Genomic DNA, 209,670 nt, shown 5'->3' with positions numbered 1-209,670 from the left:
AAATATCTTGGAGCTGAATGTGCTTTTCGCTCATCTTTTATTATACCCCACGACAATCAAAATTGAAGTCTTACTTCAACAAATATCTTCTAGGCATTCAACTAATGCATGGTACTATAAATTCTAATACCTTTCATGCTTGGGAGTTTCATAATAATAATAAACACTTCCATCACCTAATTTCTGCCCTTTTATTGGAAAAACACTACTTGGAAAAAAAAAAAAAAAAAATTCTGAAAAATGCACATACTGCTCAAAAAGAACCAAATTATAATATACTATTGATGCAGTTATTATCCATAACCCTGAAGTGCAAGTGGGAGTTGCAAATTATAGTAACTGGATGAGAATACTCTTGCTAATTCTGAACACAAAAATATATTTTTTTTTGCATAGCATCTGTCAGACACCAAACATGCTGTTGCGGTAGGGTTTTAGGAGCATCAGCAGCTAAGGCCATATTGCTCCGTGTGTACTATCTGTAAATTGTGTTCTGCGGTGGATTTTCTGTTCTGTTGGACAAAAAACTCCAAGTTTCTGGGAGGAAAAAACCATGCACCCCTCATCTGAGACTGACTCTAACCAGGCACGACGTGAAAAAGACCCATAAAAATTCCTCCCATCATTGACAGGACTTGAACTCAGGTCATTTCCACCTGGTGTGGGAGGACAGTAACCCTACCAACTGTCCTACCCAAAAGGGTGCCAAACATACAGTGAAAGAAAGGTATAAGGGCAGATTTTATTCCAAAAAAATTAAAAACTGAGCATCCTAGACTTAAGAAACAGCGTTTTGTTTGTGCTCTCCTGAAATTTACAATGGAATACCTAGAAAAGATCAGGCAAGTTTAGTAAATTTCAATGTGAACAGTATGATAATTGTTTACAACATTGATGGAATGTGCATCATATACTCATCCCATGGGAATCAAAGTTTGTACAAAAGATGTGGCACATGGGAAAAATGAGGTGAAAACATCACACAAAAATGTTACACTGGGAATTGATTTCTCTATTACAACAATGTTGCCTCTGTATATATGCAGAGAGGCAACATTGCTAAAGGGCAATGGCTGTTGTCCTCTGTATTCCATAGATCTAGTACTATGTACCCTTTTGATTTTTTCCAAAACTTGAGTTTGCATTGAAAGGATATTGATTTGATAATATCATGATTTAAAAAAAAAAAACTTGCTTTCACAGAGCCCAAAACCCAGGACTTTCACAGATGCTTCTAACGTGGCAGAATCACTAGACTGTTTCAGATTCCAAGGGAAACTCTATGAAAGTGATAGCATGAAACATTTTGTGACAAGCACAAATAAAAATATAGTCCAGAAGCTTTTTGATCATACCTGGTATATAAGTATTTGAATTATGATGAAAGTTGTTATAAAAAAAACGTGTAAACCAGAACTATGACATATGTGGCAGTGTCTCAAATTTCAAGTTATAGCTGCACTGCAGTCTAGTCTGGACTGCAGTGTGGACAAACACAAATTTATAACAGGACAATGCCCCCCCCACCATAGATTTGTGTTTGTCCACTATACTTGCATAGCAAGTTCTGAATAGTTCAACAATGTACATGTTTTAATGATAAATTGCCATGTACTATGTGGGCATTGTCTGGTAAATTTCACTTTTATCTCCTTTAGACAGTTAAAAGTGCCATTTTAAGAAGTAACAATACTGCTAATTTTTATTATAGAAATTACATGTAAACTTTAGAAGTAGATAACCGGTAGTTATGGCAATCTATTATACTATCAGTTTATTAAATGACTGGCAACTTCCAAGTACTGTACACACAGAAACTAAGCCACCTCTTAGAATTGTGATGGTACAATCATCTAAGAGGTGAAGAACATAAAATCCAATAATGAATTGTTAACCACCTGATCCTATCTTCTTATCAACTGCTGAATGAGGTCTCTGACATATGAATCTTAAATATCCTTTGAGTGGCATTTGCACAGAACTGGAAATTGGTGAAATAGTGAGCACTTGAACCTGCATGCAATGTAATTTTACTTTAATTTCTTACAGAATTACATATTATTGTCACCTGTTCTCATTATTTCACCAATCACAAGTGTTCATTATTTCACAATTTCCATTTCTTGATAAATCTGCACACCATGCTGCTAAAAGAATATTTAACATCCGTGAGAATAATCCGTAATTCTTTAAGAAATTAAAAGCAGATTACATTCCACGCAGGTTTAAATTCTCATTATTTCACCACTTTCCAGTTCGAGGTACTCCAAACTTTTGCTATGATATGGCATCTTAAAGCCAATGAAGGAATATGAAATTAGAATGATAAAAATCATGCAAGCCAAACTGGCTGTTTAGTAGGTCACTCATTTTGGATAAATGATTTAGACAGCTAAACAAATGTCACTAACCTGTCAGTGAATGCATCAAGAAAAATAATAGCTCTAGGCATGTTAGTGGAAAAAATTCATTAATCAGGTGTTTTGAGATAAATGTCAAGATATATTTGAAAGCGGGGAACTTTAAAAATTTATTCTTAATCATAGTGGTATATTAGACAATAAAATAAAAAATGTTTAGAAACAACAGTCTTGTTATCCAAAAAAAATACCCTGCCTGCCTAAAGGTCAAATTTCAGAGTTGCAAAGAAGGCAAACAAAATCTAAGGGTACCCTTAACTCTACGGAAAATTAATGGCAGTTTGGTATTTTGGCACGTACATGGTAATGTGCATGCTCCTGTAGCATTCTTCAACTGAATTTTCTCTATAAATGTTCACAGTGCAATCTACAGCAGCCTCAAAAAATTCCTTTGAGGCTGCTGTAGATTGGTACTGAGACTGCTGCAGTGTACTAATGAAAATAACAGGAAAGTGATGTGATCTATTCCTCCACTTTGTTAACTCCATAGTTAAGAAATAACTTTTCAGACTATATAAAAACTATACAGGTATGAAAGCTTTATTTTTATCTTTCTGTACCAGTAAAATATACAAATATAAATAATTAAAGACATTCTTTCAGTGATTTCTTCTGTTATTCGATATGATTTAACTGTCTTGTTCACTTTGTTGACAAAATAGAATTTTTTTGAAAATGTCATACACATCAAAAATTAACTCTGTATATATAATTTAAAATTCTGAAAGTAATACAAAATAAAATTATTAAAATACTATTAAAAATTTTTTTTCACATATTTGATATGGAAAATATATATATTTCATTTTATGTATCAAATAAAATACAAGAAAGAAATTTTGATGATGAGGAACCTTTCCCCTTTAGACTGCTGTATATCATACAATGACAGTACTGGTCCATTGAAGTAACATTACATTACATCTTATCTGTTTATCACAGACATTGTTCCCTTTACATATACATGACAAATAACAAATTACATGCTATTCACAGGCATGGATCATTAAGGCATATACAAATTCAATAACATGATGTATAAAGATCATTAAACATTATAAAATTTTAATAATCTGACTGACATTCATAAAAATGACACTTCATAAATTATTTAACATGCTTCACAGCATATGTGAACAATTATGGTACAATGTTATACAATAAACATTTTACAAATCTATACTGATTATAAAATTATGTGATATATATATATGTATATAAATGTATCTTTGTATTGTATAACAAAAAGAAAACAGCAGATTATATAAAACTTTTGTTAAAACTGTAATGTACAATATAATATCATTTGGAGATATAACTAGTTCATGAAGGCTGTTCAGAAAGTTCTGCTAATTCCTGAAAGATATCGATAAGACTGTGTATACCAATCAAATATCCATCTTCATGGCTACCTACAGTCCATGCAACATCGTGAAAAATCTTTAATTCCTCCGGTGCAGGCTGAGTTTTTGCAAAATCAATTAACCATATACTTGCTTTGTTCTTATCATGGACAAACAGTAAAGAGCTGCCAATCAACTGAAAAGAAAAAAATATATATTTTAAATTCATGAAAAATTAGTATTAGTTATATCAAATGAAAGTCAGACTTTTCCTGTGCCAACCAAAAAATAAACAAATATAGAATACAAAATAATAAAATATATAAAAAAATAAAATAAAATAACTTACTTATGTGTTTTCCTTCTATCAGTTCTATGTAATTCACTTAAGTAATTCATTTACAATTTAGTCTAAACTTCTTTCCATATAATTTAAATTTATGGCCACTAGTTCTAGAATAACTTATAACAATGAAAATTTCAGTTACATTCATTTTATAATCTCCTCTCAGAGCTTATAAATCTCACTCAGGTTCCCTCTGAGGTGCCTAGTTGCCAAGTTCTTTAGCCCACATATTCAAACTATTGCAATATTCAATTGATGAATTTGACGGAATGCTCAAAACATCAAAGGCAGATATTTTTGGGATATCAGAGATGTGGTGTCACACAGATATAAGGAATGCAGAAATGGAATTTGGGGAGTACAATGTGTACAGAAAAGGTAGCCAGGACAGGAAGGGAGTACGGATTATGCTATTAGTTAAGAAACACATAAAATCCAAGGAAGGGAAGCCAGTCGACATCCCTGGAGAGTGCAGTGTCAAGTCAGTTTGGTGTGACATAAGCACTGGGAGATCAAAATTGAGAGTAGAAGTGTGCTATAGGCCTAATGACTCTGATGAGTATAATAAGGAACTGTACAGGGAAATAGAGTGGGCCAGTAAATCAGAGTCTTATAATGGGGGATTTTAATTTCCCAGATATTGACTGCAATTTGTGGGTTGGACACACACACACTAGCAAGGCTTTTGTGGATTTATTGGATGATTGTTTTCTACATCAGCATATTCGGGAGGCAACTAGAGGGAGTAATACTCTTGATCTGATTATCAGTAGTGATTCTTCATGCATTAAGAATCTGCAGATAAAGGAACCACTAGGTGGCAGTGATCACAGTGTGCTGAAGTGGGATTTACTCAAAGAAGTAACTACCATCAGGGGTAAAAGGGAGGGTTTTTGCTTTCGTAAAGGCGACTATGATGGTCTGAGACAGAATTTAAATTCTATATAGTGGGACAAACTGATGATGTTACCAACAGCAAATTCAAAATGGGAAGCATTCAAAGAACTTATCGTGGAAGATACTAGGCTTTACATACCAACTACGAAATATTATTCAAGGTTTAGGCCTAAATGGATGTCAGATGAACTAATGAGACATATGGCAGAGAAGAAAAATGCATGGGATACATATAAATTAATGGGTGACATGGAAGCCTATGATAGATATAAGCTAGTCTGAAACCAAGTCACAAAGGCAGGCAAAGGCAGATTATGAGAAATCCTTGGCAAAGGATGCAAAGAAAAACAGAAAAGAGTTCTTTACTTATGTAAACTGTAGAAGGAAAGGGATGAATCAGATGGGTCCACTGGATACTGTTGGTTCAACTGTTGAGGATCCTGCTCAGGTGGCTAACAAACTAAACGAGTATTTTGCATCTACATTCACACATGAGGAGTTATTCAGGAAGGGGAATGCCAGAGGTAAAGTAAACTCTGGCAGTGAGCTGGGTTGTTATTGTTATTGGTAGTTGTTGGCGCATAGGCTTCTGTGGCCATAATGCACCTCACAAGGTTTTTGCAGTACTTTGATCCAAGCCCAAGGCGGGAATCAAACCCGCAACCTTTGGGCTGCCAGGCAGGCACTTTACCCACCCGGCTAGCCCGGTCGGCCGCAGTGAGCTGGATGATTTTGTAATAACTGAGAGGAAAGTGGGAGAAATTGTTGAGGATAAACATAAAAAAGGCAATCGGGGTGGATGGGATCTATCCAGTTATATTAAAGGAGGCAGCAAAGGAAGTAAGCAAACCCTTAGCCATAATTATGAGAGCTTCTTTGGACTCAGGGGAGGTACCCATAGACTGGAGATGTGCAAATGTACCCAAATTCACAAAGGAGGAGCAAAGGCTGACACAAGTCATTATAGACCTGTGAATTTAACTTCTGTTCCAGGAAAATAAATGGAGGCACTGGTTAAAGAAGCACTGCAGGATCATCTAGACAAGACTTCAGTTATAGCTCGGACATGGCATGGTTTTGTTAAGGGAAAGTCTTGCCTGACCAATTTGATTGGATACTATGATGCAGGGAATAACTTTGATATTATATATTTGGATCTTAGAAAGGCTTTTGATACTGTTGCACAGGGAAGACTGCTGCACAAATTGGAGCAGTGTGGCATTGAAAGAATTGCTGCTATGGATAAAGGGATAGTTCAGGGGGAGAAAACAGAGAGTGGTAATCAATGGGCACTGCTCATCGTGGACTAATGTTATTAGTGGAGTTCCTCAGGGCTGGGTCCATTGTTATTTTCTGTATTTATAAATGATATTGATGATGGTATATCAAGCTTAATGTCCAAGTTTGCAGATGATACAAAGGTTGGCAGGGCTGTTAAGGACACTACTGATGCTATGCTGCTGCTGCAACAGGATCTGGAAAGGTTGAGCAGATGGGCCAAGAGGTGGCAAATAAAGTTTAACATTGACAAATGTAAAGTACTACATATGGGAAACAGTAACACCAGAGCAACATATCAACCCTGTGGTACTACACTGACAGTGGTAGAGAATGAAAAGGACCTGGGGGTAATTGTGCAGGCAGATATGAATTTCTCTGAGCAGTGCAGACAGGCGGCAAGAGTAGTTCATGGTGTCTTGTCAGTGATATACAGGAATTTTTCTAGCAGGGATAAGGAGGTGATTATTCCCTTGTATAAGGCAATGGTCAGGCCACACCTTGAATACTGTATACAGGTCTGGAGGCCTCATTTCAAGAAGGATAAAAAGCTGCTGGAACGAGTACAGAGAAGGGCAACAAGATTAGTGAATGGAACAAAGGGTTGTTCTTACGAAGAAAGGCTTAAGTTTTGCAAATTACAGTGTCTGGAGACAAGGCACTAGCGAGGTTGTTGTTGTTGTTATTTGGTTTTTAGGAGCATTAGCAACTAAGGCCATATTGCTCCGGAGATATGCGGTGGTCATTCCGCATCCTCCGTATTTGGTGGTCATGGGCTCGAATCCCGGTCTAATCAAGAAGCATGTGCTACGCACTGCTGCTCCTGCCCACCTGACTATGGAGGCGCCACCAGTGAGGTGATCTGATAGAGGTGTATAAAGCCTTGAATGGTTTGAGCATGCTCAATGCCGATGGGATTTTTCCTCTTGCTCAGAATAATCACCTGAGAGGGCATAAATTCAAATTGAAGAAAGACAGATGTAGGAGAGATGTGTGGAAATTTGCCTTTAGCCAGCGGGTAGTTGGTTGGTGGAACAGGCTTCCATCCCTTGTGGAAGTTGATAGGCTAAATAAATTTAAGGCTCAGCTGGACAGGTATTTCGAACGAACGGAGGGGTGAAATGGGAATGTTTTTTTTTTTTTTTTTTTGGCGTAAATGGTAGGTATCAGAGATCTGATTAGCCCGATGGCAGATGGTATGTATAAGGTTCGTAAATACGATAGGCAAGACCTTACGCCAACAGCGCAAATTCATAAACTTAAGCATAGAAGCTAACTCCTTAAAGGCGAGCACACGTTCAAATGACACAACTTCCTTCGTCTTGAATCTAAGCAGCAAACAACTATCCAACGAGCAGCTGAATGTTTTATCCAACGGCATGAAATTCGCCGTTATACCATCCAAACCTCCATTCACACAGCTCGCTATGGGTATAGAAGCCAGTATTACCAACCTTCCCGAAGAAACTGCCAACGAGATCCATTTCAGGACTGCCGCAATCCTCCGCAGCACTCGAAAAACTTACTCAAACCTTAACCATCACCAGCGTGCCGCCCTATCATCTATAAGAAAAGACAACTCCATCGTCGTACTTCCTGCGGATAAAGGGCACCGGACCGTTGTGTTGGACCGATCAACCTACCGAGAGAAAGCCCTGACCCTACTACTAGACCCAAACGTATGTGAACCTCTATCTGATCCACCCATTAAGGTCTTGAAACGTCTAGAGACACATGTCAATAAACTCATCCACACATGGTTTAAAGATAAGAAGATCTCGACCACAACTCAGCGTCTTCTACGTGCTACTGGCTGCCAACTACCGCAATTCTATGGATTACCAAAGATCCACAAACCGGGTATTCCCCTCAGACCTATAGTGTCGTGCTGCAGTGACCCAATGTATGAACTGTCCAAACATATCGCGCACCTCCTCTCACCTCTTATAGGTAATACATTGCACACCGTTAAAAATAGAAGTGAATTCATCCACCTCATTAAGGACCTTTCAATCCCTGACAACACTGTCATGACATCATTTGATGTGGTTTCTTTATTCACTTCAATTCCCGTCCAACAGGCCGTGCACTGCGCCAGAAGGCTCCTCGAGAACGACTTAAGCCTCCAATCCAGGATATCACTATCCACTGATGACATCTGTACCGCCCTCAACCTATGCTTATCAAGCAGCATCTTCACTTTTGAGGATTCACTCTACCAGCAGGTACATGGCACTGCTATGGGTGCCCCTGTCAGTTCCGTAGTAGCTAACATCGCCATGGAAGATCTGGAGGAGCAGATACACCAGAACCCACCTACACCTATTACAACATGGTGTAGATACGTTGACGATATTTTTACCGTAATACCACGTGGTTCTGAAACTGCACTGCTGGAATACCTCAACTCCCTATCTAATTTCATCGAGTTTACCATAGAATCAGAGGTGAACGGTACGCTCCCGTTCCTGGACTTCGAAGTGCATCGCGTAGGCCCAGATCTAGAGACCTTAGTATACCGCAAACCCATGTGGTGCGGTCAATTCACTAACTACAGGTCCGGCCACGCACCAAGCCATCTCAATAGCACTGCCCGCACCCTATTCTCCAGGGCTTGGAGCCATTCCAGCATCAACACAATTAGGCGTAACGAGATCTCCCGTGTGAAGGCAGACCTAACCAAATGTGGTTATCCATCCCATGTACTAAGCAGATGCCTATTACAGGCAGAAGAACTCACATCCAGCCCAAGACCACCGAACCAAGTTGGTATATCGTCCGCCTACATTCCCTATTATCCAGGCATGTCAGGACGGATCTCGAAGGTCCTTGGAAGTTACAACATCAAATGTGTGCAATTACCCTGCAGGAACCTACGTTCACTTGTCTCCAGCGTGAAGACCCCTGTCACACCTATCTTACGCAGCAATGTGGTATATCGCATCACCTGTAGAGACTGTAACAGTTGCTACATAGGAGAAACATCAAGGCGTCTCCAGGATCGCCTCATGGAACACAACAGAACAATCTGGCTTGCCAAAACTGACCAGTCCGCGGTCGCGGAACATTTTTGGGCCGCCAACCACAATCTTGACCCCAAACGCGACTTTGAAATAGTAGACCACTCACGGCACTCTCGCCACCGCCTATGGCTAGAGTCACTCAACATAGTAAGCAATCCAAAGGCATTAAATCGCCAGAAAGGCATACGTCTACATCCCATCCTGGAGACAACCGTTTTATTGCTGGATGATCAGTGGCATAGAAAGCAGCACACGTCCACGCAACAACAATGACGCATGATTAACGTGCCTCACTCAGCTCGTTGTATTGTATTTAATTTTGTATTTAATTTGTTAGTTGACAAAGGGACACGCATCCCGAAAGCTACTGATTTTTTGTTAATATATTTGTATAACTGGTTTATAACTAACTTAAGTGTATATTAAATTTTATAATTGTATTGTATGCTAGGTTAAATGTATGAGGACAGATTTGTTTCAATTCTGCCCAAATGAATAGGTTTATCTACTTACCTGTCCACCTACTTAATTGTAATATATTTAGTATTATTCATTATTTTTTAAATTTATGTATTCTTTTGATTAGTAAAAAGTGATTTTATTTAAAATGGTGACTGAGTTTACAAAATTTTTTTAGTACAAAGTATTTCCATAATGCCTGTTGATATGTGGGGGCCACAAAGTGTTTAGGTTTTAAAGGGTGCCTTTATTCTCAAAAAGGCTGGGAACCACTGCCCTAGTATAGATGTTATGAGGTGTATTAAAAAATCTGTTTGGGAACTTTTTACATATAAATTTTGCAACAATTTTGGAAGAATAAGGCCACAATGAGAAGCTCTTCTAGCTCTTCCTCATTCATACTGAATGTAGAAACATCAGGTAAAAAGAAATGTAGCGCTCATTTTCCTTACTTAACAAATTTGCTTCTTTTTAACTCAATATATGTAAAATCAGGTACTTGGGCAGGCAGATCTAAAATAATGAAGCCGTGATTATGCTTTTATAACTGAAGTGAAATTTATTGAGACAACACAATTTTCATTAAAATAATTAAATTCATATTCTTCTTTTCTTGATGCATATGTGCACACACAATAAGTAGTTTTAATTTGGGGACTGCTTTAAGGCGATAGTGGAATCTGCAGAAAATATAATCTTGGATAGGGAAGTCCCTTCTCTTTATTAATTTTTTTATTTAAATAACTAAAGGCCTTACAAATTTTATAGTGGTACAAAATTTATTCATATTAACAAAAGCAGAAAAAAAGTTTGGAAAGATTAAATTAAAACCAAAAATATTAAATGCCAAATGTATCAATACAAAAAAAAAAAAAAAAAAAAATTTAATTCTTTGCATGTCTAATGCTCAAATATGTGGTGGGAGCCCTGAACAGTTAACTATTTTGCCTATTGCATAAAGTAACCCTGCATGTAATAATTAGGCAGGTTTTAATGTTATTTAACTAACAACACATATAGTAAAGAAATAATATAAAACTACCCACAAGCAACAAACAGTTGCTTAACTATAATAACAACAGAAAAAACTTCAATGGCATCTTAAAATTTACTTACCTCGTGGCTGGCAAAAAACTCTGAGATTTTTAACGATGACTCAATTGCTTTTAGCCTCTCCAAATAAAGAATCTGCAAGTTAAAAACCATCATTGATTTTTATTTAAAGACTAGACTTTAAAGTGGACAATTTATTAAGGATCACCATTTTCCACAAGGATATCAAACATATCACTGCTTGCTAATATCATGTGTCTAGCTGTGTTTATAGGCTTGCGACAGACATCTTCCGCAGGCACCCAAGTTATATTTGTTACATTTAAATAAGCAAGCAATGCAACCTAACTGATTTGAAGGAGGAATGATAGTAGGAGCTGGGTGGAGACATGCCAGAATCAGATTCTGGTCATGATAGTTTGTTTGCACACAATGGCATACAAAGTGAACCATGATCAACTTGCAGCTCAGAAAAGAAACTGTCAATGTAAATCGTGTGGCTCAAAACAATTGGTTGATGTTCAAAGATTTTTTTTTTTTTTTTTTTCTATTTCTTGTGTGAAGGCAATCCCACTGCTGTGTACAGTACCTCCACAATATGTAGAGGTACTGTACACAGCAAAGTTGATCAGTGAAGTCAGGAATGTATGTGGTCTTTGGTTGTGTTGTTTGTGTTAAATGATCAGCCTTCTTAGCCCAGTGTGATAAGAATATACTGGCACACAGATAGCTGCTACTCTGCTCAAATAACATTTCAGCACAGCCAGGAATTACAGCAACAGCTGCCTCAATGCCTGGCACATCAGGTTCTCCCTGACAGTAAGTGGTTTTGTCACATTTCTGAGATGACTGTGTTCAACTCTTATCGCATACTGGAGGAATTCTTAAAAGTCTCTTCAACTGAGGATTTTAATACCAAGGCTATAATATATACCATTACTAACTGCACATGACAGAAACAAGAATCTGCAGTAAGTTAAGTATTTACCAAGAATGAACACTGAAGAAATAAAAAAAAGACCTGTCTGATTCAATGAATGCAAATTACAAATGCATCATGAAAATTAGGGCACACCACAGTATGGAGAAAACAACATGGCTCCATTGTGTTTGGGGGAGATACTGTAGGTCAGTGTGTGTGTATGGTGGGAGGACACATTTGTTGTTGAAAGACACTGACATCTGCCTATACTAATGGCAGTCCACAGATGGGCTGCAGCCTAGGTAGTGGCCTTTAGCATTAATGGAATCTTAAATGTAATGTAATGCCTTGGCCATATTATATCAACATTAATTGTCTTAACTTATTAAAATATTATACTAATGACAGTATGGGCATCAGCCTATTTCTATGGCTCACATCACCAGATCTCATTTGTCAGATGAGGCTGAAAGGACTATTATGTGTATTGACCAGTTTCTCTTTACTATTCATTCTGCATGACAGAATGTATTAAAGAATATTATCATCTTATGGAGTCCATGCTAAAGTGAATGAGGACTTAGTACAGTGGCTTTCAACCAAGGTTCCGCGACAGCTTAGGGTGCTGCAACATTCCAGGTGTGCCACGTAATTTGGGTTTAAGTTACTTAAACCTATTTTTAAGTACTTCTTTCATTATAAAAAGGTGCATCCTTATATTTATATTATAATAAATATCATATAACATTTTTTTTAAATATTATATATATATATATATATATATATATATAAATACACATAATATATACATATATATGTGTATATATAGAGAGAATCGGATTTAAGAGGTAGAAAATTGAGTAGGGGTGCCACAAAATAAAATAAATTACTCAAGGGTGCCATTATTAAAAAAGGTAGAAAACCACTGACTTAGTATCATCAGAATGGTGTTCCAAAAAAGCTGTTTACCAACTGTACATTACTTATATTTTATACCAATCTATGATATAAATCTATCCTTTTATAAACTAACAAAATAATCCAATTAAACAATTAATACAAACAAAAATTTTAAATGAATTATTTTAAACACTGCTTAAGAGAGTTATGAATACCTCTTTATCATTTGTTTTAAGTACCGTTTTAAATCCATCCTTTATTTAAAAACTGGACAAAATCTTAACATAAGTCCTAATACTCTATTAATCTTAGTCCATTCCGCTTTGAGAATTAATTTAGAATAAAATATAAAGTTATAGAATTCTTATAGTACCGTGATAATAGACTAAATATAAAAATAGCGAAATGCTTAAAGTGCGGTACTCACCTTGAATATAATCTGCAATAGTTTTATGAAAAAACTGATGGCTAAATATAAGGTGGAATGGTTAAGTTAATGCATTAAGATGGGATGAGATTTAATTTAACGGAATTTTAAAATAACCACAAGGAAGCAGAAGTGCACTACTCCGTCCCTGGTTGTCATAAAGTAGAAAATAGTTAATCTGGAACATAAAAGAATTAATATTGCCAATAGTCGTGACAACAGACTTTCGTTAAGTTATAACGTCTTCAGTTAGCGGTGTTAAATGAGAAGTAACGCGTGCTGTATTTTAAGGAATTTTCTATACTCTCGTTCGTGATGCTCTTTGGGACACGTGGGAATCTCAGATGTGAGAGATTCCAAGCCGAGGAAAGGTGAAAGGGAAGTTTTGCGTTTAGGATGTTGAGATTAGTGTTGTGTCGAAACCATTCGATAATGAGGGCTTCATATTGAAGAATTTTGTGGCTGGTTTTAAGTCTTATAATGGTGATAGCGGAGTCAATTAAACGAGTGTGATTGTGGGTTTGGGCATGAATTGTGAGTTCTGTACAAGCTTGTCCCGATCTAAGACTATTATAGTGGTAGTATGCGCGAGTGTTGGAGGTTTTGGTAGAACCAAACTTGGTAGTAGTACTACCAATATAACAGGCATCACAGTTTGGTTGACATTTAATCAAGTAAATTGTATTGTTCAAATCGTTGGTTGAGTATTTGTGTGTATCTTTCTAAGTGTTGAATAAGGATCTGAGTTTATTATAAGCTGAAAAAAATAAGGGAGATATCAGTACCTGTAAACACATGGTGGAATTGTACGGCAAATTCATTATGGTATGGGAGGATGATGCGTATATTTGCATTGGTGGTGGGTTTTGGTGGATTGTTAATTTTACTTTTGGCGGTGGAAATAGTGTGTTGAATGAGTTGGGTTGGGTAGTTCCTAGCTGTAAATTTTTCTGTGAGGTATTGAAGTTCATTGGTTAAGTCATTTTGTGAGGTGCTATATTTGAGGGCATTATGTATTTGGTTGTATAAAACCGCTTTTTTTGTACCGAGGGGGTGGTGCGAAGCAAAATGTAGGTATTTGCCTGTATGACTATTTTTTTCTGAAAATCTTTGTGCCTAATTTGGTACCTGTTTTTAAAAGAGTGAGGTTGAGAAAATTAATTTGGTTGTTAATTCGGTTTAGAATATGGCTTCAACTATGCCATAAAAGATCAACACTATCCCATCAAGGACTGTATAATAGAACTCCAATCTAAACTAGAACATCATCCCGACAAATGGTGAATAATACACCAAACCAATAGCATAATAAACTCTGAGCATTCCTCCCAATCTAATATTAAAAAGCAACAACTTCTAGATATACAAAAATAAGCAAAATTTCAGATGTTATTATACAAAAAGCGGATAAAGGTGACACAATTGTCATCATAGACAAAAATACTTACACTCAGAAAATGGAACAAATTTTAGCCGACCAAAACACACATAAAATTGATAACGATCATAATATCACCAAATTTAAAAATAAACTAGATTTAATCTTAAGAAAACTCAGACAAAATAAAGAAATCAATTTATACACACTGCAACAGATAGGAATCCACAACAACATCCTTCCTCACATGTTTGGCATCACCAAACTACACAAACCTGGCCACCCATTAAGACCAATTATCTCTTTCAGTAAGTCAGCTTTTGCAAATCTATCCACCTACTTAGTTAAAATGATATCCCCTCTTACCAGGTTCTCAGAATTCAAAATCAGCAACACCAATCAGACCTTTCAGAAAATAAGCAATACTACAATTTCTGATGGAGATATCCTACCATCATTTGACGTAATATCTCTATATACTAACGTGCATATCCCATACACTTTACAGGCTTTACGGAAATTCTTAACAACAGATAACACTTTGACTAAACGTACCTCTCTTTCTATTAATAACATCCTTGAACTCACTTCACTTTTACTAGCCGCCCGATATTTCAGATTCAATAATAAAATTTTCCAACAAATATTTGGTTTACCCATGGGTTTAGGTATCTCCGCCCCCCCCATCAGAAATTTACCCAGCCACAATAGAGAACCAAATCCTACAACCCTTCCCCCCAGAAATAAAATTATACACTCGTTACGCTGATGACATACTCATAATAGGCAATAGGGCCACTATAGACAATCTCTTTTTAAAATTTAATTCAATAAATGATAGGTTAAAACTCACTCTTGAAATTGAAACCAACAACCAAATTAATTTTCTCAACCTCACTGTTTACAAAACAGGTACCAAACTAGGCACAAAGATTTTCAGAAAAAATACACATACAGGCAAATACCTACATTTTGCTTCGCACCACACTCTGTACAAAAAAACCGGTTTTATACAACCAAATACATAATGCCCTCAAATATAGCACCTCACAAAATGACTTAACCAATGAACTTCAATACCTCACAGAAAAATTTACAGCTAGGAACTACCCAACCCAACTCATTCAACACACTATTTCCACTGCCAAAAGTAAAATTAACAATCCACCAAAACCCACCACCAACGCAAATATACGCATCATCCTCCCATACCATAATGAACTTGCCGGACAATTCCGCCATGTGTTTACAGGTACTGATATCTCCCTTATTTTTTCAGCTTATAATAAACTCGGATCCTTATTCAACACTTACAAAGATACACACAAATACCCAACCAACGATTTGAACAATATAATTTACTTGATTAAATGTCAACCAAACTGTGATGCCTGTTATATTGGTAGTACTACTACCAAGTTTGGTTCTACCAAAACCTACAACACTCGCGCATACTACCACTATAATAGTCTTAGATCGGGACAAGCTAGTACAGAACTCACAATTCATGCCCAAACCCACAATCACACTCGTTTAATTGACTCCGCTATCACCATTATAAGACTTAAAACCAGCCACAAAATTCTTCAATATGAAGCCCTCATTATCGAATGGTTTCGACACAACACTAATCTCAACATCCTAAACGCAAAACTTCCCTTTCACCTTTCCTCGGCTTGGAATCTCTCACATCTGAGATTCCCACGTGTCCCAAAGAGCATCACGAGAGTATAGAAAATTCCTTAAAATACAGCACGCGTTACTTCTCATTTAACACCGCCAACTGAAGACGTTATAACTTAACGAAAGTCTGTTGTCACGACTATTGGCAATATCAATTCTTTTATGTTCCAGATTAACTATTTTCTACTTCATGACAACCAGGGACGGAGTAGTGCACTTCTGCTTCCTTGCGCTTATTTTAAAATTCCGTTAAATTAAATCTCATCCCACCTTAATGCATTAACTTAACCATTCCACCTTATATTTAGCCATCAGTCTTTTCATAAAACTATTGCAGATTATATTCAAGGTGAGTACTGCACTTTAAGCATTTCGCCATTTTTATATTTAGTTTGGAATAAAATTTAATTCTGAATTAACATTTGTTTCCACCAAACAAATTTTACTGATTCATGTTTCAAAAACTTACATTAACCTTTCTTTGTATAATTAACTCTTATCTTTTTGTAAACAACTATTAAATGTTAAATTTTGTATCTTTGGATCTCTTTGTATATATTACAGAACCAAAAAAAATCCAGGTCTGAAAATGGATTTCGACACAGAAATCCAAAACTTAGCCAATTTATTTGGTTGTTGGGATTGTCTGGGTCTGTTGTAATAACTGTCCTCTTGTTCCAATAAACTACACTGATGAACCAAAACATTATGACCACCTACCTAATATGACATTGGTCCTCCGCATGCAGCCAAAACAGCTCGTACCCAGAGATGCATGGACGCTACAAGATTTCTAAATGTCTTATGGTATCTGGTACCAACATGCAACCAGCAGATCGTTTCATCTCCTGTAAGGTCCATGGTTTACACGGCGCAGATCGGAGTTGCTGTTCCAACACAAACCAAAGATGCTCGATGGGATTGATGTCTGGGGAATTTGGAGGCCGGGGCAATATCTAGAAGTCTTCCTCATGTTCCGCAAACCAGTCTCAAATAATCCGGGCAATGTGGCATGGCGTAGTATCCTGCTGAAAAACAGCACCACCAGAGGGGAAAACCATTGCCATGAAAGGGTTAGTTAGTTAGTTATTTTTGGTTTTTAGGAGCATTAGCAACTAAGGCCATATTGCTCCGGGATATGCGGTGGTCATTCTCTGACCTTTCCACATCCTCCGTATTTGGTGGTGACGGGCTCGAACCCCGGTCTAATCAAGAAGCATGTGCTATGCACTGCTGCTCCTTCCCACCTGGCTACGGAGGCGCCGCCATGAAAGGGTGTACCTGGTCAGCAATGATGTTTAGATAGGTGGTAGACATCAGAGTTCCCGGCATATGGATGACTGGACCCAGGGTATCCCGGCAGAACATCACCCAAAGCAACGACACCACCACCACCAGCTTGTTTTCGTCCCATGGTGCATCCAGGCACCATCACTTCCCCAGATAAACGATGCACCCATACCCAGCCATCCACATGGTGCAACAGGAAACGTGATTCATTGGACCAGACAACCTTCTTCCAATCACTCAAGGTCCAGTTTCGATGTGCGCATGCCCATTGTAGGCACTGTCGCCAGTGAACCATAGTTATCATGGGCACTCGGAGCAGCATGCGGCTATGCAGCCCCATTTTCAGCAGGTTTCGACGTACTGTGTGTTGTGACACATTACTCCCATCAGCAGCATTCCGATTACTGGCAAGTTGCACCACAGTCGCCCATCTGTTGCCACATACCATCCGGGAGAGCCTTTGCTCACCTCGAGCATCAATGAGCTATGGTCGTCCAGCACTTCGTCAGTGGTTTGTGGGTTTTCCCTCCCCGGACCACTTTCGGTAGGTACTAACCACTGCTCACCATGAGCACCCCACAAACCATGCCGTTTCAGATATGCTCTGACCCAGTAATCTGGCTATTACAGTTTGGCCTTTGTCAAACTCGCTTAAGTCCGCTGCCTTTCCCATCTGAAGAACAAGAGTAACACTGATTAACAGAGATCAGTAATAACAACTCATTGGTCATAATGTTTTGGCTCATCGGAGTAATTAAATACTTCATGCAGTAAAGCATCTTTACTAAACCTACTCCATGTAATGTCCTTCTCAAGTTTAATTTAACTCCCAGTTATACCTTGGTATACTTCTGGTATCCCATCCCTAACGGTCGAAAAGCATTGTCAGCTTCAGGAAGGAAAATCGTTTTGAAAATGTTCGTTAAATTCTTTAATTAATTTTCATAGTGTTAAATTAATTTTTAATTTTGTTAAATTGGTTTTTAATTTTTATTTTTTACTGTAATGGTTTTTTCATTTTTTCGTTTTAATTTCTGGAGGATATCATATGGAAGTCTTCTACGTACTATATTGAGGTAAACTCCTCTTATTATTTTACAAATATTGATATCAACGTAGAACGTATTGAGCGTTGCAGCTCTGAGTCATACTATCTAATATTGTAGTATATATTATTAATTATAATATAATTAATATAATTAATAACTACATTATTAATTATATTAAATGTTCAAGCTTTTACTTGTTTTGTTGCTGATTTTATAAACGATCGATATAACATCCTTCTGATACAGCGACCGTTTTTTTTTTCATTCCTCTGTGGGAGCTCAACTGTATTGTTATATGTTTCTAAAAATTGCATATTTCAACCATCAGTACTGAATACAATTAAAAGTGAGTTTAAACCCTGATTTTCCTAAGAAATTGTTACAGGTATATAATAATTAACATGATATGTTTGTCTGCAATCATTTCATTATTAACAGAAAAAGCATTTTAAGAATATTTTTATTTATTTATTTTTTTTACAATAAATTAATGCAGTTTACCCAAAGGTTGAGGCTGTGAACAAAGAGTATCAAATAGTAACAGTAACTAGTTTCTAGGCAATATGCAATAATTGATCAATTGATCAACACGGGTCTGGAGGCCTCCTTTTAGGAGGGATGTAGAGCTGCTAGAACGAGTACAGAGAAGGGCAATGAGATTGGTGGGGGAAACGAAACGGATATTCTTACCATGAAAGGCTTCAGTTCTGCAAATTGCAGTGTCTGGAGACTAGGCACCTGTGAGGTGATCTGATTGAGGTATTTTAAGGTTTTGAATGGATTGAGCAAGCTCAATGCTGATAGGATTCTTCCTCTTGCTCAGACTGCGCACACACAAGGGTGTACAAATTCAAATTGAGGAAAGACGGTTGCAGAATAGATGTGCAGAAGTTTGCATTTAGCCAATGTGTGGTTGACTGTTGGAACAAACTTCCATCCATTGTTGTCGAAGTTGATAGCTTAAATAAATTCAAGGAAGAACTAGAAAAACTACTGGGAGAGATATTTTTTGGCTGATACTGTACAAGCTTGCTTTCTTGCATCATTTGCAACTCCTAATGCTCATGCTAAATATCAGATTTTTCCAATATGAAAAAAAAAAATAATAATAAATAAGATTTTAAAGATGTAGTTAATGAGGGATGAACAATACATGCACAGATTACATTACTCTGCATTACGGAAAGGTCAGAGAAAGACCACCGCATATCCCCGGAACAATATGGCCTTAGTTGCTAATGTTCCTAAAAACCAAATAACAACAACTTGGCATTATGAGAACATAATTTTTTAAAATTATGTTATCACAACAAATGAAATCAGTGATGCTTTACCAGTTTCCTACAGTCCTACAAATAAAAAAAGATCTCTGACCTTGAATTCTGAATGGTCTGGAGGAAGAGAGATGTTTACAGATTGGTGTGTATGTTAGAACCTCATGACAATCCATTTTCTGCGTCATGCTGGGTACCTAGGAGGAAGGAGGGAGTCCTTGAAAGGTGATGTCATTTCTGAATGTTTGGTTAAAGGGAGAACCTACATGTACTGCTTGCCTAGTGTTCTGCACCTCACATTCTGTGTAACTGTTAATGGAAGTAGGGCTGCTGTTTATTAGGGAAGAGTTTCTGGTTGTGTAGTCAGATGCCCATTTCATGTGGAATAGAATAAGCTATGTTGGGGGATGGAAATTCTGACTATGTTCCTATTGACTAACTTGTTGAAATCCAAAATTTATCCAAAAAGTCTCTCTTCTTGTGGTGGTGTAAAATATTCAAAACTTCAAGGTTGGATAAATTAAAGCCACACTCTTTTGTAATTGTGTGTGGTATGTCACATCACTAGGTTCAATTCATTATTCTGTGATGCTGTTACCTCAAATTTTTCCCCCCTAAATTGTAATTCTGTGATCTTGCCACTGCTTCCATCTAATAAATATTTATTTTTCTTACAACTCTAATTTTTGATCAATTCTTTTATTTCTTACTCAGCTCTTAGCTCCATAAGACAAAACATGCTTTAAAATGGTTATAAACAGCTAATGTTCTGTGTGAAATTTTGTTTTTTGGCTCTCTTTTGTTCGAAAAGAACTTGTTTAACTGGCTTCTTACACTTCCTGCTTTACTTATTCTGTTGTTAATTTTCATCTAATCTATCTTCAATAAAAACTGTTCTTAGATATGAAAAATTGTTAACTTGTTTCAATTTTTGGTTATTAGTCTACAATCTAAATTTTGACTCTCCCAACTTCCATAACTTCTGTTTTTGTGCAATTAATTTGCATTCTAAATTCTCTACAAATTTTATCTATTTTATTCAGAAATTCCTGAATGTTCTGGAAGCTACTATTTAACAACACAATATCATCCACATACAATAATTTTTCCATCCTCTATGCTGAAATCCATTAGTAAATTGCATTTGCATTAAGGTACACTCCTGCCTTGCACCAAGTTTAACCATAAACTATTTTCCAATTCTTCCTTCAATCATCACTGCTGAATTTCCATTTTTACACAAACTTTTTATTCTTCATAACATATTATCCCCGATGCCATTTTTTTTTTTTTTTTTATTTGAAAGAGAAGATTTCTAGGTATTTTATCATGTGGCTTTTCAAGATCAACAACATGGGTTCTGTTATATTCTCCCAACTTTTCTGTAACATGACTGCTCATGTTACAGAAAACAAGACTGTTATTTTTTAAGACTGAATTCAGTGGACTCGATAAGACTTGACTTCTAACCTCTTATCTAAGATACTTGCACAGATTTTACATGGTATGCTAAGGAGTAAAATTCTCTGTAATTTCCATATTCAGCCCTTTTTCTATTTTTGCAATATGTTTATTGTTTAGTGGATGCTTTCAGAACTTTCAGATTCAATGTCAGAAAAGCAACTTTCATTGTATTTGAAAATCTGTATTTTAAAAGAAAATTAAGTAGTCTGGAGGATTGTGAAAAGACAGTACTGTTAAAGATTCTTGATTAGTAAAGGAGCAGGTTTTAAATTTCAATGGAACAGTTGAAATAATTATAAAATTAACATTATGTTATATTTCTGTCTTACTCCCTTGGAGATGCTGTGTTCTCTCCTAAAGACAGAAATATAATGCAGAGTAACATTAACTACCTAATTATTTCAACTCCTGCATTGAAATAAAAAAATTCTGCTCCTACTAATTTGCTGCTTTGGGCCAATGGAGTCCAGTATAGGGGTTATACTCGCACAACTTTCATTATATGTTTAATGGAAATTTTTCTTCCATACACCACTTGACTGCTCAATTAGACTCAACTTATTAGTCACTGTTTGGCAAAAAGCTGCTAACTGAGGCCACTTGCTCTCTAATGAGATTCCAGCAAGAATTGAAAGAATTGATTCAACTAAAAATAACATTAATAATTTTAGGTATACTTGTAAATAACAATGTCATTTCTAAAACTGAGCATAATCCCAAGCCTGTCACTATCTCAGGAGGGAACATGGCATCTCCAAAACACCATAATAGAAAAATAAAGTGGCATTAATTATCTAATAATGATACATGAAATCACAAATTTAATGAAGCAATTGTTTGAAACTTTTCTCCTTTCAAAATATACTGTACTGTGTATGGTATATTTTGAATGGGGAAAGGTGAAACACAATACTGCCATATTAATGGAAAGCAAAGACAACTCTGATTTGGCTATAGGTTCAAAAATCTTAATTATATCACTGTGGATGCAGAACAAGTGATAAACACTTCCCCTTCCAAAATATATAATTTTGGAAGGGGAAATAATTTTATTTTACTGAACTTTCCCATAAATCGCATGCTATTGTTCTCTCAAAAAAAAAAACAAAAAACAAAAAAAAAAAAAAACCAATTATTCTTGTATAGTTAAGTGTACAAGTAAAGTGAAATACAGGATTTTCCACTTTTTTATGACTATAATATCCATACAGAGTTTGGAAATTTCCAAGATCTGGCAAGGAACAGGTCCTGAGGTTGTCAGTGCAATTTATAATTTATTTTTTTAGCTAACTCTTAACCCTTTAAACATTTCTGAATAACAGAAATTATCCACTATATCTACTATATCAGTTGTTCTCAAGTGGTAAGTCTTGGGGCAGGGGTTAGATCTTGAAAGGTATCCTGGAAGGTTCACATAGTGTGTTAAAATAAATTAAATACAAAAAATAATTTCAAAGAAAAAAGGAAAATATGCTTGTTATGACCAGTATTGAGGATGCAGAACAGTTGTAATCAAAAAGGAGCAAAAATGGTTTCAACCGTCTACATACTACCGTATGTTGAAAGCCAAGAAAGAGTGTTACAGCAACTTAACAATATAACTAGAATTTAATTATGAAAATATTGTGTTATTCAGATCTATATCACATTATTCATTGCACAGTCTTCATATCAATTCATTGTAAGAACTTACAGGTGCATGAAGGTAGCCATCAGTAAATTTTTTCACAGCAGCCAAAACCTGGTCCTTAGTTTTTGTAGTTTTGAAATCTTTACTAGATACTCCATCAGCTTGCTATTGGAACAAAAAAATAAGACTAAGAAAACGATAATAATGAACAGCCTATATATAACTATATATAAATATATACTAATAAGAGTGACTAAAGCATTCTTCTGAAAAACTAACAGAGAACTTAAACAATTTAATTTTCATACTACCAGATTTTACTCAAATTTTAAGATGCCAAATGGGGCACTTAATAATTAAAAACCCTGGGTGCTCTCACCAGACAGTAATATATACTCCAAAATTTTTTGCTATCTTGCACCGCTGCTGAATTATAGTACAGCCAATCTTTCATTTATGACAGGTTAAGATTGTGAAAACCCTCACAAAAAACAAAGTAGTGAAAAGGGCAAGCCTTTTCTCACAGGCACAATGTTATTATAGGAGCTTCCTGATAAGTCCTTTCCAAAAACAAAAAAAAAAAAAAAAAAAATCACAGAAAAGACCAACTATATGATAAAAGCAAAGATAAAAAAAAAATGGATTTATTTGAACATTTAAAATAGTAGCCTAATAAACAATCTTTGTTTACTTTTTTTTTTCCTCCTCTCTCTCTCGGCTTAATCAACCTAGTGCAATTCAAGTGATGGAAACTTATTGGACGAAAGAAGGTGCATGGGGCTGACTGAGGTATACAAAACACTGGGGAGGGATCAGATTGAAAGTGTAGAATTTTCCCACTGAAATGAGGCATCAAACTAGAGGGCATAAACTATCTGGAAAAAGACTAGACCTCAGGAAGCTTACATTTGGTCGGTGTGCTGTTGACCTCTAAAATAAACTGCATTTCTGGGTAGTAAGGCTGATGACTTGGTGAAATGTAAGGGGTAGCTGAATTGGTATTTTCTGGCAGTGGGAAGAGTAGTACAAGAGGGATATAGACATTTTTTTTTTTATTTATGCAGTAAAAGCTTTGCTTTCTTGAATCTTTTGATCTTTATTAATATTACAGATTAAGAAGATCTTCCATGATTAAGTTCCTAAGCATGAGATACCAAGAATTCAATACAATTTCAGGTGCCACCTTCAGTTCCAGTTGGTTAAACTATCAACCACGGCTGCAGTAACATCTACAACATGATCTTTAAAGCTTTGAAAATCAGCACCAACTGAGGATAAATTTCTTCTAAAATCCATTATGGTTGGATTCTTCACCTCATTCCAGACTATTCTGATAACCCTCACTAGATCAAAAACTGAAATACCTCCCAAAACTCCTTCAGAGTTGAGCCTCCTTGAGCAGTTGCACTGATGGCCTTAGAAAAAGTCCACTTGTGGTAATATGCCTTCAATAATGAAATTTCACTCTGATCCATAAACTGAAACAATGTCATATTAGGTGGTGGGTAAACAACATCAGGTTAATTTTGTACAGGCTCAATATTTTTAAATTCTTTGCTGAGCAGGGCTGCTGAAAGTGTATAGGCAAAGTATTTGTTATTTGGTTTTTAGGAGCATTAGCAACTAAGGCCATATTGCTCCGGGATATGCGGTGGTCATTCCCTGACCTTTCCGCATCCTCCGTATTTGGTGGTGACGGGCTCGATTATAGGCAAAGTAGGCATCACCTACAGACAGCTATAATAACCTGCAGGAATATTATACCTTTCAACTGAATCTTTCAAATAACTTTCATGACAGAGATGAGAACTGAGGCTGACCTGGGATACTGTTCATGGAAAGTAATATTCTAAATGCAAGCATATTTCTCTTTATAATAATATTTGACAGTTGGAACAAAACAGTTTGAGAACCACATCCAAATCCTCACTTTTTTAGTATATTGGAAAATGATATAATGAAGCAAGCTTATATAGCATCAGCCAAAAAAACTCCCACATCACCTGCCCATCCTAATAATTTTTGTAATTCTTCCTTAAATTGATTCAAACTACCCACTTCCACAACACCAGATGAAAGTTTATTCCAACAATCCACTATCCTCTTGCTGAAAGCAAATTTCTGCACAGCTACCTGCAACCACTCTTGATCAATTTAAATTTCTGCTCCCTTATGTGCATTGTCTGAGCAACAGTAAGGATGCCATCAACATTTAGCTTACTCAATCCAATCAAAGCCTTAAACACCTCAATCAGGTCTCCTTTGCAGGTACCTAATTTACAGATGCTGCAATTTGCAAAACTGAAGATTCTCTTTCTAATATCTTAGATTACTGCTATCCATAAGAGTACCCTTTTGTATGCAGTACTCAAGATTGCCTAACCATTGTCTTATACAATGGGATAATCACTTCCTTATGCCTGCAGTCAAAATTCCTGTATATCATCAACAAACCCCATGATTTGTCTAAGCAGCCTGTCAGTGCTGCTCAGAGAACATGTCTGATTGCACACAATTAACCCCCAAATTTTTTTTCATTCTTCACTACCTTAAGTGTGGTACCACACACTTAGTATGTTATTCTCAGATTACTGCTATCTATACACAGCACCTCACATTTGTCAATGTTAAGCTTCAAGTGTCACCTCTCAGCCCATCTGCAAATTTTTCTTGGTCTTGATGAAGTAGCAGGTCCCTGATTACTGTCAATAATTACCCTGTCAAACTTTGTATCATCTGCAAATTTTGATATTAAACTGATATGCCTTCATCAATATTATTAATAAATATTGAAAACAATAATGGGTCCAGAACTGAACCCTGGAGGCACTCCTCTAATAAAATTAGATCAAGAAGGGCAGCACTCTCTGATAACCACTATGTCTTCTCCCACTCAACCATCCCTTTATCCATAACAATAACTTGCCCCTAATACCACATTCAAACAATATCAAAAGCTTTTCTGAAATCTAAGAATATGATGGAAAAATTATATTTTGCATTCAGTTCCTTTGTTACTGTGCCATAGTATCCAATGAAATTGACAAGACAAGATCACGCCTTAAAAAAATCTATGCTGTGATTGCTGTATAACTGCATTTCTGTCTAGGTGGTGCTGCACTACTTCTTTCTTTAACCAATGACTACATTATTTTCCCTGGAACAGAAATCAAGCTGGCAGGTCAGTACTCTTTCACTTCACCCTTTGATCCACCCTTTTAAGAATTGGGGAGAATTTGCATATATCCAATCTATAGGGAATTCCCCTGAATCCAAGGATGTGCTCATAATTATGGTTAAAAGTTTCCTTACCTCTTTTGCTGCCTCTCTTAATATAACTCGATAGTAGTATCTGCCCCAGGTACCTTATTTACTTTTATCTTCAACAATTTTGCAGAACCAGCGAACCGGAAGTTTTTAGCTATAGTTAGCTGCTTTATTAACCAATTGTTATATTAAATTATTTTCTGTAAGTAGCTTATAGACCTAGGCAAGATCCTTGATTTATTCTGAATTGAGACAGCGAGATTTTGGAAGTTAATTAATATTTAAATGTCTGTAGATTTGGTGAGAGGTGGCAAATGAAGTTTAACATTGACAAATGTAAAGTACTACATATGGGAAACAGCAACCCCAGGGCAACGTATCAACTCTGTGGTACTACATTGACAGTGGTAGAGAATGAAAAGGACCTGGGGGTAATTGTGCAGGCAGATGTGAAGTTCTCTGAGCAGTGCAGACTGGCTGCAAGAGTAGCTCATGGTGTCTTATCAATGATATACAGGAATTTTTCTAGCAGGGATAAGGAGGTGATTATTCCCTTGTATAAGGCAATGGTCAGGCCACACCTTGAGTACTGTATACAGGTCTGGAGGCCTCATTTCAAGAAGGATATAGAGCTACTGGAACGAGTACAGAGAAGGGCAACAAGATTATTGAATGGAACAAAGGGTTGCACTTACGAAGAAAGGCTTAAGTTTTGCAAATTACAGTGTCTGGAGACTAGGCACCGGCGAGGTGATCTGATAGAAGTGTATAAAGCCTTGAATGGTTTGAGCATGCTCAATGCTGATGGGATTCTGCCTCTTGCTCAGAATAATCACCTGAGAGGGCTTAAATTCAAATTGAGGAAAGACAGATGTAGGATAGATGTGCAGAAATTTGCTTTTAGCCAGCGGGTAGTTGGTTGGTGTAACAGACTTCCATCTCTTGTTGTGGAAGTGGATAGCCTAAATAAATTTAAGGCTCAGCTGGACAGGTATTTTGAACGAACGGAGGGGTGAAGTGGAAGTTTTTTTTTTTTTTTTTTTGGCTGATGCTGCATAAGCTTGCTTTCTTGCATCACATGCCTCTACTAATGCTAATGATTATGTTTATTTTTGTTCGTGCTAAGTTTATTTGTCATATTTTATTTGGTATCATTAAGATTGATTCATTGTATTAATTTACACAGTTTGTAGGTTTTTTTCAGTAATAATTGTTGGTTATTTTTCTTTATCATGAGTTTGTTTGTTTCCAAATGGGTTTTGGCCCAATCTTTTCAATGTTAGTCAAGATTGCCATTTTACCTCCAGTCAAATGGTTGTGTCTATTTGACTACAGGTAAAAAGGTTAAACTTGGTTTAAAAGAAATTGTTTAATACAGTTTTCACTTCAGACAGTTTCCTTTCTGTTACATCTACTTCTTCACCTATGAGATGACAAAAAAAAGGACCAAAATGGCTGTAAAAGGTGGCATTTGTCTCCTTACAGTGGTCAACAGTCATCCTTTCATAGCCCAGTTTAACTGGTGTTCCTATATTGATTTAACAGCTCTCTTGTACTTGGCATCTTAATATAGTATTTGTTCATGTAAGTTTCAAGACAAGGGCACTTATGTACGTTTCATCTGCAAATTTTGAGCCTTAACAAAATGTGATATAGTCAAGTTATCCTTCATCCTTTTCATAGTGCACATGTGACAATGGCTGAAGAAACTATGTTCCACAGCATCTGGGTCCAACAGTTAAAGATTATGATAGTTCATATTGGTTTTTGGATGAATTTGCATGGCATAGCCAAAGTCCTTCCATCCCAGTAGATGGCCTTCTCACTAGCATGCACTCACAACCATTAGGATGAAATTACTCATCTACAACAGTCCTTCCAATCACTTGACACAATTTCTCTAGAAATGGTTCTGAAACTCATATTTACATTTGTATATTTATCATTACTTTTAATCATTATTATTTATCATTATTTGTATATTGTATATTTATCAATGATATTGATGAATATATATCATGCTTAATGTCAAAGTCTGCAGCTGATACAAAGGTTGGCGGAGTTGTTAATGACAGTAATGAGCGTAGCTACTGCAATAGGAAGGCACCTCCGTAGCCAGGTGGGAAGGAGCAGCAGTGCGTAGCACACGCTTCTTGATTAGACCGGGGTTCGAGCCCATCACCACCAAATACGGAGAATGCAGAAAGGTCAGGGAATGACCACCGCATATTCCGGAGCAATATGGCCTTAGTTGCTAATGCTCCTAAAAACCAAAAAATAACTAACTAATAACTGCAATAGGATCTAGAAAAGTTGGACAGATGGGCCGAGAAGTGGCAACTGAAGTTTAACATTGACAAATGCATGCATATGGGGTAGCAGTAACCTCAGAGAAATGTATTAACTGTGTGGTACTTAGAGGTCTGCATGGGCCCAGCCTCGGGCTTTGACCCGACCTGGCCCTCAGGCCGGGTCAGTCAGGTAACAAGAAGGATGTTCAGGGTCAGGCTGGGTAACATGAACAATGTTCAGGCTCGGTTTGGGTACAAATAATCGTTATCGTAATGAATTGTTATTTCCAAATATTTCAGACTATTTCCTACATATATATATTTTTTAAATATTTTGTTATGCCTTTAAATTGTTAAAGGTTTTATAGAAAAAATGTGTATTAGTTGTCTGTTGACACTTTTAATTGACCAATAAGACGCACTTTGCCATCTCAAAATTTACCAAAATTTGTACTCTTTTGTGGAAATGACCCAGTCTGTATTTTTGCTCAGTAAAGTAGCCTTTACCCTTAAGCAGGCATAGTTGCAATTTACATTACATTATATCCCCTGGCAAGGGGTTCCTTTTTAGTTGTATGTGTACAATATACAGTATTTATTAAAAGTGTGATACCGTTATCTATAGTTCCACTACATCCGAGATTTTGGGTTGACCTTCTTTCAAATCTAAGAACATTCACTTTTAACACTTTCTAACCGCTTCTTTGCTATATCCAATACTGACCGATAATTCAGAAACACAGGTAAGGAAATACAGCTTACACATCATTCATACAGTGAGAATTGCCAGTGACAGTCAGTTCTAATTTTTAAAATTAAGCAGAGGTGGATATAGATATTCGTTTTGGAATTATATTAAATATGGTAAATTGAAAATGTATAATTTTTTTTATATATTTTGATAATTATTTTGGATAATTATTATTGTTATATAATTATTAATACTGAATTTTGAATCTGAAAGATTATTTTTTTTATTATTATGAAACTTCAAAGTAATGCTCGATTTTATTTATATAAAAAGTTTCAATCAGGATGGGTTAAAAATCGGTTCTTTGAAAAAAAAAAATTTCGGGCTCTGGTCAGGTTGGGATGGGCCAGACTGTCTAGACTTTCGGGCTCGGGTTGCCTAGACTCTGGGCCGGGTAAAAGTAAAAAACTGAGGCCCATGCAGACCTCTAATGGTACTACACTCAGGGTAGTGGAGAATGAAAAAGAGATGGAATAATTGTGCAGTCAGATATGAAGTTTTCTGAGCAGAAGACAGGCTGCCAGAGCAGGTAATGGGCTTTGTCAATGATATACAGTGAAACTTCCCTTTAACAGACAGCCATGGGGAATGAAAATGTGTCCGTTAGAGAGAAGTGTCCGCTAACAAGAAGTCTGAGGGAGAAAAAAAAAAAAAAAAAAAAGAAAGAAAAATCGTTAAACGTTTAATGTAAAATTAAATTAAATTATTTACAGATTTTGCACAATATTTTCGTAAATAATATATATACAATTGTGCTATGCATATTATGACTTTATCTTAAGAAAAATGCATACAGTAATCACTTATTTTCTTCTGCACCTTCTTCCGGCTGATAATTTTGTTTTCAACATTTGTTTGGAGTGAAGAAACCATCGAAAGTCCTTCAGTATCTTCTTCAGCGGCGAAAAACATTTTTAAACGATTGATTTGTATGAGCGCTTCTTCTATTTTCATCAGTGGTTCGTCGTTAATATGTTCTTCGACATAATGACCTCCTTCCATTTCTTCATCCTTGTGAGGAACTTTTTGAAAAATATCAATGATAATGTAGTTGATATCTAGAGCACCATCTTCTGTAGTGAGGTTCGAGTCTATATCTTTGTAGCCAGGGTCACTTGTAGCTGAAGTATTGTACATTATCAATAGATGAAGTTCTTGTTCTTCTTGGTGCTCCACATTGCTGTTCACACTTCAATTTTTGCGTTTGACAAGTCAGACTTTACAAAACAGTTCACGACAGTTTGTTTTCTAATTGTGTTTACTGAAGAGGAAATCCATTGAATCGCATCTAGGATGCTGATTTTCTTTGCAAGGTCACTCGCACATGTTATATCGTTCATGTTTGCAATGAGATGTCTTAAAACACGTTTTCTGTAGTGAAGTTTAAAATTTTTTATTATCCCTTGATCCAAGGGCTGACACTCTGCAGATGTGTTTGGTGGCAGAAAAACGATTTGAATGTTGGACAATTCAATGTGCGGGTGAGATGCAGCATTATCCATGAAAAGAATAATTTTTCTGTTTTGACGAATCATGTTTTGGTTAAAGTGACTTATCCATTCGCTCATGATATCTTGTGTCATCCACGCTTTTTTATTAGACTTCCAACCAACATTCAAGATTCAACTTTATGCCCTTGAAACAACGAGGATTGTGTGGTTTTCCTATAACAAGAGGTTGTTCAAAGTCTCCCAGCATATTTGTACACAATAGTACAGTCAAGCGTTCCTTAGAAATTTTTCCGCCCTGGCAGTTTTCGTTTTTAAGACTCATTGTTTTTTCAGGAAGAGCTTTAAAAAAACAATCCGGTTTCGTCACAGTTGTAAATATCCTTAGCTTCAAAATCACGACATAAATCTTCCAATTTGACGGTCCACTCTGTTACAACCCCAGTATCAACAGATCCACCTTCACCACTTACGGTTTTCCAAGAAATTTTATGCCGAGTTTTGAACTTGTCTAGCCATCCCACAGAAGCTTTGAACTCATTTACTCCCATAGATTTCGCAACCTCCAAAGCCTTTTCCCTAATAATAGGCCCATTAATGGGAATTTGTTTAGCACGTTCGCGACAAAACCACTCATACATAACATTGTCAATTTGAAGTCCAACAGTTTTCGGGAATGATTTTTGAACCTGATTATTTCCGTGTTGCCAAATTTGGCAACATGGAAATGATCAGGTTTTTTTTTTTCCTGCGTCTTCCCGATTTTGAATTTTGCAGCGAGAGTGCGAATACTATTTTTTTGCCGATCATACGCATTAATCAGTTCGACTATCTTTTAAAGTTAAATGTTTACGAGAAGACATTGTGCACTTCACACGACACTGAACAAAACTGAAAACTGAAACTGAAAAGACGAAAGGCCGACCATATTCCCCCCCTCCCTGCACACACCGAATTCATCAGAAGTTTTACATGTGCCTTAAAATTCTTGAAAAAGGATTTAGAACCGTGACGTAAACCTTGATAAAATTCAGAGAATCGGAAATAGAAAATAAACACACGATTGAGGCAATACGTGGAAGAAAAGTTCCTAGAAAAAGGGCCGTAAGTTCGCCCTCTGTCCGTTATGGGGAGATCAAATTAAGTGCTAATCTAAACGAAACAGTGCAGATTGCCTGTCCGCGTCCGTTACAGAGAATGTCCGCTAGACAGAAGCTGCAAACACGTTAAAACCAATAGAGGTGAGTTGGGGAATTTGAAAATGTCCGTTGTAGAGAGATGTCCGTTAACGATGGTGTCCATTAGGAGAAGTTTCACTGTACATGAATTTTGCTAGCAGGGATAAGGAGGTGATTATCCCCATGTATGAGGCAATGGTCAGGCCACACCTTAAGCACTGGTACAGGTCTGGAGGCCTTATTTTAGGAAGGACACACAGTTGCTAGAACGAATACAAAGAATGGTAACAAGACTGGTGAGGGGAACAAAGGGGTGCTCTTACTAAGGAAGGCTTAAGTTCTGCAAATTGTAGTATCTGGAGATTACACACCTGCAAGGTGATCTGATTGAGGTGTATAAGGTCTTGAATGGTTTCAGCAGGTTCAATGCTGAAGGGAAGGGATTCTTCCTCTTGCTTACATTACAAACCTGAGGGGGCATAAACTCAAATTGAGGAAAGACAGTTGTAGAATAGATGTGCGGAAATTTGCCTTTAGCCAGCAGGTAGTTGACTGCTGGAACAAACTTACATCTGTTGTTTTGGATGTTGATAGCTTAAATAAATTCAAGGAAGAAGTGGACAAACTTTTGGAGCGAATGGATGGGTGAAATGGGAATGGTTTTTTTTTTTTTTTTGTTGATGATGTATAAGCTTGCTTTCTTACATCATATGCCTCTGCTAATGCTAACTGTGGGTTGCAATCAAATTAGAAATAGACCACAAATTTTTTTAAAAGTTTGCTTCAGGTTTTTAATTTGATTGTTTTTTGTTTATTTCTGAATTGGTTTTAATTTATAAAGCCATAAGGTTCTATCTTTGTTTTATTTAATATATAGATTAAAATTTAATTACTAAAAGTAAATGGAATTTTTATTATTTATTTCTTGATCAACTCTGATCCAAATGAAATGATTAGTTTTATTCATTGGGGAAGTGCACAAATTCATTTATTATTTTAGGGAACTGTGGTATTGCCAGATTTGAGAACTCTATAATATTTCTGGGTCTTGTAAATATGGTTTTTTGATTTGTGGCTTAACATCACACTAACTGACTTTTAATATGTTTCTGTTATTTGTCCACCACCTGTCTAGTTCTTTAAAAAAAATAGAAGTACCTTAATTCCTTCAATTCTGAATCCCAGAGTAGATGTAGAACTTATTGTTTCTCTCCATAACATATATCTTGGTTTAGTAACTGCTTGTAACTCATGTTCTTCTGTTGTAGGTTCAGTAGAATCCACTTTAATCATTTTTTCATACATGTCCTGCAATAATAAAAATCACTGATAATTATTTAAAAATTATGAATAATGCACAGCACTGTTAATTAAAAGATACAGCAGAATATTTTTGTGATAAAGGAAAAATTATGAATACTGAGTATATATATTAAGAGTCAAATGCTTAAGCATCAATGTATCATTTACGAGTAAAATTTCCTTAAAACTTAAAAATATCATGGGTATTTTTAAATTTAAGAAAATTTTACTCTTAAATAATACAATAATGATGCTTAACTTTATACTTATTTCATGGATATAAATCTATTGGTCTGCTTCAATATCACACCTACCTACCCCCCTTATTTTGGTAGGTTACCAAAGGTTTTTATCACATATTATACCTGTCTGCAGACTTACATACAGGTACAATATGTGATAAAAAAATTCTTATCTCAGAATTTTGATTGAGGTTATAATCAGCTGAACTGTTTACACAGATATAACAAATCTGTTATACAACAACTCTGTTATAGTAAAGCTCAAACACTAAATTAAAATGTTCATTTTATGTATTCCTGGAAAGATGAAAAAAAATTCAGAAGAACAGACAAGGGGTTTACCATGTTCACAATTTGTTTTTTTTTTTTTTTTTTTTGGAATAAAGGTTTGCAAAGCCATCCATTATTTTACCATTTATAATGGATACAATTATAAATAATATATAACATATATTTAATTGCAGCAATAACACCAGATCAGCACTACCAAAGCAGGTAATGACCTACTTTATACAACACTCAATATATCATTCAGGAAAAAAAAAAAAAAAAAGAATAAAGCAATTTGAAATGAAGGCAACTGTTTGTTATATTTTGAAAACTTTTTTAACCTTTAATATTTTATATAATTTCTTTAAAAATAAAGTTAATCATTCTTAAAACTGTTACACAAATGGACATATGGTATACCTGTACACCAACAATGAAAGATTTATTACATAGTTCAAGTATTATTCATCAGAAAAAATAAATAAATAAAAAATAAAAATAAAAATATATATATATATATATATACACACAGACACTAGATAGGTCTTTAGATACTAATTCCAAATCTGTTTTCCAAAAATTTATGATGAGATAAATTACATGAATATGATGAGAATGCTTATACCACCCAAGCCGCTGTTCAGCCAACCTACATATATATAATTATTATTGTTTATACATTCATAAGTTAATTCTTTAAATATATCTATATTCTTGTTATTTCATAATTTAATTATCTGATTATAAATTGTTTCAAGTAAATTATGCTACTCATCTGGTGTACTGAAACATTTATTGTCACACCTCAAAAGTGCAAAAATGTGTGCAATTCTTTCCTAACTAAATTGGAACATACACTCACAATGGATATCTGAAAATTTTCCTGTTATAATTTGTCTGTCCTCTAGATATGATCAGGATAAGGTGCGAGCGCCACATGTTATTTGTACTGCTTGTTCAAATGGATTGTGTGATTGGTTGAACCAAAGGAAAAAGTGAATACCATTTGCCATACCCATGATATAGAGGGAGCCAAAAGACCACAATGGTGATGGTAGTTGCTACTTTTGTAATATAAATATAACTGGATTCTCAGCAAAGAATAAGCACAAGATTGTTCATCCAAATCAAGATTCAATGCCGAGAGCAATCTCTTATGATGACAATATACCAATACCAGTAACCTCATAGCATGGACCAGATTCTTTAGAAGACAAAATGGAATGAGATGAAGTGTGATTGGCAGAAACCTGAGAGCTTCAGCTGATCTGAGTACACACCCAATGAAGTCAGAGCCAGAAATGTTTATCCAAGATGAGCACTGAATGACCTCATTAGAAATCTAGCCCTCTTCAAAGAAAAAGCTGAACTTCTCAACCTCAAGTCTAAATCAGAAACACTTGGTTAAGAAGAATATCAAAGTCTCTCATTATTGAAAAATAAGCCAAATTTTGGCTACAGTAAACAGTTTGTTCCGCTACTGCCATGATATCAATAAAGTTTTCAAGGAATTGTCATGAATGCACATTACATCTGAATGGCACCTCTTCATTAATTTCTCACAGCAAACTTTGAAAGCAGTTCCCTTGAATAATGGAAACTTAAAGTCATCCATCCCCATTACCCACTCTTCAACTAAAAGAGACATACTATAACACGTAAACACTACTCAAAGCAGTTCAAGACAGCACTCATTATTAATGGAATATCTGTAGTGACCTCAAAGTCATTGGTATGTTAATGAGTTTGCAAGGAGGATTCAAAAAATATTGTTGTTTCCTATGCAACAGCCATTCTACTGCAACCATTATATCACACATGACTGGCCTCAAAGAAGCATATATGAGTCAGGAATGAGTAATGCACAGTATCCAATAGTGCATCCAATGAAGATTTTCCTTTCACCTCTTTAGAATAAATATGGCCAAATGAAGAGTTTTGTGAAAGTGATGAGTAAGATGAATAGGATTTCATTACAAAGTGAGAAATTTCAAATGACCAGTACACAAAAGTTAAAGAAGGAATACCTGTGGGTCTCAAATCAAAGTTTCTACACTGAAATTCATGGGATACCTGATTCCTGGGCAACGCGACACTGTCATCCCTCTCGCTAGTGCAAGAGGGGTGACAGCACTTGGCAGATATATAGGTACACTGCATCACTGTATTCACATAGACAGGACTGGACTTACATATAAGCTAAACAAGCTACAGCTTAGGGCCTCACTTCACCTTAAAAATTATTATTTTTTTAATATTGTCACAGTGAACCGGTGAAGGGCCTCATACATCTTATAGCTTACGTCACAACAAGTTTAAATCTGGCTCCGCACGCAGACAGTAATTCAATGTCAGTATGGATAAACGTCGTGAGTTAACTGACTTTGAAAGAGGGATGATAGTGGGTGCCCAAACGCATGGGTCACTTTATTGCTGGGGTGGTACAGAAATTGAACTATTCCCATTTGACAGTATCAAGAGTGTATCGGGAATATGCCATTTCTGAAATAATATCTCATTGTGGACAGCGCTGTGGGTGGAGAAAGATGGTGGATGAACGTGGCCGTCGACATCTGTCTTGCATTGTTTCAGCCAACCGGAGAAGTGACAATAGCACAAATCACTGCCGACCCACCAGAGTACCATCTCGTTTTTTGTAATAAAATCATCTTAACGTGTACTGATATTATCAAAAGTAATATTATGTTATGCATGACAAGAATTCATCACTGGTATTAAATTGATATACACTGTGCTGCCATTTTATTAAGTACACCTACCTATAGCATGTTGGGCCTCCTTTAGCCTTCAAAACAGGCTAAATTCGTCTAGGTATGGATTTAACAAGATGCTGAAAATGCGTAGGAATGGAGTACCATGCAGACATGAGTGTGTCACGCAGTTCCTTGAGATTCAACGGAGATGTAGACCTGCAGCAAACAGTCCTTTCCAGCTCATCCCAAAGATGTTCAATAGGATTGAGATCTGCAGACTGAGCGGGCCACTGCAGCAAAGAAAAGTCATTGTCATGTTCCTGGAACCATTCCATAGTGATTCAGGCTTTGTGCACTGATGCATTATCCTGCTGGAAGTAACCATCTGACTGAGGATAAACTGTCAACACGAATGGATGCACTAGGTCAGCAACAATGTTTAGGTATGATGTGGCACGTGAACCTATGGGTATCAATGGACCCAATGTGTGCCAAGAAAACATTCCCCACACCATAACACTGCCCCCACCACCTTGCACAATAGTTGTCAGACAGGACAGGTCCATGGATTCATGTTGTTTTCACCAAATTCTGAGCCTTCAATCAACATGATGCACCAGGAACTTCGACTCGTCAGACCAAGCAACTGTTTTCTAATCCTCGATAGTCCAGTGTTGGTGTTGCTGTGCCCACAGGAGGCATGCTCTCTTGTTCTTCATTGATAACAAAGGTACGCAATGTGGCTCTTGGCTATTGTAGCCCATTCGCAACAAAGTGTGACTAGTGGTCCATTGTGATATTTTGTTCTGCGCACCTAGGTTGTATTCTGACGTGATGTGCAACATAGTACCCGTCTGTTTGCTTGCACAATTCTAGCCATCCTCCTCACCTCTCTCATCAACAAGCGATTTTCTTCCACAGGAGTGCATTTGAGAGGATGTTTTCTATTCATTGCACCATTCTCGATACACCCTTGAAACTGTGGTGCACGAAAAATTTAGAACTGCCGTTTCAGAGATGCTTCATCCAGCATGTCTTGCACCTACTACCATGCCACATTCGAAGTCCATTAGATCACTCCTTTTCCCCATTCTTGCTATGGTTTGTACACTTAACTGATACTAGAAAGGTTGTTCTGCTGCATTTATATCCACAACTGTGGTCACGTGACTTGCAACATTGTGCAACAAACCATTTGTGTGCACAGCAGGGGTATACCTAATAAAGTGGCAGCGCAGTGTATATTCTTTGAGTGGCATGATGCATAGATAAACTGTTTTTGAAGATAATAAAGCAGTCAAACCAATGTCAGTTTAATTATGTTTATTTCTGATTTGGAAATATGTATACATAATGGATTGAAATGTTTCATGGTATTTTCTTACTACTTCTTCAGTGACTGCAAAGACAACTAAGGGTTATTATTATGAAATTCTTAACAATTCTAGCAGAATTAAATTTCTAAAAATTTTCAGTAAATCAAACTCAGATCTAATTCAAAGGATTTTGTTTTAAGATTAATCTTTATATAAGTAAATAATAATAATAGTAAGTAAGCACTTACCAACTGTCTTTGTAATACTACTGTTGCAATATAAGGCTTAAGTGATATTTTGTGATAGTGATATTTCAAAGACAACTGGTAAGTGTTTACTTATTATTATTATTCACTTATAATAATAAGATGCCACTCATACTACTATTGTAGTTCACTACTCCAAACAAAATATTGTGAAATACCACTGAGAGTTCTGTAGTGAATTTTCAATTTATTTTTCTTAGTATATTTACTTAAATAAAAATTAACCTTACAACAAAATTCTTTGAATTAGATCTGAGTTTGCTTTACTAAAATTTTTAGAAATTTAATTCTACTAGAATTATTAAGAATTCCACAATAATAACCCTTAGTTGCTGTCTTTGCAATCACTAAAGAAGTGGTAAGAAAATACCATAAAACATTTGACTCCATTATGTATACATATTTCCAAATCAGAAATAAACATAATTAAACCAACATATGTTTGAGTTCTATTATACAGTAATACTCCGACTTACGCTACCCCGACTTATGCGAACTCGGAGTTACGTGGTTTTAGATTTTTTTCGTTTGATGTATATCTAAAATTAGCTTACCAGTGATTTGGAAGTCAAATCGTAAAGCTTGGGTGGCAGCTTCCGTTTTTGAGGACTGGTTTGGTCACCACTTTATACCCGAAATCGAACGTTATTGCAAGTCTAAACAGATTCCATTTAAAGTGATGCTTCTTATTAACAATGCACCCGGTCACCCTCCTGCCACCCTATTTAATTTCGACCCACGTGTGAAAGCTGTGTTTTTGCCTCCAAACATCAACCGATGCACCAGGGAGTCATCAAAACATTCAAGGCTTACTACACGAGGCATTCGTTTGCACGTCTGAATGAAGCTATGAGACAAAATAGTGAAATTTCTGTTAAAGACTTTTGGAAACAATTCAATGTTTAGGTGCCGTAAGAATCATTGAAGAATCTTGGGATGAAATTCACAAAAAAACATTGAATGGTGTCTGGAAGAAACTTTGTCCATTTTTTTTCAAAAACGAGACGAAAACAACGCCAGAAACTGATCATGTCGCTCATGTGATAGAAGTTGTTAATCTTACCAGGCATTTAGATTTGGAAGTCAATGGTGATGATGTCAACGAGCTCATAGAGATGCATGAGCAAAACGTCACTGAAGTATCCGACACTTCATACCCAGTTCCACCAGAAAAGCACATGACAATTGCAAGCTTGACAGAAGGTCTCAGCTCAATTGAAAAGGGCTTAAAAATTTTAGAACACATAGACTCCAACGAAGAACGTGTTATAGCTACAAAGCAAGGAATAAAAAAATTATTAGCTTGCTATGAAGAAATTCTGCGTGAAAAAAAGAAAGCGTTGTTCTCGTCAGACGAATTTGTTAGATCTTATGAAGCCATTGACATCGAAATAACTTTTTTATGCAACTCATTTATTTTTTTAATACATATTTTGTATTAATATGTATAAAGAACTGCAATTTTATTAAATATTTTTCTTCTAAACTAGTGTTCTTTTAGTCCTTGGTCCCAATTAAACAAAATTTATATGTATTTATATGCAAAGTTATACCCCGACTTACGCGAATTCGACTTACGCATTTTTCATCGGACCCACCTATTGCGTAACTTCGGGGTATTACTGTATATATATACCTGTTGCCATTCCACAACAGTGAAGTGACCGACCTCTGAAACTCTCATAATAGCAGTCATTAACTTTTGATCCATTTATTGTGGGGTTATATGTTAACACAGATATAATTAGTATGTCTCAATGAATTACATTATTCAAATAGAGCATTTTATTCTTTATAATTAGTTAATACTTCCTCACATAATGTGTTTCACCCAACGTTTTGGCATTTATTTTTCAATTTCCAACATAACTGTACAACTGGTCTACAGGCACAAGAAATTGATCTGTTCCATAAATTAGTGTTATTTGTAATGAACAAAAACAATTAATAAAATGCATAATCACAAAGTTACTTGCATTCCTTAGCTTTGGTTTTTCTCTTGCTTTTGCAAGCTCCTCCTCCAAGTATGTTCTAACTCCCATTTTCACATCCATGACACATGGGGTTATGAAATCAGCTAAAAGATCTTCCATTTCTAGAAATTCTGAATATTGTTTAAGAAATGCATTAATACAAAGTGGCAAAGTGGACAAGTCATATTTCTAAAATATAAACTAAAAAAAAAAAAAAAAAATCTTTATAATCTGGGATAATTATGTAGGGTCAGAGGTATTTACAAGAACAGCACAATATTTAACAGCTAAAATCATAGTCAACTAAAATGTTTACTATTCTACTCTTGTGTTCAACCTATCAGCTACAACAGACTCTTAATTTCACATTTTGTATAGATAAAAGTGCAATGCTTGGATATGCTGTTTAACACATATTATACAAAGTTTGTTTGTTATTTGGTTTTTAGGAGCATTAGCAACTAAGGCCATATTGCTCCGGGATATGCGGTGGTCATTCCTTGACCTTTCCGCATACTCCGTATTTGGTGGTGACGGGCTCGAACCCCGGTCTAATCAAGAAGCATGTGCTACGCACTGCTGCTCCTTCCCACCTGGCTACGGAGGCGCCCATTATACAAAGTAGTGAATAATATATCAATATAATATAATATATTATATAATATAGTAAACTTTCTAAAGTGAATGCAGATTCCAACCCAAGACAATTTACAAATTTGTGGGCCCTAGACAAAATAATATGAGTCCATACAGAAGGATGTCTGGGAGAAAGTTTTCAAAAATAATACCCAAAATGATTTACTGGCCTTAAACATAATTTCAGCCATGGATACCACTGGTTACTTATATTCTAAATTTTTCATTTTTTTTTTTAATAGATACTCCAAATATTATACTAAATCCCTCACATAATTGGTAGCTCCAAATAACCGTTGCTGCTTGATTCAATTTTCAAATTTCTTGAATTTCTTTTAACTAATTTTTAGGAAATGCAAAAGAAGGGTATTCTAAAGAACAGAAGTAGAAGGGATAAATGAAGAAGACAAAAAGTTTAATGAGTCTGGAGTTGAACTGCGAATGGATGTTAACTTACTGATGGCAGAATTCTGAAGAACAATACGCAATTAAATATCTGAAGAAAAGATATGCATCAGAAACCAAAGGTCTGTGTGATAAGGAGGAAAGAGTTTATAAGTGTGGAATCATTAACCATCTACGACATGCAAAAAACACTAAAAACAGCAAGTGCTTAGTACTTTTACTTCAATCAGTTTTTGAAAAAAAAAAAAAAAAGGGCTGGAAGTTATTCAAAATCAAAATGAGAAGCTTTAAAAATTCATTTTTAATGCTGACATTATATTGTATAATAAGATCAAAATATATCATTAGAAACAACTTGTTATACAAAAAAAAAAAAAAATTTATATATATATATATATATATATATATATATATATATATATATATTTCTTAAATATTGTACAGATAAATCTCTGCATAGCAAGTGGGCAAAAAAAAATAAAAAAAGAAGGAAATTGAAATTCTCTGGAAAGTTATGACAGTAAAGGGTATTTATTTTATTTATTTTTTTTTTTTTCATGTGCATGGTGCCATAAAGAAATTTTTTTTTTTTTGGCTAAACTTTTCCAATTAAAAAATAATTAATGATTAAGATCAAAAGTGAATATCAATTGGAGGAATGCTAAAATTCATACTGATGTGATTCTAATTAATATTTAAATTTACAAATTTTACTGTTTTTTGTATGTAAAAAATACACAAAGTATTCTAGCCAAAACTTAACTGGACCACTCTCTTTTTTTTGATTAAGTAGTAGTAGTAGTAGTAGTGGCATGTGATGCAAGAAAGCAAGTGTATCAGCTTATGCAGCATCGGCCAAAAAAAAAAAAAAAACACACACACCATTCCCTCCAAATGCCTGTCCAGTTCCTCCTTAAATTTATTTAACCTATCAACTTCCACAATGACAGATGGAAGTTTGTTCCAGCAATTAACCACCCGCTGGCTAAAGGCAAATTTCCGCACATCTATTCTACAACTGTCTTTTCTTAATTTGAATTTATGCCCCCTTAGGTTCGTAATCTGAACAAGTGGAAGGATCCCATCAGAATTCAGCATGCTCCACCCATTCAGGGCCTTATAACACCTCAATCAGATCACCGTGCAGGTGCCTAGTGTCCAGCCATTGCAATTTGCAGAACTTAAACCTCTCTTGGTAAGAGGATCCCTTCATTCCCCTCACCAATCTTGTTGCCCTTCTCTGTACACGCTCAAGCAAATCTACATCCTTGCTAAAATAAGTCTAGTAGTTTAAGAGATGTTTTGGGTATGCAGCTCCAGATATGTGACAACATTCCATGTGAGGGCAGATTTGTGATTTGTAAAAAATTAGCAACTGTTTAGATGAGAGGTTAGAGTGAGGGTGAAAATATAAATAAACAAGTAATATAAAAAAATTTTTTAAAGTCAATTCCTACTTAGGTCAACAACGAACTTTCGACTTCAAAAATTTATCAAAAAATTATTGATTTTCGCAAGAATTGAACTCGCATTCTTCACCTTCACGTGAAAAATACTGAAATCCTTGCATTTTACCGATTCAGCTACTGCCTGTTGATTTCAATTTTATTCCTAAATTTATATCCTGCTAAATATCTTATATAAGAGAAATTTTTTCTCCCATATAAAACTAAAATTAATTAATTAAATTTAATTAATGAATTAATATTTGAAAAAACTGTATTAACATCAAGTGTCAACCACTACAAGTTTAAAAAAATGTATTTGAACTTGAGTGGGTGAATAAAAAGTATTTTATTAACGATTGAAAATTTGAACAAGATATATAAATATATATAGGGAGAGTGTGAACTAATAGTAGGAATTTAAAAAGCTTATTTTTTCACTTCAATAAAAGCAATATTTGTGATATACCAAGAAAGGTTAGAATTTGCCTTTATCTAAGGGGAAATTGCTGCTATGGATAAAGGGATGGTTGAGTGGGAGAAGATAGAGTGGTAATCAATGGACACTGCTCTTCGTGGACTAATGTTATTAGTGGAGTTTCATAAATATCATTAAGCATGATATATATGAAAATATATCATGCTTAATGTCCAAGTTTGCAGATGATATGAAGGTAGGCAGGGTTGTTAATGACACTAATAATAGTACGCTACTGCAACAGGATCTAGAAAAGATGAGCAGATGGGCTGAGAGGTGGCAACTGAAGTTTAACATTGACAAATGCATGCATATGGGTAGCAGTAACCCCAGATTAACATATCAACTGCATGGTACTACATTCAGAGTAGAGGAGAATGAAAAAGACCTGGGGGTAATTGTGCAGTCAGATATGAAGTTCTCTGAGCAGTGCAGATGGGATGCCAGAGCAGGTCATAGGGTTTTGTCAATGATATACAGGAATTTTTCTAGCAAGGATAAGGAGGTGATTATCCCATTGTATAAGGCAATGGTCAGGCCCACCTTGAGGACTGTGTACAAGTCTGGAGGCCTCATTTTAGGAAGGATGTAGAACTGCTGCAATGAATACAGAGAATGGCAATGAGATTGGTAAATGGACAAAGGTTCTGCAAGTTTCAGCATCTGGAGACTAGGCACCTATGAGGTGATCTGAGTGAGGTGTATAAGGCCTTGATTGATGGGATTATTCCTCTTGTTCAGATTAATTGCCTAAGGGGACATAAATTCAAATTGAGGAAAGAGTTGTAGAATAGATGTGCAGAAATTTGTCTTTAGCCAGTGGGTGGTTGATTGCTGGAACAAACTTTCATCTGTCATTGTGGAAGTTGACAGCTTAAATAAATTCAAGGAAGAACTAGAGACAAACATTTGGAGCGAATGGATGGGTGAAATGGGAAAGGTTTTTTTTTTTTTTTTTGGGTTGATGCTGTATAAGCTTGCTTTCTTGCATCATATGCCTTTACTAATACTCTACTCAGAGTTATCCCCTGTAAAGATATGTAATCTTCTCTGGAAATTTGAGTGTTGTTTAAATTAAGCACAAGTTTTTTTTTTTCAAGAAATAAGACAGGATGGGGATTTAGGATTGAGGTTAGCTAAGTTTCCTTCTCCCCACTGGAAAATTACTGATATGAACATATTTATAAGTGACTTACATATAAATATGTTCATATATGTGAGTCAGTGAATGATAACATTGGAGCCAAACCAGAGGTTGTACATAGAGTAATAGAATGTTGAAATCCACCACTAGCATCAAATTCATATAGACTTCAACTTAAGGAAAGTTGATAAGGATTGCAATAGAGATTTTCCAATAAAAATCAGCATTTTAGGAACTCGTAGTAGATATTTGAGAAATATTTATTCAAAACAGAATTTCTTGAACTGGAAAGTGGTATGTACCATCATCAGCAAAACTATGAATAAGATTTCCAGTCAATGGCAAGTCATTAATATATGAGAAGAAAAGGGTGGTTGAAAAAAACAGATCCTCAGAGAATTACAGTATTAGTTGAGAAGAAAACTTAAATTTTAATGGCTTTCAAACTGCAAGCCATAAGATAGAAGCTTCAGGATTCAGAAGTCCTTTTAAATCCCTTCTAATCAAAATAACTGGGATTTAGAATGTTTTTGCCAAATATAAGAACTCCAGGGGCTCACATCTGGTGAGTATGGGCTTGGCACATCTGGCTAATAATAATAATAATAAAAATAATAACCAAAAGCCCTAAAATATAAGGAGCAAGTGTTTGAGATCCTTCAAAATTTTCCCATCTAATCTGTACATTTATGAGTAATATTAATCAAAATATCATCAATTAATCAGCACTTGGCATTCATACTGGTGATTTGTATAAAGAGTTCAAGATAATATAAGAGCTGGCAGTTGATGGTTTCGGCATTATTTTGAAAAAAAAATTAAGTGCAATAAGACAATAACTGGAAGGGAGGAAAGTTTTTCACCCTTTCTAGAAATTGGCTGGATATGAGCATATTTTTATACAGAAGGGTATGTGTGTGGTATGGTTGTTTATTGGTGCATTAGCTGCTATGGCTATAGTGCACCTTATACAGAAGAGGAAATACCAATGGAATAAGAGAGTGTAAAAAGCAACGTGAAACAAGGGTTCACTCTGGAGCACAGTTATCATTGCTTCTTGGCCAAAAGGCTGAGAAGCAATAATAACTGCACAAAGAGATGAAAAGAAAGAAAGTAATGGCCAACAGCTGGCAAGGTGCAAGTTTGACAGTTTTAGATTTTTCAAAATTAAGTTGGGATATATATTAACAACTTGTTAATATATCCTAATAAGTGGTGTGAGCTTTAGTGTAAAATGAAAGTAAAACTGGGGATTTGGATACAAGCTAATTATGATATGCTTTATACTGAACCTGATACCTGAATAGCCTTAGCAAGAAAGAAAGCAAAGAACACAGCAGTTTTAGGTGTTTTCAATTCATATATAGTCCATCTCTACATATTTATAGATACAGAGCACCTGTTTTATTACAGGTGCTCTGTTACTCAGTGAGACAGTTAGTATAAGCAAGACTTAACAACAGATCTCAATATGTATAACTGCCACAATCAGAAACTGATTTTGATTCCTTAAAAATCAGGGAAGTATCAAAACAGACATATATATATATATATATATATATATATATATATAAAAGCAAAAATGCCCATGTGCTCTGGATTCATATTCAATAAAGTATTGCCACAGAGAAAAATGGAAAGAAAGGGAATAACAGGTTGCAGGTAAAAAATATATTTAATGCTTACTATGAACAAAAATTTACAATGTTCCCAGGCATTACAGCTACAACCGCAAGCATTTCCTTCTAACAGCTAATTGTTATCTGCACCTGTAGCATGCAGTTCACCATACATGACTGCCATGGCATGCACATGACGTTCTGTATATTTGTGCATTAATGGTGACAACTGATGAAGGATGCCCTCACCTCCAAAAGTATGTATTACATACTTTTGGAGGTGTATTACATTCCTATGTATTACATTCCTATATTTTTACCTGTGTTTTTTGTTCATAGTAAGCATTAAACATATTTTTTACCTGCAACCTGTTATTTCCTTTCTTTCCATTTTGCTCTGTGGCACAATACTTTTTTGAAGACATATATATTTGTAAAAAACAGAAAATATTAAAATCTATATAAACTGTTGATTGTGACTTAGACAGTAAAAAAATTCTAAAAAAAAAAAGGATACTCTGGCCATTTGGCATTTCTATAATTCTTTTGTATTCAGGAACAAATGGTTTCATGGGATCTTTCATTAATTTCTGAAGACAATATGCCTCTGTTCCACAAGATTTCTTTAAAATGGTGCCATGAGTACCAGATTTAAAATTTCCTAAAAATATATATACATATTTATTTCAATTTTATTTAAATGCATATTTGTATAAAATCTTCTTTTTTACATAAAATACATTTGCTATTAAGTACTATATAGCAGAGACATTTGTTTATCAATAATAGAGATAAATTGAGCTTTCTCAATAAAAACCTATAGCTACTAATAAGACAGGCTTCTTCCCACATGATCAGTCCTTCCCCAATTCTTCTCGACCAAAAACGCGGCATAATAGATCAAGGTAGGCGGTATTCCAGATCTCTCAGCATCTGCCAACTAGACACTCTACTCAAGGAAAATACAACATAGCCATAGTTAGCATTATCTCCAAGTTCTCCCCTAACACACCCTTGGCACAACTCAACTTGCAGCCAAGAGGGCTTCACCCTTCTCCAGCATAAAAGACAACCATTACGCTTCTGTTCTCTGTCTGCAATTCCTTGCTTTTCTTTTATTTTCTTTACATTCATAACAGTAACACATATAAGTGCTTGTTGATTTTTATAATGTTTTTAAGTTATTTGCCATTGATCAGAGATGCAAAGGGTTCTGAAATGTATGGATCATCTATTAAATTAAACACTTCAGACTGCATAATAAAATGTCTTTAAATTCTTAAAGGGCTCAGAGATAATTCTCAGATGTTTCATGGTACTTCCTGTACCATTTCTTCAATGACTATATTGTCCTTAGAACAACATCATTACATGTTCTATATAATTTTTAAAGTTTTATAAATTCTTATGTCCATCAATGCAGTGTAGTATATTTATTTCAAAAATAAGCAATTTTTATTATGAAAATCCATAAATTTTAAACTGACAGAGAAAAAATTAATCTGTTTAATTTTTAGTAAATATTGTGACAAAAATGCTTTTGAGTAGGTACCGAGAAAATCTCCACCCAGAAATCCACAAAAGCTTACTTTAAACATCCTTCTGGACATTGTATGTCTAGAAAGGAAGTTCTTTGATCATCATGTATGTCTAGAAAGGAAGTTCTTTGATCATCAAGGTTATGTGATAGCATGTTTGTATGACTGTCCTGGAATACAAAGAGAAGCTTTTTTCTTGAAACAGATTCAAAGTCTTCCCACCAGGGGGAAAAAAAAGGAAAGAATCATTTTCTGGGAGTCACTGAATTGAGAGACATGAAACAAAATTAACTTAAATTTTAAGAAAGAAATGCTAATGAAATCTTCGAAAGACAGAAAGAAAAGTATAATTAATGGGATAAACATTTCTCTGTATGCTATTTAAATTCAGTTCAATTTAATTCAATCATTCTTATAAAGATATTATAATAATATGATAAACTGTTACACTATATGCACATATACTGTCTGAGAAGGATATAATTCTGTGTAACAATAAAAAATTTTCTTTCTCTATATTATGCTTTTATGAATAATTAATGCTGAGGCATGGGCATGATTTTAGTGATGTTAGCTAATTATAGCTCAGGATGCTCATTAGCTGCTGACAACCAATTGGGATGAGACAGACAATGAAGCAACAATACTATGCTATCAACCCAAATATCTAGTTTTTTTTTTTTTTTTTGCTCTCTAGCTTTCCACCACCATAAGGACTGAAATTAAAAATAGCAGCTGCATTAATAAACAGCCTCTGTAACATAAGCCATTTGTTTAGAAAGTCAACAAAGCAATCATTTACTGTTTGATCTTAACCAACAAGAAACGGCAATGATGTCGCAATTTCTCATACAATACCAAATATGAAGGCTGGCCACAATTTACTTTTTGTTCTCAATAAAAAAACAGTTTCCTGTACAATTAGCTTTTGCTATGATAATCAAAAGGGAAAATCAAGAAACAAAATCAAAATCAGGGGAAAACATTAAACTGCATAGATTAAAATAAACTGATCAGTCAGTTTTAACAAAGCTCTTGTCCCAAAGTAGAACTACAACTGGCATCAAAATTCAATTAAAGGTGACAAAGTTCTTGCAGAGATCAATTCAATATAATTTGTAATATTGTGTACAAAGTTTTCAGCAATGTATCCTCAAAATAAAAAATAAGCTAATTTGCATTTTTACATTTTTAATTTATCTTTTAATTTTATTTAACTGACCCCTACAAATACAAAATTTGTTGTAAAAATTCATCAAAACATTCAAAACTACATTCACTATGCTGACTTTTTTTGAGAAACCAGCTAGTGAAACAAGCAGGGGACAGAAGTCCTAGTAAGCAAATAAGAGTGGGTATCAGAAACTATCAATGAATGCAAGATAATTTTTCACATACTTTTCTGTAGAGAGACAGAGAGTATCACATTTTCATACATTCATACTCATTAATTGTCAATATTAATGATTAAAAAATTTCATACTCAATATCCACATTTTCCCTTGAGCCTCTGATTCCTCAGAAGAAAAACCTTTTGGGACACCTTTTGATATAAGGTGCTTGCCTCAATCTTTGCTTTTATGCCTCCACCCTGACTTTCAATGGCTGAAATATCTACCAACAGGAGCAAGCACAAGCTGTGTGCAAACAACCTCACCAGGATTCTCTATTTTACAACTTTTCAATAGCAGCTAAGATCTGGATCTCTTTTACAAGGTGTGTTGGATATTAGTTAATCCCCTGCTCCCTCAATACGACTATCTATCCCAAAATAAAACGACTAGCTGATAAATAATTAAAATAAAATTAAAATCCCCATTGTAAAATTAAAAATAAAAATAAAATTTATAAAATAAAATAAAATAAAAAATAAAATAAAATTAAAATCCCCACCATTGTAAAAATTATTTTCTTCCCATTTTAATCTAGAAAGCTGTGTATATTAAAAAAAATTAAATTAAAATTTAAAAAATTAATTAAAATAAAAAAATTTAATTTTTATTAAAAATAGTTTTAATCATTATTCATGAAAATACAAATTTAGATGAAGAAACAAAAGGATGAATGAGAGTGTGTGAAACAGCTTACCCTGATGACCAGCCAGCTGAACCCAAGGATATTTATGTTTTCTGTATGTTTGAACAAAAGGTGACCAATGAAGAATATTCCGTACTTTCCTCCATGCTGATGGCTATATAAAAATAAAAAAATGTTGACTATTAACTTTTAAACTGTATGCATATTTTTTTATTTTAAAGAGTACACATTTCCAGATTAAAAGGCTAATTTTCTTAATCATATAATTAATCAAGAAATTAGTTAAAAACTATAACACTGGCAGATGCCAAATATTTTAAAGATACTATTAGCTGCTGTCCTCACAAGATGCATCATTTTCATAATTCATTATCTTACCTGTTGTGCATTAATGGGCAACAATAAGATAATGAATTTCACCCATTATTTCACCTCCTACACACACAGAAAAACTTTACATTAAAAAACCTGGTGCAAGTCTTATAAGAAAATGCATCAATCCATGCATATAAAGGCTGGAACTTATGGAACGCTGACATAAGCTGAGAAATCAATATGCCCCTTCAACACTGCATTTGGCAACATATTTCTATGCTTCAGTTCTCACAGCTGTAACTAACATGAAAACTGAGCTGGTCACAAATTCCAGCAGGATCAGAACTTATACATCCTGTCACAGATTAACAAACAAAAATAAATATTTATTTATATATTTATTTATATTTATAAACAAATATTTATCCTATCACAGATTAAAAATGCATATAACAGCTCTGTGCCTGAAAATGATGTTGTTATTTGGTTTTTTTAGGAGCATTAGCAACTAAGGCCATATTGCTCCGGAGATATGCAGAGTTCATTCCCTGACCTTTCCACATCCTCCATATTTGGTGGCTCACGGGCTCGAACCCGGCTGAAAATGAACTAATATAGCTGCATTCTTTTAATATCAGTGAAAAAAAAAAATTAAAAAGCTGAAAAATAAATTTAACAAAATTAGAAATTTCCATAAAACAAAGGTACAATCATAAGTGAAAGTTATTAGAGATATGATGAAAAACTAACGTGCAATTATTAATGGTAGTTGGAGGACTTTTGCAACCATTAACTCGATACCAATAACCAGAAGTGGTTGTACATTTACAAATATATAAATTGAGAATACAAATTATTCCTGAGGGAGCTATGGTCACTCTGAGATACTTCCATGACAAAATCAATCTTTATTGAAACTGTACTGGGCCTAAGATTGTATATACTAATGAAATCTGTAACAAGAAAAAAAACACAGTAAAGGTCTTGCCCACCAACACACTTATCCCAAGGGGTAGGTCTCACATAACCATTCTTTACATTCAAGGCCTTAATGGCAAAATGCAGTGTTCAGGTCCTACACACCTTCACAGAATCATGCATCCTCAAGAATCAAACCAAGGGCCATATGTACCAGCTGGTATGCCAGTGCATGTCAATGATATAATAATTATTCAATAAGTTGACACATGTGCTGGTTTAGTATTTCACGCTTTTTTTAAATTATGCACTAATTTTTTCCCTATCATGTTTTAAAGTAAATAGGAAAAATAATTAAGAAAAGATGACTGACACCCTGAAAGTAAGCACGGTATTAGTTTTCTCCAGCCCTTAGAGCTGAACAAACTTGAAGAGCATTTCTTTAATAGATTTTACATGTTTTTATTATTATTTATTATTAGCCATATGGTACAAGGAAGCCTGAGGCTTATGCTGCATCAGGCAAAAAAAAAAAAATTAACCCTGAGAGAGAGAGAGAGAGAGAGAGAGAGAGAGAGAGAGAGAGAGAGAGAGAGAGAGAGAGAGAAAGGAATCACCAAGAAAGAGAAGAATGATGATATCCAGCTCAGGACCCTGGGTGTGCCAAGCCCATACTTACCAGATTAGCATTAGCATTATGCATTAGTAGAGGCATTTGATGCAAGAAAGCAAGCTTATGCAGCATCAGCCAAAAAAATTAAAGTAAAATAAATAAATAAAAAATAACCACTTCCACTTCACCCCTCTGTTCGTTCGAAATACCTGTCCAGCCGAGCCTTAAACTTATTTAGGCTATCAACTTCCACGACAAGGGATGGAAGTCTGTTCCACCTACCAACCACCCGCTGGCTAAAGGCAAATTTCCGCACATCTATCCTAAATCTGTCTTTCCTCAATTTGAATTTATGCCCTCTCAGGTGATTATTCTCGGCAAGAGGAAGAATCCCATCAGCATTGAGCATGCTCAAACCATTCAAGGCTTTGTACACCTCTATCAGATCACCTCGCTGCTGCCTAGTCTCCAGACACTGTAATTCGCAAAACTTAAGCCTTTCTTCGTAAGAGCACCCCTTTGTTCCATTCACTAATCTTGTTGCCCTTCTCTGTACTCGTTCCAGCAGCTCTACATCCTTCTTGAAATGAGGTCTCCAGGCCTGTATACAGTACTCTAGGTTTGGCCTGACCATTGCCTTATACAAGGGAATAATCACCTCCTTATCCCCGCTAGAAAAATTCCTATATATCATTGATAATACACCATGAGCTACTCTTGCAGCCCATCTGCACTGCTCAGAGAACTTCATATCTGCCTGCAATTGCTGAACTAACTTCCCAATTAAACCTATATTTTCTTAATAGAAACATTGTTTAAAAAAAAAAAAGGGTGGAGGGATGCATTTATTAATTTTTAACATACTGCTATTTTAGTGTTTTTAAAAAGAAATGCTTAGCTAAATTTCTCCTTATTATTATTTTTATTTTTATTTTTTATTATTATTATTTTTTTGGCTGGTGCATCATAAGCCATAGGCTTCCTTGCACCATGTGGCCATTGCTGATAGTAATACTAATCAACCCACTCAAAGGAAAATTGTTTGTAATATCAGATTGCAGAGGGCTAAGGAAGTTAGCATTGTACTTTGATATTCATGTAACTTTAGGCCATATTCATATCCATTCAGGGCTTAATTTCTGAAAATATTAAAACTGTATATGTAAAATAATATGTACATAGTACAAAAGCACCATTTTGTACATAGTGAAAAGGCAAGCCAATTTAGCTTCAAATCAAACATCTCATATTGTAATTAGCCATGAGTTGTTTCAGTCTTATGCTACTTATCTGTTTTATTTGTAACATAAGTAAATATACAGTACTACTCTCCCTAAGGAGAAGAATATTGCTGCATATAAAATGATGATTTTGCATGGCATGTGCACTAGTGTTACAATAATAACACTATCTCAACTCCAAATAATTTACAGTTAATAAGCCTGAAGCTTATTAGCTCAAAATGATTTGAGGTTTGAACATCCATACTTTTAGCATTGCTCATTTTGTGGAAATGTCATTGCTGCATTTCCGGGTTTGCTACTGATGGATTTCTAGCTGCCCACCAGTGAAGAAACAGTAATGCTTGAAATGGTCTTATGGGCAATGGCCATGCATTACAAAAATAATAGCAATATACATCTTTTGACAGAGCAATGCTGTTTATTTGTAGTGCAAGACTGTGGTAACTCATTGATTTGCTTCACAGTCTGAGATGTATTCATACGTAACAAGCTGTGTTTACTCATTCATCATCATCATCAATATTATTATTATCATTTGCTATATGGTGCAAGGAAGCCTGAGGCTTATACTGCAACAGCCAAAAAAAATATTTCTGAATTACCGAGACAGAGAGAGAGAGAGAGAGAGAGAGAGAGAGAGAGAGAGAGAGAGAGAGAGAGAGAGAGAGAGAGAGAGAGAGAGAGAGAGAAGGGAATCACCAAGAAAGAGAAGAATGATGAATTGGTAGGAAGTGGGATGCTTGCTGGGGTCGAGTGGGTGTGTGGTTGTGGAGAGGGACTGTGCCGCGGTGGAGGGTGGTGGAAAGTGGTGTAAATCTGTTCTGAGGTGTTTGTGGTGTATGGTGGTGGCCCGGTGTGTGGGAGGTCGGAGGGTTGGGGGGTAATCAAAATTAAAATAAAATAAATTATGCTGGCTGCCCCGCGTGTCGTCAGTTAGAAGCTAAGTTAGATTAAATTAAATTACGACTATATGGTGGGGGTGGGTGTTGGACGCGTGGAGTGGTGCGTCCCGGGATGGAGTGAAGTAAAAAGCTTGCAAAGTAGCACTAAAAATTTTTTATTTTTTTAGTAGATAGTAATTACTAAAATATTTTTAAGTAGCTCTAAAAAATCGCCGACCAGGTGGGTAAAGTGCCTGCCTGGCAACCCAAAGGTCGCAGGTTCGAATCCCGCCTCGGCCTTGGATCAAAGTACTGCAAAAACCTTGGGAGGTGCATTATGGCCACAGAAGCCGATGCGCCAACAACTACAAAAAAAAAAAAAAAAAAGCGCTAAAAAATCGCTAAACTTTGTTTAGCGCTACTTCGCAAGCTTTTTGCTCCTTTCTGTCCTGGGATGCATTGCTCCGTGTGTTTGACACCTACCCCTGTTATATATTCGTGATTTAATTAAATTTAATCTAACTTAGTTTCTGACGACATGCGGGGTGGGGAGCGTAATTTATTTTATTCTATTTTGGTTTTGATTATTTCCTTGGCCTTCTGATTTCTTGCACACGGGGTCGCTGTCGTGTGCCATAGGTTCTTCAGAGCAGATTTACACTATATTTTTTGTTGCCTTCCACTGTGGTGCAGTCGTTCTCTGCAATTGTATGCCTGCTCGACCTCAGTAAGTGTCCTACTTCTTATTAATCTTTGCATTCTGCCTCCATCGGGTCAGCCATGAAATGTATGTATGCCATACCGCTTAAATTTAAAAAAATATTAACCATGACCTTCAATAATGAATTCCCACGTGTTGCAGATACGTGTATTTCATGTCAGAAACAAGGCTGTACTTCTTGCCGTTGTTTCATTTGATTTCGGCAGCTGGCCCCCAATGAAGGTGCTGAAATCACAGGACACGTGGCATTAAGTATTTCTAATTACTTATTATTAACATCTTTCTCTTCTTTGTTCTCTGCAATTACAATTTCTGTTATGTTAGCATTTTAACACTTTATACACTTCACTTATGTATCCATTATGGTCGTTGGAGATTCTTTCTGCTTAAATTTAGCACTGTCCAAGGTCCATAAACTCTTAATTATTAATATTTTATACCATTAAATTCTTTAAAAAGTTATATATATATATATTTTTTTTTTCACAAATTTCCTTTTAATCTTTCTTTCTCTGAATTTAGAACATACGATATCATTCCAAATTAGTACCCATTCTATCTTTATAAGTTTTCATACTTTAGCATTAGCAAAGGCACATGATGCAAGAAAGCTTGTATAGCATCAGCAAAAAAAAAAAAAAAACAAACCTTCTAATTTCACCCATCCACTCACTGTAAATGTTTGTCTAGTTCTGCCTTGAATCTATTTAAGCTATCAACTTCTATAACGGCAGATGGAAGTTTGTTCCAGCAATCAACCACACACGCTGGCTAAAGGCAAACTCCTGCACATCTATCCTACAACTGTCTTTCCTCAATTCGAATTTATGCCCTCTCAGGTGATTATTCTGAGCAAAAGGAAAAATTTCCATCAACATTGAGTATGCTCAAACTATTCAAGGCTTTATACACCTCAACCAGATCACCTCGAAGGTGCCTAGTCTCCAGACACTGTAATTTGCAAAACTTAAGCATTTATTCATAAGAGCAACCCTTTGTTCTATTCACTAATCTTGTTGCCCTTCTCTGTACTCGTTTCAGCAGCTCTACATCCTTCTTAAAATGAGGCCTCCAGACCTGTATACAGTACTCAAGGTGTGGCCTGACCATTGTCTTATACAAGGGGATAATCACCTCCTTATCCCTGCTAGAAAAATTCCTGTATATCATTGACAAGACACCATGAGCTACTCTTGCAGACCATCTGCACTGCTCAGAAAACTTCATATCTGCCTGCACAATTATCCCCAGATCCTTTTCATTCTCTACCACTGTCAGTGTAGTACCACACAGTTGATACGTTACTCTGGTGTTACTGCTTCCCACATGCAGTACTTAGAGACGTAAGGACAATTGCTCAGATTTCTCCAAACTTTTTCATGGAATTTTCCCCAAAGATTAGGAACATAGGTTATCATTAGTGGATTGACACTAATAGAAGCCATATTGATGATTGTTAATATGGAAGGCTTCAAGATAGTCTAAGAGTTGGCAGTTGATAGTTTTTCCATTTCTTTAGGAGTCGAGGAAAGTGCAATAAGATGGCAATTGGTAGGTAGAGGTTTCTCACCCTGTCTCTAGGAATTGGCTGGAAATGAACAAATTACCATGTGGAAAGACACAAAATCTTTTTTAATAACATCAGAATTGTGACAATAACATATATCACAATTGTAATATAATCACATATATTACAATCATTTTCATTTAAATAACAGATAAATCTGCATATTAATCTCTTATAAACTACTAATACAATTAATTAAAGACAATGCAGACTAACAACATATCGAAAATTATAAAAAGTGAACAAGAAATGAGAAATTTCTGCCAAATTGGCATTTTAACAGAGAGAAGGCAGAGGATATAGATGTGTTTGTTGTATATGCAGAGTCCAAATTAAGGCATGTGCTGAGGATACAATTCTAATACATGCTACAAACATAGGGGTATGTGGGATAATGTCTGATATATTTAATACCTGTTTTGAGTAATAGTAATAGAGGCATTGTAGGTGGTAGATGACTTTCATCAACCGGTGAAATACCACCACTTTGCTTATTGGAGGCTTGAAGTGGTGAAACCCATGTTTAGTCTCTAGAGCAAAGTTTCCGGAATCCCCCCCCCCATACTTCTCCTTCAACCCATGCACGGTACTAAGTACTATAGGTTTTGATACCTTTCGTGTTTGGGGTTTTCATAAAAAAAAAACAACCACCCCCAGGTCCCTTTCATTCTCTACCACTGTCAGTGTAGTACCACAGAGTTGATACGTTGCTCTGGGGTTGCTGTTTCCCATGTGTAGTACTTTACATTTGTCAATGTTAAACTTCATTTGCCACCTCTCAGCCCATCTGCTCAACCTTTCCAGATCCTGTTGCAGCAGCATAGTGTCAGTAGTGTCCTTGACAACCCTGCCAACCTTCGTATCGTCTGCAAAGTTGGACATTAAGCTTGATATACCATCATCAATATCATTTATAAATACAGAGAACAATAAAGGACCCAATAAACTCCACTAATAACATTAGTCGACAATGAGCAGTGTCCATTGATTACCACTCTCTGTCTTCTCCCCCTCAACCACCCCTTTATCCATAGCAGCAATTTGCCTCCAATGCCACACTGCTTCAATTTGTGCAGCAGTCGTCCATGTGCAACAGTGTATCAAAAGCCTTTCTAAAATCCAAGTATATAATATCAAAGTTATTCCCTGCATCCAGTCCTTTTGTGACTGCATCATAGTATCCAATCAAATTGGTCAGGCAAGACTTCCCCTTAACAAAACCATGCTGTGTCTGAGCTATAACTGAAGTCTTGTCTAGATGATCCTGCAGTGCTTCTTTAACCAGTGCCTCCATTAATTTTCCGGGAACAGAAGTTAAACTCACAGGTCTATAATTACTTGTGTCAGCCTTTGATCCTCCTTTCTGAATTGGGGTCACATTTCCACATCTCCAGTCCATGGGTAGCTCCCCTGAGTCCAAGGAAGCTCTCATAATTATGGCTAAGGGTTTGCTTACTTCCATTGCTGCCTCCTTTAATATAACTGGATAGATTCCATCCACCCCAGGTGCCTTTCTTTTGTTTATCTTCAACAATTTCTTCTCCACTTTACTCTCAGTTATTACAAGATTCTCTAGCTTACTGCCAGAGTTGAATACACCTCTGGCATTCCCCTCGCTGAATAACTCCTCATGTGTGAATGTCGATGCAAAATATTCATTTAGTTTGTTAGCTACCTGAGCAGGATCATCAACAGTTGACCCATCGATATCAAGTGGACCAATCTGATTCATCCCCTTCCTTCTAGAGTAAAGAACTCTTTGCTGTTTTTCTTCGCATCCTTTGCCAAGGATTTCTCGTAATCTGCCTTCGCCTGCCTAACCTCCTTTGCAACTTGGTTACAGATCAACTTGTATCTATCATAGGCTTCTGTGTCACGTGTTAATTTGTATGTATCCCATGCATTTTTCTTCTCTGCCATATGCCTCATTAGTTCATCTGACATCCATTTAGGCCTAAACCTTGAACAATATTTCTTAGTTGGTATGTAAAGCCTAGTAGCCTCCAAGATAAGTTCTTTGAATGCTTCCCATTTTGAATTTGCTGTTGGTAACATCATCAGTTGATCCCACTGTATAGAATTTAAATACTGTCTCAGTCCACCATAGTCGCCTTTACGAAAGCAATACCCCTTCCCTTTATCCCTAATGGTAGTTACCTCTTTGAGTAAATCCCACTTCAGAACACTGATCACTGCCACCTAGTGGTTCATTTATCTGCAGATTCTTAATGCATGAAGAATCACTACTGATAATTAAATCAAGAGTATTACTCCCTCTAGTTGCCTCCCGAACATGCTGATGTAGAAACAATCATCCAATAAATCCACAAAAGCCTTGCTAGTGTGTGAGTGACCAGCCCCCAAATTCCAGCCGCCAGCTGTGAGCCCCTGGGGGATGTATAGGATAAGCACCAATAAACCTTCAACATGACTCTGGCATCAAAATTAATAAGAATTTAACTTATTATGTATACAATTATTTTAAATTCAGAACATGATCATTAATATAATTGAGGCTAGACTATATACATACTTAATCTGTGTTTGACTAGTATATCATAAATGGATGCCTATTTTTAAGTTTTGCTTAGTCATATCATATTATCAGAAATTTTAAAAAAATACAATCAGATTATAAAAAAATTCATCTTAAATCACTTCTAAGGATTCTCTTTCACTGTTGAATATCCAACACTTTTTTTTGTGTATTATTATGTCATCTTGGCATATGCTTGGCTTGGAATATAAAAATAAGTGTGAAAAAAATGTAAAGGAAATAACTGCCCTTCACAGCTGACAAGGTAGCAATAAAAGAATTTCAAGGTTTATGTCACCACCTTGAAAGTGTAGGGTTGAAACTTCCTTTCTGTTTAAATTTGTCAATCACCAGGTAGGTTATTTTTTTAAACATAGGCATGTTTTGCTACACTGCATTTTATTCTAAGAACTGCATTTATTTTGTAATCAGGGTGCTATTTTCAATATATACCAAGTATCACAAGTATCTCTGAGTCTGTTTTTTTTTTTCTTTTTATTTTCTTTTTTTTAGCTGGTAAATACGGGAATGCATCAATGTGTAATGTGGCACTTTCAAAAATTTCTAATGTCTTATTTAGGTATGTTATGCTGGAATTTTTCAAAATTTACTTCCTTTTATTTATTAAATTATTATAAATCTTTTTTTATAAACATTTTTTTTTTTACAAATCTTTTATAACAGACAAAATATTCAAAACGTGCCAGATTTTTATGAACATCGAAAATCTGGCATTTTTTTAATAGTTTTTTTCAAGGATAGCCAACTGCACAAGAGCAGAGAGGCAGCTGAACTTAAAATAAAAAACAAGGCACTGAATTTTTGTGCATACGAGGCGCTACCCAAAGTTCCCAAAATGTATTTAAAAAATAAATTAGACTCACCCTGGGTCTTATTCGCTGTCACCTTCAAAGCAATCCCCTTGAGAGCGTAAACACCGATCCCAGCGCTTCTCCCATGATTTGAATGCATCCTGAAAGTCTTCCTTTGTCATAGTGTTCAGCACCATCTGCGATTCAGTTTGGATATCCTTTACATCAAGCTGAAGGGTCAAATCCTTAACCCTGCAGCTTGATTTTCATTCTTGGGAAGAGGAAGATGTCGCAGGGGGCTAAGTCTGGCAATTAAAAAGGGACAACTGTCATGTTGCTGGATGCCAAAAACTGTACCACAGTGAGAGATGTGTGGGCAGGCATGTTGTCATGATGAAGGACCCAGTTCTTTGTGTGCCACTTCTCTGGTTATTTCCTCCTGACGGCTTCCCTTAACTGCCTCAGGACATTGCAGTAGAACTTTGCGTTGATGGTCTGAACAGGAGGGACGAATTCCTTATGGATAATCCCATCAATGTCCAAAAAACAGATCAGCATGTACTTCACATTGCTCCTCACTTCTTGGGTTTTATTCAGTTGACGCGAAGGTGAACTCTTCCACTGGAATGATTGTTGTTTGGTTTCTGGGTCATATCCATATACCCAACTCCTGTCGCCATTGACGACTGTAGAAAGGAAGTTTTGATCACCCCTGGCCAGTTCTTGAGATCTCTGTTAACTTCCATGCGATGCTGCTTTTGGTCCTCACTCAGTAACCATGGCAAAAACATAGCCACAATCCTTCTCACGTTCAACTCATCTGACAATATCCGCTAACATGTGCCATATGATAATCCTACAATGCCACAAATGTCGTGGATGGTCCACCTGCAGTCTTCACGAATTTCTGCCTGAACTTTTGCGACATTTTCCAGGGTAGTGCTCGATGATGGATGCCCAGAGCAATCACCATCCTCAACCAACATTCAACCATTTTTAAAACGGTTAAACCAGTAGTAGGTCTGCATCTGACCTAAAGCATTGTCACCAAAAGCTTGTTTCAACTTCTTATGGGCTTCTGCTGCTGTACTGTTAAGAATGAAACAAAACTTGATACAAGCACATTGCTCTCTCAAATCAGCCAACACAACAATCGCAAACTACGTGAAACACACCACCAAAGAACTGTGCATAAATATTCAATGACTCTATCCAGTCTGATGCCACATGGCACGCTAATTCACAAAGGATACATGCAGTGTTACCTAGCACCACAAGTCCGTACTAGACGTAGTTCCCACACAACATTCAAATTTCAGGAACTTTTGGGTAGCACACCTCGTACATTCAATTCACCATTTTTAATCACCAATTTGTTTCTGTTTTACATATTTTCTAGACTGTACGCCACTGCTGCTATGTGTTTGAAACATATAAAATCATTCAGTTCACAAGACATTCAATAATAATTTACAGTATCATCATACTTATAGTACACAAGTGTATATTTAGCTTTTAAAGGCGATTTGATTGCTGAAATCATATTGCATGATTCACACCTCACATCAAAACTTATTGGACAATCATAACATCTTATCAGAGGTAAAATTCAAACCATGACCTTTATTTCTTAAGCAAACACGCTACCAACTGAGCTAATTCGGGTTCACCATGGGTTCACACTAGCATTAGCATTAGTAGAGGCACTTAATGCAAGAAAGCAAGCTTATACAGCACCAGCCAAAAAAATAAATAAAATAATAATTAAATAAAAAAACACCTTCCCATTTCACTGATCCATTCACATTCATTCCAAATGAATGTCTAGTTCTGCCCTGAATTTATTTAAGCTATCAACTTCCACAACAACAGATGAAAGTTTGTTCCAGCAATCATTTTGCTAGAACAAACCTGCTACATTTTGTCCATTTGCTGGTGGTTGTCACTTTGTGGAGATTAGGGAGCAGAGCTATTGTATTATGTAATAAAAATATTAAAAACTAATTTTTAACAATGTATTTTAAAATTATTTAGCTAGCAAAAAACATACTTATTTGATTATACAATTTGAAGTTCTACCAAAACTCACATCAGTGAGAACTTAGGGAGTTGAAATGTTTTGTCTCAGAATTAGTATTATGATGCAAGAAACCCAAGCTTATAAAGCATCAACAAAAAAAAATTAATAAAACCTTCACACATCAACCTGTCCATCCCCTCATACAATTTGTCTAGTTTTCCCTTGAATATTTTCAAACTACCCACCTCTACACAAGATGGAAGTTTGTTCAATCGACCACCTAGTGGCTGAAGGGTGGTTGATTGATGGAACCATCCTTCTTCAATTTGAATTTATTCCCCCCTCAAAATGTGTCTGAGCAAGAATGCCATCAGCCCTGAGCTTACTCAATCCATTCAAAGCCTTAAATACCTCAATCAGATCACGTTTCAGATGACTAGTCTCTGCTGCAATTTACAGAACTGAAACCTTTCTTGGTAAAACCACCCTTTTGTTGCCTACACTAATCTCACTGGTGTTCTCTGTACCTGTTCCAGCAGATCTACATCCTTCCTAAAATGAGGCTTCCAGACCCATATGCAGTAATGAAATGCTGCCTAATCATTGTCCTGTACAATGGGATAATCACTTCCTTATCTCTGCTAGCAAAGTTCTTGTATATCACTGACAAAACACCAAAAGCTGTAGTGGTAGCCTGTTCTGCATTGCTCAGAGAACTTCATATCTGACTACACAATTAATAACCTATCATTTTCATTTTCCACTAGGATGAGTGTAGTACCTTGCATTTGTCAATGTTAAACTTCAATTGCCATTTTTCAGCCCATCTGCCTAATTTTTCTAGAACTTGTTGCACTAATTTACCCTGATTACTGGCACAGTGGGTAATTTACCCACCGTGCCAACCTTCCAAACTTAGACATTAAGCTTCATACACCTTCATTAATAAACAGAGAAAACAACAATAAGCCCAGCACTGAACTCTGTGGGACTACACTAATAACATTAGTCCACAAAGAATAATGTCCATTAATAACAACTCTGTCTTCTCCCACTTAACCATCCCTTTATCCAGAGCAGCAACTTGCCCTTAATGCCACACTGCTCCAATTTGTACAGCAGTCTTCCATGTATAATAGTATTAAAAGCTTTCCTAAAATCCAAGTATATATCAAAATTATTTTTTGCATCCAGTTCCTTCATTACTGCATTATAGTATCCAATTAGATTGCCCCCTAACAAATCCATGCTGTAACTACAGTATAACTGCATTCCTATCTATACAGTCCTGCATTACTTCTTTAACCAGAGACTCCATTATTTTTCCTGGAACAGAAGTTAAAGCTATCAGGTCCGTAATTACTCGTGTCGCTTTTGATCTCCCTTTATGAATTGGCAGTACATTCAAACATCTCCAGTCCAAAGACACCTCCCCTTAACCCTTAATTCAAAGATGCTCTTCCATATGCACCTGCAAGATGATCTGATTGAGGTGTTTAAGGTTTAAATGCATTGAGCAAGCTCAAGGCTTACATGTGTATCTACTTGTAACCTTGCCTGCTAGTTACTAATAAATTTCAATCTGTCACCTTCAATGCAACAGTAATAATCTACAATTAATTGTTGGGTCAGTTTTCCAGCATTAACAGCAAGTCTATATGAAATATATTCCTCCATAGTAACTTATGTGATATTTTAGTTTGGTGCTCCCTTCCAGTTGGCATTGAAATATGCTACCCCATTTCCCCACATGGCCATATCAACACATATCACATTGGATCACAGTGCATACTATAAAAATCTATTTTCCTCAATCCTCCCTCCTTTGGATACATGGCAATATGTCTATGAGAAGGTGGAGCACTGTCGATCAATTCAAAAACAGCTGCAACTTCTGAACATGTAGGATACTATCTAGAATCTGGTTGAGGTTCGTGATAAAAGCACATTACCAAATTTATTTGCGATCAAGTTTCTTTTAAGCTAACTCCCTTTCTTAGCAAACCTTTTGATCATTTTATATGAGCAGATATAAGGATTAAGTTGATATAATACTCGGTTTAATGTAATAAGAATTTCTTCCCTTAAACTACTATTTGAAGGGTTTGCAAGTCTAATTTGACTGGCTTCTGAGAAATTTTAAATATATAACTGACCATAAGAACTATTGCTTGTGTTTTCAGGATACAAGGATGAAATTCGGTGATGTACTACTCCAAGAATTTTTAAACAATTGAGTCCATATCCAATGGGTAAATGTAATATTGCTGTCAAATGAAACAAAAGACATAGCACTGTTGTACTGACAAATGTTGTCTCTAAAAATTTGACTTTTCATCACACACATTAAATATAGAAAAGTTAATTTTTCCATTAGAGCAGCACAGATTGAAGTAGTCTGCCATATTTTTTTTCCACAGATGAAGTGCAATGCAAAGTAATAACTACATTTATTGCATAAATCTACAATGAAATAGGTTGGATTTCGAGTGGTGTCAGAAACAGCACATCTATACTCAATTTCAAAAGGCCGTTGATTTTGATATTGTGTACATCTAGCTTTAGATTCACTGTGACCAGTCAATGTGTTACTCCTTTTAGACCTTTTTGGAAGGCTATGTTGAGCACCTTCAATTAATAAAATAAATTCATAAATTCTAAAACACTACAATGTCCTGCATCAATACTACCAGAAAAAAAAAAATTGTGATGACACATCCATGGGGTAATACCTTTAATTTAAAAAAGGAACAATGAAAATTAGTTCAGTAGAAGTCGCTTACGGACTCGCCAAACAAAACGCCTTGTGTTTGAAATATGAATTGAAGGTCCGGTTACATTTTAAAATGTAACACATTGTACATAAAGAAAGTAGAATAAAATAATGATCATAAATGTAATCTGCTATGCAGATGATGCGGTACTACTGGCAAAAAGCGAAAGCAATTTGCAAATAATGCTACATAATTTTAATCAGAAAACAAAACAGTATAATATGTAAATGTATACAGGTAAAACGATGGGCCAAATAACTGCGAATAAATTACCGAAACGTAAATTAGAATCAATAGAACAAGTAATGAAGTTTAACTATCTAAGTATACACGATAAACAGTTTAAAAATAACTGAAATATAAGTATAATATCGGGGGGGGGGGAGGGAGTAGGCTAAAACTAATATCATTTGGAATAATACAAACACTAATTAGGATACTAAAGTTAAAATACACAACACTATAGTAACACTCATAACGGATGTAGCTCAGACAAGAGGAAGGACACCAAAATTAAAACAAATAAATGAAACTAAAAAATGAAAACATTAAGTGATAGGTTAAAAGTGAAGAACTTGGGAAACAACGTAATATACAACCTGTTTATAAATGAATATTTATATAACATACAGATAGAAAACAAGTAGTGCATTACATTTAATATAAACACCCCAACTGCCATTTTCAGACCATATGAATAACTTTTCTAGATCTTGTCGATTAGCATGAAGGCTGGAAATGGAAGTGTAAACAATTCCCCAGGTTTCCAGAGCTGCTGTGGCAACCTATACATATGTTATGGAGGTTGTGTCTATCTATCTAGCAAGAACTACGAAAATAAAGCCTAGTTTGAAAGCTATTTCTACCTCTAAGTAGCATATTTAGCTTATTGTCATTAATTTTATATTAATGAAATGGGCTTGGGGTCTCATAGGTTTGTGCTGAGCACAAACCTATGAGACCCCAAGCATGACATTAGTCTATGAAAAGGAATGTATAATGATAACTATTTTCGGTCCCCTACCACTTCACTGTTTCAATTTATATAATAATCGTTCAAGTGGAACAACATTAAATCTAAAGGCTCAAATCTAAATACCGTAAATGATGTAAATCATTCAATGCATCCAGTTCCTATGTGACATCCAGTGATTAATCAGATATAGTTGATTTTTCAAAAATCAACTTATATTACTAAATTAAACTGAGTAATTTCTACTACTCAAGGTCAGTGAGCAATAAAAGAAAATAAACAGTTAATCTAATCTGATGTAAGGATCAGATTTAAAATACTGCTTTGCTGAACAATAACATTTACTATCTTTAATTTGATAATAAATGCCAATTCATAAGGCATGGATTTTGGCTTTATAGCAAATGATAATTCAATTTGGTAATAAATGATTTTGAAAAAAACTGTATTTAAAAATATTTCAGAATGCGTGTTTAAATGTTAATATACATCAAAACTATGAGTATATATTTGATATACTTCTAAAAGTAGTCATTTCATTTTACCTGGGGGTATGCCGGATTCTGTGATCAAAGTGGATCGCAGAATGCCGAGGAGGTTGGTTTGGTTATAAAAGTCAAAAATAAGCTTCCACTTTAATGCTCAGCAGTTGTTTTATTTAAAGTAAACTCCCTTCCAGATTAAATGTTTTTTATTTATATCACTTCGTTCAATTTTTCGCCTACGTCTGGATTTGATCCGGTATCAACTACCATACCACGCCAGATGCACTGGTATCGTATCAGTATCTGGAAAACTGCAACCTGCTGGGATTTTCACGTACGATCGTACCTCGGATGTATCGAGATTTGTCCAGTAAACAAATAACATCCACCCAACGACGATCCTGTGGCCAATGGAGGCTGACAAGACTTGGGCAATTAACAGAAAATGAAAACGAGTCAGATTAAAACTAAAGCGCCTGCGTGTAAATTTAAAATACGCGCTTTTATTGGCGAAAGTTTATTATTACAAAAGGAACTGTTTCCGCGTGCATATTGATCACGCAATCCCAGCTCATTTGAACGAGTTGATCTAACCTGAGGTGGGCTGAGCGAAGCAACATTTGGATGCCACAGGTTATCTGGAAATTGTTTCCGATCAGATGCATCCCTCCATTGCTGCCTTGTATCCAACTGCGAATGGGTGTCTACCAACAGGATAAGGTATCTTGTCACAAGTCCAGAATTCTACAGAACTGATTACAGGAACATGGGAGGCAATTCCGCCTACTCAGTGGCCTTCCCAGTTGTCAATGAAAATGAAACGAGCTCTACAGAGTAGAGATCCACAACCATCCAATTTGCAACAACTGTGGGAAGCAATTGCGTAACAAGGATCAGCATCCCTGTGGAAAGCTTTCGATACCTCACTGATCCACGCCATGACGAAACCAGGCTGTTCTGTGGGGTAAAGGGGGGGGACCTATTCGCTTTTAAGCAGATGTACCTAATATACAGAATTATATACTCAGAATTATATGATTTACAATGTCAGTTAGTTACTTGCGAAAACACATCCATAATAATAATGGCCCTGTGAGTCAAAAAATAAGATTAGCATGATCTCCACCACTTGATCAAGATTATCTTGCTTTTTTTGACCTTGGAGAAGACGGAATTTTCCATTGAGAAGATTGGACCAATGTTACTAGCCTACATACTAGTAATGATTAGTACTTTTCCACACCGAGCGAAAACGACCTCAGTTCGAATCCCGTAAATGACGCAAGGGATTTTTATGGGTCTTTCACAAAGTGGCTAAGTTACTCAGTTTCAAGCGAGGTATCATGGTTTTTTCTACCGAAAACTCGGGTCTTTAGTTCATCAAACCGACAATAGAACATACGAAATTTACTGACATATTATATCTAGCACAATATGGCCTAAGTTGATGATGCGCCTAAAACCCAACAACAACAATAATGATTGTGGAAATATGGTTTAGCAGCAGCAGCACGATGGGAATATATTAACATGCGAGAACTCGGCACTCTCTGTGATCATCAGTGAGGATGTAGGATAAACTTGGCGGAAACGCGTTGCATTCCCAAATCTCTCGTTGATATGATTGGTGTGTTCCACAAGAAATACCAGTTTTAATATATGTGGTCGCCCTCGTGAGTAGCACAGTTGGTAGGATCGCTTTCTTCCCTACACCGTATGGAAAAGACCAGATTTCGAATCCCGTTTATGAATTTTTATGGGTCTTTTTTACATGGCTGAGTTAGTCGGTCTCAGGCGAGAGTAGCATTGTTTTCTCCCGGAAACTCGGATTTTTCGTCTAGCAAACAGAAAATCGACCTCAGAACACATGTAATTTACAGACAATATACACGGGGCAACATGGACTTAGCCGCTGATGCTCCTAAAATCCCAATAACAACATAGGAATTGCCAGTTTCGCTAGCAACTACGTGGATAGTTTAAAGTTTGATTACTCCTGATCAGATCACGAAGGGTGACGTAGCTAGAGGGTTATCCCAAAATTAATGCATACCGCACACGTGCTCCTAACTCCATACGTCTGTACTACTGACATTTACTAGGATAATAATTTAAAGCTCCTCAACATTAGTGTGCTTAAAACAGAGTTCCTGCATTTAATATTTATGTAGAAGCTTTTAAAAATGGATGGTGATATTGCTTCGGGCCAGATTAGTTTCAGATCAAAAATCATTTATCAAAATAGAAAATTTACGTGGTCGAACGCTAACAAACTTATGAATTGTTGCCGGAAATATGTGCTGAGTCAACAGTAGATCGTAGCACGATTTCAAGTTGGTCTCAAAGGATTCGTCAAGGTCAGACCAATTTTGAAAACAAGCAACGCTCAGGTACACCGAGAACATCTACAGACGACATACCAGTAGTCATATTACCACCACTATTTTGGAGGAAGACAGACGTATGATCTGTGCAAGAAAAGCCAACGAATCCGGAATGCCGAAATCATCTGTTCGCGGAATTTTAACTGAAATGTTACAAAAAAGAAAAATTCGCTGCCCTATCGGTCCTACATTTGCTGTCAAATGAAAAGCAAGCGTAAAGAAATTGCAACGCAGTTACTCGCATGTTACCGAGAGGATGAAGAGTTATTAAAACGCACCGTTGCCATTGATGAGACACGAACACGCTATAAGATGTTACTTACAAATATCTTACAAATATTATTTTATAGAAAAGTAAGATTAATTTAAAGTAAAACTTATAATATAGCAATATGGGGGAGCGAAACCCTAAAAGTCAAGAATATTACTAAGATCACTCGCAAGGGATTAAATTAGACAACGTCTATACAAGGGGAGCGGTAGGCTGAAAGGCTATTCGCAACCTAGGTACACTTCGACTCCCAGCTCACACAGACAAACCAAACAATAGAAACGAGCAGCAACTGCTGTTAGTAATAGGTGTTAACTCTGGAAAACAATGGCACGGAGGACCATAGTACTATCGGGACATTTCGTTAATCGGTGACACCTGGAGAAGAGACAGGGTAGTAAATACGGAACAAATGCTGGGAATTAGATTTAAAACTGGCGTCTGGCTGGCAGTGATGGCAAGTTTTATAGATCGTGGGAAATTAGTCTGCTGAAGTATAACTATAAGCGGCTGACCTCAAAGGTACAGACAGCCTGAGAAATTTTACAAACTTCTTAAAATAAGAAGTTAGATCGAGCAATAAGGAATCAGCTTGAGAAAATAAAACGGGCAAATAAGAAGAGAGTGGAAGTTGATAAAATGAGAAAGATTGGTTAAGACTCAGAACAAGGACGTACCTGACACAAAGGGGTTGTACGTAGTTGAGATGAAAAAAAGCGAGTGAACAGGGAGAGAGAGAGAGTCAGAACCCCGAGTTGAGTTATGTGGGTGTTTATGGAAATGGGACAGTGAAGAACACAGTTGAAGTTTTTTTTTGTGTTAGAAAATGTGACAGAGTCAGAACCCAAAGTTGAGATTCATGTGGGTGTTTATGGAAATGAATTAGGGGAGACACAGTTGAAGTTTTTTTTTTTTTGTGTTAGAAAATGTGAGAAGAGACAGAACCCCGAGTTGAGTTATGTGGGTGTTTATGAAAATGGGTTAGTGGGATTCCAAGTTGAGTTTTTTGTTGGTGCTAGGGAGAATGAAATAGTCAGCGGACACAGCAGTCGAGATTTTCGTCGATATAAGTGAAATGAATTAGTAACATGGACAGTTGAGGGTTCTGTTGTGGTAGGAAATATGTGTCAGTTAACAGTGGAGTGTTTGGTCGTGGTGGGAAAGGAGAAGGGTAGCGCCCTGGAAAGTTTTCTTCTTGAAAGAGTTCTTAATAGGTGGAGCGGAAAAACGAGGGTAGCACCCTATGAGTTTTTCCTTGTGATAAGTTTTAATAAAGTGGAGTGGAGAAGGAGTTAGTGTGAGATGCCCTATGAGTTTTCCTTGTGATAGGTTTATATAAGATGGAGAGAGAAGAAGCGAAATCCGCAGAATTAGTAGCTCGATGAGAAGGAGCGAAAATGCGGAATTAGTAGCTCGATGAGAAGGAAGGAAGCAGCGAACGGATGGTAGCCCGAATAAGGTGGAGAAAGAACGCCAGTCCCATGCAACCAAGAGTTCCTGATAATTATCTATAGCAGATTCAGGTGAAAACAGATGAAAGAGATCCCCAGAAGGTAGCCTGAGAGCCTAAAATGGAAGGTTCAAACCGCCCCGGAAAGCAAAGGAACGAAAAAAGATAGAAGTAGGTGAGATATTATTAAGTATTGTAAGTTAACAAGGACTGTTAGTGAAACAGTATAGTGATTAATAAAAAAAAAGGGGGGGGGGGCATCACCAGAAGTAAAATGATAGATAAATTATCTCTGAAATAAATTATATATATACTAACAGAGTTATTATGTAAAAAAAAGGGTTATTGTAAAATGCAAGAGAAGCGAAGGATGAGTAACAGATTAAATTGTTGTTCAAATGATTATAATATGATAGAAGGGTAGTAAGGATTATATGAGAATCTTTGAATGTTTTAAGGCCAGATAATTGCATCCTATGAGAAATTTTGATTATGTTTTAAGGATAGATAATTGAATATAGTGTTTGCATTAATGAAGAATTGTTGGTTCATCTGAAAGACTAATAACAAATAGAGACTTTAGGAAAGTTAAGATTGGTCTTCAGTGTATTGTAACAGAATGGTGAAACACAGCGTATAATGATGAAAGTAGCATATTGATTGTTAATATAAGGAACACAATTGTATCCAGAAGTAAGTGAAATAGGTATGGTGAAGGTGTATAAGTCTTAGGAGTGAGTTAGTTAGGGCAAGAAGAATGAATCAGTGTTTTCATATAATGGTCAACTTAGATTAGCTAGAGAAGGGAAACAGGAATAAGAATAATATATGCAAAGTATCCTTGATTTAACTTTGTATGCATATTACATGTTTTTTTTTATTCAATTGTATATTATGTTGTATATATATATATGTAAATAAACTTTGTTGTTTATTAATTTGTGAGTTTGTTATTCCTGAACACTCACCCTTTCCGAAGGGAATTATACATAATTGAGAAGTTCCCTTGAATCTGGAATTCTCCTGTGAAGCAAAGTCAGATGTGTACGTGGGGGTGTAAGGAATAGAGGTCTATATAGTTATAAGGGAACAGAACAAATAAGAAATATTTAATAAAGCATTATTATTATACATATTCAAAATAAAATTTAAAGAAGAGTAAAGAATATGCATATGTATATATATTTTCTTAAAGAACTTCTATTTCCCCGGCCCACAACGCGACTTTGAACCTGAACTGAAATCACAATCAGCTCAGTGAAAGCATCCATCTTTGCCACGCCTCTTTAAATGTCGCCAGAAATAATCAAAGGTGAAACAAATAATAATCATGGTTTATGATTATGAGGGCATGATTGCCGCTGATCATGTGCCACTTTAAAGATCAGAAATTGGAGAATACTATTCAACATAAATTACGCCTGAAAATTCGTCAGAAGCGGTCACAGATGTTGGAAGATGGAATGCTCGTAACGACACAGGGCATCACTCAGTTTGTACAGCTTGTTTTCACCGATTGCAAGTAGGAAACACTACTTCATATCCCTTATAGTTCTGATACGGGTCCTTCGACTATAATCTATTCCCCAAGTTCAAGGAACTGTTGCGTGGACAGAGATTTCTGTCTTTAAAAGTGTTGAATGCAACCGTGATCCAACACATCAAGATAGCAAACTTCAGCAGACAGTTAAACAGTATTCAAAAATTATCCAAACGTTAAGAAGCTGTCATAAGATGTGAAGGATACTACATCGAAAAATTATGTAAATTATGTTATAGAATTATTTCATTTTAAATTAAGTGCTTTTGCGCATTACATTTGGAATAACCCTCGTATCCTCCTAGAATTTTTGGGCGCCTATGCAAAGACAACCAAAGAACTCCCGCCCTCATTTTTATTATCATAAAACTCCGATACCTTATTCGTAAAACTGTTATTTATAACGAAAATTAAATAATATTTAACAAATCTACACTATAAAATATGTTTAAAAATAATTTAATAAATAAATTATAAATAATTATGTTTAAAAAAGTTGGTAGATCAAAACAAGCAATTTAATAATCTATAAAGTTACAATTTGGTTAATTTCTTAATTCGATTCTTATTTAAAAATTCGTCTTAGTTACCTCTATGTTTAAGAAAATCACTAATTAGTTCTTTAATCCATTTTGGCGGCTTTTTCGTGTTGAATAGCGACATATTTAATCTGATTTGCCCTATGGAGGTCTTTTATCTTAAATTTACCAAGAAACCTTTCAATAACACTAGTTACCGGAAATGTACGTTTCCGGTAACTAGTGACACCCTCAAGCACTCAGCAAAAGACCTCGCTGTTACCGGGAGAGTGTCCAGAGTAAAACCGAAACAGAATATTTGATGAAAACCAGAGATCCTTCTAGAGGAAAATCAGACAAGAACAGAAGGAAGACAATGGACCTCCCCCCCCCCCCCACACACAACCAGAAGGTACTCGAGGAGTTCTACGGAAAATTGGGAAGCAGTGAAGTTAGCCACAAGATCTATGCAGGGGCCCGTTCATAGTTAAAATAGCCATAAGATCTATCCAGGGAACACGGTCCCCCTAGATAGATCCAAAAAAAGGAAGAAAACCAGAACGTACAAGAGATGACAGAATGGGAGATTCGGAAGAAAATGTACAACAATAGATCAGGAAGTTCCACAACTGGCAAACCCCAGGAAGAGATAACATCCACAACTACTGGTACAAGAAATTCACCTGCACAGACAGGCACACAGCAGAGCAGCTCACCCAGATAATGATGTACACTGACACAGTCCCAGAGTCTTTGACTCAAGGAATCACCTACCTAAAGACTAAGGACAAGGACACTAAAAACCAAGCAAAGTACAGCCCAGTCACCTGCCTTCTAACAAAATCCTGAATAGCTGCATAACTAAGATATCAGACTACTTGGATAGCTAGAATATCATGGCCGAGCAGTAGAGGGGATGTAAACAGATGATGCAAGAAACAATTGACCATTGACGCTGCAGTTATGGAGCAAGCCTACAAGAAGCACAGCAACCTGTGCATGGCCTACATCGATTACCGCAAGGCTTTCGACTCCGTGCCCCATAGCTGGCTGATGGAGACACTGAAGATCTACAAAGTCAACCCGACACAGACACTTCCTAGAAGCAACCATGGAAAAATGGAGCACCACCACAAAGGTCGAAAACAACGACCAGAACAATACCCATCAGAAGCGGAACCTTCCAGGGAGATGCCCTGAGCCCACTATGGTTCTGTCTAGCGCTCAACCCACTATCCACCATGCTCAATAACAGCAAGTAGAGATATACCGTAAAAGAAGGGACGAAGAACCTGTACACACTCTCTCACCTGATGTACATGGATGACATCAAACTCTATGCCAAAACCGAGAATCAACTCCACCAGCTACTTCAGATCACTGAAGAGTTCGGCACTGACATCAGGATGCAATTTGGCCTAGACAAATGCAAGATCAATGGACTGCATCAAGGACAACCAGTCGGACGAAACTACCAGCTGAAGACTGGTAGAGATTGAAGCCATGACAAAGGATGACCTACCAGTTAGAACACAGAGATCAAGGCCCACCTGACTGACAGGCCTGCTAAAATCAAAGCTGAATGGTGGGAACATGGTCATAGCCATAAACACTAGAGGCCGCCGTAGCGTAGCGGTCAGGCGCGTGGGTGCATAAGTACACGTGCCTTGAGTGACCGGAGTTCGAGCCCCTGAATACGGTGCTGTTTCTTGTATTCTATCTATCTTGTGAATTCCTCTGACCGTTTGGTCGTCCCGGAGTATAAACAGAAATTTTATTTATTTATTTTATTTTATTTTTAATGCATTCCCAGTATTAACGTACTCCTTCGGGATCACAGACTGGACCAACAAAGAGCTGGAGAGATTAGAGATCATCAAGGATAATGATGACCAAAAGGTACGAACATCACCCGAAGTCGGCCATCGAGAGACTGACCAGAGCCCGTAATGAAGGAGGGAGGGGATTGACTGACCTCACTGAACAAGACAGGCGTTTAAGATCCTGCAGGATTACCTCCAGGAAAACAGCACCAATTTACCAAGCCATAAGAGAGATAGACAAACGGCACATAACTTCTGTCTGTTTCTTCTGTCTGTGTGGTCAGAAGACCACACAGACAGAAGAAACAAAGATAGATAGATGGGCGAAAAAAGACACTCCAGGGCAGACACTACAATGGCCTCCACCAAGACTACATAGATAAGATGGCTTCCAACGGTTGCTCATGGATGGAAGGCTCTGCCCCAAGATCGAAGAATTCATGCGCCCAACCAAAACCAGTAATCAACACTGGAACTACAGGAAATACATCACCAAGGATCCGGAGTGACAGACGATACATGTCGACGATGTCACCTGGCCCCAGAAACAATCCAGCACATCACTGGCTGGGTGTAATCACCCAGCCAGAGCAAACTCACAGACAAGACCAGGTGGTTAGAATAATACATCAGAAACTAGCACAAAAATACCAACTGATCAAAGAAAGTTTACAGTATTATAAGTACAAGCCTCAGGCCGTACTAGAGACCTCTACTCACAGACTGTACTGGGACCTTACCATCATAATGGACAAGGCGATCCCGCACAACAGACCAAACATAACCCTCGCTGACAAGAACGAAATGGCTACCTACCTGATCGACATAGCGGTGCCCAACACCAGTAACCTCCAGAAAACATACGAGGAAAGGATCAGGAAGTACTCAGACCTAAGACAGGAAGTCAAAGAAATGTGACTTATGGAAAAAGTAATGACCATCCCAATCATCTCGTTAACCAATGGCCTGGTGGTGCCAAAGAACCTCCATAAACGCTTACATGGAACTCCAGAAAGCCACAATCCTGAACACCCGTAGGACAGTAAGATAGTTCCTCGACCAACAATAACAATAACCGGACACATCCAACCACCCCATGCACTCGGTACCAGTACCCACCACGGGACAGGAAGGAAGGGAAAAAAAAAAAAACCATAAAAAAGGAGAAAAAAAGAGAGAAGCTTTTTATAATAATAATCAGCGATAGGTAAAATTAGGCGGCCGAAACTACCAGACAGGTGAGCATAACAGGGGAAAGAGACCTACAAATACCTGGAGATGACCCAGGCTCAGCAGTTAAAGCACATGGAGATGAAGGCCTACTTGACCGAAAAATATCATCAGATATTCAGAAGCCTGTTTAAAAGAAAACATGAACGGAGGGAACACAGTTAAAGCCATAAGCACCTATTAGTCTCAGTACTAACGTACTCCATAAGAATCACAGTATGGACTAACACCGAGCTGGAAGAGGTTATGGGAAAGACAAGGACAACGATGACCAAGAGCCACCAACACCACCAGAAGTCGGCCATTGAGAGACTGCCATAGCTTGGAAAGACATGTATAGTATCTTATGTAGAATGGCACCTGAACGAAAGTTCAACTCCGTCTAGCTCGGAAAGAAGAAGGAAGGGGATTGAAAGACCTCACCATGCAACAGAAGAAAGAAATGGATAACCTGAAGGATTACTTCCGAAAAAAACACAGCGCCGTTCTACCAGGCTATAAGGAAGATCGACAAGCAATATATCCCACTAAATCTATCCTACGGGTGTTCAGGATTTTGGCTTTCTGGAGTTCCATGTAAGCGTTTCCTGGGAGGCCTAATGTTGCTAGGCTCTTTGGCACCACCAGGCCATTGGTTGACGAGATGATCGGGATGGTCATTACTTTTTCCATATGTCACATTCCTTTGACTTCCCCTCTCGCCCTGACGGAAGAAACGAAAATAGAAAGATGGGCAATGAAAGCACTCCAGGGCAGACACTGAAATGACCTCTGTCAAGACCACATAGATAAAACGGCTTCCAATGTATCCCGCTAACGAGCAGGATACTATTTCCCGGCCGACCGGGCTAACCAGGTGGGTAAAGTGTCTGCCTGGCAGCCCAAAGGTCGCGGGTTCGAATCCCGCCTCGGGCTTGGATCATAGTAAAATGCAAAACCTTTGGGAGGTGCATTATGGCCACAGAAGCCGATGCGCCAACAACAACAAAAAAAAAAAAAAAAAAACTATTTCCCGAGAATGAAATATTCATGCTCACCATCTAAGACCAGGTAATCAACACTAGGAACTACAGAAAATATATTGCTAAGGAGCCCCGAGTGATAGATGGCACATGTCGACGATGCCACCTGGCCCCAAAAAAAAAAAATCCAGCACATCACGGTAGGATGCAGAGTGATCACCCAGACGGAATACACTCATAGACACGAACAGGTGACCAGGATAATAACATCAGAAGCTAGCAAGGAAATATCAGTTGATCAAAGAAAGTGTACCGTTTTGAGTGTTTTTCCATCCAAGAAAAACACTCAAAACCAATGAAATAATGTAAGCAATTTACGTGCATATACACTGACGCCTCATAGTTCACTGGTGGAAAAACAAAACCAACCAAATTAAATCACCAGGCAGCAGTACTCACCTTCCTTGAGATTTGCTCTCTGGAATTCTGCACTGTAACTTCGCTCAATACATCTGTAATTCCCAGTAAACAATCGTCGCAACTGCATACTTCGGCGAGTTGTGTAACTTGTTCCACAGGAAGAGTTGATAGCTTCTCGTTGGAAGGCTCTGTTACGTCAGATGAAACATGGGAGTTATCCCGTGTACTACCAGAGATCCCACGCAATGACATAACAAAGAACTTACATGATTCTTGAAGAAGAACAATCAACGCTTCTATTAAAATTCATCTGCAATCACTTAAAAAGTAGATTGCAACCAAATGATTCAGACGCGATGGACGGGAATGCACAACATCCAAAAAGTTAGCCATCTATATTCTTCCACATTTAACAACAAAACGAACTGATGTTCAAGTCTGCCAAACAATAAACGCAACCAAATTCACGAATCAAAATTTTTACCGTAATTTTCCAAAGGTAAAATTATATCCTTCCTCCAACTGCATCCTTCTTGATAATGAGTCATCACACAACTCCTGATGGTACAAATTTCGTAATACAAACGCACTTCATCTGTTGAAACCGATAAGCCCAAAACCAAGCTGAACATCTAAATAATGGTTGTACAACTTATTCACTATAATTAATAACTCTTCTGGACGTCGTAGAAACTCCACTTAATTCAGTGAACAGATTCAACAACTGAGAGCGGCATACTCCTTTTCGGGTTATTTTTAAAGATGAGAATTTTAAAGAGCTCAACACGTTTCACAAAAAGTTTTGGGGAACTTCTGTAAAAAAGTTTGACACATTGATTTAAAACTCATCAATTGCGAAATGCATCACATTATACTAGTCGCATTATAAAATTTCTATGCACAACATCTAGCGCTTTTCAAGGACAGAAACTAAATTATTTACTAGACTAGTTGGAAAACACTCTGAAAAGCGTTCGCCACATCCTATAATCTTTACTCCCTGACAGTCACTAGCCGTCACAACTGCCCGGGCCCGACGCAACAGAGTAAGAGTTACGTCAAATGGACAGAACTAAAGGAAGTAGCTAAATAAATGCCACCAGATGGATCCCTCCACTACTAATTGTAAATGCAGTTGAGATTTTCAGCTTTAAGCGCAGTAATGCACTGAACAGAAGAAAAGACTACAACTTAACGACTTATGTGTGAGAAAATGCTATGTTCCTTGGAATTTTTTATTTTGTTTTATTACTTCTTTTTAAATGTTCTATAATAAAAGTTTGAAATATATCTCCCTCGTGCAAAGTATTTTTTTTTTTTTTTATTATGGACAATGCCTTTTTGAATATAAAAGTAGCAATCAGATGCATAAAGAGAAGGAAGCTTACAAGAATACAACCTTCGTTAACTCACAAAAGCAATAAAAAGATTCTGTAAAAGGAATATAAACTGGGAAATGACGCAATAAGGCAGAACAAGTATTTAATGTAATTAAAATCTTCTCCTTTAATAGACCAGAAGGAAAATATCAAGTTGAACACTCTTCCCCTTCTTTTTCCCCCATTCCAGAAGAATAATTTCTCTCTCAATATAAATTCGGTGCACTGCAATGAAATCCGATCTTGCTGAAGAACGAAGACAAACCCTTGGGAGTGCTATAAATAAGATCGTTTACTGCGACTATAAAAGCTTTCATTTTAGAGTGCCCGAGTGTGTGTGTGCGCAAATATCTGCACGTGATCAAATTTGCTAATGTACAAAGGATGCTAGTGACGTAAATGTGACGCAGTTCAATACAGTATTATGTCGACGCAACTTAACGATTGAATCGCCAGTTAGCTGCGAAGACCGACACTAGAAATTTTAATAGCAAAGGGAAAAAAATTCAATAATAAATGGTAGATTATTTTGATTGCAACGTGAATGTACATCAAACAACACGAAATGGGGGAAAAAAAGATCAAATGTATCAAAGGTGATACGATCCTATCTATTCGAAAACCTCACTTCTCTGATCTCCAATGTAATTCATTCTATCTACAGGGTGTCCATAAATTAGCCAACGCTATATGGAATCGTGTGTGGGACGAGATTGCCTACAGGTGTGTCAAAGTCACCCACACCAAACTTTTGTTTTCATTCTGTGCTCCGTTCTTCTTTAACACTTGTTCTGGTGTTATTTTAGATTTATGCATCTCACGAATAGTTAATAATTTATGGACGCCTGACATGTATAATAACGATAAAAAAAAATAATAATAATAAAAAAAAATAGGGCAGAACATTAAATCAGCATAAAATGAACATAAAACTACAAGCTGCGGGAAAAAGTAAGGACACCACATAGGACCCTTTTCAGCATCTGTTTGGGAATAGCAGCTATCTTTTCCTGGATTTTCATTTTCAAATCCTGAAGAGTCGTCAGATGTGACAGGTAAACTTTGTTTTTTAACATTTCTCGCAAAAAGAAATCAGCAGACATCGAATCCGGAGGGTGTCTGGTTCAAGAACTTCTCCAAATCGAGAAAAAAGACATCATGGAAACAAGTTTCGTAACGATTCCATAGAAATTGCTATGTAATAAGTGTCTCCATCTTGCAGAAACCAAATATTCTAATTGCCGGGACGATGTAATTCAGGAGTCAGATCGATTTGAATCATTGTACCGTAACTGTTTGTACCGTAAACATTCTCATTTGCCCATTTTCAGGAAAGTAGGGTCCGATCACGACAAAGGTTGAAACGCCGCACCACACCGTTACCCTACTTTAGCTGAATGAAGAAGAGCTTGATGAGGTTCAGATGGATTTTCTTGAGTTCAATAAAGACACTTCTTTATTTACGAACCTCTAAAAGTGAAAATGAGCCTCATCGGCCATTCAGTTCGTTTAACACTTCTATCCGTGCTGCGACATGCCGTCTAATCCGCATGGACTACGAATTTGGTATGATAAATTAATATAAAATGACGACAGAGAGTATCGCGGATCTGAAACTGATGCCGAAACCTTCGTTGAGTTCCCATTATGGAATCCGCAAATAATTCAACGCAAGCAAACAACGCGCAACTGCAAAGGCCAATGTTTCATCATGACTGAGACTGGGAGTGAAATAGGAGGAGGCGGGTCCTCGGAAAGGAAAAGTTGTCCGTCTGTGCCAAGTGTATTTTATGGTAGGTTTACTTAGAGCTAATCCTTACTGGGGAAGGGGGAGTGCAACGTACCCGGATCCTAGCTGTGGTTCCGGAATAGCAATAGATAATCATATGAACTGAGTAAGTTGTAGTACCTCAAATGTAATAAAATGTGATATCCAAGGTAGAATAAAATTTCTCAAAAATTCAGCAGCGAATTTTTATTTTTTTAACAGAATCCATTAACCTCTTAGCGGTACGATGATATAATCCATAAGTCTCTGGAAAGGCTTACTGAGAAGGAGAATGATAACGAGTAGTTTCCGCAAGGCAAGTCACAATTCATGTGCATTTACCACTCTTTTACTGGAAGCTATTCGCATTTTCATTGGTTCTCATTTAAAATTATCATCCAAGTAGAAGTCATTATGTTGCTTTCAATCCTAGCTTCCTGGTAGCTAAGATCAGAAACAACTAAACAAAAGAACGCTGCACAAACTGAGCACTATACTAATTTCTGGCCTTTTTACAGAGTTCTGTATCATGACAGGGCATCAAGGTGAATTTTAACTAACTTTAGAAGGTGCCCTAAATAAATAAAGTCATTATGTCAGCGTGAAGTGGAGAATGCAAATGGTCGAAAACTCAGATTTATTTTCTGAAGTCATCGCCAAAACTTTCTGTATCCGGGGGAAAAGATTTTATCCCAACAACAGCAAACTAATAAACACTGACATGCAATGTATAAATTCTTTTCATTTCGTTACGCAATAACCCTCTCTTACGAATTTGTAAATTTTAATTTAAAATTTGCATATTCGTAAGACAGATATTGCCAATAGTTTAAAATATGCAGACCAGAAAAATGAATCTGATTTTTTAAAAGTACAGTAGGGTATCAAAGTGTGTAAGGGTTAAGTTCCTGGTATCTGCTCCACCGCGTAATTTTGTCCCCTTCCCCCATAAGAAAGCTATTATACTAAGGTAAACCTAGGCTAACTCCTATAAACAATGACGCGTATACATAAACGTTATTTGTGTAAATTGAATGTTCTGTCAAATAGTGACAGAATATTTTCCTAAAACTGGCATTCATTAGTAGCTCTTGGCCTAAGGAATCTCCCGCTATCATTAGAATTTATATTTTAAGCACTGATTTTGTAGATATGTTGCAAAAAAGTCGCAAGTCAGGGTTAAATTTGAAAGTCTCTGCAATTCTACCCAGACACGATAGGAGGGAATACATGATGAGAGCCTTGTCAATCAATTCGACCTTGGAGGGAATGTGCAAGGCTCAAGGGGTAGAAAATTTTTTTCAGCGTGGTCTGTGCTTGTTAACAGGAGAGACTGCTTCTACAGGGATGGGATATACTTATATAGAAAGGGTACAAGAATATTTGCTGATGCTATCGAGGCAGTGTTAGGTGGGTCGGAAAACTGCTAGCTTGGGCGGGGGATTCACAGACTAAAAGGTTAAAAGTAGCCGCAGGCAGAGGTGAAGGTGATTCTTGCACACTTCTATTAGAATAAGTAGCGACCTGGAGTGACGGGTGCTGGGGGTTTCAGGGACTGATGGCAGTCATCGTGAAACAGGTGGTATATGGGATGTGTCAGGGTAACTAATAATAAGGATAGGTACATGTATACTTGCATGTATACCAATGCTAGAAGTATAGTAAATATATTTTATGAATTTGAAGTGTTGGTCAAGACATCAAAGGCGGATATTGTTGGGATAGCAGAGACGTGGTGTCACACAGATATAAGGAATGCAGAACTGGAATTTGGGGAGTACAATGTGTACAGAAAGGATAGACAGGATAGGAAGGGTGGAGGTGTTATGCTGTTAATTAAGAAAAACATAAAATCAAAAGAAGTGCATCCAGTTGATATAGATGAACAGTGCACTGTTGTTTGTTTGGTTTTTATGAGCATTAGCAACTAAGGCCATATTGCTCCGGGGATATGCGGTGGTCATTCCCTGACCTTTCCGCATCCTCCGTATTTGGTGGGCACGGGCTCGAACCCGGGTCTAATCAAGAAGCATGTGCTACGCACTGCCGCTCTTGCCCACCTGGCTACGGAGGCGCCAACAGTGCACTGTTGAGTCAGTTTGGTGTGACATAAGCACTGCGAAAGCAAAAAATAAGAGTAGGAGTGTGTTACAGGCCTAATGACTCGAATGAGTACAATGAACAATTGTACAGAGAAATAGAGTGGGCTAGTAAATCAGAATGTCTTATAATAGGGGATTTTAACTTCCCAGATATTGACTGGAACTTGTGGGTTGGTCACTCACACACTAGTAAGACTTTTTTGGATTTATTAGATGATTGTTTTATGCAGCAGCATGTTCGAGAGGCAACCAGAGAGAGTAATACTCTTGATCTGGTTATCAGCAGTGATCATTCGTGTATTAAGAATTTGCAGGTACAGGAACCACTAGGTGGCAGTGATCACAGTGTACTGATGTGGTGTTGTTGTTGTTATTTGGTTTTTAGGAGCATTAGCAACTAAGGCCATATTGCCCCGGTGCGGTGGGTACTGATGTGGGATTTACTTAAAGATTTAATTAAAATCAGGGGTAAAGGAAAGGGTTTTTGCTTCCGTAAAGGTGAATACAGTGGTCTCAGACAGTTTTTAAATTCTGTACAGTGGGATCAACTGATGATGTTACCAACAGTAAATTCTAAGTAGGAAGCATTCAAGGAATTAATCGTGGATGCTACTAAAAGTTTCATACCTATTAAGAAATATTGTTCAAGGTTTAGGCCTAAATGGTTATCAAATGAACTAATGAGACTCGTGACAGAGAGGAAAAATGCATGGGATGCATATAAATTATCAAGCGACTCAGAAGCCTATAGCAGATATAAGCTAGTCTGTAATCAGGTCACAAAGGAGGTTAGGCAGATTACGAGAAATCTTTGGCAAAAGATGCCAAGAAAAAGAGCAAGGGTCTCTTTACTTATATAAACTCTAAAAGGAAGGGGATGAATCTGATTGCTCCACTTGATATCAATGGTTCGACTGTTGATGATCCTGCTCAGATAGCAAACAAACTGAATGAGTATTTTGCATCTACATTCACACATGAGGAGTTATTAAGTTTTAAAATGGCAGAAGGTTATCAAATTGTAGCAAGATGCTTAACGATTTTGTAATAACTGAGAGCAAAGTGGAGGAGAAATTGTTGAAGTTAATCATAAGAAAGGCACCTGGGGTGGATGGGATCTATCCAGTTATATTAAAGGAGGCGGCAAAGCAACTAAGCAAACCCTTAGCCATAATTATGAGAGCATCCTTGGACTCAGGGGAGGTCCCCACGGGCTGGAGATTTGCAAATGTATCCCCAATTCACAAAAAGGGATCGAAGGGTGACACGAGTAATTACAGACCAGTTAGTTTAACTTCTGTTCCGGGTAAAATAATGGAGTCACTGGTTAAAGATGCATTGCAGGATCATCTAGACAAGACTGCAGCAATAATTCAGACACAGCATGGGTTTGTTAAGGGAAAGTCTTGTCTGACAAATTTGATAGGATATTATGATGTGGTTATAAAGGAACTGGATGCAGAAAATAATTTTGATATCATATATTTGGATTTCAGGAAAGCTTTTGACACTGTTGCGCATGGAAGACTATTGTACAAATTGGAGCAGAATGGTATTAAGGGTAAGTTGCTACAATGGATAAAAGGATGGTTGAGTGGGAGAAGACAGAGGGTGGTAATTAATGGGTGGTGCTCTTCGTGGACTAATGTTATTAGTACAGTCCCACAGAATTCGGTGTTGGGTTTTTTTTTTTTTTTTTTTTGGTAGTTGTTGGCGCATATGCTTCTGTGGCCATAATGCACCTCCCAAGGTTTTTGCAGTACTTTGATCCAAGCCCGAAGCGGGAATCGAACCCGCGACCTTTGGGTTGCCAGGCAGGCACTTTACCCACCCGGCTAGCCCGGTCGGCATTGAGTCCTCTGTTGTTTTGTATATTTATCAATGATATTGATGAAGGTATATCAGGCTTAGTGTCGAAGTTTGCAGATGATACAAAGGTTGGCAGGGTTGTTAATGACAGTAATGGCAGTGTGCTACTGCAACAGGATCTAGATAATTTGGGCGATGGGCTAAGAAGTGGCAACTGAACTTAACCTTGACAAATGCAAAGTACCGCATATGGGTAGAAGTAACCCCAGAGAAACGTACCAACTGTGTGGTACTACAGTTAAGGTGGTAGAAAATGAAAAAGACCTGGGAATAATTGTGCAGTCAGATATGAAGTTTTCTGAGCAATGCAGACAGGCTGCAAAGGCAGGCCATGGGGTTTTGTCAATGATATATAGGGATTTTGCTAGCAGGGAAAAGGAGGTGATTGTCCCTCTGTATAAGGCAATGGTCAGGCCACGCCTTGAGTACTGCGTACAGGTATGGAGGCCTTATTTTGGGAAGGATGTAGATTTGCTTGAGCGTGTACAGAGAAGGGCAACAAGATGGGTGAGGGGAATGAAGGGATCCTCTTACTAAGAGAGGCTTAAGTTCTGCAAATTGCTGTGGCTGGAGGCTAGGCACCTGCGCGGTGATCTGATTGAAGTGTACAAGGCCTTGAATGTGTTGAGCACGCTGAATTCTGATGGGATCCTTCCACTTGTTCAGATTACGAACCTAAGGGGGCATAAATTCAAATTAAGAAAAGACAGATGTAGAATAGATGTGCGGAAATTTGCCTTTAGCCAGCGGGTGGTTAATTGCTGGAACAAATTTCCATCTGTCGTTATGGAAGTTGATAGGTTAAATAAAGTTAAGGAGGAACCGGACAGGCATTTGGAGGGAATGGTGTAATTTTTTTTTTTTTTTTTTTTTTGGGCTGTGCTGCATAATCTCATACACTTGCTTTCTTGCATCACATGCCACTACTACTACGTACAGGGAAACTTCTACACGCAGCAGCACACTTCACAAATTCAGTTATAAAATGAATTATAAAATTCATCCAGATTAAGTCCACGATATCATTGAGACGTGTCTTTAGACCTGTAGTAAGCCTAAGTGCATGGAGGGGTCTTCTTTAATAGAAAATAGATAAAAAATTAGGTTCACATAGACCCGTTTTGTTTTTCCGCCAACACAAACATTGTTGTGAGGCGTCAATGAATTGTATTTGTAAACTGTGTAAATTTGGTCTAATAGGTCAGTTTGCCTATTTTGATGACTGAAAAACAGTCTTGTATTAGTAGTTGTTACAAGTTTACTAGAACGCCGCTTATGTACGCTGGCAACTCAAGATTAAGGCCAGATCTAATAAACGTATCTAGAATATATGACACTAAATCAGAGAAAGTGAAGATCAAACAAATATGTTATAACTTACAATTTTGATAATTATTCATTATCAGGTAATTTCTGTTAACAGGAACACATCACGAAGTAAGTATACTATGCTGTAATGGCATAACTACCATACCATCTTGTCCACCATGGGAACCCGAAAAGTCTTTACCATCTCAAGACTTTCCTGTATTTAGAGTACTGGATGCTGAGATGGTTAAACAGTATTACTACGCCGCTATTTACCATCTCAAGGGCTATTTTATATGCCAACTTGGATGTCAACGCCGTGCACCCACATAATTGTCACAAAGAACATTCTCAAGCTCGCGAAACTGCTGACCGGGAGACTGGACTCGCCGAAAGCTGAGTACTTGCTGACTCGGCCCCGCATGACGCATAGGTGGGCCAATAGGACACCATCACCTCCACTCACTAGCGCGCTCACACAGCTGGGAAGTCTTCAGCGATTTTTTCCCTCTAATACCATTAAGATGTACAACGATCTTCAAGTAGACCCAGAAAGGCTCTGCACAGGAAGTATAGGACTGAAGTGTTTCAGAATATATTACTCCACCTATAAATGCTGCGAGCAAGTGAAGCCCACATATGAAAACAGAATGCATAAATGAAGAGTGAACTGAAGTCTGGACTGTTTTTGTTCCGCACTGGCACTCCTGTTATGTTTATGTTGTCTTATCTTTTTGTTATCTCGCTGTAAATAGTCGTGTAGATGTGAACATTCCTTAAAGTTCTCTAATTTCTTGTAAAATTACGCTTATGCTCTCTATCTGCCTGTCATGTAAAACTAAGGCAATGATATGTATAATATAATTAGACAATGCATAATTTGTGTAATTTATTAAGACAATGATACGTATATTAGTATTATGATATGTATAAATTATAAGTGGATAATTATATGTATATCTGAATGTGCATCCCCTGGTCAATAGCCAGGGTGTCTATTGCGGGTGTCTCTTAGGAGAAAATAAAGATAATAATCTGGGGCGATCTCTCCAAAATCTCTCTCAAGGTTCTAGACTCCGTTCAAAAGAGGGTAGTCAACTTAGTTAATGATACGTCTCTTACGAACTCTCTCCACTATGTCTCATAAACCCATGGAAATATCTATACTTTTTCTATAGATATTTTCCATGGGCACTGTTCTTCTGAACTGACATCTAATTGCACCGCTCGCTTTTCACATCAATTCCAACACGTGCCTCAAACAGAACATCCATTCATTGTCCAGCTTCAAACCCACAGAACTAACATTTCCTAGTCTTCATTTATCCCTTCTACTTCTGTTCTATGGAGCTACCTTCCTTCACGCGCATTTCCCAAAAATTACAAAAGAACTTCAAGTCTAATAATATCAACAATGTCTTTACAACCCATGCAAGTTACTAAATACTGTAGGTTCTAATACCTTTCGTGTTTGGAGTTTTCATTTAAAAAAATGAAGCCCAATAAATCAAGGAGAGAAATTGAAGTGGGAAGACGAAGTTGCTGCTGGATTGTGGTGACATTGAAGGTGTTTGGTATGTTTCCACCACAAAATAATTTTTCTGAGTGAAAATAGAGCAGGAAGATACCAGTCAAGCCTTTAGCAAAATGACCATCATCTCTCAGCTGTACAATATTAATGGCTTCGCAATTCTATACCTGTTCCACCTTTCTTCCAGTGAGTCGAAAACTGGCAACAGCCATCACAAGAAAAGTATGCGGATGTATGGTCAAGGTTCTTTGAAACAATCACACTTTTTTTTCTGAATCACCGAATCTCACGGAGCATTAATGAGTATCTTGCTTTCGCAAACAAAACCTTCAAGTTAATTATTCCATTCGTGTCTAGTTTGCAGTTATGTGAAAGGAATTAAAACTAAGAGAGACAGAGAGAACTGGAGTCTGAGGAGAAATAATTTTGTGAAGGAAAACAAGTAAATCCTTTTCAAGCCTTCAAATACCAGCACAGTGATACGATCGAGGTTCTTTCACATCATATGGAAAAGATCTGGATACGAAAGAATTTCGCGTGAAAGGAAAAATTTTTACGAACTTTTTTTACACTAGCCAAGTCAGTCGGTTTTGGCCAACGTTTTTATTAACCCACCCCTTACAGAAACTCTTTTTTTTTTTTCAGGAATGCAAACAACTTTACAGGCATACTCTTAATACAAAACAACCCAATCTATTAGTGAAGCAACAAATCTTTTTCCCAGAATGCTGTTTCAAAACAATGCCAGAACGTTTTTAAATAGTGTGACAACATGATATACACCTATTTCTAATTGTTCGAAATCAAACATGAAGTTATTTTGCGCACCCGTGATACAAGTACGTCACAAAGTGCAATTAATCTCAGTTGTTCCCTGTACAAAACAATATCCTTGAGGATTCTGCCTTACAATGCAGATTTATGGTATACTATTAGGATCAGATTTATAGTATTAGTATTATAATGGCTAAGTGATGCAAGGAAGCATGCTTTTTCTGCATCTTCCAAAAAAAAAAAAAAAAACTATCATTCACACTTTCCACAACGCCAAGTGTTTATCAAACTATCAACCTGGACTAGTGTGGCAATTCGTTTCAAAGATCAACGACACTGCCTGAAAGTAAACTTCATGAGATTCAGCCTTTTGTTACTCCCCAACATTTTGTATTTGTGCTCCCTAAGTTTTTCTCTCTTCTGCCAGTGAAAATATATCCCCTTGTTCGTTTTACTTACTCCCTTCGGGATATACCTTTATCAGGTTCCCCTAAGATGTCTAGTTCCAAGCTTTGCAGTCTGCACTTTCTAAGCCATTTATTCTTCATATGAAGATCATTTAGCCTCCCCTCCCCCAACCAATCTGGTTACCCTTTCTAAAAGTTCTTTCTTTAAGTATGGCCTCCAGAGATGAACATAATATTCTAAATGCGGTTCACCATCGTCTTATACAAAGGCGCAATGATATCCCTTTCCCTACTTGTAAAAGCCCTATATATCATAGACAAGAGACTAGGTGCTTCCCTAGCTGCCTGTTTACACTGCATGAAAAGCTTCCTAACTGACTGTTAATGAAGTAACCTCTCTAAGTCTCTTTCATCCTAGACTCTTCTAACTCCACTCCTCCAGCTTGTAACTCCCTAAGTTCTTCTAAATATAAGGTTTTACACCTTATATTTAGAATCATTAGATTTCAGTTGCCATTTTTCAGACCACTTGTATAAATGATCTAAGTCATTTTGAAGCAAACTAGCTTGGTTCTGGTCCTTAACCACCCTTCCAATATTAAATCACCACTTGGCTGCCCATTCAAGTTGCCTATAGAAATTTTGTCATACTCCTCAGAATCGTTTGGTCCTTCTACCGCATATCATATTGCATCACACAGACTCAATGTCCATCTGAACTTGACATGACCCGTATAGTCTTCTCACCTTCAGAGAGTTTTTGATCACTTCCCCTTCCCTTCGAAACTCCCTGTCCCTCCTGAGCTAAACCAAATGTATCCTGAGATAGGAGATCTTTATCCCCTGTCTCTGGATGATACAGTATCTCCGTTAGTCCTATTAAATCTGCCACTGAAATCATATTATATTTAATATGGTGCCCTCATGGGTAGTACAGTTGGTAGAATCGCCGTCCTCTCCACACCGGGTGGAAAAGACCCGAGTTCGAGTCCCGTCGATGACGAGGGGAATTTCTATGGGCCTTTTTCACAACGTGGCAGAGTTAGTCGGTCTCAGCAGAGGGTAGCACGGTTTTTCCTTCCGAAAACTCGGATATTTCGTCCTGCAAACAGAAAATCGACCACAGAACAACGCAATTTATAGACAGTATATACGGAGCAATATGGCCTCAGTCACCAATGCTCCTAAAACCCTATTAGGCTTTTAGGAGCATTGGTGACTGTTCGTGAATACTACTACGATAATATGGGAATGCGGAGTGCCCCTAACCATTTCCCTATAGTCAACCTTGCATAGATGGGGTTCGATTATCACGATAATTAATAAGCGATGTTCATTTGTAATTATTTTGGAAAGGCACTTAGCCACGAATCCCGATATTCTTAATGAGGGAGCTATCATGTAACATGTTTCCCACAATGCTTAGTCCCTGCCAAACCTCTAACTTTGTTCAATGAAAATCCACTAAGGATTTTTGTAGGAAATTGTGCTGCTTAGCCTTTTCTCTACGTCAGATCACTCAGAAATAATATACAAACCTGAATAAATCTGACAATGGGTTGAGCATGCTGAATTCTGATGGGATTCTTCTTCTTGCCCAGATTAATCGCCTGAGGGGATATAAATTCAAATTGGGGAAAGACACTTGTAGAATCAATGTGTGGAAATTTGCCTTTAGCCAGGGGGTGGTTAATTGCTGGAACAAAGTTCCATCTGTCGTGGAAATTGATAGCTTAAATAAATTCAAGGAGGAACTGGACAAACTTTTAGAGGGAATGGATGTGTGAAATTGTTCTTTTCTTTTTCGGTTGATGCTACATAAGTTCATACGCTTGCTTTCTTGCATCACATGCCTCCATTACTTCTACTACAGGAGAGTATGGCTCATTATTTTAGTTGAGAAATAAACAGGTCGAAAGGCAATGCCAGTCAACTTTGTAAGGTTTATTGTAATATCATTTTATTACATAACTTTGTCCGTGAATTCTCATCGCGATTAAAGTGAGAAAAATTACAGAATTCTCTTCATAAAATGCTATGAAATTACAAAAGAAGATATTGTATCAAGAATATTATTATTTTTGCTAAGTTGGAAAGTTATATACTGAAATAAATTTATATCAGTGCTTCAAACGCTACGCTGAAATCACTGCAGCTATAACACATACAGTCAGAAGCTTCGCGTTTCTTTTTTTCACGTTTTATATTAATTTTATACTCTATATATTTTGTTCACTGAACCAACTCCGCAAACTCAATAATCACACACAGGTCTCTAAGATTTCTACAATGTTGGAAGCACAACTTAAAATAAAGTTGGTCTATGGAGAATGAATAAGCACAGTTTTTGTTGTCAAGGTTAAATTTCAACACTTGCTGGTTATATGGGAGGTCACAGGTCAGCAGTAGCCCATATCCAGTCACTTCCTCTAAAGCAAGTGCTGAGGTACCAAGATAAGCTCTGCTTCCTTCCTGACTTCATATATCAAAAACGTAATATATGAAAATGTAATGAAGTTTTAACGTCATGAGATGGTCTCTCAGATAAACTTCAATCAATCCGCAGCAATTATAAATTGCTCATAACAGTACCGGAGAAGAAAATATGCATCAAGAAACAATTTGTTTTAAAATGAATTACTGGAAATTCTTTCATACGAAATCTATAAAATTTATCAGCGCCACACTAACGAATTGAATGAACAAGATCAGCGGAGACCACATCCCATCCTTTCTCCGAAACCTCACATTTTATAGTAACAAAATTTAAAAATACACACTGCCTTCCTGACAGAATAAAGGAAACCAGATAATCAAAATTTCCATTATCCCTCCTTCCAATAATTTTGGTTACACCCTTGCCCAACCTGAATTTGTCATAAATTACAAAGTAATTTAATAATTCGCGAGCGTTAATCTTACAACCTAAAGCTTAGTAAGTAAGTACATGAAAATAGCTTGTGTACAGTGTGGGTCATAAATAAGTTTTATTATGGGCCTCAATTTACATGGCTACAAAAATTGCTCGAAATGTTATTCTTCTGAAGCAGTAACTGCTGCGATTCGATCCCTCTGATCTTGTAACACGTTCTTTATCCCTATTTGGATCGCCCTCTTCACTTGTGGTAATCTAACAACCAATAATAAGATGTGGTATCTAACAACCAATAATAAGATGTGGTAATCTAACAACCAATAATAAGATGGGTTCAAATCTGGACTCTGAGGCAGCCACATTTGTTTCAATAGCTCTAACAATATTACTTCCACAAAAATGATCTCTTAATAATGCCAATCTCCAGTAAAAATGTAGGACCGTCAAATCACTAATACAATAACGAAGTGGTCATTAATTTAACTATTTCTTCAAGGAAATACGGTCCAATTATGAAAGTGGATATGAAATTGCACCACGCTGTTATCTTGTTATTATGTAATGGTGCCAGTTAATTGCCTGTAGGTTCTGAATATTAATAAGCATCAGGAAGATAAACATGGGCTTCATCGGACCATAACACGCAATGTAACTGCTGGTCATATTCAAGTTGGGTAATAGAAGGTGTGCAAAATTTAGACGGACTTCTGAATCGGTGGCCAACGACTCTTGAACTGTTTTGAATTTATAATGATGTAGTTCCGGGATCATGGTCAGCAATCAAGTCACTCTCTGAGTACAGATGAATTGAGTATCTGTAGACGTCTGGAGATCTCTCCTATGCTGTATTTTCCTAAATGTAAAGTTGAGGATATTCATTTACAGCTTTCTATTTCGGGTAAGGTTTCAACCTGTATCGAAGGACGGACAGCCTTCACCGCCCCATCCCCTGCTCTCTTATTACAGAATGCAAAGTCTTTAATGTTGTACAAGAGAAGAACTCTACACAATTCCCATATCAAGGTCGTAAGATCAGTGGATTTACAAGAGGGTGACCAGACGTCTAGTTTTTGAGTGATGTGTCCCGTTGAAGAAAGTTGAAAGAATAAAGAGAAAAATGAAACAGGATGCTAAAGAATAGTGGCGTACCTAGGGTTTTAGCGCCCTAGACAAATAAAAAAAAATGGTGCTCTTTGGAATATGCAAAAAATTGTTGGAATTTTTTGCATTTTTAACCACAAAAATGGCACCCGGGATAGGTCTTTTTTTTTTTAATGTTTTCTTCCCCCAACAGTGCCATTTTATCTAGAAATTACATTAAAATGTGATGTTATATTTCATAAGCGACACTTTTTTTTTTTTTGTCTCATTTTTATTATACATTGGTCAAGTTGACTGCCCGACAGGCAAGAATCGTTTAATAATTATGCTGGAACTAAATCTCTTATATCCAAGCTTCAGTTTTATAAGTAAAGCGTATTACTTATAAACAAGAAGTATATGGATAACATATTAAATGAAAACAATGTTTACTGACTCGCCATCTTGTTTCCAATACACGACAGTTTGTAACAGGGCATCAAAGCACAGTCATCCAGGACAGAAGCTGTGCGTCTCGAAAACAACTTACTGCCAGTCACGCGTTCGCAAGCGCTGTCTCACATGTCGCACTGCCGTTAGCCTGGTGTGTTCCGTTTTAGCAATTATCCAAGGGATAATTGCTAAAACACGCCATCTGTAGTACACGCTCTTTGAGTAGACCGGGGTTCAAGCCCCTGACTGATAAATACGGTCGATCTGCCAACCCGCACTGGACCAGCGTGGCAGATTATGGTCTATTTCCCTCGGCATGAATTGTTGAGGAGGCTTCCAACCTGCAGAGGGTTGATAATGGCTGCAATTTTATTTGCAGCCGTGAAGAGAATTTGTCACTCACCATTGTGACACTTTAATTAGTATGGTAGGACAAATAAAGATTATTTATTCAATACTCACAATGAAATAAAATAATAAAATAAGGATTAAATATTATTCTAAGATGTAATTACATACACTATATAACCAAAAGTATTTGGATATCCCCTTCACGAATAGTGCCATAGGTTCTCCTGTGCATGCCCATTAGTTCAGATACCAATATAAATTTTGTGAGTAAGCCTGTGCAACAGCAGTACATTAGAAGGCAACAAGGTGGCCAGGACCTTAAGATTTTCAACGTAGAATGGCGGTTGAATGCCACATCAGTAACCATTCTGTGCGCACAAGTGGACTTCCCAAAATCCACTATGGTATATGTTGTTCAAAGATGGAAGACCGTAAGCAATAACGGAAAAAAAAAAAGTGTGGATAACGTCACAAACTCACGGAACGTGCCTGACAAACCACAAAGACAATTTATGCCTCATACACGCCATCTGTGGAAAACATTATAGCAGATCAAAGAAACCGCAGGTACATTCATGGGAAGCTCCATAGCCTTTGGTTTTGGTTCTATGGTAGGACAGCTGCGTGTAAACTCAACGTCACGAATACCAATACGAAACAGCGCTTGGAGTAATGACTCCCCCGAAATTCGTGGTCTTTAGAACAGTGGCAAAATGTACTATGGAGTGAATCTCGCTACACAATGTTTCGTTTCAATGGACGCGTCCGGGGGTGGCTATTGAGAGAACATACAGTATGTATCATCTCGGCCATGAAGTTGAGGCATCCTGATTTGTATGGAGCTGTTTCAGTTTATTCAGACTTGGTCCATTGGTGCTTGGGACCATGAATTCCATGACTACTTGGACAATTTTGCCCTGCCCACACTGTAGCAGTACTATGAAAACGCGTCCTGTCAGTATTGGCAAGTGGCAATAACGTCGAGAAGTTTGACTAGCCCGCTCAGAACTCGAAATCCAACCCAACCCAACCAATCACCCTGAACACCTGTGGAACGAAATGGAGCATCGGCTTAGGATGATGCAAAACGACCTTCCAAACCGGTTCTGTCAGCTGCCTTGAAGCAGGAATTGATGCGAAATCCAGCCGAAAGCCCATATATATTTATTCAAGTCGAGACCATTGTCTCGGTTCAAGACAGCAAAGTGCTAGAGATTTGTGTGTATCTTGCGCATTAGAATACAAATAAAAGATTATACAGAAAAAATAAATTAACGGAATTAATTTATACGCATGAATAATTTGCATAATGTGCGACTCTCTGAGGTGGTAGATCGATTTCTATTGGATACTCGGAATTTGCATGCCAGCATGCCTATTATATCAAATATTCGCCTTCGGTGACACTGTTCACAATAAAATATCCATGAAAACATTTTGTTCTGTTAATTTTGTTGAACAGTGCAGTATAAAATTATAGGTGCCAATGCATAAACAAATAGCAATACAAAGTAGTTACAATATCGTCCATATTCTCATTCGACTTTCGCCAGAGGGAGATTAACAACACTGGAAGAGATCGTTCTCAAAAACATATATCCACACAAATGCTCGACCAATGGAGGCATCAGCGTCCTACTTGATTGGCGAGAGACATTTGTTATTAAAATAGCTGCTAGGATCACTTTCTTCTTTTTACTGAGGTTACAAGGAAGCAAGCGTGAATAAGCTTCTTTCAGGACGCTTGTCTGAAAACATTGTTCCATTGTTCAAACAAGAGAAGCATTTTCCATTACCTGATCTATAACATCCATCAAGTGTCGGTGGTGAAACTACCACACCACCGAGGTCTGACATCGCATGAAACCTCGAAGAGTAAAAGGAGGTCCGATGATTAGTATCGTATGGCTTTTAACTCAAAGGAACCGATCATGAATTTCATGGGGAGCTAGAATTTGCAGTTTCGCTATTGTAATATGTGCATCTCGCACCATGCTCTTGAGACAGTTCCATTATGTAATGGCGTAAAAGCTCTGAGTGGACCGTTGTGCAGTTCTGATGCGCAATACGCATCGGTAATGTTATGCACATGCTTGATTAGTAAGAGTAAGATACTTTATTAAGGAGCGTTCCGTTTCGAGTTCTGATTGGGGTTAAGCTGCCTCCACCGCTTAACGCTGAATATGTAAAAATAAATAAAATAAATTTTCCGTTTCTACTCCGTGAAACGGAATAGAGGCGTTCACAAGATAAAGAGAATACAAGAAATAGCACCATATTTAGCAGTGATGGGCTTGAACCCCGATCACTCAAAGCACGTATACTAATGTACCCTCGTGCTTGACCACTCGGCTACGACGGCCGTGGGGAGGAGCTAACAATCTAGTTCTTAGATTGAACCAAGCATTTGCCAGATGGAAACGATCTGATAATGCAAGCCTATTTTCGTGTACGACCAGCGATGGTACTGATCTCAATCCAAAATGGGGTCTAATATCGGTACCAGTCGGGATGCACCAAAATGAGTACAGATATTTCACTCTGAAATGATGCTCCTAAACACTTCAACTGCGAAGACAAGCTTCCTCTCTGCAGTTAAGGCAGAGGGGAAGCTTGACTTTCCCCTCTATATTTACTTTTCACTTCGGTTAATCACAGAAAGGGGGGGGGGAAATCGAACGCGCCTGAAATGTAACGCACTGCATATATTAACTAACTAGTTTATAATTTGTACTTTTTTTTTTTTTTGTCAGATTTTATAGATTTTAAGTCTATGGACTTAAAATTCTTTTGAGCCGCTTTGAATATTACATAAGAAATTACAGTAAACAATTTTAGTTGTCCGTAGAACTATTTCCACAATGTTCGAAAAAATCATTTTCAGAGGTTGGCAATCCTGGTACACCTACAGTATAACATGGATTCTATTCCTGTAATTTAACACCATTAGCTCGAGCTGGTATTTATCCGACAGCTTTAAACTGCTTATTTATATGGCACAAACAATAGATCATAAATGGGCTTTGCTTTTTTGTAATTAAAATTAATAAATTTTAACTAAAAAGTAAAAACAGGTCAGCTACCAGCTAATACTCATATTAGTGTTCCATTCTGGGTTTTCATCTCGGAAGCATGTTCAAATAAAATGTCATATTTCTCTAATCAGCAAGAAGTGGACTTAGGCCTCATGAAATCCAATTTAGAGCTGCTTTCTCCTTTAGGAGTAGAATCTACTGGATACTTGCTGCCACAATCCAGAAGACCTGCGTTTGTCGCCAAGACAACTACGGTTATAAGGCGTAGGCGTCTGTAACGGAGTGTATTCTTCGGTCGGTTGGACGAAACACACGATTTTCTGGGATGTCACCATGCGCCTGAGACCTACTAACTCAGCCACTTTGTAGAGGGGAAAAAAACCATAAATTTCTCACATCATTGGCAGTATTCGAACTCAGCCTTTTCTACCCGGTGTGGGAGGTCAGTGATCAATCACTGTGTATCTGCGAGGGTCAGAAGGGTGACGTCTTTCCATAGACAGTTCAGATAAAAGTTTTAAAGTTTTTGTTGTTTCACATTGAGAATAAATACCCATCAATTCATGCTGCCCACTCTATTCGCATTATAAAGGCCTGACGTAGCCGAGTGGTCAGGAGCGAGAGTGCATAGCACGCGTTCCTTGAGGGGACCGGGGTTCAAGCCCGTGACTACTAAATACGATAAATATTTGTATTGACGATTTATTGTAAACTCTACTGACTTGGTTGTCGTGCCGGAGTATAAACAGAAAATTTTAAGACCATGGAAATGTGAAGCATGTGCTAGAGAAGATCAAAATACGACCAGTATAAATAAAGTCTCTGTGGAGACTTCAGGACGCTGTGGTTCCCTCTGGATTTTGCAAGGTAGTTTCACTCAGTTCCCTTGCTTTCTCTGCCTCAGCAAGGCAGCAGATTAGCAGGACATAAGAGAATGGCAGCCGAGAAACTTTCAAATACAGTGTCGTTACTTTTTACTATACTTTTTTTTAATAGTATCAAATGAAGACTATTTTACAAATTTTAGGTCAGTTTTTTTTTTCCTACAAGGTGTTCCATAAGTCCTAGGAAGCTGCCTGTTTTCCTGCATATTCGAGGTGTGATGATAATCTATTGTTTCTTTTTTCTTGCTTGCTTTTTAGTGTTTCTTTTTGCTTGTTTCAGCTAATATTACAGATACCAGTCCATTTACAGTGGAAGAAATGGCTAATAGCAGTGGTGTGGTACCATGAGAGGACACTCACAAACAAGATAGTAAAATATGTGCAAGACTTTGAAGAGAGATTTGAAAAGCCAGCGCCGTCCAAATCGAATCTTCATCGTTGGAAAAAGAAGGCATTTCGGACTGGAAGTGTACTGGACGCCAAACGCAGCGGACGGCCGAAAATTCACCTGGAAGTGCAAAATATTCAAGCATTCGTTCTCAAATATCGAAAAACATCATTACAAAAACGGTCTGCAGAGTGGGATATTCGCAAACATTATTATATCACACAAAGAAACACGACCTTAAAATGAAACCGTATAAACCAACATTTGTGAATTATCAGATGCAGATCACGAAAGGAGACTGACGGCTGTTGGCAGATTGCTGCAGCATTTTGATTCCATTTGATCTAAAAGATCAAAGGTCATGTTTAGTAGTGGGCTGTTTGCCTCAGTTCACCTCCATGCAATGTTTACTTTTGGAGCGATGACAATCCATGTTATGTGGAAGAAGTGTAAGACTGTCCATCCAATGTTATAGTTAGGCAGCATTATCTGTCCACCACCTCATAGGTCCTCACTTTTTTTGATGGGCCGGTCAACCAGCAGTCATATCTGAACAAGCTGGAAAATTACTTCATACCAGAACTTAAGTCATGGAATAGCGGCGGCAACAGCCGATGAAATTTATTTTCAGCAGGATGGGGAACCTTATCATAAGCCTGCAGTTCGAAATTATCTCAATCAAATTTTTCCAACCATTGGATTGACAGGTCTTCGCCAACACTTATGTGACAATGCCATGTGGAGGTACATCAAAAAATTAAGGTTGCGGAACATCGCATGGCATCTGTTGATGAACTGAAATAACGCATTCAGTATGCATTTGGAACGATAACACACAGAACGTTGCGTCCGTTTTCATATCGTACATGGAGAAGAATTATCATGTACCATGACAACAACGGACGTCATACTGATGCATGTGATGACTAAAGCACATGATATTGTTAAACTAATAGAGGTATTAACGATTTGAATTAATGTGTAACAGGAGCGGGTGTATTTTTTGCAACGTCCTGGGACTTATGGAACACCGTGTAGAATGCGAAAATTATTTTAATAGTTTTTCTTTCGGCTTATTTTTGTCACGCATGCCGTAAAAGAATCGCCATCGCTGGTAGAAGAGATCTGACCACATTGCTGCAAGATGATAACGGCTCCAAAAGTCAGGAAGATGTAAACAATTCTTTGAAAATTACACACAGTCTTTCTACAGTCATGACCAGTGATTTCGTACATGTTAATCTTCTGGAATGAAGTGTTTCAGAAATGGGCAGTGGTTATGTTGAACCGTTATTTTATGGATTCTGATCACTGCACTATTATCTTATGTGCCGGGTTATACTTCTAGAAGTTCAAGATATATTTAGGTGGCTACATATTAAAAGTAAACGATACATATTAAAAGATTTAATAAGTATCATTTTTATCTCAATTAACTTTCTGGGCATCTTGTATACAACAAAATTTTGGCGTACATGCGTAATACGTCCTTGGTTCATGACTGGTGTAGTTTTTATAATGTATGACGTCGACATCTTTTAAAATACAGTTTTATTACACTCGAATCACTCAAACTGGATACTTGAAGCAATGGTGTTTAATATAAACATTCTAAATCTGAACACTAGGTCAAGAAACAAACGGATATACATAAGCTATAACACCACGCACAAAAGATAAGGTTGCCATGACAACATTTATGTCATCGTGACGCTAATCCGGAACTCGCATGGCTGCCTCGCATGTTTTTGATAAAGCCAAGGTCCATAAAGGAATAGGTGCTAACGATCATATGAGGGAAAGCTGGGTGGGTAATGGACACAAAAAGGCTTCTGAAACAGGAAGCATTAATTAAAAAAGATTATTATGTATCATTTTTATTTCAATTGTAATACTCAGAACAATAAAAGGGCCTTTACGTAGTCCAAACGTCTCCGATGAATTAACAAAACTAAAAATTTAAGAATTATTAATTTATTTTATAATTTCATAAAAATTTTAATTTTACAGTTTATAATATAAGAAATTGTGATTTGATAAAGTCTGTAACATCTTTCGAATAATGTTATTCTCAGAGACTTCAATAGATATAATTTGGATAAATAAAAAAAATCCTTGTCCTATTTCCCAAAGCTTGCTACCTAAAACGACAGATTCAGAATAATCACAATGCAATACAGCAATGGGACTATAACTTCTCTGATATACTCACCAGTTCTGAGTCTTGTCGGGGAGAGGGAATCAAAAAATAAAAGCCATAAAGGCAAATAAGGAACTGAGGTTACGAAGTCACACTGTAGCCACGCAGTGATTGAGTAAATCTAAGACGATCCATCTGATGATGATTGTGTGTGTGTGTGTGTGTGTGTGTGTGTGTGTGTGTGTGTGTGTGTGTGTGTGTGTGTGTGTGTGTGTGTGTGGAGGTTTAATGGCGCATAAGCTGCTGGGGCTATAGTGCGCCTTGACTGGGGAGGCACTTATTAGCTATCCATATTTATAAATTAGCTATCTATATATAAATAAAGATAAGCACTGTGAACAGGGGGCTAGGGAGGCACATGGTGTCCTATGATTTTCAAGGCTTTTGCTAGTAGGAAGGACGTAATCTTTCTTTACAAGGCGATGGCTATACCCACATATAGTCTGGAGACCGCACTTGACAAAGAGACAAAGTTCTTCTCGAGAAGATTCAGAGAAGGACGACCAGTTTGGTGATGCAATTGCACATATGAAGAATGTGCTTAGAAAGTGAGCACTTCAGAGAGTGACAACCAGACATCTAAGGAAAAATCTAGTAGAGGTATATAAGGCACTGAAGAGATTGAGTAAAATTAGTAATGAAAATCTGTTCTATCTCGTAGATAAGACACAAACCAGGGATACATAAATATAAAATCTCAGCGAATAACGGCCCTCATGAAGTTCACCTATAGGTAGTGGGTTGTCGAACATTGGAATAAATTGCCTCTCAACGTAGTTGCTATCGTAGGGTTTTAGGAGCATCAGCGATTAAGGCCATATTGTTCCTTGTATATTGTCTGTAAATTGCGTGTTCCGAGGTCGATTTTCTGTTTGCTGGGCGAAAAACCAGTTTCCGGGAAAAAACCCATGTAAACCTCGCTTGAAACCGACTAACTCACCCACGTTGTGAAAAAGACCCATAAATATTCCTCCCGTCATCGACAGGACTCGAACTCAGGTCTTTTCCACCCTTGTGTGGGGAGGACGGTGATCCTACCAACTGTACTACACACGAGAGCTCTCAACGTAGTGGAGGCAGTAAATCTGCTTAAGTTTAAAGCACAATTGGATGATTACCTTGTGGGAATGAGAATAGTATGAATATTTTGTTTTTATTTTAATTATTATTATTTATTCTTGGCTGACGCAGGAAATTTTCGCTTCCTTACATCATATGGCCTTACTAATACTAATGGATGAGGCAATCAGCTTCATGTATAGATCTTCAATTAGCTCTAAAAACAGAAAGGCACTGATGACACTGAATGAGCCGCTGCCTATAGGTTCCGTTAAATTTAACTCTTTCCTTGAAATGAAAATTCAATCCAGCATTTGGCATTAATAATAGGGAACACAAATTACACTACTTTGTTAAGAAAACAGAGGCAATAATTTAATCATCACTAACAGATTGAGAAGTAGTTACATATTTTCATCCTGGAAATATTCAGGATTACAACTGCCTTTATATTTTTACTGTAATCAGAGTGACATCAAGATTCTTCCCAACAAACACTGACAGAAAACTACAAGAATTCAATATAATCAGCTTTATACACACTAAAATCGCTCTATTAGCAGGGCAGCAGAAGTAGGAACTACGAATATGTAACATAAGACTTCGGATGGACCTGTGGCGTGAACCTCAACGAGAACTACGTTGCGCAGAAACATAGTACAGAGAGATAAATCACCAGCAGTGCCAAGGAAATACACATTATATCCGGAAAACTGTACACGTCTTCAATTCAACAACAATAAGAAGATAGCATGGAAATACCAGTTGATCAAATAAAGTGTACCGAAACAAGAATAAACCACACACACTACTAGAGATCTCAATCCATAAGCTGTACTAGAACCGTGCCATAACGGACAAGACAACCGAGCACAACAGACTGGATATAACCCTTGTCGACAAGAAGGAAAAGGCTATCTATCTGATTGATATCGCAGTGCCCAACACTGGAAACTTCAAGAAAGCCCACATAAGGAAAAAAATCAGGAAGTACACGAACCTAAGACAGGAGATCAAAGATATGTGGCATGTACAATATGTAACGACCATCCCGATCATCGTGTCAACCATCACTATGGTGCCAAAGACCCTACGTAACAGCCTAGCAGCAATAGGTCTCCCAGAGAACACATACAAGGTACTCCAGAAAGTCTCAATCCTAAACACCTGTAGAATAGTCAGAGGAGTTGTTATTTGGTTTTTAGGAGCATTAGCAACTAAGGCCATATTGCTCCGGGGTATGCGGTGGTCATTTCCTCACCTTTCCGCATCCTCCGTATTTGGTGGTCACGGGCTCGAACCCCGATCTAATCAAGAAGCGTGTGCTACGCATTGCTGCTCCTGCCCACCTGGCTACGGAGGCGCCAATGGTCAGAGAGTTCTCGACCAAAAATAACAACAACCACCCTGTGTACTTGGTAGCAATACCCGTTACGGTGTGGAACCTTTAAAATCTGGGAGAAATAATATAAGAGCAACGATAATAATGATGAGACTACATATCAAGTGGAACAATTCTCGGATGTTCAGGTCACCGAAGCGCGAATAGCAGAATGACCATCACATAATGAAGAACCTGACAGCTCCTGCAATCTTGGGAAAAATCAAGCAGACTGTGAGCGACCAACTACAAAGAACATGGACAATATGGAACCAGAGGAGAAAGAGCAAAAAATATAACTCATAACGGTTGAAGCGAAAATAGATGAGATCATAATATCCAGTACAGAAGACGAATGGAAAAAGGCCCTAAACAGAATTCGAAGGAATAGGCCCCATCCACACAAAGACCCACGTCATACCGAAGCAGAGACCTAAGAGAACCTAAGCAAGTCACAAACCACCTCAATCGGCAAATAATACCAGATTAGCTAGACAACAACGGTGCAATGCTGGAGGCTACCCACACAGCACTATGATGTACTACCATAACAGACACTAGGATCAACGGAAAAGAAACTAGAGACCAGAAGAAACGAACAAACAAGGAACCGCCGACCCGGAAAAGGCCTCAGCAGAAGATAGAAGAATTAAGAGACAAGATAGGCCAACTGACCCAGTATCAACGGGGGAAAAAATTAAGCAGGATGTGAGAAGTAATAGTAGTAAGAAGTTGATTGGAAAAGTGAAGAACATACTCAAGAGACAACGTCCACAGCAAACACGAGACCAAAAATTACAGAAACGGATAATACTTAGACACACTAAAACAGAACATCCTCACACTCGCAAGAGACTAGGCAAATAAAAATAAAGCTAACAGAGTATTTGATGGAACCCAGAGCCTTCTAGAGGAGTACTGGACAAGAGAAGAAAGAAAGTAACGGACCAAACGAGCAGAGGACGATTGAGGAGTTCTGGGACAATAGATGGATCAGTGAAGTAAGCCATAACAGCAGAGTCCCCTGAACAGAAATCCGTAAGAAAACCAAGGACGCACTGGAGATGACAGAATGGGAGATTCTGAAGGAAGCAGTACAACAATCGATCAGAAAGATCCGCAACTGCAGAACCCCAGGAATAGATAACATCCACAACTACTGGTACAAGCTCATTTGCACACACAAGCACCTAGAAGAGCAGTTCGCCCGGATGATAAGTCACCCAGAACAGTTCCCGAGTTTCTTACTCAATGAATCACTGAAAAGCTAAGGACCAAGATACAAGAAACCCAGTGAAATACAGGCCGATCACGTTATTGTTGTTTAAGGTTTAATGGCGCAAGAGCAGCTTCGGCTATATTGCGCCTGCCGATCACGTCTCCAAACAATGTACAAGATCGTGACCAGCTGCATAACTAAGAAGACATCAACGATTTAGAGAGTCAGAACATCATGGCCAAACAGCAGAATGGATGCAAGCAGATGAACAAGGATGCAAGGAGCAATTGACCATTAATGCCAAAGTTATAGAGCACGCCTACAAGAAGCACAGCAACCTGTACACAGCCTACATCGATTACCGCAAGGCCTTCGACTCCGTGCCTCATAGCTTCGGCTATATATACCAGAAACCCTAAAGATCTACAAAGTCAATCCGACAATGAGAAATTCGTAGAAGCAATGGGGTTATTTCGTCCAGAAAACCAGGCAAATCGACCAGAAAACACACGCAATTTACAGACAAAATAAATATATGGGTAGATGTAATTATTTATGGGTGACCCTAATATCATAATTTTGTATCCACCATGTTCAACAACAGCAAGTACGTATATACCCTCAAAGAAGGAAGGGAAAACCTGTATACCCTCCCCCACCTGATTAACATGGATCAACTAAGAAGCAACTCCAATAGTTACTCCGGATCGCCGAAGAATTCAGCAATGATATCAGAATGGAATTTGGACTAAACAAATGCAAGACCCACGGATTGCATTAGAAGAAATTAGTCAATAGAAACTACAAATAGCCGACTGGTGAAAAGATTGAAGAAATGACAGAAGGAGAGACATACAAATATCTGGGCATGATGGACGATGCAGGCTCAACAGTTAGAACGCAAGGAGATCAAGGCCCGCCTGACTGAGAAACCTAAAACCAAAGCTGAATGTTGGGAACATGATTACAGCCATAAACACTTACGCAGCCCCAGTGCTAACATATTCCTTCGCGATCATAGTTAGAAGACAAGGACAACAACGACCAAAGAGCTGCCAACACCACCTGAATTTGGCCGTAGAGAGACTGACTATAGCTTGGAAAGAACGAGGAAGGGGCTTGATAGACCTCATCTAGCAACAGAAGAAAGCGATAGCTAACTTGAAGGATTAATTCGAGAAAAACACAACGCCACTCTACCAAACAATAAGGAAGAAGGACAAGCGGCATACCCCACTCAACTTAAGCGAGGAGACCCCTTCCGCCCAGACGGAACAAACAAACAAAGTTAGAAAAATATGCAAAGAAGACATTCCATGGCAGACGCTACGATGACATCCATCAAAACCATCTAGATAAAATGGCTTCCAATGCATAACTCACGAGGGGATACTTTTCCCCGAGACTGAAGGATTCATGCTCGCCATCCAAGACGAGGTAATCAACAGTTACGGGAACTATAGAAAATACATCACCAGGCAGCTCGGAGTGACACATATCGAAGATGACACCTGGCCTCAAAGGACAGGAGATCAAAAAGATGTGGCAGAAACGATCCAACACATAGCTGCAGGATGATCGCCCAGATGGAGCACACTCATAGACACGACTAGATAACAAGGATAACACATCAGAAGCTAGAGAGGAAATACCAGTTAATCAAAGAAAATTGTATTACGAGGGGTGATCATTTAATTCGCGGACTGGTGCACGATCTTATCTTAAGATAAGATCTTGCGCCAGTTGCACACGCTTCCCGATAAGATCTTATTGGGAAGCATGTGGTAAATCATCGGAATAAATTATCTGAAGTGGCCGAGATAGAGAGTTGGGTAAAATTCAAGACGAAATAGGACGACCATTTTTTTTGACGATTTGGGAATGTTGGCGAGGGAAGGAAAAAACCCACTTCCTTGCATAACTTGACCATTCTAATATTAGTTCAGTTCAAAATACTAGCTACAGTTCAGAAATATTCATCATGCATCAGTGACATTCCTCCATCAAATTATGTCAATAATTCGCACTAGCTCTGCGTTGAAAATAAAATTTTAAATTAAACTAAATATCTCGTTGGTTGCACAACCAACCATCGGAAAAGAACCCATATAACTACAAACGAGTGACCAGTGGTGAACTTTCACAGGTTAACAACGTAAAGTCTATAAGAAAATGATGGGAAATAAGGGATGCGCTAATGTAATATTTAAATAAAATTTGTAAATATATGAAACTTCATAAATTCTATATAACGAGACCGTGCATTTTTTCACAAGGAGAAATGCGTGAAAATATTTTATAATTCTCTCAATAGTGCCACTGGTGTATTGGGTGCACACTAGTCCGCCGCTAGAACTCCTCCAAAAACCATTTGTGCAGCAGACGAGCATTGTGACCCCATCCGCTCTACTGTGCTTGCATTTTTCACCGATTTTTCGTGTTATAACGAAAATTATTTTTAAAAAAAAATATAGTCTTTGAAATTACGTTTTCTGGCTACTTTCTGAATCTTCGGTGTTCTCTCCCTTGTTTTATCATTACTGGGATAACAATGGCAACAACAAATCACTTCGATTTTCAGCACTATCTAGCCACCTGTATGTATTATGCAAGTGGTTAGATGATGGGTCATCGTGCTTATCATCATTGCTGGCGTAATGTTATCATCAACAATAATCCCCTACTTATCTGGGTTAAGTTTGTAAAAACATTTCCCTATAGTTTTTATTTGAATAATTTGTTATACAGGGGGGATTTTTCTTTCCCTCCGGATGGATGAAAGTATGATTAGTGCTCATTTTATTTATTCATAAATCGATTAAACATGAAAGAAAAGTGCCCTTGAACCCGATCATGTACTTGAAAAGAAAATATCATTTACACAAAAGTATCAATGGAATTAAACTATCAGAAATCAATTTATTTTTGGGTAGCAATCAGTACTCGGGTATGAAGCACTATAATATATGAAGTATAACTCTGGTTTCCTTCCGTGTCGATAGATAAATGAATTTTCTGTTGATACTCCGTGACTAGGCGATATAGGATCAGAGAGGTTACATCACTGAGAGCCTTTTCTTTTCGGAAATAAAATTTACACAGTGAAGACTTGAGTTGGAAAAATTACAAAACGTGTTGAAATATATACATATATTTCTTTATTTCGACGTAGGATATATTGTAATTCTTCCGACTGAAATATCCTATTCCTATGATTTTTTTTTTTTTTTTTTTATTTAACCCAGTTTAGTTACATAACTGAATCCTTTCTTCGGTTAAAACAGGAAATAATGAGAAATAACTCACTGACTAGAGCACTCACTTTTTCTCATGTGCATATTCAGAAGTAGATATATTATTATGTCTTATTACTGAAACTTGAATAATTAATGAGATAAAGATGTTTGTTCAACAGATGTCGTCACTGTTCTGCAACGAATTTACCTTGGCTTGCATCACTAAATGAGCAGAGATAATGCGATTGTGATGTCACTCTCGTCATCCGCTTACACCATCTCCGTCATGCTAAAGGCTTATCGTGACGAGGCACTCAGAAAATTTCAGCGCTGAAGTGATATAATAAATATAAGAATCATTGGTATAAAATCTTCACCCCTGCTTTAAAGTGCTTCCAAATAATGTTCTACAGGGGTCAGATTTAATCTTTTATTCTGGATGGCTAAAGCCAATTGGGGAGCAAAGATAAATCTATTTGTGCTGCTGTACTACTTGCCTACCCCTATCCCCTCTTTTTTGGCACTCACATCTTGGTAAAGAGGCACCGGCTCTTAACACCATAAGCAAGATGTCCCTACTTGTAAATAGTTAATTTACACCTGTAATTGTTATTACAAATTAATATACTTCATTTGTATCTCTGACTACTTAGATTCCATAAATATCTATATAGTATATACACTGCCCTACCATTAATACCCGAACACCTGCCCTTTAGACAAAAAAAGAGCTTTTATTGTGCCATTTAATATTTTGTGCTGAAACCTTTTGCTTTTATGACAGCCTTCAATCTTCGCGGCATACTCTCAACCAGCTTTTTATAAATGTCAGATGATATATTCCTCCACTCGGCCTTTAACGCAGCCACCAGTTCGACGTTGTTCTGTGGGCGATCTCGACGTGCACGTACCCGACGATCCAATACATCCCAAAGATGCTCCATAGGGTTCAGATCAGTACTCTGGGCTGGCCAATCCAACTTTTCCACACCCATATCCTCAAACCACTCTGTAACGACCCGAGCAGTATGGCATGGCGCGTTTGTCTTCCTGATACAGGCCTTCCCCGAAGTATTGCCATAATGTTGGAAGTGCATAATTGTCCAGGCTGTCCTGGTGTTGCACAGCATTCATGGTTTTGTCGATAACGACTAATGGGCCCAAGACAAACCATGAAAGGAGCCCCATACATGACGCTGCCTCCACCAAACTTCATTGTTGGGAGGATACAATCAGGAAGGAACTATTCCCCTAGCATTCGCCACACCCAGAAACGGCCATCAGGGTAAAGTGCGAACCTCGACTTGTCTGTCCATAGGACTGTTTTCCACTGCTCTACAGTGTTCGCGTACAGGATTCGCGCTCGTTACACCATGTTAATCGGCGTCTAGAATTCAGTTGAACGTGTCATCTTGCATGCCCACTTTTGCAATTGTCTGCTCAAAGCCCAGTTTGCATATTAATAGCAAGTTCTGTAACGTGGCGTGTTACATGCATAGTACCTGTTTCCCCATCCGTGGAGGGGTGTCCGGATATTAATGGTAGGGCAGTGTGTGTGTGTGTGTGTATATATATATATATTTATTATTTTTATTTTTTTTTTTCTGTTTATACTCCGGCACGACAACCAAGTCAGTAGAATTTACAATAAATCGTCAATACAAATATTTATCGTATTTCGTAGTCACGGGCTTGAACCCCGGTACACTCAAGGAAAGCATGCTATGCGCTATGGCTCCTGACCACTGGGCTACGTCAGGCCACACACACTAAGTTCTGCTGCACTTATCATACAAATTCTGACATAATATAGATGGAGCAAATGCTAGAGTTATGATTAGCATTTAGATTCAGATTACTTTAGATTACACATAAGTACATTCCTACACGTGTCCATATAGCCATGAGGGAAACACTTCATGGTTATATGGGTTATATTTTTATATGATTTGTCAACACTTTCTAAACGTTTCACCTCTAAATAATTTAAATTCTGCATTTCTATCACTGCTAATCGGGCGCATCTAACTGTGACTTTTATATAATTGCTGAAGTTAAGGGGCTTAGATGGGAACAGGAATTCTGTGTATTATCAGACACTCAGTCTAAAATACTGATGGATCCAATATATTTCTATTTCAGAAAATTTAGGAGAAGTTCGGTTGGCCTACCTCCCTAAAATCCACTCATGCACACTTTCTCGATGGTAAGCCCGGTTACGTCACTCAGACGGCAACGAACGTGTAGAGTGGTTCTCTTCAAGACGCCTAGTCAGAGTGAAGAGGAAAAGACCAAACCCTCCAGCACATGACAGCACGACGAAACAAAAGGCCCTCAGTCCCCAGCGACTTTCACTCCCCCTCTTACGGCAGCGAGAGGATCAGAGTGGAAGCAGAGGGTGCTAAGAATCTCTGGGTACGACCGAGCTGCCATGCACGTAAACTGAACTTGCCCTGTTACAACGTAAGATCGCTCATCGGTGAAGGTAAGATATTAGAGCTGGTAAGAAGGTAGGAGCTGGAAAAGTAAATTAGAAAATGTGAATTGGAATATCATCGGTTTGGCTGAAACAAGAAGAAGAAATGAATCACAAGTTTATCAAGTGGAAATCTGCTGTACACCAATCGAAACAGTGAAAGGAACGAAGGTAAAGTTGGCTTTCTGGTCCATAAAGATATAAAAAACAACATTTTGGAATTCAAAAGTAAATCACCAAGGGTGTCAAGACTGCTACTCAGGATTTCTAAGAGGTACAAGCCATGATGATGAAGATGTTGAAGAATGTACACCGAAATTGAGTGTTCTAGATGAGCAGAAAACCCAGTACACTATCATTATGAGGGTCTTCAATGCTAAGGTTGGAAAGAGACAAAACAGTGCAGAAAGGAGAACTCTAGGAGATTTTGGAATTGGTGAAAGAAATGAAAGACTTGTGGAATTTGTAGAATCTCGAGGAATGTCAGTAATGAACACTGTTTTCAAAAAAAGGGTGAACAGAAAGCGGACATGGAAGAGAAATAGATTAAAAACTAATGAAATCGACTTCATCCTCACTAACAGAAGTTATATCGTGAATGATGTTATTGTCCTGAACAAGGTAAATGTTGGAAGTGATCACAGAATGGTAAGATGCACACTTGATATAAATGTAAGAAAAGAAAGGAAAAAACTGACTTGAGTAAATAATACAAAGGTCTTTGAGATAACAGAAGAGGAGAAAAGGCAGTGTGTACTGGAACGTAAGAACAATTTTGAGCTTCTGCAGACTGCTCAGGACCAAGATATCGATGAGGAATATTACAACTTTCTGAAAGTGATAAAGCCCAAGAAACCTATAAGTAAAAAGAAATCCAAAGAACAAAAAATTAGTCAAGAAACACTTGTGATGATGACGACAAATGAAGAGCATGATAAACACTGACAAGGATAAAATTGAGTATACTGAGTTATGCAAATCCACTAGAAAGAGACTCAGAGAGCACATAAAGTTTAACACAAGAAAAGTACCACAAGCATTAAGGGAAAACAAGGAATTTAAATCAGCAGCCATGAGCAGTAATATAGAAAGACAAATAATACTGAACAGCGATGGCGTACTTATAAATAGCAGAGAAGGCATAATTCAAATAGCAGAAGACTACTATAGAGAATTATACAAGGAGCGAGGGACTGATGCCAGCAGTAGGGAAGATGGATCCAAAATTAGTAACACATACGACATACTCGATATCCTTCCTGATGAGGTAGAACATGCGTTGAAGAAAATGAAGAATCAGAAAGCCCCGGGGGAAGATGAAGTTACTGTAGAGTTTTTAAAATTGGGAGGAAGAGACATGATACAGAAACTGGCAAGACTCTTCACAAAATGCATTAGAAAAGGCGTGACGCCCAAATAGTGGAATAATGCAATCATAGTTTTGCTGCATAAGAAAGAAGATAAATCAGAAATTGAAAATTATACACCAATTAGCTTGTTATCCCACATTCACAAGTTGTTCACAAAGGTCATTACTAACAGATTAGAAAGAATACGTGATGAGAATCAACCGAAAGAGCAAGCTGGCTTAAGGCGCCAGACCCTGCCAATAGAAAGCAAATACTGAACGCCAATATAATATAATACTTACGTTTGTTAATATGATGATGCTAATAGGACAGGATTGTCAACTATGGATCACCTTCACGTAATATCGCAGCTAATGGAGAAAGCAAATGAATATAACACACCAGTATGCCTGGCGTTTATGGATTATGAAAAAGCACTTGACTCCATACAGCATAAGGCAATGTTTCTGGCACTGGAAAGACAAGCCATAGATACTCCATATATCATGATTTTGAAGAAAATATATGAGAACACTACCTCCTTTATTAGACTAGACAAAGACAGCAGCAAATTTAAAATCGAGAAAGGAGTTCAACAAGGTAACACAATATCTCCGAACTTGTTTACTGCTGCCCTTGAGGAAGCTTTCAGAACTGGACTGGTCGCAGAAAGGAGTCAATATGAATGGATAGTATCTAAACCATCTACGATTTGCAGATGACATTTTGTTCATAAGCCATGATCCCAAAGAATTAGAGGAAAATCTTAATCAGTTATGCAGAGTTAGTAAGGATTTCGGACTAAAGATGGATATGGCTAAAACAAAAGTAATGATGAACAAGTGATGAATTTGATGAATTTGATGAATTTGATGATCAAGTTGATGAATTTGAGGTATTGCTCAAAACATCAAAGGCAGATATTGTTGGGATATCAGAGACGTGGTGTCACACAGATATAAGTAATGCGGAACTGGAATTTGGGGAATACAATGTGTATAGAAAGGATAGACAGGACAGGAGGGGAGGAGGGGTTATGCTATTAATTAAGAAACACATAAAGTCCAAGGAAGTGAAGCCAGTTGACATCGATGGACAGGGCAGTGCCGAATCAGTTTGGTGTGACATAAGCATAGGGAAATCAAAATTGAGAGTAGGAGTGTGCTATAGGCCTAATGACTCTGATGAGTATAATAAGATATTGTACAGGGAAATAGAGTGGGCCAGTAAATCAGAGAGTCTTATAATGGGGGATTTTAATTTCCCAGATATTGACTGGAATTTGTGGGTTGGTCACTCGCACACTAGCAAGGCTTTTGTGGATTTATTGGATGATTGTTTTCTACATCAGCATGTTCGTGAGGCAACAAGAGGGAGCAATACTCTTGATCTGATTATCAGTAGTGACTCTTCGTGCATTAAGAACCTGCAGATAAATGAACCACTAGGTGGCAGTGATCACAGTGTGTTGAAGTGGGATTTACTCAAGGAGGTAACTACCATCAGAGGTAAAGGGAAGGGTTTTTGTTTTCGTAAAGGCGACTATGATGGTCTGAGACAGTATTTAAATTCTGTACAGTGGGACCAACTGATGATGTTACCAACAGCAAACTCTAAATGGGAAGCATTCAAGGAACTAATCTTGGAGGCTACCAGGCTTTACATACCAACTAAGAAATATTGTTCAAGGTTTAGGCCTAAATGGTTGTCAGATGAACTAATGAGACATGTGGCAGAGAAGAAAAATGCATGGGATACATATAAATTAATGGGTGACATGGAAGCCTATGATAGATATAAGTTGGTCTGTAACCAAGTCACAAAGGAGATTAGGCAGGCAAAGGCAGACTACGAAAAATCCTTGGCAAAGGATGCAAAGAAAAACAGAAAAGAGTTCTTTACATACTTGAACTCGAGAAGGAAAGGGATGAATCAGATTGGTCCACTGGATATTGATGGTTCAACAGTTGAGGATCCTGCTCAGGTGGCTAACAATCTAAACGAGTATTTTGCATCTACATTCACGCATGAGGAGTTATTCAGGAAGGAGAATGATGTAGGTAAAGTAAACATTGGCAGTGAGCTGGATGATTTTGTAATAACTGAGAGGAAAGTGGAGGAGAGATTGTTGAGGATAAACATAAAAAAGGCACCTGGGGTGGATGGGATCTATCCAGTTATATTAAAGGAGGCAGCAAAGGAAGTATGCAAACCCCTAGCCATAATTATGAGAGCTTCTTTGGACTCAGGGGAGGTACCCATAGACTGGAGATGTGCAAATGTAACCCCAATTCACAAAGGAGGATCAAAGGCTGACACAAGTAATTATAGACCTGTTAGTTTAACTTCTGTTCCAGGTAAATTAATGGAGGCACTGGTTAAAGAAGCACTGCAGGATCATCTAGACAAGAATTCAGTTATAGCTCAGACGCAGCATGGTTTTGTTAAGGGCAGGTCTTGCCTGACCAATTTGATTGGATACTATGATGTAGTCACAAAAGAACTGGATGCAGGGAATAACTTTGATATTATATATTTGGATCTTAGAAAGGCTTTTGATACTGTTGCACATGGAAGACTGCTGCACAAATTGGAGCAGTGTGGCATTGGAGGCAAATTGCTACTATGGATAAGGGGATGGTTGAGTGGCAGAAGACAGAGAGTGGTAATCAATGGACACTGCTCAACGTGGACTAATGTTATTAGTGGAGTTCCTCAAGGTTCAGTGTTGGGTCCGTTGTTGTTTTCGGTGTTTATGAATGATATTGATGATGGGATATCAAGTTTAATGTCCAAGTTTGCAGATGATACAAAGGTTGGCAGGGTCGTTAAGGACACTACTGACGCTATGCTGCTGCAACAGGATCTGGAAAGGTTGAACAGATGGGCTGAGAGGTGGCAAATGAAGTTTAACATTGACAAATGTAAAGTACTACATATGGGAAACAGTAACCCCAGAGCAACGTATCAACTCTGCGGTACTGCACTGACAGTGGTGGAGAATGAAAAGGACCTGGGGGTAATTGTGCAGGGAGATATGAAGTTCTCTGAGCAGTGCAGACGAGCTGCAAGAGTAGCTCATGGTGTCTTGTCAATGATATACAGGAATTTTTCTAGCAGGGATAAGGAGGTGATTATTCCCTTGTATAAGGCAATGGTTAGGCCACATCTTGAGTACTGTATACAGGTCTGGAGGCCTCATTTCAAGAAGGATGTAGAGCTGCTGGAACGGGTACAGAGAAGGGCAACAAGATTAGTAAATGGAACAAAGGGTTGCTCTTACGAAGAAAGGCTTAAGTTTTGCAAATTACAGAGTCTGGAGACTAGGCACCGGCGAGGTGATCTGATAGAGGTGTATAAGGCCTTGAATGGTTTGAGCATGCTCAATGCCAATGGGATTCTTCATCTTTCTCAGAATAATCACCTCAGAGGGCATAAATTCAAATTGAGGAAGGACGGATGTCGGATAGATGTGCGGAAATTTGCCTTTGGCCAGCGGGTGGTTGGTTGGTGGAACCGACTTCCATCACTTGTTGTTGAAGTTGATAGCCTAAACAAATTTAAAGCTCAACTGGACAGGTATTTCGAACGAACGGAGGGGTGAAATGGGAGTGGGTTTTTTTTTTTTTTTTTTGGCTGATGCTGAATAAGCTTGCTTTCTTGCATCGTATGCCTCTACTAATGCTAATGCTAAGTATGCCACAGAAAGGGATATAATCATTGAAGGAGCAGTAATTGAAAAGGTGGATTCATATACTAATCTGGGACAAACCATTAGCTCTAATAATGATAAATGGCTGGAAGTCAAGAGAAGAATAAATTTTGGATGGATAGTATTCAGGAAATATAGTCACATACTAAGGAGCAATATTCCAATTTGTCTAAAACGTAAAATAATGAACCAATGCATACTCCCCACCAAGACTTATGGAAGTGAAACTTGGGCACTCACCAAAAGAATGAAGAGAAGCTGAGAACTACACAGCGAAGAATAGAACGAATTATATTAGAAATAAGCCTGTTAGATAAGAGAAATACGTGGATCAGGCAGCAAACTCAAGTAAAGGACATTCTTATCAAAACTAAAGAAACTAAAACGATCTTGGGCAGGACATATAGCTCGAAGACATGATGACAGAATGGTACCCAAGAGGAGCTAGAAGAAAACCTGGCAGACAACGACGGAGACGGATAGACGAAATTCACGATTTCGTGGGTAGTAAATGGGTGGCCATTGCACGAAACAGAAGGAACTGGAAAGTTGCTGGAGAGGCCTTCATCCTGCAGTGGATTGAAAATGGCTGATGATGATGATGAAGAGAATTTAAGCTGGGCTACACACTGAACATGATAAACGTGTATAGCCCAATCCGAATTCATTATAACACGTTCTGTGGCAATATATGCAAATAATATTCATCACGACTATTCTTGTAAAATGCAGAAACAGTGGTTGCCAAAAATCCTTTTAGAGCGGATATGTACACCGAGTGACCACTTTATTAGGTACGCACCTTTAGCCCTAAGAACAGAGAGGATTCGCCGTGGTATGGACTCAACGCGGTGTCGAAAGCATGATACAGGGTGCTGGTGCATACTAACACAATTCTTGCTGCAGTTGTGAATCACTTAGTTGTGAATCTCCAAAGAGAACGGTCTACCTCATTCCACAAATGCTCATAGTGGATTGTGATTTGGTGAGGAGGCCACCGCTGTAGGACGAATTCACTCTCAAGTTCCTGGAACCGGTTCTGTACAATTCTGGCGTTGTGACGCATTATCCCGTTGAAAGAACCCATTCGCAGATTGATACATTGCAGCCATGAAGTGATGCTCCTAGTCAGAAACAAATTTCTAGGTAACCTGTGGCATCAAAATGAAGCCCGCTGGTATCAAGGGATCCAATGTGCACCACGAAACACTCCCAACACCATGACATCGCCACGCTAGCCTTAACTGTTGACACTAGAAGAACGGATCCATGCACTCATGCTGTTTTCACAATATTCTAGTCCTCCCATTAGCGTGAAACAGCACAAATCGGGATTCTTCAGAACAGCCAAATTTTTTTTTTTTTTTTTTTTTTCAAAATTCCAGTCTCCAGTTTAAAATATACTGGATGATTAAAAAAAAAAAAAAAAAATTCAGGAACAATGTTCTTGAATTTTTTTTTTTTTTTTTGTGGAGCCCACTGTAAAAGTACCATATTTTGTTCTGCTGGCAGGAGTGGAATCTAATTTGGTCGTCGGCGTTCTGAAATTCCTCTCATTATCAGTACTGTACTGGGTTGTTATTTGACTGGCTGTAGCCTTTCTGTTACCTTGCACAAGTCTTGTCAGCCTCCGTTGGCTTCTCACATCAAAGATCTGTTTCAGACCACAGATCGCTGTTGGCCGAATGTTATTTGGTTATTAGTCTATCTCAAGTATATCGAGATTGGTCACCACTAAAAAGCGAACAGACAATCCTGTAATTCTCAGATATACTGATAATCTCCTAAACTGGCCACTAAACTGCAGAACAATCCTTCCTGGAATTCGGCGGGTGTCCAATGATTTATAAGTGAAAGATTGATTTATAAGTGAAAGATTTATTAAGAGAAACTATTTTAGCGTCAGCCTTTTAATACGACAATGACGGGGCAGTTCTATAACACGTTCATTGAAACGCGTACTGAAATAATCGAAAGTGTTCAGTTTTAAACTTGACAAGAAAAAAAGAAACAGCGCATTGTACAAGTTTTTATAGTAGGACCAGAAATTTAATATTAAGGTGGGAAAAAACACTGTTCAAGAAAAAAAAAAAAAAAATCTGTCGATAAACTGTTAATTCTTGAACCAAAATAAAAAAAAAAAAAAAAAAAAGGCCAAGCGAATATATCAGAAAAACATCAAAATTACGGTACTTAATTTTACTCTGAAACTAAACTAAGGTGACAAAACAGGAGAAATACACAAAACGTTGTTTATATTGTCAAGTAAAAAGTATCGGTAACTTAATTTGGAATTTTCACCAAAACTGGTAGTTGCAGCCTATGAAAAAGCTACCCACAATGCCATATTAATTATCTGTCCAAATTCATGAATAACGGGCTACAGATTTTACCTGGGACAAGCAGGATTTAAGAAAAATACGAAATGTAGCACTGGCAAATCAGTATAGAAATAAAGACAGCCATGCTGGAAAATGGATGCATTGTTTTCGTTTGTCTTTTATACCGCCATATGAAGTTGGAGTGTGTTTTGCGTTTCGTTTCTGGATAATTCAACCAAAAGGTGAAGCCATAAAGAAACTGGCCAATTATTTAATGGCAAATTACAAAGCCGAAAATATGCCACTTTTTGTTCCTAGTATATGGGTGGAAGAAAGTGGCAGGTTGACAGATGGTAGCCATCTGTCAAACGGCTTTATATCGCATGGTACGAATACGTACTGAAGGAGCGCTACATTTTCTGAAAAGCGTAAGCGTATCTAATAAAGTGGCCACTCAGTATATATTTAAAACAGATATAGAGAGAGAGAGACAAGGATTTTGAATGGAAACACTAATACCACGTAGAACTATAAATTTTAATTTACTGAGACACTTAAGCAATACACCCCCCAAGTACTTTCAACGCTAAAATATACAATTTGGTGTTACGGTTCCGTATTTTTATTGAAATCTTCAGAAAGTATCTTAGAGGAAGACATCTATAAAGTATAAAGATCTATAAAGTACAAAGTATGCCAAGCATACCGGAGTAAATTTCAAGTGGTAAGCATCAATTAACTTAATTTCTGCTTAGTTGATTTACTACAGTTCGGAGTACTCCACATTTAAAAGCTGTAGTAAATGTGGAATACTCCAAGGTACTGGAATATTTCCCACGGTCTCTAGTGCACTCATTATGCGTTAAAAAGATAAGTGCACTTATCAACATAAATAATACACGACAGCTCATTAGCCTCTGAAGCCGCAAGCAAACGTGCAGTATAATATATACTTAAGCAACTGCTATTTAATCTCAGGCAATATTCTGAGCTTCATTAAAAACTTATTAGAATTAAAAACTTTGGTCGTTAATCACACGCAAATTTGCATCTCTACCTCGGAGGCTTGTGGTGTACCCTAAGGAGGTATTCCTATTAGCTATTCTCTTTTTCCGCTCTGCTGGAATTTTCCTGGTTAGCAGCATTTACACATATCAGCATACACTGGTGTAAATGCTACAATTATAAACACTGCACATAAAAACTACACAATTAACAGTTTAGCTACACGTCAAATAAAATTGCTTTAATAATAAATTCTATCAAATGAGCATTAACAACTCCAGCATATTTGCAGCAATCATCTGATATTCTGCAGGTTTTTGAGCACAATTTCTCAAAAATGAAAATTGATTAAAGCTCCAGATTCCTAACACGAGGTTCTTTTAACTCGTTCTGTGCGACTCTCAGTTAAATGTTGAGAGCTGTGGGGAAATTACGGTATTTCCTCCAATACCCCGTGCACTTTTTCACAAAAGATGAAACCAAAATTTAATCCGAAGCTTGAGTTTTCTCCTGAGGCTACGGAATAGACATACTGTACTGCGTTTCCATCATCTTCAGAGTTTCTGCTAAAAGTTTTTATCAACTTCATTTTTGATACGCCCTTCTGGCCATAGCTAAAAGTGGTATTTTATTACTCTGAATACCATAGCTAAAAGTGGTATTTTATTACTACCAATATTTATTAAAATGCAACTTGGAATAAACAGCACTTCCCCATACACAGATGTAACTGCTATTTATTCTCAGTGAGTGCCAATTACCTTCGTCAGCTGGTAACTAGTTACCCTCGGTGTAAAAGTTGGCAACCCAGTTGCGATAAATTTCCACAATATGAGAGAATTATAAGTATTAGAATCATCATTAAATGTGCTTGGAAGCGGACTTTTTTCTGCATCTTCCAAAAAGAAGAATCATTTATACTTTCTACGTTTCCAAAAAAAAAATAATAATAATACTGCTTTGGACTTTACCAAACTCTCCACCTCGACCACGTGCCAAGGTTGTCGAGGCGGTAGGCTTGTTAAAGTTCTCATCTATAGAAGGCTGCCCAAAGGTAAACTTTGTGAAATTCCAGCTTCTGTTACACCAAGATTTAAATTTCTGCCTCTTGTGTGAATGAATAGTGAGAATATACTTCCCTCGTTCATATCACTGATCCTCATCAGTTGCTATTTTTAGATTGAACACCCACCAATTATAACCCCTCCCTCGGTTTTCAAGCTTTGCAGTTCGCACCTTCTAAACGTCCTTCATATGGACATTGATTAGTGCTGTTTACTAATTGGTCACCCTTCTCTGAATCTTCCTTAGAAGTTCTGTCTTTTCTTCAGGTGTGGCCTCCAGAGCACGATATTCAAAATGCGGTCTCACCATCTTCGAATACAGAGGGGTAATGATATCGTTCTCTCTGCTTGCGAAGATCTTGTAAATCATTGACAGGACACCATGTGCTTTCCTAGCTGCCACTTTATACTAAACGGTAATTTTCACATCTGACTTATACCACAACTCCTAAGTCTTTTTCGTACTGAACCACTTTCGCTTCCCCTCTTTCTAGTTTATAAGTAACTCCTGGATTTCTGATTCCGAGGTGCAAAATTCTACATTTAAAAGCATTAAAATTTAGTTGTAATTTTTCAGACGATATCTGCAGACCAGTCCAAGTTATTTTGAAGCAACAAGCATGGCTCGGCTCTGGTCACTTTCCTACCTTTCCAAGGGCGTAGATTATTTAAATCCATATAATTTCATTAAATTTAATTAATTAAAATCCGGATTATGTGTAGTAAATCTGTGTGAGTGCCTCACCAGTTGAGATGCTGCTATAGCTAATACAGGTTTATACACGTAAAAATGTGCTTTTGTCTTTTTCCTTGTTATATACTGTATAACAAACCAGTTCAAAATATGAAATAAAGGTACGTAAATTTTAAATAATATTCTGTAAGGTAAATTTAACAGAACTAATTCATGCCATCGAACCAACGATTAAAGCATTACATCAGATTGTAATATAAGAAACTATGGAAAACTATTTTATATTTCTATTTTTTCTTTATATTTCTATTTTTATAGAAAACTATTCTATTTTATAAAACTATGCGCTTAGAGAGAAGAGTGGAAGCCAAGATGTGGTGTCGCTTGTGAAGATATGAAAGAAAAGAAACAAAGTATAGGGAAGAAGAGTGATAAATATTATACAACTGTAATTAAGTTGGGCGGCTAAATTTAGAGAACCAAATCTTTGGAGTTTTATTAAGTGTTCTACAAAAAAAATCCAATCTTAGTAATTAATTGATAAGAAGATAACTATATTTACTTTTCAATTTTAACCTCAGGAAAAAAAATTCAATTAATTTAAGAAAAAATTGAATGCGCCTGAAATGTAGTGCACTGCGTATATTAATTAACTTGTTTTTACTTGTCATGCAGCTGAAGAGCAGTATGGCTTTCTGGTAGTAAGCTGTCTCAATACTGAATGTATATCTGGATACTAATAATGAAAGAGCTGTAGACTTTGATTTGAAGAGTGGAATCTTGTCGGGTCCTGCCGTCTGCTTATTTGTTTTTGTTTTTTTTTTTTTTATGTAAACCCCAAACATGAGAGGTATTAGAACCTATAGTACTTAGTACCGTGCTTGGGTCGGAGGTTGAGAAGACGAAAGAAGATATTTGTTGACATTGGACTTCAACTTCTGTAGACTGTAATTTTCAGGAAATACGTATGAAGAAGGTCGTTCCAGAAATCGGCAGTTGAATGAATAAACAAGGGAAATGAAAAGTTGGTTCTGTGAGTTTGAAATTGGACAGTAAATGGATGTTGAGAGGTGGCGGCATGTGTTTGGACTGTTTTGAAAGAGAGAGCGGGAATTATAGAAGCTAATTCAGAAGAACAGTGTCCATGGAAGTATCTGTAGAAGAGGCATGCAGCAGAAACAGTATGTCTATGAGACAGAGAGTGGAGAGACGCTGTTAGAGATGAATCATTAATTAACCTAACTGCCCTCTTCTGAACGGGATCAAGAAGCCTGAGGGAGGTTTTGGGGGCACCACCCCAGATGTGGGAACAATATTCCATGGTAGGGCGGATTTGCGATTTGTACAAAGTAACAGCTGTTTGGAAGAAACGTAACGCCGAGAGCGAAAGAGAAAACCAAGTTTTTTAGATGGAGAGGAAACAATATTTATAATATGCTTGTGCCCAGAGAGATTAGTAATTCCCAAAAGAGATATATCATTTTGCCTAGAAATCGGAGTGTCAACAAAGATAAGCACAGGAGCAGAAGAATCCTTTTTGCGAGATATAAGACAAGACTGAGTTTTAGAAGGATTAAAATGAACTAAGTTGTCTTTGACCCACTGGAGAATTACCTGGAGATCGGTAGTTAAGGAACTGGTAGCAGATTTTCGAGAAGTTGAAGCTGATTGAGCAGGGCAAGGTTTCTCAAAATGGAAAGTGGAATGCAATGTGCTATCATCGGCAAAACTATGGATAGGATTTCCAGTCGATGGAAGAAGGTCATTAATATATAAGAGGAAAAGAGTGGAGGAAAGAACTGAACCTTGGGGAACACTGGCATTAGTGGAGAAGTTAGAAGACGGAGAGCCATCTACCATCACCCTCAGTGAGCGATCAGAGAGAAAACTGGATAACCAATTACAAAAAACAGTTGGCAAACCATAAGATGGAAGCTTGTTTAGAAGACCTTTATGCCAAACACGATTGAAAAACTTTGAGATCGTCAAGAGAAACTGCTTGTGTTTCACCGAACTTTTCCATTGAATTAGTCCATAAATGGGTAACATAAGCAGGAATATCACCAGTGGATCGACATTCACGGAATCTATACTGGCGATCGTTGATCAGACGGAAGGTTTCTAGGTAGTTTAAGAGTTTGCCGTTAACTGATTTCTCCATTACTTTAGAAAGAGTAGAAGTAATTGCAATGGGACGATAATTGGATGGAAGTGATTTGTCACCCTTTTTAGGAACTGGCTGGATATGAGCAAATTTCCAAACAGAAGGAAAAACACCTTCGGAATAAGAAAGTGAAAAAAGGCGGCAAAGAACAGGAGTAAGCTCAAGAGCACAGGTTTTGAGAACAAGTGGAGAAATACCATCAGGATCAGGAGCTTTCTTAGCATCAAGATTCGTCAAAATACTTCTGACATCCTATGGAAGGAAGACTATAGGAGGCATTGAATGGAGTGTGGTGGAAATGGTGGGAGATGTTTTACCAAGATCATTAATAGAGTTGGAAGAAAAATGGGATGCTAGCAAGTCAGCTTTATCCTTGGCTGAAGTGACAACAGAACCGTCTGGTTTGGACAGAGGTGGGAGCAGAGATGGGCAAACGTTGCGGCCAATAGCTTTGACAAGAGACCAGAATGCTCGGCTACCATTAGGGCAAGAAGCAAGTTTTCTACTCTTAGCCTGTTCAAACTCTAGTTTGGACTGATTGATAACTGCCTTACAATTGTTGCGAGCTTTGATGTAGGCAGAAAATGAAACTGAAGAATTAGAAACAAGCCAATTACGATATGAAACGTTCTTCTCTTGAACAGTCTTAGCACATTTATTGGAAAACCAAAATCTAAACCTTGGTTTAGATTTTTATCTAAAACTTTAAAATCTCGTCCTTTAGGACGAGATTTTAACGAGGAGTGTGGGATAAAGGATTCCATTCCTGCAAGAATAATTTCACTGACACGATCTGAGCAAACGTTGACATCAAAAGTTTTGAAACAGTAATCTGACCAAGAAAAAGAAGAAAAGAAATCTCGCAGGTCATCCCATTTTGCATTCTTGTAATGCCAAACAATATGAGGATCGGAATAGCTATGAGATAAAGGCTCCATTGGAGAAGAGACCATCACCAAGTTGTGATCTCAGGTGCCTAAAGGACCTCTCACTTCGACCATGTACTCAGAACGGTTGTTTGTGAGAAAAAGACCAAGCGTGTTGGCTGAATGGTTAGGATTGTCCAGTATTCTTGTAGGTAAATGAACAATTTTTGCAAGGTCATTAGTAATTGCCAAAGCCTCAGCATCTCGACCAGCTGGGTCGGTGTGACTAGAAAACGGAAGTCAGCTGGAGTTGTGAACATTAAAATCACTAAGGAAAATTACCTCACTGTTAGGAAAGTTGGACTGGAGAAAGTCAAGTTGCAAAGAGAGGAAGTCGAAGAGCTCCAAGTGATTAGTGGAGTTGGGAGAACGGTAGAGACAACAGAAGAATTTGACACAATGAGGTAATGAGATTTTTATCCAGAGAAGATCGAAAAGAGGAGATTCCAATTACCAAGTCTCTGACAGGGAATATCGGAACGGACATATGCACAAGTACCACCTTTGAGGCGAAAGGAATCGTACAGCGAATAATTTGGGCAACTGAGATGAGCAGTAGTTGAAACAACCGATAACTGAGATTCTGTCAGAAAAAGAACATGGGGTTTGGCAGACTGCAAGTGGAAATGGACATCGTTGAGATTAGAATTGAGACCACGTATATTTGTGAAATGAATTAGGAAGTGTTTGGGAGGTTTAGGTCTTTTCGCAGATAAGCTTACTCTATTAGTTTGACAATTCGTGGTGTATTCAATAGTAAGAAAAAGTGGGTGGGACATGCTGTATGAAGTAATGAAATTTTTGGATATGGCGTACACATGGTAAGAATATACCCAGATCCTTGACATAACGTGGCCTCGACAATGCCCCCGAATACACACTACTCGGACTCCCTCCAGTCGCTATCTGGCAGAATGGAGGTAGCAAGATTATACACTAGCTGATCCGGAAGCCTCCTAGAGAGTTACCAATAGGTTCGGTCCGGTGTACTAACTAGCGGCCGGCCTGCGAACACCGTTTTAGAGCTGTACCCTCGAAATGTAAGAAAGATTGGATCTCGCCACGATGTTCATCATAACCTCAAAAGTCATCAGTCATACCGCATGATGGGGAAGGGTTGACCGGTACTTAGCTCTGGAGACTAAATATGGGTTCCATTACTTCAAGCCTCCAATAAGCAATTGGCCCTTGAGGTTGTCACAGAAATTCTCTTAGATATGCCAGCCAAGCTGTACTTGCTACCTGGGAGTCTAAAACGCTGATGGAACTGATATTCGGGTGACACTCAAGTCAAGTGAACCTAATTTCGGCGAAGTCCGGAGACGGTCTGTGATAGCCAAATCCTCTGCTCGCACCTTCACGATGGTGGGACTGTTAGTAATCCTGGGTATAACCTCCATGCACAAGCGCATGGTGGGTGACCACCCAGGTGTGAGCCATTTGGTAGTTGATTTATGACTTTATAAGTTGGTCCTTATTTATTTTTTATGGAAGTTAATATCTTTGTTCTTGTTTGTTTAAATGGGGTAGCTGGTCATTTTTCCTACTGTGTACTTTTTCTATGTTGGCTTCTTCTACTGGCCGGAAACCCCTTCTGTAGACTTCTCTGCCGGACATCCCAATATCCTTCTTTTGCTGTGTGAGAGTGTGATGACTGGGAAATATTACTGAGGAATATGCTTAACCAGTGTAACAGTATTTGATATTAAGAAAACGCTGTGGTGGAAGAAATGAAGACCAACTGATACAGTGACCGGGGAGTGGAAGAGAGAGACCTGATAATGCATTGGTGAAGAGTTCTGGATTTTTTACTGTAACTTGTTAATGTCAATTGAAACGCTTTTGATGATTTAGTTGAAACCCTAAGCCTTTTAAGTATTTATTTATTTATTTATTACTACACTACTAGTAGTTGATATAACAGCTCATACGACCCAGTCGCCCAAGAAGTAAGACAACAGTAGAATTAGTGGAGTACCTTTCATGTACTCCACTAATTCTACTATCTGACAACTTAGGCGATTCTGTTATGACTAACTGTTATCTGACCACTTGGGTGACTGTGAAGTGTCTGAAATATTTTGAGATGAGATAAACATTGAGTCACCCGCATAGGAGATGATGTTATTGCTGGATGAGAGAAACGTGTCTAGAGCTGCATCAAAAAGTACCACCAAGAGAGAAAGTCCGCTTCTCGGACGCCTGTATCTTAGAATGCGCGATACAGTTGTGCGTAAACTGAATTGCCGTGCAAGTTAGAGCTTTGCATCATTTCTGAACGCAGTTACTTACAAATCGAGGTTTGCTTAAGGGGGACTCATCATACATCTCATATTGTCAAATCCTTAGCAACATTATCAGCCTATCTCTTATACACTGCCCTACGGTTAATTAATTAAATTTCTTTATTGCTGTTAAGTATGGTACAAGTACTAGAAGCAATAATACTCATCATCACAGCGACATGGCCAGAAGTTACGTTAATATACTGACACAGGCATGTCTAGGAATAACCTTTATCTACAGGAAAACTAATAACGTGTGCGCTAAAAGTCGTGGAAGACTCTCCACCAGTTTTTTTTTTTTTTTGTTAATGATCTCTGACAGTTTCCGACAGCCTTCAAAGAACAGGCCAGTTAAGCTCTGTTAGATTTTTTTTTTTTGGGGGGGGGAGGCAGTATCTCCTCACACACAGTCGACGAGCCAATTCATCCCAAAGGTTCTCTACAGGATTGAGGTCAAAGATCTAGGCTTGCCAGTGCAACTTTGATGCTCATGTCCTCAAACTACTCCGCCACAACAGTGAAGTATAACATGGTGTTGTCCTGCTGATACAGATATGACCTATTCCGACCTGCTCCCAAAACGCAGGTAACGCATTATTGTCTAGGATGTCTACAAAGACCTCGACATTCATGTTTTTATCCAAAACAATCAATGGTCCCTGAAAAAACTATGAAAAATAGCATCAAATCATCACGCTTCCTCCGCCAAACTTCACTGTTGAGACGATACAGTCCGGCAGGTAGTAGCTTTCTCCGGACATCCGCTGCACTCAGGCACAACCGTCAGACTTGTAGACTATGTACTGTGACTTGTCGTTCCAAACCATAGCTTTCCATTAATGTACGGTTAGGCGAGCCATGCACCAATCTAGACAGTGTCTGGCATTAGTCAGGGGTGATTAGTGGCTTTTAGAAGGCTGTACGATCGTGGTAACCCATATCACACAGCGTCCTACACATGTATCCCAATCGCTTCGCTGAGGGCCTCTATGCTGCGACGTTGACCTTCGTTCCAAACGGATGATTCTTTGCAGGGCTCTCCTGTCACATTCCATCAGCTTCGATGGTCGTTTCGTGACAGTTTCAGCACCAGCCCGCATCCATTTCCATATCACATCGCCAACGGAATCTTCAGACCTAGGGATCTTCAGTGCGGTTGAAATATCATATACAGATCAACTGCTTATGTGGTACTCTATTATCATTCCGTGCTTGAATTGTGTTAACTCTGTCTATCACGGCAACTTGCATTCACAGTACTACTGCCTTCACGAAGGCCTATGAGCAATATTTGTAGCTATGTCTGACACATGGTGTTTGGGCAGGACATGAGCAATTATCAAAGGAGAGGCGTCCGAATATTAATGGAAGGATAGTGTACGTCAACTACGTAACGCTTCCTCAACAGAGAAGTCCATTTTTAATTATTCTCAGTGGGTATATTTCCCACTACCCATGCAGCTGTTTCGGGATTAATCGATCCCTCATTGGTGTGCGGGTGGATAGATACTCAAGGCATAAGAGATGACAACCCAGTTGTGATTTAGTTACACAATATGAAAAAAAAAGTAGGTTTGAAGCATACAGCCCTAAATATTTCATTACTTATATGTGGTGTATATTACCTAAATATACACCACTTGACATCTCCCATATTGTGTAAATAACTCACAACTGGGTTTTCACCTTTTTTGCCTTTCAGTAACCTCCTCCCCGCACACACACCACCACCACCACCACCGATAATGGATAAATTATTCCCCAAAGGATGTCTGGATGATGGTATACCTACTGAGAATAAGTAACAATGGACTGCACTACAGTATTTGGGAAGCGTTACTTTATTTGAAGTATACGAGACAGCCAATTCGTTGTGGAAGATTTCACAATATGAGATGTATAATGACGCCTCTTAGTTACAAATCGAAGTCGTCTTCGGTTTGTAACTAACTGCGTACAGAAATGACACCAAGCACTAAACTGTACGTCTTCCATGGTTTGAGGGTTAGTGCCTTAAATATTTCATTAGCATAATCTAGATTTAACGTTTTAAAAGGAGACGACGATCTATAGAAAGGAGGTTCCCGTTTTTATAAAGCATTGTTCGAGAATTTGTAAGAGTGCTGAATCTCTACCTTGGAACTTTTGAGACTCTGACTATAGTAGTAATCGTAATAGAGGCATGTGATGCAAGAAAGCAAGCGTATGACCAAAAAAAAAAAAAAAAAAAAAATTATTCACGCTACCATTCCCTCTTAAATTTTGTCCAGTTCCTTCTTGAATTTATTAAAGCTATCAACTTCCACAACGATAGATGGAAGTTTGTTCCAGCAATTAACCACCCGCTGGCTAAAGGCAAATTTCCGCACATATATTCTACAACTGTCTTTCCTCAATTTGAATTTATGACCCCTCAGGTTCGTAATCTGAGCAAGCGGAAGAATCCCATCAGAATTCAGCGTGCTCAACCCATTCAAGGCCTTATACACCTCAATCAGATAACCTCGCAGGTGCCTAGTCTCCAGGCGCTGCAATTCACAGAACTTAAGCCTTTCTTAGTAAGAGGACCCCTTCGTTCCCCTCACCAATCTTGTTGCCCTTCTTTGTACACGCTCAAGCAACTATACATCCTTCCTAAAATGAGGCCTCCAGACCTGTACGCAGTACTCAAAGTGTGGCCTCACCATTGCCTTATACAAAGGGATAATCACCTCCTTTTCCCTGCTAGCAAAGTTCCTGTATATCATTGACAATACCCCATGACTTTCTCTGGTAGCCTGTCTGCACTACTCAGAAAACCATATATGACTGCACAATCACTCCCAGGTTTTTCTACCACTCTAAGTGTAATACCACACAGTTGGTACGTTCCTCTGGAGTTACTTCTACCCATATGCATATTGCATTTGTAAAACTTCAGTTGCCACTTCTCAGCCCATCTGCCCAAATTTTCTAGATCCTGTTGCAGTAACACGATGTCATTACTGTCATTAACAACCCTGCCAGCCTTTGTATCATCTGCAAACTTTGACATTAAGCCTAATTAGCTTCATCAATATCATTAATAAATATAGAAAACAACAGTCGGCCCAACACCGAACCCTGTGGGAATCCACTAATAACATTAGTCTACAAAGAGTAGCTTTCATTGATTACCACTCTCTGTCTTCTCCCACTCAACCACCCTTTTATCCATTGTAGCAACTTACCCTTAATACCATACTGCTCCAATTTGTACAGTAATCTTCCATGCGCAACAGTGTCAAAAGCTTTCCTGAAATCGAAATATATGATATCAGAATTATTTTTTGCATCCAGGTCCTTTGTAACCACATCGTAATATCCTATCAAATTTGTCAGACAAGACTTTCCCTTAACAAACCCATGCTGTATCTGAATTATTGCTGCAGTCTTGTCTAGATGATCCTGCAATGCAACTTAAACAGTGACTCCATTATTTTACCCTGAACAGAAGTTAAACTAACTGGTCTGTAATTACTCGTGTCACCCTTAGATCCTCTTTGTGAATTGAGGATACATTTGCATATCATCTCCAGTCCGTGGGGACTTCCCCTGAGTCCAAGAATGCTCTCATAATTATGGCAAAGTGTTTGCTTAGCTCCTTTGCCACCTTTTTTAATATAACTGGATAGATCCCATCAACCCCATGTGTCTTTCTTATGTTTAACTTCAACAATTTCTCCTCCACTTTTCTCGGTTATTACAAAAAAAACTACTTCCCCTTAATATTTTCGAGCACCTTCAAAGAGAAAATACTAAATTTGAAACAAAAAGTTTCAGCAAGGAAGTGCATATTTTTTTTGAGGGTTGAAATGAAGTGAAACCTTATAAAAAGAAGGAAAGGTATGACCATCTACATTCCTATCATATCAACTTTTCATTAGCTTTTATTCAAGAATGCTGAGAAGGACAGTATTTTAAAAGAACTGTCCCCTCGGTAAGTGGGGGTTAAACGCATTTTTCCCCTCGTTCCTCCTGTGATTCGGAACAAAGATCCTTCAACAATTTTCGATTTGTAATTAGAACAGCAAACAATAATGTACATGTATTCACGTACTACGTGTTCGCATCGTACTTAAAACTGAGGAGAAGAAAGAAGTCTGGGGTAAAATAATCAAGTAGAACCTTGGTTTTAATGTGGAGAGATTATAAAGCCATTTAGCACATTAAAAGTTACATAATAGGCTAAGGTTAATTTCTTGAGGTTCAGAAAATAAATCGTTATGACCGCTATGGACATTTTTCGTAGTAACAAGGGTATGATATTTCTAGTCTTTCCAAATTCTCTTAATGAGACACTTCCGCAATAACTCAAAAGATATTATTATCATGAGCGCCTACGGTCGTAAGCTAACTGAAACTTGCTAAATACTCATTAAGGAAGGTGCTCTTTATATTTATTTCGTTGTTTGCAAAATGGTACAGAACAGGAAAACTATGCAATGCAAAAGCACAATTATAACGTACGATGATAATACTATAGGCCTAATATGAAAAATAAACATGAGCTTGATATTTGAATAAATTCAGAGTAAATGGTAAATTTTGAAATGATTATCGGTTCTTATGGTGTTGTTGTGTTTAGCAGCATTAGCGACTAAGGCCATATGGCTCTGTATATGCTGTCTGGAAATTGCGTGTGTTCTGAGGTCGATTTTATGTTTGCTGGATGAAAAACCAGAATTTATCTGAGAAAAAACCATGCTACCATCGCCTGAGATCGAATAACCCAGCCACGTCGTTAAAAAGGCCAATAAAATTCCTTGTCGTCGACCAGACTCCAACTCAGGTCTTTTCGTGCGGGGAGGACGGGCAGTTAGCATTGCTTTTGAAAGCACCCCCAATCACGGCTAAACGTACACAAGTACGCAGATAAAGCAGAACACGAATAATTCACAGCTGACTCAGATGAAATTAAGTCAGCTGTGAATTATTATCCTATGTAATAACGATATTTGATAAGAACACAATAAAGAATTACGGATGGTATTTTTGGATTTAAAGAAAGCGTTTGATGCCGTAAAGAGAGAGAAAGTGTGGGAAGTTTTGAGAAACTTGGGGATAGAGGAACATCTTGTGGAGAGAATTGAGAATATGTGCACCAATACAGTGAGCAAAGTAAGAACGATGATGGGGTTGACGGAGAGCTTCGAAATAACATCAGGTTTGAGGCAAGGTGGCGTCCTATCACCACTACTATTCATAGCTGTCATGAATGATGTGCAATGTAGAGTGGTGGAACAACTTGGACAGGACCAGATGAAAGTCATGCTCTTCGCAGATGACCTCTGCATATGGGGAGAGGGAACAAGTGCAACGGCAAGTTGATATATGGGCTAGTATGGCCAATGAATTTGGACTGGTTTTCAGTCAGAAGAGTGAAGCAATGGTTCTAAAGAGGAGTGGCGAACTTGACGGATACATTACAATGGAAGGGAAAGAGCTAAAAATGGTTAACAACTTCAAGTATCTAGGAAGCACCATTACAAAGACTGGAGTGATAGACGAAGAAATAAGTAGAAGGATACAAACCGGCGGGAATTTCTATAGGCAGACAAGAGATCTGATCTGGAACAGGAACATATGAAGTGTAAGAAGGCTATATATCAACCCTATTATGTACCAATTCTGACGTATGCGTCTGAAACTTGGACTATGAGGAAAAAGGGTGACAGCAGAATTCAGGGGGCAGAAATGAGATTTGTGAGGAGCATAGCCGGAAAGACAAGACGCGACAAAATCAGGAATGATGTGATTAGGGAGAGAATTCAGGTTGAAAAACTCCAGAATAGGATTGAAAGGTCCCGTTTGAAATGGTTTGGACATGCCAAGAAGATGAACGAGAGGCGTTTGCCAAGAATGTTTGATTGACAATTAAGGGACCAAGAATGAGATGGCAAGACATGATAAAGACCGATGTCATTAAGAGAGGAGGAAACTGGAGTGAAATCAACTACGGAGAGAAGTACACGGACAAGGCATGGTGGCGAGGCTTCATACGTCGACCTGTGGAATAGCGGAACGATGACAGATGGTGATGAATAACGAAAACCGCATATCGATTATATATAAGGAAACTTGTTATATTTCAGCTGACAGACTGGAGTTCGTGATTATTTCTTTTAGAAATTTCCTAGTTCTGAAAGTTTGAACTCGCCTTATGAAAACTGAAATGAAGCTGCTAGGTTAGATTAAAACGTCTTCATATTAAAAATCTGTCTATATATATATAAGCTTTTTTTTGTCACATGTTCCATTAACTACGTATGGTGCCCAAGTCTGTAGCTATTTCATCTGCCCTTTAACTATCAGCTTGTTAATGGTTCTATCTCGGTGACAAAACTAGTACTGTATACATTTACACTGCGTGATCACTGAATTATGACCACCCCTATGAAAACTGAATGCGACCCACGGGAGGTGCGAGAGTGCGGAGTTAGTCAACCTACGTGGCATAGATAAGGTATCAGTGGTTCAATAGGTAGTAAAATTCTGAGCGTGATGGGTAAAAGGTAGGATTTATTGGACTTTGATGAAGGCAAGATTGTGGGTGCTCGACGAGCTGGTGCCTCGATTTTCCAAACGGCTGAACTGGTGGGGTGCTCGAGAGCTGCCGTAGTTATAGTGTACCAGGACTGGCGTCAAAATGATCAAACGACGACCCGACCGCAAAATGCAACGGTCAGCGAAAGGTTGATGTTAGAAGGGAGCGCCTGGTCCGACGACTCGTACAGGCGAAGCACTGTTGAAGAGTTGACTATCCAATACAACATGAGCCAACCGGGAACAATATCTGGCATGACCAGATATTCGTCTTATAAATTTTTAGTAGTTTACACCAACCTTGCGTTGAAATAATAAAACAAAAAACAAAATTAATAGTTTAATAACTGGTATTACTAATTTACAATAAATTACTATTTACAATAAGTATATAAAAAGAAAAGAAAGAAACGAAAAGGAATACAATAAAATATACAGAATTAAAAGCGCTAAAATCTGAAGCTTTCGAAAGCTCTGCCTTTCTCAACAGTACGCTTTATTTTTGCAGTGCAATCTTAAATAGCTGCAGGTCACGGCACATGTCACGTGATGCAATAACACATGCATTGTTCTCGTGGGTAACGGAACCGGAAGTGGCTCGGGAGCGCGTCAAGTGAAATCGTTCATCCCCTCTAAGAATCACTGTCTCAAAGAGGGGATGAATTCGCATACCCCTATCTCTATTAATGTTGTTCCGAATTGGAACTAATCCGCAAGCTCTCGAGCCACTTGCAGTCCCAAAACCTATGCGCACGGTCGATGATAGTAGCTTCTTCCGGGGAGATTTGATATTGCTTCTCCCAGTAATGCTCCGCCACGGCTGATTTCGCATAATCTGCATTCCTTATCGCCTTCGTGTGCTCCACCAGCGATCCTTTAAACGCCGTTTAGTTTCCCCCACATAACATTCCCCACAATAGGGGCATTTAATGCTATAAACGACCCCACTTACACTTTCTTTTGGAATGGGATCTTCACTTGTGACAACACTGTGTGCAACTTACGTCCTGGCAGCTGCACACACAGTGGCGGATTACCCATTAAGGAAATGAGGCACGTGCCTAGGGGCCCCAGGCTTTTGGGGGCCCCCCAAGCCAAGACATTTTCCTATAGTGTTCTAAAATAGATTAATGTTTTCAGTAAACATCATAAAAATCTTGATTAATTTAAGCGAAAATTTAAGCCAAAAATTCAAAAGTACAAAATTTCATTTATTTGCCACCTAACTTTTATTCTTTTTTTTTATTATTATTTTTGGGGGCCCCCAAATATAATTTGTCTAGGGGCCCCAACTATCCTTAATCCGCCAATGTGCACACAGCGTGTCAGATGATCCCACTACACGGGCTATTCGCTCGGTTGTTTTATTATTTCAACGCAAGGTTGGTGTAAACTACTAAAAATTTATATTATGAATATGCCCAACCCCAGAGGCCTATTTCATGAACAGATATTCGTCTGCTAGTATAGCCCAGTATATGCGTGCGAGCATGCGTCGCACGCATGGGCTATACCAGCAGACGACCCCTACGGCATCCTCTCCTAAACAAAGTTCTTTGGCTTAAAAAGACTCGCCTGCTGCAAAGATCATGTTATTTACTCCACACCGTGGATGGTCTTGTACGGATTTGGCGTCAACAACACGAGGCTCTTGATACATCATGCATGGTATCAAAAGTGCAGGCCGGTGAACGCGGCTGTATAGTGTGGGGCATGTTTCACTGGCAAGAACTTGGACCCATGGTGCATGTGGAACAAAGTATCAGTGGTCTCCGCTATCGTCAACTGTTTGCTGACTGTGTACACCCCGCTATGTTACACTTTTTCCCAAATGGCGTGGTGTCTTCCAAGATGACAATGCACCGAGCACTTGTGGTGCAGGAATGGTTTGAGGAACACAGTTCTGGCTTCCAGCATATCGATTGGCCTCCGAACCTTCCCCGATATCAATCCCATAAAGCACTTGTGGGACACTATGGAAAGGCATATCAGGCGTCTGGATACACTAATCACCTCCATACCTACATTTCTGACCGCATTACACACAGCTTGGTTGGCCATACCTCCTGAACGCTTCCGACTTCTTATTGAATCAATGCTACGTCGGATAGCTGCTACACTGAGGGCAAAAGGAGGACCTACGGAGTATTAGGTAGATGGTCATAATTCAGTGATCACTCAGTGTAGATCCGTCACTGCGGAGGAAGAAAATCGGGGGAGGGGACAAAGGGTCGGACGGTTAGATCGGAATGGTTAATAAAAACGGCGGGGTGCAACAATCGTGAATTTCGCGAGTGGTCCAGAATTTGTAGAATTTTACTAAAGCATATTTTAATTAAGATACATTTCGGTATAAGACATGACTGCGATAAAACATCAGCAATTGGGAGTTTATAATTCTATTACAAATCACATTTCTATATTATTATTTGAATTTCGCTTTTGTTGACTGCTTTTGACTCATTTTAAGGTCTTGTTGAAACAAAGTATGTCTAAAATGAGATTAGTTCTGGTTATGATAATTTTTCTAGTTTCAAAGAGCTCATTATAATCGTAGACTACCCTGGCAGGAACTATTACACCATTTACAGTTTATTAAAAAAAAAAAAAAAACTTTCAACATTTACAGCAACCTCTAGTCCTCCCTTGCTACTTTTCTATATAACTTCAGCTTCACCTTAACCCCAAACAAATTGGCTTTTATCATGATATTCAAGTTTAAGAAACAACCATCAAGTGGGGAGTCACTTATACCTCGAACTCTGCTGCGATCCTAAACTTGGATTCTGGGACCGCACTAAACACCTCAAAAGTTTACCAAACAGCATCTATATTACACCGATGATACGAAAGCAACTACAAGAAATGCTGTAGAAATCTGAGCTTCTGGCTCTCCACCACTTCAAAGACCAAGATCAACACACTTTCTGCCAAACCATTTGCACTTCTTCTGTACCACTGAAGTGTTCTCTATGATACAGCGGCCAACACATAAATTGCATCACCCTTTTACAATTTAATAATTCCTAATAACTCCTCTACAAGTAAAATTAGGCAATCTCAGTGCACTATCACATTATCCTGCAAATCTAGTGTGACAGCGCATCATCATTCTGTAATATCTGAGTGGTATTGTATCATCTTGTTTATAAAAGCATTTACCTGCTACTATCTGTCTTCACTTCCTCTTTAGCAGCGGTAAGGCATGCCCTAAGTTCACTCCAAGGAAAAAAGCGTAATTATTATTCTAGACAGGCAGGTCTATTCTAATCGACATATAGTTGCAAAAGTCTGCCATAACCAATCTAGGTATCAAGGTTAATTAAAAAAGAATCGTTAGTCCGGAGGTGTCAAAAGAAAATCTGGAACCGAACTAAAAAGGAAAAAGTACTGCACTACAGAACAGAGTTGAGAAGTGTTCATGACCACAATCGTCGTGCAAGTTCCACAGACTTAAAATCCATGTGGAAGGAACAAACTGGGATAAATGCAAGTGAGAGAACTGTCCCACAAAGATTTGTGACGAGTGGTCTGAAAGCATATCGTAAGAAGTCCTTATGGGCAAAATTCATGAGTTAAAAACGACTAACCTGAGCTAAAAGACATCTAATTGGACAAACGAGCAATGAGAATCTGTAATATTCTCTGATGAATCCAAATTTATCCGAATGCAGCATTTACCATCATCCACAAATGGTGGTAAATGCTACATTCGGCGTAGATATAACGAAGCTTATTGCCTTGACTGTATTCGATCAATAGTAAAGTTTACATTAGGCCAGATAGGTTAGGAATGTATAACAAGCAAAGGAGTGGAGTCTTATTTGACAGAAAATTGCTATTAAAAAGCCATCGAGCAAAATACTGTTATTCAAGTCTGGTACTATGAACTAAGCAGGGATATCTGAAGCACTCCATTTCCAGACAAGTGCAAGGCGGTAATTAAAGCTCGTGATGGGCCAACAAAATATTAATAGCTGTTATAGAAGACCGAATGGTATCACAACTAATTTTTGCTGCTAGTATATATATATTTTTTTTCTATCTCATTATATAATGCTAATTTAAAACATTGATCACAATGAAAGGCATTCATGTATTATGAATCGCTGTGTGATTACTTTCATCTGAGGCCTCTGTGCACTAGAAGAGTCATTGCTGACATCACCCTTCTATCCAAAGTAATCACTGGAACTTATGAAGCATCAGATATCCTTAGCAAAATCAACTTCAATGCTCCTTGTAGACAAGTCAAGAACCATACACTGTTTCGCCTTGACTCTGCCACCACGAACTTTATGAAGTTCAGTCCACTAAACAGAATCTGCAAATCAACAAATGACTCTCTCATTGACTTCTTTGATAACTCCCAACCACTGATGAACTCCATCCACAAGTATGCCTCTTCTCTTGAACTGTAAAGTGACTAGCTCTTATCTAATTATTGTAGTTTATTATTATTATTTGTTTTATTATTTTTCTATTCTCTAACTGATTAATTATTACTTGTTTTACCGGTAACTTAACTTAATGCAATCCTCTTTTGTACATATGATTTTAATGTTTGAATCTATATCAATGTTTATCTTCCTGTTGGATCTCTTATTATTGTTATTGTGTTCATTGTTCTGATCTCAGATACACTGTTAATGGTTACCTGTTGTGTATCTTGTTATTAATAAAAATAAATAAAAATATAGCCTGCAGTATATTTCTGTGATTATTTATAAATAAAAATGTCTAAATAGCTTTTCCTTTAATTTATTTTCTTGCCAATAAAAGGCGTAATCATTTTACATCAGTGTATTACAAATTTGAGGCTATAGGGGGCAATTATTTCAACTGAAATGCATGTTTTGGGAGAAAATTTATAGTGATGCAATTTAGGTGTCCGCCACTGTATTTTAATAACCAATAATTCGCATAAACAGGTCTCCGTAGCCGAGTGGTCAGGAGCGGGAGTGCGGTAGCACACGCTCTTTGAGTAGACCGGGGTTCAAGCCCCTGACTGCTGAATACGGTCGATCTGCCAACCCGAACTGGACCAGCGTGGCAGATTATGGTCCACTTCCCTCAACATGAATTGTTGAGGAGGCTTCCATCCTGCAGTGGGTTGATAATGGCTGCACTTTACTTTTTTTTTAATTCGTATATGTCCTTATTAATATCTCGGTATACAGGTATTTCGTAATGGTATATAATTCACATCAGTTTCCGTGCTGTCACAGTGCGGCTGAATGAAATACATTTTGCAGAATCAACAAGGATGGTATCCACATGCGCTTTGACTGACAACATGCTGGACAAATAACCAGCGTTAGTATCTTGAAAGAATATTCCGCTGCGGCCGTTGTTTCTAGAAATCCAGAAGAGATCATGTGACAGCTGCAAGTAAAATTAAACAGTGAAAGAATGTCCTGTAACAAAACTGTTCAACCTGAATTCTGAAAATAGGACAACTTCTCGTCACTAACATAATCTAGGAATAAGTGGATATCACTTATATGCAAAGCAGGTACAATGAATATTTTTCAACAGTTGTGGAAAATACATATGATAATCGCAACGATAATTTCTCCTTATACTCCAGGATTACCATATAAGGTCACGGGAGTTCACAAGATAGAGAGCCGACCGGGCTAGCCAGGTGGGTAAAGTGCCTGCCTGGCAACCCAAAGGTCGCGGGTTCGAATCCCGCCTCGGGCTTGGATCAGAGTAAAATGCAAACGTTTTGGGAGGTGCATTATGGCCGCAGAAGCCGATGCGCTAACAAAAAAAAACAAGATAGAGAGATATAATAACATCTTATTTAGTAGTCAAGCGAGCTTGAATCACGGTCACTCAAAGTATATGTACTCTTGTATCCTCGCGCTTCACCACTAGGCTACGGCCGCCTCTTTACTGCCATTGTTATCATTCTATTTTTCCTTCTGGATGGAAATCTGCCCATAAAAAGTAAAGTGCAGCCATTATCAACCCAATGCAGGATGGAAGCCTCCTCAACAATTCATGCTGAGGGAAATGGACCATAATCTGCCACGCTGGTCCAGTGCGGGTTGGCAGATCGACCGTATTCAGCAGTCAGGGGCTCGAACCCTGGTCTACTCAAAGAGCGTGTGCTATTGCACTCCCGCTCCTGCCCACTCGGCTACGGAGCCCATATCTAGCCAATTCATAAAAAAGGGAGTAAAACCCTTCCGTCCAATTGTCTCAACTCTTTACAGTGTAAAGGAGAAATGCATTAACCACCAACTGTCACCATGAAACCTTCCATATGATCGCCAATGTGTATTCCATCAGTGTCAATCCATCACTTGTAATATTTGGCTTATTTTAATCATAAAAACATCGAAGGAAAACACGTTAAATTAATTTACAAGCGTAAGCTGCAGGCCTGGCCGTCTTCAGGAAATAACTTATGGGGAAATTTATGAATCAGCATTTCGCTCTCTTAAGCCAGATATCTTTCTCAAAGGTCCTTTCTGGCGCCTCGGAAGCACGCCATCTTAAAAATCACTCACAAATCAGAATCAACTCTGCAACCCTAGGCCATACCGCTCAGTAGCTTTAATCTATACCTTGTGAGCTTTCAATGAACTCTCTGTCTTCCCTACAATTTGGCTTTCGACTAGGCCGTGGCTGAGACGAGGCTCCTGATTCGTAACACTGGACTGGACTTCATGTTTCCGAATGTCTAACTAGGATTCAGCTTCCTCTACTAGACCTCACCTTCCTGGAACTCCTGCTTTCTAATACTGAACTAAACTTATGCCGGCACATTTTTGTGTTGTCCACTAGTTTCACTTTTTTTTTTTTTTTTTTTTTTTACTTTTAATTCTTCTCCCTTCATTATTTCTGTCTCGTCTACTTTTTTTTTTTTTTTTTTTTTTTTGCAGGCCTCGTTTGGGGTAGGATTTTGATGGTATGGGATTGTTCGCATCCTCAGGCTTCTTGTTTTGCATCTCTGTGGATGCGAGATTATTTTCTGTAGTCTAAATCTGGTTTATATAGTGCACGTAAAGGCCAACCTATTCGTGGCAAGGGTAGGGTACCAGATTCGTGCCGTTGTTACCCAACTGCCAAAGCGATCGTTGCTCCTTGGCAACTAGGTAACAATGTTTCCAACATTACGAAAACCTCTCAGAATATACGTATCTGGCCTTTTTACAGTTTGTAACCGTAAAAAGGGCCTTGAATGTAAAAAGTAAAAAACGTTTCTGGTACCTCCCTCGTTGAAGTCGGCGGTGATTTGTGCCACTGTCGCTCTTCGGTTGGCTGAAACAATGCAAAACAAACGTCGACGGCCACGCCCCTCCACCACCTTTCTCCTCCCACAGCGCTGTCCACAATGATATGTTACTCCGGAAATTGCGTATTATTATTATTACTAGCCATATAGTGCAAGGAAGACTGAAGCTTATGCTGCACCAGCTAAAAAAAAAAAATTTCCGGAGTTACCCTGAGAGAGAGAAGAAGGGAGTCATATCCAAGATGATATCCAGCTCAGGACCCTGGGTGTGCCAAGCCCATACTCCCCAGATGTGAGCCCCTGGTAATCCCGATACACTCTTGATACTGTCGAATGGGGATAGCAATCTCTGTACCACTCCGCGATAGAATGACTCATGCGCTGGGCACCCACTATCATGGAGATAACGGATTCTCAACAGCTTCAATGCGCCCTCAATAAATTCTCTCTGTGGCTATCTCTGGAATGGATTGTCTGCCAACCCCTCGAAGTGCAGCATAATCTTTCTCGTCTTGCAGATCTCCACAACTAATAAATACGGAGTACACTATTAACGCTGTGATCATCGAAAGGTGTGACCAAGTTAACGACTTGGGGATTCTGTTCTCCAGCAGTGCTAAATTTGATGCCCATGTCCTTAAAATCACCAGCAAAGCATTCAAAACACTGGGATTTATCAAACGGAACACTTACAAGTTTAAACACTACAGATATGCTGTCATCCTTTATAAAACTATAGTTCTTCCAATCCTTGAATCTGGAATCCTCACACGAAAACTTTAACAAAATTGAAGCAGTCCAAAAACCGTTACCTTACATTCAGTAATCCTCTATTTTATCACAGTGTACCTGAATCACTGTGTGATTACTTTCATCTGAGGCCTCTGTGCACTAGAAGAGTAATTGCTGACATCACCCTTCTAGCCAAAGTAATCACTGGAACTTGTGTATCTTGTTAATAAAATAAAAAAATTCCTCTTTCAAAGTAGGTTAACTCACGACGTTTATCCATACTGCCACGAATTAACATCTATGTTAATGCAGTATACCTATATACCTGCCGCCAAGCGGTGGGTTCGTCCACTAACAAGAGGGGGTGACAGCGTCGCGTTACCCAGGGACCAGGTATCCCATGTATTCTGTACTTTCAGCGTACATGCTTCACCTGACCCAACCATTCACTCTCGGACTCCAAAGTTAACAGAATAACTTTTTATTTTCCTCATTTATTCATTCTACTTCTGTTCTTTGGAACAATCTTCTTTTACGCATATTTCTTTAAATTTACAATCTACAGACACCTGAAATTAGATGTCTTCTCTTCTCAGCCTTTAACCCATAACATGATGTTAAAATACTATAGATTCTAATATCTTTCGTGTTTGGAGTGTTACAATATATAAAAAAAAAAAAAAAAAAAAATCACGAACTGTTAATATGAATTTCGTGTAACACAGATTGAGATAACATTTCTCTGCAGGAAAAAAAAAAAAAAAAAAGTCCAATCTTTCAACATTTCAAAATGAAATGCTTAACGAAACAGCGGATATTTATTAAGAATCTATAGTTCAAAAAAAGACATTAAAATAGATGTTTCCAATACTGTAAATCTTTTCTTTGTCTAAGTGGAAGATGGAAATATTGTTTAATAAAATTATTGGACTTGTGTTCGCGAATATCGCTGGGAAGGCTAAAAGAATTTGTTTCGTTACTGTTAGTTTATTTGTTTTTTGATTCGTTTTAATTTTATTGAATAAAGTTGCTATTTGGCCTTCTTTCTCTGCTTTTATTAGTGCTGCAAAGAAAAAAAACTAAGATGTCAATGAAGGAAATAGTTGAGACTAAACATTTTGATGAAGCGAGTGGAAAATTCCTCTAATATCGAAGAAACAGCAGCACGTGTCAAATGTAATTACAAATCGTGACGTCAGAAATATGGCAAACTGCTAGCGAACGTGATCGTTCATTATCAGTTTACAAAGATTTTAATTAAAAATATTTCGAACGTTCGCTGCTGGGCAGAGAAGAGAAGATCAGTGAAGAGGTACTAAAAGGTGTTCCGACTGTTTTAAGAGTTCAAAAAAGGCAGTTACGTAACCAGTAATGACACGCATAACACGACCCACTGAACAACTTTTGGAGTGACAAGAAATGTCTGCATTGGTAAAATGCAGACATTTCTTGCAAGAAACTATCCAAATGGGAAACCCGGTGGAAACAACGTGCATGCTTACGTGAATCGATCAGAAGTAATTTGGAACGATTAACTATATGAACTTCAAACTAGTAAATTTCAGTGCAAAACTAAATTAAATGCTATGTGCAAAGTTGAAATTTATAGATGGATAGTTCAATTACTGTGCACGTTGTTTTAATAAATGGCTACTTGAACGACACTTGCATTTTCTTCACTGCACAATAAAAAGGAAATAACTGACAGCTATTTTTAAAAAAGTGGAACGTTGCAATGATAATAGATATAAGTTGAAACTGGCTAGAACTGCGATTTTGTAACAGGTTTGATGAATGCGTACAAAACTCACAATAGAAGTTTGGGTAAGGTTGTTGTATTCATCTCTCGCTGGTGGCGTGTTGGTCTGCATTGCAGTATAAAAGAAATACATGGAAATAAATAAATCGTTACTTTACCGCCTGGACTGATGTTTTTAGCAGCTGACGACGTAGGCTATTTTATATATGTATTTATTTTTTTATTTTGAATTAACTGAAATGAAATTAGACAACGAAAAAGTTGTAAGTTCTGCGATTACCTCATCGATACGTATATCGACGAAGAAACAGAAAACTTCCCGCCTACAGAAGCTTCCTCAGATCTTACTAAAACTATAGACATCTGCGAGTCGTTCCATACTCATTTCAAGGCCAGTCTTAACCACGGCCATCAACAATATACATCCTTTCGTAGTTTTTTTTTTTTTTTTTTTTTAATATGCAGAGAAATTTATGTAACATTAAAAAGTATTCAAAATAGAAAATTTTCAGTGTCAAACTCCGTGTCAGCTTGTGGCTAGGTTGTAGGTTTGCGCACCACCAGTTTTTATTATTTATTTAATCTCATTAAGTTGGTATTAAATTATAAACTGAACACTGACTGGGTATCCCCAGTCTATTTTATATTGATGATTTTTTTTTTAATTTTTAATATTTAATGATGATTTTATAATAACAGAGAGGAAGCTGGAAGCTTTAATATCCAATTACATTAAAATATGCAGAAAAAGAGGTAAGCAAACCTTCAGCTCTAATATAGTTAGGGAAGGACGTTACGTGGTTGTTTTCCATTAAGATTATTACTATATTTAATACCACTCTTATACCTTTTGGTGCAAGGGTAGTATTAAAGAGCGATACCCATCATCAGACCATGCTGCTGACAGACTCCTCTTGACGATGCTCCTAGAAACCTGATGTGCATATCCTGGGAGCATCGGCAAGAGAAGTCTGTCAGCAGCATGGTCTGATGATGGGTATCGGTAAGACACCTGAAACGTCACCTTAATGTATGGTAGTTTAGGCGAATAGCTTAATAAACTATATTATTAATTTCACGTGGTATTAAACGCAGCAGGAGTGACCAAAAGGTTGATTGTGATCTACCAGTCGATCACGACGAATTTTGAATATATATAAAAAATAGATTAGTCAAAATCTAAATGTTATTATTATTATGAGCCCAACTTCATAGGCTTATTACAAATCCGTTGAATTACGTAACTACTCTTGTGGCTTGTCTAGCGAAAATTCACGCAGTTATGTTGTGGAGAGCATAGTGTATGTGTCAAATTCTTATTTAGCTTACTTAATATTAATAACTGGCAGTACTTATACGTTAATTTAATACCCTTTGATTTAAAATGAATACTACAAAAAGAGTAAAACGTATCATTCTCATCAAGAGTCGGAACCAGAATACTTTTTTTGTAATGATAAAAGAAAAATGTTGTCGTTTGATTTGCAATGCTTCTGTGGCTCTACCCAAAAAAGGAAATTTAGAAAGGCACTTCAAAGCACTCTATGGTAAATACCAATCGGATTTTCCACCTAACAGTGACCTTAGAAAAAATAAAATTACCACCATTTAAGCTCGTATCAATAACAACAGATGGAGCTAAAGCAATGACGGGGCATCTTAACCGATTCATCGCATTGTGCCGAAAGGATGATGAATTCCCAGATTTTTTGAGTTACCACTGTATCATCCACCAACAAGTGTTAGCCAGCAAAAGATTAAATACTAAAAGTGTTATGGACATCGCTTTCAAAATCGTGAATTCCATCAGAGGACAATCTCTTAAAAGGAGATTTTTCAAAATGCAACTAGATGAAAATGAACCAGATCTGATATTACACACAGATGTCAGGTGGCTCAGTCGGAGTAAGTTTCTACAGAGATTTCGAACTTTTCTGAATGAAATTAAAAAATTTGTTGATCAAAGGGAGGAGATGATTATCAGCAGCTACAAGATACGGAGTGGTTGCGTGATCTGGCTTTTTTGGCAGATTTTGCGAGTAAATTAAGTGATCTGAACTTGGAATTACAAGGAAAAAATAAAAATGTGGGTGACATTATTAGTAGTATTTCTGCATATAGACAAATTTTTGGCAGTGACTAAGGATTTCAAAGAAAAAAAATTCGATCATTTTGCAAATATGCAAGGTCATTTGCAAAAATCCGTTTTTCAATTTAATAGTGAGAAATATGTTTCTGAAATTGAGAAAGTTGTGGATGATTTTGAAACCAGATTCAGTTAATATTACGTTGCAAAATGATATCTTGCTAAAAGCCAGATCATCAAAAAAAGGACTTTTGGAAATATGTTTGCCGAGAAAAGTACCCAAATGTAAAAAAATGCAGTGAACTTTTAAATTCCTGTTTTGGTTCCACATACATATCTATGTGAATCGGCTATTGTTATTTGGTTTTTTTTAGGAGCATTAGCAACTAAGGCCATATTGCTCCGGGAGATGCGGTGGTCATTTCCTGACCTTTCCGCATCTTCCGTATTTGGTGGTGACGGGCTCGAACCCCGGTCTAATCAAGAAGCGTGTGCTACGCACCGCTGCTCCTTCCCACCTGGCTACGGAGGCGCCCATGTGAATCGGCCTTTTCGTATTTGCAACAAACAAAGATTGAAGAATCGCTGTGCTCTTACGGACTTGCATACAGAAGATTCTTTACGGTTGACTTTATCACAGTATATCCCCGATTTTGAAAGCTTGGAAGATGACATGAAGTCACAAACTGCACATAAATTAAAAATTTAAATACGTACGAATTTAAAATAAAAATTCTTAATTGTATTTAATTTTAAAATTTATAAACAACATATTTCAATGTGTTGATTAACTTTTTTAACCATGTGCAATGAAATTCTTGAGACGGTAGATCGCGGCACATTTTGAAGAAAAAAAAGTAGATCGCACCACAAATTAAGTTGGCCACCCCTGAAATAGAGTAATAATCTTAAACCTTTAGCTATTATAATGAGAGTATCTTTGGATTCGGGAAAAGTATTAATGACCGGCGATGTGCCGATTCTCCTATAAGATGGTTTGAAGAATGAAATCATTACAGGCATATAAAATTAGAATTCCAGTCGAGGGAAAATTATCAGGGAACCCATAGTTAAGTAGTAGTAGTGGCATGTGATGCAAGAAAGCAAATGTATGAGCTTATGCAGAATCAGCCAAAAAAAAAAAAAAAAAAAAATCACACCATTCTCTCCAAATGCCTGTCCAGTTCCTCCTTAAATTTATTCAACCTATCAACTTCCACAACGACAGTTGGAAGTTTGTTCCAGCAATTAACCGCCCGCTGGCTAAAGGCAAATTTCCGCACATCTATTCTACATCTGTCTTTTCTTAATTTGAATTTATGCCCCCTTAGGTTCGTAATCTGAACAAGTGGAAGGATCCCATCAGAATTCAGCGTGCTCAACCCATTCAAGGCCTTATATACCTCAATCAGATCACCGCGCAGGTGCCTAGTCTCCAGCCACTGCAATTTGCAGAACTTAAGCCTCTTTTGGTAAGAGGATCCCTTCATTCCCCTCACCAATCTTGTTGCCCTTCTCTGTACACGCTCAAGTAAATCTACATCCTTCCTAAAATGAGGCCTCCAGACCTGTACGCAGTACTCAAGGCGTGGCCTGACCATTACCTTATACAGAGGGATAATCACCTCCTTTTCCCTGCTAGCAAAATTCCTATATATCATTGACAAAACCCCATGACCTGCCCTGGCAGCCTGTCTGCATTGCTCAGAAAACTTCATATCTGCCTGCACAATTACTCCCAGGTCTTTTTCATTTTCTACCACCTTAAGTGTAGTACCACACAGTTGGTACATTTCTCTGGGGTTACTTCTACCCATATGCAGTACTTTGCATTTGTCAAGGTTAAACTTCAGTTGCCACTTCTTAGCCCATCTGCCAAAATTATCTAGATCCTGTTGCAGTAGCACACTGCCATTACTGTCATTAACAACCCTGCCAACCTTTGTATCATCTGCAAACTTCGACATTAAGCCTGATATACCTTCATCAATATCATTGATAAATATACAAAACAACAGTGGACCTAACACCGAACCCTGTGGGACACCACTAATAACATTAGTCCAAGAAGAGCAGCTCCCATTGATTACCACCCTCTGTCTTCTCCCACTTAACCATCCTTTTATCCATTATAGCAACTTACCCTTAATACCATTCTGCTCCAATTTGTACAATAGTCTTCCATGGGCAACAGTGTCAAAAGCTTTCCTGAAATCCAAATATATGATATCAAAATTATTTTTTGGATCCAGTTCCTTTGTAACCACATCATAATATCCTATCAAATTTGTCAGACAAGACTTTCCCTTAACAAACCCATGCTGTGTCTGAATTATTGCTGCAGTCTTGTCTAGATGATCCTGCAATGCATCTTTAACCAGCGACTCCATTATTTTACCCGGAACAGAAGTTAAACTAACTGGTCTGTAATTACTCGTGTCACCCTTCGATCCCCCTTTGTGAATTGGGGATACATTTGCACATCTCCAGTCCGTGGGAACCTCCCCTGAGTCCAAGGAAGCTCTCATAATTATGGCTAAGGGTTTGCTTAGTTGCTTTGCCGCCTCCTTTAATATAACTGGATAGATCCCATCCACCCCAGGTGCTTTTCTTACGTTTAACTTCAACAATTTCTCTTCCACTTTGCTCTCAGTTATTACAAAATCATTAAGTATCTTGCTACTTAATATAAGTAATATAAGATCATCTGGACAGGGAAAGCTATAAGGTTGCAGCACAGATTTGTTAAGGGTAGATCACGCTTGACCATTTGGAGTTTCTGCTACGGAAATTACCTAGTGAAAAATTGCCGTCAGTGCATACAATTTCAATGTCCAGTCTGAGAAAGAAAAATCTTTTTAATTAAAAACATTTGAAATATTATCCGGAAAGCTGAATTCCATACCATGGAAGTATTCTCGAAAGTAAATTGCAGTCAGGCCGGAAAAGTATTATTATCAGTAAATTATAGTCAGTAGATGAACACAGATCTATTGCAAATGCATCGTCTTCATAAGCGTTGAGATGTTTAGTTAGAGATTGATGTTTCCAATCGACTCGTCCAGTACACCGACTTAAAGACCAATCAGTGATGAAATGCACAACCTGAATCACCTATCCTCGTCGAGTACTCAGACTTGAAATACCACTCAGTGAAGCACCTGCCCTGGAATACGCCGCCGTGAAAGAGCACTCAGTGATGAAATGTGGACTAACCAGGGATGTTTGTCTGGCCTATTTGTACTAGTCCTCTTGAATCACTAGTGGTTATCTAACAGCTGCCAAAGCTCGTGTTTGCAGTATCAGGAACTGCACAAGGAACCGCCTTGCTGTAATTTAATGATCGACAAATGAAACAGCTCACTTAGGACATCATGTTGTAGGAACTGGTGATACCTTGAAATTACAATTTCAGTATGATTTAGCCGGAGGATCAACTCATCCAGCAAAGATCATGAAAATTTTATAGCTGTCACGGCATGGTTGAAATTATTTTTAATATGATGCTGCATGGTTCATGTTTCAAGGATGAAATAGTCACTTACTACTGAAGAGGATGTTGGTTTTCACCTCCATAAAGGATACAATAGAAGATGTGAGTTTTACCTGTGATTAAATCACCTCTTCCAGACAGAGGGATGGAGGGCATAAGAAAATTATTATATAGATTAGGAGCAGTAGTATTAGTGGTAATTGATGCAAGAAATCCAAGCTTACGGCGTCAGCCAAAAAAAAAAAAAAAAAAAAAACTTCCCATTTCACCTGTCCATCCTCTCTAACAGTTTATCTATTTCTTCCTTAAATTCAAACTACCCGTATGGGAAGCGGTGAAAATTATACATATTTAATGTTGGAAAATCAAACTTATATATTTATACATATTTAAATATGTAGTGATTTAAATGATATTCACGTGCAGTCTAAACTAGGAATAACCGTATTTAATATTTGTTGACAAAACTAACATTTTGGCTGTATACGCTTGAATTCTTGAATCATTTGCCACTGCTAATAATACAGCAATAAATAATCATAATCACTAGCGTAGCTACCGTTCGGGGCCCCTACTTAATTAATGAAAATTGCAAAAACAAGAGACAGTCAAAGACGCCGGGCCCCTAAGGGGCCCGGAGGCAATTGCCTTGCCTGCCTACATGGTAGCTACGCCACTGATCAGAATGTATGTCATTGCATTTTAAAATTCAACTGAGACTATATTTAAATAAAAATGGTGATAACAACGAGTATATAATTAACCAAAATGCGAATGTTTTGCGAGCATCAATAGTTGCGTTATATAAACAATAGGTCACGAAGAAGCCATTCAAATAACGTCGCGAATAAAACGTGTAAAACTGTTTCACGAAATGGCAACTACTTATAAAGTTGGATGAAATGGGTTTGTTCGGTCCTCTCTGTAATCCGACACACCGCGGTGATGCTACGTGTTCTCTCAACTTAAATCGGCTGTAACAGTCAAACTTTCATAAATTTGGCGCACGCATCCTCGGACAGAAGCATTCATGTGTGAAGCATGCAATTTGACATTGTGCATAATTAACATTTCCACAAATCGACATCCAGTGTCTGTCAAGAGCAAGTTCTGTGTGTTTGTTCTGTTTCGTTTGACAGCCACCATACTAAGACTATAATATAATGAGGCGTGTTACAGCCAAAGCCAGCTTAGTATTAACATGACCTCTCTGTAATAACATGACCTTTTAGCGGTCAAGGACTGTGTTGACGTCTCTATGACGTCACAACCAGCAGGATCTACACCTACAGTGGTAGATCATATTTCTTTGCTGTCCACAAATGTGGTCTGTTGAAAGGGTGATGACCAAAACAGGAAACAAAATCTGCGTGGGTTTTTCTACTGTTCACTTGTAAGCATTTTATCAAAGGACGAAAAGATCGGATGGAAATTTTATTTCAGCCAAGTCTAGAAATGCTAATAAATAAAAAATTTAAAAAAAAAGGCATTCGCCAAATTATTCTACTTGTTTTACGCATTTGGGACAAAAACATGGATGTGAAAGTATGTACAATTACAATAGTTAGGTGACGAAGAATACTGTATATTCAAAATATAAATTAAGCAGGCATTTTACTTCGATATGCCTTTGTTTTGCATCCGTGGTCGCTCTGCTGCTAATAGCATCCCATAACAGAAATGCGAGGTTTGGGTTTCACAATAGCTGATGTTTCGTGATTAAAGAGTTCCCCAAAACTCTTTTATGCCATTTATCTTATCAGATGTCACTGTTCACTTCTATATAGTGAGGAGGAAAGTGGGGGGAGAGGGGGGGGGTTCATGGCGTTATTTTGGGCAGCAGCTATGTCTTGCCTTGCGGGATCCCATGCCACTGGGCTTCCCCGAGTAAATGAAGGTTCTTGCTTGTTTTATTTTGCACTCTCATAGCCTCTTAAAAATTTTATTTAATTGCTTGGTAACAACACCTCTGAAGTATTTCTCCTTTTCACATTTAGTAGCACTTTTATACGTAGTATAGGTGGTTTTAGGCGCGTTACCACATATGCACAAGCGCATATTGTCTACGGCATGTTCGTCAGCATGTAATAACTCGACTCCTAATGGTTATATTTTCATAAAATTTTATATTTCGCTCCTTTAGAAAAATTTGTTAAGCTACTCTAAATTTCCTTAAAATACGATTAATAGAAATCTGGCAATTAGCATTTCTTTGTACGTAATCCGTATGTAATTAATCAACTCTCAGTGGTTCAATATTCATGAAATTTTATATTTAGCTCTTTTAGAAATATTTGTTGACCCATCCCAAATTTCATTAAAATCAGACCAATAGAAATCGTCTTCATGTTCTTTATCCATTAAATTTACCCCAGGGGCTCACATCTGATGAGTATGGGCCTGGCACAACTAGGGTCCTGAGCTGGATATCATCATTCTTCTCTTTTTTGGTGATTCCCTCTTACTTCTCTCTCTCTCTCTCTCTCTCTCTCTCACTCAGGGTATTCAAATTTTTTTGGCTGGTGTAGCATAAGCCTCAGGCTTCCTTGCACCATATGGCTAATAATAATACATATGCTGCTTGTTGGATTAGGATAAATCATAATCTACTATTTCTGCACACCTGTCATTTTCCATTCTAGTTTTATATGTTTATCCATTTTTTTCCTATTATATATCCAATCATTAATACAGTTGTATTTTACACTATTTTCTGATTTCTTCACTTTTAACTTGATCTCTTAGTGTTTTATTAGTAATTTTCCTTAGTATTTTTATTTTTGCTGTTGCACTTCTTGTCTAAACTGCATAGGTTATTACATATAAGTTATAGGTCATAAAGGGATGGTTGAGGGGAGAAGAAGACAGAGAGTGGTAATCAGTGGGCACTGTTCTCTGTGGACTAATGTTATTAGTTATAAGTGGATTCCCCCAGGGTTCAGTGTTAGGCCCATTGTTGTTTTCTATATGTATCAATGATATTGAAGGTATATCAGCTTAATGTCCAAGTTTGCAGATAATATGAAAATTGGCAGGGTTCTTAATGAGAGTAATGACAGTATACAACTGCAACAGGATCTGTAATGGTTGGGCAGATGGACTGAGAACTGGTGGGAACTGAAGTTTAACACTGACAAAAGCAAAGTACTGCATATGGGTAGCAGTAACCCAAGAGAAATGTACCAACTGTGTGGTACCACACTCAGGGAGGTGGAGAATGAAAAAGACCTGGGGGGGGGGGGTAATTGTGCAGCCAGATACGAAGTTTTCTGAGCAGTGCAGACAGGCTGCTAGATCAGAACATGGAGTCTTGTCAATGATATACAGAAATTTTGCTAAGGTGATTATCCCCCTTGTATAAGGCAATGGTCAGGCCACACTTGAGTACTGCATACAGGTCTGGAGGCTTCATTTTAGGAAGGTTGTAGAGCTGCTGGAAAGAGTACAGATAAGGGCAAAGAAATTGGTGAAGGGAACAAAGGATTGCTCTTACCAAGAAAGGCTTAAATTCTGCAAATTGCAGCATCTGGAAACTAGGCACCTGTGAAGTGATCTGATTGAGGTGTATAAGGCCTTGAATGGTTTAAGAAAGCTAAATGCTGATGGAATTCTTCCTCTTGCTCAGATTGTGCATCTGAGGGGGTATAAATTCAAATTGAGGAAGGACAGTTGTAGAACAGATGTGTGCAAATTTGCCTTTAGCCAGCAGGTAGTTAATTGCTGCAATGAACTTCCAGTGGCCATTGTAGAAGTTAGTAGCTTAAATAAATTCAAGGAAGAAGTAGACAAACTTTTGAAGTGAATGGATGGGTGAAACGGGAAGGGATTTATTTTTTTTTTTTTTTGGCTGATGCTGTATAAGCTGCTTTCTTGCATCATATGCCTCTAGTAACGCTAATATTGTTTTATGCATTTTAACTTCAGCATCACAACTGATGTTTGGATTATTCCAAGGTATATTATTTAACTGCTCCACCATAGATATTCTACTTGCTTTCAATGCTTGTCTTTCTTCTTCTTCGTATGTTATTCCTGAACTATTTATCAGTATTCCTAGGTAGTTAAATTTCATTATTTGTACTATAATTTTCCCCATTCAATTTCAGTTTTCATCCGAGTGGTTCTTCTGCTATTGTTGGGCTGTTTGTTTTACCAACGGATATTTCCATATTATATTCTTTTGCTTTTGTATTAAAATGATGGTGCCTCCATAGCCAGGTGGGAAGGAGCAACAGTGCGTAGCACACGCTTCTTGATTAGACCGGGGTTCGAGCCCGTCACCACCAAATATGGAGGATGCAGAAAGGTCATGGAATGACCAGAGCAATATGGCCTTAGTTGCTAATGCTCCTAAAAACCAAATAACAACAACAATTAAAATTATGTAGCATTCTTTGCAAATTGTTTTCACTTTCTGCCAATAGTACTGCACTGGTTGGTTTACAACAAAAGCTCAAGGAAGGAAATCTGTAATATTACTCAATGTGCACATTCTTTGTACCATGGTTGCAAGGAAAGTGTCATCAGCAGGAAATGTTTTCCACAAAGAAAAGACTTCAGGGCAAGGAAGAGGAAGAAACCTGAGATTGCAAGGTCGGGGGAATAAGCAGGATGCAGCAATATTTCAAATCCACATCAGTGTTCTCCCCAAAAAATTTTGCCAGCCAGGTGGCATTATGAAGTAGCCAGGTGGGGAAGTGTAATACTTTGCAATATAAAATTTTCTGTTATTTATAAATGTGACTTAAGGGATCCAAAGCAAAAATTAATTGCATAATTTAACATTATATTGATTTAATGATAATTTGTGCAACAAACACTGAAAAAATTTAATATAGGTTAGTGTTATATTTTTTAACTTAAAAATGAAAATTCCAATGCATATACATAAACCCATTAAAGTTAACAAGTAAGGTACTACTTTTTATTTAAAAAGTAGAATGTTTTAATAAAAAATAAAAAAAACGATTTTATTACATTTGATGTAAAAAAAATAATAATGAAAAATGTTTAAATTTAAATGTTTTCTGATTTAACTTCTTACTCATTATGGGTCCTTATTTTATTTTCTTGCAATATATATTATTATATTTGTGCTCTTGCATGGACAATGTACAAACAACGCATCTAAAGTTCACAGAATTTAACGTGATGTACTAGCTTGCAGAATTATAATACTCAGCTTGCTGTAGAGATGGCTGCAGAGTGAGTGAGTTGATACACTGAGTCAACTCAGAAAGTGTCCAAAAGATTTGAATAACAAAAGTGAACCAGAGTCGACTCAGTGAATCACAGAATTCAACCAACATACTGATGCCATCAACCGACTGGCATCTGATAGTTCAACATAACGCACACGACAACATTCTCGGTTATCTGGATTCGCAGCATCGAACACGTGATGGCCGCATGACATCAGCGCAATGGTCGAATAGTGGGAAGTCTTATTAGGTTACGTACCGGAAAGCTGAGTTCTAACGATCTTTTGGTGTCCAATCACAATTCCAGCTGGATTGGCGTCCGCTCCTGTTGTATTGGCCTCAATCACATAGTATGGTTGAATTAATATTGATTGGGATCAGTACCATATGGTACTGATGAGAATTCACCAGGCAGTGCACCCATTCGATAGGTCCTAGGGAGAACACTGCACATTCTTGGGTGCACTTCACTGTACATTCAAGGAATGCGCAGGGACACTTGTGGAGTAGACGCATACCTTGTGACAGCTTTCCTTGTCTTTTTTCTTTTATAGCAGCATGTAGCTTTATGAGGTTGGAATAATAATTTGCCATCACAGTATAGCCCTTTTGAAGGTAATCTATTAGTATTACACCATTCTGATCACAAAGAAACATCACCTTTTCAGCACTTAGTTGCACCTTTGCCTTTTTTTGGGGGGGGGGGAGGATGGTGATTCTACATGCTTCCAAATTTTCGCACATGGTGACTAGTCGTGAAAAAACTCCTCTTGCTTTTCCTGGCACACTGACAATGTTTCCTGTGAAAATTGTGCCCTTTCCTTCTTCTGGTAAGGGATTAAAAGCCTGGGAACTCATCTAGCAGACACTTTACTCATATGCAACCATTGATGGATGAGATTCTCCACAGACCCTACACTAATTTGGAGCTCTGCAGCTAGTTCTTTGATCCTAATATGGCAATCTTTCAGGATTAATGCCTCAATTTTTGCAACACTCTCTCCTATCAGCGTTGTTGGGCATGGGATTTCTTCACCATGCACTGAGGTTCTTACACATTCGAACTGTTTATATATGTGCAACCAACAACACTATCACCTGGACACTCTTCTCCATAAACAGTGATGATTTCTTTGTGGATTATTCTGGGTGTTTTCCCTTGCAGAAAGAGGGCCGAATCACTGATCTGTATTTCACTTTATCCATTATGACTTCATTCAGCACTGCCAAAAATAAAAAAATAAATTGTCAGATTTGTGTGGTTGCTATAGAGATTTCAAGGTATGAAACAAAAGAAATTTCATATTTCTATCACAACTACTTCTGGGTGAATACAACTCTTTTTTGATCCCCCTCCCTTGTAAGATCTCCCTTGAATGTCTGAGCTTAATGTCTAGATCATTCAGGGATCTTCCATGAATGTAATATCATCATCAAACTTAGATATTAAGACAAGCTTACTGTATAAGTCTGCTGATAATACAATGTTTGGCAGGGTGGTAAATTACTTTAATCAGAGTCTACTATAATAAGACTTGGATAAATTAAGCAGATAGGCTGAAAAGTGGTTGCTCAGGTTTAATAGTAAGTAAAAATGAACTTTAGCATAAACCTGAGTAGCAATAATCCCAGAATAGCATTCCATTTGGGTGGTACCAAGCTCAAAATAGTAGATAATAAAAAGTACTGAGGGTAATTGTACAATATGACATTAAGTTCACTGAGTAGTACAAATAGGCTGAGATGACTGGGTTCTGTGAATGACATATACAAATTTAATCAGCAGAGAAAAAGAAGTTTGTAACATACCACCATCATTTGGAAGTTTGTAATATACCATCATCAACATAATATACCATCATCAATATCATTAATCATTAATAAATACAGAAAACAACAATGGACTCGACACTGAACCCTGGAGGTTTGTTTGTTTGATTTTTTTTTTTTTTTTTTTTTAGGCGCATTAGCAACTAAGGCCATATTGCTCCGGGAATATGCGGTGGTCATTCCCTGACCTTTCCGCATCCTCCGTATTTGGTGGTGACGGGCTCGAACCCCAGTCTAATCAAGAAGCATGTGCTACGCACTGTTGCTCCTTCCCACCTGGCTACGGAGGCGCCGAACCCTGGAGGACTCCACTAATAACATTAGTCCATGAAGAACAGTGTCCATCGATTATCACTCTCTGTCTTCTCCCACTCATCCAGTTTATATAGCTGATGATATATAAACTTGTTTCCTTGCATCGTTTTGCTACTATTACAAATATTAAAATGAAATTTATATCAGTATTTTTAAAGAAAGCTTTCAATTTCAAAATTGAAATTAATGTGCATTAATTGTGCATTAACTTTCAATTTCAAATTGAAGCATCTGGAAACTAGACATCTGTGAGAAGATCTGATTAAGTGTTTATGCTTTAAATGGGTTAAGTAAACTGAAATCTGATAGGTCCTTATTCTTTCTCGGACATCACACTCACAGGGACATAAATTTAAATTGGAAAAGGATGATTGGCCAAATTATCAGAAGTGATGAATAAATGGTTATTTTTTTTTTAGCTGATGATATATATAAACTTGCTTCCTTGCATCATTTTGCTACTATTACAAATACTAAAATGAAATTTATATCAGTATTTTTAAGAAATCTTTTAATTTTAAATCTGATTTAATAGGATTCAATTTTAAATCTGATTTCCTGAAGAGTTTTTTTTTTAATAAGTTAATGCTCTAATCTGATCTTATTTCAGTCAGGTGAAATAAGCAATAGAAAGAGTGCTTTTTTCAAATTGCATGAAGTTTCCTGAATCACTGTGGATATTTTAATTTTTATTATCTTACATCTTCCTAAATTACTTATCAGCTATCCTTTTATTTACAAATGAAGATGTACAGAACAATATGGTTTCATCAATGACAGCTTCTGTTTTATGACTCTATTAATAGTAAATACTCATAGGCTATTCATTTGATGTATTTGTACATGGAATCTGTGAGGGGTTTTGAAATAGTTGTAAGATACTGACAGTGCAAAATCATATATACAGGAATATACCTTTGAAGGTCATTTTGACCCTATTCAATAAAGATTTATGGAATTTTGAACACAGATATTGTGGGGGAAAAATTTACCTTGGAAAACACTTTGAGTTACTCCTGAATGAAGAGAGTTCAAAAGTGCTATGAAGTAATACAGGGCAAAAATTACTTCAGCATGGCTGAAGTAATTTTTGTCCTGTATTACTTTATATTCCTTTCATACTTAAGGTCTTTAAAAATGAAATATAATAAGCAGGGCAGAAATAGATTTAAATGTACAGAATCAACAACAAAATACCTCACTTCACAATTATTAAATTACTAGTTTATTTTTGTAAACAAAGATAGAGACTTGGATATTTTCAAGCTAAATTCGAAAACTAAAAATTGATAATTCAACAAAAATGCATATATCTAGTATTTTCTCTCCAAATGAATTTAAATAATTTACTGTGATCATAATAAAAGATGTAAGATAAGAAAGTGAAAAAAAACTCATTATTAAACAAAAACTTTAAACATTTAAAAAAAGTTTCTGTTTCTGGCCGTTTCTTCTCAGAAACCAACAAAAACTTAAAATGAAAGAATTAAACCCAAATTATAAACCAACAGTTGATAAACCAAAACCCAGATGTTAACACAACTGGAAGTAAACTTACATTATGTTCTTCCCTTATTTGTAGAAAAACTATATCATGAATAATGTACGAAAAATAAAAATAAAAGTAAAATATACTTCAACAACTGATTCAAATTGAAGACTGAATATAACACTTATTCCTTTGCAAAGTAATTTGTATGCCTACCTTTTTTGTAACACACACACTTGATACAGAAGATTCACTTCCATCACTCTGGAATGTATCATCATCTAATGATAAAGTTGAAAGGCTAGAAGCAGAACTACATGATGACAGCCTTCGAGGTTGGCAGGACTTAGCAATATCATCCAGGGTAACAGACAAGCAACCTTGTGAGCATTCTGTTTGTTCATGCAGTGGCTGCTCTTCTGAACTATGATCACTTACTATTACTGATGGCATGGAAAGTGAAGGGCATGATACAGATTGCACTGATGTTAGTGATATCTTCCTATATACATGATCGCTAGATAAAAGGCAATTTTCTGTTCCACTAAAAGAATCCTTTAAAGCTGACGACTTGCTAATGGCTATATTTCCTGCAGCAGTAAAGTCAACAGTACAATCAGAAACCTGACTTCTTTCTGTCCTTAAGCACATATCTCCTCCAACAGTTTTAATATCTACACCAATGGGATTACCGTTTTTATCTTTACACAATTTTCTACTTGCATTAATAAGTGGACTGACACAAGTATGTAAATAATCTGGAGATGAATCTATTTCTGCTGCTGAATCAGAGAGGTCATGTTGCAACATCTGACTTTCGTTAAAAACTGTTGGTACAGAATGAAAAATTGTATTCCTGCAGATCAGCCTATTAAAATTATTAGATTTATACAATGTGTACAGAGATCTATCTGAAGGTTCTAAACTTGGGCTCTTGTCTTGCAACCAACGATGTTGAATGCAAGCACCCTTCCATGCTAGAGAAAACCTTGAAGTTCCTTCGCTTTTCTGGTCGCTACAACAGTTAGGAAAAATTCTGCATGACAAGTCACAAGACACGTGACTAGTAGGAAGTAGATCTAAAGAAGGAGACCTACCAAAAGACAGAAGAGGCTCTGGTTGTTTTGCAGTAACACTGTGGGATCTCATTCTGGAGGACATTTCAAGTCCCAAATGAGGTTTTTCTGACCTCATGACCAAAACTGAAAAGAAAACATGGTAAGAAAATGAAACAAGAATGATATGTAATTAATTGTGCATTAACTTTTGAAGTATTTAAAAATTAACTTTTAAGTATAAATAAATAATTATAAAAGCTCATTTATATTTATATAGTGACATGGCTAAAATGCTAAGCTCCTCTGTAGAACAGATCTATCTCAAACATTTTTTTGTGGCCATTCCAGCAATACCACTGACTTTCTCAATGATGGTGGGAAGACCTCCAGTGTCTTTAACAACAGTCTTCCACACTTTTTTTTAACAAATATGAAGGCAGGAAAAGCCAATATTTTCTCCAGCCATTCCTTAATGTTGTTTCTACAATGCGCTATAGCACTATATTATAATCTTTCACTCACGCTTCTGGAAATATAATAGTTCAACTTGAATGGCACAATCCCTCCTGTAATTCAACCAAAAAATTATACTTCAGTATAATTGAATGAAATTATACTGAAGTTCATATTACCTCATCTATGCTTTATGGCTCTAAAATAAAACTTCAGCAGTTATATTGCTATGTCTAACAACACCACTAAACTTAAGTATTAGATATTGAAATGACTAACATAAATAGTGGATTCCCATTTACTATTCAGACTTAAATACATCAAAACCTTAATTGGCTTGTTTCAATTAAACTATCTAACAAATATTAAGTCATTATCTGTGTAGAGCTTTTATTCTCATTCTCTCTCTCTCTCGATTGGCATTCATATCCTAACAAAAACCAAAAACAAATCTAAACTCTTATTCATCTCAACAGCTAATAGATAGTGGATTTCCTTCATTTTTTTTCTTATTTAGGCAAATAAAAAAAAAAAAAATCACGATATTTCAGCCATTTCATTTCTTGAATGACAAATATTATCCAAGAGAAATCACTAAGAAATTAGTGGAATAAAATTAGACCTTTTTTTTTACTTAAATGAGTCTTTTAAGCTTTTTACCTAATTACTCTATGCTATTATAATGATTTTCTTTTTTCATATTTACTACTTAAACTGTATCATAAGTGCAATCCACTCTTCTGTCCTTTTTGTGAATTCTCCAAAAGATTGACAGATGTTACTCTCCTTGCCTCCCACTTTTGCCGCATGAGGATTAAAAACAAGTTAGGAAATATATGCATATTTTGGGCATTTTGATTATAACATTCACTGTTGAGTAGACATGAGGTAGTCCATTACACTTTATTAGATTTCTTGAATGAACTAAAATTGTCTTCCTTTCATGTCCTGTTTTGTTTTGAGAATGGTGAAAAGGCACTTGGTGCTAAATCAGGAAAATAAGAATTGCAACACAACTGGAATGTTTTTGTTGATCAAATGTTGCCAGATGGCAAGTATCACATACTTTTAAAATTTTCATTTTCAGTATACATGCAGCAAATGAGAAAAACAATTTATTTTTCTTGTTTTAACTTATGCACCACTCTAGCTTTCTAATTGAGTAGTGCACAACAAGTTAAAACTTGGTGCATGCTCAAAAGATGTTGTAAGCTCTACTATAATCTTTTAGATAATACTCATTCAAGAATTATAAAAGCATTCACTGAACTTTTTAAGCAAACCTTGTATATACATAGCATAGTCAAAAAGTTCTCAGACTCTCATATTAAACCTAGATACATTCACTCTCAAAGTACTCCCTTTAAGTATTAATGCACTTTTTCCACCACTGGTACAACTGCTTGTAACAGTTCTGGAACTTTTCTAGCTGTATAGTGTAGAAAGCATCTTGGGTTGCATCAATAACCTCTTGTTCACTGTGGAAGTGACAGCCTTGTAAGCATTGTTACACTTCCTGAAAATGAAAAAAAATTGCATGGCAAGAGGTTAGGCAAGTAAGTGGGATGTAGTCATACAACAGTATTGTTTTAGTAAGTCTTTCTGAACAAGAAATAAATGAAGTGCAAGTGTTTTGTTATGAAAACTTCCAGTCTTTTGCTGTCTACCATTCTAGAAACTTTTGCTGAATTGCCTCTTACAGTCAATGCTACACCTTCACATATCTTTCCTTGACACCTTGAGAAGTGGATTCTTAGTGCACAATACCACAAAGGTCAAATAAAAGCTTATATCTTCACTTTTCCTTTCGAGCAGTCGTGCTATTTTTTTTTTTTTTTTGTGTGAAAATAAGTTGATTTTCAAGTTAATGAGTCAAACTTTGTTATCCCAGGCAATGACTGCCTCTAGAAACAATGGACCTTTATTAAATATCATAAAATCACTAAAAATTGTCCATCCCTCCAATAATTTGTCTAGTTCTTCCTTGGATTTATTCAAACTACCACTCTCACAACAACAGATGGAAGTTTGTTCCAACAATCAACCACCCACTGGCTGAAGGCAAACAACTATCCTTCAACTATCATTCCTCAATTTGAATTTTTTGAAGAATGCCAACAGCACTGAGCTTGCACAATCCATTTAAAGCCTTAAAAACACCTCAATCATGTCACCTCACAGGTACGTAGTTTCCAGAAGCTGCGATTTGCAGAAGTGAAGCCTTTCCTGGTAAGACCACCCTTTCATTCCCTTCACCAATCTCGTTGCTTTTCTCTACACTTGTTCCAACAGATTTACATCCTTCCTAAAATGAGCCCTGCAGACCTGTATGCAGTACTCAAGATAGAGAATCTACTCTACATAGATGAAGAATCCTTTCCATAAACCTAACAACACTTCATTTCTAATGTTTCAAAAACAGATTTCCCTAAGCGTGAAGATTTCCCTAAGCGTGACAAAATCTGATGTTTGAGCAATTTCCAAATTTGTTTTTCACACTTATAAATTGTGATAAAATATGTGTACATAAAATAGACACAGCAATAAACATTTATTAAATGATTAACAAACTTATAAACATGTAGAAGCTGGTTTAAACTTGCAATCTGACAACGGAAAATCACACTGCATTAATTGATTGTAGCACTGTATGGCCAGTCCAGAAACCTACATTACTATGCTACACAGATTTATGGGGTGGGGCTACAGAATCAAATTAACTTTAAAACTTTCTTGACAGCCAACAGAATATAATTTGGGGATCATCTGACTTTTCCTTATCAAGTAATGCCAAATATCTGATATTTTTCCATTTATATATATATATAGAAATTAATTTAATATATAAATTATGAAATTTTATGAATCCAATTTCATTAATCCAATTTTATCAATCTATTCATCCCATTTTAATGAACTTTGGACTGGCAAATCTATCAAAAAAATCTATCCTTTGGGAGTTGAGGTGTTATACAAGGATGGATTTTAATTCTTCAATTTAGTTAGATTTTATATTAAGGATTTCCTTTTGTTATTATATTTACATAAATGAATCATTTTTATGTAAATTGTAATTACTCAATATTTTTGGAATGTCTATTTTTAAATGACTTTTGTTTTACAGTGCTTTAAAATATAATACAGTTTAATTTTCCCAAAATAATGAAATATGCAAGTTATGGTCTCAAAATGGCAATATATGGACCTAAAAAATTATTCTGTGAATGATCAAAGAGGTGATACCAGTATAACAGCAACTAACAATAATTCAACCATCAGTTTTGGGTACTCTCATCCCAGTGGTTACCTGCCATAAGGATCTTGGTGTCTATTTTGATCTGAAGCTGAAATTTAATGTTCACACAGAATACCTCCGGAAGTGATTTAACACCCTACGCTGGAGAGTAAAGCAACACTTACTTCATTCCAACGTTGCCGCAACCACTACCAGATATTTTCAAACCACTGTTTATCCGGTTATTTTATACGCTGCTTAAATTTGGGCATCTGCGTCGCCCTCACTTCAAAAACCAGTGTTCTCATGTGAATACCTCTGAAATGGGCCACAAATAAGCATCGCCAACCCCCTCAATGGAGAACAACTGACATGGCTGAGCAGCTAAATGCACCCAGGCTCCCGAGGTTAATTGACAGCAGGCATTTAATGACTACAGTAAAAATGTACATAGGAGTGATAAACATCCCAAACTTCTGGGATTTCTGTCAGTGGCACAATCCTCTGCCATCCTTGAGGTCAGACCCCACACTAATCCTCAGATACAATCAGTTGAAACTGTGTAGTCGGTTCCTACCTGCCCAGGCACTCCCCAAAATTCAGGCACTGCTCTGTCTTGGAGTCAACCTACAGAAAATGGCTACCGACTACAAATACTGTCACATGCTCCTCGAGTGGATTACATCTGTGGAACTGGGATAAATTCCTCCATATGACGTTCAGTTCCTCTTTATATTTTTCCTGTTATTATAATTTCATTTTTACATGTTTAATTTTGTGTAACTCATAATGTCCCATGTAACTGTAATTTTTTCCTATTTAATCACATATATAATGTAAAACTCCTGGCCATGTCGCCGTGATGAGAATTATTGTCACTAGTACATGTACCGTACTTAGCAGCAATAAAGAAGAAGTTTTATATTCATCTTTGGAGCAATGTATGCAAAATCTTTATAAAAAATTAAACAAATAATTTAAAAAATAAAAAAGTAATTACTATTTAAAATCATAGAGTGAAGGAAAAAACTACTAAATTACTTACCCTCTAACCCTTTTCTGCTGCATTGATTACTCTTAAGGTGTGGGTCCAAACTTCAAATTGACACTAATGAAAATAGAAAAATGTGTTTAAAATTATCCCAACAAAAACAATTTTTATTTTAATTTTGCAATTTTATTATACACATATAGTAGAAACCCAATTATACATTTTTAACAGGTAAGAAGGTTCTAACGTGACTTTTCCAAAATGATGGTTGATTCTGTTCTCATTGAATTTCTTTATACATCACATGAATAATATGAGAATTATAAGTACATTATAGTCTCCTTTCTAGATCTTTGTTTATAATAAAAACTAAGTTTTTGCCTGTCTGTGGTTAAACAGACTGTAAATATTTATTTTATAATTATGTTATGTTGATATTATGTTTATTGGGGTTTTTTTTTTTTTTTTTATAATTTTTTTTATCACACATGATGATCTCAAGAACAGATTGTAATGTATTTAGTACATAAATTCTAAATTTATGTACTGAATTGTTAATTTTTTAGACAAATTTTAATACATCTATTGTCACCACAAGCAGAACTGTTTTTCTTCTACATCTGTCAGCTTTTCAGATATACTTTATAAAACTTAGTACTGCATTTACATCAGCAGTTTGAGTTCTCAGATTTAAAAAAAGAGGGAAAAAAATGAAGTGTAATGCTTAAGTTGTTTAAAATTAATAAACAGTGATAAAGATGGCTACTGCCTATCATTAGCCGACATAATTCACTGTTTGGGAAAAGCTTATGTAGTTCTCTATAAGCATGCTTCCAATAGTACTACACAAATGCAGAATTGTGTGCATGTATCATCATTACATACATTATACTCTCAAAATATATTTAGAAACTTTGACAAGAAAGTAGATCCAGCCAGCTGTATGCAAAAAAAGAACTAGTAGTGTCAAGGGAGTACTGCAGATATCAATATCAAGCAGTGGGTTACAACATGGAGCAAACAGCATTTCAAAGGAGTTAACTGTCTGATGCTGCTGTACCCCATTTGTGCAAGGGATATAGGAATATCCACTGACATTAAATTTGATACAAATGTCCAGGAGAATATTCTGTATGAGTCAGTCTTAAAAAGGATCAGTGCAGATATTCCAAATTTATCATGTTCTCTAGAATAGAGTACTATGAAATCACAATTAGTCCCAAAATCTTCCAAGGTACTAATGAAATATATGTTGAAAGCATTTCATTTGACTTTCCCTCTCAAATAACACTCCAGATCTGAAATTGACACATATTTCTACTGGGGCAAGAAACCAGAAAGAGACTGAAAGTGATCAATAAAATTGGACTTGATCCCAAACATACTTTGATTTTATACAGAAATAACTCAATTTTATAAAAAAATAAAAGAAATTCCTGTTGATCCAATTTTAATGAAATTTGGGATTACTGTACTCATAAAATCTTTCTAAAAGATTTAAATATAAAATTAAGGCATAGGACCTCACATTACAAGGGGCCTTACTTCATCTTAAAAAATCCTGTTTAAATATATTATCACAGGTGAACAGTAAAAGAGAAGGGCCTCATATATGTTATAGCTTAGGGCCACAACAAGTTTAAATCCAGCCATGAAATAGACAGACATGGTAAAGACAGTAGCACCCATCAAGCATTTGCAAATGCACCTTAAAAAAAAAAAATACAAGAAATCTAATATTGTTAAGCAGAATTATTATACATAGGGTTGCATACATATTTTGTTCGTAATATATTTAATACACAATTGGTAAATAGGTATATTGTGGCCTTGTTGCCCTTACGCCATAAAACCCATTAACAAACAAGCAAATGGTAAATGAAAAATTTGTGATAAAAGGCAATTTGAATTTGATTAAATAATATTATCAGAAACAAATCTCTCAAAGAAGGGTAGCAAATAACAGCAATCATTTCGAATGTCTACAACAAATTCTAATAATCATTACTAACAAAGATATTAACAAAGTAAATCTACCAGTCATAGTCAATTTTAACCTCTCAATCAAGCCGATCACTTCTAACAAATAATGATTCAAATTATATGAATATGATTGAATGAGTGGAATGATTTGCCATAATTGAATGAATTGATTATATAATTTTTATTATGCCCATTAGCATTAGTAAATATTAATCATTCAAATGATGAGTGTAATTGAATGATTTGCCATGATTTAATGAATCAATTATAACCTCTTGATTATGCCTATCACTTGTTTTAACCAATAATCATTCACTAAATGAATGATTATGGGTTAAATTACTTGCAAGAAATTTAGAGCTATAAAAAATACTTTCATGTACATTATTATACTCTAGCTTTCTTACATATAAATTCCTTAATAAACATTTCCTTATGAATAGCTATAAACATTGGGTCAGTGTAACACATGATACATGTAGTAAAGAGCAGGGTAACAATGCATGTACAGATTGCTTCGAAAAATACACTTCGCTACAGTCTTTTCAACCTTCATCCCATACAATAAATACTATAGATTCTAATACCTTTTGTGTTTGGAGTTTCATTGAAAAAAAACGTAGGCAATTATTTTAGATCATAACACAGGCTACAGTTATTATACTATAACTTTAAGAAATAGCCTCAAACTAGTGTTTTGCATCATCGAGGCCTGGGCATCCCAGGCCTCCTCTGTAGGGGGTCCCATATGGTTATTTTTTTCTTTCAGTCAAACTGAATGTTAAAAATGTAATAAATTAAAAATTTAATAAAACAAAAAACATGAATATTTACTGCTTACTAATAATGTGCATAATTATACCAGTAATATACAGTTTTTTAATAGTGCAAATACTGAAATGAATGACACGAGATATTTTATGAACAGTTCCACAATACTTCATTTCAGGTTGCAACTACAACAATTGTGGTTGGAAGCAGTTCCACAAGTATAACGAAATACACAAAGTAGTGTATACTAACTGCAGTATACTTACTGGATTGTACATGAACATATACCTTTCAGTACATATATATATATATTACAGAATACAAATGTAATATTTTTGTTGAAAGAATAGTATAAACTATTTAGCTGTAAGTATGATGAAAAAAATTTAAGACCACTATAACATCCAAGTCTTTAAAAATTGATAATACTGTCATTTTATGAAGTTTGCCATAATCAATAAATACAACTACCAACCCTCCCCTCCACCTCAGAAGATCTTGCATTGAGGCCTGGTGCAGTGACTCAGTGTATCATAGTAAATTTGGCCACCAAATTTATTTTGATACACTGAGCTTTAATCAAAGCTTTAATAACAAATACACCACAAAGTGGTGTATTTGTGATGAAAGCATTATTATGAATTATCATTTTTATCATGAATACTAATAAGTATTCATGAAAGAAATTTTCACCAGAAAAGTCACCAAAAGAATCCAAAACACTTATGATTTGAAAATCCACCATCATTTACAGGCATAACCAGAACTTCTGGTACCCACATCCAAATATCAGAAATGCACTTCTGATCGTAATTTTTAATAAATTAATTAATTTAATTATTAAATAACAGTTTAATAAAATTAATATTATAATCTGAAAAAGGTTGTTTATGCATAGGTAATGCACTTTCATCATACTACCCAGGTAGAATGCATGCATCATTTAATTATATCTCATATTGTGAACACCTTGACAACGAGTTGCCGAGGTACTGCACTGCTTTGAATAAGTAATGATTCACCAGTGGAAAAGACTAATGTTACTTATTCTCAGCAGATATCACCACCCAGATGTCACTGTTTCAAAGTTTGTTGGCTTACTCATCAGTGGGTAGGCAGGTACCCTGTTGTTGCAATAGTGAAAACTTGGTTATAAAATATAACTCCACAATATGAGAGATGCTCGATGGTGTGCGTGGTTTAATCTAAAAATATTTCTTGACTAAATGTCTAAGAGTATGAAAAAGGTTGTTTATGCATGGGTAATGCACTTCTGAAAGTATTCACAATATAAGATATAATTAAACAATGCATACATACTACCTAGGTAGTAGAAATGATGGAAGTGCATTACGCATGCATAAACAACCTTTTTACTATTACATACTCTTAGACATTTAGTCAAGACATTTTTAGAATATTATAATCTAATTATAATTTAATATTTGTGTTAACTTATTAACTTATTAATTCAATTATTACTATTAGTATTAATATTAGTCTATGGGGCAAAGAAGCCAGGCTTTTGCTGCATCAGTCAAAAAAAAATAAAAAATAAAACCATAATCCTTATGTTTTCCTCGTCTCACAGGCACCAGCTGGCCTTTGAATTTCCTGGCCTCAACTACTCATGGAAGTAAGTTATTCCAGTGATTAAGTTGTTGCTGGGTAAAATAAAACTTCCTACAATCTACTCAATACCTCTTCTTTCTTAGTTCAAATCAGGGCATGAAATGGAAAGTTTTATGAACACTCATCAGGATAATACATGCAGAAGGAAGTTAATGTGAATACATGACATTACCAATGCATATGACAAAGTACAGTGGAATGCTGGCTTCCATTCCAAGCCCTGGTTTGAAGTTATGCCTTCTGTTTCAAGCATCATTAATATGTGATAATTTTATATTCGCTCATTTTACTGCCCTTACTCAGATCTCATCTGGGGGAGACTCAGAATGGAATGGGGCAATTCACAACCTTATTCCAGTTCCTCATAGAAATCAGTAATGGAACAGCAAAACTATAAATCCCCCCCCTCAACAGGATTTCTGAACAGCTGCTCCCAATGTGATCATTAGCAGTCATAAACCAGTCAAGATGCCCCCAGCTCCTTATCCTCCCTCCCCTCCTGCAGTGGCTAACCTGGTAATATGGTAGTTTTGCCAATATAGTGATGCCACACTGATGCTTGATTAAAGTAATATATTTTAAAATTATATTATTTTAATATAACAACTTTAATGCATCCATGGGATTAATAAAACATTAACTCTCCAGTTGGTGGACCAAATTTATAAAATCAACAGGTATGGTGCCTTTCATAAACCACTCACTTTTTGGTTAAAAAAAAGGGCAAGAAATAATTCAAAATTGTTCACTTTTTTGATTAAGGCATAACTTTCAATATTTTGTTAGCACAAGTGTGAAAATCCACTATTTTTTTATACTGGAAATATATTTAATTAATTTTTTAAAATACTCTTCCCCAACATACTTTACACATGCACTTTTTATAAAATGTTTGCATTTGGGCATTATGTTCATTGTCAGCAAGCAAAACTTGAAAGAAACTAAATTTGAAAAACTCATGTACTAGACTTCAGAGAGAAGCTTACTACAAATATAAACATCTACAGATGCTAGTGAGCACTTCCATTTAAATGCTTCAGATTAAAGATTGCACTACCATGCATCTTTTACATTTTTTCTACAGATGCTGCTAATTTTAAATTTTATCTTTAGAGTGCTTGATAATTATATGCAAGAATTGGCTTCACAAAGCCCAACAAAAACTTTCCTTTTATTTATTTATTTTTTTCATGTCCAAACTTCTTTAACAAATGAATTAATAATACACACTGAAAATCAAACCAATAATGTTGTTGTTATTTGGTTTTTAGGAGCATTAGCAACTAAGGCCATATTGCTCTGGGGATATGCGGTGGTCATTCCCTAACCTTTCCGCATCCTCCGTATTTGGTGGTCATGGGCTCAAACCCCGATCTAATCAAGAAGTGTGTGCTACGCTCTGCTGCTCCTGCCCACCTGGCTACGGAGGCGTCTAAACCAATAATGAAGGAATACTAAAATTCACACTGACCTTACTTTAATAGATATTCTTATTTTCAAATTTAAGTTGCTTTAGTGTATGGAATACACCAAAGTGAATTCTTCTGGATTAACAAGGATTCTCTTTCAAAACATTTCAATTTCAAGCCCTGCTCTATGGTATCTAGTTGGCAAGTTATGCAGCCTACCTATTAAAAGTCAAAGTCTCACCTAGTATAGGTTGCTTCTGCCAATCTCACCAGACATATTGCTCATCTTTTTTTACATGTGAACTCCATATCTGGATGTAGTATTCTAAGTACAGTCTAACAATTTCCTTGTATAGCAGAATAATAACCTCCCCTCCTCCACAAGCAATTGTTTCACAAAATTGATAAAACACTATGGGCCCTCCCTTCCACCTGGTCTGCATGCATAGAGAACTTTGTTTATCTATATTATAATCCCCAAATCCCTTTCTATCTCTAACATTTTGAATTCAACCCCTCCAGGTGCATAAGTATTTTTAGAATTGGTATTTTCTAAGTGTAAAAGTTGTATTTTAAAACAATAAAACACAGTTTCCACTTATCTGACTATTCCCGAGGCCTAGTCAAGTTGCCCTGAAGGAGGTCAATTATTAACCAATTTCCCAATCATCACTTCATCTGAAAATTTTATCTCTTCATCCATCAGCACACATTTTGGGGAGGAATCGCCAATATGAAGCAAAATATCCTTGGGAGGGGGGGATATAATATAACTGTGCTGTCATATGTTGAAGATTGAAAAAGTTACCAGCATGTAGCACATGAGGCCCTCGCCACACACAAATAAAATTTCTGCGTGTGGCACTGTTTTCATCAATATCACATTTAAGAAAAAAAATCTGAAACAGGAACTGATCCAGTACCAATATATGGGGGTCCCTCCATTCTGAAAGGCCACCATTAATTACAATTATGTGCCTCCTGCCATGTAGCCATCCCATCATCCATCTAAGGATCTTGCCCATGATCCCAGTATGATTTGGCTTATAATAGCCATACAGACTTCAGAAAGTTGATTCTCTGTACTGCTCAACTTTCACATCATCATCTAAGGGTCTGCATGTCCTGTGAGTAAGAAGTATGTAAATAAATAAATATAGAAAACTCTTATGTTAAACCACTGTTCATTTGAAATTCAGCAAAAGTTAAATTCCAAATAAACAATATCAAAGTTATTTCCTATGCCCAATTCATGAGTAACTGGAGCATGGTAATTTATCAGGTTGAACATTTTCCTTCTAAAAAATCATGCTGAGTTCCCTTGAGAATGCCATTTGTACCTAGATAGCCTCCGTAGCCGAGTGGGCAGGAGCGGGAGTGCAGTAGCACACGCTCTTTGAGTAGACCGGGGTTCAAGCCCCTGACTGCTGAATACGGTCGATCTGCCAACCCGCACTGGACCAGCGTGGCAGATTATGGTCCATTTCCCTCAGCATGAATTGCTGAGGAGGCTTCCACCCTGCAGTGGGTTGATAATGGCTGCACTTTACTTTTTTTTACTTTAACCATGTGGCATTATTAATCAACACTTCATGGTTTTCCTTAATACTGAGGTCAGAATTTTCAATCTGCAGTTTCCATATTCTCAGAACCACATTTATACTGTATAATTAACCTTAATGGTCCAAATTCCCTTGCCATTTCTCTCAAAATAACTGGGTATATATCACTATTACATGGGCCTTGGTATGAAACTAAGTTTTTCTGCTCAACAATCCTGTGCAATCCCCATAATGCTGATTTCACACTACTCTGAATCACCAACACAGTTTCTCCTTGCTGCAAATGGCATTAATCTGCAAAAATGTCAATGCAAAGTATCCAATCAGTTCATCAGCTTGGTTATTGAAGGACCAAAACTCACACTCTCCTATGTGAACTCCTCATTATTTCCTAATATTCATTATTTTTAAGTCTATCTAACTATGTAATTCTTTACAGAGAACATGTATTTCTATGTCTATCTTCATTCCATATCATTTTCTGTTGTTAATCTCTGGTCTCCAACCATGATGAGCATTAAATGGGTATTAGCTAGTTGACACATATTCAGACTGATTTGGTAAGAGGAGACAATATTACAAATACTGATTCAGAATAACCATGCCTGTGGAAATATTTGCATTTTCTTGAGCACTGCTGCATATTTTCATGGTAGCAGAAAAAGCCAGCGTGATAGAGAACAAAGTGAGTCTGTAAGAGATGGATTATAAATTAAGCTAATTGCACTCTTTCATATAGACTTGCATTATTATAAGTAAAATTATACATTTTATAAGTGATTTCAGAATTAGGATCATGAATTCAAATTGCTGGGGGAGAAGGTTAAGACAGAATTGCAGGAAGTTTTCTTTTAGCCAATGAGTTGTTAAATATTGGAATAAGTTGCCTCCATGGGTGGAAGAAGCTGACAGCCTGGAGGAGAAATTCAAAACTCAGCTGGATAGATGCCTATGTGAAGTGGGAGTCAAATAAGTGATTTATTAATTTTTTTTTGTGTGTTTGGCCAGTGCAGCAAAAGCCTGGGGCTTCCTTAAACCATACAAAAAAAGGTAAACTGCAGCCATTATCAACCCACTGCAGGATGGAAGCCTCCTCAACGATTCATGTTGAGGGTAATGGTCCATAATCTGCCACACTGGTCCAATGCGGGTTGGCGGATCAACCATATTTAGCAGTCAGGGGCTTGAACCCCAGTCTACTCAAAGAGCGTGTGCTACACTCCCACTCCTGACCACTCAGCTATGGAGGCCTGAACCATACAACTAATACTAATAAAAAGGGGGGAAAACTATGTTAATATAACTCATCATCTTCACTTGTTTAATTTACTTATTCCCAAGTATTTGTCCGATCCTTAATTTACATAAACTTCTCACCCCCACAACTACTAAGTTTTATCCTTTTACTTTGACTAAAAGGAGTTGTTGTCTATGGTCCTCGTAGATAGTACATTCAAAGAGTAGATGTGCCCAACTCTCGACAGACCCACAGAAACAGAGATCGGTATTTAGTAGACCTAGTTGATGGAGTTTCTGGTTGAGGGATCCATGTCCAGTGATCAGAAAGGAGGTTTCCATGCTGATTGAGAACAACTTGTTGACTGCTTGGCTGGTTGCGAATGTGACATCCGGTATAAACGTTCTCGTAACAACACCTTTTGTGGTCGTGTCCCATCTTGTCTGCCATAAATTGATTAGCTCGTTATAGCAATAAGCTCTTTCCTGTTTGGTATCACTGTCCAGGTTGAGTTCAATATCCAGTATTTCAGTTGGAATTCTTTTCTTCAGGTGGTAGGCAAGTCCTCTATAGATGAGGAATAGATCCAGGGGGATGTTTCCAGATATTACTTGCAATGCTGCAGTTGACACGGTTCTACAAGCACAATGGATAGCAAGAGTAATGCTTCTCTGGATGGAGTTAAGCTTCTGTTTGATTTTGCTATTGGCTGCTCGGTGAAACCACACTCCTGCAGCATAGGTGGTGATAGGTAAGAAAACAGCTTTATAGTATAACTGTAAGGTACACTTAGAGAGACCCCCAGTCGCTTCTGATAACTGAGGCAGAGAATTTTCTGATTTTGGCATATAAATGTTGCAAGTGTGGTAAGAAGGATAGCCGGTGATCAATAACGACCCCAAGGACCCTGGTCTGTGTCACCAGGGGGAGCCATATTCTGTCTATCTTGACCTGAGGGGCCGCCGAAGATCCAGTTTAGTTTTAAAAATCATCATATTTGTCTTGTGAGGATTGATGTGCAGTTTGTTAGTCTTAGCCCAGTTGGTAAAGTTAGTTAGTACTAGGTTAGCAGTATCTTCTAGAGCAAGTCTTGAGTGTCCGGAGACAACAATGGTAAGGTCATCAGCAAATACAATTACCTTGGTGCATTCAAATGATCTGCTCAGCCAATCTTGTAAAACTACATTCCAGATCAGGGGGTCCTAGGACAGATCCTTGGAGCAGCCCCAAAAGACTGGTCTGGCGACGTGCCGATGTTTTGTTTTCACCATAACTGACCTTTCAGAAAAGTAGTTTCTGGTCAGCCAGTAGAGTTATGAGGAGCAGTTGGCTGATCGGAGATGCTCCAGTGCACTCTCCCACCAAACTTTGTCAAATGCCCCCTCAAAGTCAACACAAACAGCAAGCTCATACTTTGAATCAGGGTACTGACAAAATCTGGTGGTTTTCCATTCCGACCATGTACTCAATCAGGAGCAAGCAGATATGCACTTTATGTACAATTTGGTGGACAGCAATGCTCTGGAGGCTCATCGTTTGTACCACGAAAGGTTCCCAGAACGAAGATGTCCAGACAGGAAAACGTTTGAAGGTACCCATTGCCACCTTTGTGAACATGGAACCTTTACACCTCGTGCTGCCGACAGAGGACGACCAAGGTCTACGACTCCTGAAGTAGAGGAGGAGATTTTGGATGTTGTGCATGCCATTCCTGGAATCAGCACACACAGAATATCAATGCAACTGGCTGTTCAACATTTGACTATTTGGAGAGTGTTGCGAGAACACCAACTGTATCCTTACCATCTGCAATGGGTACAGGCCTTGTCACCAGCAGATTACCCTGCGCAAGTAAGGTTCTACTAGTGGTTCTTGCAGCAGTGTGGTACAACTCCTCACTTTCCTAGTGATATTCACAGATGAAGCACAGTTCACATGAGATGGAATCCAAAACTTTCACAATCAGCATGTATGGGCTGAGGAAAACCCACATGCAATTCTTCTATCACATCACCAACAGCAGTTTAGCCTCAACATCTGGGTGGGTGTTTTTGGTGATAAGTTATTTGGGCTCCATGTACTTCCAAACAAACTCACAGGGCAGGCGTACAGAAACCTTCTGGAAAACAACATGTCTGACTTCTTGGACAACACGCCACTGATCATTCGTCAACAGGCACACTTCATGCACGATGGCGCTCCCGCACATTTCAGCCACCTAGCCTGCAATTACTAATCAAAAGGTTTCCTGGTCGGTGGATAGGTAGAGGTGGACCAACTGCCTGGTCTCCACACTCACTGATTTAAACCCACTAGATTTCTTCTTGTGGGGCCATTTAAAGTCATTGGTGTATTCTACTCCGGTAGCTGATGCGAAAACTCTCCACAATCAAATTGTGGCAGGTTGTGAGACAATACGAAACATGCCAGGAATTTGGCATCATCTTTGCGAGTACGTGAGGCCTGTGTTCAGGCAGAAGGTGGATATTTTGAACAATTACTATAAGGTGATGTGAACAGTTAAGTGTCATGGACAGACCTTCAAAACTCTGAAACCAAGCATTTCAGGAACTATGTCGATATAAAATATTTTTATTGTCTACATATGAGGAACTCATTCCTGAAGTTATGCTGTGTATTTTTGAGACACCCTGTATATCCTCTTGTGTGTCACTTGAGAAAGAATAAACAGGCTCTCATTGTTTAGTTTTCTCAACCCAATTAAAGTCTTAAATATCTCAACCAGGTCACCATGCAGACTTCAGTTTTAGATAAGTTTTGTAGGCAACACCCAAGATGCAGGAATAGCATTCCATGCTTAATTGAGATTTGTATAGAGTTAGCAGTTGCTTAGAAGAAAAGTAAAGCTAAGAGTCAGAGAGAAAACAGAAAAGCACAGCACAACTAATACTTTGCATACTTTGAAAGGGTGTTGGTAAGGAAAAGATAAATAGTATTACGTGTGGGTTATGATTAGTGGTCTAGTACATAACTTCAAAAGTTGTATAAAGTCATTAGTAATAAAAAAGTTCTCAGAATCTCTATTACCTGGGTCCATACAACTAGAAAATTGAAGCCAGCAGGAGTTATGAATGTTAAAGTCACCAAGGAAAGACAAAGTGAAGAAGTTCAGTTCCAGAGTCATTCAAATTGAGTGATTTACAGAGCTGGGGGAGCATTAAGAGACAGCGTTCAATTTTAATGGAATGCATTAATGTGATTTTAATATGATGGAGGTCAAAAAGAAGAAATTCCATATTTAGTTGTCTCTGATGAAGAATATCACAGGGTATATGCAACTTTGAATGGACAATCAAGTAATTCCTATAGTTTCTAGCATCCACTTCCTATGTGTAATATTTGATAAAAAAAAAAAAAAAAAAAAACTTACCTTGAGCATATAAAAAACCTCCAGATAGCATGCCTGAAAAAGCTAAACATCTTAAGAGTGCTATCTGCCACAACATGGGGAGCTGACCAGTTTGTACTGCTGTATCTGTACCATGCACTAATGTGATCATGACTAGATTATAGCTCTGCTGGACAAGGCACCTTGCAATGGGTTGATCCTATACATCACAGTAGCCTTCACCTTGCACTCAGTACATACCATACATCAATCCAGAGCCCCTATGCTGAAGCCAATGAACCTGCCTTACATTTATGCAGGGAAACTCTTTTAGTAAGCTATGCAGTGAACCTCAAAAGTCAACTACATCACCCAACTTGGAAACTACTTTTTCCCCCAAAATGGGAAAATATTTACAGAGCCTACTCATCAATCAACACATCAACAGGAATGGCCTTCAGTCTACACCTACTGATTGGCAACTTGACTAGAGTTAGTTGCAACCTATTGCCCTTGTACAGTCCCTTCCTGGATATAGTACTGCATGCCTTCAAATGATTTGTCACCATTAACATGGGAAAAAAATTCCCAGTTCCAACAGAACATTACTATTTCATGCATCACTGACACCCCAATATGCACAATTCACTCCAGTGTATACAGATGGATCTAAAACTGAGAGTCATGACATGTGGCTGCAGTTTTTTTCCAATATCAACATAGCTAAGAAAGTTCCAGCTGAATGTAGCAGCTTTACTACAGAACTCTATGCAATTATCATGGTTGTTGTTATAGTAGGGTTTTAGGAGCATTGGTGATTAAGGCCATATTGCTCCGTATATATGTTGTCTGTAAATTGCGTTTGTTCTGAGATTGATTTTCTGTTTGCTGGACGAAAAACCAGAGTTTCCAGGGGAAACAAAAACCATGCTACCCTTGCCTCAGATTGACTAACTAAGCCACATTGTTGAAAAAACCCATAAAAATTGCTCCTGTCATCAACGGGACTCAAACTCGGGTCTTTTCCACTCAGTGTGTGGAGGACAGTAATCCTACCAACTGTGCTACCTGCAAGGGCTATTATCAGAGCTCTAAACTTTGCATGGTCAACAGCCATACTGCTCACTATCATATACACACATTGAATTAGTGCAGTTCAAGCTATTATTATTATTATTATTATTATTAGCCAGTGGGTGCAAGGAAGCCCGAGGCTTTTGCTGCTGCCAAAAAATAATTTCTGAGTTACCCTGAGACAGAGAGAGAGAGCAAGAGTCAGAAGTAGAAGGGAATCACAGAAACAGAAGAATGATAATATCCATCCAGCGCAGAAGCCTGGGTGTGCCAAGCCTATACTCACTAGATGTGAGCTACTGAGTTTATCATCAAGCAGCAGTGTGTAAAAAATTGGCAACAAATCTGGAAAAACCACCAGAGAAGTTATTCTGTATAAAGAAGGCCCTAAAAGGATGGAAATCCAGCATCAGAGATAACAGACAAGAAGTTATACTCACTGGATTACAGATAGGTCACATCTGCCTAACTCATCTGTATCTACTTAAATCCCCTGAACCTCCAAAATGTCCAAACTGTAATACACAGCCCACAGTTCAATATATATTTATAGACTGTTCCATACACAAAAGAGACCAACAAGTTACCTTTGGCTCACTTTCTACCATAAGTATGCCTCTCACATTACCTTGACTGTTAGTACACCGTATGTAGCCAAGATATTTATCTATCTCAAATGTATTCGATGGCATAATACACTTTAAATTCTAGTCAAGAACCTTTCAAGAAAACATGTCACTTTTTACCACAGATTAGGTGCATTATGGCCCATATGCCCTTGTGCCATTAAGCTTAAACAAACAACAGAGGGACATGCAAGGGTACTATTTTAAAACAGACTGAATTGTACGGTGAGGAATCACCCAAGATGTGGGAATAAATGAGACAAGTAGTGGTCAAGTGGTGATAGTTAAGATTCTATTAGAAAAAAATAAGAGGATTTCAGAAGACTGCAGATGGCACTAGACTTTCTAAGAATAGACTGCTCACGTACACAAGATATGGCAATAAAGTTTTTGGCCTGGTGATGTTGGGCACAATGAGTTTGAAAATAAACAGAAGTGGTACGTTGTAGTTCAAACATCCTCCAACAGTTGGTGGTATAGCAATTGTCCACTAGGCTGATGAGATACAAATAACAACCAGTTTCAGTGGCATTAATGTCCTGTATCACAATTTCACAACAGAGCAATGAGATAACATCAAATTTTGCCTTAAACTGGGAAATCTGCAACAGAAATATATAATATAGGTGTAAAAACACCGTAGACAACTCTTAAAATAAAAAAACTACAATAGTAATGTAAAGGGCTTCATTTCAACTGTATCTCATATTGAGCTCATCCTTCACAACAAGTTACCATGTATTCCACTACCTTGAATAAGTAATGCGTCACTAATAGAGAAGACTATTGTTACTTATTCTGAATAGGCACCACCACCCAGACGGCACAGTTTCAAGGCTGGTTGGCCTTCCATCGGTAGGTGGGCAGACACCCTGGCATTGCAAACATGACAACCCAGTTGTGAAGATAATCCAACAATATGAAGATGCCAAAAGGTGTATGTGATAATGTTTAAGTGCAATTTAATAATGTTTATTAAATGCAACAGGGCATTTAGTCTTACTTAAGCTTAGGGTAAGGCTGCAACAGAAATATTAAAAATTGTTTATGATGATGAAATGTTATGATAAGTTAGATATGAATAAGGAAACGATTTGTCAAATTCTGCATGAAGATTTAGGGAAAGGGAAAGTCTGTGCAAAATTAGCAACACACAGATCACAGATGCAACAAAGAGTGTAATTATGCAAAGACTCCATCCAGACTTGTCAAGACAATCCTAATTTCCTTGAATCTATTGTTACTGTATATGAGTGTTTGGTGTTTCAGTATGACCCAGAGACCAAGCATCAGAGCATGTAGTAGACTTCAAAATCATTACCAAGACCCAAAAATTTTTTGGGTCTTGGTAATGATTTTTTGGGTGACTCACAAAGAATATTTAACTGAAGGGGGAGGGGAGAGAGAGAGAGAGAGAGAGAGAGAGAGAGAGAGAGAGAGAGAGAGAGAGTCAATGCTGTATTCTAGTACAAATTCTCCAAAGACTATCAAAGCACATTTCCCAGGTGAGGCTGCAATTTCAAGAGAAAGGCAGCCTGGTTCTTCTTGCACAACAATGTCCTTATCCATTCTGTGCTTGTGAACACATTTCTGATGAAACATGGCATTGTACAAATCAATCATTCACCTACTCTCCCAATCTAGCACCAGTCGACTACTTCCTCTTACCAAAGTGAAAACTGTCCTCAAAGGAAAATGATTTCAAGATGTTCAGGACAAAGAAAGAAGGAACTGAACTTCATCTCTGGACACTTTTGCTGACTCTTTTCAGAAACATTTAGAACAATGTAACAAGTGCATTCAATCAGGTAGTGATTACTTTGAATAAAAATAAAACCAATTTTGAGCTCTTTCACTGTGTGTGTGTTTTGGATTAGTTCTTTGTGTAGATAGGTCAGAATAATCAAATTAATTTGCTATTCTGAAAAGAGAATATGCCACATCTATTTAGTTTTTTTTTTTTTTTTTCTTTGATTCACTTGAACCTCAGAGGCTCACATCTGGTAGTAGTAGTGGCATGTGATGCAAGAAAGCAAGTGTATGAGCTTATGCAGCATCAGCCAAAAAAAAAAAAAAAAAAAATCACACCATTCCCTCCAAATGCCTGTCCAGTTCCTCCTTAAATTTATTCAACCTATCAACAGATGGAAATTTGTTCCAGCAATTAACCACCCGCTGGTGAGTATGGGCTTGGCAAACCCAGGGTCCTGAGCTGGATATCATTATTCTTCTCTTTCTTGGTGATTCCCCTTCTACTTCTGACTCTTGTTCTCTCTCTCTCTCTCTCTCTCTCAGGGTAATTCAGAATATATATTCAGACAGATGGAAATTTGTTCCAGCAATTAACCACCCGCTGGTGAGTATGGGCTTGGCAAACCCAGGGTCCTGAGCTGGATATCATTATTCTTCTCTTTCTTGGTGATTCCCCTTCTACTTCTGACTCTTGTTCTCTCTCTCTCAGGGTAATTCAGAATATATATATATTTTTTTGGCTTGTGCAGCATAAGCCTCAGGCTTCCTTGCACCATATGGCTAATAATAATAATAACCACATACTCATTTTTCTTGGAATCTTAAGAAATAAAAAAATTACACCAGAATAAATATTAAATAAAGTTAAAAAAAAACATTGAAAGAATGGAACTGCATCATAATTTTAATCTGTTTAATATACTAAAAAGTTATATAGTTAGATAGTATGAATCAGAGCTTAAAAATTAATTAGATAATGTGAATCAGAGCTCCTCATACGGAAGTGTTCTACGTACTATATTGAGGTAAACTCCTCTTATTATTTTACTAACTAAAAAGTTATAGAGAAACAAAACCAAAAATAACATTAATAACATCTAGTGGAAAATACACAAAACCATAACGTATATAATGTTAATAAGTGTGGTTTAATAAATATTTTGTTTTATGGGTGTTTTTATATATTCCTCTTATCTTCTAATGCGTTTTCTTTTCTAGTTTTTTATTTGTTAATAAACGAAATACATTTTATAATGAAATTCATATAGCTCCCCCACACAAAAAAATATTCTAGGTTAGAATCGACAGTGCTGGCAACCCCATCTAGATGGCATACTTGTAGCAAGCAAGAGGAATTTTCTTGGCATCTGTATTTTACTATTTTTTAAATAAATGTATTCGATCGCACGGATTTTTTTTTTATTAGCACTTAAATCTCACAAAAAGTGCGTTATCCCCGAGTCTAAAATTCAAAAGGCAACTTAACTGACTAGTATCAAAACTTCATAGTCCAAACGATACCCAATAAACGATGATTATAAATAGTCATTCATAAAATGTTTATTCATGAGAACATTCATTTCAGTAAAATACAAAACAGGTTAGTTGAATTCAACAACAACAACAAAAAAAAAAAAAGTTTCTCAAAAAAAAAAAAAAAAAAAAAAAAATCATGTCTAGTTGTACGAAAACATCATACACTATACCAATTAGAGAGAAGGGGAAAAAATAGGTCACTAAAAATTCGCAAATACCGAAAAATAAACATCTCAAATGTAACGCCTCTGGCATATCACTGCAATAGTTTTAATATTTATTTATTTTTTTTAAACGCATGCTACATATTCATAAAGACTCGTTTCAGCTGAAACATAACGTAACACGTTATTTATACACGCCAGTTTGCCTTACCTTCGAATGTTTTCATCCAACTTCATTCACAGTAACTCACAGCTGAGTGTAACTTCTGAACATTATGCATCCAGCTAACTACGTTTGCTTAGCAAATATTTATGCAAGCTATAAAGCAATGTTTAAGTCGTAGAGCTTGTAATAACAATTGTCAATAACATAAACTATTACGAGAAAGAGCAACACAACTAGTAGTTCCTTTTCCCTAGGGCACACCTCATTCTATACAGGAAACAGATTTAATCGCGATCAAACAGCAGACGATATGATCACGGCGTCATCTAGTAAGTAAAAGCTTAACCAACTTTTAATTTCTCAATTTCATAAATACGCTACCATTTAATGGTCCTGGGAGTAGATGAATGTTTCACCAAGTCTGAACTGCAGAAGACTTCAAGTAGAAGTTTTGAATATCTCTATGAATGGGGAATGTGGAGAGAAAACCAAGGGCAGATCCAGGAGATATGATTGAGGTAATTACAAATGTATGTATTTGCGTGATACACATTACCACAATAGGAATAATTTTCATATGACGTTCCTCCCTACATCTCACCGACACAAAACATGAAAGCTGAATCCAGAATAAAGGACGAGTGCTTTCCTAATATGAATTTTTTTTATGAATATATTAATAATTAGTCATGTGAGGAAAAAGTCACATACAACCGAGAAGGTCATACATATTGTTAATGGTAATTGCTATTAATGGTAGTTAACTACTGCGATTACCATCAACAGGACAGAGGCATTGTGTATAACCGAACATGTACACTTTTGTACCAGCCCATTAATCATTCGGCTCTAGAAGACCTTTATATTATAAACACATAATTTAAAGACACGCTATACTGACGCCTCATGGCCTTAGTTCGTTGGTGCAATTACTAAACAATCGAAAATATTAGCATATATGACCAGTCTGTGACGCACCATTCTTTGATTCAGCTGCACCATGGTTAAAAGGTGGAGGGAGGGCCAAAAAGGAGAGAAACTACCTTAAGGATTAATAAAGAAATATTTCCTCATAGCCCATGTTAATGATGATACTTCACCATGACCACTAATATACACATCATAAGATGGAACCCATATCCATCGCCGTCACAAAAAAAAAATATAAATAAAAAACATATTAAATATGGTTAGTTATATAAAGTAGAATACATACAGTATATCAGATACGGAAAGTTTCTAGGTTGCAGGGAGCCCAGGTGCAAAAACTAACGTTGGAACAGCAAGGAGGGGGAGTCCTCCCTGTTTGAATGGAGGTTCTCTTTATCGCGATTTCAGATTTTAGTCCGGGATCATAGCAACAGTGCACCTTCAGAGTATCATGTGAAATTCTGGTCAAAACACTTAAAGTGGGGAGTAGAGAGACCACCGAATATGATCCACGTCCAGGAAGACCTGTAACAGCGACCACTCCAGAAATGTTCTAAGCTGTGGAAACTCTTGTGCTGAATGACAGACGTTTAAAGTTGTCCTAAATCTCTAGGAAATATGACAAATCGGAGGGAACAGTTATAACTATCATTCATGAACATTTGGGAATGACCAAAGTCAGTGCAAAGTGTGTCCCCAGTGCTCTGACCCCTGTAGAGAAGAAATTCAGAGTACTGTGTTCTGAGGAGAATTTAGAGTTTTATGGAAGGGACCCTAAAACTTTCGTTTCCAGAATTGTTATGGGTGAGGAAACATGGGTTCATCACTGGGATCCTGAGACCAAGCAAGAATCGATACAATGGAAATACAAGGGCTCTACCCGACCCAAAAAATTTTCGGACACAACCTTCAGCTGGCAAGATTGTGGCCACCATTGTTTTCGGATGCTGAGAGAATTTTGTATATTCACTACTTGGAACACAAGTAGACAGTCACTGGGAAGTTATATGTGCAACATAAGGGAGGTCATAAAGTAAAAAACATCGAGGGAGGGGAGAGAGCAATGGGATAATCTATCCCAGGCCTATTATGGGTGGTCAGAATGTGCTGAGAGCAGAGTACAAAAGTGATAAGTAATTTGCCCTTGGTAGTGGTTATTTATTTGAGTAAATTCACCATCATCATCTCCACGTTAAGGTTCCATTGAATTTATTTAAGCTGTCGACTTCCACAACGACAGATAGAAGTTTGTTCCAGCATTCAACTACCCGCTGGCTAAAGGCAAATTTCCGCACATCTGTTCTACAGGATGTTTCAAAAGTGATGGTCAATAATATAAAGGTGAACTGTACAGACTACAATATGCAAAAAAAAAAAAAAAAAAAAAAAGCCTATAAACATGGGTCCTTAAATGAATCGTTTTCGAGGTACGGCACATTTCCAGTTGGGATCCACCACTGACAAAGTGAACTGTACAGAGTTGGGACCCACCACTGACTTGTTTGTTTAGGTTAGATTATGCTCATTCTCTCCCTTTCCCCACTCTCAATGCTCTGAGATGTAGCAGGCATACTAGTACTTGTCAAAGGATAGTCAACAGGGAAAACGGTTACAGCAACGAAGAGTATGCGGATAGGCACTTCATGTAGGGTAAAGCCAACGGCAGTGCACTCGAGGTTGCACGTTTCTACCAAGAAGCATTTCCCAGCCGAAACCAGCCCAACAGGTGCACATTCATCAGGGTACATCAACACCTTAGAGAACATGGGCGCTCCGCACATGGAGTACGAGTAGGTAGGCCCAGAAGCATAACATCTGATGTTGAGTAAAGGGTGTTAGAAAGAATAAAAAATAAATTATTATATTAGGGTTATCCGTAAATGATTACATTAACCCGTATTCGTGTCTGTAAATTGCGTGTGTTCTCTGGTCGATTTGCCTGTTTTGCTGGACGAAAAAACCCCAGTTTCTGAGGGGAAAAACCTTTCTATCTACGCCTGAGACCGACTAACTCAGCCACGGAGTGAAAAAAGCCCACTAAAGCTCCTCGCGTCATCGACGGGATTCGAACCCGGGCCTTTTCCACCCAGTGTGGGTAGGACGGTGACGATACCACTGTGCTACCCACGCAGACTGTTAGAAAGAATAGAACAAAATCCAGGAATTTCGACAAGGAGGGTTGCTCTGCAAGAGTGTGTACTGAGTCATAGCAGTGTGTGGCGAATTTTACATCGCCAATTACTGTACCCCTACCATATCCAGCGTGTATAAGGTCTCAGCAATACAGACTACCCTCCCAGAGTGCTTCCATAGTCAGTGGCGGATCTTAACAGAAAATGTGCATTATCTCCAAATCGGTTCATTTACGACCCGGTGTTCACTGGGACTTTTTTGCTTATTTGAATTTGTACTTTTCACCTTTAAATTATTGACCATCATTTTTGAAACAGCCTGTATAACTGTCTTTCCTCAATTTAAATTTATGGCCCCTCAGGTTCATAATCTGAGCAATAGGAAGATTCCCATCAGAATTGAGCCTGCTCAACCCATTCAAGACCTTATACACTTCAACCAGATCTCCTTGCAAGTGCCTAGTCTGCAAACTCTGAAATTTGCAAGAACTTTAGCCTTTCTTAGTAAGACCAGCCCTTCGTTCCCCTCACTAATCTTGTTGGCCTTCTCGGTACTCGTTCAAACACCTCTACATCCTTCCTAAAATGAGGCCTCCAGACTTGTATGCAGTACTCAAGACATGGCCTCACCATTGTCTTATACAAAGCGATAATCACCTCCCTTTCTCTACTAGCAAAATTGCTGTATATCATTAGAAATACGCCAGAACATGCTCTAGCAGCCCGTTTGCACTGTCAGAAATTTTCATTTCTGACTACGCAATTACTCCTAGGTCTTTCTCATTTTCTACCACCCTAAATGTAGTACCACAGAGTTGGTACATTTCTCTGGGGTTACTTCTACCCATATGCAGTACTTTGCATTTGTTGTTGTCGTTGTAGGGTTTTAGGAGCATCAGCGACTAAGCCCAGGCCATATTGCGCCGTATATACTGTCTGTAAATGTCGTGTGTTCTGTGGTCGATTTTCTGCCTGCTGGACGAAAAACCCAAGTGGCCTCGAGAAAAACCATGCTGTCCTCGCCTGAGACCAACTAACTCAACCACGTCGTGAAAGAGGCCTATAAAAATTCCTCACGTCATCAACGGTTCTCGAAATCAGGTCGTTTCCACCCGGTATGGGGGAGGACGGCGATTCTACCAACTGCGCCCTCCACGAGGACTTGAAGAACTGATCTTTCTGGGAAACAATACTCTTATGACTTCCTGACTAATCTTTTCTCCCTGCCCGTTCCAACCGATCTATATCCTTCCTAAAATTAGGCTTTCGGCCCTGCATGCAGTACCCACACCACCATCTACCCATTATATTATACAAAAATCTAATCACCTTCTTCTACTTGGCACATCATTACCTTGTTGTGTTGTCAATGCTCCATTACACACACTAAATTGTTGTTGTTGTTATTTGGTTTTTAGCAGCATTAGCAACTAAGGCCATATTGCTCCGGGATATGCGGTGGTCATTCCCTCACCTTTCCGCATCCTCCGTATTTGGTGGTGACGGGCTCAAACCCCGGTCTAATCAAGAAGCTGTGCAACGCACTGCTGCTCCTTCCCACCTGGCTACGGAGGGGCCTCACACACTAAATAACCAACCTTCTTTTCCCTGCAGGTAAAATTCGTATATAACATTGACAGAATCTTATGAGCTGTCCTAACAGCCTGTCTACATTTATCCCAAGGTTTTTTTTTTTTTTGTTCCCGACTACCTTGAGTATGGAGAACTAATAAAAACTAATTCTAAATATTTATCAATGTCAACCCTTATTTTATACTTCTTAGCCCAATTACAGTAGCATACCCTGATTCCTGTCATTTACCTCTCCTCCAACATTTTATTATCGGCAAACTTAGATACGAAACTTAATATGCCTTCCTCATTATCGGTAATAACTATTGAAAACAGTTAGGAGTCCCAGCACTGAACCCTGAGGGATTTTAATAACATAAGTCCAAGAAGAACCCATTCATAATGATCTGTCTTCTCCCACTCAACCATTCCTTCATCAACAGCAATAACTTGCCTCTAATTTCACGTGGAGCAGCATCAACAGCTTTACTGAAATCAAGCATATAATGTCAAAATTGTTTTTTTGCATCCAGCTCCTTTGTTTCTCTGTCTTAGCAGTCAACAAATCCTTGCTGTGATTCCCTTATAATTGCATTCCTGTGAAGATAAACCTGCATTACTTCTTTAACCACTGACTCCGTTACTTTTCCATTGCTTCCAAGTCTGTATGAGTAATTACCCGTTTCATTCCTTTAATGTCCCTCTTTGTGAACTTTTGCACATTTCCAATCTGTATGGACCTCATCAGAACCCAAAGATGGTTCAGATGGTTCCTTACCAAAGGTTTGCTTAATTCTTTTGCTGATTCTTAGTAAGATATTAATATAGTTAGTATATTGATATACTGTAGTCGACCATATCACCTTTATGGATAGCTGAAGTTGATTAATAGTGCCACTTAGCTATTGAATCCAATGCATATTTAATAAACTGATTGCGACACATATTAATGCCGGCTGCTAGAATTAATAAATATTGAAAAAAATATTCAGAAATATGTTGTTGAGCCGTACTGCACCCTTGCTCTAATCTCAAGTTGAAAGGCAATTTAGATAAATAAGTCCCTTAGGACCTTTAATGTATTTTTGGTATATCTAAGACACTGGCCTTTACATCTGCATTTATTCATTTTGTGGGTCGGCTAAGTAATTTGTCCTACAAGTCGCCCATTGGGTGACATTATAACGGCCATAACTGATTTTTAACAATTATAAATGTGTCTTAGAGTATGGTTTGGTTTCGTGAACTAAACTTGGAGTGACATCTGGTGGCTGAGTACTGTTTTTATTTGATATTTTTAGTTTTAATTTATGTTTATATATATACACCATTCTTTCATTTATCCATGATAAAATATCATGGATGAATTGAAGAGTTTCTCGCAAAAATCTTTCTCAGTAGGTAGAACAAAATGAATATTTTTACTTTTTACAATATTTAGTTAAAATTAACTATAAAAGAAGTAGAAATTTGTAATCCATTAACCACTTTTCTAGGCACTATGTGCCCCATACTAGCGTCCCCAAGAATCGACTCAAAACACCTTTTGATTAAACTTCTTTTGTTTGATACGTATAGGTTTTACACCGTTAGGCGTGGCTTTCTCATCGAGTATCACTTAATATATAACGAATTTATTATATAAAAAAAATTGAGGTTCAAGTCCTCCTTAGAGCCCGGGGCGATCACCTCTGTCAGTCCCCCGTCCTTCAGTCTTATCTACAATCCTTTCTTGACAGGCGCGAAAAAGCGCTGGCTCTCCAATGATGATTCTGATGCCACCTGAAAGGACAAGGGGTTTCAAAACTTTTAACCCTTCATTGATTAGTTAAGCAACCGTTTTGTGTGTTTCACCATTACAACCGCTACAGTTAATTACGAAGACAGAATAAAGCGACCCAAATTTCTACGCCTAGATATGGAAATTTTTTGCAGCAGCTCAGTGAGGGTTTATGAAAACCATGTCTTTTTTTTTTTTTTTTTTTTTTTGTCTGAATACCTATGCCTTTCCACATAATCTTTATGAAAGACTGTGTGAAAAGTCATGGCGAAAAAACAGATAATTTTTCTCTGTGTAAATATGCATAAAAGGATGGAAACAGAACAGCTGAGTAGTTTTACAGCTACGTGTTGCAAAATTTATTTGTCAACGAACAGGTGGCAAACCAACCCCTAATTATTACAGTACATGCTAACCTACATGTATGCGGTATAACAATATAACATATCATAAAATATTAAGGTTAAATTTTGCATGAAAGGTAATATGAAATAATAAAATGAACATTAAATATTTTATTATAGTTTTGCATAAATACTCCATGATAGTATTGATATCATGATATCAATACTATCATGATAGTATTGATGCTCATTGTCCACATAATCTAATCAGTTTTGCAGATAGGGAAAGGAAAATTGAGATGGCTTCCTGGAGCTCAAGTTCAGCAAAAAACTGAACCCCCTTCCCCCCAATTAAAAGAAACACTTAACAACAAACGACTTTCGAGTGGGGGGTGTTAACTCCTGATTGAGTCCTGCATCTAATGGGCCAAAAATATTGTAGTTCATAATTTTTGCATTTAATATATAAAGTTCATTCTTTAAAAATTTAAAGGTACAACAGCTTCGAAAGGAGTAAAACCAAATGACCGGAAACTTTGAACGCACACCAAACGAACCTTAGTGGTCTTAAACTTTCTAATTAATACCTTCCGTAAGAAGGCGCTGCTATCAATTGACAAACATTTCATGAGATTTGTAAATATTTCAGGTTTATAAGTGAGAAGAAACTTTTCAGATATTAAATTTCGATATTGATTATTCTCAATGTTATGAAAAAGAAAAAAAAAAGACATCGTTATCATAATGAAGATGAAGATTCAGCAACATATATTTCAGAGATACAGGTGGCTGAAACCACCCTAGTTAGTATATATTATATTTACTGTTTCTTTATTGTTAATAATTATTATTAATTGACTTATTAATTAACTTATTAATTTTACTATTATTAAATAACTTATTCATTTTACTATTATTAATTAACTTATTGATTTTATTATTATTTCATTTATTTATTATTATTTCATTTTGTTCAAAGTAAGGTTTGCAGTGGTGATATATCAAAGAAAGTAAACATGCGCAGTTGGCAAATAGGTCTCCTGGAAAAGTGCCATATAGGCAATCCGTTACGGTGCTGTAACGGATTGTAAGATAAAGAAAATCCAAGTAGGAATTACCTCATATATTTTACTTCTGTCTCCAGCTTGTTACCGAACTTTATTGGTCTCCAGAACACAACATTGTATGAGTTACTACTCTTCCTTCCTCTTTCAGCATGCAAACAGTAGGTACCATTTGCTACAACTTTTTTAAAATAAACAAATGACGTCTACTTCGCCTTTCGTTCATGCCTAATTAGAAAATAACGTGGTCTTTCACAAATTACAGAACGCAAGGAGTTTAGAGGAACGGAAACGAATGTTACAATACGTTAAGGGTGTGAGAGTGGTTGGTGGCACCAATATTGCGCAACAGGCTTTTTTCATAAAAAAAAAAAAATAAATACAGTATACTTTCAGAATAAAAGCACCTTCGGGGATTCAAGGTGCCGTTATTTCGATTTTTCTATTATGTAGAAAGTTTTCTTTATATTTAATGCAGAAATAATGAGATTAAATATAGGAAATAGAGAGATTAAGAATGCAATTTTGTTAACTGCAAGTAGAAAACGTAAACATGTTAACGATCCAATGTTATATTCTGCCATTAATGCACTCCTGTTTAAGCCCCGTTCTATTTTGTTTATTATATCAAAATTTAGTCTTCGCGGTAGCACAGTGGTATTGTCACCGTCCTCCCCACTCCGGCTGGATAAAGCCTGGGTTCACATCCTGTCGATGACGTGAAGAACTTTTATGGGCTTTTTTCACTTCGTGGCTGAGTTAGTCTATCCCAGGCGTAGATAGCAAGGTTTTTTCTCCAGAAACCGGGGTTGTTCGTCCAGCAAAACAGGCAAATTGACCAAAGAACACACGCAATTTAGAGACAATATGAATTAACTTTCCGGGTGACCCTAACGTAATAGTTCGGATTATATCAAGTTTGCCACTAAGCAAGTTTAATGTTTTACTTCTTTTCTTCTCTGCAGGTTTATTAACTTTAGGAGCCATGGTGAGGATTTTTTTTAATTTAAAATACAAATGTAAAACAGCGGTATAATCGGCGATATCAGTACAGAATTAATTTTCGAAATAGCGAACGTAAACAAATACAGTAATCACGTGACTTGTTTCCTTCAATGTAAACAGATTGAAGGAGTACTCCGTTTCGTAGTAATTGGGAAAGATGTTCACGCTTTTAAAAACTAAAATGTGATTTGTGAATCTCTGCTTACCTTATTCAATAGTATCAATAGAAACTTTTCTTGTGTGGGGGAGGGGACTAGGTTGTGTGTTGCTTGTAAGTTATATATAATTTACAATTATAACATAACTTACTAAAATGAAGAAATATTTAAAACGAGAAAAAGGAAAGAAATCCGACAAAAAAAATTAAAATGCGCTAATGCCTTCGAATCTGCGAAGCAGTTATCAAATGTAGCTTGCGAAATTCAAAAAAAAAAATCTCAATTTTTTAGTTTTTTTTAACGCTATGAAACTAGCCTACATATATTAATAATAAACACCTAGGCAATTTATACTTATTGATAGTTAAATTGAAAATATATATGATTGTATTAGCTCATCAGAACTTTTAACCTTTCCAAAGATCGCCACTAACACACTAATTGAATAATCTTGCGATTACAGGATAACATAATAAGTACATAGGCTTCACTAAACCGTTAATTAAGCTCTGCTTAGGTTACAAAATCGAAGGATCAACCTGCTCCGATGTCATCCAAAACGTAGAAATATGATTTACTCAGGATCAAAGATTATTTAGAACAAAACACCGTTTCATATTTAAAGTGGCCTACTAAGAGCTCCAGCCTCATTTCCATAGCATGGATGAGTAGAAATATTCTACGTGCTTGATACTATAAATTGAATCTCTCCTACATTAAAATTTTGATTTTCGGCTTACCACGAAGGTGTGCTAATGTCATGGCTGCGAAAGATTATGCAGTAGTAGAAGGGTTGTTGGACGAAAAACCCTAGTTTCTGGGACAAAAATCCATGCTACCCACTCGCCACAGACCGACTAACTCAGCCAAGTTGTGAAAAAGGCCCATAAAAATTACTCGCATCAACGAACCCGAACTCAGGTCTTTTCCATCTGGTGGGAAGTGGACGGGGATTCTACCAACTACGTTACCTACGAGGGCAAAGATCATGTGAAACAGAGTAGTATAATATTGTTGGTATTTATACATAATAAAATTTTTGTTCAAGAGAAACAGATACTGTAATCTTATTAATAACTATTATTTTTTCCCTGTTTTTTTGAAGATTTTCTTGTTCTATGACAAAGTAATAAAGTTATAGTCAAGTTAAAATGTAATCAGTTTAAGAAGATGAATCATTTGAATCTGAATCACTTGCAGAATCTCAGGGGCGGAAAAATACTGCGCCCTTTTCATGTAGTAAGTCAGGGACGTAGTAGTAGTAGTGGCATGTGATGTAAGAAAGCAAGTGTATGAGCTCATGCAGCATCAGCCAAAAAAAAAAAAAAAACACACCATTCACTCCAAATGCCTGTCCAGTTCCTCCTTAAATTTATTCAACCTATCAACTTCCACAACGACAGATGGAAGTTTGTTCCAGCAATTAACCACCCGCTGGCTAAAAGAAAATTTCCGCACATCTATTCTACATCTGTCCTTTCTTAATTTGAATTTATGCCCCCTTAGGTTCGTAATCTGAACAAGTGGAAGGATCCCATCAGAATTCAGCGTGCTCAACCCATTCAAAGTCTTATACGCCTCAATCAGATCACCGCGCAGGTGCCTAGTCTCCAGCCACTGCAATTTGCAGAACTTAAGCCTCTCTTGGTAAGAGGATCCCGTCATTCCCCTCACCAATCTTGTTGCCCTTCTCTGTACACGCTCAAGTAAATCTACATCCTTCCTAAAATGAGGCCTCCAGACTTGTACGCAGTAATCAAGGCGTGGCCTGACCATTGCCTTATACAGAGGGATAATCACCTCCTTTTCCCTGCTAGCAAAATTCCTATATATCATTGACAAAACCCCATGACCTGCCCTGGCAGCCTGTCTGCATTGCTCAGAAAACTTCATATCTGCCTGCACAATTACTCCCAGGTCTTTTTCATTTTCTACCACCTTAAGTGTAGTACCAGAAAAACATACACAGTTGGTACGTTTCTCTGGGGTTACTTCTTCCCATATACAGTACTTTGCATTTGTCAAGGTTAAACTTCAGTTGCCACTTCTTAGCCCATCTGCCCACATTATCTAGATACTGTTGCAGTAGCACACTGCCATTACTATCATTAACAACCCTGCCAACCTTTGTATCATCTGCAAACTTCGACATTAAGCAAGCCTGATATACCTTCATCAATATCATTGATAAATATACAAAACAACAGTGGACCCAACACCGAACCCTGTGGGACTCCACTAATAACATTAGTCCACGAAGAGCAACACCTAACAAACGTCCAACCTTTGTTAGGCTACGGGGCCAACTATAAAGCAGAAGGTCGCGGACTGTAAGACAATTCCTTTACCATTAATTATTCCAAACAGAATTTAATTTTTGTTACCAATGTTTGTATGTACCTTTTTTCTTTCTTTCTTTTCTTTCTTAAAAAGAAAAAAAAAAAAAAAAAAAAAAAGGAGACACGGAACACGCGTGGAGAAGACTCAAGGAGAACCTCGCCCAGGAACCTGCTTACTACTAATCATCTAAAACCAGCGATCGCAAGAATAACCCCATGGAGCTGCGGATATTCCCATGATGAAGAGAACCACAGCCATAGCTAACAGACCAACAATGGACCTGACCAGTGTTCATAGCTGAGGAAAAATATGGCTATCAATGACAGAGAAGACCAACGAAGATAGAGAAACTCCAAGTTGCTGCCTCAACGGAGCCATATTGGCTCTATGCTCTGCACTCTCTTGTGCAGTGCAATTCTTTTACTCCCACTCCCGGCAGGGGAGAGAGGTGACGGCTTGCTGTCGCCTCTCTTCCCTGCCACACCATTTCTTCCCTCTGGTGGGGCATGGGCATGCCTCACTGAAAAATTGGGGGTCACCTACCCTATCGACCCTTTTCTTCCTATTTCACCCCCCAGCCTTCACTCTCCCCTCCCAGCACTTTTTCTTGCACAGCGTATAGCCCTACACGTCCAAATTTAAAATATACCAAAAAATTTCGCCCAACCTTTTAGGCACTTTAGAAACAGGCTTTCAGCGTCAAACCCCATATTAGTGCTTTAATGTAAGTGATTTAAAATCAACCGCGGTCGTTCCAATTTTATTTTAGGTCCTAGCCACTAAAATCCCAGGAAAGTAAGTGGCAGGGCCTGCCAGAGTACAATTGACTCAATGGTAACACCCGGCTAGCCTCCACGTGGCGAGGTATGGGCAACGTCTGGTCCCATTAGGGGCCTGGCGGCCAATAAGCCGGATAAACAATGGGCACAACATATAACACTACTCATGACCCACACACTTCTAAATCTCTGGCTTTGACAGGGTACTGTCACCGATACATAGAACATTCGCGGAGATGGGAGAAATCCCAGGAGCCGCTAGACCCTCAATACCTCATACCTCTCTTTCTTTTCTTTTGGGAGTTACATTTATACGAAAATCCGCCAATCTTTATTTTAAGTGAACCGTTATATCAGCGTCATCACCAAGTCCAGTATGTAAAAATACCACCCATACTGTGCATTGAACTTCGTATTCATAGCATTTTACTGAACAGAGAGAAGATGAAATTTGATGCTCTATTTTATCAAAAATAATAAAAGCTTCGGCCTCCTTTGATTATTTTCGACACGAAAATAGCAGGCACAATATGGCCCAAGAGGCCCTTGTGCCAAAACACCTCAAATACTACTACGAAAATAGCACAACACGATGTCAATACAAGAAAAACTCATGAGCCTCTGCTGAGACCGACTAATTCAGCCACATGAAAAAGAAAAAAAAAAAAAAAAAACATAAGGATTCCTTTCATCATTGACGGGATTCGAATCCAAGCTGTTTCCATCCGATGTGAGGAGGATCATGATTATATCCATTGCTACTCGCAACGGCAAATGTGAAATGCTGCTATTCAGGACGATAAATTACCGCCAATTGCATATTAAATTAACGAAATTATACAATTTAATTTTAGTTCAAATAGCTTCCCATGAAAAACAGGAGAGTAGCATCCCCTGCACTTCGAGTGGAGGGGAGAGGAAGGACACCAGAGCAGTGTTGGATCCAACGGATGTGACCGGGGTGTTTAACCCCTTTGGAATAAAATCCCTCCCCCGGTGAAAAATAGTAACTTTTATTTTATAAAACACGAATTCAATAAATTTATGTCAAATAAACAGCACATAAAATCACATCAACTAAGTGTGGTACTTGTTAGGTGGTAGACGGCGAAAATAAATCACTAAAATTCAAGATACGAAATTTTCAAAATAATTAAATGGGCAATATTTCTGGCTGTACAAATTGTAACTAAAGCGCCACTATTTCAAGTGTCCCCATTTTCGTTTTATGGTTTTCCGGTTCCTTTTATTTTCACACAAGCCATCTCTTGATAGTGTTTCACACAAACGGTCTACTTGTGACTAATTCTTTGTTTGTATATCGCAAACAAGATTGCAAGCCGCAAATAGGTTCGCCTGAATTGGTTACTGACTGATGCTATTGTAATTGTAATTATTAAACGTCCCGTGGCTTTCAAGGGAGTCTGCAGCCACTAATTCAATCATCAGCAATTTCGCTTTATGGTTTTCACATTCCTTTTTTTTTTTTTTTTTTTTTTCACAGCAATAATCTACTTGTGGCTAATTCTTCCTTTGTATATCCCAACGAGACGGTTTGGTCGCAGCCTATAAACAATACATTTTATAACCTTTTTACTATATATGCATCTGTACTGTAATATTGCAAGACTGCATGAAGATAAGCTGAAGACCCAAATGAGTAATCGGAAAAATTAATAAATGATTGATACACATGCAAAGAAAAATCAGAGAAGAATAACATTATTGCAATACAGTACTTGCATGTTTTATTATAATCTGTATAATTTTTTTTTTTTCCAAAATTTTAATCGGTGATTTTCGTATTAAACTGTTATTATTGTCAGTAATGTGGTTTTTGTGACCGACTGTTAGTATGTTAGTATTTAGATGTTAAATAATAAATATTTCCTTTTGTTTCCTATTTTGTTTTCTCATATTCTCTTATTATAACATTCATGAATATGCATAAATATAAATATACAGATTTGTTTGTAACATATACATATGTTGTAAATATTATTAATAATAAAAAATATACTACATGCACCCCCGAAGTTTACATTCTCCTCCTCTCCCCCAGTGCAAACGCTCTGCCCCTTGAAGGAAGAAGAGATGGTAAAGGAGGAAGAAGATAAGAGATGGTAAAGAAAACGAAAAAATTAATAACTTCGTCCCCGGGTGGGCTCGAACCACCAACCTTTCGGTTAACAGCCGAACGCGCTAGCCGATTGCGCCACGGAGACTGCTTGTCTTTTCTTTCTTCTTTTTTATTGTTGTTATTGAATTTTTCTTTGTAATTATATTTAATTCATCCATAATGTATAAAGTATTCCATAATGTACAGTATTGTTCATTTAACAAATTTTCAACAGCAGTAATTCGTAATTATTTCTTTTGCATTATTATTGGATTTTTAAAATTTTCGTTCGCTGATTATAACTATCACAGTATACATGTATTACGCACATCTATTAAGTTTTTTTATTTTTTTATTCTTCCTCCTTTTACTGTTATTTTTTCCTCTGTTGTGTCTCTCAATGCTGGCGGGATTTATTTTTATCTTTTTTTTTTTTTCTTGTAGTTTGTTGTCAATTCCTTATTTGATTTAAATTTAGTGACTGGTACCCCCTTCCAAAATGGCAGTGATTGATATGCCTAACCCAGTATGGTCAGTGTTGTCAACTCTTAATAATATTTCCCGCTAGCCGCATACTCAAAATCCGCTATTTTTAACACTTAACCCGCCAAATTTTTAAAATTTTCATTTGTTTGTACTTTGTACAAACAAACAAATAGTATATATAAATAGTTATTTATTTTCTGTTTTTAATATAAAATCAATATCTAAAAATCTAAATTAATTTCGAAATTCAATATCTCCTCATCATATGCTTCTTGTGTACCTATTTTGCGAAGTACTTCTTCAGGCAAAACAATTTTTACAACACTTTTCAACTCTTTTGAGCCCGTATCGTACTGATAAGATTGCATTAACCATGCCAACACTGATTCTGTTGCGTGTTTTGTTTTTTTACTAGATTTAAGTTGCTGAATATTCTTTCCACATCTGCATTGGATAATGGCAAAATTAAAATACCCAATGCAAATTGGCTAATTTCTTTAAATGGATTTTCACCGCTTGCATCTGGATATTTCTAAACTTCTGACCAAAACTTCATTGTATTGTTGATGTTTTCCCATTTAACAAGAGTAATGTTTATATACTGTTGCTCATTTTTTTCAATTTGATTCAAAAGATTTGTTTACTCTTTGTACTTCAGATAAGATAGTTTTTAAAAATAAAATATACGCCAAATTACTTTCATCTTTGAACATCGAATAAAGAAGTTGTGCAGTATAACGTTTGTCAGTCAAACGAGTTATTTCAAAATGGGCTTTTATTTCAATATACTGTTCTAAAATTCTTGTTATAGCAACTTCAATGGATAATCACCTTGTTTGACACGAATGAACTATCTTTTTCGGATCTGCACCATCGTTTATGGCACTGTATAAATATTTGAATTGATTTTGTCAGCTAGTGGATTTACTAAACCAATTATAAGTTTCAGCGATCATGAATTCTCGACTTCTAGGGAATGTTTCGCAGGTTGCATGAGATACTGCTAATTGCAAAGAATGACATACGCATTTAATTAATATCAATTTCGGTACATCGGACTTCGAATGTGTATAAACGCTGTTATTAACTCCAATCATAACGCTAGCATTATCTGTCCCAATGCCCACAAATTATTTAAATTCTGGTTTAAATCGTTTCAGCTAATTCTTCATATTATTTTTGGTATATTGTAATTATGGAAGGTAGACTAAATGATACTGAAAACAGACTGGCTCTGATGCCGTAGCCTAGTGGTCAGGCGCGCGGGTGCATAAGTACACGTGCCTTGAGTGACCGGGGTTCAAGCCCATGACTGCTGAATACGGTACTGTTTCTTGTATTCTGTGTATCTTGTTAACTCCTCTGACCGTTTGGTCGTCCCGGAGTATAAACAGAAAATTCATTTATTTATTTAAAGGAAGTTTAAAATTTTCCAGCGTTATTTTAATTGAATTTGAAATATTTTCAGCGTTACATTGATCATTTCAGCGTTACATACTAATTCTACAAGAGCTAAGAATGTAGAAACTCTTTTATCGAATTGCTCATCATAATACACAATTGCAATGCCTAATAGTTTTGTTACACTAATATCGTTTGATTCATCTAGTAACAAACTATAATTTGAAAAGCCATTGAGCACTGACTATAATAAATCTTTCTGAAAGTGGGGGTGTAGGATATATTTTATAACGCCGTTGCATTTTGTTCGATGAATTTTTAAAGTTTTGGCTGTTTGATCTTGGAATGCATTCTTACATAATTCACCAAGGTGGTCTATTGCCAGTATTGACGAGTGAGCACAAACAAACAAACTTAACTTTGCTTCAGCTTCCACTGTTTGTAAATTCTTGGTGGGAAAATTTAATTTAGATTGGTTGCCTGATCTATTAGGTGAAAATGGTTCTTCTACTGACTTAATATGTTTGAAAGTTTTTAAATGACTTTTAATGTTATGTCGGTAATTCGGATCGCATTTCTTGGAAGGCAATCAAATACGAAGAATAAAAATTATTCAATGCCATTTCTTCGCGGTTTCAAAATAAGGCGTCATTAGAATTTTTCCCACATTTTTAGATTTGATTCAACAATTAAAGCTATGACCCAACGGTCAGGTCGTTTGACCGCGGGCGTAACTACGTAAAATTGTTGTGGTTCACCTCAGGGAAATTCCAGAATAATATAAAACCGATTCTTCGCTTTATAAAAAAAAACAAAAAAAACCTATGAAATATGATATCCCTACTATGTTTACGATGTATATCAATAAAACATTTCAATTATGAAATATTTTATTGTTAATTAAATAATTAATTGAACAATTAATTTAATATTTGTTAAATAAATATTTCTTAATTTAAATGTTACATTGCCAAAATATATAAAATGCTAAACATTTATACTCTTCCCGCTAAAAAATCCGCTATCCGCTATTTCATATTTTAATCCGCTAAACCTGAAGCAATTCCGCTAAATCTAGCGGGAAAACCGCTAAAATGGCAACACTGAGTATGGTTAAGTATGTTCATGTCAAGCGGCACCAGAAGTTTCCCCCATCTCCACATACTGGTTAATGTTAATTAGGGTGTTTATCCCCCGCCACTGTTTTGAAATAGCGGTTAAAATTAGGGCGTTGATCTTTCCCCCCCTCCCGCTGTTTTAAAATCGGAAAACGAGTGCCCGATTTTAAAACAGCGGCAAGGGGGGAAGGATAAACGCCCAACTAACACTAACCATAGCGGGTTAGGCATATCAATCACTGCCATTTTAGAAGGGATACCGGTCACTATATTGTATCCCTTATTTTTATTTTATTTTTCTTAATTTTATTTTATTTCATTTATTTATTTTTATTTTTTTTTCTTGTAGTGTGCTATGAATTCCTTATTTTTATTTTATTTTATTTTTTCATTTTATTTTATTTAATTTATTTATTTTTATTTTTAAATTTTGAATTTCTTTTTTTTTATCATTTTTATTACTTTATTATTTTATTTTATTTGCTCATATTTTGAATGGTTTGGACATTCCGTAAGTGACACTGGAGGTTTGCTGCCGTTCGCGCTCAGTTATGGCCCTGCTCCTCGTGGGTATCTGGACGCACCTCCCTGGTGTTTGTTGTTTTCTGGCCAGAAACAACAACTATCCAACATATGCACAGCACAAACATAGCATTCACGTCAAAAACTATACAATGTAACTAATGGAGTGTTTCCAACACTTTTTTTTTTTTTTCTTAAAGCTCACATAAAGTTGTTTTCAATATGAACATTAGTTTTTTTCATTTAGATCCATTTTACAGGAGAAAAAAAAACTTTAAAATTCTTAAACTCCATTGAATAAAAAATATACAAAAAATGTTTAAAAAAAAAGATACATAATATTCAATATTAATATTAACTTAATTGAAGGAATCACAATTTTCAGAGTCAGAAACAACTTTCGTATGAATGGAGAGGTGTTAATTCCTTGCTGGTAGAGGGTTCTGGTGAAACAGGTCCAGTTGATGACGTGGTCTTGAAGAAATCATCAAGGTGCCTTACACCTTGGTGCCGCATCCTTATTACTGTAGATCTAAATTGTCTAAAATTTTCATAATAAGGAAGCACATCAGGGTCTGATGATGATATCATCCATATGTTGTCTGGATTTACGATGAGGTGCAACAGATACTTCGTCTTTGTCCTCATCATCGTCCTCTTGTTCTGCATGAAGAACATTTTCTGCAATCTCTACCTCAGAAAAAATTTGATAGCCCGGATCACCTTCATTATTTTCGAGCCACTGTTCCACATCATTCTCAGTGGCATTTTTCTTGCTGGCTCTCAGAAGAGTGTCCCGAAAATTAGACGCCTCAACTCCCTCAAAACCCATTTCAGGTTCTACGTCGTACAACAACTTCTTACAAGCTTTGGCCGAGGTAGTAATCTTCACATCTTTCCACACAGCTGCTAAGTTGAAGATAGCAAATCTGACGTTGTATGATGATGTAATTCGCTCCTTATTTAGTATACGACTAGGGGTGCTTGTTTCATGCTTGTAAGCTTGGGTATTTTCCGGAACGGCACAATAAAAAGCCCAGTCTCGTCAGCATTATAAAGCTGTGATAAAATGCGGCCCTCATTTTTAATGAGGACATTTAGATACATTCTGAAGGACATTTAGATATTTTCCTCAACTTGTTCTTCATCTGCACTTAAAGATTCACCACAGCTACTTTCAATGCCGTGGCGCTTTCAAAAACGCCACAGCCATCCATCACTCCCCTGAAATTTTAGGCCTACGCTATTGGTGAATAAAAAAATGTTCTAAATTTTTCCTTTAGGACAGAAATTTTTTTGTCCGTTAAATCGAGGGCCTATATATATATATATATATCCACCCCCTTCTGGGCTTATAATTGTCGAATTATTATGATTAAATACTCTAATCCAAACTCTCCACCATTTAATCACCATTTTTTACCACCATATCTTAACAGCTTTATCCTCAACTTCGCCTCCAATGTCTTTTGAAATCTGTCTAATGTTAATATTAAATATTTACCTTAAATCAAAGCCCAACTATCCTTATTATCTTTGTACACTCTGGCAGTTAAAACCAAGTAAAATATTGATACACAGATTGGCAACGAACGGTGTGAAGTTCTAACTGGAGCTATCTACAAAGTTAAGAAAAATATTTTCTACCCTAATAAATATTTTCTGAGCTTTATAACTCATGATGGATGAGTTAAAATATAATATTCGCTTGTTGTATTACCCCAAATTTGCATATTATTTAAAAATTTTTTTTTCTTATTTTATTTCAGTAAGCGTCATTTTATTTCTGCTGCAATTAGTAACCATGGTATGTGTGGGTGTGTGTTTTCATTAAAAAAATAAAATAACTGATAAATAAAATTAAATTAAAACATATAAAAGCACACTGAAACATTCATAGCAGAAAGCACACCATCACCAAAAAAAAAAAAAAACACATCAATATCAACTTTTTTTTTTTTTTTTTTTTTTTCAGAGGAAGTGAGTCAAATACAAAAATATTCTTGTTGACACCAGACACAAAATGTAGAGGGAATTAATAAAATAAAGGCTGATATACTGTGTACATATAAAGCACAAATAGTCACCCTACTACAAGCTATTATCATAAGATAAGGTACACAATATTTGCTCCATTTTTCCTCTGAGTTGGGGGGGTTGGATTGCCCCATTGCCCTCTCCTGAATCCGCCACTGTCGTATTTGTAGGACTGCACTGATAATCCAGCTGTAGTTTTTATGGAAAGTATGAATTGTACTTGGATTAAATGACGTAGCCGAATGTCAGGAGCAAGAGGGCAGTAGCACGCGCCCTTTGAGTGGACAGGGTTCAAACCCGTGACTGTTAAATACGATTAACGTTTGTATTGATGCTTTATTGTAAACAAGAACATATTTTCTGAGGGATTAGTCAAATGATATACAGTACTGTAATTGTACAGGGGGCTGTATTGTCTACTTTAATAATTCTCGGCTACTTGCTAATTGCACTAGGATTAAATTTTAATCATATCCATTAGTAGGCTGACCATACGTCACGTTTTCAAAGGGGACAGTTCCGTTTTTTGCTATGCGCCGGCCGTCCCGTTACACGTTTTAGTAAAAATATCTTTTTTGTCCCGTTTTTTAAAAAAAAAAAAACTTTAAAAAACGCTTAAATATTGGCGCAACATAACCTGTAACCCCAGGGACTCACATCGGTGAGTATGTGCTTGGCACACGCAGGGTCTCGAGCTGGATATCATCATTCTTCTCTTCTTGGTGATTTCTTTCTACTTCTGACTCTTGTTTTCACACACACACGATAACTCAGAAATTTGTTTTTGGCTAGTGCAGCAAAGCCTCAGGCTTCCTTGCACCACATGGCTAATAATAATAATCGTGATGATATCGTAGGATGGTTGCCATTGTGGGTAGTAGTCATTCGTGTGACCACAGGTAGAGGCGCGTCGATCGATTGCCGAGAACGCCATCTGCCGGTGGTTACCACCACAACTGAACGAGACTGACATTTTTTGTCATAGACCTTTAACATCAGTTGTGTTGCGTGTCAGTAGTCTGTAGTTGGCATTTGTTCTGTGTGCTTGTCGGTTATTGTATACACATACACTTTAAAGTTTTTATTTTATACTTTTAAAAGTTTTAAGCCTCAAAATTTAAAATGTCAAAAAAGAGAAATTGCGCATTTAACGGAGACCTTCAAAAAGAATTCAAATTTATTAAACTGGACAATTGGTATAGTTATAAAACAAAAGTGATTTGTCAACATCGTAATGTTCATTTTTCTGTTGCTCATGGATGTAGGAGTGACATTAACCAACATCTAAGTAGCCAGAAACTTAAGAATGCTGAGAAAACTTAAAATTCAATTCAAAGCATTAGCTCGTTCAAAATCGATAAAAAAGATTTATCAACCAAAATTTTCTTCTGCACGTACAAAATCAGAAGCAGTAATTACTAACGTTTTATCACAATGTACAGTATACTGGATGAAGTAATGATGGATTTGAATGAAACTAAAAGCATTACAATAAGTTTAGATGCGTCAAACAAAAAAGACATGAAACTTTTTCCGATTTTTGTGCAGTACTTTTTGCCAAACTGTGGTGTTAAAGTTAAAATTATAGATTTTATTTGTTTACCTGGTGAAACACCGAACTACAAAGTATCATGTTGAAGAAAATAATAGATAAATTCTCCTTACAAAACAAAATCGTTGATCTGTGTGCCAACACAAATTTTGGAGGTTGTAAAAGAGTTGGTAAAAATAATGTATGGAGAAAAATTGAAAATGAGTTGGAGCGAAAGGTTATTGGTTGTGGCGCACATATTATTCACAGTTGTCTCCAGTGTTCTGTCGACTGTCTACCAATCGATATTGATTGTTTTGCATTTAAAATATATAAATACTGTTTTAGATACACAGTCAGAGTCTTAAAAACTTTTATGAATTTGCAGGAGACAATTATGAAAATCATTGAAACATGGAAATACAAGATTGATGGGCCTATGGACAAAAGTCCATAGGCCCATCAATTGACAGAATTTTAAGCATGTTTGACGGACTTCGTTCATATTTTCTTTCTCAAGAGAAAGAAAATGTTCTGTTATGTTGAAAAATATATTTGAAGATTTCTGTTTGAAATTATGGTTGTCATTCGCAAGAGATCAAGTTTCAACGTTCCAAACATATATTAGTTTTATTGAAAAAGATAATATTTCAGCTACGTCCGGACTGGTGGTCGAGTTTGCTTTAGCATTAGCATTAGCATTAGTAGAAGCATTTGATGCAAGAAAGCAAGCTTATGCAGCATCAGCCAAAAAAAAAAAAAAAAATAATAATAAATAAATAAATAAAAAATAACCACTTCCACTTCACCCCTCTGTTCCTTCGAAATACCTGTCCAGCCGAGCCTTAAACTTATTTAGTCTATCAACTTCTACGACAAGGGATGGAAGTCTATTCCACCAACCAACCACCCGCTGGCTAAAGGCAAGTTTCCTCACGTCTATCCTACATCTGTCTTTTCTCAATTTGAATTTATGCCCTCTCAGGTGATTATTCCGAGCCAGAGGAAGTATCCCATCAGCATTGAGCATGCTCAAACCATTCAAGGCTTTATACACCTTTATCAGATCACCTCGCCGGTGCCTAGTCTCTAGACACTGTAATATGCAAAACTTAAGCCTTTCTTCGTAAGAGCACCCCTTTGTTCCATTCACTAATCTTGTTGCCCTTCTCTCTACTCGTTCCAGCATCTCTACATCCTTCTTGAAATGAGGCCTCCACACCTGTATACAGTACTCTAGGTGTGGTCTGACCATTGCCTTATACAAGGGAATAATCACCTCCTTATCCCTGCTAGAAACATTCCTATATATCATCGACAATACACCATGAGCTACTCTTGCAGCCCGTCTGCACTGCTCAGAAAACTTCATATCTGCCTGCACAACCACTCCCAGGTCCCTTTCATTCTCTACCACTGTCAGTGTAGTACCACAGAGTTGATACGTTGCTCTGGGGTTGCTGTTTCCCATATGTAGTACTTTACATTTGTCAATGTTAAACTTCATTTGCCACCTCTCAGCCCATCTGCTCAACCTTTCCAGATCCTGTTGCAGTAGCATAGTGTCAGTAGTGTCCTTGACAACCCTGCCAACCTTCTTATCGTCTGCATACTTGGACATTAAGCTTGATATACCATATCAATATCATTTATAAACACAGAAAACAATAATGGACCCAATACTGAACCCTGAGGGACTCCACTAATAACATTAGTCCACGATGAGCAGTGTCCATTGATTACCACTCTCTGTCTTCTCCCCCTCAACCACCCCTTTATCCATAGCAGCAATTTGCCTCCAATGCCACACTGCTCTAATTTGTGCAGCAGTCTTCCATGTGCAACAGTATCAAAGCCTTTCTAAGATCCAAGTATATAATATCAAAGTTATTCCCTGCATCCAGTTCTTTTGTGACTGCATCATAGTATCCAATCAAATTGGCCAGGCAAGACTTCCCCTTAACAAAACCATGCTGCGTCTGAGTTATGACTGAAGTCTTGTCTAGATGATCCTGCAGTGCTTCTTTAACCAGTGCCTCCATTAATTTTCCAGGAACAGAAGTTAAACTAACAGGTCTATAATTATTTGTGTCGCCCTTTGATCCTCCTTTGTGAATTGGGGTCACATTTGCACATCTCCAATCCATGGGTACTTCCCCTGAGTCCAAGGAAGCTCTCATAATTATGGCTAAGGGTTTGCTTACTTCCTTTGCTGCCTCCTTTAATGTAACTGGATAGATCCCATCCACCCCAGGTGCCTTTCTTGTATTTATCTTCAACAATTTCTTCTCCACTTTACTCTCAGGTATTACAAGATTCTCTAGCTTACTGCCAGAGTTGAATACACCTCTGGCATTCCCCTCGCTGAATAACTCCTCATGTGTGCTTTGTTTATTATATCGCTGTCTCATTACAGCTTGTGGGTTGTGGCCTCTAATATTACCTGGGGCTTCTGCTGTAATACGGTACACTTTCTTTGATCAACTGATATTTCCTCGCTAGCTTCTGATATATTATCCTGGATGACTGGTCGTTTTTAAGAGTGTACTCCATTTGGATGATCACCCTGCATCCTATGGTGATGTGTGGATTGTTTCTGACGCTAGGTGACATCACTAACATGTGTCATCAGACATTCCGGGCTCCTTAGCGATGTATTTTCTCTAGTTCCTAGTGTTAATTACCTGGTCTTGGATGGCGAGCATGAATCCTTCAGTCTGGAGGATGAGCGTCCCATGCATTTTAAGCCATTTAAAGCCATGCACTTGAAGCCATTTTATCTATGTGATCCTGATCGAGCTCATTGTAACGTCTGCCCTGGAGTGCCGTCTTTGCCCATCTTCCTAGCTTCTTTTATTCCTTCTGGGCTGGAGGGGACTCCTCGGTTATATTGAGTGGGGTATGCCACTTGTCTATCTTCCTTACGGCTTCGTAGATTGCTGCTTTGTTTTTCTGGAAGTAATACTTCAGTTTATCTCTCGCTGTCTTCTCTTTCTCGGTGAGGTCTATCATACCCCTTTCTCTTTTCCGAGCTATTGTTAGTCACTCCACGGCTAACTTTGGGTGGGGGTGTTGTCGGCGCTTAGTCATTATTTTCCTTATCTTTCTCATGATATCTTACAGCTCGGTGTTAGTCTAATCTGTGATCCCGAAGAAGTATGTTAGCTCTTAACTCCATAGGTGTTTATGGCTTTAACTGCGTTCCCTCCGTTCAGCGTTGCTTTGAGGAGTCTTCCGAGTCACTGATGGTATTTGTCGGTTAGGTAGACCTTGGTCTCATTGTGCTCTAACTACTGAGCCTCCATTATCCCCAGGTATTTGTAGGTCTCTCTCTCCCTCGCAGGCCTTCGATCTCTTTACTAATCTGCAGGTGGTAGTTTCGACCGACTAATTTCCCTGATGCAATCCATTAGACTTGCATTTGTCGACCAAATTCCATCTTGAATCATTGCAGAATTCTTTGGTGAATCCGAAGTAGCTCCTGGAGGTGCTTCTCGGTTTGCACGTAGAGCTCTATGTCATCCATAATCCATATACATCAAGTGGGAGAGAGAGAATCCGGTTTTCCTTCCTTTTTTGAGGTTATATCCATACTTGCTGTTGTTCAGCATGATGGATAGCAGGTTGAGTGCTAGACAGAATCACAGTGGGCTCAGTTGTTGTTTTTTTTAGGAGCATCAGCTGCTAAGACCATGTTGATCCGTGTATATATTGTGTGCAAAGTGCGTATGTTTTTGGGTAGATTTTCTGTTTTGCCGGATTAAAAACCCGAGTTCCCAAGAGAAGACAACATGCTACCCTCGTCTGAGACCGACTAACTCAGCCACGTTGTGAAAAAGACCCATAAAAATTCCTCACTTCATCAATGGGACTCGAACTCAGGTCTTTTCCACCCGGTGTGGGGGAGGACGGAGATCCCGCCAACTGTGCTACCCACGAGGACCCTGCTGTTTGGACATGATGTTCTGGCTCTCCAAGTGGCCTAATATCTTTTTGGTTATGCAGCTAGTCAGTATATTGTTGAGAGACAGATGATCGGCCTATATTTTGCCGACTTTCTTGTATTTTGGTCTTTAGCCTTCAGATATGTAATTCCTTTAGTAAGACATTCTGGGATTGTCTCTGAGCGACATCATTCGCATGAACTGCTATGCTAGGTACTTGTGCGTATGCAAGTAAGTTTCTTGTACCAGTAGTTGTGGACATTATCTATTCCTGGGGTTCACCAGTTGTAAGATTTTCTGATTGATTGTTATACTTCTTCACGAACCTTTCGTTCCCTCATCTCTTGTACATCCTTGTTTTTCTTCCGTTCTAGTTCTGTGCAGGGGACACGGCTGTTATGTCCTACTTCACTGCTCCATATGTTACCCCGGAACTGATTGAGGTTCTTCTGCTTGGGTGGTCCGTTTCCGTCTTTCCCGCTTTGTCCGACACTCCTGTAAAAGGCTGTTGTTGATTTTCATAAAAGATTCCTCTCTTTATTTTCTTCTGGGAGCTCTCTTTGTATCGCATAGTCTCTTGTGAGTGTAGGAGGTTCTGCTGCAGTGTGTCTAAGTATTTTCCCATTATAAATCTTTTGCTCCATAAAAGGAGAAATAGTTTTATAATAATAATAACATTATTACTACATTTCTCCCAAACAGGGAGAAATAAGAATATTTTGTAAATAATAATTTGTACATAGTCGTATTTCAGATCGATGTGGCAATGTACAGGACGAGACTACACAACAACTGATTTGAACGATTTTCATCTATTCAGGTAACCGAACACCGTACAGCAGACCAGAGGACTATCGTCTCGAAAATCCTGATAGCTCCTGCAATCTTGGAAAAATGCAAGCAGCGTGTGAGCTGTGAGCCAGGCCAGCTGTGAGCGACCAATTACAAAGAATGTAGTCAACATGGAACTAGAGGAGGAAGTGCATAAAAATATACAACCCAAAGCAGCTGAAGTGGAAATAGACGAATTGATGATATCCAGAATAGAAGACGAGTGGAAGAAGGCCCTGCCATTTTCAGGAAATGTACCCTACAAAGGCCTATGCCATACCAAAGCAGAGACCCAATAGAACCTTGTGTTACGTCAGAGAAGCCCACAATTGGCAAAGTATATCACATTACCTCATGAGCAACGAAGTAGTAGTAGTAGTAGTAGTAGTAGTGGCATGTGATGCAAGAAAGCAAGTGTATGAGCTTATGTAGCATCAGCCAAAAAAAAAAATCACACCATTCCCTCCAAATGCCTGTCCAGTTCCTCCTTACATTTATTCAACCTATCAACTTCCACAACGACTCTGGAGGCCATCCACACTTCCATGTACTGTTCTTCAGTAGCAGCCACCGGGATCAATTGAAGAGAAACGAAATACCACCATCAGCAGAAACGCAAAAACAAGGAACCGCCAGCTGGGAAAGAAGGCTTCAGCAGAAGATTGACGCATTACATGCCAAGGTAAACCAATTTACCCAGTACCAACGGGGTAATAGGAGTAATCAGTTGATTCGGAAAGTGAAGAGCATAGCAGTAATAGGCCAGCCAGAGAACACTTACAAGACTTCTGAACGTCACAGTCCTCAAGAGCTGTAGGAGAGTCGAGGGTTTCTCAGCAAAGGTAATCACCAGGCATCACTGTTTGAACTTGCTACTAGTTCCCGTCAAGGGGTGGAAACCCCATACAATCAGGGAGAAATAATGACATAAGAATATTATAATAATAATGATGATTTGAGCACTGACATCAGGATGCAATCTGGCCTAGACAAATAAAGACCCATGGGTGACATCTGGGGGAAATCCAGTCAGCTAAAATTGTCAGCTAAAGGCTGGTGAAGAGAATAAATCATGACAGGAGAGACCTAGAAATATCTGGGGATAAAGTTGCAAAAAGCTCAAAATGTGCCAAAGAGCTTCCACGAGACCCTAGCAACAGTAGGACTACAAGAGAACCCTTACGTGGAACTCCAAAAAAAGCTGCGATCCTGAACACTTATGGGACAGTCAGATTGCTTTGACAAATAGTATTAATAATAACGGTAACTGGACACAACCAACCACCCACCACCCTATGCATTTAGTATACACCTCATATAGGGGTGGGGGGTGCAAATCATCCCATAAGGAGAAAAAGCCATAATAATAACTACTAAAAAGTCAAAATAAAAAGTTATACTAACTACTCTTATCACCCATTTGTAGTCCAAAGATCAGACTGTCTGACATGAAGTACTCGCTAAAATATCTTCACATGCATTAAAACAAATAGGGATCTTATTGTGATCGTAAAAGAAACCAATAATGCATTTCACTTATTAATCATTTATCTCAAATAATTTGGCCAAAACAAATCTGTACCAGGTATATAACGTATTGTGCCGCTAGCATATTTAACGTGTTTTTCATTTAAGAGTCACTGGCAGGCGTTAAAAACGTTTTAATTTTCAGATATTAATAAAATTCATGGATAATAATATAATAATGTTTTTATTTTATTAATAATAATTCATCATCAGCCATTTTCAATCCACTGCAGGATGAAGGCTTCTCCAGCAACTTTCCAGTTCCTTCTGTTTTGTGCAATGGCGATCCATTTACTACCCACAAACTCATGAATTTCATCTGTCCATCTCCGTCGTTGTCTTCCAGGTTTTCTTATAGCTCCTCCTAGGTACCAATCTGTTATTTTCTTAGTCCATCTGTCATCATATCTTCGAGCTATGTGTCCTGCCCAAGACCATTTTAGTTCTTTAGTTTTGATAAGAATGTCCTTTACTTGAGTTTGCTGCCTAATCCATGTGTTTCTCTTCTTATCTAACAGTCTGATTCCCAATATAATTCGTTCCATTCTTCACTGTGTAGTTCTCAACTTCTCTTCCATTCTTTTGGTGAGTGCCCAAGTTTCACTTCAATAAGTCATGGTGGGGAATATACACTGGTTCATTCTTTTACGTTTCAGACAAATTGGAACATTGCGCCTCAGTATGTGACTATATTTCCTGAATGCTATCCATACAAAATTTATTCTTCTCTTGACTTCCAGCCATTTATCATTATTACAACTAATGACTTGTCCCAGATAAGTATATGATTCCATCTTTTCAATTACTGCTCCTTCAGTCATTTTATCCCTTTCTGTGGCATACTTGTTCATCATTACTTTTTTTTTAGCTATATTCATCTTTAGTCAAAAATCCTTACCAACTCTGAATAACTGATTAAGATTTTCGCTAATTCTTTGGGATCGTGGCTTATGAACATAAAGTCATCTCCAAATCGTAAATGGTTTAGGTACTTTCCATTCACATTGACTCCTTTCTGCATCAGTTTAATATTCTGAAAGCTTCCTCAAGGGCAGCTGTAAACAATTTGGAGATATTGTGTCTCCTTGTCGAACTCCTTTCCCAATTTTAAATTTACTGCAGTCTTTGTCTAGTCTAATAAAGGAGGCAGGATTCTCATATATTTCCTTCAAAATCATAATATATGGGGTGTCTATGCCTTTCCTTTCCAGTGCCTGAAACATGCCTTATGCTGTGTGGAGTCAAATGCCTTTTAATAATCCACAAATTCCAGGCATAATGGTGTTTTTTTTTTTTTTTTTTTTATGAAAACCCCAAACACGAAAGGTATCAAAACCTATAGTACTTAGTACCGTGCATGGGTGAAGGAGAAGTATGGGGTAAGGGAGATACCGGAAACTTTGCTCTAGAGACTAAACATGGGTTTCACCACTTCGAGCCTCCAATAGGCAAAGTGGTGGTATTTCACCGGTTGACAAAAGTCTTTTTATATTCATTTGCTTTCTCTATTAGCTGTGACATTACGTGAAGGTGATGCATAGTTGAGAATCCTGTCCTAAAGCCAACTTGCTCTTTCGGTTGATTCTAATCAAGTATTCTTTCTAATCTGTTAGTAACGATCCTTGTGAACAACTTGTAGATGTGGGATAACAAGCTAATTGGGGTATAATTTCCAAGTTCTGCATTTCTCTCCTTTCTTATGCAGCAACACTATGATTGCATTATTCCACTCCTTAGGCATCACACCTTCTATAATGCATTTCGTGAACAGTCCTACCAGTTTCTGTGTCATGTCTCTTCCTCCCAATTTTAAAAACTCTATAGTAACTTCACCTTCCTCCAGGGCTTTCTGATTCTTCATTTTCTTCAACGCATGTTCTACCTCATCAGGAAGGATATCGGGTATGTCGTATGTGTTACAAATTTGTGATCCATCTTCCCCAATGCTGGTATCAATCCCTCGCTCCTTGTATAATTCTGTATAGTATTATTCTGCTTTGTAAATTATGCCTTCTCTGCTATTAATAAGTACACCATCGCTGTTCTTCAGTTTCAGTATCATTTGTCTTTCTGTATTACTGCTCATGGCTGCTGATTTAAATCCGTTGTTTTCCCGTAATGCTTATTCTACTTTTATTGTGTTAAATCTTCTAATGTCCTCTCTGAATCTCTTTCTAATGGCTTTTCATAACTCAGTAAACGCAATTTTCTCCTTGCCAGTGTTTATCTTGCTCTTCATTTGTCGTCTTCGGTTCATGACCAAAAGTGTTTCCTGACTAATTTTTTCTTCTTTGGATTTCTTTTTACCTATAGGTTTCTTGGGCTTTACCACTTTCAAAAAATTGTAACATTCCTCGTCGATATCTTGGTCCTGAGCAATCTGCAGGAGCTCAAACTTGTTCGTAAGTTCCAGTACATACTGCTTTTTCTCCTCTTCTGTTATCTCAAAGACCTTCGTATTATTTATTCGAGTCAGTTTTTTCCTTTCTTTTCTTACATCTATATCAAGTGTGCAACTTACCATTCTGTGATCAATTCCAACGTTTACTTTGTTCAGGAAGGTAACATAATTCACGATATATGCATGGGATACGTACAAATTAACACATGACACAGAAGCCTATGATAGATACAAGTTGATCTGTAACCAAGTTACAAAGGAGGTTAGGCAGATTACGAGAAATCTTTGGCAAGGGATGCAAAGAAAAACAGCAAAGAGTTCTTTACTTATGTAAACTCTAGAAGGAAGGGGATGAATCAGATTGGTCCACTTGATATCGATGGGTCAACTGTTGATGATCCTGCTCAGGTAGCTAACAAACTAAATGAATATTTTGCATCGACATTCACACATGAGGAGTTATTCAGCGAGGGGAATGCCAGATGTGTATTCAACTCTGGCAGTAAGCTAGAGAATCTTGTAATAACTGAGAGTAAAGTGGAGGAGAAATTGTTGAAGATAAACACAAGAAAGGCACCTGGGGTGGATGGGATCTATCCAGTTATATTAAAGGAGGCAGCAAAGGAAGTAAGCAAACCCTTAGCCATAATTATGAGAGCTTCCTTGGACTCAGGGGAAGTACCCATGGACTGGAGATGTGCAAATGTGACCCCAATTCACAAAGGAGGATCAAAGGGCGACACAAGTAATTATAGACCTGTTAGTTTAACTTCTGTTCCTGGAAAATTAATGGAGGCACTGGTTAAAGAAGCACTGCAGGATCATCTAGACAAGACTTCAGTTATAGCTCAGACACAGCATGTTTTTGTTAAGGGGAAGTCTTGCCTGACCAATTTGATTGGATACCATGATGCAGTCATAAAAGAACTGGATGCAGGGAATAACTTTGATATTATATACTTGGATCTTAGAAAGGCTTTTGATACTGTTGCACATGGAAGACTGCTGCACAAATTGTAGCAGTGTGGCATTGGAGGAAAATTGCTGCTATGGATAAAGGGATGGTTGAGGGGGAGAAGACAGAGTGGTAATCAATGGACACTGTTCATCGTGGACTAATGTTATTAGTGGAGTCCCTCAGGATTCAGTATTGGGTCCATTATTGTTTTCTGTATTTATAAATGATATTGATGATGGTATATCAAGCTTAATATCCAAGTTTCAGACGATACGAAGGTTGGCAGGGTTGTCAAGGACACTACTGACACTATGCTACTGCAACAGGATCTGGAAAGGTTGAGCAGATGTGCTGAGAGGTGGCAAATGAAGTTTAACATTGACAAATGTAAAGTACTACATATGGGAAACAGCAACCCCAGAGCAACGTATCAACTCTGTGGTACTACACTGACAGTGGTAGAGAATGAAAGGGACCTGGGAGTGGTTGTGCAGGCAGATATGAAGTTTTCTGAGCAGTGCAGACGGGCTGCAAGAGTAGCTCATGGTGTATTGTCGATGATATACAGTATAGGAATTTTTCTAGCAGGGATAAGGAGGTGATTATTCCCTTGTATAAAGCAATGGTCAGGCCACACCTAGAGTACTGTATACAGGTCTGGAGGCCTCATTTCAAGAAGGATGTAGAGATGCTGGAACGAGTACAGAGAAGGACAACAAGATTGGTGAATGCAACAAAGGGGTGCTCTTACGAAGAAAGGCTTAAGTTTTGCAAATTACAGTGTCTGGAGACTAGGCACCAGTGAGGTGATCTGATAGAGGTGTATAAAGCCTTGAATGGTTTGAGCATACTCAATGCTGATGGGATTCTTCCTCTAGCTCAGAATAATCACCTGAGAGGGCATAAATTCAAATTGAGGAAAGACAGATGTAGGATAGACGTGAGTAAATTTGCCTTTAGCCAGCGGGTGGTTGGTTGGTGGAACAGACTTCCATCCCTTGTCGTGGAAGTTGATAGCCTAAATAAGTTTAAGGCTCAGCTGGACAGGTATTTCGAACGAACAGAGGGGTGAAGTGGGAGTGGTTATTTTTTATTTATTTAATTTTATTTTATTTTTTTGGCTGATGCTGCATAAGCTTGCTTTCTTGCATCAAATGCCTCTACTAATGCTAATGCTAATGCTAATATCTTCTGTTAGTGAGGATGAACTCGATTTCATTAGTTCTTAATCCATTTGGGCTCTTCCAAATCCACTTTCGGTTCACCCTTTCCTTGAAAAAAAGTGTTCATTACTGACATTCATCAAGATTCTTCAAATTCCACAAGTCTTTCACAAATTCCAAAATTTCCTATAGTTCCCCTTTCTGCGCTGTTTTGTCTCTTTCCAACTTTCGCATTGAAGGCCCCCATAATGTCATAATGATAGCGTAGTAGGTTTTCTGCTCTTCTAGAAGACTCAATTTCGGTATACATTTCTTCACCCTCTTCATCATCATGGCTCGATGTTGATGAATAAATCATTATAACCTTTAGTTTGTACCTCTTGGAAATCCTGAGTAGTAGTCTTGACACCCTTGGCGATTTACTTTTGAATTCCAAAATGTTTTTTTTTTAATTACATCTTTATGGAACAGAAATCAAACTCCACCTTCTCTCCTTTCACTGTTTCCATTGGTGTACAGCAGATTTCCACTTGATGAACTTATAAGTGATTCTTTGCTTCTTCTTGTTTCAGCCAAACCGATGAAATTCCAATTCAGATTTTCTAATTCCTTTTCTAGCTCTAATATCCTAACTTCACTGATGAGCGATCTTACGTTGTATTTTGTGATCAACGCGGACCCCAGCGCTAGGAACCTACGTTGTAACAGGCCAAGGTCTTTCCGTGCACGGCAGCCTGGTCGTACCCAGAGATTGTTAGCACCATCTGCTTCCACTCTGATCCTCTTTCTGCCGTAAGGGTGGGAGTGAAAACTGCTGGGAACTGAGGGCCATTTGTTTCGTCGTGCTTTCATGTGTCATATGCCGGAAGGTTTTTTGGTCTTTTCCTCTTCACGCTGACCAGGC

General features: G+C 37.4%; 1 protein-coding gene and 1 non-coding gene across 3 annotated transcripts; both read right to left on the bottom strand.

Annotated features, from left to right (window-relative positions):
• Positions 1 to 3,629: 3,629 nt before the first annotated feature.
• Positions 3,630 to 176,855, bottom strand: IP3K2 (Inositol 1,4,5-triphosphate kinase 2). 2 transcript variants are annotated; one of them, XM_090386819.1, is made up of 10 exons: positions 176,670 to 176,855; positions 159,418 to 159,480; positions 153,843 to 154,828; positions 49,208 to 49,310; positions 46,099 to 46,242; positions 39,858 to 39,985; positions 32,930 to 33,079; positions 22,900 to 23,001; positions 10,883 to 10,954; positions 3,630 to 3,959 (listed from the first exon to the last, which is right to left on the bottom strand). In XM_090386819.1, the coding sequence occupies exons 3-10, from the start codon at positions 154,818 to 154,820 to the stop codon at positions 3,744 to 3,746; spliced, it is 1,893 nt and encodes a 630-aa protein (XP_090242945.1). In that variant the 5' UTR covers positions 154,821 to 154,828; positions 159,418 to 159,480; positions 176,670 to 176,855; the 3' UTR covers positions 3,630 to 3,743. The 2 variants fall into 2 exon arrangements, with proteins under 2 accessions (XP_090242945.1, XP_090242946.1); XM_090386820.1 differs by lacking the exons at positions 153,843 to 154,828; positions 159,418 to 159,480; positions 176,670 to 176,855 and adding an exon at positions 75,653 to 76,654 and having other exon boundaries at positions 3,655 to 3,959.
• Positions 176,856 to 190,879: 14,024 nt separating this feature from the next.
• TRNAN-GUU (transfer RNA asparagine (anticodon GUU)) lies at positions 190,880 to 190,953 on the bottom strand. The gene has a single exon. It is a non-coding gene; the product is annotated as a tRNA-Asn (tRNA).
• Positions 190,954 to 209,670: the final 18,717 nt, after the last annotated feature.

The sequence above is a fragment of the Mastigoproctus giganteus genome, chromosome 12, assembly GCF_048544385.1.
Source record: "Mastigoproctus giganteus isolate SK-2022 chromosome 12, ASM4854438v1, whole genome shotgun sequence".
NCBI lineage: Eukaryota > Metazoa > Arthropoda > Arachnida > Uropygi > Thelyphonidae > Mastigoproctus > Mastigoproctus giganteus.
Note: the sequence above shows the minus strand (reverse complement) of the source record. Positions and strands in the feature narration are given on the sequence as shown.

What these genes read in the sequence shown, in the direction of transcription:
- IP3K2 (XM_090386819.1), bottom strand. Translation starts at nt 154,820, where the DNA reads ATGAGGTCAGAAAAACCTCATTTGGGACTTGAAATGTCCTCCAGAATG. An exon ending in GTGTGTGTGTTACAAAAAAG is followed by an intron (nt 49,311 to 153,842) that starts GTAGGCATACAA and finishes ATTTTTATATAG; the next exon opens with CCATCAGCATGGAGGAAAGT. An exon ending in AGAAATGCCAAATGGCCAGA is followed by an intron (nt 39,986 to 46,098) that starts GTATCCTTTTTT and finishes AACAATATTCAG; the next exon opens with AATTTCTAGAAATGGAAGAT.